Here is a 288,358-nt window from a genome sequence, read left to right as displayed (position 1 = left end):
CAACTTTCGGAAGGGGGTGCTAACTGTTCAGTCAGTGGGCGGGACAAGCATTTCATGCAATGTAGGGGGATATATCTTTATAGCCAATATGAGGGAAAGAAATGCCAAACTGCAGTTTAAACATATTCGGCAAACACAATCTTATTAAGAGTGACAGACTGGAATCCGTATTTATCCCTAGATTCCTGATTTAGTCGTTGTTGGCTGGCCTATTTGCTGAGGCCACATTATCTACGGAAGGTGTTTGATCCATTTACTGCATATAGATATTTGGATTTGTGACATGTATATTTTGCTGTGGCTAGATATCTTTCATTATTTGGCTTTTCAGATATTGTCCGATTGAGCAGGAGTCAAAGTCAGATGAATTTCCATGCTTAAGTATGATTTGTTCATAATCTACTTAACAGGGACACTTGAAATTGAAGTAGCAGATTGGGTGCAATATTGAACTTAGGTAAATGTTAGAGGGGGTAAAGATGTTTGCCTCATTAGTTGTGAATGAATGGAGCTGACATGAAGGGAGCAGTGAGATGATGGTCAGTTGATAGAAAAGATGCAATTTAATCAGTTATGCACCCTGCACTCTCATGCTGTCAAGTCTCTGTAGTAGCTTGGGATGGTGAACAGTAACAAAGGCAGGGTAGAGATTGTATGATGGAACCATTTATACTACGCATGCGTCATTACCACACATGCTTTACAACTAATATTTTCACAACGCATATGCCTTTACCACTCATGCCTTTACCACGAACATTTCTTTGTAAAGGCATGTTTGGTAAAGGCATTTGCGTTGTGAAAATTTTGCAGGTAAGCCTTAAATGAAATCACCTGAATCCCAGGGGGTGTGTTAATCAGAGATTATTTTTTTTTTTAATTATTGTATAAGATGATGCTTGTTTTGTCATCAAGTCCGAGTTCACTCGCTGACTGCTAATTGACCAACAGTAACCAATTGGCTTCCTGCAGCGCACACAGGGTCTAATGTCCAACAACCAGGAAACGGAGTGCAGAGTTCGAGAACTGAGGGTGAGAGCCAGAGCAGAGACCACGCATCAAACTAGAAGTGAGGGCGGAGTGACGCTTGGCCCTGGCCTCACCGCCTTGACTAATCTCTGCTGCCTTCTGCTGCTTTTCTGCTTTAGAGCACTGCGGACGGAGTTCTGGGAACTCCTGGGTAAGTGTCAGCCTATAACTCCCATTCCGTTGTATGATGGTACCAAAACAAAGCCAATCCTAAACACTAAGACACAAGTGTGGCACCTGAAAAACAACCCTAAACACTAAGTCTTGAGCGTGACACCTAAAAAACAACTCTAAACACTAAGACAGGAGCTCGCCACCTAAAAACCAACCGTAAACACTAAGACACGAGTGCAGCACCTAAAAAACAACCCTAAACACTAAGATACAATGCCATTACCACGCATATGCCTTTATCATTTTATTCATGGTAAAGGCATGTGTGCTAAAGGCATGTGGGGTAAAGGAATGTGTGTGGTAAATGCATTGTGGTAACAGTCATGTGTGGTTATGGCCGCGTTGTAATAGCTGTTTCCCCAAGGGAGAGAACAAGTAATCAAGTAATAGACGTGCCAATACTCCAGTTTTGATCCACTGTTTTAACATGATCCCATGTGGAAATAACTGCTGCTTCTGTGCCTCAGCCATACTCGAATCTGTTTTGGTGATCTTAAAGCAGGCTATTGTCTTTTAATGTGGGTATGTGTTTTGAGGCAGATCTTTTGATCGTTCAATCGTTTTGACTAAAAACAGTCTGTTATTGGCCAGCACGAGAAGGATCGCTTGGCTCAAAGCTTCTTTGGTTTAGGGGGGGTTTTATGCAAGGCATTTAGAGTTCCTTTGAGAAAATACCTATATTCAATGAGTTGTTGACTGTTCTGACTGGATTGGCTGCAGAGCTAGTCATTAGCATCGGTCAGAAGGCAAGTCTACTGCCCACAGGCATTTGCAACATTGATGAAGGATTGATGAAGCCTTGATAAAAAAATTAGAGGTGAGTGACTGTAAACGTTTTTCTTTTTGTTATCTGTTAAACTGTATTGAGCATCTGGAATTGTGGTTGAGCAAGGGGATGGGATGCAAGAAGAGTGAATTTGGTGGGTGAGATGTAATGCAGGTTTGCCCTCCAAACAGCAAGGGCCACTGGTGAGGAGGCCTGCAGCTGTACCGCCAAGGAATAAGGATGTTCTAAGGTACTGCCACTTCATTTATTAAGGCCCCTCACCAGCTCTCTCTATTCAAATCTTCTGCCGATGTTCAGGGTTTTAGGCTACTTTCAGCTCTACAGCCTGTAGTTAAGCTCTCCAGCACATATGGCAGGTTTCCTTTGAAGATGCAGACACCAGGTCACAAGGAGTTTGGACTTTACTGTCCCCAGTCAGTTTTCCTTGCTACCAACTCATCGTTCTTGTGAAGAGAAGAAAACAAAACATCCTAGGTACTCAAAGTGTAGAGTGTGAGAAGCAGCTATTTCTGCATGTGTGCACTGTGTAGGGATGGACAATGATTGGAAATAATGTATATTTACATCAATGATTATGTATTCAGACACAAATATGCACTTCTTTAGTATCCACAAAATAGCACATTTATACGAGTCAAGTAAACATATATGTAGTGAAAAGACCATAAGATAAGCCTTATTAATTTCAGAAAAACATAATATTGCTTTAACATGCTTCTGGACTGAGAAAGTTCCCTGCAGGGTGTGCAGTCATTTTGGCAAGTTCTGAGTGCTTAACTGTGACTTATTTATATCCCTGATCTTGCTCTAGGTTCACGCTAATGTAGCATGTGCAGAGGCTTACCCCTGTCGTGCAACTGTTTTGTGACCTGGAAGTGTTCACCAACTGTGCTCTCATTTTGCTGACAGCAGACTACCGCCCGACATGGATTTAGCATGTACAGCGGTGGTGGCACCATACCGTGTTTTGTGAATCCATAGTCATCAGAACTTCTATCTGTGTAGCCAGTCCCATTTGTGTAAATGTCTGCCTCAATGTGTACCTTAGAACCTAGTATTAACATCCAAGTGGACTGTGTGTGATTGTGGCTTGTGTAGTACATGCAGTATGTGCATGAGTGATCAAGAGTAATGAAGACCTGAAGGTCCCAATTTGAAAAACTTCTGAGTGGGATTCACCTGACAACTGACTTACCTCTTGGTTGACCACTAGCCAGGGCCACTGGGATTATGTGGCAGGGGATGACCAAATTATGCAGCACTGTAGACTAAATTATGAGTCAAGAAAAGTCAAATTATGCGGCACATTTTGTGATAACACTACCATGTTATTTTGTCATTTGCACACGTGGTAACACTGACTCTAAAATATTTCACCTTATTAACACAAATTTACCACCTAAATGGAGCATTAAGCAACTGAAATGTGACCATTCAACCTTTGCAAAAGGCCTTCCAGAGCACAGGGACACGTATTGCCATGTGTTTAGTAAATTTTTGTCTGTTTGAGCTAGAAACTATTTTCTATCCTGCTCCTGTGCACAAGATGTAGATGAGATTTTTTTCACAGACAGTGGAAAAGTATTGCTGTCATTCCTGAAAATGGAGGGAGGCGACATGGCTCCTTTAAAATTCACTTACGCAGCTCCTGCTGAGTGGAGCTGCATATTCGTTTTCCTGTGGCACTGTCATATGGTAGGTGTTCGGGGTAGGACTCATCTTTGTTGTTCAGGGTGAAAGTCATCTTTTAGGTGAAGCCAGCCTTTTGTCTTCATCCTCATCACTGTTCAGTGTGGCTGGTGAAAAGCCAGTTGCAGAACCTTCACACATCTTTGGGCCTCTGTTGTGAGCACTCTAGGCTGGAGAATACCCTGTTGTGAAGAGCATCACTCCCCACAAAGGCTTTGTCTGGAGAATAGCCTAGAGAGGGTACTTGACACAAGAACTGCCGCAAACCTATTTTGAGATTGCAGACTGAGAATCCACATTCCTTGACTGCATAAAAGTGCGAGCTACTTACATCTTTGTAGTTTCAGTTCCAAATCCTTTCACCAAGGAGGGGAGTATTCTGCAGCATACTTTGAGGACTGCTGTACAACAATCAGAACTGGTGTCTGTGTTACAGCCAGTTTCCCAAACGAAAGGGTACATCAACTGGTGTCATTACTTGCTGGAAGAGCTATACCCCTGACCTGAAGCGCCTGGAAGCAAGCCTGCCTGCTGAGAGAGTGAAAAGGCCTGTCAAGCCGCAGGAGGTGTGACTGTCCAGGTAGTGCCAGAAACTGCCAGACACTAGTGTGGAGTTCCGATCCACCAGGAGACAGAAGACTGCTGAAAGCAATCTACGAGTTCAAAGAGAGTGGATGCAGTCTCTACTACAGAAGTGCGGCTTCAAGAGGGGATCCCGGGCAGGTAGTCAGCCTTGCAATTGAAACAATCCCGGTTGTACCTCACTGCTTAAATCAAGAGCTGCGCCCATGGTGAATGTAGCCACCAAAACCCAGAGCTATTCCTGTGGATGACGTTGCCACAGAAGTCAAAAACTATGTCCATGGTGGATGTCACCATCGTAGCCAAGACTTGTACAAATGACAGTCATCACTGCATTATTTACAAAGTGCATACAAGGGCTACTAGCATGCTGTTGTGACACGTGTAAGTGGTGGCTCATCTGCCGCACAGTAACCCAGAAGCAGGTCTGATGCCTGACATGAGCCCTCACTGACTTCCATTACCTGCATTCTCCGAAGGAATCACGGATCCAGCTCTGGTTGTCCCATCCTGCTGCGGCCTACTCAGACTGAGGGCTACTCCTGCAACCATTCCGTCTCATCCTAGAAGCAGGCGAGAACAGAGACACGAGATGCTGAAACAAATAGAAACCTGCATTGTTCAGAAAACGGATAAAAACCTGGCTCTATCCCCGGGTATGCTCCCTGGCTCCTCGCTAATTCCGTCTGGGCAGGGGCCACAGTCCTTTCCACATATTATCACAGCGCCAGGTTAACCGTAGGGTGTCAGTTGCGATTTGCAAGCAATTATAATAATAATAATAATAATTGTGGTGCAGCTGTATCTAGGAGACGGTACTGAACTGAGCACAACCATAATTAAACTGGGGTACCTGCACCTGACCCTTGTTTAATGTCTCACAATACTAACCGAACGGGGATCTGCTTTGACTCACAAGAGGTGGGACTCATGTGAAAGAGAGAAGAGAAAGACAGCAAAAACAGGTTAGCAAGGTGCAGCAGCCTAAGTGGCTGTGCATATTATTGTACCTGCAGCAATACACCGTTTTAAGCATGTCCATTAAAGTATGTTTCTTATTCAAATAAAGCGCTGTGTTGGACAAACAGATATTGCTCTGCTGGGTGATCTGAGTTTCCATACCCCTACACTACCTCCCTGAGAAGTGTGTGAATGCTCCAAAGTGCTACCACTGAAAGGCAATTTCTGAAGGGGCTATACATGGCCCAGTATGTGAAGTGAAAGTAGTACAGACTCTAGGAGGTAAACCCCCCTGTCCCCACGACTGAGGCCCAGTATCCGTTGCTTGCCCCATACACGATGAACTGGATCTGAATCATGCCCTCTGCCAGAAAGGATATGCATTCAAAGTGACCAACTATACACTTTATGCCACCTAAGTCTATATAATCAGTGTCATTCACTTAATACTAAATGGGAGTGAAGGGCAAAATGGGTTGAGGAAGGAACGGTGCAAGAGGCACTAATGCCACCAAAGAAAAATTAAGAAAACAAAGATTTTAATAATGAAACTGATATGGCTTTAAAAACCGCAAAGATTGGATAATCACCAGTACTCTACAATACATGACATAACTTCTTGTGTAATTCTTGAAGCGTTAATGTACTTAAGTTAATGTATAGTGCTATGAGATGAGTTTTTAAGCACCATATTAAATGTGTTTCAATACTTCTGAGAAAGCTTCAAGAAACACAACCGTCAGAGAGACTTTAGCTCCTATTACATGTTTACCTTGATTACAGCATTTGATTGGGCAGAACTTGTGTGGTGCTGCTGAGAAAGAGTGCTGTGCTTGTTGCACTTCTACTTACTCCTGAGTGGTGTTTCTTCACCTAACATGGCTGCACGATTAAAACGCAATAATGTGGCAGTGTGCAAGAAGAACACCCCTCCACAATGATGTGATAGTATTGACTAAGAATATTACCTTGTGAGCCAACAGCAGTATAACAGGTGGAAGTGGATTTTCCTAGGATTAGAGGCTGACCAATCCCCGCTCTGATTTATGCAGATGGCACTGTCAGCCAGACAGACAGTTGCAGTGGCCCTAATCACGTCCAGACTGGACTACTGCAACAGCCTTTACGCAGGTACAAACAAATCAGTTTTACACAAGCTCCAAATGGTCCAACATGCAGAAGGCCGTCTAGTGCTGAAATGGCGTAGGAGGTCTTCTGCATCAGCAGCTTTAGAAACACTCCACTGGCTGCCAATTCACAAAAGAGTTCTGTTTAAGGTCTGGATAATCACTTTCAGGATAGTCCACTCCTCAGGTCCCCACTATCTCCGAACCAGATTCATGCTCTACACACCCTCCCGGAGTCTTAGGTCGTCCAACGCTAACCTGTTGAAAATACCAACATTAAGACTTGTCTCGAAGGGAGGAAAATATCTTGCAATAATAGGCTCTAAGACATGGAACAAACTCCCAAACCAGCTCCACCAGATCGAATCCAAGACTCTTTGCAGGAAAGCCCTAAAGACTTGGATTTTCTCAACATCTGACGCTCTATGCCGAACTCTTATCTAATGCCTTTCCCTCACTTATCGCAGCCACCCAGTATGTTTCCAATCCCGGGTCCCACTTAGTGCCATGATGCTCCTCGGAGTGATAGTAGCGCTCTACAAGTGTCCAATTACATTACATTACATTAATTGCATGGGCCACCAGGGGGTTACAGTGACTTTCCGATCTTTTAAAAAAAAAAATGTAATAGCTTTGACGTGTCCACCAATTCCTACAAATCACATGTGATGAGGTTCAGCCCGTCTAAGACTTAAACTATGAAATTCGTAGTGGAGGGTCACCACATTAGGCAGTTTGGAATTTTCCGATAGTTGTGTGTCCCATTGGACTCTTGCCTTAATAGGAGCCCGCTGATAAAACACAGTGTAATGTCTTCTAAAAGGGCTATGTTCAGTATAAGACATTTCTCCCGCCAGTTGGGGCACATCGAAATAAAGACACTTTTGGATATTTTTAAAGCAAAATGTATCCCGCTGGACAGTTATGGTTGTGGGATTTGGGGCTATGGGTCTGCTGCTCCAATTCAAATAGCCAAAAATTACTTCCTTGGGAGCTCCTAAGGGTTCCACAACGTACATCTTCTGCGGAAGTCCACTAAGAGTTGGGCATGGGCTATGTTATATATTTTATTTGTCTTTGTCCTTTGCTACTATGGGTCTCTGTTTGGATGAAGTGTGAGTTGGGACTTAACAGACTGATGAGACAAGATTGCCTGGCTCTGGACAACTCATGACAAATTCCTTGGATGCATTTTGTTTTCACCGTCATGGAAACTTTAGGGAGAATTGAGCTTTATACTGAGCCAAGTTGCATTGTCAAAACTGATCATATATGGGTTAAACAAGCGTTTAGAGGTAAGATGCTAGCAGAACACCAGGCACTAGTCCTGAACAAGCATTCTGTACGCCATGCGATGCTGGTGAAAACTGTGGGTGGTGTTGAGCCTCATGTTGCCGTAGACATGTCTAGGTACCACCGAAGACTATTGACCTTTTTTAGGCTTAATTTAATCCCACAGCGTTTGTTTTCTAATCATGGTTGTTATAAGGATTACATGCTGCTTCTATGTGAATGGACAATGTCTCTGTCAACGATACTTTGCACATAGTTATGATTTGCCCTAGGTATAGCAATTTGCACTATACATTCATACAGCCCCTTTTGATGCCCATGAATTTCTATCAAGTGAGACCTGGCTATTGTTTTGACAGTTTTTAACTACCCCCACAATATGTTATTTTTTATCATGGTATCGGTCTGGTGTTTTAAAGCAAGTTGAACTGTGATTCGTGTTGCTGTTATCATTTATTTAATATATTATACTGTGTCTGACTTTTATGACTATTTTTATAATCGAATAAAGTATATTGATTGATTGATGGTAGAAGCATTGGTGAACAGAGCTTCCCAACAAGGGATTTACCCCCTCAAAAATGGTTGCTATGTCCGGCGTGATGACGCAAAGCATCTGAGCCTGTTTGCTTTTTTTCCCTATTTGCATTAGTGACATTCAAAACAAAAAAGTTTGTTTGCCCAAACTTCTTTGCACTCCAGAAGTGCTGCTCACTGCAGCCTTAGCCTGCGGTTCTGCATCGCAGCAGCCTTGTCTCTCCTCCTACACCAACCTACAACCTCACTTCATTCTCAACTTCACTGGCTCCTTCGGGGACTGCTCCCATCTCATACAACAGCTGTAGCCTCAGCACGCTCTCCCTTGAATACCAGCCCCTGCAGAGCGCTATTGCTATGCAGGCTAACAGGGCCCAGATGTTAGTCTATATCATGGCTTCAGAAGCAGCAAAAACAGAATGTCTGGCCACAGGTAACCCTCCCCACCTTTCTTCACTGTGGCTATTATGAAGGCCAATGAGACTCACAGCCGGGCCAACAAGTACCTCTTGGGTTGTACATTCTTTCCCCACCTGCACCACACCCTTAGCCTGCAGTACCAGTCAACTCTCACAGCAGTTCACAGCCACAGTCGCAGTGCTTCATCCTAAGCCTGTTGTGCTGCTCCCCGTCCTGGTGCCTTCACCTGATTTCACCACTCCCTCTTGGCTGATCCCCCCAGCCTGAGACTGATCCCGGCTCCCACACCAGCCCTCACAGGCCCAGCTCAATCTCCTTTCCCGTACGATCCCACAGTCTAAGTACACTCTCCCCTCTTGTGCACCATAAAACCAGAAATCCTGGTTTCAAACATGGTTTACCTGCTAGGCAAAATCTGTTTTACTCTAGGCAATTACCTCCTTGTCTTCGATTGTCTCGTTTAAGAGTACCTTTAAAAAACCTCAACTTAGCATGCGCCCTCTAAAAAAACCTTCACGTTTATATGTTATAATGCATTTTAATGTTGCTTCAAATGTTCTAAAAAATCTAAGCGGGGTTCACATGACAACTGACTTGCCTCTTGTTTCACTACTAGCCAGGGCCACTGGAATTATACGACAGAGGAGGACCAAATTATGCAGCAGTGTTGACTAAATTATGCATCAAGAAAAGGGAAATTATGTGGCATAACACTGCACATTTTGAGGCAGTATTACCTCAATTTTACACATTGTAACACTGTCTCTAAAAGAGTTCACATTATTAGTACCAACTTAACATTTAAATACAGCATTAAGCAACTGAAATATTACCATTCAACCTTAGCGAAGGGCCTTTCAGACCGCAAGAACAGCTATCACCATGTTATTAGTAAATCTAGATCCGTTTGAGCTAGAAACTCTTTTCTTTTGTCAAAATCTATAGGTAATGCAGGAGACAACGGATTATGTGGCAAATCCAATATTATCATAAAAGGTTTGAACTGCATAACTTCAGTGGCCCTGTTAATAGTATCGTCATCGCAGGCATGAATGTTGCAAGCATGCAAGGAAGACCCGCAAGCTGAGGATCAAAATACCCTCTATGCATTAGGTCGGGTCGAAACGTCGACATTCATCCCCAAGGGGGTCTGTACCATATGTCACAATTATCCCGTCCAACCTACAGATGATACCTCTCTGCGTTTTTTGAAAAATATTAAGAGTAGCAACGAAAATGATTTATGATGGACAGGCCACAACTAACTGGTGTTGATGTTACTTATAACCAGTTCAGATTATAATTGTTGTAATAATTTTCTATTGAACTATCCTCACTCTGTGATCACCTATTTCACTTTTATCTCTTTCACACACGAGCACTACTCCTTCACATCCCTTGCTTTGGAGCAACCTCTTGATCACTATATAACTTGGTAAAGTGTTTACCTGCTAAATATGTTTCTGTGAATAAAACAGATAATTTCCTGAAGAATCAGTGGGTGCCTTTTTCCTTTTTCGAAGGTGCACATTTGGAAGCTGTATATGTATTAAGTACCATGTGCTGATCTTATACATGCCAAAATGTATTTTGAATCATAACGTCTCTTGACTTGATGCGTGATAAAAAAAAGTCTAGGACCATTTGTTTTCTATACTCCATGATACCCAGGTCCGCGTACAATGATTGGGTTACCCCATTAGTTTATAATTGCAATCTAAAATCTGCAGCAATTTTCAAATTATCAGTCAACATCAAATAGGAACATTTTTGACTCTTGCATCACGGATCCAATGCATGTGGTTATATAGAAACAACTAACTTCATTGAGACATTTTATGCCCTGAGGAAGCAACACATTAAAAATGTATAAAGTAGCCAAACACTTGTCGGCAAATTAGCATCTTGTAAAATAAGTATAACTGTGGATGGTCAACTAATTTGAAATTCTAAAAAATGTTGAGCTTAACCATATGAAATAAGTCATTCTAAAATGTAAAGGTGTTTTTTTTCATTACTACTGATTTAATTAATAGCCACGGCTGGCTAATGCTAAAAAGAGGTCACCCATGTTGGAGTATTTATGGGATTTTATGCCAATTTTGTTATCGTACTTAAGTATGTTTGTCGCTTACACACATTTCTGTGAATCCTGTCACTTCTGGACACAGTTCTGTATTTCCTCTTACTTGTTCGCGTTTCTGTTAGACTTTTCAGCATTCCACTCCTCTTTGTTCGTTTGTCATTACTTTAAATAATCATTCCATTCCTGCCACTAGTGCTGATTTTTCTGTAACAACTTTTCCCATTGTGCACGTCTCTCAGATCTGTCACTATTACTCATATTTCTCGAATGTCTTTCTCTGTTTCACTCATGTATTTGTCTTATGTAGATCTTTAATATGTGAAAAATGGAAGTAGCAGACATTAAAGCACATTCATTTGAAAGAACCCAAATCTTTTGGAATTTGCCAAAGCGTATTTTCTGTAGCATCCATTTACAAATTATTTTTTCTGTGCTCACCTCCACCACATAAATCACTTGCAAAGCCAATAGCCGTAGTACAAAAGACAACAATTTTAGCTATGTTAATGAAAGTTTTCTTTTCTTTTTTCCAAAGCTTTTTAGCATCGGCAATAAGCATTCTGTCGTACTTTAATCTCTGCCACCGCGTAGGGGACAGGGCCCTACCCCTGTCTATCCTGGTATTAGCAAACCGCAAATGATTAATGCGGTATGCACGAGTGCTTTATATATCGTTCTAGCTATGAATGCACTGTGTACACGTTATTCTGCTTCACTACGCGGGTTCCATTTTGGAAGCGGTGGCCATCTTGGCATTGCCCTCACATAGGCTACAACGGAGCAAATACGGGCCTCACAGTACATGGGCTTTTCCTTTGACTTCTCTGTGACCTGGGCAGCTGGCTCTGCTGCCCCGGGTCAAACTGGTCTCACGAGCTCCCCTTCCTCCGGCCACCTGTGATTAGCATCAGGGCTTGACCCGTCATAAAACCCTTTCATTCTACACGAACCTCCGGCTAATCTCTTTCACACCTGACTGTTCCTGCTTTATGACTTGTTTCCCAAAACAGGAGATGCTCATGTTTATTGGGGGGTCTATTGATATCCGATGTGGGATCTGAACCTTACTGTGTAAATCATTGTGGGCTGGCCGAACTGGAATGTGGGATGGTCATCATGACTCTGCCTTTTCTTTTGAAATGAACACTTGTTTATTACCGTATTATAAAACCTAGGAATGTATGCTTGAGGCAGGAAAAAGCGTATTTAAGATGAAGTCCGTTCCTATGATTTTCAGCAGTCTCCTGAGAACATACACGCTGTTGTACTTCTAGGATACCTGTAATTGGTCTGCAGCCAATAAACGATCTTTGACTTCACCCAGAAGACTCTGTGTTTCTGTAGGTCTGGAACAGGGTGAACCCAGAAGTCATAGGGTGTGTGCCCCTGCACCGCTGGGTCTAAAATACCCAGTACTTCAGTTTGGCGCCCCAACGTGGTGCGATTTCAGCGGTACCAGTCCAAGCCAGAGGTTCGTGAGGAGCTTCGTGTGGAAATTCCGGAGGAAGGCCGCCACTTCATCGACCCCTGCATGTCGACGTGGTCCGAAAGTCTTTTCTGCGAGGTTCTCCGCGTCCCGACGGCTACGAAGGACTGCTGCCCTGATTAATCGACCTGTTTTGGACCCTTGACGAGTTTGAGAGAGCGAAACAATCGAGAGAGTCTTCTGGTGACGCCATCGATCAGCAATATTCAGTTAAGTATAAGTGGAGCGTCTCCCATTTGTTTTGGTATCCCTCGGGATCGTTTGATTTGGTAATTTGGAGTTTGCAAACGCCAAAGCCAGAGGACTCGTGTATTCACGAGACTATCGTAATCGATAATCCTTTGACGTCTGGATCTAGACTAGTGAGCAAAGATGCCTGGCTCTAGAATATTTGGTAGATTATTCTGTTTGGGTTGTGGAAAAGATTTCCAGCTGGAGGAATCATGCCCGGTTCCTCCGGTTGGAACTCCAACTTATGAGCTCTATGTAAAACATGGCGTAGGCCCCATTGCATATAATGAAGTATGGATCCACTACACTAGAAAAGACGGTGTTTTAAAATGGCCCCAAAATGGTAATTTCGATACCGATATTTTAGATAATTTGGAAATTAAATTGTTTAAGAAGAAAGCCCGGCCGGCGATGTTTGACTCTTTCCGCTTATGGCGAAAGGAAGCCAAACAGAAGGAAATTAAGCTAGCGAAAAAGAATAAAAGAGAGAGAGGTATGACAGTAATGCAAGCAGCTGTACAATTCAAAGACAATGAGGAGGAGCAGATGAACGAGCAATTGCACAGGCAGCGTAAGTTAGGGATTGACAAATGTTACCCAGCCTTACCACACTCTAAGCAGAATGAGTTAGAAGAAAAGGAGAAAGATTCCCTGATGTCGCAATTGTTGAGTTCGCCACCCCCGTATGCGCAAAATGCCACAGCGCCTCCCCAGCTTGTGAATATGCCACCTCCAGTTAATATACTGCAAACCTTGCCGCAACCGCCAGCTGCTTTGCAGCCGGCTCCTATCCCTGTAGCGCAGCCCTCTCAAGGGCCGCCAGTTGTGTTTCCAACTGCCCCCACACTTCCTGCGACTTTGTCCAATTCAGCAGCTGCCTCCCCTGACACTCTTCCTTGCACCACTCCAGTACCTGTTTCTACATCCTCTTTTCTTCCCTCTGTTTTTCCCCCTGTTTTCGCCTCAGCTTCTCCTTCAGCGCGACAGCGCTTAGCTAATGTGGTTACTACGTTAATGTCGCCTCTCTTTGAGTCATCTGGTACGACTCCTGGTTTACAGCGTAAGCAATTGCGTAGTCAGTTGCCTAACCCCGATGAGAAAAAGGTAATAGATAGCATGGCGCGTAGGTGGATTGTTTTCCCTTCACTGTATGATGTGGAATCAGTTGTCAACGTTTTCCATCAGTGGGATGCCCCAAAACAGAGATATGTGTTTGAGAAAATGTGCGAAGTTCTCTGTGAAGAATTGGAGGATAGTGGTAAAGACCCGAGCCCGCAGGAGTTGTGTAGAGTGAGGTTTGATTTTGGAACTGGTATAATTGTGGATCGCGAGGTAGATAAAGCAGTTGCGGTTGTATTGTCCTTCAGGAATGATGATTGTCAACAGTCGTTGTTTGAACCTGATGTCCCTGTGGGAAAGAGGGTAAAAGCACGCCAATATCCGATGCGTGAGGTTCCCCCAGTTTGGAGACCCGCTGATCCAAATGCTAATCCACCTGTCGTAGCACATTTCCAGCGTATTTGGGTACATGTTCCATGGAAAAGATCTGAGGTGTTAGCACTCAAGCAGACATTGCCTGATCCCCGAAAAAACCCTACTGGTTATTATAAGGAGTTGTCACAAACTGCAGAATCTTGTGTAATGAATCTGGCTGACGTAGATATGCTGTTTGGGAATGTGGTTCCACAGCCTTTGTGGGGATCCATACGTAATACGGATCATGCTGCAGAACTAGGGGACACATGGGCTAACATCATTGCCGCTGACGCTAGACAAACTGATGGCGCAAAACCTGAGCCTTTAATAGCAGAACTGCCTGGTAGAATCATCACGTATATGAAGACAATAATGCCCGCGATGCGCGTAAATTGGGACAAGCTATCTGCATGCAAGCAGAAGAAAGATGAGACAATGTCAGACTTTTTTACCAGGTTTGAAGAAACGTTTATTGACCACAGTGGGCAAGATATGAGTACTGAGGGTGGCCAACGGTTATTTGTGGATAAGTTTGTGCAGAATTTACTTCCTGACCTGTGTAAAAAGTTAAAAGATTCAGAAAGTTCTTGGGCTGTTTCCTCTTCAGCGCAAATACTGGCTACTGCACAGTATTATGAAAACAGAGATAAAGACTAGAAAGATAGAACAGAAAAGAAAACGAAAGAACTAAAAACAAAGGTCCTTTTACAGCAGGCCTATCCGCCACGTGGAGGTCAGAATAATTATAGGCAACCCCAAGGTGTCTATCACCAACCCCAACAGTTTCAGAACAATCAGCAAATGAATGGGTATTATCAACCTCGTGTCCCTGTAGGTCCCAACCAATGTTCATACTGCAAAGAGGAAGGTCATTTTAAATATAGTTGCCCTAAATTAATACAGCGGAACAGTAATGCGTATGGCGCAAGAGGTAGGGGTGGTCAGCAAGCTCCTAGAGGCAGAGGGCGTGGAAGTGTTCCCCAGAACGCGCGTCCTCTTCCGCCCCAAAGCGCCATTAATAGCTTTGATCAGCAGGCCAATGCGACTAGTAATACGGCTCAGTATTATAATAATGATTATTATGCAGAGGACGGTGATGCAGAAAATAATGATTACTAGGACAGCCGTAGACAGAGAGAGGGAGTTGTTTCAGTGCCAGTGGATCAGAGTGGACCATATGTTAAGGTAACTACAGCAAATGTAACGGAGCCCTTTCTGCTAGACACTGGTGCTGCAAAGAGTTCAATCATGCATTCAAAACTCCCTGGCGCACCTTTGTCTGGCGATATAAATGTTTCAGTAGGTTTTTTTGAAAGCACCCCTGATCCTAACAACAGGTTGTGGTGAGAATTTGCTAGGATTAGATTTGTTGAAAAGATTGCACGCTACACTGTATTATTCTCCTTCAGGAGTACAACTTACATTAGGCAAGAAAGTGATTTCCCCGATGTACTTGTCTAAAAATACAATGCCACCTGAATTGTCATCCCTTCCGGATGCCCTTTGGGCTACTGGTCCCAATGATGTGGGCCTCTTGGAGATACCGCCATACGTGGTGACTTTAAAGGCTAATGTCAGACTGCCACGTATTCCCCCGTACAAGATCTCTAATGAAGGCCAGAAAGCATTATTAGACATTGTCAGCGACTTGATTAATAAGGGTGTGATTGAAGAGACAAGAGGCAACGTTTGCAATAGTCCGATTTTACCTGTCCTAAAACGAACGGACCCTTCACAGCCACCTGTTTACAGATTTGTGATTGATCTTAGAGAGGTTAATAAGATTGTTGTGCCACAGTTTCCGATTGTCCCTGATATAACTGCCTTGTTAACGATGATTCCAGCTTCTGCTGCATGGTTTTCAGTGATCGATTTAAAGAATGCTTTCTTTAGCATCCCAATTGCAAAGGAAAGCAGAGATATTTTTGGCTTTAGTCTGGGAGGCCGAAGCTTCCGCTTCAAACGCGCTCCCCAGGGCTACTGTGAAAGTCCATCCATATACAGTCAAGCTTTGAAAGCGCAGCTTGATGCACTTGTTTTACCTAGTGGCGCTATCCTGATCCAGTACGTGGACGATTTACTAATCGCCGCGGATACTGAACAGATCTGTAAAGAAGCCACATTATCATTGTTACGTCATTTATCTGCTTTCCATCACAAAGTGTCTCTCTCTAAGCTGCAATATTGTCGACAAGAAGTGACCTACTTAGGTCATCTCTTGTCGAAGGAGGGAAGGAAACTGACCCCAGAAAGAATTCAAGCCATTGCACAGTTGAGTGTGCCAAGAACGCAGAGAGAAGTGCGTGCTTTCTTGGGCATCACTTCATACTGTAGGCATTGGATTCCTAATTTTTCCTTGTTGGCAAAACCTTTGTTAGCCTTAACATGCAAAGACACACCGAATCCTATCCCATGGTCTGAAGAGTGCCAGAAAAGTTTTGTGGAATTGCGCAATGCATTGTGTTCGGCACCTGTGTTGGGTACTCCTGACTACAGCAAACCTTTTACATTATATGTTCACGAGAAAGATGGTTGTGCGTTGTCAGTGTTAACACAGCCCTTTGGCGACAGACTGCGCCCGTGCGCATATTTTTCATCAACCTTAGACCCTGTAGCGAGGGCATTGCCGAGCTGTCTGAGAGCGACAGCTGCTGCAGCAATGTCTATCCGACAATCTGCTGGTTTGGTAATGGACAACACATTGATCATTATGGTTCCACATTCTGTGGACACATTATTAAATAGGACCAAGACACAACACTTGACTAGTGCGCGATTATCGGGCTATGAGCTTACACTGTTAGCAAACCACATACACATAAAGAGATGCAACACACTGAATCCAGCTACGTTATTGCCAATTCCAGCAGACTCAGATGAGATTGAGCAACATGACTGTCTGTTCAGAACAGAAGAAGAGACGAAAGGGAGAGTAGATCTAAAAGATACTCTCCTGACTGAGTGTGATGGTACTTTATGGGTGGATGGTTCGTGTTTCAAGCTCCCTAATGGTGACACGACTGCTGCATATGCTATCACGACTTTACACACGGTCGTGGAAACTGCACGAGTGCCACATAATTCGGCCCAAGCAGCAGAATTAATCGCCCTCACAAGAGCATGCGTGTTGTCTGAAGGAATGAGAGTGAATATTTACACAGATAGCCAGTACGCCTTTGGCGTGGCTCATAATTTTGGGCGATTGTGGAAAGAGCGTGGGTTCCTGACTTCGCATGGAGCTAAAATTCAGAATGGCAAGCTGGTGAATGATCTCCTTGAGTCACTGACCCTACCGTTGCAAGTTGCGATCATGAAATGCAGTGCGCACAGGAAAGTTACAGATGATGTTGGACGTGGGAATGCGTTTGCTGATGAGACCGCGAAAGAAACAGCACAGAATGTGAAGACTAGAATGTATGTTGCAGGCCCCGCAAGATGGGTTAATGATGTTGGGATGTGTGAGAACACAATAGAGAGTGTGAAGTCGCTTCAAGCTGAAGCCACAGAGAAAGAGTTAAGCAAGTGGAGAGAAAGTATGGGTAAGTTGGATGAGAATGGTTGTTGGATTGATCTGACAGAACATAGGCGATGGTTGTTGCCTGACGCATATGTGCTTCCAGTGGTTACTATGGCACATGGAATGGCACATATCAGTACAAAAGGAATTTGTAAGTTGTTGGCTCCAGTATGGCAGAATGCTGGGATTCCCAAGTGTGCAGAGAATGTGGTCAAGAATTGCATGGTATGCTTGAAGTACAACCCTGGTAGGGGAACCCCAACTCCAGCTGGTCACTTTGCACCCCCATCATGTCCGTTCGAAGTTTTGCAGCTGGACTTTATTCATATGGAAAGATGCAACAACCTGAAATATGTATTGGTGGTTGTTTGTGCTTTCTCAAAATGGATAGAGGCTTATCCCCTGAAAGATAACACTGCCCTATCCACAGCCAAAGCCCTTGTGAAAGAATTCTTCCCTAGGTTTGGAATGCCAAGAATGGTGTGGTGTGATAATGGAAGTGAGTTCGTGGGTAAAGTGATGAAGAATGTATGTGAAGGTTTAGGCATAAAGCAAAAGTTCCACGCTGCAAATCACCCCCAATCAGCTGGACTAGCAGAGCGCTACAATGGAGCCTTAAAGCTCAAGTTGGCCAAAATTCAGGCGAGCACCGGTCTTAAATGGCCTGACGCTCTGCCTTTAGCACTCCTGTCCACCAGAATGACCGCACACTCACGAGTGGGACTTAGTCCTTATGAAGTAGTTTTTGGCCGCCCGGCCAACGTATGGGGTGTACCGAGGCCTACGAAATTTAGTGAGATTGAGCATCCAGTACTACTCGATTACCTGTATGATTTGACTGTTAAACTGCGTGTTTTGCACCAACAGGTACATGATACTCTTCCCCAAGCTTCTGAACCTCCTGGACACCCTATCAACCCTGGCTCGTGGGTCCTGGTCCGAAATTTCCAGCGCAAGAGCAACGACGAGCCTCGCTGGATCGGCCCTCACCTTGTGCTTTTATCGACAAGATCAGCGGTGCGAGTAAAAGGGAAGAAACACTGGATCCATGGCACCCACTGCAAAGTAGTCCCCTTGCCTCTGCCATATGACCAGTGGGTCCAGGAGGGTATTGCCGACTCTGAGGCAGACACTGTACCTCGTTTTGTACCATTCAGTGACGCACGCATAAGAGGCACAGTTTCAGACCAAGAGAGTGACAATATTCTGCAAGAAGCTGTGCCACCATCAAATCGACTGGACACCACAGAGCCTGAACTTTTGTTCCAAGACCAAACAGCACCTGGCCGTCTCCACTATAATTTGAGACCAAGGCCCATGGACAAATAAAGATTTCCTTACTATTTCCTTTTTGACATTTTGGCTCTCCCATCTGAAGGACTTTCTTGATTTTTGTTTTTCGAACCACCATCCGGGTTCTGCCGCAGGGTCGCGGTGCCAAGACTTTGGGGTACAGGCCGAAGACGTTAGGTCAACGGTTCTGGTTGGTCTAGGGCGTTTCCCTGGACTGACAGGTGTACTCCTTAGCAGAAGAAACTCATCCGCCGCGAGCGGCCCGATTAGAGGATGGAGTTTTTTAAGATGGAGAGACCCGTTGAGGAAATGAACTTTAAAGCAAGGATGTGTAGAATTGTAAAAAGTAAATGTTTTGTATTTTTGTGCCTAATTACACTGTGTAGCATAATAATGTTTATCGTAGGATTTGTGTTTTTCTCCGCTCAAAAGCCCATTGCACCCACTGAACAGCCTATACCTCTTTCTACTGCCTCCTCTCACTCTTTTCATCCTTTGCCTGAGCATGAACAGACCAGACGAACAGAGTTTGTAAATAACTCGTTTATCCAGCTCTTGCACCAGCACCAACTAGTAATGAATACGACCAATTGCTGGGTGTGTGGGTTAATGCCACATACCATTAACAAGGGTATTCCCTATTTGGTGCTGCCATTTAGTTACAATGGATCATCATGGGCATTCCAGACCATGTTTCTCTATGCTCTAGATACGTACTCCCCTCGACAACTGCGTTCCATCAGACCTGGTACAAATAATAAAGCCTTAGTGAGAGGAGTTGCCGATATGAGCCGAGATATCGATGCATACTCATCCATTCCCAAAGAAGAACTGAGAGCTTATGTAGGGTGGAACGCGACGGGGTATAGTATTAGTCTGGGTGAAAGACAGCGAAAAATCTCATCCCCAATCTGGGTCGTACCCCACATGGGTCGGTTCTGCTTACAGGGTAATGGTCAGAATCCTAGAGCTCAACTGGGAAGAAGTGACTGTACTGAAACGTACACTTTCCCGTCACAGTTTTCTCCTGCGTTTTTGGCTGCCAAGGGTACATATTTTATCTGCAATGACCGAGCATATACATGGTTGCCCCCTGATTTCTCGGGCACATGTTATATTGCAAATCTGCTACCGCCTACATTTACTGCCGCCTCCGACTATCACAAGACCAGAGTTGTGAGAGGCGTGATAAGTAAGGAGGATACTGCCGGTTAAGAAGCGGGAGACTTATTCTTGGGTTTCCTGCCGTTTTGGGGACCTATGGTCAATAGTAGGAACCTGAGACAACTGACTCGTGTGGTTGAATCCACTGTTAATGTAACGGCTGGTGCCCTTGGTAATTTGACAGCTGAGCTCCAAGCGGATCGCCTTATGACTTTACAGAACCGCATGGTTCTAGACGTTATTCTTGCAGACCGCGGTGGGGTATGTAAGGTTATCCAATCCAGTTGTTGCATTTTCATACCAGATAACGCTCCAACAGTGTATCAAGCCATCTCCAAACTCCATAAAATATCTGAATCCATACACGTGGATAAAGGAAATTGGTCACTGGTGGGGTGGTTCTGGGAACTGATATCTGCCTGGGGTTGGAAGGTTCTGATGGTCATTGGAATGATCTTAGCCATTCTTTTCCTGTTCTGTCTGTGCATACAGTGTGCTCCTGTGATATGTGGCCTCTGTGCTACCTTATGTGTAAGGAAACCTGTATCGAGGGACGAGCTAAGTAATAGAATGATGCTATAGCAACATCTCCATGACTTTGCGAACATTGACCTAGACTCGGATTGAGATGAGTATAGTGATTGCCTATGTAAGGGCAAAAGGAGGGTCTGTCGTACTTTAATCTCTGCCACCGCGTAGGGGACAGGGCCCTACCCCTGTCTATCCTGGTATTAGCAAACCGCAAATGATTAATGCGGTATGCACGAGTGCTTTATATATCGTTCTAGCTATGAATGCACTGTGTACACGTTATTCTGCTTCACTACGCGGGTTCCATTTTGGAAGCGGTGGCCATCTTGGCATTGCCCTCACATAGGCTACAACGGAGCAAATACGGGCCTCACAGTACATGGGCTTTTCCTTTGACTTCTCTGTGACCTGGGCAGCTGGCTCTGCTGCCCCGGGTCAAACTGGTCTCACGAGCTCCCCTTCCTCCGGCCACCTGTGATTAGCATCAGGGCTTGACCCGTCATAAAACCCTTTCATTCTACACGAGCCTCCGGCTAATCTCTTTCACACCTGACTGTTCCTGCTTTATGACTTGTTTCCCAAAACAGGAGATGCTCATGTTTATTGGGGGGTCTATTGATATCCGATGTGGGATCTGAACCTTACTGTGTAAATCATTGTGGGCTGGCCGAACTGGAATGTGGGATGGTCATCATGACTCTGCCTTTTCTTTTGAAATGAACACTTGTTTATTACCGTATTATAAAACCTAGGAATGTATGCTTGAGGCAGGAAAAAGCGTATTTAAGATGAAGTCCGTTCCTATGATTTTCAGCAGTCTCCTGAGAACATACACGCTGTTGTACTTCTAGGATACCTGTAATTGGTCTGCAGCCAATAAACTATCTTTGACTTCACCCAGAAGACTCTGTGTTTCTGTAGGTCTGGAACAGGGTGAACCCAGAAGTCATAGGGTGTGTGCCCCTGCACCGCTGGGTCTAAAATACCCAGTACTTCAATACGCAAAGCCAAAAGGTCAACTACCTCCATTCAAAACGAGATCTATTGGCTTTGCCAAAGCTTTTTTAATATGATGACATGTTTATGGCAGCAAACTTTGGTGAACTTTTACAATTTAAATGGTAAACCATTTGCTGTCAAAATAATTGGTTCTGGTTGAGCATTGTAACTACAGTTTCTATGTGATCGCTTCTCACATAATTTGATAATATTGACCTTGGAGAGGATGGAAAGAGCTTCTTGTAGTTTTGCATTTTCTGTTTCCCAAATCATATTAAGGAATAACGTATGTTACAATGTTACAATTTCAAGTCAAAGTCAATGAGTCACTTTTCGATATTGTGTATTTTCTGTGCACAATTCCACAGTAATGCACTCATTAAACTGGAAGTTTAGATAAGCGATTGTTTACAAAATTCCATGGTAAGAATATGTGTTTCCCTGATATTTTTCTATGCATGCTTTAACATATACATTCAGATTTCCAGAGATACCATGATTATTTCTTTTAGCTTTACAATGCTATAATTTAATCTGATTCACATCCCGATTGCTGGTAAATATGTAGGTTCTAACTAACTGTATAATCACTGTGTAAACATACAAAATAATAATCATAATAAAAAGTACACATATTTCTTTAAAGTTAAATAAAGTAAAAAATACAATTATATTACAGTTTTTCACACATATTCTTAGATTCATAAAACATAATTTAGTCAATTATCTCAGTTTGTTCTGTTCATGGACATCCACAAACAAATTCACATATAAAATTGACAAAAAAATCACATACAGAGCAACATATTAAATTGACTGTGGTTTAGTACAAATCTCACAAAGATGCTTAATGCTTTGCCAACCTAATTTTACTGGACTAATTCTGAAAATGTAATGATATTGTATTCCAGCTTACTGAAAGCAGATGCTATTTTATATAGAAAACTGATTTCATTAAGAGTATCAACCAAAACTTACTATGAGAGGGTAATTTTTAATCTTTCCAATTCAGATATTTTGGTTTCTATTAAGGAGCTGAACCTCACTTACCCTTTACTTCTTCATTACAAAATACACCTGTCAGCAATGACTCACCTTTTGTAAAATACAAGAAAAATGAGAGATATAAATCTTGCCACATTCTGCCTACTGCTGAGTAACCCTTTAAGGATTTGGATGTACTTTTGTAAACTTTCTGTTTCCCTAAAAATTAATTTTCAGCCTTCCATATCCCTTTTGGCCCACATGTGATCTACATTTCCTGAGATTACGTCTTTCTTATTTTATCTCACATAGATGGAGGTATTTAAGCAAGGTTGTCTGCCATTTTTTTTGTAGCAGACTATGTAGAGACTAAGTTATTGGAATGATTTTCAAGCGTGACAAATACACTTCTGATAGGTCAAATGTGACCAAAATCAGAATTGACAAAAAGTGAAACTAGAGAGAGGAATATGTAGCAAGATTTCATGGAACAAATACTCATTGGTTAGTCTGGGAAGAGAAATAGGATTTGGCAAGGGAAAGAAAGAAATCTGTTCAGACAAATCCAAAGCTACAAGGAATGGTTTGTAAAGTGTCCATTATTTGAATTAAAAGAGACTTGAAAGCATATCTACTTCTGCTCACACAGGTAGGAAAAACAGGGACGAAAGCTGGAGATAGCAGCCAAATGAGAAATTAGTAAGGATGAAGGTAAGTAGGAACAGAAAAGGGGGCATGGACTGAGTGAAGTCTAGCAAGCTGGTGAGGGGGTAGAAAAAACGAAAAGAGAGAGAAGAAAGCAAAAAAAAACAGAGTAGAAGACAGGAGTAGGGAGAGGGGAGGGTGGAATTGCAAGTGTATTGGAGGTAAAAAAGGAAATGGAAGAAACAAGGCCCTAATGTGCGGATGGAGGACGTAGAAAAAGGAGAAGCATGGTAAAAGGACAAAGAGGATCTATTCCCTTAAGAACAAAAATCAAAAGCAAATAAGTTATCTTCGTTAGTACTCTTTCTGGCGGGATACCATATTTAACTGCAGATTCTCACCCTTAGAATCTCCACAGGCTCCGGACTGGAAGTAGAGAATTCTTCCAGCAATTATCCTATGTGCAGGTAGGTGGCACCATATGGATCCGCAGTGACTCCATACTGGCCCACAAGTGATGGTGTGCAGCAACAAACAAACACCACCCCGGCACACCTGCATCAGTTCCTTGTATCTTTCTCGTTCCACACACTCCGACGCAGCATTTGTAGAATAAATTGCCCGAGATAATGAACTGATTCGTAACTTGGGACCATTTTATGTGCTAAAAAGCAACTCCACAGTATGGGGAGGTGGGCGGGGAGTAAGGTATTTGTGGTTTGCTAGAGTAGTCACCAGAAAGAGTGATACCAAAGGTAAGTAACTAGTTCTTCTGATGAACACTACTAACTGTGGATTCCTCCTCTTTAGAACGGATTACGATAGCAGTACTTCCCAAAGGTGAAGGGTCTGGAGAGCGGACTCAGACCATAAACTCCCAAAGAACTGAGCATGTGAAATGACCTTCCTGCTAGACCTGCCTGTCAAGGCAGTAGTGTTTTGTGATTGTATGAACTGATGCCCACGTGACAACCTAGCAGATGTCTAGAACTGGTGCCCCTCACACCAAAGGCGTTGTAGCCGCTTTGGCTGTGATGGAATGGGCCCGTGGGCCCACAGGGGGTTGCTTCTTGGCAGGTAACAGCCTTTACAACAAAGTTGTTACCATGCAGTGCCTTCACCACACAGGTAAGTATCACACAGGTATTTGTGCATTTGCCTCGCAGGTACTCTTTTAAAAATGACAGCATTATTATGTTTTTTACAAAAAGGTGTTAGGTGCGGGTAGTAGTAAAGCGAGCTAAGGGTAATTTTTGGTTTTAGGGGTGGGCAGTGGTAGGGAGAGGTAAGGGTAAATTTGGGTTTGGGTAGTAGTAATGGGAGGTAAAGTTAATTTTAGGATTTAGGGTTGGGTAGATGTAAAGGAAGGTATGGGTAATTTTAGGGTTTAGCGGTGGGTAGTGGTAAAGGAAGGTTAGGATTAAATTAAAAACATACCGGGGTTTGGAGGGTTTCCCCCCAAAAAGCAGAACAATTAGATTTTATATATACATACATACAAACATACACACACACACATATATACACACACACACACACACACATATATATATATATATATATATATATATATATATATATATATATATATATACATCAGTCTTTTACTTCCCTTACATATACTAACCATGCGCGGAAAAGGCAAGCATGGTAAAGGCATTGGCGTGGTAAAGGCTGTGTGGAAAAGGAGTGCATGCTAAGGGCATGCGCTGTAATGTTATACATTTTTCTTCGCCACTGTGTAGCATTTTTTAATACAGAGATCTATCCACCTTGAAAGGGTCCTCTTTTGCACTGCCTTCCCTTTCTTTACGCTGGAGAAACCCACAAAGAGCTGCCCATTTGTGTGATGTTTGATGTAAAAGTAGCCATGTCCCGAGGCATTGCTCCTCCTGCACAGGACACAGGACCCAACTCTACCCTGCTCATTTCATTACCACATGGCAGTCAAGTTGTCCCTGAGGACTTGCACCACCTCACTTTGATGGATGCCAGGAAGAGGTTTAAGGCCAGATGGATCAATGAAAGCACCAGAAGACTAATAAGGAGCTGGCTCTTCGGCAGGAATCAGAGGCCTCTGATCGCCACCACCACCCTGATGGCCTCCCCAACCAAAGCGTGATGCGTCTATCACCAATGTGAAATCAGGTGTGGAGAAGAGAGAGTGGCCTGCCACAGGTCAGATTGGCATTTACCAGCCACCACTTCGGGTCCAATGCCATTTCCTTTCGGATAAGAATAGAGTTGGAGAGGCAGCCGTGAAGTTGGGCTTACTGAGATCTAAAAGTCCACTACAGGGCCTGCATGTGCCAACTGCTTTTCAGGATAAGAAGGATACAGAAGGCAAAGTAGCCTCAAAGCCTTCCTCATGACCACTCAGGACTGATCCCAAACCATCTGGATTATTTCTTAAATATGCTAGACTTGCTGCAGTAGCGGAAAGGCTTTGAATGCCAAGTTTTCCAGAGTTGCCCGCAATGAATGGGTTTCTCTTCGTGGGGTTCAGGTGGGACTTTGGTTCATTGACTGTAAACCCCGACGATGTCAGAAGTTTGTTCATCATCCATTATCCAATGGTGATTTATGACTGATTGCTTTGAGCAAACAGCGGACAAGGTATGGAAAAACGCATACTTTAGACCTCAGAAGATGGGTAGCAACCACTGACAACACTTTTGTGAACACCCAAAGGACAGAGGTAAAGCCGAAGAGGAGCACAGAACATCAAGTGTTCCTGGCCTACCTTGAACTGCAGGGAACACATGTGGGACTGCAGGACAGATATATGGATTATACATGTCCTGCAAGTCAATCCAGTCTCTTGCACCCACTGATGACAGGATCTGAGCCAGAGCGAACATTGTGAACCTGTCCTTCCTGAGGAAAGCATTCAGCAGGTGAATGACCAAAATAGCACGAGAAAGTAACATGAATAGAATTATTTCCCCTTCGCTCAGTCCTGTACCCTCTGGATGGCACACATGGACAACAAACAAAAGGTTGACTTTCTACATCAGCATACCAGAGTGCTCACCCAAGAGTCGTTCCGGTGGGGGAGGAAAGGGAGGTGAGGAGGAGAGAAATGGCGGAGCTTATACCCTTCAACAGTATGAAGGCTACAGTTGTCTGATGAGATAAATCTCCAGTAGGGGAAGAATTTATTAATAAAACCACTAATTCATCAGAGGCAGGAAGATATTGAGGAATGTGCAGAAAATTAATCCACTGGAAATATCATTACATAAGGTAAATAACATTTCCTTCTAATGGATACTTCTTTCTTTAGAATCATCCCCTTATGAATGAGTGGCAAAGCAGTAACCTCCAGGAAGTTGAACTGAGTAGTGCCAATTAACAAAGAAAGTCATGCAACACAGCCCTGGCGAAGTATATATCACTGCATGCCTGAGCTGTGACACTATTTTTTCCACAAAAGACCAAGTCGCCGCCTTGCAAATATCAGCCACGGAGATGCCCTCTGTAAAAGCAGTAGAAGCAGCTTTGGCCCTTGTGGGGTGAGCACAAAGGCCTTTCTTGGGTCAGGTGTAGCTCCAATGAACCCCCACAAAGAGCTGATCATCCACTCTGTCTTGTCTTGTGCAGTAGTTGCAGTACGATACCTGTTGCCTGGGGTTCAGTTTATCCGTCTCTCCTCTTTCATGGAGGGATGAGAAGGAAGAAAGAAGGGCGCACAAGTGAGGACTTGACAATGTAGAGGGCACGACCTTCAGTAAGAAGGAATGACAAGTGAAAATAACCCGTTTATCTGGGTAGAAAGAAGTGAAAGGTGGCTTGATGAAAAGGGGAGTAACTTGTGGCGCAAAGTCATCAGCACAAGAAATACAGTTTTAATGTGAGAAAAAGTATTGAGCAACTGTTCATTCATTGGAATGGCAAACCCATGAGAAAGGTTAACACCAAATGTACTCCCACTATGGAACAACAAATGGTGTGGGAGAAAACACACAATTAATGCTTCAGAAAAATGCCACATGGAGTGACTTAAACCGAGTGGGTGATCACCCATGTGTAGGTGTTCAAGACAGACAAATATACTTTTACAGTGGTGACTGTTAAGCTTTACTGGCCACGGGAAAGTGCAAAATGCAGAACATTTGAGAGGCAATATTAGAAGGGATTAAAATCTTCTGGCTGGCACTAGACAACAAAGCTTGGCCATTGGCATGCACAAACAGAGTTTGTAGCAGGGTTCCTGTCTGCCACAATAATGTAGGCCATTTCCATTGGCAAACAGAAGGTTGTTAGTTGGACTGCTCAATCTCCACACATGCAGCTGCATTGTCAGAGGATTGGGGTGTAGGACCAAAATCTGTTCAAATGCTGCAAAATCAGTTCAACTCTTTGCTGTAGAGGGAAAGAAGGGGTGAAGGCTGAGTGGAAAACAGATATACCAAATTCTCCCAGCGATCAGGGGCAGTTGTACTCTATATTCCTGTGCCTTCTGTAGGACTTGCGACAGAAGTGGTATCAGTAAGAATACTTAAAGCAGATCCTGTGACCAATTGAACCATTTGGAGGTAAGTGTATGCCACAAAATAGAAGGCAATTTCTGTTCCAGGCTGTGGTAATGAAATGTACTCATAGGTATCCCAATCTGAAAAAAATAAAATCTGTCACATTGGAATGGATTTTACACTTGTGGCCCTCTAAAGAGACATCCGTGCATCCACCCTCACATTGAGGGTGCCCGCGAGGTGGCTTCCACTTGGAAGATGTCCGACTACATGACCTACCTCCACAGGCATAGACGGAAGGCCTCCAAACATAGTAGATGGTGGGTATGTTGTCCAAGATTGTGTAGGTGGTGCTTCTTGAGATAAAAGCTGAAAGGCAAACTGCTCACATCTCCAGCACATTTATGTGCGGCCATTTCTCCAATGTTCAACAAAGGCAGGCCCAGTCCTGTCATGTTGTGAGACTATGGTACCCCTCAACTTTGGAGGGCTGAAGGGGCGATCTACCATGAGTTTGGAAGAAAAACATCCACCAATGGACATCTATGAAGACATAGTGGATCATCTGCATCCAAGTCGAGAGAATCCCCTAATGCTGAAATCACTAAATGCTATCATATGCCATCTTGCATGTGACACTAAGAGGGTGTAGAATGCCATCAGTCTTTCAGACTAGGACCAAAACCTGATTCAGAAAAATTGGACTCATATCCTGAAATCTGCATCCCTCTGAGGAGGGCAAAAAGTCTTCATAAGGTGCAGGTTTCTTCCCGGCAGCCAGAAAAGTTCCCAACCAGTCTTACTGAATCCCAGCAAGGGTCTAAAATTGAAGAGGATGGGTGCAGGATTTCAGTCAACATGCTGGACTTTGTCCCGGCATTAAGCAAAGTCAAAGCCAATGCAGCTGCTGCTTTTCATACCACTGAAGTAGATGAGCAAATTTCGTCAGAAGGAGGGCTGAGGGATAGAAGGATTCCCCATCTGGAGATGTGTCAAGGCAACTTGTATTTTGTATCAGCCTCCGAACTGTCTTCCTCTGTGTGCTCATAATCTGTATTAGGTATTTCCAAAGCAACAGAATCTGATCAGAATACTTCCTCCATATGAGTAAATCACTGCCCTCTAGGAAAGTGCTAAGATGGGGGATCATCATCAAAACATGCACAAACCTTTTCTTTAACCACTCACATAATGTCTGCTGAATTTAAAGTAGGAAGCGGTATCAATATTAGTTCTGAGGATGGTACTGGTGATGGCGCTGTAGAAGGTACTGATGGCACAGAGGTCAGCACTTTCATAAGCAGGGGTTTCGTTGGTGAGGGACCACTTTGGGGTGTCTTTGTGAGCCACAGCCAAAAATTGAATGACCTCCTGTTCCTTGATGACCTTTGTGTGCACTGAATAACAGTAGTCACTGGTTGTAGTCAGACCCAACAAACCACATACAGATTCCATGTAGATTCCATAAAGACATCTGTTGAGCCTGGGCCCATGTCTAGAAGGCACAGAAAAACAGTAGCAGACACCAACACATAAGTTGGCTTTTTATCGGTCTTCATATTGTCACATCCAGAGTGGGCAAAGCCATAACTGCAGCTGTGTGGCACCACTTGGTGATGCTGGAGAGCTATCGCAGTGGGAAAATGTTTTTAGGCTCCAGTCTGGATATTCATGATTTGAGGAATCTGTGGGAAGAAGTATCCATCAGTACGGATGACTGCATAAATGAAACAGGAGTGTCTGATGTCTGGTAGTTGATAGGATGCCATTTATTGCATTACTGGTAATCTGAAGCATAATGGCCGAAATAAAAATTTAATATTTTGGTTGTTATCTATATGTATGTAGGTTATAAGTTGTTTTGATGTCAGGGAGTAATATGTCCCACAAGGTCAGAACTTCTGAATGGCACTCTTTCAAGGTTTTTAGTGACTTGCGCATAGAGGTTGTTTTGTTAGTGGCAGAATCATTTTATATGAGGGAGGTTAGTCTTCCCATGAGATCAGCAAATTTACAGATCAAGAGTTATGTGTTGCACACAAAAACATATTAATCAGATTCTGGAGCTCATGGGGATACTGAGGGTTTATCAAACTCTGCACACACTATTAAATCCCAGCCTGAGCTCCAACCTTGGCTGCAAAATCTTGGATTAATTGTAGGAAATGAATGTCAGACCTTCCAAGGACCAAGAAGAGAAACCAGGCCTCTATGTCCCCCTTGCCACACTAGCAGGAGATAGGATTGGGAGTGAAGGGGAGTGACAAGGTAGGGATGCAGTGGCTATGCAGCATTGTAGTGTCACAGCTGTGACCAGTTAGCTTTGTGATGTAGGGGGTGAATGTGAATAGCAGTTCAAATCCAATTCTATGGCGTTCATAGCATGCCTGCGATGTGGGAAAATGTGGTTAATCTGTGAAAAAAGGTTTTGGGCATGGTGTTGTGTTGTTCTGAAACATAGGGTAAGTGGAAATCTCTATGTTTGTAATCAATACATTTAGAAGAATGAACTGAGCCTTAGATCATCTTTGTACTCTATAAAACAATTTTTGTCTCATTTTCCCTCTGAACAGTAGTTTTCCTCAATTTCCACTTCAATTTATTCTGCAGCTAATCAGTATACATAAGCTGAGAAATTTATTCTTCATAGTATAGGGGTGAAATGTGTGGCATTGGGTCTAAATGCTCCCAATAACAGAAAAGTTAATAATACAGGGGATGGATACGTTGAAATCGCACTCTACATTTGAAATTCATTGGCTGCTTATTTCTACATGGCGGTTGATTATGTATCTGAAATTAGTAGCTACACCATTGTCAGAAATCCTGAGGAAAATCTAGAATGTATTAGTTGTGGTACAATAGTTGTCTGTTCCTATCATCAAAAGTGCTTACAATAGAACCTCAAGGATATTAATGTACTTTCTTGTCTTTCACCCTCTACCCTCTGCATTTGTGTTCTTTCAAATATGGTTCTCTCAGTTAGTATACTTAGTGTACCTTATTTCATGATTTTCTGAATCCATAGTTTTTTTTATATTTCTATTTTAGGGATGACATTCTGTCAACTTTGTTCCTGCCGAAGCCTCAATGTCCGACTATGCAACACCTGCAATATCCTAATACTGTGCCCAATATTATAGCAGCGTGAGAAGAAATGATACTCTGAGGGCCATAAGTGCCTACCCACTGCTTCCAATTACTATTATTTTAGTCTGGTTTTTGTAAAGTCTCTGGCCGTTACTGTCTCGAGGTTGGTTTATGATCTTGTGGTTTAGTCCAAGAACTTCATCCCGGATTATGGGTGTTAAGATGTCCTTCTAAATTAGAAGCAAAACACAAGTTTTTTTTTTTCAGCTGCAGAAGTTCATTTCAAAGTTTCCAACTGTGTGGATCCATGTGTGTCCTGATATTTGGATGTGGGTCTTTGGGCCTTTTCTCTTCCTCTCCAATATGTATTCTTCTGTGTTTATTGAAATGATCCTTGCGACCGTTTCTGACAATCAATGCAAGTGTACGGCTTTTCCCCTGTATGTATTCGCTGATGCCGATTACGATCACTTTTTAGACTGAAGCTTTTCTCATAGTGAGCACACACAAAGGGTCTCTCTTGTGGACTCACAGCAGTATGCGTTCTTCTGAAATGAATGAAGCTTTCATTTAGGCTAGTGTCTTGGTCATATTGTGCAGACAAGTTTTGTCTCTGTTTGTGGAATGTGTTTTCAAGGCATGCATTAGTCACCAAATTCCTTCGATTGATATCATATTCATTACATTTATAAGACTTCCCTAGTTTGGTGGGTCCATGATGCAAACTGAAAGGCGCTGAATTCTGAAAAAAACTTTCAAGCTCAGAAGTCTTTTTTTCTACCAATTCCCGGTTACGTCGGGGCCATAACTGTCTCCTAAAAAATGGCAGCTTATTACACCTCTGCAAATCCTCTTTGTTTGTTGTTCCAGAAGAACATATGGAACATATGGAAGGTTGAGTTTGTTCTGTAAATACCATTGAACTAATATCTTTACATTGACTGTTCATGGTTTCATCACCTGTTTAGAGAAAACAAATTTCCGGGGAGCACCTGGTCTGGGACATGTCTTCACTCCCCCACCGGGGCCTGGAAACAGACGGACTGGGCGATTATTTACCCGGCGCAGCGGTTGGCCCCCAGCACGACCGTAGACTTGCAGGGGAGCACGGCAGATCTTTAGAGCGCCCGCCATCTTCTCTCCCTTCCGGCGCGGACTGGTCCCGCGATCCAGGAGCCGCTGGGCCTAGGACCTGCCGGGTACGCTGCACAGGACACAAAGTAGCGGCCGGCCCCAAGGACTGTCTGTCCTGTGCCTGACTCCATGATGGCCGCCATGGCCTCAAAAACGGCACCCTAACAAAACGCTCAGTCTCGATCCCAACTACGCCGAAGTGCCCTCTCCTTTGCACACTCGTGAAAATAACCTAAATTGAGTCTGATGCAGCACAAAAACCCTGCATGCCAAGACCGACCTCTCTAGGTGCTGTGCCTCTCCGGTGCCAGCCACAAGATTGCCGCCCAAGGCTCCGAATTCCCAAGCTGACAACGAATAGCCCCACCGACAACAGTACACACAAAGAAGATGTTACTACTCGTTCAAAGGAGCAGGTGTCTCATTAATGCTGGCAAATCTCACGAGTACCGAGGCTGGCTGGACTACAGGAGTGAGCCCCTACAAGTAATGCTGGGCCTCCGCAGTATAACACCTCCACCAATGTGCTGAACATCGCCAACTGCACTGAGCACTAATTGTGGTGTCGACATTGCCCTGTGCTGCACAAACTACTGATTGTCTTCCTTGCCCGCGAGCTTGATTGCTTCGTCCCGTGCCTGCGCGCTGCTGGCCGCCTCTGCCCCCCGCGCCTTCCCGACTCGGGGCTTCCTGTATGGCCACATAATTAGCAGGTCTGGCCGGCTGCTTGGGATGCGGAAACTCCTGCTGACACTTGTGAACTTTTGCGCCCTAACTAGCCCCCGCTGCACGATGCTGGGTGCGCGGCAAGGGGTGCGGCCTGCGGTGCCAGTCCTGCCCTGCGCTGCTCATCTCGTCTCTACGTCCTTTCTTCCTCCTACCCCTTTACCCTATCCCCTTACCCTTCCTTGCTCCATTAACCTTGTCCCCTATGTTCTTTAAATGCTTTTCGTGATACTTATGTAACTTGTGACTGTTGTAAAATTGTAACATTAGTGTTCCTCATGTAAAATGCTCGCTCCTATCCCCTCTTCCCCGAATCTCTCCCCTTACCTGCTACACCGCCTAGCCCCCTGTCCTTTGTGCCCTTTGACTAAGCACTCCTTCTCCCCTTGTTGGGGAAAGATCCAATATTTATACTCTGGAGTCTCAGCGAACCTGCTGAGAGAGTCCACAGCGCCAAGGGAGCCACTCACAACGGAGGTATGCTATGGCCCCCCTTGCCAAAGCACTCCCTCTCCCCTTTTTGGGGAATGGATCCAGTATGTTGGCCTTGGAGTCTCAGAGACCCCTCTGAGAGAGTCCACTGCGTAAAGGGAGCCTCTCGCAACAGAGATGGGGAAATGATACCACTTCCCCTATGATCACAGCTTACTGGACTTTGGACGCAGCTTTGACTCGTCTTCCGGTTTGTGTCCCCATCACCCTCCCCCCCCCCCCCTCTTTCCACGCTGTGTCTCTCCCCCTCCCCTCCTCTTGCCCTCCTTCATTCTCTGTCTACTTCCCCTGCTCCTTACCCCCTCCCCTGAATCTCTCCCCTTGCCTGCTTTTTCCCTTACGTATATGTGCTCATTGTTTATCTCGACCTTACAAGTAACTAAGTTGCCATGCTATAATAACTGTGTAACCTTTGTAACGATGTAACCTGCAGCTATAATCTTATACTCATGTAAAGCGCTCTGATACCTCCAGGTCTAGCCAGCGCTATACAAAACCTTTAAAATAAATAAAATAAATCAAGTCTGTAGCGTATGGAAAATATTCAATCAGAACAGAAACACTATGTAGATGGTCTAAAAACAGGAACGTTAACATGTATAGTACTAATGTACTTATGACAAAATTATGGATTTTCATTAAAACTTTTCAGATGTGTACTTTACTAAAATGACATATTTACAAAAGAGTACAAAGGAGCATGTCAGGAAGATATCAATACAGTAATAGCATTTTAAAGTACATCTAATTTTAAATAGCATTCTGGGTAACTAAATATAAACAATATGACTTGCCGTGTATATTTTATGCTCCTGCTGACAACAGTCTGAAATGCCATCCTAATACAGACACAAATGCAAGATGCTGAATATGCTGTTTCTTTGCAATACCTCATGGCAATCTAAAACTTCCATTACATTTCCGCAGACTGAATTAATCAGACCATAGACCTTAAGGATCATACTATGTGATATAAAAAAGGATCAAAGTTTTTTTTTCAATTTAAATGCATTGCTCTTCTATTATCGAGGGATTGTTTGCTAAGGAAGTGTTAAATTGTGATCTTCTATACAGACATGTGGCTAGCACCAAAAATTAGGTATATCTCTCGTAGATGATTCTAAAATGCAAGTTGTGACAAACAAAATATCCTTATTTATATTCCGGTATTAGCTGACAGTCCCACTAACAACTCATAGATGTTGCTAAAACTATATAGGTCGATCTGTGAACTATTTGTTTCCTTCAACAAATCCAATTGTTTGGGTAATTTCTCCAGAGGGTAACTGCCAGATCCTGTTTGGGGGGCTCACAGGGCTAGCTGGGGCTTCTGGACCTTTAATGTGGTGGTTGCAGATTTTTGGTAGTCCTGGGGTCCTTCGACTATGGACTTTAGAAACTGGGCCAGGTATAACCCTTTCCATACTCCCAGGAGAGCCAAGAGAAGCAATCCCAGGCCTCACACAGTTAGAGCTGAGAACTCAAAAATCCACCAACAGACACAGAAGAGTATTGTTCAGGCCAGTGCTAGTGCTGAAGCGTTGGTGCATATACACCCTCAAGGTGTACATGAACCAAGACTTCAGCTCTCTTTTCCTTCAGCTCAATATTAGCACTGAAAAGTTTTATTTTTGTGGCAGGCTTTATCCCGGGTTCTCAGTCTCTCATTCTCACACAGTTCTTAAGCACTATGGTTACCTGCTTTTAGCAGTGGGAGTCCTGGTGGATGTGGGATGGAAACGTGCAGCAGCCCAGGTAAAGAGGGGCTATGGGCTTTCTGTAGCCACGGCAGCAGCTTCTTTTAGAATGTAGAGATACTGGAGATCGCCTTGAAAAAGGCTCCTCTGGCAGCTGCCCACCTTAAGCAGTTGCTGCCTCTCTAGTACTGGGATTGCACTGATGCTGGCTTGACAGGTACAGCTCCCTCCTTCCCTCTCTCAGTATGTAAACAGGCTTTTAGGTTCTAGGCAGATCTGCTGCTCCTCCAGCAGAAAGTGGGGACTATAGGTGATGCTCCCTGACATCTGGGGGTCTGACTGTCATGCTAGTCAAAAAGCAGCCCTTTAAGTACTCTGGGGAGCACTGCCTTCATTGTTCATGAAGAACCTGGAACAAAGTGGGGTAGTTAGATCCCACTTTTATACAGACTTTCCAAGTTGGGAAAGTGGATCCGCTGTCTAAGCCTTAACAATTGGTTTGCTCTCAAACGCGATTTCATGCTGCTCTCCAGACACTGCCTTCATGCAAAGTAATGTCTCTCATAGCAGGAGGGAATGGGTGTGGCTCTAACATGAGCACAATGAAGTGTGAGTTCTCTGCACCTGGCTACCATCACATTCCTGAAGTAATAATCAAAGACAGACAAAAGGGCAGGCCCTGCCTAGAAACGTCCTCATGTAGAACAAAAGAAACTGCAGTTCCACCCCATAGCCTCTAGAATGCAGCAAATGACGGTGCTGAGAAAGTACTAATCAGTTGTCCTTTGTTAACAAAGCCCTGAAGGAATTTCTGAAGGGAGAGGTTTCTCCTTCCCCCTCACTTGTGTCTGGGTCTCCACCCTCTAGCCACAGGAATGCAGCCAATAGACATTCATTGTCTGGAGAATCTGTTCTCACCCTAGGTTTTGTGCCATGATAAACCAGGGACATCCAAATAGAATCCAACTGGCACCAGTACTCAGACTCATGCAACACACGGAATCCTACTATGATACATGTGCGACACATGCTCTATGCATATACACGCTCCCAAAATACACACACACAGGACAAGGCTCTAGGTTTCACATAACAGTGAACTTTACATGAGACGAGTCACTAGACTAGTCACACTACAAAAACACCACTTTGAGTGATGTACCCAGGGCAAGAACAGTAGCCCTTTGCCTAATATGAATGCTTTTGTGGTGCACTCTTCCAGGGAAAGTATAGTAGTATGTTCCCTAATATGAGTGTACTTTTGGTGTGTGTCTCCAGGGCACAAGATAGGTCATAGACCTCACATTGTCAGGGATAGGGGTAGGCATCTGCACACGTGCTAAATTAGCGTGACACCTGAGCCAAAATAAAAGACAGGATATCAGTTTCACATGCAGTTGGGCACTAAGGGCAGTGGAACACTCAGCATTTATGATGAAGGCGACATGCACATCCCAACAGTAACCACAACCCTATGCCCAAGGCTTCTTCTTATAGAATACACTCATACTGGAGCAACCATGCCTGAATTTGTGCAGAAAAAAATAGATTTTATTCAAAATCCTCAATTAGCTCATTAAGGGAATACAAATTGGTGTGGGAAATCATTTCTGGTTCCGCTGACAGTCTAAATAGGTACTATATCATGTATGGGTTTAAATACCCCAATTTTTTTTACATGTATAGGACACCAAGAATTCAAAATGTGATGTGTGGGTGGAGAAGAAAATCACTACTGTTACTATCCTATCACATGCTTAAAAGCACATTTTCCAAACCACAAGCAGCAGAGAGAAAGAGAAAGTATTTTCAGGGAAGGTTTTTAACAACATTTGGCATTGTTACTTGTGTTTATTCTTAACTTCATATTTTATTTAAGAATACAAAAATGTACAAAGAAACACATTGGTACATTAGGTCATTAGTGGGCGAATGATTACTCATAGAAATGATGAATGTGAAAGGTGAAGAATGCAAAATTACCTTACCAGTACATTGCATACAACTGCACAGGGAAACAAAATAATTTCATAATAATTACGTAATTGATGGCCAATTTCTAAAGCTAATATATTGGACATAGAAAATGCTCCCCTTAATGATTTCAGTTTTGCTTGATACTTTGCTAAACAAAATTTACAATTCCTATTGCTTAATGTGGAGAGAAAAATGAGTTTGAACCTCCTCAAGGTCTGCGTGCTATTTTAAATGTATAGATGGTTGTGCCAAAGAACAGTTGTTTTTTGATGAGCTAGGTGTTTAGTTGTCCATATCCCAATCTATGGCAATTGCTTTCTAGAAAGCAACCCTAGCAATGTAAATAGCTATGAAGTGAAATTAAGAGAATGATGGTTGGGTATTTTCAACATAACTTTGTCTGAATGGTTCTCAGATGTATATTGTTGTGGGGTGAAAGAGTGTTGTTGAGTCAACAGTGCACTTCCAACTACATGGCCGTGGTGCCATGGGGTGAGGATCTTGGACAGCTTGAGAGGGAACAGTAGGGGAGTGGACTGTATTTTTGGGGAGAGTATGACAGATGTGCCTATAGTAGGAAGTACAGGAGCTGAAGTGTGTATGAATGAGTGTATGAATGATTACATTGTGTCAGTGAGTAATTATAGCAAGGAGAACAAGCTAGGTTGATGGGCCTGTAAAAGTGTCCATGAGGATAATTTAAAGGTAAACACTGCCGCCACTCGGCTGTCATGTTATTATATGCCTTCCGGAATCCTGAGAGACCGCTCAGTTGCAATTGGGAGTTCAAATGGAATACAAAATCACACAGCCATGTTTAAATAGTGGACCAAGTGCATTTACTCACCTACTGGACTAATAAGGTTTTCTTCCGTCACGTTGTCATGATGTTCAACAGCATAAGACTCTTTCTCCCTTTTAATGTGAATTGATGGATAAACTGACTGATCTGTGTTTAAAAAACATATATGACAATATAAGAGAAACATTTCAAAGTTATAATGATCTATAAGGAATGCAGTCTATCAAAACACTCTCCATTTTGTGAAAACAATAAATAAATAAAAGGCATTACCATAGCCAGGGAGAACGATTCACACATTACAAGTTCATTAAAGGGACCAAGCAAGAATAGGAAAATAAACAGGAAAAGAACATTCAGAAATCTAGACGATTTCATTTCTCTGTAAGTGCCATTGAATGGGAAAGATTAAAATAGACTTTTGATGAGAATACAGATCATAAGAATGGGTTCTTGCTGCCACAGCACAGTGTTGTGAAATGTAGAGTTTTTGAAAGCTACCTGGGCTGGAATCCATTCTTTTCTCTTCTTCTGAAACAAGTTGATTCATTAAACACGTAGTAGGCTGCTCTTCTTTCCGTAAACAAAGAAACTGGTTTCCTGTTGAGCGACATAAAAGGCACAATATATAAATAAAAAATAGCTGGGATATCTTTAAGGTGTGTTTGATAAACACTTTGTCGAACCAACCATATTATTGTTAGGAGGTTTTCTTTTACCATTGTCAAGTATACAAAATCCTTTCAGTGCACAGGCACTCTGTTCTCTAATGTTTGACTGAGCCTAGTTTTCATGGGATAGTCAGGTAGGTAGGGGGCTTTTAGGGGCAGGTAATTCTGATTTCTGTCCCATAGTCCTTCTGGGCAACAACTTCAGCACTATCATGTTCCCTGCCTCAGCTCCGGGATGCTCTGGAGCAGGTTTGGCTCAGACTCATCTCGATTTGGCAGATTTCCATGTGTACTCTTAATCCCTAAGACTTACTCATGCAGATCGCCCGAAAGTTAAATAATCCAAAGGAGTCATTTTTAGAAGAAAGACATGCCTTTGGCTATACCCCCAGGCATGGAAAATGAAGATAATTTGTGGTCCGGTGCAAAAATGAGAACCGCAACTCTAGAGAATTGTGCCAGAACAAAACGGCAGGTGCCATCCTTTGGTCAAAGAATTAAGTAATGCACAGCAGACAGCTATATGCTGCACTTATAGTCCAAGAAGGCTAGCAAAGTATCAGCTTGTGTTTTATAATTGTAGTAACTCCTGTTAGTGGATCTGTGATTTAAACCGACCACTTGGAAGCAATCTATGCATGCAATGTGCAACATGTATAGGTTTTCCACCTTTCTTACCAGTCTGCACTTAGAAATACAGGACAGGCTGGTAAACAAAACTGGGTAAGTAGATCCCTATATATGTCCAGCTTTAAAAGCAACTTAAAGACAAGTTCAAATTTCCAAATTCTAAAAGTTGAAAAAGTTGAGGTATTTTGAATGAATTGAACTTCAGAAGTACAGGAGATAGTCAAGCAAACCCAACAGTGGATTGCTGTAATTTAGGAGTCTATAAAAGTGCACATCACTGGTAACATGTAGGACAACCTCTTCCATCAAACTTGGACGAGGCCGAATACATCTCAACTCATTCATTCCTCAAGGCAAGTATTTATAGCATCCACACACATTGTGGGGCTTTGTAGTAAGACCTGCCTCTTACTCAATGATTTCCATCTTATCAGATTTCAACTTAAGCCAATGGCTTCTGATCCCCTCTTTCATTGACACTTTGCATATGCCTGCACAGAATCCCTTGCAAATTCAGGATGACCTACGAACTACTGGTGAACAATCAAAAGTGAAGCACATTTAAAAACCATGAAGTCACAGAGTCTCAACACATACGTTAAAATGGCTAGGCGGCAGAGCGGACCACTAGGAAGGGCAGAAGAAAGATAGAAGAATGCATACGTATAAAGAGAGAGAAACAGCCTAAGCTGTTTGGCCGGGAATGTATAAAACTAGGGCAGAATGTTCCCAGCATCTCAAAGTTACTGAAGAGGGGCGGACAAGTTGTCATTGTTGATGATATCTAAATGTAGTGATAGGTCCAAAAGACCTAACGCAATGACAAAGTCACTGATGGTCTTCCTCCAAAGGCCAATTCACACTGATGTCAATGCATACTCCATACCCCAATGAGGATGGAAGATGGCTTATAATTTGATGTTCTGATGAAATCTGAAGAGATACAATATGTAAAAGTAACTTGGTATAAGTACCGCAGAACAAAGGCAAAGTTGAAAAACTGCAGAAATCACTGGAAATAGAATCATATTAACGTATTACGCTTCACTAAACAAATTTCCAGGGACAACCGGATTTGACTCAAGCAATTAGAGAACAAAACTTGGAAACTTGGAACCAACTACCATTGGAGCCAGAGCCACAATGTACAGGTGAAGACAGTTCCAAGATAATTACCAAAGTTGCTTTTGAGCATTAGTGGATAACCAAGTGAAAGACAAAACATAAGAGAAATGGGCTAGTTTATGACTGTGGATTCTCCATTGATCAATTGTGCAAGCTTACTAGCAGGTTTCCTGTGATACCTCGGAGATCTCAGTGACCATATTTTTTTTACCTATAAATTAAACATCTATATGAAACAGCCTGAAAGTCAAAGGCTGCATGCAAACCCCAAAAGACAGGGAGGGAATCAGAAAGAAAGAAGGACAAACCCTCCAGCTACACTGTGGCTCACTTCAGAATCAGCCATAGTTGATTCATAGGCGTGCAACGCTCAGAATGAGGTCTGCAGCTCAGACCATTCTATTTGGAAGACGCTGTGACTGCCAGATAACTTATGCGAAAGATGATTCCAGTACCTGCATAGGAGTACATTTTATAGCAGGAGTAACATTGGTACAGTACTGGTTTGTTATTGTTATTTAGTCTAAACAGCCTTATTGCAAAGCGCTGTTTATCAAATATCTGTTGCCTGCCTTATGGTTCTTTGTGTAATTGTCTGTATGGTAGATTTCTTTGTGAGTGCTTTTGTACATACAATTCTGGGATGAGCCAGGGCTCAAAGTACCTGTAATGTCATCAATAGAATTCTGGGCCTGAGGATAACATACAGCGAGGCAATTGAGAGTAGGACATTGAAGAGATAGGACAGTGGTCCCCAAACTGTGCGCCGTGGCTCCCTCTGGACCTGTCAAACCTAGCCAAGGGAGCCACGCACCAAGCACTTTAATGCATTTAATGTTGAAGGGGTTGTTGGCTTCAGGTAAACTAATTAGACTTAAACATTTGATGTTGATGATTTGTCAGTGACATGCCTAAAGCTGTAAACGTATTGCTTAATTGATGGCATGTCGAGGGTGATGACCTCCATATTTCACTGGATCACCACACTTCAACACTCCCAAAGTAGGCAGAAGATGCTTGATTTATTTTGTTAGACTCGTTAATAGTTTTGTTTTTTTCAAAATGTATTTTTACACCAATGCAAGTTATCAGGAAAGTACAGTTGCCTGACTATTAAACACACTAAGTTTTATTAAATATTGACATTTGTACTTGAATCATAGGTACTTCCAGTACTCATTTCTTTCAGTACACACACTTCCAGACAGGCCTGCTCTCTACTTGAACACAGGGAAGTAAAACACCATATATGGCATAATGCCAACAATTGAAGCAAGAAGGAGGGATGTTTAACCCTTTCGATGCGCATGACGGAGCGGTTCCGTCATGCGCATCGGTCGCGCTGTGCGGATGACGAAACCGCTCCGTCACGGCCCCGCCCGCGCAACGAATCTTCAGCACGGCGCGGTAATCCGCGCCGCGCTGGAGGGGTTAAAAAAATAATATCTGAGGAATTCATTTTACTTGCATTGATTTGGAGGAAATTTTAGGGAGGAGATAGCAAAAATAAAGCTGTATGTGGTTTAAAAAATTGTGAGTCACCCTGCTGAGACAGGTCTGTTGGCACGTATGACATGGGTAGAAATGGAAGTGTATGCAAATATTCTTCAAGTGCAGAAACACTTTGGCAATGGGGTCTACATGCATAGGGGTGCTATCTAGCACTGTACGTGGGATAAAAAAGTTTAAGAGGGTACTCTAAAAAAGGCATGGGCAAAGAAGTGTAACTATGAATATTTTATTAGCAGCGCCGCCTTAGTAATACAAAACACCCTGCCTATATGATTATAATATCTTCATCAGCTTCATCCCAATTATTTCAGGGAGAAAAATTAAACTACCCCTGAGGCCAGGCTTACATACCCTCCGCCCTCCAAAAAAAGTAATAGTGGGAAGCCATGGGCAATGGCTAATGGGTCAAGAGAGCCGCAGGTTGAAAAAGTTTGTGAACCACTGAGATAGGAGTTAGACCTTGTAGTAGTGTGAGAGGCCACAAGCCAGAGAATTGACAGCTAACCCGTCAAACACCTTCATAGCCATAGCCAGATGGCTAAATTAAACTTTTGATTTTTGGGGTATCTATCAAGCTTAACTTGACACAGGTCCGATGTTCCTGAAACCTCAGATTTCTTTAGCGAACCAACTATCCTTCCGCATCAGAAGAGCTAAAGATGTGACAGAAAGGCTGAGAGAACTAGTATTTCATGTGGACTTCCCGGAATTCATATATTAAGCATCATTGATGCAAGTAAGGTATTTCCTAATTTTGTTTCTAAGTAAATTCAGTGCATTGCTAGCTCTGACTGAGAAAATGGTATTGATTAAAGTGCAAAGAAATTGATGGCAAGGAGTCTTGTAGGCCACATACCTATAAATTCTCCAACAGATTCATCACAGTCATAGTGATGGGAATATTATTTTAAAGTACAGTTGTTAAATCATCAGAGATGGTAAAATAAGCACATAAGGACCTGTGTTTTAAATAAGGACAAAGGGCAATATGTACAAAAAATAGGAATTGTGATTTCCTAATTGTGATTTTTACCAAATACAATTAGGAATTCCAAATTCATAACGTAAGAACACTTGCAAACTTCATATAGCGATTTCTAATGTGGTTGCAAATAGACCTACCTTATGAATATTAAAGAGGCAAGTCACCATTTACAACCCATTAGGAATTGCAGCCATCACAGGAATAGTGGTCTGCTGGGGTCAGCAGACTACCATGTCTGCGATTGTTTTTTAATAAAGCAAACATTTTGTTTTGTTTCTTTAAATACAGCCCGTTTTCCTTAGAGGAAAACAGGATGTGTTTAAAAAAAAAAGAAACCTTTAAGGTTCATTTTTTAAGAGCAGGCAGTGGTTCAATTGACCACTGCCTGCTCTTAAAACATTTTAGTTTCAGCAACACAAATGGGAAGGGGTCCTTTGGGGACTTCTTTCCATTTGCAAATGTTTACCAACACCCTTGAGGTGTCAGTAAAAAATGAATGTTTTGCAACCGTAATTTGGTAGCAAAACATTCATACATACCAATGCTATTCGCTTTTAGGAAGGGACACCTTATATAAGGGCCCCTTCTAAATACCAAAGCGCTAAACACAAACTGTGATTCTTTAGCATGTTACCGAATCACAAAATGTGCTCTGTACATATGTAAAAAAAAATTTTGTAAGGAACAGTGGTCCCATTCAAACAGAATAAAGTGACATACCGCAATTAGTACAATGAAAAATTGGGTTTTATGTTTAAAGACAATGCAAAAAATACTAGTAAATTACAATAAAATAGTAAAGGAGAAAATTTGAACAGTGAGTGAGTTGGTGGCAGGGTAAGAGGAAATCAGCCGATTTCCGGTACCCAGGCAAGTGATTAAAAGGTGACTTTTTGGTGCACGAAGGTAAGTATTAACAAAAAGTCAGTAAGGCATTTCATACTCCAACATTTCAGATAATAATACAATGGAGTTTAGAAATGGTTGTCGACGACGTTTCGATCCCTGTGCGAATAATGGGATCTCTTCAGGACAGGAGGGTGTCAAGATTACCTGGGGGTAGCCTGGTAGGGAGGGGAGAGAAATAAAAACGGTTGCAGAAATAGGAGCTTCAGCCTTTATGAGTACTACGGGCCTGCTTCACTCTGTTCAATTACCACCACCCAAGTAACATCATTCAAGCGTTTGGACTTTGGACTTATCTTTGTTTAAGGCGGTTTACAGATGAGAATGTATTCCTTAATTCAGTGCTGCACCTTACTGATGAAAATAACCGTAACCTGAGGCAAGCGCGATCTGCTCTTATGTACCTTTCGTGACAGTTAGTACTTTAATTTCATTTTTATTGTTGCGCTTTGTTATACTGCTGATTTACCCTTTAAGGCAGTTTAACTGTATCCTCACAGTTCAAATATGTCACGAGCGCTCCGCTTTGCCGTTTTCAAATACCGCACAAGCTACCTTCAGCGCGCGCCTACCTGCTTCTGCCTGCATTCTTCTTAGAAGTTCCATGAATCCTGTGTCGTGTTCTGCAGTTCATCCTGCTTTGCTGCTCCTGGACGCTTTTCTTCCTTCACGTGCTGTGAACCATCCGGCACTGCGTATAAAACATGCCGCCATTTTAAGCTTGGCCTTCCTTATTACAATTCCTGCATTTAACATGTTCTGCCAACCACGTTTCTGCTTACTTCCTGCAGACGCGGAACGTTTTGCCAACCACGTTTTTCTTCATGAGATTCACCGTAAACTTTCTTCAAAAGCAACGGACAAAACTTCAAAATCAGCATGTCACCGAGAACACGTCATCCTTCCGTCAGCGTACATCTTACTGTTTTTTCAGTTTTTTTATGCATAAAATGGCAATGTTTCCTCAAGGACCTGTTCTCCTGCGCGCAGCCTTTCACTGCCTCTTCTGCATACAAGCTACTGTTTTTCAGGGTTTTATATTCTCTTTTCCAGATTTTACCTGTTTTCGACAACGGTGACTACTTTTCTTATTTTACTTTTTTTCTTTTTAAACTATTGCACTGTATACCGTACTTATATTCATGCATGTTTCCTCTCAACTATGTATAAACCCACCGGAGTCTGATTCTGAATAATTTATTGATTAAGTGTTGTGCATAAGTTTTTATTATTCTTTGCGTGAGTTGCCCTAGTGCAATTAATTACTATTAATTTGTGTTTTTAATTATATATGATACAAGTCGTTGAATATGTTATGTTTTAAAATCTTACTTTTGATTCTTAATTTACTTTCAGTAAGCTGTTCATGAAAGTGTTATGTTTTAATGCTTACTTGTGTTTCCTAATTTACTTTCAGTAAGCTGTTCATGAAAATGTTATGTTTAAATGCTTACCTTTAATTCTTAAATTACTTTTAGTAAGCTGTTCATGCTTTCTACTCATGTTATGATGATTCATTGAATGTTCTTCGCAGGTTTTACCGTTCTTTCAATGATATAACTTAATTTTGTGAAATTTCTGAGCATCGATGTTTGACACCTGCCTTTTCATTAACGATTCTTTATGTAAACTCATGAGTTTTTCTTCTCAGCGGTTCAGTGTACGGAACCCCTGTATTTGACTTTTCGTCAAAGTTTCTGCCAGATTCTAATTCAGACATGCGCATAGTTTCCTTCATAATTCAAGTTCACTTCTAAATTCTTGCTTGGTCTAACTCCTGTTGGGTGCAGTTTTTTCTCACCTTTCTTCTCACTTTTTGTGTTGGAGTTTTCTTTTGAATTCGCCTGTTTGTAGTACTTCTCTTAATACATAGTGGTATGACGCTCTTAGAACAAGCATTAGCATAGCCAATAGGCCTCGCCTTCGGGACCTTATAAGTGTTTAGCCATGCAACACTTGATGCTGTTGCACCAAGGATATTGTGCTGGCTAACTAAGCACTTATAAGGTCCCAAAGGTGAGACCTATTGGCTATGCCAATGCTTGTTTAACAGAGGAGTGCAGTAAAAAGACAGTTACGCAAGATACCTGCGAATCACATTTTGTAACAAAACCGGAATTGGGCGATTTCAAAAAGCCCTTATTTCCTTACCGGTTTCACTATTGATATCTTCTCTCTCCTGGTTATTTAGGCGATCCTTATCACAGGTGTTACTCTCTTCTTTTATGCAGAAAGAAACAATTGATGAGGTAACCTCACGCCCTGTTCGAAAAAGAATGACTATATTTACACTGTATATATACCTTCTGCTCAATCTGGGGTATTCTTTATTATGAAAGTAACCCTTAGGGGAATGATAATCACTTTGAAAATTCTTCAAAAGCAGTGGCGTATCAAGGGCGCCAATACCCCTGCTGCAAACATGGAAACTAGTCCCAATCCCCCGGTTGGGAAGTGAAAAACATCTATAGTTGAAGTGCAGAAGGCTCCTCACTCTTCAGACCCAAAATGCCATTTCGCCTTCTACACTGCTAATGTATGTATGAGGTATTTCTATACCACAAACCTGGCCAAAAGGCAGCAGAGTGCTGTATAAGGTCAAAGACAAGCATAAAGTCAATGCGCGATACGAGAGGTAGCTGATTTGTGGACTGTTACAGCATTGTGAAGCAGTTTTCTTTAAAGAGGTGCATCTTCAAATCTTCCCTAAATTAACAGCCCAGGGGTAGTCTTGCTGGACATGTGCCACATCCTGGGTGCACCGATGGAAAAGGCCTGCTGCCTCTCCTTTACAAAAATAGCAAACTTTGCAGAATCACTTCTCTAAATATGTTGTTCATTACCATCAACAGAAAAGTCATGTTGGATACAAAGTTGTGCTGTCCTTGCTGATGTCCTACAGATTGTTACACGGTTTTTACACTGTACATGTTTGTATATCAATATTACATTTCAGTCTTGTCTTTCTTTTCCCACAGTCACTTTTGGAATGAGACAGGCTTCTACAGTTTTATTTGTGTGTGTTGGATGGGCACTCCCCAAGGAATATTGGTGGAGTGCGAATGTAGGAAAAGCTTTGCGTTACAGCCCCAATTACTATCCACATTTAGCTATGTGTATTTGTCGATACATTGGGCTATGCACTTCCTTTGTACCTGAAGGCCTGAACATGCTTTACAGATTAGGCAAAGGTACTGTTCGAGAATTTATTAAGTATAACTTCCGGGAAGGGCAAGATACTTTAATAGTATGTGTATTCTGGAAAGAGAGATCCAGCACTGTGCCTAGAGCGCATTGTCAGAGTTTCAAGGAAGTGTAGGGGAAGCTTACTTGAATTACATGAAAGTGGGAGTCAATAGAGGGACTCCTTCGACTAGCGGAACTATACGGATAATTTGTTATGGGGTGTTCCAAGTGTCAGGGGCATTTTCACATTGTGTTTATACTGGGCCACACTAGGTGGCCATTTTATAAAATAGGAATTAATATACAGGTTCAGGCTCCACAAGCAGTGCATATGCTATATTGAGAGAGTGCCAAAGTGTTAGACCTGATATCCTTGGCGTGATATTCCCACAAACGCTTCACCTTCACCACTCCTGTTTGCCGAGTTCGTTTTTCTTGGCTTTAGTACTATGTGCACTTTACCACTGCTAACCAGTGCTAAAGTTCTTGTGCTGTCTCCTTCAAACATGGTAAAATTGGACTACACCTAATTGTCACATTTAACTTAACTGTAAGTCTAGTAAATGGTACACAAGTGAGTAGCAGCACTCATTATCCCACCCACTAACAGTTCCACTGTAAAACATGTCTCCGGCCTGCCACTGCAGCCTCTGTGGGCAGTTTTAAAGTGCCATTTCGACCTGACAAAGTAAACCTTTTGCAGTCCACCCCCTCAACCAATAACCCAATTTCTTACACCAAGTACTTAACTGAGTTTTCCCCAGTTTGGGTTAGGATGCTTTAGGACCTATTCTCTAATTACAAACCATGATATTTAAACATTCACACACATTTTTGATAATACCTATATAGTACCATTCTATGGTTTCCATATACTTGATTTACCTTAGGACACTTATAAATAAATCAATTTATTTGGGTGGTCAAAGGTATGTAATCGTTGTTTATTGTTGACTAATAATCAAGCATCAGCCAGTGGGGTCTTCATGCACTCTTCCAGATAGTACTCCACCAGTCCAATCATCAAATCCTGGCTCCACATTAGCAACAGCCCCCTTAAGAGCAAGTAGTAACCTGAGCAACCAGTAGCCCTTCCACACACCTATAAGTCAGACGTCCCTACCAAACTAGTAGTTCCATGCTGGTTATACAGTATACCACCATCAGCCCTTCAGCCTCCATCAGCTAGTAGTAGTCCAAGCACACTGTGGCGTTTTGTGGTCCGAATAAATTAGGGTGTTGAGGAGATGCTAGCAAACCACTAACAGCTCCACCTATGGCATAGTAGGGCACATCTTTATTGTATTGTAATTGCATTTCTTTAACGCTTACTACCCCTGACAAGGCGTCAAAACGCTTTTTCGGCGAGTAGCACACTACTCCGGGACCCATAAAGGATTAGTGTTGAATTAGTATAGTGAAACATGCAAGTACATTTTAAGTGGTGGATAGGTTAGTCAGTTATTTGGATTCGGAAGGATAGCAGAAGGACAGAAGAGGAAAAAAGGTTTGTATTTATATAGCGCATGTTACCCCTGATGGGGTGTTGAAGCACGCTACTCCGGAAACCCATAAAGGATTAGTGGTGAATTAGTATGGTGAAATATGAAAGTATTTTGAGTAGTGGATGTTAGTCAGTTATTTGGAGTGTGAAGGATAGCGGAGGTACAGAAGGGGAATGAAGGTTTGCATTCATATAGCACCTGTGACCCCTGATGGTTCTTGAAGTGCTTTTCTGGCGAGTAGCAAGCTACTCAGGAACCCATAAAGGATTAGTGTTGAAAATTAGTATAGTGAAAAATTAAGTAATTTGAGTGGTGGATATGTTATTCAGTTGTTTGGATACAGAAGGGTAAGTGGCGGGATAGAAGAGGGAAAGAGGTTCGTATTTATATAGCGCTTGCTACCCTTGATGGGGTTTTGAAGCGCTTTTTTGGCGAGTAGCATGCTACTCTGGATCCCATAAGGATTAGTGTTGAGTTAGTATGGTAAAACATGAAATTAATTTGAGTGGTGGATATGTTAGTCAGTTATTTGGATTGAGAAGGGTTGGGGAGGGGTAGAAAAGGGAAAAAGGTTTGCATTTATATAGCACTTGTAACCCTGATGGGGTGTTGAAAAGCTTTATTGGCGAGTAGCATGCTACTCTGGAACCCATAAAGGATTAGTGGTGAATTAGTATAGTGGAAAATGGAATTTGAGAAGTGAACATGTTAGTCTGTTATTTTGATTGAAAAGGATAGTGGAGAGATTGAAGAGTGAAGGATTTGGTTGGTTTTTTTATTTCTTTTTTTTAGGTCATAGCAGTAGGACTAGGCTTTTGGGTGAGTAAAAAGGATTTTTGGAGGGGTAGAGCCAGAGGGAAGAGTTTAGAAAGGTTTGATTTAGGGGATCGGTATAGTAAAAGAGGTGTCAGATGATGCAAGGAGGGGTAGAGTAGGAGAGAGTCTCGAAAGGGGTATTTTTGGGGATCATAGTAGTGGTATGGGTTTGGGATATATGAGAGAGTGGATGTAGAGGATATATTGATAGATGTATAGGGTGAGAGATAAGGTAGTGCATTGGAAAGAGTAGTAGAAAGAAGTTTGAGATGAGTCAGAAAGTTGGGCTAGAAGATATATTGAGAGAAATATAGGCTGAGAAATAGGGTAGTGCATTGGAAATGGTAAATTAGAAGAAAGTGATAAATATATAGATACATAAGTACATTGAAAGTATATAGATGCATAAAGAAGGTAAGTATATGTAGATTAAAGATATTGATAGAGGTACAGAGCGAGAAATAGGGTAGTGCATTGGATATGCTTTTTCAGGAGAAAAGTAACAGACACACAGATCCAAGTACATGGAGGTACATAGATGCACAATGGAAGCAAGTACATGTAGACCAAAGATGATTATTCTTTTTTTTACAACATAATTATACTACATCTTTATACAAAGCAAGGTACATATCTATAGTAAAAATAATGCTTATATACAGAGGGATATGCTGTGTATGGTGCTTATGTGGTGAAGAGCCAATTCTTGAGTAGATTTCTGAAGATAAGGTAGTTGTTGGTGGATCTTATGTTGCGGGGTAATTAGTTCCATAGTTTGGCTGCTTGAACAGAGAAGGATGTGCTACCCATGGTTTTTTTCTTGTATCTTGGGATTTTGACGCGAGATGCCCATTTAGAGCGGAGGTTCCTTTGTTGAATGAGTTTGGTGATTTTATTCCTGATGAAGAGCGGTCCCATTCCATGTATTGCTTTGTGGGTGATACAAAGTAGCTTGAACGTGGATCTTCTGGCAACCGGTAACCAATGCAGGGCTTTCAAGGCAAGTGAGATGTGGTCTCTCGGTTTGATATGCAAGAGTAGTCTGGCAGCCGAGTTCTGAATCTGTTGTAGTCTTTTCATGGTCGTTAAAGGTGATCCGTGTGTCAAGAATTCCTGTCATACAAGGGAAACACGCCCTTATGTAAACAGGAGAGCTGTTACATAACTCAAGGGAAACACGCCCTTATGTAAACAGGAGAGCTGTTACATAACTCAAGGGAAACACGCCCTTATGTAAACAGGAGAGCTGTTACATAACTCAAGGGAAACACGCCCTTATGTAAACAGGAGAGCTGTTACATAACTCAAGGAAAACACGCCCTATAAAGGGAGGAACCGGGAGGTACAAGGCTGTCGGATATTGTGTTTACACCGACGTACCTGCTTCGTGAAGAGCAGTGTTCCGGAGTGGTGCTCCAGTAAGGCAAGAACGGAGGTAGGTCGAGTCGTTACTCCCTGGGCCGTGTCTTGCCCCATCGTCACCTGTGAAGGACCCGGAAGCTCTACCGGTCAACCATTGAGCTTCGCTTTTTGACTCGGCTGAGTCCAAGCGCAGTGGCGCTTTTGCTGGTTGGAGTCGTAACTCCCAGCCCGACCAGAGACACAGGGACTGCCAGCTGTAACGCACACCAGGAGGTGTTTGCCGCGTTACAGACTCGGAAGTCCACAGGATCGATCGAGCGGCTGCTCTCGGTTCAGTCTTCTTGCTTGTGATTGGGGTATCGGTGACGCATCACCAGGAGGTGACTCCGCGTCCCGGTGCAGTCTGAGGAAGAGGTTGAGCGGCTGCTCCCTTCAGGTAGAGACCCCGGCTGGGTGTTTCCCTGACTCCTCGATTCTCCCCAACACTCTTCGTGCCCCTCACAGCCTACCGATTGGCATTGTCGGCCATTTCATTTCTGCCCTCTGTTGGCATACGCCGGGATCGGCGTATATGCAGAGGACGGTTAGGACCATCCGTGCTGTGGGCTGGTAACGTACTTAGCCTGGAGGATTCCAGTGACTATAACTTTTGTTTGTTCTTTGTATTTTATTTGCCTTCATTAAAAGAACTAACCCTTCACAAGTGGTTGCGTCCTCATTGTCGTGTCTGTTAAACGATCCTGAGACGTTCAGGGCGTTACAAAATATCCGACCTTAATAACACTAACTGTCTCCCGGTCGATAACAGACATGGCAACACTTGATGATGTGCTGGCTGCTTTAGCGGCCATGCAAGTTGAAGTGGCTGCCTCTAGGCAAGAAACAGCCGATGTAAAAGCCAGACTGGATGCTATCCAATTGGACCCGCTCACGCCCAGCACCTCCCTCACGAACCAGACCCCTGCGGTAGTAGTGGAAATGCCGGTAGCCATCCCCTTGGCAACACCAGAGAGGTACAGTGGGGATCCTAACACAGTGCAGGTATTCCTCACACAAGTGGCGCTACATTTATCGTGCAAACCAAAGGCGTTCCCCACGAGTCAGGCTCGTGTGGCTTTCCTTATATCCTATTTGGCTGGAAACGCGGCACAATGGGCCGTACCTCTGGTGAGCAGGGACGACCCCCTCTTATGTGATTGGGGTGCTTTTCGCGAGGAATTCCTGAAGGTATTCGACAGAAGGGCTGACTCGTACACGGCGGACCGTGAAATGCTTGAGTTGAAACAGGGATCCAACGACCTGGTGCAGTATCTCAACGCGTTCCGAAGGCTGGTTGCGGAAACCAAGTGGCCTGTTGCTAAACAGACGGCGCTCTTCCATCAAGGGCTGTGCGATGAGCTCAAGGACGCCGTGGCTCATATTGACCCTCAACCCAAGACATGTGAGGGCCTTATCAACCTGGTATTACGGCTGGAACATAGGCTAAGTGAAAGAAAGGGGGATCATGGGAGAAAAGGAAAATCCCTTCCATCCTATGTGACGGTGGGAAGTCCTGAAACTTCCACCGCATCCAAGGGAGAACCCATGGACATCAGCGCAATACGAGCGAGCCTCACAGCCACGGAGAAAGAGTCACGCCGTAAACAAGGATTGTGCCTATATTGTGGCAAAAAAGGCCACTACGTACGTGAATGCCCTGCCAAACCGAAGACGTCACGTTATCGGGCCAACCGGTCGGTAACAGCCGTGGTGGACATACCGGCGGAAAACTAGAGGACTCCAAGACCAGAGAAGGGGCATCTCGGAGTCACTCATCCATCCCTTCACTTTCCAACTCGGTCACTAAGGGACAACGACACCTGTTTATCACGGTGCACGTGGGAGTGCATGACCAGTGGATACCCGTTGTGGCCATGGTGGATTCAGGGGCCACTGGCATGTTTATGGACCACAACGAGGCATGCAGGCTAGGGCTAGTGCTTCTTCCCAAAGCAGTACCCGAAGACGTCTATGCGGTAGACGGAAGGCGATTGGTGACGGGGCCCATCGGACAGCACACGGGGGTCCTTCCGATGAGATATGGGAGGAACCATTTGGAACAAATCGATTTTAACATCATCCGAGCGCCCCAATATGGCGTCATATTGGGATTGCCGTGGCTACAGAAACACAACCCCTTTGTGGATTGGCCAACACATCGCATCGAAATGACGTCACCGTATTGCATCCTGCATTGTGGAATAAGAACGGAATCCCTTGACGCAGATGAGAGCGGGAGTCAGACGGTGGCTACAGCGGCAGAAAAAGATGTGGCTCTCCCCCAGGCTTATCACAGTTTTGAGGATGTATTTGATGAGGTGAAGGCGGAAGTGCTACCACCACATAGACAGTTTGACTGCCAGATCGACCTGGTGCCAGGGGCCAGCGTTCCCAGCGGCAGGCTGTATGCCCTGACGGAGCCTGAAAACGTGCATCTCCGGGGGTACCTGGATAAACTCCTCAAGCTAGGATTCATCCGCCCGTCCAAGTCTCCGTCCGCCTCGCCACTCTTCTTCATCCCGAAGGCTAATGGGGAGCTGAGAGCCTGTGTGGACTTTAGGGCATTGAATGCGATAACCATAAAAAATCGGTACCCCTTGCCTCTCATCAGTGTACTTCTGGAACAGGTCAAGAAAGCTCGTATCTACACCAAGTTGGATTTGAAAGGGGCATACCATCTGGTGCGCATGAGGGACGGAGACGAGTGGAAGACCGCCTTTAAGACCAGGTTCGGCCTTTTTGAGTACCTCGTCATGCCGTTCGGTCTGTGCAACGCCCCGGCAGCCTTTCAGTACTTTTTGAATGAGGTATTCAGAGAGGAGTTGGATATCTACGTGGTCGTATATATCGACGACATCCTCATCTATTCGTCCAGTGTGGAGGAGCACGTACACCACGTCAAAGCTGTGCTCCAAAAGCTGAGGGAAAACATGCTGTTTTGTAAACTCAGCAAGTGTGACTTCCACGTCACATCCGTGGAATTCCTCGGAGTGATGCTGAGTCCAGAGGGACAGGAGATGGCAGAACGAAAGATCAAGGCGGTGAAAGAATGGCCGGTGCCCCAAAGCGTGAAGGACGTCCAAAGTTTCATTGGCTTCGCCAACTTTTACAGGCGGTTTATAGATGGATTTTCAGGAGTGGTGGCCCCAATCACACAGCTACTGAGGAAGTCCAAGGAGTTTGTCTGGTCCCCTGAAGCGAACAAAGCCTTTGAGGCCCTGAAAAGCGCCTTTGGTAAGGCGCCGGTGTTGGCTCACCCCGATCCGGATCTCCCCTACGTGGTGGAAGCGGACGCGTCGGATGTGGCGCTGGGGGCTATCTTGTCCCAACGCAACCACGACACAGGGGTGCTTCATCCCGTTGCGTACATGTCCCGCAAACTCAACGACGCCGAACGCAACTACCATATTGCGGAGAAGGAGCTTCTCGCAATCAAGGACGCCTTCACCGAATGGAGGCATTGGTTGATGGGGGCAAGACATGTGGTATCGGTGTACACGGACCATCGGAACCTACAGTTCATGACGGCCACTAGACACCTTTCTCCCAGGCAGCTGCGGTGGATGATCTTCTTTGCGGGGTTCAACTTCCGCATCACATATCGGCCGGGGACGGAAAACCGGAAGGCGGACGCCCTGTCCCGTCAATCTGCAGTTAAGGAACCATTGCCTGCAACCGAGCGTTCCATCATTTCCCCGAGGATGGTATTGGGGGTTATCCAACCGGATACTTTCCTGAGGGGAATAAAGAGAGGGATCAGGTCATTCGCATGGCGGAGGTGGCTCCTCAGTCACAGAGAATGGCAGCTGAAGGACGGGATACCCCTGAAGGGCAGGTGCCTATTGATACCCACGCCTAGGCTAAGGAAACAAGCATTCATCTGGTGCCATGACTCTCCATGCGCAGGTCATTTGGGCTTTGAAAAAACGGTGGCTAGCATGGGACGGCATTTCTGGTGGCCAACCATGAGAGTGGATGTCAGGAGGTGGGGACAGGAGTGTCCTACGTGTGCTACCATGAAGGCCGACCATGGCCGAACCCAAGGGCTCTTACATCCACTTCCGACCCCGGATAGACCATGGGATAGCATATCACTGGACTTCGTGGTGGGCCTACCGGTAGACCAGGGGATGACGGCAATACTGGTGGTGGTGGATTACTTGACGAAAATGGGGCACTTCATCCCCTGCAAGAGAGTCCCTACGGCCGGGGAATTGGCGTCACTACTCCTAAAGAATGTGGTACGACTGCATGGATTACCTGGGGTGATCGTGTCGGACCGGGGGTCGCAGTTTACTGCGCAATTCTGGAAGACTTGGTGCACTGCGCTGCATGTTAAGACCGCCCTGTCCACCAGCTACCACCCTCAAACGGACGGCCAAACCGAGCGCTTGAACCAAACGCTCAAACAGTATCTGCGATGTTTTGTGGACCAGGGCAGGGAAGAATGGGTCGACTTGCTATGGGTTGCAGAGATAGCCTATAACAACGCCACTCACAGCTCCACACAGTCATCTCCGTTCTATAGCAACTATGGCCAACATCCCAGGTTCTTGCCATTTCTACATCCGTTCAGAGAGGACAGGATTCCCGCCACAGCGGACAGGGTGGCACACATAAAAGACACGTTGATGCGCTCAAGGGCTGTCCTAATAGAGGCCAAGAGAAGATACAAGGCTGCGGGAGATAGGAAGAGAAGGCCCGGGCCACTGTACCGCACTGGAGACTACGTCTGGATATCCACAAGAAACATGAGGTTTCGAAAGAACAGTGTGTTCCATCCCAAGTACATGGGCCCCTATCGAATTACCAAGTGTATGGGTCCCGTGAACGTGAAGGTGTGCTTGCCCCAGTCATTGCGGATACACCCTGTCTTTCATGTATCATTGCTCAAACCAGCACCCTCCAAGCCGTCTGGGACACCTAGGCCGGTATGCGTGGAGTCGGAGGTGGAGTATGAAGTGTCGGGCATACGGGCGTCCAAATGGCGCAGGGGGAAGCTGTGGTACCTGGTTGCGTGGAAAGGCTATGGCCCGAAGGAGCATTCATGGGAACCGGCTGAAGGGGTTCATGCTCCGCGCTTGGTCTCCTTGTTCCATCGGCGTTTTCCTGCCAGCGCTGGACCCGTGGGGAGCCGCTGAGAGGGAGGATGTACTGTCAAGAATTCCTGTCATACAAGGGAAACACGCCCTTATGTAAACAGGAGAGCTGTTACATAACTCAAGGGAAACACGCCCTTATGTAAACAGGAGAGCTGTTACATAACTCAAGGGAAACACGCCCTTATGTAAACAGGAGAGCTGTTACATAACTCAAGGGAAACACGCCCTTATGTAAACAGGAGAGCTGTTACATAACTCAAGGAAAACACGCCCTATAAAGGGAGGAACCGGGAGGTACAAGGCTGTCGGATATTGTGTTTACACCGACGTACCTGCTTCGTGAAGAGCAGTGTTCCGGAGTGGTGCTCCAGTAAGGCAAGAACGGAGGTAGGTCGAGTCGTTACTCCCTGGGCCGTGTCTTGCCCCATCGTCACCTGTGAAGGACCCGGAAGCTCTACCGGTCAACCATTGAGCTTCGCTTTTTGACTCGGCTGAGTCCAAGCGCAGTGGCGCTTTTGCTGGTTGGAGTCGTAACTCCCAGCCCGACCAGAGACACAGGGACTGCCAGCTGTAACGCACACCAGGAGGTGTTTGCCGCGTTACAGACTCGGAAGTCCACAGGATCGATCGAGCGGCTGCTCTCGGTTCAGTCTTCTTGCTTGTGATTGGGGTATCGGTGACGCATCACCAGGAGGTGACTCCGCGTCCCGGTGCAGTCTGAGGAAGAGGTTGAGCGGCTGCTCCCTTCAGGTAGAGACCCCGGCTGGGTGTTTCCCTGACTCCTCGATTCTCCCCAACACTCTTCGTGCCCCTCACAGCCTACCGATTGGCATTGTCGGCCATTTCATTTCTGCCCTCTGTTGGCATACGCCGGGATCGGCGTATATGCAGAGGACGGTTAGGACCATCCGTGCTGTGGGCTGGTAACGTACTTAGCCTGGAGGATTCCAGTGACTATAACTTTTGTTTGTTCTTTGTATTTTATTTGCCTTCATTAAAAGAACTAACCCTTCACAAGTGGTTGCGTCCTCATTGTCGTGTCTGTTAAACGATCCTGAGACGTTCAGGGCGTTACACCGTGGTACAGGCTATTGGCGTAATCCGGTTTGGACAGAACAAGGGAGATGGTAGCTTGGACTTTGTTTGGAAATCCCAAATGAGGGAAAATTCATCACAGTGTTTTTATAGTGATAAAGCTTGATCTTGCTAGTTTGTCCACTTGGGTATTCATCGACAGCTTGGAGTCCATGGTCATTCCGAGATTTCTTACTTCCTTCGATACTTTAGGCAGTGATCCCAGTTCATCAGGCCAGGCGGCAAGCGGGTCATAATGTTTCAATCGCCACACCTGAGTATTTCCGTTTTGGAAGCCTTCAATTTGAGATGACTCCAAGTCATCCACTGATCCACGGCTCTGAGACAACTGAAAATTGGGGATTCTCCAATGTCTTTGGAGCATTCCAGTTGAAGGAGTATTATCGTGTCATCTGCATAGTTACAGCACGTGAGGTGAAATTGATTGATCAGTTCCGGCAATGACTTCATGTGAAAAGCATGGGCAAGATGATATAGTCTTGAGGTACCCCTGCTTTTGTGGAGTATGGTTTGGACGAGAAAGGTGGGGTATGGATGACATTATTTCTGTTTCAAAGGTAGGACACAATCCAGTCTAGACCAGTTCCCTCTATGCCGGCTTCATAGAGTCTTTGTTTCAGAGTATCATGGTCAACGTGTCAAAAGCAGCCAAGAGGTCCAAGAGGAGTAGCGCAGCAACCCCATTGCGCTCTACTGTATTCTTCAGGTCATCGCAGATGGCAAGGAGGGCAGATTCAGTGCCTCTTCCCTGATGGAATCCTGTTTGGAAGTCTTAAAGTATGTCATTCTCTTCAATGAATAGTGACATCTGGGCAAACGCTGCTCTTTCTATCAGTTTGCCGAGGAAAGGTCCATTTGTAATGGGTCTGTAGTTGTCAGGGTTCAGCGGGACCAAGTTTGTTTTCTTCAGTAAAGGGCGTATGTGTGACTTTTTGAGTTCTTCCAGAAATAGTGCGGTAGTTAAGGAATCGTTGATGATTCTTCTTACTGGAGTGGCAGCGGAGGTTGTTAAAAGAATTGTCTTGAAAGTTTGTGGTGGACAGGGGCCAGAAGGGCTGCCAGCAGGTCTGCTTGCTTTGACCAGGTCCATAAATTCATCGTGTGAGATGTGTTGGAAGGAACGGAGAGGCTGGGTTATAGTATTCTTGGATTGCTGTTTTGTACAAAGATTAGTGCTGGTGCTTTGTTTCTGTCCTTCTAGGCAATTTGGTTTGCAAAATTCATTGAGTATTTTATAGAATTCTTTATTTGCACATTTAGCATTCTGAATTCTGTCTGAATAGAACCTTTTCTTAGCTTTTTTGATAGCTGACTTGTATAATCTGTTAATTTTCGGTGGGTGAAGTTTGTCTTGTTTGGCGTTTGTTTTGAGCCAGGTACATTGCAGCTTTCTAATTTGTTGTTTTATGTCTTTTATTTCTATGTTTCTCCAAGGCGCATTTTTAGATCAAGCATGAGCCAGCGCGCATGCGCTGCTCTGCAAGGCTTCTTGTAAGTACTCTAAACTACTCCGTGTGGGTCTGACTCCTCCCACACATAGGATTGGCTTTTGCGTGTGTCTTCACTAATGAAAGCATGCAAATGGCTGAAGGCAGGTGAATGTACCACCTTCTTTTTAAATGTTCACTTCCACCGCGTTTTGCTCTCGGGAGCGAGCAGCGGCGCACAGGGTGGCAGCTGCATTCCTCGTGGGTCAGGTTACGCACAACGTGCCGTGCTTTCGCTTTTGCTTGTTTTTATTTGCATCGACTCGTGCCCGACTGATTGCTTTCTTTGTTCACACTGGTTACTTTGATTGGTTTTGCTTGAAAACAAACTCCGCCAACAGCATCATTTTTTTTATCACGCTCGGCATTCACCTTTTTTTGTTGTTGTGAGAAACACACATTGGTTATTTGTCTTGGCTCTGAAAGAAACGTTCTTTTGTTTTCTCCTGGTGCCGGAGTGAGTAGTTCATCAGAAGTGGGAGGAGGGTAGGATTCCAGCAGTCTTCATATGCCGGTATCCTGGTATTTCAACTCTAATTTATACGCCCAATTTAACATCTAATTTATGTACAAGAGTCTGATGAAAATGAAACCGAGCATTTTTGGGTCTGATATCTTTCCAGGAGGAAGTGACATCACCCAATTTCCGGCACAAGGATTGAATCTCCAATTAAATAACTGGAGCTGCCACCACACACCAAATAACCCCACCCGTCTCAGCACTAAGACTCTGGAGGAAGTGATGTCGCCTCCTTCTAATGTTGCAGAAAACGCCAACCTACTTGTTTCAATGTTGCTGAAATTATCTATGCCTCTCCTCTTGGGAGGGTCGAAGGGCGCTTGGCGAGTATGTTAATGTTGCCTCGTTAAATATACTAGAGAATTCACATTACATCAGCGAGGATTGGAAGTGTAAGAGCGCTCCAACCCATTGCTTTGCCAGTCCCAGAGCACTGACTGTCTCATATCAGCCAAGTTACTCCTTTACTCCTGTTGCTCTTTGCATTGTGGTGCTTGCAGCTCTAAATTATAATGAGAAGTGTTTATACACTAACTCCGCAATGCAAAGAAAAATAGACATGACTAAAAACTACTCGCCAGGCATAAAAGCAACAAAATAATCCTCTGGTGATTTCGGATGGAGTAAGGAGGGCACTGAGATAGTCTGCGCCTTCAACAGCAAGTAAGTAAGAGGATATTAGGTCGGGTGGGCAGAGAATGTCCTGGGTGCCAAGAAAACAAATAGCAGGCATTTGCCTTGTCCGATAATCATGTACTGATATATGGTGGTTCGCAATGATGTCATGCTAAGACCTCATATCTTTGGAGCGTGCCTTTCCCGTGTGTGCCGGACTGGAAGCAGAATCACTTAGGATGGATAGAATGGTCTGAAACAGCTTTACCTTCCAATGATGCTCAGGGAAACTACCCAAAATAAGCTAAGTCCGACTTTTTAAATGGTCCCCAACTTAAGTTCTCTTCCCTTCACAAATTAATATAAATGAAACAATCACGTTTTCAAACAGACGCATACACGCCAATAAACCTTAATTATTAAGGCTGGATAATCATTTTTTTGTGTTTTATTCAAACCAAAAACGGCTATATTTTGGCTGTCTCCCAACCTGAAATTGCCTCTGCTTCAATGGAGGCCAATGGGGCAATATATTCTTTTGGTTATTTTTTTTTTTAATCCCCCTCTTTCCTTCTCTAAATTGTTGGTATTTAACTTACAGCAGAGCATTAATTTATGTCAAAGTTACCAACACGCGTTGCTCTGCAGGTATTAACAGAGGGCCTTTAGTCAGTAATGTTGCTTGAAAATTCTTGTTTTCACCAGTGTACAGGGTTTTAAGTAGGCCAGTCCGCCCCGGGTCTCAACCCCAGAAATAATTTTTAAATTGGGCATTAACACGGGTCCCTATCTGGCCCCATATTCATTCCCTTAACTTAATTGACACTGATTGATTTCTGAACAATATATGTAAAAATGTACGGGTCAATCACTGTCAGCACATTTAATCCCTGTTTACATTTCACATGTTTCACTTAATCTTGCTGTAGCTAAGAGTGTTTGCTTTCTCTGTGTTGTGTTTCTGTATGTTGGTTTTCATGTTGCATGTTACTCTTGTATAATGCATTCTTTGAATTCCTCTGGTTTATAATAGGTCACAATTGAGAGCTTGGTAGTTAAGGCTGAGGGCAGTGCAAGTTTTGTACCATTTTTATTTTGCATATTTATATAGCGCGAACTCGACCCGAAGGTATTGGAGCGCTTTACATGAGCATCGTATTTACATTACACATTCAGGCACGGGGAGATTAAGTGATTTGCCCAGAATCACAGGATGTGGACGCGACCTTGAGGCTCGAACCCTGGTTTCCTGTATAATATGTATTTGGCCCCCCCGCCCAAGTACCCGCGACAGGTCCAAGGGCCCAAACATTTTTTTGATAGGCAATGTTGATTTCGCCTCACAACGTTTTGAGCCCTTGCCTGCCGTGGGGACTTGGGCCTCCCACACAAGTGAGGCATCATTTTTACCGGGAGACCTGGGGGAACGCTGGGTGGTGGTAAATTTGTGTGAGCCCGGTGATGCCACAACTTTCCCACACCAAAATGTGTGAAAAAACTTATTTTTTCAGCTAAAATTGAGGTTTGCAGGGGATTATGGGTAAGGAAACATTGGGGGATCCACGCAAGCCATACCTCCCTGGAAACCGCCGGGTGTCTAGTTTTCAGAAATGTATGGGCTTGGTAGGTTTCCCTAGATGGCCGCCGAGCACCGGGCCAAAAACCCAAGTTACCCCCCTTGCAAAACCAGGTGGTTTTGCGATAGGCCATTTTGATGTCGCCTCACTACGTTTTGGGCCCTTGCCTATCGCGGGTACTTGGGCCTCCCACACAAGTGAGGCACCATTTTTACCGGGAGACCTGGGGGAACGCTGGGTGGTGGTAAATTTGTGTGAGCCCGGTGATGCCACAGCTTTCCCACACCAAAATGTGTGAAAAAAGTGTTTTTTTCAGCTAAAATTGAGGTTTGCAGGGGATTCTGGGTAAGGAAACGTTGGGGGATCCACGCAAGCCATACCTCCCTGGAAGCCGCCGGGTGTCTAGTTTTCAGAAATGTATGGGTTTGGTAGGTTTCCCTAGATGGCCGCCGAGCACCGGGCCAAAAACCCAAGTGACCCCCCTTGCAAAACCAGGTGGTTTTGCGTTAGGCCATTTTTATGTCGCCTCACTACGTTTTGGGCCCTTGCCTGCCGCGGGTACTTGGGCATCCCACACAAGTGAGGCACCATTTGTACTGGGAGACCTGGGGGAACGCTGGGTGGTGGTAAATTTGTGTGAGCCCGGTGATGCCACAACTTTCCCACACCAAAATGTGTGAAAAAAGTGATTTTTTTCAGCTAAAATTGAGGTTTGCAGGGGATTCTGGGTAAGGAAACGTTGGGGGATCCATGCAAGCCATACCACCCTGGAAGCCCCCGGGTGTCTAGTTTTCAGAAATGTATGGGTTTGGTAGGTTTCCCTATGTGCCGGCAGACCTAGGGTTAAAAAACTACAACTAGGCACTTTGCCAAAAAAGGGTCATTTTTCGCTGCAAAATTGAGGTTTGACCACGTTGCATTTTGTGCCGTTTTCTGTCGAGGGCACTAGGCCGACCCCCACAAGTGAGGTACCATTTTTCTCGTAGGATTTTGGGGAACGCGGGGTGGGTGGAAATTTGTGGATCCACGCAGATTCCAGAACTTTCCATCACAGAAATGTGGGGAAAATGTGTTTTTTTTGTCAATGTTTTAGGTTTGCAAGGCATTCTGGGTAACAGACCATGGTGGGAGGCACTCAAGTCACCCCATCCTGGATTCCTCTGGGTGTCTAGTTTTCAAAAATATATAGGTTTGCTAGGTTTCCCTAGGTGCCGGCAGAGCTAGGGTTAAAAAATTACAGCTAGGCAATTTGCCAAAAAAGGGTCATTTTTCACTGCAAAATTGAGGTGTGACCACTTTGCGTTTTGCGCCGTTTCCTGTCGCGGGCACTAGGCCGGCCCGCACAAGTGAGGTACCATTTTTCTAGTAGGACTTTGGGGAACGCGGGGTGGGTGGAAATTTGTGTATCCACACAGATTCCAGAACTTTCCATCACAGAAATGTGGGGAAAATGTATTTTTTTTGTCAATTTTTTAGGTTTGCAAGGGATTCTGGGTAACAGACCCTGGTGGGAGGCACTCTAGTCACCCCATCCTGGATTCCCCTGGGTGTCTAGTTTTCAAAAATATATAGGTTTGCTAGGTTTCCCTAGGTGCCGGCAGGGCTAGGGTTCAAAAACTACAGCTAGTCACTTTGCCAAAAAAGGGTCCTTTTTCACTGCAAAATTGAGGTGTGACCACGTTGCGTTTTGCGCCGTTTTCTGTCGCGGGCACTAGGCCGACCCACACAAGTGAGGTACCATTTTTCTTGTAGGACTTTGGGGAACGCGGGGTGGGTGGAAATTTGTGGATCCACGCAGATTCCAGAACTTTCCATCACAGAAATGTGGGGGAAATTTGTTTTTTTTGTAAATTTTATAGGTTTGCAAGGGATTCTGGGTAACAGACCCTGGTGGGAGGCACTCAAGTCACCCCATCCTGGATTCCCCTGGGTGTCTAGTTTTCAACAATATATAGGTTTGCTAGGTTTTCCTAGGTGCCGGCAGAGCTAGGGTTAAAAAACTACAGCTAGTCACTTTGCCAAAAAAGGGTCATTTTTCACTGCAAAATTAAGGTGTGACCACGTTGCGTTTTGTGCCGTTTCCTGTTGCGGGCACTAGGCCGACCCGCACAAGTGAGGTACCATTTTTCTCGTAGGACTTTGTGGAACACGGGGTGGGTGAAAATTTGTGGATCCACGCAGATTCCAGAACTTTCCATCACATAAATGTTGGGAAAATGTGTTTTTTTTGTCAATTGTTTAGGTTTGCAAGGGATTCTGGGTAACAGACCCTGGTGGGAGGCACTCAAGTCACCCCATCCTGGATTCCCCTGGGTGTCTAGTTTTCAACAATATATAGGTTTGCTAGGTTTTCCTAGGTGCCGGCAGAGCTAGGGTTAAAAAACTACAGCTAGTCACTTTGCAAAAAAAGGGTCATTTTTCACTGCAAAATTAAGGTGTGACCACGTTGAGTTTTTTTTTTTTTTGAAATATTTTTATTGGGTTTATCAACAAAACATAAAACAAACACCACTCGTTTAGTGCAAGGCATGGCATACAGGGGTTACAAGGTACCGGAGCAATGACAGTACAGGTGTCACAGAGAGAGATAAACAGCCCAATGACAACACACCATCGCTCCCTTCCCCGCCCATCTCCAGCAGTGGAGCCATTAATCCTGGTCACTGAGATCCGAGTCCGCTGCATCCGGTGGGGGCTCACAGATATTTCCCCGGTATACATTCCATCCACCCCAGACCTGGGACCATTTCTTGGGGCACCCTCTATGGACATACACAGTTTTTTCGGTCACCATTACAAGGTCCATATCTCGGATCCAATGCGTCAGGGTAGGCCCCAGCCCCGATCCCCATTTCTGGGCTATATTACGCTTTGCAAGCATGAGTCCCAAAGTCACCCAAAGCTGGGTCGCCCTCTTGTGGTCCGTCTGTTCCCAGACATTGAGGAGGCACAGCCGAGGTTCCGGCAGCGTGGGAATTTTTGTTACCTGGGAGAGAATACTCAACACCCCTTTCCAGTAAGTCGCCACGACAGGGCACTCCCAGAGGGTATGCAAGAAGGTCCCCTCGTGGCCACAGTTCCTGAGACACAGCGGGGACTCTACCCGGTGGAGTCTGAATAGGAGGGTGCGGGTGTAGTATGTGCGGTGCAAAATTTTGAGTTGGACCAGTCTGAGCTTGGAAGATATGCCCACCTCCCTGGGGGACGAGAGCGCGGAATTCCAGTCCGTCTCATCAAATTCTCCAAGTTCTGCCTCCCACTTCCCCTTGAGGGCGGAAAAAGGGTCGGGGCGGTTATTTATTATCTTCCGGTATGTTAGGGACGTCGCCCTCTGGAGCAGATGCTCCATGAGGAGCCGGTCCTCCAAGGGCGATGACTCAGGGAGCCGAGTCCCACGTGGTATCGCCGCCTGAAGAGCGTGTTGAACTTGTAAATATCGGAAGTGCTCGGTGTCCGCCAGGTCGTAGTCTGCTTGCAGTTGGGCAAAAGTGATCACCTCTCCCTTGCGCCAGAGGTCTCCCACCCTGGAGATACCAATAAGATCTCACTGGTGGAACCCCTTGGTAGTGCGAAGTACCCCGAGCTGCCTGGTGTCCCAAAGCGGCGTTGCCTGGGTAATCTTTCCAGCCCATCCCATCGCCCGTTGCGCCGCGTGCCATATCCGGAGGGTATGGGCTGCGGGCCCCGCCGGAACGCGACCCCTTTTTGGGTTGTAAAGGGCTCCCATCACCCCTCCGGGGCCAAGTAGTTGTCGGTCCATACGGTATGCGGGGTCATCCCCCGGCACATGGAGCCACTGGTTAATAACCATGAGGTGCGACGCCCAGTAATAGGTCTTCATGTCGGGGAGGGCTATACCTCCATCATACCAACCACTGGTAAGCTTATGGAGGGCAATGCGAGGCGACTTGTCCTCCCAGAGGAGACGAGTGATCTCAGCGTTGATCGCCGTGAAGTAAGAGGGTGCAATGGGGAAGGGGGTATTTTGCAGCGCATAGAGGAATCTCGGGAGGGCGAGCATCTTAAAGAGCGAAGCCCGCCCAAGCAATGTCAGCAGCAATGCGCGCCAGTGTTTAACGTCGGTGCGAAGCCGTTGGAGGGGCCTCATTAGATTTTCCGCGACAAATTTGTCCCGGTCGGCCGTGACGTACATGCCAAGATATTTGAACCCGTCGTTAGCTAGTAGAATGTTACAGCCTGACGGAAGCCGCGGTGGGGAGCCTCGGAGCATATATAAGATGGATTTCTCCCAGTTTATTTCGTATCCGGACCTACTACCATATGATTCACATATGTTGAGGAGACAGGCGATAGAGCGCGCCGGCGAGGCGAGATAGAGGAGCACATCGTCCGCATAAAGGGATATGCGATCCTCCCAGTCCAACGTCCACCTAAGGCCACGGATCATCGGATCCTGTCGCACCCACGCCGCCAATGGCTCGAGAGCCATAGCAAATAGGAGCGGGGAGAGGGGGCAACCCTGCCTAGTCCCTCGACCCAGCGGAAAGGCGTCAGAGACGCGGCCATTGACCACCACCTGTGCAAGTGGCTTAGTGTAAAGCAGCTGGATCCACGCGCAAATCCTGGGGCCAAGCCCCATATGGCGGAGGACGGCAAAGAGGAAACGCCACTCCACTCTGTCAAACGCCATCCGCGCATCTAACGACAGTATGGCCGCATCTTCCTCGATCGAGGAGCGGCCGGCAATGATGCCATGGAGACGCCGCAGATTCAAAGCGGTGTTCCGGTGGGGCATAAATCCCGACTGGTCCGGGTGTATTAGGGTCGAAAGGTAGGGCTGCAGCCGCGTTGCTATCACCTTGGCCAGGATCTTCGCCTCGGCATTAAGCAGCGAGATCGGGCGATAAGAGGAGCACTCGTGGGACGGCTTGTTGGGTTTAGGGATCACCACTATTGTAGCCATCCTCTGATCACGGGGGAGCATCCCCGTCGATAGACCGTCCCCATACATGGCTAATAGGTGAGGGACCACAAGAGCGGAATTTTGCTTGTAGTATTCGATTGGGATTCCGTTGGGCCCCATTGCCTTACCACTGCGGAGGGCCAAAATCGCCAGCGTGATTTCCTCCGCCGTCAGATCCGCCTCCAGGGCCTCAGCCCCCGAAGCGGCCAGCCGAGGCATTGCGATGTCCCTGAGGAAGAGCTCATTGTCTGCCACGGTGGCCGAGGCCTCCGGGGTATAGATGCGTTGATAATGGGCCGCGAAGGCCCCGGCTATGCGCTGGGGCTCCGAGGTAAAGTCTCCTTCGCCCAGGCGAATCCGCGCCACCCACCGCGACGCACGGTCCCCCTTCTCGAGCCACGCCAGGAGTTTGCCAGCCTTATCACCGAGTTCATAGATGGTGTGCTGGGTGGCTACTTGTCGAGCTCGGGCCCCCTCCCAAAGATGGGACCTATATTCTTGCTGCGCCATATGAAGGGTATGCGCCGAATCTCCGTCCCCCCGCAGTGTATGGGATGCTTCCGCCTCCACTATCGCCCGCTCCATCTCCAGTACAGCGAGCCGCTGGGTCTTAGTGTGGTCCGTAATGATGGAGATGGCCTGGCCACGGAGGACGGTTTTAAAGGCCTCCCAGAGGGTTGCTGCGCTCTCGACAGACTCAGCATTCTCGGTAAAATAGTTCTTGGTCGCCTTTTTGAGGGTCTTAGCAATTTTAGGGATTTTAAGATATCCGGGGCGGATCGGGAACAATGTGCGCCTTCCTGGGTCACCGGACGCAAACGTGATGACCACCGGCGAGTGATCCGAGATGCCCCTGGGTAGGTGCGACACCTCCGTCACCCCTTTGTACCCGGCCGGTGAGGTGAAGATGTAGTCGATACGGGAGAGGGTGTGGTGTACCCCGGAGAGGAAGGTGTATTGTCTCTCATCAGGCCAGTATGTCCTCCATGTGTCTACTAAGCCAAGCGCGGTAGCAAAGTCTGCGAGCGCGGAGGCGTCGGCCCCAAGAGTCCTGTGTGCAGACCTGTCCAATGCAGGGTCCATGGCTGCATTGAAGTCTCCGCCCATGATGAGCTCCCGAGGCGGGAGCGCCAAAAGGAATTCGCCCAGTGCCCTGAGGGAGGCTTGGTGTAGTGTCGGGGGGATGTAGACAGAAACCAGGTTATAAACCCTCCCCTCCCATTGACAAGTGAGTGCCGCGAAGCGGCCATAGTCGTCCCTAAGAAGAATCAGGGGGACACGCTTGTTCACCAGTATGCCCACCCCCCGGGACCCTGTCGTAAACTCTGAATGTGTTGCCATCTTAAACCCCCACCTATCCAGGGCTTTGGTGGACGTACCCACTAGGTGTGTTTCTTGCAAGAGCGCCACCCCGGGCCCCTTGCGCTTGAGATATTGAAGCACTAGCCCCCTCTTAATCTTGTCTCCCAGGCCGTTAACGTTCCAGGAGAGGACCGCAAAGGAAGGAGAACGCTGCTGAGCAGGGGCGCCTGGCAGTGAGTCAGAGGCCGCTCGAGGCAAGCTATGTGACGTCGTCTCCAGGGGAGGGTGTGTTAGTCGCGTCCTGCCCTGTGCCACCCCTGTGCACCTGTACCTGCCCAATCTGCCGTATGTACCCCTGAGTGGTTGGTGAACCTAAAACAAAACAAAAATCAACATTGAAACGAATTCCCCATCCCCCCACCCCCCTCCCTGCCTCCCTGCCCAGCGGATTTACAACTACCCGCCACCCCAACACAGCAGAGTGCTTAGTTCCCATAAACTTGGTACGTGCGTACGGGGGAAAGCCGCTCAGCACACCGCCGCCACTTCCCATACCGTAAGTTTGTCCCCTCAAGCAGCAGACTGTCAGATGAGAGAAAAGGAAAAAGGGGGATCCGGGGTCATCCGCCCCTTGTAGGTTCAAGGCCCCAGGGGCCGACAGCCACCGCAAGGTCCCAGGTCGCCAAGCGTCCAATAGTTCGGTCACATCACAGCCCCATGCCTCAGGGCACTTCGTCACCCGCGCCTGAGTCCTCAACGTTCAGGGTTTGGTGAGAGTCGGGAAGGCCGCCCAGGGCGCGCTCTCCCCTGCCCCTCGCTCTTGCTGGACGCCACCCCTCGAGCCATTCCGAGGCCTCCGCCGGCGATGTGAAGAACCATGTGCGCCCCTCCGCCTCCACTCGCAGCTTTGCAGGGTACAACATTGAATACTTTAGCTCTCGAGAGCGGAGGTCTGCCTTAACTGCCATGAAGTCCTTACGTTGCCGCACTACTGTAGCGGTGTAGTCCGGATAGAGGGTGACCTTAGCGTTGTCCACCCGCAGTGGTGGGGCGGCACGCGCCGCCTGGAGGATCGCATCCCGGTCTCGGAAGTTGAAAATGCGGGCCAGGATCGGGCGCGGGGGGGCCCCCGGCTTAGGCCTCCCACCCGGCACCCGGTGCGCCCTCTCGACCGAGAAGAACTTGGAGAGCCCGCGGGGCTGCAGCTGTTCGGTGATCAGTTTTTCGACAAAGAGGTCTAAGGCAGGGCCGCGTTCACTCTCCGGCACACCCACGACCCGCACGTTGTTGCGCCGAGACCGGCCCTCCTGGTCGTCCAACTTGGCCAGCAGCTGCTTTTGCACCAGTTCAAGGGCTTGTATGCGTTTATGGTGGTCTGCCGTGCCCCGCGTGAGGGTCTCCGTGGTGGCCTCGACCTCAGTCAGTCTGGAGTTAATTTTGGCGACATCCGCCCGGAGGAGCGACCACGTTGAGTTTTGTGCCGTTTCCTGTCGCGGGCACTAGGCCGACCCGCACAAGTGAGGTACCATTTTTCTCGTAGGACTTTGTGGAACACGGGGTGGGTAGAAATTTGTGGATCCACGCAGATTCCAGAACTTTCCATCACAGAAAGGTGGGGAAAATGTGTTTTTTTTGTCAGTTGTTTAGGTTTGCAAGGGATTCTGGGTAACAGACCCTGGTGGGAGGCACTCAAGTCCCCCCATCCTGGATTCCCCTGGGTGTCTAGTTTTCAAAAATATATAGGTTTGCTAGGTTTCCCTAGGTGCCGGCAGAGCTAGGGTTAAAAAACTACATCTAGTCACTTTGCCAAAAAAGGGTCATTTTTCACTGCAAAATTGAGGTGTGACCACGTTGCGTTTTGCGCCGTTTCCTGTCGCGGGCACTAGGCCGACCTGCACAAGTGAGGTACCATTTTTCTCGTAGGACTTTGGGAAACGCGGGGTGGGTGGAAATTTGTGGATCCACGCAGATTCCAGAACTTTCCATCACAGAAATGTGGGGGAAATTTGTTTTTTTTGTAAATGTTTTAGGTTTGCAAGGGATTCTGGGTAACAGACCCTGGTGGGAGGCACTCAAGTCACCCCATCCTGGATTCCCTTGGGTGTCTAGTTTTCAACAATATATAGGTTTGCTAGGTTTTCCTAGGTGCCGGCAGAGCTAGGGTTAAAAAACTACAGCTAGTCACTTTGCCAAAAAAGGGTCCTTTTTCACTGCAAAATTAAGGTGTGACCACGTTGCGTTTTGTGCCGTTTCCTGTCGTGGGCACTAGGCCGACCCGCACAAGTGAGGTACCATTTTTCTCGTAGGACTTTGTGGAACACGGGGTGGGTGAAAATTTGTGGGTCCGCGCAGATTCCAGAACTTTCCATCACAGAAATGTTGGGAAAATGTGTTTTTTTGTCAATTGTTTAGGTTTGCAAGGGATTCTGGGTAACAGACCCTGGTGGGAGGCACTCAAGTCACCCCATCCTGGATTCCCCTGGGTGTCTAGTTTTCAACAATATATAGGTTTGCTAGGTTTTCCTAGGTGCCGACAGAGCTAGGGTTAAAAAACTACAGCTAGTCACTTTGCAAAAAAAGAGTCATTTTTCACTGCAAAATTAAGGTGTGACCACGTTGCGTTTTGTGCCGTTTCCTGTCGCGGGCACTAAGCCGAACCGCACAAGTGAGGTACCATTTTTCTCGTAGGACTTTGTGGAACACGGGGTGGGTAGAAATTTGTGGATCCACGCAGATTCCAGAACTTTCCATCACAGAAAGGTGGGGAAAATGTGTTTTTTTTGTCAGTTGTTTAGGTTTGCAAGGGATTCTGGGTAACAGACCCTGGTGGGAGGCACTCAAGTTACCCCATCCTTGATTCCCCTGGGTGTCTAGTTTTCAAAAATATATAGGTTTGCTAGGTTTCCCTAGAAGCCGGCAGAGCTAGGGTTAAAAAACTACAGCTAGTCACTTTGCCAAAAAAGGGTCATTTTTCACTGCAAAATTGAGGTGTGACCACGTTGCGTTTTGCGCCGTTTCCTGTCGCGGGCACTAGGCCGACCTGCACAAGTGAGGTACCATTTTTCTCGTAGGACTTTGGGGAACGCGGGGTGGGTGGAAATTTGTGGATCCACGCAGATTCCAGAACTTTCCACCACAGAAATGTGGGGAAAATGTGTTTTTTTGGTAAATTTTTTTGGTTTGCAAGGGATTCTGGGTAACAGATCATGGTGGGAGGCAGTCAAGTCACCCCATCCTGGATTCCCTTGGGTGTCTAGTTTTCAAAAATGTATAGGTTTGCTCGGTTTCACAAGGTGCTGGCAGAGATAGGGTTCAAAAACTACAGCTAGGCACGTTGCCAAAAAAGGGTCATTTTCCACTACGAAATTGAGGTGTGACCACATTGCATTTTGTGCAATTTCCTGTCGCGGGCAGTAGGCCAACCTGCACAAGTGAGGTACCATTTTTCTCGTAAGACTTTGGGCAACACGGGGTGGGTGGAAATTTATGGATCCACGCAGATTCCAGAACTTTCCACCACAGAAATATGGGGAAAAAGGTTTTTTTTTGTCAATTTTTGGGTTTGCAAGGGATTCTGGGTAACAGATCATGGTGGGAGGCAGTCAAGTCACCCCATCCTGGATTCCCCTGGGTGTCTACTTTTCAAAAATGTATAGGTTTGCTAGGTTTCCCTAGGTGCCGGCAGAGCTAGGGTTCAAAAACTACAGCTAGACTCTTCGCAAAAAATGTGTAAATTTTCATTCTGAAAATGTGGTGTGTTCACGTTAGGTTTTGAGCCACTTCCTGTCGTGGGCACTATGCCTACCCACACAAGTGAGGTACCATTTTTATCGGGAGACTTAGGGTAGCTCAGATTTGTAAAGCAACTGTTATTACCTATTGATTTTTTATGCATTTCTCCCTTCCAAATGAAAGACATTGTGTAAAAAAAAAAGTCATTTTGAAAAATGACCAATAATTCTCATGCTAGTATGAGTATTCCCAATTTCGAAAATGTGCAAATATGCACTGTTTCTAAACTCTGTAATTTGTTCCCATTTCAGAAATACATAGGTGTCTTTCATACCGATTTTTCCATGTATACATTTTCCCACAATAATTGCTATATACCCGGAACATAATAAAAACCATTACAAAATGCTGCTCAGTTCTTTACTCTGGGTTCGTTGGGCTCTTGGTGAACCTACAAGTCCTATATATCCCCAAAACCAGAAAGGTCCAGCGGTACATTGCTTTCAAAGAGATGTCATAATTAGAAGAAGTTACAGGTGAAAACGTTGACACAAAAGGCTGCTTTTTTCAACTAATTTTTAATTTTTCCTATATTTAACTGTTAGTTTCTATAAAGAAACCTTGATGGATCTACACAAATGACCCCTTGCTGAATTCAGAATTTTGTCTACTTTGCAAAAATGTATAGCTTTCCAGGATCCATTATTGCTTTTGTACCCATTTCTACCATTAACTGGAAGGAGGTTGAAAGCACAAAAAATTGCAAAAATAGGGTTTGTCCCAGAAAAATGCCAAAACTGTGTAAAAAATGTTGGATTTCTGACAAAAATCTGTCATTCCCTAAAAGCTGGAGAAATGGTGATTTCGCCCCACAAACCCTTTGTTGATACCATTTGCAGAGAAAAACCCAGACGCTTTCATTTGCAGCCAGTTTTTCCAATTTTTCACAAAAAAAAGAAAAATGTTGCTGTATTTTGACTAATTTCTGGGAACCCTCTAGGAGAATTCACAAACCCTGGGTACCTTTGGAATCCCCATGATGTTGGAAGAAAAGGACGCAAATTTGGCGTGGATACCTAATGTGGCCAAAAAGTTACAGGGGCCTAAGCGCGCACTACCCCAAATAGCCCAAAAAAGGCTTAGCACAGGAGGGTGAAAGGCCTAGCAGCGAAGGGGTTAAAGTCCCTCAGCAGAAAGCATTCTGGTATTTTACTGACCTCTACTGGTCGTTTTCTATCAAGACAGTTAAATAGAGGCAGATGAACAGAAAAAATGTCCCTAAGGGGAAGCAGACAAGTCCTAGGGCTGAAGATCCAGAGCACACAAAATTCATACAAATATAAGTATACACAAGCGGTCTTGAATGCTCAACCTAAAAATGCACAAACAGGTGTGCAAAAAATGGGCTTCGCACTGGGTGGGGTTGGGGGTGGCATTAACTGCTAAGGCATAAAACTACGCCCTTAATTACATAGGTATCATCTCTTGGAATGGAGTCCCAGTTAAGCTTCCTTGGCGGCGCGTCTTTAACGACCCCCCTCACTTTTCCATCCCACTTAAGGACTGCTGGCCACTTTATCATTTATACAGGTGCTAAAGGAGAGTAAAAAAAAGAAAAGAAGATTATGTGGTCTCACGGCTAGACTGCCGACTTTGGAGCTGGGAAACAAAGGTTTCATGGTCCGGGTCGATTCCACATCCTGTGATTCTGGGCAAACCACTTAATCTCCCCCTGTCTACCAAAAATGAATGTGCCCTTGTGTAACATAACTGGTGCTCTTGTAAAAAAAGCCTCCAATACCTTTGGGTAGAGTTCACTCTATATAAAATCTGCAACAACAAAAACCCACAAGAGACGCTTAGAACCCCTCCAAAACTATCCTCACAAGAACTGCTGCGTGAAAAGCGAGCTCGGCAAGTGCTTGGTAAGTGCTCACCATGCAGCCTTCTCATCAGTTAAAAAAATATATATTCTTACGCACTTGCACAGAACCAGCACTTATTTGCCCTTTCTGCAGCCATGCCCTGGACATCATTTAAAGCTATTATGAAGTTGTATTTCTTTGAGTACAGCGTGCTACTCGCCGTAACACGCTTCGACGCCCCGTCAGGGGTAGTAAGCGCTGTATAAATCCCAATTAAAATGACATGTTAGTAGCAATGTTAAAGTTATCACTCAAACGAGCGCGCAACATAGTAGCTAGCGATGTGCCACTTGCGAGCATGTCCATGGCGAGCAGCGTCTCAAATGTTGGTGAGAATGTACTAGTGAGCAGTGTCTCGTGATTGGGGCATGTTCCGTAGATGACAGTGGTCCCTTTCATGTTCCTGCTACCTGTATTTTTGGGCTAGGAAGCTGTGTTTTAGGGTTCGATGCCCAATCAATGTTTTTAATTTTTATTTACGCTCCGACACAAATTTTTCTTCTGAAAATATAATTGAAATTGAGAAGAAAATGTTTCGCCAGGATCCAGGTAAGGTAAGTAATGCGTAAGGTTTCAATCTTTATTGGAGAAAATACTGGCCATTTGTTTACGTTTGCTGTCCCGGAACAGCCATAGCTGGTGACATTCTTACGTTCATTGTGGAACACCGTACCAGTAGATAACGTGATTTATCTGGAGTCGGGCAGTTTTAACTACTGGTATCCTGTATTAAGTCCAATTCCGGTGACCGCTAAGCCCTGTTGACTTTGGCCTATGTTTGGTCAGTTTTCTCTGCTGCAACGCAAAAACACGCCTGCCACAATTCTGCCTTTGTAGTATGGTGATGTGATTCAGGTGTGACCACTTAAATGTTTCAATTTTTCTTACTAAAAAGATGACGTCTGCTCTTCACTTTCATAGTCATTTTGCCGGACAGTAGTCTCTCCTCTGTCTCCATGCCCTGTTGCAGAGCTGCCCTCCTGCTGGTGCCGGGCTTCCCACAGGACAGGGTAACCTCCCAGATAGCTGCCAGTGTGGAAAATGGTTGACACATTTTTCAAAGTCAACCTTAACCTGCTGCACAAAACGCTTTCCCTATGATCTTCACCACTGGAAAGTAAAGTAATAATTCACTCCAGTCAGTCAGCACCATTTCCACTCGCATTAGAGCCATAGCAACCTCTTACTGTGCCCTCCGTCTCCTTAGAGCTTGGCATGAAGATTTTTAGTTGCACCGTCCCCAATTTTCATCAAATATCTTTGGAAGCCAAACTGACATGTAACAGGAAGGAGCTACAGAATTTGTTTTGTGGAAGTGCTCAGGGCTAGTTTTAGGGCAGTGCGTCTGGTGCGGGCGCACTGGGTGCTGACATATGGAGAGACACTGACCTAGGTGGGGAGTGGGTGGGGGGGGGGCACTGTGTTTAACAATAACTTATGATTAGAGAGATGAAGGGCACTTTTGCATAGTGGTAGTGAGAGAGTCTGAGGAGGCGCTCATGTGGTGTGGGGGCTCCAAAAATGATTGTAGCACCGAGCGCCACCAGAGCTAAAGCCAGCCCTGGAAGTGCTACAGAGCACCTCTGTGCTGCTATTACTTAAAATGTTTGGTATGTAAGTGAGGCATCCCATGCTACACCCTCATCACCAGTTGATGTGTTTTGGAGTTGGATGGGAACGCAGAGGGGAAACAGGAAGGTTTGTGCATATTTGCTGACATAAAAAATGGCAAAAAACCCAGACAGGACACAAAGGCAGAAGGCAGAAAGGGCTGAGGTGAGTGGGAATTAAAATAGACTTGACAGTGAGAGACACAGATGGCATGTGAGTGGGACACTTGGAGTAGGACGGGACATAGAAGGTAATTGAGGCTGTAATTGAGGCTGGAGGAGAACTTTTCCGTAAAGCCTTAAAAACTCTTTTGTTTTAATTTTCCTTATTTAGTTGTTCCCTCTCTTGGAAATTCATTTCAGTGTTTGTAGTGTTTTTACTGGTCATACGCCAGGACGCCCCTTAGCTGGGGCAGCTGTGCGCAATACAAATAATCATAACATAACATAACATAACATAGAGATAGGACCCAGGAAGAGGGCCCCAAAGATGGGTAGGGACATGAGAAATGAAGGTGGAACCATGAAGGACTCCTCCCCACCTCCATACCAGCCGTACAGGAGATAGTGATCACCGAGCACACCTCGCTGTTTGCTTCGATGTTGCAAGATTGAATGCTTTTTCCAAATACATCAAAGTTACCTATACATTTTATAAATGGAATATAGTTTGAGAGATGGACAATATGTATCAAATTTCAATCATGTATAAAGACATTTAGGAGAAAAACATCTACATTACCCAGAGATATTTGCTTACTACAGATTCCCATTCTAACAAAAGAAGAAGACCAGTGAGCAAAGAACTCAGAGGTCTGCCTGCATGACAGCACAGTGACAGCCTGTCTCAATTTTCTCTCACTGAATGGGATGCTATTCCCTAAACCAACAAGAGAGGATAAAAAAAAAGTATGTCAGGGAAAGAGGCGGACAAATGGGCGCCTATGGTGCGTGTGAAGATCGTTAAATGCCACAGGTAGGGACTTCACCATGGAGAATGCACTGTTGTAGTGTGTTGGGCAGTACAATTCCTAGGGTGAAATCACCAAGACCTGATGACACAGGGTTTCTTGTTACTGCTTTAGTAAGTGTATTCCAAATGAGTTCCCAAGAGGGAGCGGAAATTATGAGGAGCTGTTTGAGCAAACTTGAACAATGGTCTGGGAGAGAGAACAGCTTAGGTTCACTGCAGAAAAATGCAGAGGAATTTACACGAGGCACCGAAATCCAAAGGACTAGAAAAGGGAGTTATGTAAGATCTGAAGGTCAACAAAGCCGACAGCAATCTTGAAATTATCTATTTTATTGATCTCAAAGATGGTTAATAGCAAACAAGATGGCCATGAAATACAGAGGAGCGTTGGTATATAAGAGGCCCTGTAATTATCAGGAATAGGAAGGTCGTATAACAGCTGTGACACATCACTGGTGAGATTTCATTTGGTTCTGGTTCTATCCCAGAATGTATTTTGGTTCTATCCCAGAATGTATTGTTCCATTATGGTGAAAAAAGATGACAGACCGTCTGGTGATGCATTCTTGCACAAGTGAATGGTTTACACCACAATTCCTATAAGTAGAGGCTTCAGAATTTACTTACGCAAACATTGAGAGAAAGAACAACAATGGATACAGGATACACATATTTGTAGAGAAATTTACCTTTTGTGTGGTCCCCAAAATAGCTTTGCTTTTATTGGACTGAAGCTACTGATATATTTTTACTAGGGGCTCTAGAAGACTGCGAAATAGCTCACAGGGCATGCAGTCCCACCATACATAAATTAATATAAACAACAACAAGCAGTAGAACACAAAAAAAATGCTAATTCCAACTGGCATTTCTGGCTCTTAAGTAAGATCATAGTTGTAGGCCATGGAGATTTCAGCAGTGGTGTAAAACTCTAACGGACTGCTACATGGCTTTACACCACTCACATTAGTAACTTCAAAACATGTCTTTGGGATTGTCCCTGAATTGCTGTAAACACATGTAGCAGCAAACACATTGTAAGTAAACCTTTTCAACATGTATAAAGACCTAGTTTTAACTTTAGCCAAATCACATATTATTAGTGGGTTTTTTTTTAACACACAAGGCTTAGATTCTTTTGTGTAAAAGCAAGACGTGGCCAATACGCAATTGGCATATGTATGTAGCAACCGGATTCAAAAGTGCAATTTACTGCAGGGGTGGAATCAGTCTTTTCATTCTACCAAGGGTTGTTTTCAGTACAAAATGATATTTTTATAAATTGGCTTAGGAAGGGGCAAGCCAGTCTTGCAGCATTGATATATCTATCAAAATGAGAGGAGCACTAACCTGTAGATGTCTGTGAATGTGAAGGCTGGATGGAGAGCAAACAGATCCCACCAACTGATAGCATAAAGGAAACCCAGGAACTTCCAAAGTAGCATTTTTAATAGAAAAGTTATTCTGGTATGAGACTGCCATTAATGCTGGCATTCACATAGTCAGTCTGGCCCCTGTCATTCCAGAAGGTGGCATGGTGGTGAAAAGAAGGGTTACTTCATTTTAATAGATGAACCTTTGAGTTGAATGGCAAAGCTCAACACAGTTGCATAGAGTTCTTGTCTTTTTGGAAGGCTCTCAGAATAGTGGATAGTTTTTCCCTAAGTCAGACTAAGTATTGCACAGCTGGGAAAGGGCTTTACATGGAAAAAGGCCTGGTATAGGTCAAAGGGCTCCCACCAACTAATGGTGAGATGCTAATATTCCTAGGGGCTCCTACCAGCAGAAAATCAAATTAAACAAGGCAAGAGAGGAAGAAGCCTGTTGCTGTGTTTACCTCCTAAAAGATCGAGGTCTGGATTCTGCTCTGTCTTGCGCTCAAGATTCTAAGCTGTTCTTGAAATGTCGGACCTGCTTGCCCACTGTAGTCCCAGACAGATATAGAGGGAAAGAAGGGCATCCTGTAGAGGAACTAGATGACCAGTTGGAAATGGGACTTGTGCTTGAGCCATGGCTGCAGAGAGTGCTTGAGCCTGTCCCCCACTTCTGTTTATGTCCTGGAAGCTGTACACATCAGCTAAGGAGCTTTAGAAGTGTTCCAGAAGAAAGTGTCAACTTCTAGCAAAGTTGGGAATGGCCCTTTGAAAATGGCTTGAAGCAGTCTGCAGATTTCTGTTTTACCTTGGAATCCGTGGCCTGTGACCCCCAGAAGAGCTCCTGGAGGTTTCGAAGTATTTGAGTATACCAGCCTGAAAGATATCTGCACAGGTCCCTGACAAACACCAGATGTCTCAGTGAAACTATATTGACATAAGGCATTGTATGATTAACTTTGTGGGAGTTCATACCTCGCTGTTCATCTAGTTAATAACCTAGAATCTAGCAAAAGACAGAGTGCAAGCGCTTTCTAGTAACAAGCATTTGCAATGCAATAGGTCTCGCATTTACTCAAGTTTGAGCTATTGGCATTGTAAATGACAATGCCTTTATGTTTTGGTTTTTAAAACATAAATAAAAGGCAGTGTCATTTACAATGCCAATCGCATAAATGTGCGTAAATGCGAGACTTATTGCATTGCAAATGCTTGTTTCACAGTGTCATAATTACAGAACTGAAGCATTTTAAATGTTTTATACATCAAAGCCATAGTTGTTGCCTATTCATCCTATGCAACTAAACAACCATTCACAAAGCCAATAGCCCTGGCTTGTTGTAGGTGTAATCTTACTGGTCGTATTATATATGTGGAGGCAATGACAGAAGTAGCAAAATACCAGTCGGGCGGCACGCTACGCTAGGCACAGATTTTTAGCTTATGTGTTTTTGAGCCACGCCCTAATTACATTAGCCAGACCCTTTAGAGAGACAACCCCTCCAGTTTTCTCATCACACTTAAAGCCCCACCATATGTAAATATTATTTGTGCACCTACTTCCAACTCATGCAGTGCAGATCAAATTAAATGTATTTCTCCCAGTCAAGCAACCAGTCAGAGTGCCACGGATGGCAGAGGCAAAATGCATGATGACAGCATATTAATATGGTGTGCTAGCAGCTGTCGGGCACTGGGGTAAAAATCAACAATGACATACCTCAGTGTGCCCCTTGAGAATTCTGTACAGTGTTCTAGATACAGTGTGAAAAGCCACGCTACACATTCTGGCAGACCCTTCTCTGAACTCGGATACCTCTCTAGTGCATACTCTGGGCGGCCCGGCCGTATTGAATAGCAAGAGTGTGCGCACCGCGAGCTTGGGGCTGACCTCGTGCTTAAGCCGGCTTCACATCTGGCGTTGCAGTTCACAGCACAGGGAGCCGAGCACCAGGTGAAGGCCACGCTGTTTGTCATCAGTGAAAACGGACATTAACCACAATAACAGCCATCAACTTCTAGAACGTTAATGAATCTGGCACTTGCATTGCAGTGGGGTATACGAAAGGGAGGTACAGTTAGCATGCATAATCAATGAAACACATACAGACCTAGGTCCATTTTGTTGTATTTAAAAGAACACCAGCAAAACAATGCACACGTGTATCGGCAATTTAGCATATCGTGTGCATGCAAAGACACGCAAATGTGCATGAAAACATCACAGACGGTGAACTTTCACCTACGATTTCTGCTCCGACTGTTTATAAGAGGCTGGGACCAGACTATACGGACTGATTCACGCAGTGTAGAATTGTGCGCACAGAGTTAGTTATGTGCACTGAAAGGGGGCTCTTTTCTCAATAAATGTAGGTGTGTAAACGGAGCAGGATGTGTACTGCCCTATGGAAGAGCACGCAGTGTATATAAAACACCAATTTTTGTGAGGAAAGCAATATCTACGCTAGCACAAACGTAAAACAGATTGAAACATGCGTGTTACAAAGTATCACAGTTTGCTTTTGAAGAATTTAATACGAACAGTAAATGATACACTAGATTAGATACAGCAAGTTCCCCACCAGTCTAAAGAAAGTGGCACAAGACATATGTTTACTACAGCCGAGACGATATGATATGGAAAGGAACTGAGCGCTGAAGGCTGTAAAAGCGAAAGAGAACGCCAAGAATGCTCCCTGCAAGAATGCTCCCTGGAAACCGTGTGCACCGAGAATGCTGTACAGCAAACTGAACAACAACAAACGCCGAGAATGCCTCATGAAAAGCCCGAGCAAGGCAAGCAAAATATGCAGTCAGGGTGGGCGGGGCCTAATGCCGACAGGGCGGACACGAACCCCGCTTCCACAGAACACGGACACAAAAGCAACGACAATAGATCTCGCCGACGCAGCGCATGCGCTGCATTCGCAGGCGAGACCTAAAAAGCTTATAGAGGAACCAGAAGTCACAATATGAGATTGAAGAGGCTTATGTTTAACCCCAAAAAACACAATTATTAAACTGTTGATGTTTCAAGTAGCCTCTGAGTTTAGGTGGCAGAGACAGAAACAGAAAGGGAAATAAATTGTAGGGGGTATTGTTGCAGGGTGACCTAAAACCTCGAGAATGGAAAAAAGACACAGACTCCTCTTGGCAATATAAAGATATCTCTTTACTGACTGTCACGACAAAGAGAAAGACCCCCCTTACACAAAGGCAGGCAGGCTGTTGGTCTCACTCAAATTTGCTGCTTCCCGGGCAGCTCTTTTTATACATATCTATTGCAATACTTTATAGTGTAATAATTGACTTGCAGGTTATAGATTGAAGACAGATAAACACTCAAAGACTTGTGACCCCCATAAACACAAATTCTGACCTAATCCTCTAAACATTGTTTATTGTACTTCCAACAATGATTAACAGGCAAAGTATTCTTTTGCTCATGAATGCATGTGTGTTCGTGGTAAATGTAATTTAAATGGAGTGTGTGATTTATCATTGTGCACCTAAGACCTCCATGTGTTCTAAACTAATTTAATTTTCCTGCACCCATTGTCTAATCAGGATACAGTCTGTTTGGAATCTCGGAGTGCATGCTTGTGATCTTGTGTACTAAACACATAAATATTTTCATGCTTGCTAAACATGAGTTGGCCTTTAACTGAAACCCTTTCAAGTTACATATCCCATTGTGCCCACAAGTGAACTGTTCACCCTACTCTTGTCAGTGCAAGACTTGGTCCTAAACTGTTTTTAACCACATACAGTTGTGGGGTTTCTTCTGGTTTTCTTCTTGTGTTTGTTGTTCCGCTACGTTCCTGTTTTTTTTACATTTTCTGCGTGTTTTATATTTTCTGTGGTGTTCATATTTTACATTTCCTACAAATGTATACCTAGGGTAAGATAGGGTAAACTTGGGGACTACCTGGCCTCTCTGGTACTTGTACGCAGGGATATGAGCTGGCCAGACTGGATCTGCTTAACAGTCAATATTTATTGACAGTCAAATTCTATCTGTCTGTTATCTTTTATGGTACATACATTAGTGTTTTGGTGCTTGTTATACATAATGTTTTCTTCCAGGTTCCAGTTACATTCCGGGATGTTGCTGCCTATTTTTCAGAAGAGGAGTGGAAACTGCTGCATGAATGGCAAAAGGAACTTTACCAGAATGTGATGAAGGAAATTCACCAAGCCATGATATCTCTGGGTATGCATGACCTGTAAATGTTTTACTTCCAGACTGTGCTTTCTTCAATAATGTGCCTTTTGCTATTCCTCACAGTTCGAGTACCACTTTCAGAGACATATCTTCATGGGAGTGATTGGGGTGTCACCCTGATAGATGCATTCTCAGGTTGGAAGGTGTGATTCAGAGGCAGGTGTTGCAGTGTTTTTCAGACTTGTCCTGGGATCTGCAGCACCCCATGCCCAGGTTTGTCCCCCCAGATCTTTGAAGTGCCTAGCCAACCCCTTTTCTCCAGCGCAGATTCATGACAAGGCAAAAGAAAACAAGAGGAACCACTTACACACATTGAACCCTGATGTCTCTGCAATTTAAACTACAGCCATATCACCCTGAAAGCTCCTGATCTCAGGCCTGGTTAGTACCCGGAAGGGCGACCGCCTGGAAAGACCAGGTGCTGTAGGCCTAAAAGCCTAATGCCATACCTCCCTGAAACACCTGATCTCGCCTGATCCCTATAATGTAATCATATGTGACAATCCATCACCAACTCATCATATATCTGTTTTGTAATCGTCTTTCAATCGCACCCAATACACACAGTACTGCTGTACTTGCAGCACTTTAAGTTTGAAATGTACTGGCTGGCAGAAATATGTTTCTCTACAAAGCCATCTGCTACTTCGTGGAGTTAGGTCTTCTACAGTGTGTCTTGGACCTTGCACAGAGATCTGTTGACTTTCAGCTATTTTTATGTTTTATAATCACGATACACATACATACTGGTTGGATAGCAAAAGATAGTTGAAGTTCAGTGGCAACTTTCACATTTGAGACATAGTGGCACTGCACCTGCTGCACTAGTGATAGCTGAAGTTTTGAATATTCTTACTATTTCAAATTCTGGAAGAACTGTATTGCAGCCAGACATTGGCCAGATAAGCCATCACTATCTTTGCCTTATCACAAATCTCTTAAAGACCTGGAAGGGAGTAGTGCCTTTTCTCCTTTAGCCTATTAATGCTAGCTAGGATACCCATGGTTAACATCTCACGGGACTATCTGGCAGCACATTTCTATCTACACTGAGATTCACATAGGTTACTATCACCTCTTGCTTTGCTTTATCCACAAATATGAAAATAGGACAACCTTGGAAACCACCACACTTTCTCCCTCTGTAACCAGTTTTTCTTATCCCATTGGTTTTACACATTTTATTACTTGTTTTAAGTATTCGTATTAATTCAAACGTAATTCAAAGGCTTCCCCTCTGTTGCTCTACTATAGTAACTAATTATAGGTCTAAGATTTTCTATTCAGTCTAGCAACGGTTTAATTAACACATCAAGGACCCTAAGAGGTGTTGAAATTAACAATGTGTTCTCTGCACAGGAAATTCAAGTAAAATTGTTACAATGTTTTATAAAAGAACAGTGTCACTCTTGGTCTCCACTATTCTTGCTCTACGGCACTTAACAGCATTCATTCAATAACATCTTGTGTTCTACCTTCTGGCATGGTAGTGAGTACCTATGATGGAAGTGTGTTAAGATCAATCCAGGAGATAGGATTTGTCTTTAAATCTTTTATTCCAACTCTTGAACATACAGCAGAGCTTCAGCCTCCGTCATAACCGCTCTCTTTTGCCCCTCTCTCTGCTCCAAATTTTCCATAGCTACCGTGGTGCAATCTAATGGCTCATGGTCAAGATGGAACACCATTGAGCCATTGACATATAATTTATAACACATCTACCGCCCCTAAAATGCAATATTCAAGGAAAGCAGGTAACAGAAAACAGTTGGCAATACAAATACACATATGTACATCATAGGCCACTACACCAAAATACATAGCAGAAAAACAATAATGGTGTTGTGGAAATAACAAATCGTAAATAAATACTATTGAAATGAAGTCAGGTTAACAAACATACTCATTGAAGTATAGGCACTTCTTGCTCCCTGTAAAGTGTAACCATTCTTCACATCAACTCATAGTCATCAAGATACAGTGGTTTCCTCCAGTACCGGGAGCTTCCTAGACACTTTTGTTTGATTAATGTAGAATTATTCCATAGATTGCTATAATTCCCAGAGTCATGCAATGGAGGACCAAACTGTTGGGCTTCGGAGGCTTCATCACCCACTACATCTTTTTTTCTGCACCTAGCTAAACGTGACATACTCCACACTCCACTAAGTGTGGCACGCGTGTCCCGTGCCACAGTCGAGTTGCACAGCTTTATTCACATTTGAAGTATATAATCACTCGTACTCCTTGTTATTACCAAAGTTCATCCAAGTTTTATTCTCTTATTACTACTGTATTTAATCCATCACGTCGAAGATGAAGTTCACCATTTTTCCACATTTTAATCGCTCAAGAATTGCCCATCCGGGCCTATTCACTGGCATGTAAGTAAACTCCATTCCATTCAGTACACTTTGATGTCACCCAATGCATTTCGGTTTTTGTAAAAACCTTCCTCAGGGGTATCTAAAAACAATTTAAAAACGATAATCAGACCCATATATATTGCTATCAAAAAATATAACAAACAGTAAATAATAAACAGAAAAAATGACCGCTACCTATTACATCTCCCCCGCCGCCTATTTATACCGTCATAATCAACACCGAAAACGTGGCCATCTTAAAAGCTACATCCCATATTCCTAACTAAATCACTCTTAAATGTCCTATTTATGTAAAACGAATTTCTAGCCATTCATTAACGTACTTCCCAAGTCCACCTACCCTCAAATGAATCCATGTGCGACCTCCTCATGTGCAAACTAATCTTCATTTCACCCCACCATCGTTTCAACCCCTTTGTTATGCAGCCCGTCTCACTCAGTCCCCTGCAACCCCGTTTATACCTGAAATCTTCGTGTAGTTACTAACGACCTGTGTAACCATCGAGCTCCAACGCCCTTGCTCAAATCCCACCTTTACGATCCTCCCTCTTTTTAAACCAAACACTACCTTCCCCAGCTGTATACCATCAGTGACGTAAATTTCTAATCCCACCCCCATGAACTAAAAGACATAAACTGAAGCCTATCTAATACTTACCAAAAAAGTGTTAAATACTCGCTAATAAATAAATTTGACAATGAGTCATTTTCAATCGTATTTCCTTGTTGATACTGTTGTATGAAGAATCTTCGACATGATCAAAGCAGATGTCGTCTTGAAAGTTATATTTGTTACGTGGGTGCTTTCAGAGTCGGAGCGGGATGTATAATACTCCACACTCCATCATTATTGAGTATGGCCACATTCTTCTTCACTTGAATGATGGATTTTGGGCCTATATACTTGGACTTCCTCAAGGTGACCAAACGGGCCTTTTCACAAAGCCTAGGTCACCCACACTCCATTTCCGTTCTCACACACACCATGCCTCTCATCAAATTGTTTCTTATACCTCATTTGAAGATTCCTGACTGCACGGAAATTCACATCCGTGGCACCCTTCCTGTAATCCATCCATGTTGGATTAAGCTTGGTGCCAGCCAATCTCCTTCAAACCCTGAAATTGTGATATTTTGGTTACCGTGTTGTGGTTATTGCGATGTGCTCACACTCGCATAGACCTATCTTGAGGGATACATCATTCTCCACTGCAGTCTGGGCACATGCTTTCACCAGCCAATTTATGCTTTCCACAAGACCATTTGCTTGTGGAGAATGCAGCACAGTGTGGAAGTGTGTAAAAGAAAGTAAGATCATCTCAAAATCCTTTCATCTCATCAGAGAAAAGCTGTACACCATTGTTTGTGAGGATTGTCTTTGTTACTCCGCATGCAAAGACATCCCATAAAAAATTCAGAATGCACTTGGTGGTCACAGAATTTATGAAAGAGGCAGACACCCACTTTGATGTGTAATCCACCAAACCCAACACAAATGCAACTTATTCCAAGGTTCTTCTGGGAATTCAACTGTAGACAACAGAACAGCCCTAACTGATCTGGACTTGTCATTACCCACACATTGGAGGCAATCCTTCACCACTCTATCTCCCTGTCTGTCTAGACCAGTCCACCACTACCACTCTCATACACTGGCGGTCAAAATTCTACCTAGGTGTCCCTCATGGGCAAAGTTCATGATTTTATTCTACAAACCTACTGGTGGGACCATCTGGTCTTCATGGTACAATTTACCATTCACAATGCTCAACTCCTTTCTGACATTCCAGAAACCTTTACCAACTTCATCCAACCCTTAAAGACTAAGCCAACCTGCCACTACATGGCCCATTATCAACTTCCTTACATTATCTTTTGCTAATTCCGTCTCCCACTCTGTCTTGTGAATTGCTGATCTCCTGACCCACATGACTGGATGTTCAGCTTCAGTAAGAGCATACCTTGCTACAGGCAACCTGGATAAACAGTCGGCAGGTACATTCCTTGCACCAGGTAAATATTCAACACAATTTTTTTTTTTTAGAGTTTTATATAGCACGAACAAGACCCGAGACATCGGGTATCAGAGCGCTTTACATGAGCACCAGTTTCGTTACAGATGGACACGCTAATTTTGGTTAGGCACGGGGAGATTAAGTGATTTGCCCAGAATCATAGGATGTTGAGCGTTGTTGCCGAGACTTGAACCCGGTTCCCCAGCTTCGAGGTCGACCACTCTAGCCGTAAGGCTAGATCCTCTCAGTTGAATTCAGCTAGACCCTCCATCCATCTTTCAATTTGTGATGTAGTGCTCTCAACATTCCTGCAGCCTAATAGCTTGGCCAAGGGATTACGGTATGTCCTAAGTACAAACGATACACCCCACAGGAAAAACTTAAAATGATGAACCACCCAGGTACATGCCAATGCTTCATGTTCAATTGCAGAATTCCTTTCTTCAGCCCCTCCAAGAGAGCGTGAAGCAAAGGCTACCAATTATTTTCTCTATCTGCCATCTGGGACAAAATTGCTTCTAACCCTTTCAAACTTGCATCAGTCGTGAGAACAGTTTGCATGGAGACATCAAAATGCCTGAGAGTGGTCAAAGCTTCCTTAACTAGCTGGAAGGCTCCTTCACAATCCCCAGACCAATCAAAGTTCACAACTTTCCTGAGTTGGAGTCTTATAGGTTGAATCACACTTGCAAAATTATGGATGAATTTGGAGTAGTACTCCACCAGACCCAGGAAAGATCTGACCTGTTCATTATTACTGGGATAAGGTGCTGTAGTGATGAGAGTTGACTAAACCTAGCTTGGGACTTATTCCATCACCCAATATTGCGTGTCCCAAATATGTAACAAAACTCACACCAAACTTGCACTTTTCCTTCTTGATTGTTAGTCCACTGTCTCTGAGTCTTGCTAACATTTGCCTCAAGGTAACGCCATTACTCTTTTTGTCCTTACCATACATCAAGATGTCATCTTGGAATAACATGACCGAATCTTCTCCCTTCAGCATACCCTTCATAATTTATTGAAAATATGCTGCCTCTGAGGCTAAACCAAAAGGTACCCATATAAATCTGAATGCCTCCAGTGGTATGACAAAGAATGTGAGTGCTAAAGAGTCCTCGTACAATTTCACCTGGTGATACGCAGATGCTTTTTAAGCATGACCTATGCTTCATTAATATTAGCTAAGGATTGCCAAACTACCAAAATGTACTCGCTAAGGTCCCTTAGATCCACACACATCCTAAACTTATTGCCATTATCTTTAGGGGTCAAGACTATGGGGGGCAACCGTTCTGAGGATTCTGTCTCCTCAATTACTCTCATACTTAGCAGTTTGTCAAGTTCATCCTGTAAAGGCTTCAACATCAGATTAGGTACCCTCCTCACCTTGTGTACTAGAGGTTTGGCACTTTTTTGTAGAATAATTCTGTGTTTAAAATCCTTCAAAAGGTCAAGTTCATCTCTAAACACATTCTGGAATTTCCTCACCATCCCTAAACCTTCACCAATGTTTGCCACCAAATGGACTTTCTCTGGAGAATTGGACTTAAGAATGATCCCCAAGTCTCTTTGATGAAGCCACCTGAGGAGGTTATCTCCTTATTTAGCCACGTCAACTTTCCCCATGGCCTCCCTGTCTTTGAATTTAATGCTCATTACCATGTACCCAATAAATACAATCTTCAAACTACTGACGCTTCCGGATTTATGTCATGTGGTAAGAACGTGATGCGCTCACTCTCCTACGTTTTGTCCCAGATCTTATCTCGCACCAGGGTAAATGGGGAACCTTAAATAGCCAAGACTTTAAGATTCTTCCCACATGTCATCATCTCACATTCAGGCATTTTGATCTGACCTTCATTAATTCCTCCCTCCACTTGTCTGTCACTCCCAATGGAAGATATGGCTTGCAAATTAGCTTGTTGGCTGACCTTAAGCATTTCTGTCACCTCATATGTCTTGGTGTTTTTACACATGCAAGAGAAGTGCCCCCGTTTCCTACAACACTGACAAACAGCATTTTGGGCATAACAATTTGGGTTGTTCGATAAATGAGTGGAACTGCTACACTTCAAACATTTAAACCTGGAACCTTTCACTTGATTAAAATTCTTAGCTGGCCCTTCCCATATGGTTTTCTGGCTGTTTTGTTTTTCATTAACTCCCTTACTGCCTTTGTTTGCATCTTTCGTACAGTAGAAGTGCGGAACTAACCCCAATCTTTCCCCAGAGTGCGGAACAGTGCCTCACGTTTCTTTGACTCAATCCGAAGTGTGTTCCAATCCTTCAACAATATCCATCGCTTCTTTGAAAGAGGGATTTTTAGCTAGAAGCTTTTCTTGAATCTCATGTCATTAGTGTTACTCGCCAATTGATCTGATCCTTTATGAGAAAATCAGTCAGGTCACCAAATTCACATGAACGGGCAAGCTTTTTAACAAGGCTATATCATTTCCCACTCTTTCACTCTTGGTTTGGTTTCTTGTAAGGATTGTGTGTCTTTCCATCACAACATTTATGCATGGACCAAAATGTTTCACCAACATCAAAACTGACATTTCAGAGGAGGAGCCTAGCACGCAACCAAGATGGCCGCGTAGGTGCGAGGCTCCCGAGGACCTCCGCAACCTCCTACGTTTATCCTGTCTTCATCCTGCCTCGATTGAGGGGACTGTGTCGGTGAGCCTGAGCCGAGGTGGTACCCGTTCCCCGTTCTCGAATCGGACTTCGGGTACCGGAGTGAGCACCGATTGAAGTTTGCGGCCTACTTCTCGCCGGACCCCGGATTTGCGCTGGGGGTGACCCAGTGGCAAAGTGAACAACAACGGCGGGATGGGCCTGGCGAGTCGCGTACCCCACACTTTCGCTTTCACTTTCGCACCCCCTTGCCGTCTCTGCAAGTGAGATCGCGGAGCCCTTTGTGTTGGTGTGGCCTCGCTGGGAGACCCTGCCTGCCTGCCGGCTGTGACCCACCCCGCCGACCTGGGGTGGCCCCCCCGGAGCTCGTGGCCTTGATTGCCTGCCCTCTACGGCGTAGCTGGTGCGGGTGTGTGACCCGTGGTGATGGCCACGAAACAAGACGGAGATCGGTCGAAGACCAAGTCGACCCGGCGTGGCGCCGTACATCAGGCCAACATCATGGACCGCTATACCCTCCAGAAGGGATCTCCCGGCGGACCGCACAAGTCCTCTGAGGGCCCCCCTGATGCCCCGGATTTGCCCATGGATCTGACTCTGCAAGACGTCATGGGCGCCATTGCTGAGATGAAGGCCTCGGTGGGCCAGCGGTTCGACACCTTGGCGCAGAAGATCGACGCGGTCCTCGTGGATGTCGGCCTGGTGAGGGCTGATCTCTCCAAGACCAACGACCGGGTTGATTCTTTGGCCCGAACCACGTCGGGCCTCACGACAGAGGTGGCGGCCCTCCAAACGAAGGTGCACCGACTTCGTCAGGCGAGTGCGCTTATGGATCGGCGCCTGGAGGATTCCGAGAGTCGGGCCCGGAGGAATAACATCCGCATCATCGGAGTACCCGAGGGACGGGAGGAGGCGGCGGCGGATCTTTTTGTAGAGGACCTGATCGCTACCCATCTCCAGCCTCGGGGACTGAGTAAATTCTTCGCCGTGGAGAGGGCCCACAGAGTTCCCGGGGGAAGGCCGAAGGTCGGAGCCCCTCCGCGGCCTCTCATTGCCCGGATTTTTAACTTTCGGGACAGGGACGCGATCTTGCAGGCCTCCAGACTGCAAGGGCCGATTAAACTGGAAAATATGGAGGTGAACTTTTATCCCGATTTTACTCAAGCGGTCCAGAAGCAGAGACTGAGTTTCCTGGGTGTTAAGCGCCGGCTCCGGGACATGAACTTAAAATACGCCATGCTCTTCCCGGCCAAGCTGCGGGTAGAGGTGGATGGTCGCACGTACTTTTTTGATCGTCCCGACGCGGCCGGGGACTGGCTGGACACTCTGTCTGGGGGTAGTGATCGAGATGGTGGGGGGGGCGGCGGGAGGAGACGGCCCACTGGATCGGGACTGAGGGGTTGATATTGGGCCTCACTCTGGACGACTATGATGCCACTTTCGACCAAGCTTCTGTCTTTGTTCTTTCCCCTCCCTTGGAGGTTGTGTGTGGGGTCTAGAAGGGGTACTATTTCCTCCTCTAGGGGGTCTAGCTAGTTTCATTATATAGGGGCGACAGGCACACTGCAAGTTGGGGGGGCTGTCTGGGCTCATGCAGGGGTGCAGGGAGGGGGGAGTTTTGTTGGGGTGGGTGGGTTGGGGTGGGGTGTTGTTCGTTTCTACCACAAGGCAAAAGTATCGTTGTGTTATTTCTAAAGTGCTCTCTGGGAGACGTGTGATGGCTTCTGTTTATGATGGGGGGTAGGGGACTGAGTCTGTTGTCCTGGAATGTTAATGGATTGGGGGACAGGATAAAACGAGGTGTGGTCCTGCAGTTCTTGAAGCGAATTTCGCCCGATATAGTTTTTCTGCAGGAGACACACCTCATTGGCAAGTCCTTTTGTGCTATGAATCGACGGGGCTACCGCCTTGTGGCCCATTCGGGCTTCACGTCTGGTTCAAGGGGTGTGGGCATTATGGTTAAGAACTCGCTCCCGTTGGAGATTGATGAGGTGCTCCCCTCCTTGGCCTTCCGGATGGGATTCTAGTGGTGGGGGGGGATTTTAATGCTGTGGTTTCCGGAACTGTGGATCGTCACCCCCCTAGGGATCTCCCCCGTGCCCAGGCGTGGTTGTCTGGCCTCTTGGATACCTTGGGGCTGGTGGATTGTTGGCGTTTGAAACATCCCACGCAGCTACAGTACACCTTCCATTCAGGGGCTCATGGTAGTCTCTCACGGCTAGATTATGTCCTGGTTCCGGCGGCGCACGTGGGGAGGATAGGGGAGGTGCGCCATTTGGCACGGGGTATTTCGGACCACTCCCCGCTCTTGCTGCACTTTGATATTCTTCCGAGGGGAGAGGGTAGGTTGGTCCCGATTAATCCCTGGTACCTGCGTGACCCCACTATTCGCGCAGAGCTGGTTAAATCCCTTAAGCGCTACTTTGACGAGAATGTGGGGTCTCTGTCATCGGCGGTCTCACTGTGGGAGGCGTTCAAAACGGTACTCAGGGGAGAGGCCTTGTCCCTTATTTCCCATTCCCGGAGGCGCGAGCGGGAGGAGGTGACCCGTGTTGAAGCTGAGATAACCGAGTTGGAGGGTGATCTAGAATGTGGGGTGACGGATGACAAATTACATGTTCTCCGACTCAAGCAGGCGGCCTATAAGACCCTCGTCACGGAGGCGGCCAAGGGCCTCAGTAGAGAGCAACAGGGGAGACTGTATGATGTGGGTGATAAGGCTGGTAAATTGATTGCGTGGCTGGACAAAAAGGAGAGAGCGAGTCGAGTTGTCCCGTTGATTGAGAAACAGAATGGTGTGTGTGTCATTGACCCAGAAGAAATCGTCTCCTGCTTTGCAGACTATTTCCGTGGGGTGTATTCCCCGGTGTCCTCCCGCTCTGAAGAGGATTCCCATGCCCTGCTCAGGGATATCGCACTGCCTTCCCTTTCGGAGGAGGACAGAGTGTCGTTGGACGCCGCTCCGACTTCCGAAGAAATTGCCCTCGCCATACGTTCGGTCGCTTCCGGCAAGGCCATGGGTCCTAATGGCCTTCCCATCGAGTTGTATAAATTGCGGCCGGATACGCTGGCGCCGCATCTCCGTGCTATGTTCCTCGCGGCCCACTCGGCGGGTTCCCTCCCGCTAGACCAGCGTCTAGCTACTATCGTGGTTATCCATAAGGAGGGGAGGCCACGGGACCGGGTCACATCCTATCGGCCCATTTCGCCATTGAATGCGGAGCCCAAAATCCTCGCCAAGGTGTTGGCCAATCGGCTGGTCGGCGTAGTGTGTGACTTGATTCACCAGGATCAGTCCGGCTTTATCCCTCATCGCAACACTGCGCTTAACCTGCGGCGTTTGCATGGGGTGCTCGCACGTGTCCCGTTCATACGGGAGCCGGCCATTTTGGCGTCCTTGGACGCCACTATGGCGTTTAACACACTTGAATGGCCTTATATTTGGGCGACGCTCGTGAAGTTTGGGTTTGGCCCAGGATTCATCGGTTGGGTAAAATTGTTGTACTCTGGCCCGCTGGCGCAGGTGGTTGTGAACGGTAGAGTGTCGGCCCCGTTCGAGCTGGGCAGGGGCACGCGGCAGGGCTGCCCGTTATCGCCGCTCCTTTTCGCGCTCGCCTTGGAGCCCCTGGCGGAGTGGCTGCGGTGGGAACCTTCTATTCGTGGTCTCCGCTGGACCCCCGAGTATGAGGACCGCGTATCTCTATACGCTGACGATATTCTCCTGTACCTGGCTTCCCCAAGTAAATCACTGATAGTACTGGTTGATGTATTGCATTCATTTGGTCTTAACTCCGGCCTTGTCATCAACTGGGCTAAATCGTGCGTCTATGTTCTCTCTGGGGAGGATCCTATCCTTCCGCGGGGCTGTCCTATCCAGATCGCCCCGCGGGGATTTCGGTACCTGGGTGTCTTCATTACCCTGGACGCGGAGGCCCGATATAGTCAGAACTTGCTTCCCCCCCTCCAGCGCCTGAAGGAGGATGTCGCGCGTTGGAGGCGCTTGCCGCTCTCGCCGCTCGGCCGGGCGGCATTGTTTAAGATGATGTCGCTGCCGCGTTTCCTATACGCTCTGCAGAACACAATGGACGTCGTCCCGGCGCGCTACTTTCGCGAGGTGGAGAGTTTGCAGCGCCGACTGTTCTGGGAAGGTAGACCGCGTATCGCCCTGGCGAAGCTGACGCTCCCGTGGTATGACGGGGGGATTGCCCTCCCGGATATCAAACGGTATTATTGGGCCTCCCAGCTGGCTGCGATTAATCACGGCCTGTACGGGCCCGCTCTAAACCCGGCCTTTGAAATGGATAAGATGTTACTGCCGGGTGGTGATTATAACCGAGCGCTTTACTCCAGCTCGCTTGACGCACGTCTGACGGGCCCCACGCGTGTCATGGTACGAGTGTGGCACGCGGCTAATGTGGCGATGGGGTGGAAAGATCGTTTGACCCGGGCGTCGCCACTATACGCATCTGAGCAGTTGGGCTCCCTGTGGACCTCGAAGGGCTTTGAGAAGCGGGACATGATAGGCATCAGCAGGGTGGGTGATCTCTGGACGAGGGGGGATTCAAAACGTTCGAGCTGCTACAGACAGAATTCCAGTTGCAGGACAGGGAGTACTTTCGATATATGCAGATCCGTCATGCGCTATGCTCCGTATTCCCGGACGTTGCCTCCATCCCGGAGTATTCCCCTCTGGAGGATAGAGTGCTAGATGGACATGTACCGGACAGCACGATTTCATTAATCTATAAAAAACGTATCAATGACCGCTCGGGACTGCTGACTAACCTTCGTGAGGCGTGGGTGGCCGATGGATTGGAGCTGGATGACGAGGACTGGGTATCGGCGGTGGCCTCCCCGAAAGAGGTGGCCATACCGGCCCGCCTTCGCTTCGTCCAGCTCAAGATACTCCATAGGGTCTATGTTACGGGGCCAAGGCTACTGCGTATGGGCTATGCTGTGGACGGGTTGTGTAAGCGTGGGTGTGGTTCTTTGGGGACCTTTCTCCATATTTTGTGGGAATGCCCGGAGGATGGAGCGATTCTGGCGTGGTGTGCATGAGGTCCTGCGGGTGGTTACGCGTGTGTCGCTGCTGCCCGAAGCGAGGAGATGCCTGCTGAATGTGTGGGAGCCAACCGACTATTCGATGCCGCAGACGCGGTGGGTGACTCTGGGATATATGGTGGCCAAACGTGACATCGCTCAACTGTGGGGTTCCCAGAGGTCGCCGACTGTCTCGGCTTGGAAGGATAACATGGACTGGTGCATGTTTCGGGAAAAGGTGGTGTATGTTGCGAGAGGTAAGCCTGGGACATGGGTGAACGTATGGGGCCCCTGGAACGCCTACCGCGGGGGAATCTGTACCCCGCCGTTATTGCCCGATCCGTCACCGGCCCCGTCCCCTTAGCCAGTTTATCTCCCCGATTCTGGGCACTGAGTCCACCTACTCCCCGTCTTGACCTTTTCCCCCCCTTGATACTCCTATGGATTGGTAGGGTCCCCCCTCTAGGGGAGCACATGCTGCAGTTTCCGATTGTGGGTTGCCTTGTGGATTTGTTTTTTGTTGTTATTTATATTAAAATGAAACCGTTATGTGGCGTCCGAATGGTGTGGCTACCACCGCTTCTCACTCCTGTGCATTTCCCTTTGCCGCGGCATGCGCGCTATTGTTTGTATCACATGCTCCTCTTGCTTGCTAGCGGCCGGCCTGAAGGTTGTAGGCCCATCTTTGTATATTTTTTTAATTTTGTAATAAACGGTTTAAAATAAAAAAAAAAACTGACATTTCAGATAAGTCTTTAGGCTCTCCCTCAGCACTGCCAACAGTAATTTCATCCAAGCTCTCACATATATTAAGCATCTATATACCTAAATTGTGGAGTCAAATTCCTTGCAGCCGAAAACCTCTCTCCACAATTGCTAGGAGGTAAGAATCAAATTATTTTTCAAATTTCTTCCAAAGCAAAAATGGTTTGCTATAGCCAGATAAGAATTGCGGAGGCTGTGACATTGTAGGAATAGCGATAATGACCCTACAAAGGTAAACTCAAATAATAAGCTAAATAAATTGACTGACAAAATAAGCTAAAACAACAATTCAGAAATTAATAAAGTAACACAATAGATTGAAATAATAACTGCATCACAAATATGTTGGTATGAAAAATAAAAACACTAACAGTTGCATGCAAGAATCAAGAACTGTGCTATTAATCCCACTTGAGCAAGAATAAGGTGTTACAAATCACCATAGCAAAACAGTGCAATCCTCCACAGTGAGCTGATAAGTCAGAATCTCAGTTTTCCAATACGTCGCTGAAGAGATTCCAGTGGTGCGGCAAAACAAACAGATAATCCTTCAGTTTCAACAAAAAAAAATGATTAGTGTGATCTAGTTTTTGTGAATGCGGTGTAATGATGTGACCGTACTATGCACTGCGTGAATTCAGCAAGCTATCCGTATCCAGTAGGTTGCTGAAGAGGTTTCAGCGATGCAGCCAAACAAACAGATAATCCTTAGGTTTCCATAAAGAAATGATTAGCGCGGTCTAGTTTGTGAATGCGGCGTAATGACCTGACCACGCTATGAACTGCATGACTTCAAAGAGTTATCTGGTCGGCTCTGTGTGGCTAGGCATGCTCGTAAATCTGCACGTGCTGGTCACCAGGGAGACTGCACTCAAGCTGCGCATGCAGGGTTCTAACTTGCGCAGTGGCAGCCTTCCAGATTGCAGAACACAATAGATGCGGCTCACCATGAGAGATGTGAATTTTAAATTCTGGTCACACGCGCCTCTAAAGAACCTTCCCCACAGCAGCATGTAGTAGATGTGGCATGCCACGAGAGTAATGTGCTTTTCAAACCCAGGCCATAACAGTACATTTATATAAATCAATATTTTATTTCGAAAGAAAACAAAAACTCCCTGTATTACTCACTATCCACAGTTCCAATGCTTTTGGTGTACGGCAACACTTTTACTTCAATTATCTCCAATAACTTCATCTCTTTCCAATTAGGGAACAGCACACTGGGCTCTGTCAGGATCCTTGAGGGGTTTTGGTGGATGACCTCGCCCTCTCGATAACTCATCGCTAATGTTAAGATGAATCCAGGAGAAAGGATTTGTCTTTAAATCTTTTATTCCAGCCCACCAACATACAGCACAGCTTCAGCTCCCATCCTTACGGCTCTCTTTCTCCCCTCTCTGCTCAGAATGTTCCATAGTTGCCATGGTACTGATCCAGCGCAGACCCAATAATTTGGACAGGGACGAACATTCAATTATTCCATGTACTGTGGCCCATACACATACACCCAATCTCCCTGTTGCGGTGGTGGCCAATTTGATTCGATTTCCTTATCAAATCATATAACCCTAATTCAATAGTTATGGATTTCCACAAATTCACATATAATCACCTAGGATCAATTCTTCATCTACTTGATCGAGGGATCAACTAGTTGAATAATTGAAGATAAATAGTAATTTCAAATCATTGACAGATGCAAATAACCACAACCTTTTGTAAATTATTACATTTTATCTAACTCAATGCATTAATTCAGAAAAACACCTCATGAGAGAGAATACAATCTAATAATCATCTAGCAAATACTCAATCTCAACAAATATATTTGTCACAAGGAGGGGATAGATGAAGAGATATCAGACAATATAGGCATCAAATTAATTTCTCATTTCAGAAAAATAGATGAAGAGACAAAGCACAAAATAAATTCTCGAGTTATCTAAGATACCAACCCAAGGAAATAAGAACGAGGAATACCACCACCCTGGTCTAAGTAGCGGCAAGGGACCCCCAATCAGAGTGTCAGGGATCACTTAAGATCAGGATAAGGATTGGACTGGATCGACTAAGCCTCTCTGCAACCGGTAAATCAGCAGCGCACCCTCACTCTCGCCGTCTCCCTCAAAGATCTCCCAGCACCCACACACCCCAACCCCTAAATCACCTATTCTTTATACCCTTTTCGTACATGTCCATCTCACTAAAGTTGCTAATACATCCTATTCTAGCTACGGGATTGGTTAAAAACAAGGGGTAGATAGTCATTCAACATTAGATCATGCATTCTTTAACTACCCCATTATTAATTTTCATTTCCCACCTATTCAATATACATCCCTACTCTCTCATGAGGAAAAAGTATCATGTTATGGACAAAGTTTATACATTTTATAAATTCGCAGACTTTCACACGGATGCACAGAAGTTGGCCGCTCGTCAAGTGTCTTGTCCTTCACCGCATCACACTCTTTCAGCTGGCTCAGCAAATTTATCCACAGCATCACGTGGTCTGTGTGCGCTGCAAGTTTCACTCATCACTGTTTATTAATAATGGGGTAATGAAATGTTCACTGTTAACCACCCTCCTTCACCCAGATCCAAGTTAGTAGTTATTCTAGCAAAGCATAAGTAAAAGAAAAGTTAATTAGCATTTCTTAAGCTTCACACAGCATGCCTTCTAGTATACTATGCGCACAACTTGCAGTGTAAGCCATTCACGACACATTCTACTCAACATAATATTACACCTATAGTTATTCTCGTTTGGTTAAGATTATTTTCATGCACTTTGCGAAGCGGTTTACCCTCATGTAACGTATAGGTGCACATATCTACTTAACATTAATATATGTTACGGGGGTACTCAACAAGAGCGAGTTTCTTTTTCAAATCCCCGCTCCATCAATCCCCCCATTGATGGCTTTTGAAGCCATCACAAATACTCACTATTCCGAGTACCACTTTTTTATGTTATTTAAAGCTTAGTATCTTTCTCCTTTTCCATGGCACTCATGTCTAACCTTTTCATCATATCATAATATTCTTCATTTATTTCCTCAAGTTCTATCTCGTCTCTTTTTCTCTTTACTCCTTTCTTTTTATACTTTTTATCTAATGTATCTTTATTTCTTTTCATGCACCTACAACATTTATACGCTGTTATTATTACTAAAATTACTATTGAAACCATTGGCATTACTATCTTCCCTATAAGACTCTCTCCAAACGTTGTAATCCAATTTTTTACAGCTGTAAAACTTTTTCCAACTCTTTCCCAGATAACGTCAAACTCCAGTTGGGATAAATCCTTGTGTAACTTTGTAATGTTCCTAATGTAACCTTCTATCCCTTTACTTTTATCAGGGATATATGTGCAGCAATGTTGAATTTTTAATGTTCCACAGACTCCACCCTCTTTTGGCAAAATAATATCAAGGGCAAGTCTATTTTGCAAGACCATTGATCTGATTGTCACCATTTTGGTATCAATCATCAAAAATCCACCCGCAGTATCTGTTGATAATCTATCAACTACTGTAGACAGCCTTCAAATTTTATGCGGATTTAGTACTACCCCAACTGATGGGATCAGTGCAAAGAACAAATCACCTATTAGTTCAGTAAAACCTGCTCTCCTTCTGCATGTTAATCCTTGTTTTATTTAATTGACACTATTATCCTTTACGTTTAAATGATGCATTTTTGAAAACACAATCCCAAAGTAGCAACTCCCATACCAGTGGGCAGGAAACCTATAATAGGCTTTTCTACCACATACATAGTATATCCCCGGGAAGACAGGATCAGTTCCACCCTTTAATCCCCAACCTCCTGTAATTTGAAAGGTATGTTCACATTCACTAGTGCCTATGAAATAATTATTGTAGTTAGTCTTTGATCTCAATAGACATAATTTCCCTCTCTTCGACCAGTCTAATGACATTGCAGCATAAGTTTTACTCTTTTCATAATTTCCTTCCTTAAATGCCCAAGGTGGTTGTTGTATCTTTTGTTCAATCGCTTTTTTCTGGAAACTCTATTTTCTATGTTCTACCATATCCAAAAACAATCATTCCTCATAATGCAGTCCACATGTTAGGTTATTTTTATAAGCATGGTCTAAATCTAATGGCTTGGTAGTATGAAAAAATTCACCCATATGATGTGCATGTTTAGCACTTTCTATTATGTTTAGTTTACTTATTATTGGTACCTTTGATAATACCAAACCTACATCTGTGTACTGATACTCCAATTTACTTTCCATGTAAAATAGACTACTAAAGACACTACATGAAACAGCATATGTTACAGAGAGTTGATGATATGTTATTCCCTCAGAGACAGATGAGGGCAATTTCATGCAAGCATAACAGTCACTCAACATTTATGGTATTAGTATATTCATACAACAACTTAGTAAATACATTTAATGAAAAATCATTATCCGATTCCTCATGATGGAGTATGCTTCCATCTAACTGTTCTCCATTAATATTTATGGTCTGTTTAGCAATATCTTTCATTCTCTTAGGATACACTTCATTAGTATTATTGCTAAAGTTATTCACATCAAAAATTGGTATGATTACTGTTAATAGGATATATAAGTGTCAGGAAGAAAATATTACAAAGGCAAAATTCAACACATCTACGCTTTAGTTTAGATTTTGGTTGTTCAGTTACTTTGTTTTTCCTCATTTTAGTATTCAACAAAAATAGAAAATGCTAACAATCTCCTTTCGCTAAAGCCTAAGAAAAATCTAAATGAACTTCTACATAAAAATATAAAAATATGGTGGTGTAATCCTACACCTAATGACGTTTCTTCTTTACCCCTTTTAGAGTTCACAAATGACTTGCTCTGACAAAACCTTTAATCCACCTCAGGCTGGAACAGTTCTTTGTTAAGGTGGTTTCAAATTGCTCTCATCCTCATTCTCGGTATCGCTATTCTCATGTTCTGAATTTAGATCTAAAGTTTCAAACTCCTCAAGGATGACATAAGTCCATTCGGGGGCATTGTATTTTCTACAGGGAATCATTGTGCTTTTTGATCTTCTCTTTGTGCCTTTTCCTAAATCTTCTTGTTCTGTCTGACTTGACATTTTGTTGCTTTGTTCTGGTCTGTTTCTGAATCTTCTTCTAATTTTTCTGTATTTCAGCCTTTTCACCCCATTTGACCAGCAATCTCTTTTTCTAGGTTTCTTTGCCTGCACTATCTTATCAGCTCCTGTTTCCTGTTCGCTGCTTCTTTTGTTCAGTCTTATCTCTATCTGTCTTTCTTGGTTTTCTTGTGTTTCAGTCTCTGTAGGCTCAGTATTTGAGTCTGACTCACTAGCCGATTCTCCCTCTTCTAATTCTTCTTCAATCTTTTTCTCTTATGAAACAGCATTTAGAATCTCTGATGTTTCTTTTTCTGTTGCCACAGCCTTTTTACCTTTTCCTGGTTCAATAACAGCCTCACCTTCTTCCGACTCAACAGCAGTCTCTTCTGTCCCAGGATTCACCTCGACTTGTGCTTGGCTGCTCATCGTCCAAAAGTTCACTTGAATCTGTCACTCCAGATTCTTCAGCCTCACACACTTCAGCAACCAGTTGTGGATTTTTGTTCCTCAGTCGCGGTTCTTCAGGTCTTTCGATTGGACTTGGGACTAGACGAGTATGGCTCGCATGAATCCAATTTGACAACCCAAAACACTTCACTGCTGTGGTTGTCACCAATACGATTTGGTAAGGGCCGCTCCAAAGAGGTCTAGGCACGTTTTCCTCACGTGCTTGTTCACAAGCACCCACTCTCCAGGATTCAGGTCTTGTGCTTGGTCACGCTGTGTCGGTGTGGCATCTCCTCCAATCTGACGGGACACTGAACATACCAGGTCAGCCATTCTTCTGCAATAGTCCAGCACACGATTATCAGAGAGATTTATCAGTTTATTTGCAGGAATGTATGCTTGTCTCATGGCTCTTTCCATTAACACTTCATGGGGACTTAACCCTGTCTTTTTGTCAGGTATACTTCTAAGACTCATCAGCACAAGGGGCAAAGCATCAGGCCATTTTAGTGTTGTGGATGCACACACCTTTCCTAATCTGGACTTTATGGTGCCGTTAATTTTTTCAACAATACCAGATGCTTCAGGTCAGTAGGCACAATGTAATTTCTGTTCAATTTGTAACGCAGCACAGATCATTGAAATTATTTCATTATTAAAATGCAATCCTCTATCTGATTCCAAAGTGACTGGAATACCAAATCTTGGTATCAATTCTCTCAACAACAATTTAGCAAAAGTCAGACTGTCGTTTCTCCTCGTTGGGTAGGCTTCTACCCAGCGAGAAAACAAACAAACAATGACTAGGACATACTTTAGTCCATTACATGGAGGTAATTCGATGAAATCGATTTGAAGTCTAGTAAAAGGTCCTCCTGCTTTCCCAATTACACCTCAGCTTACCACCTGAGTTTTGTTTATGACAAACAACACACCTTTGACACAAACTTTCAGCTATTAATCTAAACTTGGGATTGTACCAGGACTGTTTGAACATTCTTACCATGGCGTCCCATCCAATGTGCGCATGTCCATGGTACATCCTAGCCATGTGGGAAAGTAATGAATCTGGCAATACTGGTTTCTCATCATAACAGATCCATATCTCATTATCATTTTTTCTGCAACCTGCTCTTTTCCATTCTTCCTTTTCTCTGTCACTGACTACTTCCTGCATTTGTCTCACCTCATCCCATGTCTCGATTGTGGTGGCGACCATAAGGTGGCATTCGGTATTTCCTCTTTCAATAGATCGATTTATAGCTAGGGTATTTTGTGTACAGTAACCCGCTAATTGATCCGCTTATCTGTTACCCTTTGTCACATCATCATTTCCAGATTGGTGTGGAGCACATTTCACTACTACAATTCTTTTTGGCAACTGTAAAGCTTCCAACAATTCCTTTACAGTTTTCCCATTCCGAATTGGTGACCCAGAGGAAGTCATGAATCCTCTTTGTATCCACAGCTGACCAAAATCACTCACTACACCAAAGCCGTATTGGCTGTCAGTGTAAATTGTTACTTTGCCAATTTACAAGCTCTAGTAAGAGCAAACAGCTCTGCAACTTGGGCAGATTTTATGCCTTTTAGACAAGACCCTTCCAGGGCTCCAGCCAGAGTACAGACAGCATATCCAGCGCGCAATTCACCTCTTTCATTCCTTAAACAAGATCCATCTACAAACAGTTTGCAATCAGACTCTTCCAGTGGTTCATCTGAAATATCTGGAAGGGGGTTGGTACAAAGCTCTGTCACTTCCAAACAATCATGTTCTGCTTCTTCTCTCACCTCCTCACACCTTGAATTTGGTAACAATGTGGCAGGGTTCACAGTAGTTCTTACCACCGTCACATTTTCAGCACCTAGGATTACTCTCTTGTACTTAGTCAGCCGACTATTTGTCATCTGTTGAGTTTGAGTACCAGTTAAAAGTATCTCAACAGAGTGTGGTGCATGGACTTTTACTGGGTAACCCATCACAATTGATTCACTCTGTTCCAAACTCACACAAGTGGCAGCCACTGCTTTTAAGCAACCTGGCAATGCGGCGGCCACTAAGTCCAGAGTAGCAGAAAAATATGCTATTGGACGCCATGCAATTCTGTGCTTCTGTGTTAAGACCGCAAGCGCACAACCATCTCTCACAACAGTATAATGCAAATTCTTTAGAGTAATCTGGCATTCCCAGGGCTGGTGCCTGGCAAAGACTGTTTCGCAGTCTATTGAAAGACTCCATACTCTCCTCATTCAACACAATTGGATCTTTAACATCTTTTCTAGTCAATTTTTGTAAAGGCTTTGCAATCAACGAAAATCCACATATCCACTGCCTACAATATCCGACCATTCCCAGAAAACATTCTCACTTCTTTCTGATTCCGGGGCGGATACATCTTCTTGATTATACTGATTCTCTCTGGGGTCACTTTCCTTAGTCCTTTTTCAATCTTATGGCCTAAGTACTGAACTTCCTGCCTACAGTACTGTAACTCTGATGGGGAGACTTTGTGTCCACCTTCAGCTAAATGATTTAACAAAGCAATGGAGTCTGTTACACATGCTTCTCGAGTTTTGGATGCCAACAGTAAGTCATCAATGTATTGGATCAGGACAGAGTTCACGGGCAATTTCAAAGTTTCCAAACATTTTTTCAAGATCTGATTAAAGATTGATGGACTTTCAGTATACCCTTGAGGAACTCTGCACCATGCCAAAACACGATTTCCGAACCGGAAGGCAAATAATTATTGACTATCCAGATGCAAAGGGATGGAAAATAAGGCCTGACACAAATCAATGACAGTATACCATTCAGCATCACATAGGATCTGATACAGGATTACAGCAGGGTTTGGTACTATTGGGCAACATGGCACAACTATTTTATTCACCTTTCTTAGGTCTTGAACTATTCTATATTTTCCGTTAGGCTTTTTGATACCAATAATGGGAGAGTTACAAGGACTGCTCATTATTTCTTTTAGGATACCTTGTTCAATCGTCTGATCAATCACGGGCGTGACTCCAGCAATCACCTCTGGACTCATTTTGTACTGGGCAGTATTTGGATACACTGCTCCATCCTTCACTATTACTTGAATGGGGTCCACATTTCTCATTAAACCAATTTATTTTCCAGTAAAGTCCCACACATCTGGACTCACAGTACCTTTCAATTCCTCTGGTAAATCTTCATCAGTCAGTAATGAATATAATTCATTTACTTCTGACTCTCATTGGGCCATCAATAATTTGTAGTCAACATCCTCATACGGTGTCATTATTGCAACACCATCCGTGTGTACAATAAATATTGCAATTCATTTTGCACAACAAATCCCTGCCCAAGAGATTCACTGGACTAGTGTCACACCCTACAAACCGATGCATATCTTTGAAATTTCCAATGTGAACTTCTATTAGGGCTGTATAAGGAGTTTTTATGTGTTTGTTTGCAACGCCTACAACTTGGATAGTTTCTCCCGAGAGGTGTAGGTTTGGGATTTCCGCTGTCCTCACAGTGGAACGGGTAGCACCAGTGTTCAATAAAAAGGTGACATCTTTTCCTTCTACCTTTCCATCAATAAATGGACCTGACTGATCCACCGCTAAAGATGTGCCAAGTACGCACTCTTCCTCCCCTCTCAGGCACTGTCACTGCATCAACTCCAAATCACTCATTACTACGCACCAAATACTGCGAAACTGACGGGCTCTTACCAAACTGCTCTTCTCCTCGAAATCCCGAACTTGTACTATACATCTGCATATGAGCATTCATATTTGGAGGTATGGGCGGTTGTGGCACCTGTAACTGGTGTTGCAGGGATTCTGCTTATGCACAGAACTATGCACAGGAAACCAGGACCTCAGTGAATTGTGGTGTACCAAAAACTCACCTCAGAACCCAGAACCCCTTATCCGACCAGCATCAGTGTCCCATTCGTTATCCGAGTTTTATCTCGGCGGTCCCAATGTATAGACAACCCAGAACAAGCGACTTAGGGTATTCTCAGGAATGGTGAGAATCAGAAATACCTGTTCGTAATTAATCTCATATTAGTCCACAACAGAATAAACAGAGACACAGTAAAGTTTAAAGAGTTTATTTTATAAACCTCGTGTCCTAAGATGCAGTACTTTGGCTAACATAAGCAGACAAATGATTAAGATCAAAACCATCAGCATAGTTACAATACCATAGAAAATGAAAGGAGTAATCATACTAAAATGACAGTGGATATCAGCCACCTTCCTTTCGCTAATAAACTGATATTATTATTATTAGACTAATAAAAGGTCTCTAGGCTTGAATGGGGAACCCCATACCGTAAAGATCAGCTTAGTGGGATCACATCACAGGATCAGCTAGACTCTACTCCTGGGAAAGCTCTTCTTCCGAATGTGTTGAAAAACATGCAACACTGCAATATTAAAAGCACCTGACTTTCAGGTATTTGCAGCTGCGTGCGTGTTTTGGCTAAATAGTGAGCCTATCAACCTGAACCCAACAACATACACCGTCTAGCGACCCAGACTGTTTCTTTACACAATGTTCAGACCAAGGTCGCTGCTCACTGTTTGGGATGTGAACAACAGACAGTTCTCATGTGAAGCAAAGTCGAGCAAGCATTTCTCAATTAATAACATGTAACTACAGTGTTGTGTGCAAAAGCAGCAAAAGCGGCAAGATGGCTTTCTAACATCTAACGCGGTTGTGCTAACTTAGCATTGTACGTATATAGATAGCAATCATCACTACACTGGGTGGTAACTACCTGCTGTTGTTGCTTCCCAATCGCTTCATTCTGCATCTGTGGATTTAAATTTTGATTTGCGCCATTACCCTTCTGTGCAGATCTACACTCATTCTTCCAATGTCCAACTTCCCGCAAGCATGACAAGGAAATTTCTTTTTAGCCTCTTCTCTACTCATTTAAAATTTGCCCCGAGTCTCAATATTTGTCCTGACCCTGGTTCTGTGAAACAGTATTTGTCTCCGTATGCTGTTCAGGCAATTTTACTTGAGCCCACATCATTTTCTCTTTTAGCTTTTTTAATCGAGAGTCAATATTGTTGCTACACTACTTTGCATATCTCAAAATTTAATTGATAGACTTGCTTTGCCAACATAGCATATGGTGCTGTATCATTGCACTAATTTCAGGTCTTAATCCATAAACAAACCGATAAACAAAATGTCCCATATCCTTATCGCAAATGTTTTCAAATCCACTATAGTATTTTAAATACCTGTAACAGCCTCTAGTAATAGGCATGAACAAATTCTTTAGGCTCCTAGGTTGTTCTATCAATTTTTACCCAATCTGTTTCTTTTGAACTGATTTTCCCTTTTAAAAAGGTAATAACCTGATGATACTTTTTCATCACCTCTTCAGACGGGGCACCTGTTTTTGCATCTCTAGGATATTCATCTTTTGGCCAATCAACCGTAATCTTGCATTCGGTCCACAAATCTGCAAGAACCACTATTTCAAATAACCCACCTAGATCTTTCAGCAATACATTGGATACCTTCACAACTTGATCCACTTGTTTGTATCATTCAACCGGTTTCTCTCGTAATCTTGGGAAATTATTTGTTAAAGACGATATATCTTATCTAGTCCAAGGTATGTGGACATACCCACCACCTGGAACCTCTGTCATGGGACAAACTCTTTCTGCCTGCTCAGTTTCTTTTACTTGAAACATGGATGTTCCTTTTCCACTGGCTTCCTCTTTCTTTTTCACCCATTTACTTCTCCATTTGTTTAAAATATTAATCAATTCTTTCAACTGCAGTCTTTTTCCAGACGTATTCAAACTTTCTAAATCTTTGTCAGTAAAGCCCATGCGGCACGGTTTTTCTAACACTTTTGATTTCTCAAGATCGATCCCAAATTCACCTGCTACTTCTGAAAATTTCTCAGGAAAATTCTTTGTTCTCCATGTAATACTCTTGCACAGAAACATCTCATCTTCTGTATAAGTTCCTAATCTTTCTGGACTTATCGTTCCAATTATCATTTCTTCCAAGTCTACCTTCAATTGACTCACATTCATACCTTTGGGCTGGGTATCTATCCTTGTTAATTCCTTTACCCAATTACTAAGCTATTCTGGAGTTGGACCCGTAGAACTTCATGTTACGGGAGTCATATTTTGACCTAAATTTCTTGGCTCTAACTGGGTATTTCTTTTTGGGGTTTCAGTCATTAAATCTCCAATCGGTAGATCCAACAAGGTGTTATTATTTTTTATCCACTTTGACTCTTGTTACTCACTATATTACTACTACTTGGAATGGTTAAAGTAGGTATTTTCTGTAATTGTAAGCTTTCTCCAATTAAGGGAATCACAGGACCTATAGTTACAGGTACTGTTACAGCTTCAGCATTTACATTTAATTCATTTAATTTCTGTATTTGTTCTATTCTTGCCTTGTTAATCAGTCTAACTTCATCCTCTCTTATTTGTTTAGCTAAATCAGTGACTGGGGGAGTTAATGGTGTCATGTTTATCATTCATGGGGCACTCAGAGTCACTTCCCCTGAACTTTCTTCATAAGGTGAGGGTCTTTTTGTCATTATATCTTCCAATAATTCAGCATCAGATTCATTCAAACCTTCTCTAGATGATTCCAGATGTTTCGATCTTTCTTTACATTTAGCTCCTGTTTGACCCTCAACTGTCAAAACTGGGTGTAATCCTGCAGTGACTACAGCCTTTCTCCATCTTTTCATTTGATCCTCTCACCTTTCAAATGGGTATTCTCCGAACATCCATCTGCCTCTCCTACCCTCTCGAGCCTTCTCTCTCTCGAACACTTCCACTTCCCATTCTTCTAGGGCTTCATACTGGGTGAGTCTTGGATTTGGCTCTAAGGAGTACATTTTCTCTCTTACATTTTGCAGAATTCTCACATTAAACGTACCAAATTAATGGAAAACTAACACTCCATCATCCTTTGTATATTTCATCCAGTTTTCCAACCATACACACATATGATACCCTCGCTCCATCATCATATAAGATGCAGGCGTTTTCGGAGGTGGAATAGGAACTCCCTCTCTTGTTACAATTTGCTTATCTTTATTGAAAAGATTCTTTAGTTTCTTACACATACCCATCTTTTATTAATATCTTTCACTCAAACAAAACACCGAAAACCTTTCCGTACTTCTCTTTATTCAATCGTCAACCTCTATCCTATCCCAGCGCGCCTTGCATTAACTAACCAATCTCAATAAACCACGTAATTTCAGTTTTGTCCAATGTCAGCGCCACTCAAACTAATCACCCAATCACCACTCTGCTCACTCCCGCTGCCTGACCAATGCCAGCGCGGCACCTTGTGACTTCAGTATCACACCTGCCACTGACCCTCCCTTTACATTCTGCTCCTCGCTACACACCCACTGTCTCCTCCAACACCAACAGGGCTCCTTGTAACATCAGTACCCCTCCTGCTACTGACCCTCCCTTCACAAAATCTCACTGCAATTCTTTTTTGGAGTTTTTCTTAAAACAAAAATGTTCTTCTGTTAGTAACAACATAAAATGACAATGTTACCTTGTCCGTTCCACACAGTAAAGAGATAGTATTCACTTTTCAAAGCGATTTTCTTACACTACAAGCAATAATAACGACCGGCGTTATCTTACATTTCTATCAACCTCCGGAATTACCTATCAGAAATACCTGTTCGTAATTAATCTCATATCAGTCCACAACAGAATAAACAGAGACACAGTAAAGTTTAAAGAGTTTATTTTATAAACCTCGTGTCCTAAGATGCAGTACTTTGGCTAACATAAGCAGACAAATGATTAAGATCAAAACCATCAGCATAGTTACAATACCATAGAAAATGAAAGGAGTAATCATACTAAAATGACAGTGGATATCAGCCACCTTCCTTTCGCTAATAAACTAATATTATTATTATTAGACTAATAAAAGGTCTCTAGGCTTGAATGGGGAACCCCATACCGTAAAGATCAGCTTAGTGGGATCACATCACAGGATCAGCTAGACTCTACTCCTGGGAAAGCTCTTCTTCCGAATGTGTTGAAAAACATGCAACACTGCAATATTAAAAGCACCCGACTTTCAGGTATTTGCAGCTGCGTGCGTGTTTTGGCTAAATAGTGAGCCTATCAACCTGAACCCAACAACATGCACCGTCTAGCGACCCAGACTGTTTCTTTACACAATGTTCAGACCAAGGTCGCTGCTCACTGTTTGGGATGTGAACAACAGACAGTTCTCATGTGAAGCAAAGTCGAGCAAGCATTTCTCAATTAATAACATGTAACTACAGTGTTGTGTGCAAAAGCAGCAAAAGCGGCAAGATGGCTTTCTAACATCTAACGCGGTTGTGCTAACTTAGCATTGTACGTATATAGATAGCAATCATCACTACACTGGGTGGTAACTACCTGCTGTTGTTGCTTCCCAATCACTTCATTCTGCATCTGTGGATTTAAATTTTGATTTGCGCCATTACCCTTCTGTGCAGATCTACACTCATTCTTCCAATGTCCAACTTCCCGCAAGCATGACAAGGAAATTTCTTTTTAGCCTCTTCTCTACTCATTTAAAATTTGCCCCGAGTCTCAATATTTGTCGATCCCTCCTGACCCTGGTTCTGTGAAACAGTATTTGTCTCCTTATGCTGTTCAGGCAATTTTACTTGAGCCCACATCATTTTCTCTTTTAGCTTTTTTAATCGAGAGTCAATATTGTTGCTACAGTACTTTGCATATCTCAAAATTTAATTGATAGACTTGCTTTGCCAACATAGCATATGTTGCTGTATCATTGCACTAATTTCAGGTCTTAATCCATAAACAAACCGATAAACAAAATGTCCCATATCCTTATCGCAAATGTTTTCAAATCCACTATAGTATTTTAAATACCTGTAACAGCCTCTCGTAATAGGCATGAACAAATTCTTTAGGCTCCTAGGTTGTTCTATCAATTTTTACCCAATCTGTTTCTTTTGAAGTGATTTTCCCTTTTAAAAAGGTAATAACCTGATGATACTTTTTCATCACCTCTTCAGACGGGGCACCTGTTTTTGCATCTCTAGGATATTCATCTTTTGGCCAATCAACCGTAATCTTGCATTCGGTCCACAAATCTGCAGGAACCACTATTTCAAACAACCCACCTAGATCTTTCAGCAATACTTAGGATACCTTCACAACTTGATCCACTTGTTTGGACCATTCAACCGGTTTCTCTCGTAATCTTGGGAAATTATTTGTTAAAGACGATATATCTTATCTAGTCCAAGGTATGTGGACATACCCACCACATGGAACCTCTCTCATGGGACAAACTCTTTCTGCCTGCTCAGTTTCTTTTACTTGAAACATGGATGTTCCTTTTCCACTGGCTTCCTCTTTCTTTTTCACCCATTTACTTCTCCATATGTTTAAAATATTAATCAATTCTTTTAACTGCAGTCTTTTTCCAGACGTATTCAAACTTTCCAAATCTTTGTCAGTAAAGCCCATGCGGCACGGTTTTTGTAACACCTTTGATTTCTCAAGATCGACCCTAAATTCACCTGCTACTGCTGACAATCTCTCATGAAAATTCTTTGTTCTCCATGTAATACTCTTGCACAGAAACATCTCATCTTCTGTATAAGTTCCTAATCTTTCTGGACTTATCGTTCCAATAATCATTTCTTCCAAGTCTACCTTCAATTGACTCACATTCATACCTTTAGGCTGGGTATCTATCCTTGTTAATTCCTTTACCCAATTACTAAGCTCTTCTGGAGTTGGACCCGTAGAACTTCATGTTACGGGAGTCATATTTTGATCTAAATTTCTTGGCTCTAACTGGGTATTTCTTTTTGGGGTTTCAGTCATCAAATCTCCAATCGGTAGATCCAACAAGGTGTTATTATTTTTATCCACTTTGACTCTCGTTACTCACTATATTACTACTACTTGGAATGGTTAAAGTAGGTATTTTCTGTAATTGTAAGCTTTCTCCAATTAAGGGAATCACAGGACCTATAGTTACAGGTACTGTTACAGCTTCAGCATTTACATTTAATTCATTTAATTTCTGTATTTGTTCTATTCTTGCCTTGTTAATCAGTCTAACTTCCTCCTCTCTTATTTGTTTAGCTAAATCAGTGACTGGGGGAGTTAATGGTGTCATGTTTATCATTCATGGGGCACTCAGAGTCACTTCCCCTGAACTTTCTTCATAAGGTGGGGGTCTTTTTGTCATTATATCTTCCAATAATTCAGCATCAGATTCATTCAAACCTTCTCTAGATGATTCCAGATGTTTCGATCTTTCTTTACATTTAGCTCCTGTTTGACCCTCAACTGTCAAAACTGGGTATAATCCTGCAGTGACTACAGCCTTTCTCCATCTTTTCATTTGATCCTCTCACCTTTCAAATGGTTATCCTGCGAACATCCATCTGCCTCTCCTACCCTCTCGATCCTTCTCTCTCTCGAACACTTCCACTTCCCATTCTTCTAGGGCTTCATACTGGGTGAGTCTTGGATTTGGCTCTAAGGAGTACATTTTCTCTCTTAAATTTTGCAGAATTCTCACATTAAACGTACCAAATTAACGGAAAACTAACACTCCATCATCCTTTGTATATTTCATCCAGTTTTCCAACCATACACACATATGATACCCTCGCTCCATCATCATATAAGATGCAGGCGTTTTCGGAGGTGGAATAGGAATTCCCTCCCTTGTTACAATTTGCTTATCTTTATTGAAGAGATTCTTTAGTTTCTTACACATACCCATCTTTTATTAATATCTTTCACTCAAACAAAACACCAAAAACCTTTCCGTACTTCTCTTTATTCAATCGTCAACCTCTATCCTATCCCAGCGCGCCTTGCATTAACTAACCAATCTCAATAAACCACGTAATTTCAGTTTTGTCCAATGTCAGCGCGACTCACACTAATCACCCAATCACCACTCTGCTCACTCCCGCTGCCTGACCAATGCCAGCGCGGCACCTTGTGACTTCAGTATCACACCTGCCACTGACCCTCCCTTTACATTCTGCTCCTCGCTACACACCCACTGTCTCCTCCAACACCAACAGGGCTCCTTGTAACATCAGTACCCCTCCTGCTACTGACCCTCCCTTCACAAAATCTCACTGCCATTTTTTTTTCTGAGTTTTTCTTAAAACAAAAATGTTCTTCTGTTAGTAACAACATAAAATGACAATGTCACCTTGTCCGTTCCACACAGTAAAGAGATAGTATTCACTTTTCAAAGCGATTTTCTTACACTACAAGCAATAATAACGACCGGCGTTATCTTACATTTCTATCAACCTCCGGAATTACCCATCGGCTCCTCTCAAGATCACACCGAGGTATCACAAGAGGGTCTGTTGACGTACAAAGACGGTTTTCCTGTTACTGATCTCAGCTTCCCTTACCAGAGTTCCAAATACGGTAACCCTTCACTATCACTTTCTTTCCCTTTTCACTTGAAAATTTCCCTAAACATAATACTGACAGCCCTACCTAGCTTTTCAGTATTATCACAACAGACAAGATTCTTCTGCAGTGTGATTTCTTTACCACACTCTTCAAATTCCTTCCCGGGATTCCTCGGGCAACTCCTGTACCTGTACTCTTAGACAACATATAAACAAAAAAAACACTGACTCTTTAAGTTAAATTCATATAACGAGCATTCAGTAACTATTACCTAATTAATCAATAAGTAGCCATCGCTCTGCTACCAAGAAACTGATCCAGCACAGATCCAATAATTTGGACAGGGATGAACCTTCAATTATTCCATGTACTGTGGCCCATACACATACACCCAATCTCCCTGTTGCACTGGTGGTCAAGTTTGCGATTTCCTTATCAAATCATATAACCCTAATTCAATAGTTATAGATTTCCACAAATTCACATATAATCACCTAGGATGAATTCTTCATCTACTTGATCGATGGATCAATTAGTTGAATAATTGAAGGTAAATAGTCATTTCAAATCATTGACAGACACAAATAACCACAACTTTTTGTAAATTATAAAATTTTATCTAACTCAATGCATTCATTCGGAAAAACACCTCATGAGAGAGAATACAATCTAATAATCATCTACCAAATACTCAATCTCAACAAATACATTTGTCACAAGGAGGGGATAGATGAAGAGACCTCAAACAATATAGGCATCAAATTAATATCTCATTGCAGAAAAATAGATGAAGAGACAAAGCACAACATAAATTCTCGAGTTATCTAAGATACCAACCCAAGGAAATAAGAACAAGGAAAACCACCATCCTGGCCTAGGTAGCGGAAAGGGACCCCCGATCAGAGTGTCAGGGTTCAAAGACTTAAGATCAGGATAAGGATAGGACTGGATCGACTAGGCCTCTCTGCAACCCGAAAATTAGCAGTGCACCCTCACTCTCTCCGTCTCCCTCAAAGATCTTGCAGCAGCAACACACACCCACCCCTAAATCACCTATTCTTTATACCCTTTTCGTGCATTTCCATCCCATTAAAGTTGCTAATGCCTCCTATTCTAGCTACGGGATTGGTTAAAAACGAGGGGTGGATGGTCATTCGACATTAGCTCATGCTTTCTTCAACAACCCAATTGTTTATTTTCGTTTCCCACCTATTCCATATACATCCCTACTCTCTCAGGAGGAAAAAGTATCATGTTAAGGACAAAGTTTATACATTTTATAAATTCGCAGACTTTCGCACAGAAGTTGGCCACTCGTCAAGTGTCTTGTCCTTCACCGCATCACACTCTTTCAGCTGGCTCAGCAAACTTACCCACAGCATCACATGGTTTGTGCGCGCCGCAAGTTTCACAAATCACAGTTTGGTCAAGTTAAAAACATGGGGCCCGATTCACAGAACTAACTTAAGACAAAATCCTAAACTTACTATCATTTTGGTATTCACAGAATGCACTTACCGCTTTTGGTATTCACAGAATGCACTTACTACTTTTGGTACTCACAGAATGGATTTACGACTACTAACTTTACGTCCGCACTCGGGCCGGAATTCCGGCCCGGAGGCGGAGCTTCCGGCCCGGAGGTGGGGCTTCCGGCCCGGAGGCGGGGCTTCCGGCCCGGAGGCGGGGCTTCCGGCCCGGAGGTGGAGCTTCCGGCCCAGAGGTGGACATTTTGGCCATGGCTAAATCTCCGCCACTGGCCGGAATCCCCACCTCTGGGCCGGAAGCTCCGCCTCCGGCCCGGAATTTCCGGCCCGAGTGCGGATGTAAAGTTAGTAGTCGTAAATCCATTCTGTGAATACCAAAAGTAGTAAGTGCATTCTGTGAATACCAAAAGTAGTAAGTGCATTCTGTAAATACCAAAAGTAGTAAGTTTAGGATTTTGTCTTAAGTTAATTCTGTGAATCGGGCCCATGGCTTCTTGCCCATTTACGAAAAGAACTGAAAGCAGACGTTTATTAATAATGGGGTAATGAATCATTCACTGTTAACCACCCTCCTTCACCCAGATCCAAGTTAGTAGTTATTCTAGCAAAGCATAAGTAAAAGCAACGTTAATTAGCATTTCTTAAGCATCACACAGCATGCCGTCTAGTATACGATGCGCACAATTTGCAGTGTAAGCCATTCACGACACATTCTACTCACCATATTATTACACCTTCAGTTATTCACGTTTGGTTAAGATTAATTTCATTCAATTTCATTCAATTTGCGATCATGTAATGTATAGGTGCACATTAGTATTCTATCTACTTAACATTAATATATGTTACGGGGGCACTCAACAAGAGCGGGTTTCTTTTTCGAATTCCCACTCCATCAGTACAATCCAGTAGCTCATGGTCAGGATGGGACACCATTGAGCCAATGGTATTTAATTATAAAAAAGTGTCTACACTTCCAATAATGTCACTTAAACCGAGGTTTGTGATGATTACAGTGCCGTATTTGGTAAGTGTTGCTAATCTAGATCTAGGCCAAGACTCTGGGTGATGCAGCGGAGTTTACCAGCTCTATACACTCATACACACAACTCTCATTTGGGCCCATATACATTCATACACACACTGAGCTGGCAAATATCCACTGGTCATCAATTTTATTTTACCCTAGGAACCCTTTATACCACTATTCTTACCATTCCCGTCTCTTGAGTAAATGTACATTCGAAAAGATCTAGTAGTAGATTAGAATAGGGAGGAAAGACAATAGTGCATTTAACTTTTATTCAAAGAACCACAGACTCAGGAGGAGTTTTAAAAGTTTATCTGAATTAATGATTTTGTGAGTCGAATCAAATACACATGAAGATACCAGAAATCTCCCTCAGGAAAAATAGTACAATTAGCTTATAATCAGTTTGCATTAATACATTCTTGCAATGACAGCACCTGAGGAGAGAACGGACAGAGAGCAAGCACAAAGCATTTACCCTACAGATATATATACCTAGAATGGTGTGAGGACCCCGACATCAACGAGTCAAGGATTCAGGGCAGGTTCGGGACAGGGAAAGGTGACCTCTTCTAGTGCAACGCCAGGGTTATACCCCTCTGTGGTGCTACTTTCTCCGGCTCGGGCACGTCCGGGCCCCTTCCTAGATGAGCCTCCTCGGTTGTTCCGCAAATTTTCCCTAGTGTAGGATTATTCAGTCAGATTGCAGCAAAATCAGGCAGCATCTCAGCATAGCAGCAGTATCTCAGCATCAAGTGTGTCTAACTATCTATAACCTACCTCTGTTATACCAATTTCAAGTGTATGATCCACCCCCAAATGTTTCAATTCCATGTTCACCCGTAATTTGATTGGGCCAAGCAGTAGGGTGAGGACATCACACCATACCAAGTGCAATATTTTTCTTTAGTCTATTGTCTAACTCCCCGCCCCTTAATTTTAATACCCACAAGCTTTATTCCCACAAGCATTTCATATTATGATCGATAAATTTGTAGTACAATGTTTCTTTGGCTTCCTCTCGTAGGGTTCACAAGTTTGTTTTCCCATGTCCTTGCTAGGCTTAGGGTTTGGCAGCCGTCCCATGACTTCATGGACTAGAGAGCAGAGAGGTAAGACGCATGCGTGGTTGCCACACAGAATAAGGACACCAGTCACCCTCCAAGGCCCAAATGGGAACTATTGATAAAGTCAAAGAACATGTTAGAATACAAACTTAAATGAATTCACTGTATACCACTTACTTCTATTCTAACCCCATTTACTTAATAAATCTTTTGCATTAATAGCTTTGTATAACTTGCATGGGTTAGTTTCAGCTGAGCATGCGCTTTAGTGCTTTACCTTAAAGTGGCCATTTTAGAAGCTACTGCGCAGCTTCAAAGTTTTCCCCCAAGCGACAGAAAACATCATACTACGTAGATGTAGTAGACGCATGCGCAGAAGAATTCCCGTGTTTTAGCGGCCATTTTAGGGCACTCAGGTTACTTATGAAGACAGCACATATAAAAGCGTCCCCTGGATATGATTATGTAAGTTGTGGTGCAAAATTAGTATTCACGGACAGCTTGGTTATAGTATTACATGTTATTCGAGAGGATTGCATATGAGCAAGTTTCTTTTGATGTGAAACCTTGCTCCATCAATCCTCTCTCTGATGGTATTTTATGCCATCACTAAATTCTATTTAAATCAGATGCCAAATTTAGCATTCTACCATTTCAATGTCTTCAAATCTTTCATTCCTTCCCTTATCTTTCTTAAATTGTGATACTTTCATTCTTTTGTAAATATTTCCCTTCAATTCTTCAAGTCGTATTTCTTCCAATTTTCTTTTTCTACCTTTCGCGTTTACTTCATACCTTTTTCTTTTTCCACTGCATTTGTGACAACACATTATCATCAGAACTAACAAAGTTATGCCCATGATTGGCAATAATATTTGACCTAAGATACCTTTACCTATATTAGAAAACCAACTGCTTATGGTGGAAAAACTATTTGTTATTTTCTGCCATACACTGTCAACCTCCAGTGGTTTTAGTTCTTCTTCCAAATGTGTAATATTTTTTATATATCTTCCAATTTCTACACTTTTATCAGGTATATACGTGCAACAACGTTGCGCTTTCAGCATTATACAGACTCCACCCTCTTTTGCCAATAAGATATCAAGGGCTAGTCGATCTTGCATAACCATAGATCTGACAGCAACTAATTATGTATTGATCAGCAGAAATCCTCCAGCAGTGTCAGTAGATAACCGATCCACTACTGTTGACAATTGACAAATTGTCCGAGAATTTAGCAGAATCCCCACTGAAGGTATCAATGCACCAAATATATCACCTAATATTTCAGAAAAACTAGCTCTTTTATATCTTGTTAGTCCATTACTGTTGTTATTGCTTCCAGTGATTCTTTTACCTTGATAGACTTTAGGAAATACTATTCCAAAATAGCAACTCCCATACCAGTGATCAGGTAATCTAAAATAGGCTTTGTTTCCACAAATATAATAAATTCCAGGAAATGCTGGATCAGTTCCTCCTTTTAGTCCCCAACCCCCAATTACTAAGAAGTTGTGTTCACATTCACTGGAACCAATAAATACATTGCTATACTCTGTTTTAAGTCTGTGGAGACAGATTTTCCCTTTCTTTTCCAAGTCCAGGGACATAGCAGCATGAGTCTTGCCAGTTACTAAAAGGTCTTCCCTTTCAGCCCATTTAGGTATCTGAGTATTCGGTTCAGAGGCTCTTCTTTGGAAATCCGGTCTACTAAATTTAAAAATATCTTTTCTTCTTCATGTAATTTACAGGTTAAGTTGCGTTTATGTGCATCAGCTATATCTATTGTCTTCATTGTTAGCAAATATTCACCCATGAATTGTGAATCTCTAGTACTAAGGACAAGGTTCATGCTCTTTTGCATGGGAACTTCTGAAAATATTACATCTACATTCGAATAATAATACTGCAGCTTTCCAGTCCTATAGAATAAACTAGCTAGTACACTACATGATATACCATATGTCAAGGGTAAATGATGATAAGTTACCCCTTCAGCTACTGAGCTTGGCAATTTCATGCAAACATAACAATCACTAACTTCCATAGTTTCTACATAATGTACTAAGAGATGTGCAAATACATTTAAATCAGTTTAATTCTTATCTACAGTGTGGTGTAAATCTAACTCATCTGATGTTTTTAAGTCTACTCTATCTCCTTTAAGGTTTGCAACTTCGGTAGGTGGGTTAGTACTATTTTGTTTGTCAGTAACCATTAGATAGGGAATAATTATTGCTAATACCACACATATTATGAGGACTAATATTAAACTAAATATACAGATCCTACAACACTTCTTTATACAGCTTTGTTTTGGTTTCCGGCAACATTATTATCAGACATCTTGAGCAAGAAGATGATATCTTCTTAACTTCAGAACCTTGTATGAGATAACACCTTAGGTGCTTTTCCCTCTCAGGTCCGTCACACTTCTTCTTTAACTTGTTCGACATTCAGTTCTTCATCACTTTCTTTATTTAAATCGAGATTTTCAAAGTCTTCAAGAATAACATATGTCCATTCAGGACCCTTGAACTTGTTATTTACCGTCTTCAATCTTTGACTCCTTCACTTTGGTATTACTTTGGAAGGTCCAGATTGACTAGTTACTTCATTTACTTGATCAGGTTCTTCATTGATTGTCTTAAGTCGATATCTCAGTCTCTTGATAATTCTCGGCCAATTATCACCTTTCCGACTTTTCTTAAACTTTACTGCACTGCCAGGTTCTTCAACACTCCTCTTATTTTCTTTAGATTTTGGCACAACTTGATCAGCTTTGTCTTCAGATTTCCTTACTATCTGGCCTTGTCCAGGGCTTATTGTTTTGGCCTGTTCTGCCTGTATGGGTTCATCTACCCTAATCTGACCCTGTTCAGGATTAGTGATGTCTGGTTTTTCTTCTCCATCCTGAACTTGCGTTTCTATGCCTATCTGGTCCTGTTCAGGTCTTTTTACCTCTTTACCTTCTTTTGCCTGAACGGTTTCTCTAATTCCTGACTATCCCTCCTCAGACTCCGGAACAGTGCTTTGAGTTTCTTCTGTCTAAGTATATTGTTCTCTCCTTATCTGTTCCTGCTCCGGCTCCCTAACAGTTGTGTCCCTAATTTCCTGAGCGACTTCTTCTATACCTGTCTGGTCCTCACTCTCTTCCTGTCTATCTAACTGTGTTTGACTTCTAGTTCTTATAAGTACTTCAGGTATGTCCACCACTGGGATCCAGTCGTCCTGATACGTGCTTGGTTGATCTTGGGCAGCTACTTCAGGATCTTCTATAGGAAGTTCTTCAGCTGCACAACCTTCAGCACCACCGATTTCTTGTTTCAATTGTAACTCTTCTTCTTCAGGAGCTGACACCCTTTTGGTATGGCTTGCATGAATCCAATTAGGCAACCCTGCACACTTTACAGCTGTTGACGTAGTCAGAATAACTTGATGCGGTTTATCCCACCTTGGTGCTAGGCACGATTCTCGAGTGTGATTCTTCACAACTACCCAATCACCGGGATTCAGATCATGTGAGTGGCTCAGCTGTCTGTTGAAAGCGTCTTTCCCAACCTGATGAGAGATGGAACGCAACTCTTTGCAATACTCCAAAACCAAGTCATCAGTTATATTCAACAGCTTGTGTCCTGGTACACGTGCTTGTCTCATTGCTCTTACCATGAGTAATTCATGAGGACTCAATCCAGCATTTCTGTCCGGAATACCTCTAAGCCCCATCAGAACAAGAGGCAAAGCATCAGGCCATTCCAGTGGGGTGGATGCACACACCTTTCCGAGTCTTGACTTGATTCTGCCATTCAACTGTTCTACCACTCCAGAAGCCTCTGGACGGTAAGCGCAGTGCAATTTCTGTCCGACTTTGAATGCTTCACAGATTAGTCGAATTATGTCATTATTAAAATGTGACCCTCTATCTGATTCGATCGTTACTGGAAAACCAAATCTAGGAATGAGTTCTCTTAATAAAAGTTTAGCCACTGTCAGGCTGTCATTTCTTCGGGTCGGGTATGCTTCCACCCACATTGAAAATAAACAAACTATGACAAGTACATATTTCAATCCTCGACAAGCAGGCAGTTGAATGAAATCTAACTGGAGTCTCACAAAAGGTCCCTCTGCCTTTCCAATCTTTCCCATGCAGACCACAGGTTTCCTGCCAGGGTTTAGTTGTTGACATATTAAACATCTCTGGCAAAGACTCTCTACTACATTCCTGAACTTTGCGTTAAACCAATCTTGTCTGAAGAGTCGAATCATTGCATCCATGCCCACATGTGTGTCTCCATGGTACATTCTAGCCATTGGTGCAAGCATACTATCTGGCATGACTGGTCTGCCATCATAACAAACCCACACACCATCTCCTGCCCTTATTTGACATCCTATTTTCACCCATTCTTCCTTTTCTCCCATGTTTACTGCATCCTTCAGACCTTTCACATCCTCCTAGGTTCCCACTACTGCAAGTAGCATAAGTTGGCAGATGATTCCACAAGTTTAGATTTTCTTGTTTAAGGCAATCTTATGCCTTGCACAACGTTGGGCAACCTGGTCAGCATATCTGTTAACGGCTGTCACATAGTCATTTCCTGATTGGTGAGTAGCACACTTGACCATGGCTACCTCTTTTGGTATTTGAATTGCCTCCAGTAATTCTTTCACAAAAATTCCATTTTTAATAGGAGTCCCTGAAGAAGTCAGGAAATCCCTCTGCATCCATAGTTGGCCAAAATCATGCACAACCCCATAACCATATTGACTGTCAGTAAATATGATTACTCTCCAATTTTTCCCAATTTTGCATGCTTTAATCAAAGCTATTGATTCAGCAACTTGTGCAAATTTGACCTCTGGTAAATAGGATGCTTCGACTATTCCAGTTAATGTACATACAGCGTAAGCAGAACTTAATCCTCCCTCCTCGTGTCTCATGCAGGAGCCGTCTACAAACAGCTCATGTTCTGCGTTTTTCAAAGGTTCTTATTGTATGTCAGGACAAGGTTTGGTGCTAAGTTCAGTCACATCCAGACATTCATGCTCAACCTCATCTGTCACTTCCTCTTCATGTGGATCAGGTAGTAAGGTAGCTGGGTTAAGAACGGTACACCTTACTATTGTCACATTCTCAGGCCCCAGTATTATTCTTTCATATTTTGTCAGCCAAAAAGGAGTTAGGTACTGTGTTCGGGTCCTGGTCAGTAAAATCACCACTGCATGAGGAACATATACCTTGACAGGGTGTCCCATCACAATTGACTCACTCTGCTCTATGCTTACGCAGGTGGCGGCAACAGCTTTTAGGCAACCTGGTGACGCGGAGGCCACATGATCCAGTGTAGCAGAAAAGTATGCCACTGGCCTTCGCATTAATCCGTGTCTCTGTGTTAAGACTGAAAGTGCACAATTACCCCGCTCACAGCAGAATAATGCAAATTCCTTTGAATAGTCAGGCATTCCTAAAGCAGGAGCTTCACACAAACATTCCCGCAATTTTCTAAAAGCTCCCTTGCTTTCATTATCCCATTCTATGGGATCTTTCATTCTTTTTCTGGTCAACTGTATCAGCGGTTTAGCTAGTAAAGCAAAGCCTACGATCCACTGCCTACAGTACCCTACAACTCCAAGGAACATTCTTATTTCTTTTTGAGTTCGTGGCAACTGCATTTGACTTATTATTCTGATTCTTTCAGAAGTCACCCTTCTAACTCCTCTTTCTATTTGATGTCCCAGGTATTTAACTGAATTTTTACAAAACTGAAGTTTCTCAGGGGATACTCTATGTCCACCCTTTGCTAAATGATTTAGTAATGCAATTGAATCAGTAACACAGTCCTCTCGAGTGTTTGACGCCACCAACAGGTCATCAATATAATGCACCAGGACTGACTCTGGGCAATACAAGAGATTCGAGGCTTCTTTTGAGAATCTGATTAAAGATTGAAGGGCTTTCTGTGTACCCTTGAGGCACACGATTCCAGACATAAACATGCTCTTCAAATTTAAATGAAAATAAAAACTGGCTATTTAGATGCAATGGAATGGAAAAGAATGCATGACATAAATCGATCACTGTGAACCATCCTGCTTTCCATGGTATCTGATAAAGAATCACAGCTGGATTAGGCACTACTGGGCAGCATAGTACAACAATCTTGTTAATTTTCCTGAGGTCTTGAACTACCCTGTATTTTCCGTTAGGTTTCTTAATACCAATTATAGGTGAGTTACACGGGCTACTCATTATTTCTTTCAGAATGCCTTGTTCTACCAATCGCTCTATTTCTGCTGCGACACCTGCCTTTACTTCTGGACTCATTTTGTATTGTCGGCTGTTCAGGTAAACAGCACCTTCCTTCACAGTCACTTTTACGGAATCTACATTTGCCATTACTCCTATTTCTTTTCCAGTAAAATCCCATATTTCTGCATTTACAGTCAGTTTGACTTCTGCAGGTAATTCATTTTGGGTCATCATCGAATATAATTCATTTACTTCTGTTCCCTGTTTAGCTAACATGAACTTGTAAACTCCATCTTCATCTGGGGTTTGAATTGCAACACCATCCGGTGTGCAAAATATAGTGCAATTCATTTTGCACAACAGGTCTCTTCCAAGCAAGTTTACAGGGCTTGAGTCACAGACCACAAACGTATGCATTTCTTTAAAATTACTAATTCGCACTTCCATTGGTTCGGTGATTTGAGTGCCTACAAACGCCTACAACTTGAATTTCTTCTCCCGAGAGGGGCAGGTTAGGAATGTCTGCTGTTCTCACAGTAGACCTGGTAGCGCCAGTATCTAACAAGAAGGTAATATAATTTCCCTTTACTTTACCCCCTATGTAAGACCCAGACTGATCTACCGGTATGGGATGCACCAAGTACGCACTCCCCTTCCTCCCTCCTCGGGCACTGTCGTTCTTGATCATAGTCAATCAGTGGGTTCTGCAAAAGAAACTCCGATGTTACAAAAAATTTCTTACCACTTCCTTCTGGAAATCCGGCGTCCACACTGTACTTGGCTTGACTCACAAAATTTGATTTAGGGGCAGGTTGCAATTGATTCTGAAGATCTATACCCTGTTGCTGATGACTCATTAACACCTCATTCTTCATCTGTAGATTTAAATTTTGATTCTAGGCGTTATTAACTTGTATGGCTTTACACTCGTTCTTCCAATGTCCTAACTTCCCGCACCCGTGACAAGGGAATCCTTTCTTTGCCTCTTCCCGATTTAATCTTCCTCATGGCTTTCCCCCATTACTATCATTCTGACCTTGTACTCTTCCCTGGTTTTCTGATTGTTTATTTAATTGGAGTTATTCTGTTCAGCTAATTTTACTTGAGCCCATATTACTTTTTCTTCTAACGCTTTTCGTTTGCTAGCAATTTCGTCCCCACAATATTTAGCATATTTTAAAATTTAATCAATGGGCTTTGACTGCCAGCACAGCATGTGCTGCTTAATCATTTGAGATATATCCAATCTCAGCCCAGACACAAATCGGTACACAAAATGAGTCATGTCTTTATTTTCTAAACTTTCAAACCCACTATACTGTTTGAACACCTGTAAAAGACATTCATAGTAGGCATGTACAGACTCATTCTTTTTTGAGTTGTTCTGTCTATCTTTACCCAATCAGTTTCTTTCGGGGGAATTTTACTTTTCAGAAAGGTGATTACCTAATGATACTTTTTCATTACATCCTCTGACGGGGCTCCTGTTTTTGAGTCTCTTGGATATTCCTCACTAGGCCAATCTACAGTAACCTTGCATTCTGTCCACAAATCTGCAGGTACTACTTTGTCAAACAAACCATACAGATCCTTCAATAAAACCTTTGAAACTTTCACAAACCTCTCAACTTGTCTGTACCACTATACTGGTTTTTCTCTTAATTTTGGAAAATCATTCGTAAATGACAAAATATCCTGTCTAGTCCATGGCACATGTACGTACCCCTCTCCGGGTACTTCTCTCATCGGATACAACCTCTCAGATTTTTCTGTTTCTTTCATCACATATTCAGATGTTGTTGGATTTACCTGTGCTTCTTCCCTTTTCTTTGCCCATCTAACTCTCCATCTTTCAAGATCTCCCCATTTTTGTAACAGAAATAACAACTCTCTGATCTGCAATTTTCTTCCAGACACATTCATGTTTTCTAAATCCTTATCAGAAAATTCTGCTCTATACGGTTTTTGCAACACCTTTGATTTCCCTATGTCAATTCCCATTTCTGATGCCAAATTAGTCCGTTTTTCATGGAATACCTTGGTATTTATTGTAATACTTCTACAAATAAACAGTAATTCTTCTTCACTGTATGTGTTTAGCCTATCTAGACCCACATTTCCAGCAACCATTTCTTCCAATTCTACTCTTAATTTGAAAATGTCTAATATTTTAGGCTCTTATTTTGGCTTCTCTATTTCTTGAGACCATTTCTCTATATCTTCTGGGATTACTATTGTGGCGCTTCTGCTTCCTGATGAAGTTTCTAGTCTAACTTCCTCTGAACAACTGGGCAGATTTCTTTTCGGGGTTTCCATTATTGGCTCTCTTATAGGCAAATCCATCAATTATATTACTGATTCACATTCACTGGCTTGATCATCTATTATTACCTTTTCTTTTCTAGGTCCTATGCTTGGAATAGGCATTACAGGAACTTTAGGACAATTTGATTTTCATCCATATAATGGAACTACCAGACCTATGGTAACTGGTATGGTCAAGGCGTCAGGATGTATATTCATCTGAGTTATTTTCTGTATTAGTTCATCTCTATTCTTATTTTTTGCTTCCCTTTCCTTTTCTTGAAGCACCCTGTCTGCGGTGTCATGTACTATCCGTGGAATCAAAGGTGTTCCTATTATCGGGGCACGAGGGGTCATTCTATTAAATCCTTCATTATAAGGTGTAGGACTTTTCATTAATACGTCCTCTAAATACCCTTCTTCTGTTTCTACGCTATCTATCATGGTTAAGTGCTTGGTTTTCTCTGTACATTTTCCTCTTATCTGCTCTTCAGATGTTAACACAGGATATAACCCTTCTGCCACCATGGCCTGTCTCCATTGCTTCATTTGACTATCTCTAGTCTCTCGGGGAAATTTTGGGTAATATTTGCTTAAGGTTCTGTTGCTTCGAGGTCTATCACGTTCAAAAGCTTCCATTTCCCATTCTTCTAAAGCCTCATATTGAGTCAATCTAGGTCTGGGTTCCAACTCATTCATTTGTGTTCTTAAATTGTACAATATTCTTCCATTAAAGCTTCTGTGCTCAGGAAATGCTAATATTCCATCATCTTTTGTGTATTCTATCCAATTTTCTAACCACTCACAAGTATGATAGCCTCTCTCCACCATCATGTATGATGCAGGCGTATTTGGAGGAGGAATGAGAATCCCCTCTCTACTCTTAATGGGTTTGTCCTTTTTGAAATAATTCTTAACTTTTTGCATTAAAGTCATTTTTCCCTTCTCTCCGTACATTGCGAGCTTGTGCTGGTTAAGGTACTGCTCATAAGCAAACCCTACACATCTTCTATCTGGTCAAGTCCCTGTTAAGGTTGGATCATACATGCAATCTCCTCTATCTATTATTATTCTCGGGATCTCTATTTTGATGACCAATCAAAACGCTCGCTTTAATTCTAATAATTCTCCAATACCAGCGCGTTTTCTAGTCTGTGGACCAATCAACTTTTACTATGCTCGCTCGCTCAGCCAATGCTTACGCGGCTTTTCTGTGACGTCAGTCTTACTCATTACAACAGACCCCTCCTTTACAATTTCGCATCAACCACACGACTGCTGTTTCAGCCAATCCCAGCGCGGCTCTCAGTGACCTCAGTGCAACACCCCCAACTGACCCCTCCTTCACAAGGTAATGCAAAAACTTATTCTCTCACAAACTTTTCACACAATTTTCATTAATTAACAACGTATAAACATTCGCTATTGTGTCAGACCCACTAATTCAAAGAATAGTAAGATTTCTTTCTCTGCGAGTAAAACCCTTCCGCTTACTCTTCACACACTAAGAGTAAAATCTCTTCACACAAGCATCAGAGAACTGCTGCTCCTTCAGTATTATCCTTTCTAGGTGATATAATACCAAACTTTCACCAGCGAACTCCTCGCTATCAATTATTCTCACTAGCATACAAGAAATGTTCCCTAACTTAGTGCTTCCGGTCCTGCGTAACTTTCAGCACTTTCTCGATCCAGACCAATAACCTCACTGCAGTGTGGCTTCCATTCGCCACCAGCTATTCAATATTCCCGGGAATTTCCAGACAACATAAAACAGCACATAACGGGTTTTGGTTAGAACATAAATCAATAATTCACGATTTCAAATATACTCCTCACCTAACTAACTATACTAACAATGCCTCTGCTACCAAGTAAAACTGATGCAGCAGAGTTTACCAGCTCTACACACTTATACACACAACTCTCATTTGGGCCCATATACATTCATACACACACTGAGCTGGCAAATACCCACTGGTCATCAATTTTATTTTACCCTAGGAACCCTTTATACCAGTATTACCATTCCCATCTCCTGAGTAAGTGTACATTCGATAAGATCTAGTAGTAGATTAGAATAGGGAGGAAAGACAATAATGCATTTAACTTTTATTCAAAGAACCACAGACTCAGGAGTTTTAAAAGTGTATCTGAATTAATGATTATATGAGTCGAATCAAATACACATGAATATACCAGAAATCTCCATCAGGAAAAATAGTACAATTAGCTTATAATCAGGTTGCATTAATACATTCTTGCAATGACAGCACCTGAGGAGAGAAAGGACAGTGAGCAAGCACGAACCATTTACCCTACAGATATATTTACCTAGAATGGTGTGAGGACCCCGACATCAAAGAGTCAAGGATTCAGGATAGGTTCGGGACAGGGATAGATGACCTCTTCTAGTGCAACACCAGCGTTACACCCCTCTCTGGTGCTACTGTTTTCGGCTCCGGCACGTCCGGACCCCTTCCTAGATGTGCCTCCTCTGTTGTTCCGCGAATTTCCCCTAGTGTAGGATTCTTCAGTCAGATTGCAGCAAAAAGATGAATGCTTGGTTGCCACACAGAATAAGGACACCAGTCACCCTCCAAGGCTCAAATGGGAACTATTGATAAAGTCAAAGAAGAACACGTTAGAATACAAACTTAAATGAATTCACTGTATACCACTTACTTCTATTCTCCCCATTTACTTAATAAATATTTTGCATTAATAGCTTAGTAGAACTTGCATGGGTTAGTTTCAGCTCAGCATGCGCGTTAGTGCTTTACCTTAAAGCGGCCATTTTAGAAGCTACTGCGCAGCTGCAAAGTTTCCCCCTCAAGCGACAGAAAACGTCATACTACGTAGATGTAGTAGACCCATGCGCAGAAGAATTCCCGAGTTTTAGCGGCCATTTTAGGACACTCGGGTTACTTATGAAGACAGCACATATAAAAGCTTCCCCTAGATATGATTATATAAAAATGTGGTGCAAAATTAGTATTCGCGGACAGCTTGGTTATAGTATTACATGTTGTTCGAGAGGATTGCATACGAGCAAGTTTCTTTTGATGTAAAACCTTGCTCCATCATGGGCACTTGGGACCTTTTCGCTGACTACCAAGAGGAAGGCCAGATAGGTTTATGTAAATAAAACTTGACCCTAGGTCTACTTTCATGAAGGTTCTTCTTGGAAGAAGCTGATCACAGCCCCATCCAGTCTTCAGGCTCAGTTGCCTCTCTGTGAGCTCATTCTCTCTCAACTCCTTGGTGACAATGGATGCCTGCCAACTCCATTCAGTCAGGCTTCAAACAATCCACCATTCCATGGATGACATCATCTCTTACTCATCTCAGGCTGTTCCTAGAACATTCACTTCCTGATTACACAATACGCACTGTTTAGTCGCACAAACTACAACCCATATTGCAGATTATGCAGTTTTGGATTGTCAGACTGGTACTCTTAAATCTGTCTAAATCTGGTCTGGCACTCTGCTCCCATGCAAGAACTATATTTGTACAACTGATTCCATTGCTTTCTCCAGCTGTAGAACAGTCTTCTCTTCCTCGGAATGGATTGTGTTCTGTACTAATCTGTTTATCTTAATAAATGCATTCCTTTATGTGACCCTAGAACCCAAGTTTTTTGCCTAGATATTTGCTTTCCTCCTACGATTAGTGCTTATGGTAGTGGGCATTCCTACATTTGTGCTGACCTCTCTCTTCTAATTTGCTTCACCCTGTCCGTGTTGCACCTCAGGTTAAATTAAATTAAATCAGATTAAATCTGTCTTTCTGATGTCTATTAGAGGATATTGGACTATACTCATTGTTTCTCTAGGTCGAACTCCCTTATCGCGTTTATGAATATTTATCTATCTCTATACCACTGTCAAATTGTACTTGGCGTCGGTGACCAAAATAAAATTGAGTTATTGGACTTTCCAAAGTGGGAGCAGTATTTGATTAATCAATTGCTTATTTATTTTTTCCACAAAAAAGATATTTGAACTGGCAAAACAGTGTATCACTTGTAAAATTATGCATTTCTCTGGCGTGTTGGCGTGTTTATAAATTCAAAATGGAAGCCATACAGAGCTAACTTTTCTGTTTTGCATAATTCGGTGCAGCACCCTACACGTATAAGCAGTTTGGCTTCCATATCACAGGTTTCCTTGCTCATGTCTGGACTGAACAATAATAATTTGATGCACTCTAGTTAGAGAGAAAACCATGCCAGAAGTTACTTTATTTCTTTCCCTGTGACCATTCATGATATTTCACCAGTTTAAATGCTGAAATACTTTCCGGGGAATGGTGCTTGCTCATATCTTTTCCGAAAATAGTATTTCATGTATCCAAGGTTTAAACAGGGCCAGACTGAGGGAAAAAAAACAGCCCAGGCAAAAATGCTCAAAAAAACAGCCCACTGCCTTTCTTTCCCCTCTCCCCTCTCTTTTTTCTTCTTGTCTAATGTCTATGGTGAACAGCCATTAGCACGCGGCTATTACACCGCATACCATTACTTTGCAAGCGTTACAACGCATGCGATGTAACAAGGCGTAGCCTTTACTACGCAAGTTTTTACATCGCATGCATTGTAATACGTGCGTTGTAATACGTTTGGTTTCTTTCTAGTGCATGGTTGATATAAACATAGAAAGAAAAAAAGGTCTGCTACTTCCATTGAAGTAGCAGACCATTTTTTATTTCTATGTTTATATCAACCATGCACTAGAAAGAAACCGAACGTACTAGAAATGACGTCAAAATGATGGACCGCATCACCATACGATCAAGACCGCGTTTGTGAAGGGTGTTCACCAACCAGGATATGCGGCCAGGGCAGTCTTAGGCATGTGCGATGCATTTGCCTCTGCAAACTCACCGTTTTCAAGACTCCGTGCACCTCTGACGATGCTGGAAGCTGGAGAAGAGAGGAATCACGCTTGAAGGAGAAGAGAGGAACCACGAGGAGAGAAAGGTAAGAGGGGCTGTGTCATTTTAAGGGTTTAGGGTAGGGGAAGGGTCGTGCAGGGGGTAGTCTTTTTGGTTTAAGGGTATTGTAGTTGTGTTTGTGTATGTAGAGTAGTGTATTTGGGTTTAGGGTAGTGTCTGGGGTCTTGAAGGGTAGTGTTTGGGAGTAGGGACAGGAATGGGGGTAGGGGCCGTGTCGTGCTGGGGGTAGTGATTTAGGGTTTAGGGTAGCGTTGTGGTGTTAGTGTAGTGTAGTGTTTTAGGGTTTAGGGTAGTGTTGTGGTGTTAGTGTACGGTAGTGTTTTAGGGTTTAGGGTGGTGTCGGTGGGTTGTGCAGGGTAGTGTTTCAGTGTAGGGACTGTCTTGGGGGTAGGGGCAGGGTCGTGATGGGGGTAATGTTTTAGGGTTTAGGGTAGTGTTGTGGTGTTAGTGTAGGGTAGTGTTTGAGGGTTTAGGGTAGTCTTGTGGTGTTAGTGTAGTGTAGGGTAGTGCTTTAGGGTTTAGGGTAGTGTCGGGAGACTTGCAGGGTAGTGTTTCAGTGTAGGGACCGTCTTGGGGGTAGGGGCAGTGTCGTGCTGGGGGTAGTGTTTTAGGGTTTAGGGTGGTGTTGTGGTTTTTGTGTAGTGTAGGGTAGTGTTTTAGGGTTTAGGGTAATGTCAGGGGTGCGTGCAGGGTAGTGTTTGGGAGTAGGGACAGGAATGGGGGTAGGGGCAGTGTCGTGCTGGGGGGTAGTGATTTAGGGTTTAGGGTAGTGTTGTGGTGTTTGTGTAGTATAGGGTAGTGTTTTAGGTTTTAAGGTAGTGTTGGGGTGCTTGCAGGGTAGTGTTTGAGTGTAGGGAGTGGGCTAGGGGAATGGGGAAGGTCGTCCAGGGTGTAGTGATTTAGGGTTTAGGGTAGTGTAGTGGTGTTTGAGTAGTGTAGGGTAGTGTAGTGTAGTGTTGTAGGGTTTGGGTAGTGTTCTAGAGTTTGTGATGTGTAGGGGAGTGTATTTGTATTTAGTATTTAGTGTAGTGTTGGGTTTTTTGACATTCAAAAAAGGGGTTAGGAAAAATAAGCGGTGTCAATGTCTGTTTTTATCACTAAGCAAGTTTTTAGTTCGCATACATTAACACTTGGAATGTAAAGGTATGCGAACTAAAAACATGCGTGGTAACGGTATTTGCTAAGTAAAAACATCGAAGTAAAAAGCTGCAAAGTAATGGTATGCGAAATAACGAGTCATATTCCAAATCCCCTATCACCCCCTTCTCCCACTTTTTTTCCCTCCCCCTCTTAAGCCTTTCTGTGCCTGCTGCAATTAATCCCATGGAGCTGAGAAAAGCGACCAAGGCATCAGGGCCAGGCATGGGCTTTCAAAACCGGCCTCCAATACCTCCATACCACTGGGAAAATGTCCGATGGAATTAAAGCCCTGTCCGGATAAGGGAAGTGCAACAATGCAGAGTCGTGTCAATCCAATGCTTCAGGCCACGATTAAACCGTGGGCCAAAGCCTTTTCTGGGTGGATTCCTTCCTCCATGAAGATGCGCCGCTGTGGGGTAACACTAGGTGGAGAGACACTGGACTGGGAGTCCTGGCGATCAGCGGTTGTCAACACTCTTGACCAGATAATTACCAGGGAAACCTCAAACCCTTCATGACCCTATGCGGTGAATTTGGCCTCCCATCCCACTAGCTCTGGAGGTACACTCAGCTCCAGCATTGCCTCAATCGCCACCTAGGCGCATGGCCCTGGGTCCTACAATCCTCTCCTGTGGTCTCCTACCTCTGGACCTGGGGCCGGTTCCATGGCGTTATGTTTGGTTTCTGCTGCCTCTTAAACTGACACCTCTTCTCCCTACCTCTCCTCAAAACCTCTGCATCAAGTAGCAAGCCAGATTGCAGAGGGACTAAGAGGCAGAGGATTGGGCTGCCCTTCTGGAAGCGCTTGACCGATGGCGGTAGGGAGCAGCATTGATAATTCTGCCTGTTTAAATCCTTGCACCAATAGTACTGGACCCCTATGAAACTGCTTGCAGAGGGCTTGTTACCCCATGCCATTTGTTGGCACTGCCCCCATGAACACTGCAACCTGGTGCATATCCTTTGTGACTGTTCCTCGATCCGCCCATTCTGGGAGGCGGTTTGCAACATGGTAAGTGCGGCCTTGTCGGTCAAGACCCCTCTTTCTCGTCCTATGATCTTTCTGCACGACCTTGCAGATTTACCCAATCTTTCCCCCCTCCAGGGCCGTCTCCTGCTCGCCAGAGCTAAGATATGCATCCTGTGTCACTGGCAGTCCCCGCGTCTCCTTCCCATGATGAGTGGCTCACTGCAATGTTTCAGACTGCCTCCTTTGAAAGGGTCATCTATAACCTCCAGGACTGAGCTGAGGCTTTCCTCCACACATGGGCACAGTTTCTCCAGGATGATACCCGCTAGTCCTTGGAAGGATGCACACATGCCCCAGCCCATATGCCTGGCTGACACCCTGACTTGTTCATCGCTGAGTGTACGTAGCACAAGCCCACCTAGTGGTCCTTCTTTGGCCGGATCCTCAACATCAATCCTCCCTCTCCCCTCCCTACTTTTCCTGACTTCACTTCCCCCGTCACATTTTCTGTTGTTTCTGGTTCTTCATTTTCTTCTTTTCCCTTCCCTCTTCTTTCCATGTTCCCCTCAGCCCCTCTTCTCTCTCTCCCCCCCCGGACTTGTGGATGCAAGTATGACTGCCCGACATGCCCCCTTTTCTCCTTCTATTCTTCCCTGCCATGTTTTCAGTATCCCCTTCTTTTGTCCCCTGCCACACTGTGTTAAGTCTTTTTAGGTCGAGCATCAGCTGTAATCACTCTACGGAGTGTAATAACAGCTGCTGCTTGCTATTGGTTCTAAACTCTATTGCTTTTGTATCCTGGCTCCTTATTGGCCGGTGCTCCAGATACATCACTTTTGTTTAATGCTAGGAGCACCAGCCAACTACAGTTTCCTTACATTGTAGGTTAGTATCTATTTGTTTATGAGCTACTTTGTTGTTTTGTTATACTTCCCACGAAGTGCTAGTCCAGTGCCTGCTTTCATTCACAGCACTTTATATTTCCTGTAACCCCCTCGGGCCGTCCTGACGCTCAGTCATTGCTTGTTTTTATTATTATTTATTATATTATGTTTTTTCTTTGCTCCTGTAGTGACTTAAGCCTGGGCCGTCCCCCTGCTTTTTTTTGTTGCAGTTTTATTGAAACTTTTTTTATTGGCATTTGTTAGTACAGTTGTTACATATCAGTATTTGACCGCATTAACATGAAGAATGTGTGTCCAGTCAGGTGATATCAATCTTGACATTTACGATTACTTCGGCTTCAGTTATATGCAGTATGTAGTGTAACAGGTGTTTGCCAAATCAAGAACAAACCGGGGGGGGGGGAATCAAACTAGGGGTTGTCATGGGCTATCAGATGGAACAGCCGGACCATGTCACATGTGGTTCGTCAGGTAACTGGTGGAGCAGCACAGTGGTAGCCCCTTGCCGAGAGTATGGTTATGCAGTCGGACATGTGGCATAGGTGAATGAAACGGGGCGGCGGGGATAGGAACCCAGCCATTCCCGGGTAGGTGTGAAGCGTCAGGGGGGAGGTTTTTGTTGCAGTTTTATATTGCGCAAATTCAACCCGAAGGTATTAGAGTGCTTTACACAGGCACCAGTTACGTTGCACATGGACACGTAAATGTTTTGGTAGGCACCAGGGGATTAAGTGATTTGCCCAGATTCACAGGATCTTCAACAACACCGAGACTCGACCTGCTACCCCAGCTCCAAAGTCGGCAGCTAGTCATTGGTACATGACAGCCAGTCCGAGTGGAGTCTGATGCTTAACATGAGAGATAGTTTAACAGCAGAGGGCTCTTACAGCGCCTTTGTCTGCTTCTCTTCAGCCAGAAACACAGCTCAGGAGTTCTTCGTGCATTTTCAGAAGCTTTAACACACTCGCGGGTGTGCTGATAAATATGCAAATATCAATTTTTTTTGTCTCACAAACCTTATTGCCTCTTGTATCTCTCTCAGCACTCTTCTATTTGTATTCAAGGGAGTGTCTTAAAAATGGGCACACCCCCAGGGGCACCAAATGCCCCAGGGGGTGTAAGTGATGCAGTACATCAGCCCAAAACGGAGAGAGCAGCACCTCCATATTACCTTCTTGAAACACAGTTTTGCTAGGGGACATTTCCATCTTCAGGTACCTTATAAACCTATCCAACGTCAAATTAAGATTGTGACATTGCATTCCCTGTGTTCCAGTGATGGGACGGCCCGGTTGATGCAGTGAGCAGAGGGACCATCCAAACCTGTAACTGTGGCATTGGTAATGCCAGGACCTGCAGAAAGGTTTAACCAGGCATGGGTCATCGGGGGCCCGCATCATCCTCTCAAGGGGTGCTATGTACGCGGAATGTACCAACCTGCACCCGCTCCCTAGGAGGTGCGTGAGCACGTGAACCTGCAAGGAGTGTGTCTGACACAAGCTGTGGCCTCGAGCCCATTGTGCATGCCTGCATACTGTTATTTAAGCGCACCAAGGACCCTCCGCGGTGCTCTTCTGCTGTGTCCAGGGCTGGTTCAAAGGCACTGTGCTTGGTAGGGGGAGGCCTCAGGCGCTATATGGGTCTGTGGAGATTAGTATTCCGAACTCTCATAACACAAGAGGTATTTCCAGTGCTGCATGCACCCCTCAATAGCGAATCCCGGCAGTCGCCACCAATAGTAAACGATAGCGTTCAGTATTGTAGGTTATTTTGTCTTTAAGGCGCTTTCATATTTGTTAGGTTAACTAAATTACGTTACGCATTTGCAGAGGATCACACTGTGAGCATCAAGATTGAAACTCCGGTCCATTGGATACACAGTAACAGCTATTAAAAACATCCGTTAGGAAGGGCTATTGTAGGGTGGGCTTTTGTAGCGCCGACAAGGCAACAGGGTGAAGTCTTCAGGGTGCTTGAGATGTCCTCTGTTTGAACCGTGTTAGTAAAAGACAAGCCTAACTTTCTAAGCCTTCTTGTGAGCTCTATGGAGGGGTAGCACTCTTAAGGCAGGCCTTATTAGCAAGGCGCTATTTGCATTAATATTCGGGGGCTCGTATGAGGGGGTTGGGAAGTGTGGTCACATGAGGGCTCCTGCGGGTAGCAGGAAAGTTTGCAGGCTGTCACTAAGAATGGTGTTTTACTCCCAGCACGTGCAGTGGTAATTAAAATACTCACTCTTTGTGCCATCTCGCTCTCTTCTCTTGCAAAATGCTTCCATGTCTGTCTCTGAAACTACTAGGCCCTGCTAACAAACTCCTCACTGTTATCCAGTCATGCATTCAACCCTCTTTAGCCAAACTCTACCTTCAAAAAACTATTTCAAAATCTTTTCCCACGCCCCTCTCTTGTTCCAGGCTGTGCTAGATGGTACCACAGTTAATCGTGATTCCACCAAATAAACCCTACTTATTTAAAACTGCATTGTAGATCCCCCTCCTTTTTAGGTCGAGGACTATCCGGTCTGCCGAAGGCAGAACCGGAAGTCGGAGATTTAATGTTTCTGAGAGTGGCTCCTTAGCCCGCCTCTCTTTTTGCCTCTCCTCCATTGGCTGGCTTCCTAAACGGAGGCCAGCCATTGGAGGAGAGAGCCGTCCCTCCAAATAGGCTCCGTCTTTTTCAGATTCGAGGGCGTGTTTCGTGCTCTTCTTTCCACTTTTTAGCCACGCCCTTTTTAGGCGTGTTTTTCTCTCCTCCTGCCAATGGCAAGAGGAGAGAAAAAGAAACTCGCCCCCGAATCTGAAACCGCCTCTGCGTTTCTCCGAGGCATTTCTGCTTCGCCTCGGAGAAAGTCGGCGGTTTGGCACGGGGCCGAGCAGGGCGAGGGCAATGTTGTAGGTAAGCCGCAGACCACGCCGCTAGTGTGGGAGGGCGCGAGAACCAGCAGCGGCGCCTACTCTAATGCCTTGAAGATATTCCCCGATCCCGTCTAATAGCAATCCTCAGGTAGCAGTCTGTCGTGGGGCAGCAGGGTTCTTGGTAACGGCGAGCCAGTATCACAGAAGCCAGGCGCCACGCTCCGGACCAGGCGCTGCAGAGATGGTGGTGCTGGTGTGCCCAATGGGAAGTGCCTCGCTAAGCTGAGTGTTGCCGCGACAGAGTGATGCCTAGAGGGTGCTGAACTGACCAGCGGTAGGCCCCCGGGACCGGTCTATATCTGCGCAATGGGAATTATAGCAGGCGGGCTCACCGTGTTCAGGAGATGATCCAGATACGGGCTCACCAATACAAATGACGGGGCGGCGGTAACCAAAGTCTGTGCTATCCACCGCCCCGTGCAGGATACGTTTGGGGTCCATATGTCTCGCAAGGGCTCAGATTTCAGAGAGCCGTCACGGTGTAGCGGGCGACGCAGGAGCAGGGCTGTGGGCAGGCGTCCTGCTGCTCGGAACCGTCTAGACACCATGTGGAATCCCCAGCCCTCTCCTGTCCACTGCACGCCATTGTGTAGAATGATGAACTGTTTGCATTCCAGAGGTACAAACGTCACAATCGGTTTTGTTTTTAGCCAACCATGAAAGTCGAGAGAGCATGAGGGGCCTGCAGAGAGATGGAGGATGAGGGAGACAGGGCGGCGGAGAACTGTGTGCAGTGCACGGGCGGGTACCTGCACCGGGGTGTCCGCAGGTGTTGACCTGGAGCCAGTAAACTACTCCTTAACTACCCTGTGTGCAGTGCACGGGCAGGTACCTGTACTGGGGTGTCTGTAGGTGTTGACCTGCCGCCAGTGAATGATCCCTGCCGCCAGTGAATGATCTCTGCCGCCAGTGAATGATCCCCCCCTGACACCCCACTTGTGTACAGAGCACGGGCAGGTACCTGCACCGGGGTGTCCCCAGATGTTGGCCTGTAGGCACTGAATGACCCTACCTGTCACCCCAGTTTGCCCAGTGTGCGGTGCACGGGCAGGTACTTGCACCGGGGTGTCTTTTAGTAGTTGATCTGTAGTTAGTAAACTGCCCTGTGTGCAGTGCACGGGCAGGTACCTGCCCAGGGATGTCTGTAGGCCTTGAGCAGAAGCCATTAAATGAGCCCATTTCAGTCGTCTCTCTCTGCCCTGTTAAACACTTGTCTTCTATGGGCCTGGTTCTGGAGTCCCAACGTCGTCAAGGTTAGTGAGCTCCGGTTGTTTCAATGAGAGTTTGAGAGCCTTTTAGTACTAGTGTCCTGGGGCGGCTTCTTACTGCGGGATCCCAAACTGAGCCCTTTAGCACTTGGCCCTCAGGTTAGTGAAGCCGAACAGTTGCAAGCTTAGTCTGGGAGGTGGTGTGAGGTTGGAGAACAAGGTCTCCATAAACAACCAATACCGGTTAATAATTCAATATCTAGCCAATGCGTATTCTTTTTAAAATAGTAACTTTATTTTACATGATTCGGGCACAATGAAATACTGTAAATAGTGTTCCAGATGCAAATGATTCTACCCGGTGGTACTAATGCCCCTCAGTAACTATCTATCTCACTACCTCACTATCTCACAACTTCTCTCTCTCAAAACATCACTACCTCACTCTCTAGCTCACAACCTCACAACTTCACTCTCTCTCACTCACTACCTCAATCACTCTCTATCTCACTACCTCACTCTTTCTATCTCACTAACTCACTTTCACTCTCTCTTTCACTACCTCTCTCTCTATCTCACTACATCACAACATCACTCTATGCTTATATATCACGTCCTCACAACATCCCTCTCCCTCGCTACCTCACTCTTTCACTATCTCACTCTCTATCTCACTACCTCACTCTCTATCTACCTCACTCTCTCTCACTACCTCACTCTCTATTTCAATACCTCACTCTCTCTATCTCACTACCTCACTCTCTCTCTGCTAATGCAATAGGTATCACATATGCAAAAAAAAAGCTAATGCCAATAGAAATGACAATGCCATTTATTTAGGGATACAAAAATAATAAAAAAATAATGAGCAATACCAATAGCTCTACCTATAATATTGCCGAGACCATTGCATTGTAAATGCTTGTTTCCATTTTGTTCCCTGCTATTGTTATTACAATATGGCTCCACAAAAAAGCAAAAAACATTGTCATTTACAAAGCCAATAGCTCTAACGTTAACAAATGCGCGACCAAGTGCATTGTAAATGCTTTTTTCTTAGTAATGTTCTAAACCCATGAGGTCCTGTGTGTCCTCTATGCTAATGGCCCCCTCGATCCTTGAGAGTCTTTGTTTTGGGGGTATATTGTCTGTTGTTTGGGCCTAGTTTTGTATAACTTTGGACTGTATTGTTTGGTACTATATTATTGCTATATGACTGGTCCTTTTCATTCCATGCCCCCCCTTCTTTTGTAATGATATGTTTGGACTTTCTCAATAAAGAATTGCAAAACATACAAAAAAAGCTCTGTCAGGCTTGGAATTAAAGACTATTCAAGAAAACAGTTATATTGGGCGGGCAAAACTAAAATTTGATGGGGACTAATATTTTTTATTATATTGCTCTGAGTCTAAATCCGAGGTATTCGAGAGCAGGAATAGTTTTCATATGTTAATAATCATTACTTCTACTGTGTGTGCTTCTTGCCTAGTGAACTTTGATGTGTCGTCTGCAATCTAGTTACAGTATTCCCAGACTTGGATTCGTGATGAAACTTGGAGTGAATACAATCCTGAAAACAAAGTGATGTGGATAAACTAATAGTTTATGTTTACTTTTAACGACAGGTCCTCTTATCGCCACATCTGTCTTTTCATTGAGAGCGACAGAGAAGGAAGAGAAGTGTCCTTCTGACCACAATGATCCTGAAAGAAGACGCATCCCTGATCTACCACCAAGTAAGCGAGAAGTACCGAACAGCATTATATAATTAATCGTACAGCAAGAGTATTTTCCTCACAGCTGCATAAAGAGATAGAAACATGAAAAAAGTATAATTCAGAACCCACCTCAGAACAATATTCTTATTATTCAAGACAGTATGACTTCATGGTTATACGATACAATGAATGACAGACTCCCAATGTCTTTTTCCTGATAAAATCAAATCTTTATTCATGATTCTTTCATTTAGAACATTTATTTTATTTTATTATATTGCTGTAGCCTGTTGTACCCAACGTATTTTGTCCAAAGGGAATAAAAAGCGACTTTTTCTGAGATTGCTAGAAGCGCTTTGTCGTCGCTACGTTTAATGCTGACATGTCCCTTCAACCTCACATGAATAATTATCAGAGTATTACTTTTTGAGCACGCTCAACCCTTGAACCAATGTTCTATGTTGTACGCATTGTTACCTGATGATGGAGAACCTTGAGTGCACTTTCTATAGACCATCACCTTATACCGGAAATCACACAATAATAAAGCCCTGAAGAAGTTCTTTTGGACGAAATGCATTGGCTACAGCAGGCTACAGCAATATAAGAAAAGAAAATAATTGTATTGAATAATAAGGATATTGTTCCTAGGTGGGTGTGGAGTCATACTATTTTCAAGTTGACGGAGTATCCCTCCTGGTGTTGAAGATTAAGACGGCTGATCTTTTAAATTCTAGCACCACAATGTTTGCTTAATAATTTACGCACTAATGTGTTGAGTGCGGTGTCTTTGTGCCTCAGCCTTTCTTTTGTAAATCGCTTATAGATAGAAACATGATTTCCACAAGGGTTTTAGCCAGTGTTGGCAGCATCCCACCCCCTCCCTACCCCCCAAGAGGCTTTTTACAAGAATATTCAATACTGAATTTTAAAAGTACATTTTGCACCATTTATTGTCCAGTCATTATTGTTTTAAGAGATGCTATGGAATTGCAGTTTGAACATTCTCCATCCTAAGATTGAGCAAAATTGAATTGTATAATTCTTTAGTATGTCTGGCCTGTTAAGCATGGCTTATATTTTAGAAATGATGCATACTGGGCTGGTTGTCAGGTTTTCCGCCAAATAATTATTCAAAAAGAAAAGAATCATGCTTCCAATCAGAATGAAGTACATCAAATCACGATGGCTTGCGGCTTACCCTCACTTATACCCTCATGTTAATAATGATTACTTATTACTAGGCACTAGCTCAAGTCCATATAGGAAATCTTTCAGTGTCTTAGGAAAAATAAGTGCATCTCTAAAATTGAAAAGAGCATAACATTGCTCACATCTTGTGCTCACTCCCCAATACCTTTTGACATTGTAAAGCAGGCAACCTCTGGCCCCACTATCATTACTGCCCTAGTCACCCACTCAAGTCAGTCCTGACATCCTCAATCTTGGTAGCAACATGCAATTCTCCTCAGGTAAACTTAACTCGGGAAGCCACAACATTCTGGTCTAAGCCACCATACCATTTCTCAGCTCACCCTAGTACCTTCATATCACCCTCTTCTTAAAAGAACAAGTGCCTACCTCTCTAAAACAGGCACTAGTTAGCCCAATTACCCTAAAATTAAACCTGATTCAGAGGATCCAATGTGGCATCCCTAATATGGGAACTAATAACATTTACTGTACACGGGTGTAGCTCTGCATCTCTGCCAATTCACATTTAGCCTCGTCAATCTGGTTCCGCTATCTGAGCAGCACATAATGCATTCCCTATCAGATTTCATTGTTTAATCACCACCGTCCTGTGACACCAGCAAATTAAAAGCACTAGACACTGTAGAACTACAGTACAACTTTAACCTTATAGACCACAACTAATTAATTAAAATCCTATAACAGAATATAGGTCTGTAATTACCGATTTTTAACACTATCAACTATTTCCTCGAAAATGCTTCCTATAATGGGAGAATGCTGCTTGGACGATCACTTCTTTTAACCTGTCCCCTCACCACTGCTATTTATTACACACATGTACCCACTTGGAGATTCTGTACACACACATGGATTTTCTGTCATGTAATCTGCTGAAAATACTCAAGAATTTGGAAAAAAGAAGGTACCTTATAAAACCCTTTGATCAACTCTGGTATTTTCTGCGAATACAAAAGAAACTAAATCCACTTGTGTGGAGGGTAGACCCGCAGCAAATCCTGCAGAATTTTCACACATATCCCCCCCAGATGCAATCCAGTCCTCACAGTTACCTTCGACTCAACACCATCCTCTAGTCCTCGCATAAAAAACACTCATATTGCAGTTTTAGTCAGCTTTGGCATCTGAATAATGAAAACTCCAAATTTACGGGCACAACCTCACAACTGGCCCAAAAGCATTCAGCCAGTCATGGAATACAGTCATTTTTGTTTGTGTGGTATCAGTGATTAATGATCTACATTAAGGACAATATCGCACAGCCCTGTGCCTCCCCGGTCCTAAGAAATGACGAGGGAACTCCGCAGCATGAAGTCTCCTAGACTGGTTAGCCATGAAGCCCGAGCTAAAGTCAGTTTTCTTCTCATTATATACATGGCCGATCAAAACCAATAGCCCAAATTTCTGGAATTCTGGCTCTCTCCTCCTATTTTAAAAGTTGGTCTTGGAATTTTACTGCCCTCGCTCTTTCATTTCCTCAACTGCACATAAATAACTTAATCTGTTGCTCCTTTTCAATGAGTCAGGCGACTACGGAGCTCCATATCTAATAATCCGCGTGAGCTATTAATGATCTTCAGCAATTGATAAAGTAACTATATAATACATGTAAGCCTTAAATTCATTTATATAAGCCTGTCTTTAATTTACTTATTATTGGTGAATTGTGGCATATCTGGTCACCTATAACAACAAAATAATGTTGCAGTTCAACTGTAATAACTTATTACAGTTGAGTTTTGACATGACACTGCCTGCTGTCAGAATTCACAGCAGGCATAAAGGCAGGACAGGGAGTATAATCAAAGTTTCAGTTTAAACAGTAAAAACGACACCTGGCTTTTCCTTTCAGCTCTTTTCTTTGCTAGCTAAACAGAGATCAGCAGAAAGGAAATACTTATGCCAACATGTTGATTTTTTCATACTTTAGGTAATTATATAATATAGGAAACATAGAATATCTCTACATGTTTCCACAGATTCTGAGCAAGAGTGTTTTTATCTGACTCATATTAAGCTCATTCTAATATCTTTGTGCCACAAATATCCAAGTACTTTTTGGTGTGCTCAATTTTGTACTACAGATTCTACTTGTGGCTATGTATTATAAGGAATAAAGTACACTGTCCTACATTATAAGGCTATTGCAAGTAACTTGGGAGTTGACCTCTGTATAGTCCCAGAACTTCTTGGTGATTTTCATTATCCTTATAATGTACCGCAGTGGGTACTTTATCAAATTATATAACAAAGAGACAATGAACATTCAAGAGTATTCCCACTTTCCCAACACTCTTCCTAATTATAACTTTACTTTTATTGAATATAATAACATGAAAATAATTTAAAGTACTACAGGCTGAACACATGTACACACAATGGGTTGCTTTATTCCTTTTTCTCTGCATTACTATTACATTACAATATTGGACGTGTAAAATACATTTTCGGTTGAATTAATTTTGTTAAATATGTAAATTGCCCAAAAATATCCTGGAGCCCCCTTCAATTTCCCACCTAAGAAACACGCACTGCTGTATTTTCTAGGAATTGCTTTTGCTGTGTTTTCAGTGTGGGGAGCAAAAAGCTCATGAATATCCATAAACGTACACATTTGTGGGTGTTCCAGGCAATTTGCATGATCACCTCACCTGTCATATTCCATTTTGCTCCCCAATATACTTAGTACTGTGGAAGATATACTATGCTAGTGAATAATAAACAATTAACAGCCTACCTGGAATCTAATCAAATCCTGGATTCATCGCAATTCAGCTTTCGACCAGGCCACAGCACGGAAACTGCGCTTCTGGCAGTGACTGACTCTCTGCGACTTGCACTTGATGCAGGCAGTCCCGACATGCTCGTGCTATTAGATCACTCAGTGGCTTTAGACACCATCTCACATGTCAGGATGCTGGAGAGGCTGCGATATATTGGGATACAATGCTCGCACTTAAATGGCTCCACCATTTCCTGAAAGACAGATATCAAAATGTCATCCTTAGCCCCTATACCTCTCGCAAAATGTGACTAGACAGGGGTGTCCCATAAGGCTCTTGTTTGAGCCCAACTCTGTTTAATATCTATGTGTCCCCCCTTGCTAGTATCGTAGAGCCTAATGGCTTTTAGATAATCTCTTATCCGATGATACCCAGCTGATGTTTACATTTGAGTCAGATCTGGCCGTAACTTCACAGCGTATCTTGACCGCATGGCTCTGAAATCAAAAGCTATCTCTCCTGTATCCTCTGAGAATTTCAAACCCCCATAAGTGACTCTTTCCCCTTTGTATCTTCTACATTTATATCTCTCTTTCCTACCTTTCAACTACTCCCTACCTTTGGTTTGTTCGCTCTGTTTATTCTACCTTGTTTCTCTTTGATTTCTTTATCTATCCTTCTCCTAACGCCTCATATTTACCTTTCTCTTCCTTCTTTCCTTTCCTCCCCTTTTTCCTTCTTTTCTTCTCCTTCCCCCCTTTTTTTTCCCCTGATTCTCTTTAAAATTTTACAAAATGCTTTTTAATTTTTCCTTCTGGTTTCTTATATTTAACTCATGATGATCCTTTATTTTTTCTCTTTTTTGATTCTGTATGACAATGTTCTTTCTATGATCTGTATTTTGTTGTTCATTATACTTTTTTCCTCAATAAAGCATTTCAAACACAAAAAAAAAAAGATCTGGCCGCAACTAAAAAGCGCTTTGCCTTGGGCCATCTCCAACTGGATGAATAACAATTATCTCTTACTAAATGTAGATAAGACCGAGATTATGCTGTTTGGCAAGGTCTCCTCTGTCTGGTCAGATGAGTGGTGGCCTCCCCAACTGGGGCCTATCCCTATGCCCAAATAATCTGTTAAGAATCTTGGTATGAAAATGGACCAGGCTCCTACGATGAAAGATAACATTCTGACCACCACCGGATTATGTTATCAGAATATGCGTCTTCTTGCGCCAAATATTTCCGTACCTTCCTACATCCACCAGAAGACCTTCAGTTCAAGCCCTAGTAGTAAGCAGATTAGACCATGGCAATGCTCTTTTGGCGGCAGCAAATGAGACACTGGTAACCAAATTACAGGTAGTCCAAAACACGGCAGCCAGGCTCGTTTTCAACCTCCCTCCCGGCATCTCTTCTGCTCCAATGTTAAAGGAGCTGCACTGGCTAACAGTGAAAAAAAAGTGCATTTTCAAACTCTGCTCTCTTACTTACAACGTGCAAAGATCCCAGATATCTTCAACTAAAAATCAAACTGTACATACCTAGCAGAAACCTATGATCAAGCCCTATTGTGTGTCCCCCGCACTCGTATTATGAGATGCAGGGGAAGAGCTTTTTCTTATCTTGACCCTTTTTATTGGAATAAGCTTCCAATGCACGTTCGCACCTGTACAAACTATTTCAAATTGAGAAAATAGTTGAAAGCCCACCTATTCTAATTCCTATACGCCTCTTTCTGCTGATACTTGTTAAACTGGCCACAGTGCCAAGATGCCCATGGGTGAGTTGTGCGCTATATTAAATTTAAATAAAATAACAAAACATTTCTCATACTACTAAGTTTAATCATCCACAGCTCTAAATATCAACTGATTCTGATTCTGGTTTGAATCTCTGAGTTTGTGAACTAAGATAGATTTTTGTACATGTAACTTGAATTTAGTACTTATGGGCTGGATAAAACTGTGAGCCTTATAGGTGAGGGGAAATGGCTGATGCAGTCATTAAGGGGTCTTTTGTATGGTAAATGCAGGGGACTGCCCCTTAGGTTTCTATTCCATTCACTCTATAGTCTTCAGTAGGAATACAGTACTGGTAAGATCTCCCCCATATTTTCTTTTCTTTGTCTATGATGTCATTAGTCAAAATGCTTTGAATACTCATCTCTGATCTTATTAATCTAATTTACCTTCCTTATCCCATTCCTTACATAATTACCCTATAGATATTCACACTACTGCCTGCCTAAAAGACTTTTTAACTCCTCCACAGTCAGGGATACCTTCGAAGGACAGCTTTTACCCAGAAGTCTCCAACATAGACTTCCAGAGCAACCCAAGTGACCGCGATCTAAGCCAGATGCACATTAAGGAGAGTAGGAGGGTTTGCAGGGATAGGATGAGGAAAAAGGATCAGAGTAAAATAAACATACTACTTCCATATTATTTCCTCATTCAGACTTGTATCTTGACGTTGAACTCTATCACTCACCATGTTGTTCAATTAGAAAGGGCAAGGCAGAAAGAGGAAAGTTCAAATCCAGAATGCCAACACAGCTACAAACACAGCTGTCAAAGAAAGATGCACTGAATGCCTGCAAGGTACAATAGCAGACCCACAAATATGAAGCACCAGAAAACTCTTGACTCAGATAAAAAAACATGAGAACAATGAATGCCAAAGCCAATGCCACCCAAAGAATCCATCATCCTTTAGGGCACAGGGAAAGATAGCCACAAGGGACAACAAGGTCAGGAGGCACCTCAAGACATGAAACCATGGGCCAGATATATGAAATTCTTATTTTGCATTTCCTAGGAAATGCAAAATGGTATGTACAGAGTAGGAATCTCTATTAGGAAAACGCAAATAGGAAATGCTATTGCATTCCCACCTATGGGCTAAATAGGAAATGGTTTGCATTTTTCTAAATTGCGATTTCCTAATAGGAAATCACAATTTAGGAAATCCAAAACCAAGGTTGCCTCTGGGCTTAAGGCCCCCCAGAATGCTCCTCGAAATTCGTACTGCATATGTAAGTGCACATATGCCCTAGCGGCCTTTGGGCACTTCATTTTACATTAAAAAATGCTTTTTTAAATTTTGCACATGTTTACCATTGACTTAGGGTCGATGGTAACAGCATTTCCTAAATGCCCAATTAGCATTTAGGAAATGCTTTTTACATGTGCTTTAGGAATTGCAAATAGGTAATCCCTATTTGTGTTTCCTAATTCGTGGTCGCAATTTGCAATTTCTACCGGGTAGTAATAGCAAATTGCGACAAGTTTTTGGCCTCTGTACATATGAAAAGACTTTCGCATTTTTTAATGGGCCGAAATTGCGGTTTGACCCATTAAGAAATGCAAAAAACTTTCGTACATCTGGCCCCATGAACCTTCATTTCAGACAGGCTTCAAGGAGAGCCATTTAACAGTGCCCACAAGGCAAGTCTGGTGTACGTTATAGGTGCATCATAGCTGCATTGTGCCTTCATAGACTTCTCTAAGGCATTCATTCAATGGGGTGCCAGGGGAACGATTTGTGACTTGAGTACTATGTCTGGAGGCACCACTGTATTTGGTTTATATTTTAGCACAATTACATTTTAATTATTGGGGATCAATTAAATCAAACAAGCATGACGAGGCTTTATTATTAAGAACCAATTAGAAATTAATATGGGAAAAGATAAATATTGACCTTTAAAATGGTAATTTTACCTTGATTATCCTATGATACAGCCAATGACAGAATAATTATATTTTGGGTAATAATTCGACCTTAAACTGGCACGGAAGCTCTTTTTTGGAAGCTCTTTTTTAAATTTACAATAAATACTTATAAACGCTTGAATAATGACCTCTTGCGGTTCAGCAGGAAGTACAGTGAAGGTCATTTATACCATTACTAAGGGCATATTCAGCAAAAAAGCATTCCAGTTTTTAACATAAGTCTCTAAAGTACTCTTCCCTTCATTTACTAGAATGACTGAAAAGATGGAGGGTCCTTCTGGGGCTGAATCTGGGGTTACCTGTGGCAGCTCTCAAGCTATACATGAAGCCAGGTCCTTGTATATCCAAATCAGTACCACACAGCAAGGTACATTTCCTTGCTTCGATTTACCAGGGAAGATCTTGCTCATTTATTGTGTAAGGAATTAAACATCATAAATGCCTCTTGTTATAATAGATGAGCTTTGTTTTGTGAACAGTGAATTGACAACCTGGGTAAAGAAATGGCCCTCAGGGACAAGTCAGTCACCAGATCGAAGTACCTCATTAAAAACAGACCCAAGCATGATATTTAGAAAACAATCACAGGCAACATTTCTGCCAAAACCTTGCTTTAATCAAACTCTCATTACTCAGAGAGTAACATTCGCTTGCTAAGTATGTTAAGTAGCACTCAAAAATAAAAATGTAAATAATAATTTAATCAAAACATTGTTTTAATATGAAATTTTGGACAGTTCCATTTTCTGAATGAAAATGTGAATCAGTCTTTTCACCACAAAAATACATTAGAAAATTAAAGAGTAGTCATTGATATTTATGCTTATTACCAAAGGCAACATTTAGGTCAGAATGAGTATCCCAGAGAAGCTTCTGCCTGCTGCACTGGTTTGTGGTGGTGTATGACCCACTCCCACGTCATTGTGTGTTAAAGTTGTAGTTGGGCCTGGTGTAAGCTTCACACTGTCACATTTTAAGTTGAAAAGTCCATCCTCATTAAGTTCTAATATTAAACGAGTTAATTAATCTCTCGGAGCATCTATCTCTCTACTGCCTATCGGTTGGGAAGGTATCTTGAGTTTGTGTGAGCAGTGAGTCACTCATTACGAAGGCTTGAACACTTCTAGCAGATTAGAAAAAGTCAGATTCACAGACTAAGTTTTTGTAGCATGTAAAGTTGTACTAAAGTAGTACTACTTACTTACTACAAAATGCAATTCACAAACCTATAAGTGTGCATAGTTGTTTTCTGTGGGGAGATCCTCAAACATACTCACACAATACTAAGTCACCCTAAGTAACAAGTTTCAAGTCCTGCAAGAACTAGAGTACGACAGAGACCCAGAAGAAAGTCAGTTGGAGAAGATAAAAAAAAACTTTGACATCAACATGCCAAGAGGTACTGATTTCCAAGAAATACCAGCATAAAGAATGGATCTCCACGGGACTCTCCACAAAATCCAAGAAATAAAGGGAAAGGAAGCTGCAGTCAACACCAGCCAAACAAAAGCAGAAAAAGTGAAAGCTCAAGGTGAATACACCAAAATGAACAAGGAAGATAAGAGAAGCTTAAGAGCAGAGACGTGAAGATTCATCAGTGGTCTTGCCACAGAAGCAACACGCCTTAGAAACTTGAAATAACTCAAACAACATAACAAGGAAACTGTCCAGCAGATACAGCACGCCAGAAAGACCAGTCAAAGACACAGGTGGGAAGAAGATCATGGTTAACTAATGCATACAACGAAGATGGGTGTAGCACTTTGAAGAACTGCTGAAGGAGCCAATGCCACAGTCTCCATGACTCTCGACTGCAGCAGACCAACCACGGATGAAATATGGCAAGCCATCAAACATCTGGGAAATGAAACGCAGCAGGACCTGACAACATTCCGGCAAAGGGACTGAAGGCAGTCATTGAAACATCAGTAGACATGTTCTACTCCATGTTTGGAAGGATCTGGAAAGAGGAAAAGATGCCATCAGACTGGAAGGAGGAATATCTCATCAAGTTCCCCAAGAAAGGTGACCTGAGTAACAGAGGTATAACCCTTACATCAACCCCAGGCAAAGTGTTCAACAGAGCCATCCTTAACAGAATGAAAGAACAAGTCAACACTCAGTTGCAAGACTAGCAAGCTGGCTTCTGCAAAGATAGATCCTGCACAGACCAGATTGCAATACTGCGCATCATCATTGAGCCTTCGATGGACTGGAACTCCCCTTTCTCTGTCAACTTCATCGACTATGAGAAGGCATCCAACAGCTGCACAGAGCGGCTCTTTGGAAACTCCACCGCCACTACTGTGTGCCACATAAACTTGTAAGAATCAATAGGAACTCTTATGAGGGAATGACCTGCAAGATAGTCAAAAGAGGACAACTCACGAAACCTTCCAAGTGAGGACCGGAGTCTGCCAGGGTTGTTTGCTCTTGCTTTTTCTCTTCCTTCTGGATATAGACTGGATCACAAAGACATCCACAGTAAGGAGAAGAAATGGGATCCAATGGACACTGTGGAGGCAATTCAGTGACATGAACTTTGCACACAACATGGCCCTACTCTACTGTGCCCATCTGTAGATGCAAGAGAAGACCGACAATGTGGCAGCCACATCAACACAACTTGGCCTCAACATCCACATGGGAAAACCAAGATCCTGAAGGCTAACACAGGCAGCACAACTGCAGTCACGCTTGCAGGCGGTGCACTGGAAGAGGTTGAAGCCTTCACCCATCTGGGCAGTGTAATAGACAATCAGGGCGGCACGGACACTGCCTTCAGTCATCTAAAGAAGATCTGTAGCTCCAAGGACCTAACGCTGCAAACCAAGATCAGGCTTTTGAACACCAATGTACAACTGGGCCTTCTGTATGGAGTAGAAACGTGGAGGACAACAGTGACCACCACCGACAAAGTCCAGACCTTCAGCAACACCTGTCTGAGGAAAATCCTCCAAATCCACTGCCCAAACACCATCAGCAACAACAATCTATGGCAGCAGACTTGCCAACCCCCTGCTCACGAAGAAATTATAAAAATACACTGTGACTGGATAGATCACACCCTCTGCAAGCCTGAGTCAATTGCCAGCAGGCAAGCCTTGACCTGGAACCCCCAAGGGAAAAGGTAAAGAGGAAGGCCAAGAAACAGTTGCACCGAGGCGAAGCTGACTGCAAGCAGATGGGTCACACCTGGAGTCAGATTGAAAGAAAAGCCCAGAATAGAGATAGCAGGAGACTCCTGATTGAGGGTTTATACCCCATGAGGGGTTCTGGGCATAAGTAAGTAAGTATCCCGACACATATAAGTTACTACCTAGGGGCCGATTCCGATGTGGTCAGAAACGTCTCTGACAGTCAGTCAGAGCCGTTCTGACCGCATCGGAATTGCCAGTTCGGATTCCTTTCCAACGGACCCATTTTGGTGGGGTCGGTTGGAAAGGAATCCGAACTGGATTTTCGAATGGCCTTTGACGAACTCAGAGAGCCCGGCTGCCATTCGGAAATCCTCCATCAATCCCTCAGGCGGCTTTTTACGGCCGAGGGATTCCGATGGAAGATTCCCACAGCCTTTCTGTGCCAGCCTTTCCGACACAGAAAGGCTTTGGGAATCCTACTTTGGGGGCCCCCAGCAGGGCCCCCATCAGTGCAAGGCCTCAGAATGGTGTCCTTGGGGGCACCTAAGGTGCCCCCCTGTTGTTCCCTGCACCCGGTGGAAGGCAACTTGAGGTGCCTGCCACGGGGTGCAGGGATAAACTGCACCTCTGCTCTTTGCAATGCATGCTCCCATTGTAAAGAATAGGATTGCGACCAAACAAGATTCCATTGCATCCTACTTCCTTGGCTGGAATCAACGACAGGAGGTCGTTCGGTTCCAGTTCCCAACTGAGTCCGTCCGACATCGGAATTGGTCTCTTTGTTCCTGATTACAAGTTTGTCGGCGTATTCCGACCTGTGCATAAACCCCTGTATGCACGGTTCGGAAAATTGAAAGGTATTTAATGCATCCGATAATGATCAGATGCGTTAAATACCTCAACCTTTTCAAAATTTCGGCAGGTTGAACTTGCCAAAATTTGACAAGGAATAAGCGTACAGTATTTACTGTATTATGCAGATTTTGCTGCGTTAGATACCCAAAATCTGCATGTTATTTCCCACAAACTCATAACAAGTGTTATTTATTGCACCAGATAAATGACACACCCCGTGGTATTGTTATTTATCAGGTGCGATAAATAGCACTTATACTCGTAATCAGGCCAATAGTATTAAATGTGAGAGGGACAAGGGAATTTGCTGGTAAAAGGTGCATACTTACTACCGAAGGGAAGTGGTTTAGGAAGGAGAAAATATGGGTTTAGGTAGAGATAGGGAGGGGCTTTTACCCACCTACAAAAGAATAAGCCCGTTGATATTCACAAACTGCTCTTCTGAAGTTACTACACCCAAAATGGACCCAATACTGTTGTAAATATACTGCAGCTCAAAGCTGGATTAAGTCCCTTGGCACTACAAAACCCTCCCATAAAAAAAGAATGGAGGTAGGAACTTGCACACAAAAAAAAAGATATGAAATAATGTTAAATTAAATGCAATATTTTGAACTGGTTAAGAATATAAATAATTTTATTTAACGTTAAACAATTATCTAAAAATGAAACACCTTTATTATTTTAGTTCAAAATATTTTATTAAACTTTTTCGAATGTAATAATTCATGTATCATTAATTTTTATTAAAATATAATTAAATTACTTTTGATTAATTCTATACATCACATTTAATAATGTAATACTTTAAAAAAGATAATATACTTTTTTACCGTAGGCGATTTTTAAAATGTAAACTTAACAAAAAACATTTGTAATTTAATATATTCAAAATAATTACATTTAAAATTAAGTTAATAGTGTAGTAGCATTTGTGTCATTTGGTTTACATTGAAAATAAATATATAAAATTAATTTACATTAATATTTAACATAATAATGTGTTTACTAATTGTTTTGAAGTTTAATATTTTTTATTTACTTTTCCCTATACTTTACCATATGGAGATCCCCACCACTGGGTACAAAATAAAAAATGTTGTTTTGCAGATCTAATTCTTCAAGGAACGCACAAACTGGTCTATGCTTTCAAGCTTTTCCAATGTGATTTCGCTATTCACAAAGGTGCCAGCACTTATCCACAGTTCTAAATAATGTCACATTGAAATTGTTTTAGGAGGTAAAAGCATCATGTGGTGGACAACCGAACTACTATATCTAATAACAGGGATCAGATGAATTCACAGTAAAGCTCCCTCAATACTTTACTTCCTCATTTGATCAAGTTGGGCGCAAGTGAAGAGGCAAGGCAGACAATGGTCATTTCTCATCCCTGCCTATTTTGCAACGTACCCAATAGCAATGATCATGCATAATACTTCATAAGTGTTGCTTTACTGTCACTTTTGTCCTGTAAATGGGGCAAACATGGAAAACAAATGTCTGAGGTACAGTCCCATTATACCCGTGGTTGGATGGCGAGGGGCCTGTTGGCGTTGGAAACCCTTTGTCACTTGACCCACATGAATAATGGGAAGCACTGGAGAACAAACTACCGGGCTCATGCGGGTCCTGCTTGTTCTGCAGCTGGTCTCGTTCATCACACTTGTGGGCAAAATTCACAATGTGTGACAAGCCCCTTTTGAGAGTCAGCCTTTGATGTCTACAGGTTAAAATTGATATCTGTGTTCGAAGTTCTCCATTGTTGTTTGGGCTTACTAAAAGGAAGCAGGGGTCATTGATCATGGAATAGAGCAACACAATGGTCCAAATGAAAATGTTTATAGTTAGCATATGGCACATTGATTTCCACCTTTGTTTAACAGGTGATACGGTCACAAGTCCTGTTGGAATGTTTGGAGGAAACAGAGAAGAAAGCCTTCATTCAACAAATTCTCAAGAAGAAGAAGAAGAACTTAATGAGTGTTCCAGTACAGGTGAAGTTAAACAGAGGGGTTCAAATGCTTTTCTCATGCATGAAATATTGAGAAGTATCTAATTGTACATCAACTATTGTATGTAGGAATATTTTCCAAACTAGAAACTTTGTGATATTTAAAAAGTAATGTAAAATTGATACAATATTTGTCTTAAACTAAAGTAATGGTATTGCATGTCAATAATTAAAGTAAGGATTTGTTGCTGAAAATTTGCATGCCCACTCCGTTTGCTTGTTCCTTCATTTTTGTTTTCTTAGTGTTCCTGCGTGGTGGTGTCTAGTTTGTGTAAAGGAATGTCTATTTCTACTGTTCAATACAGTTAATGTCTATATATTTTTATAATGGAGCCAGATAAGGTTTTCAGCCTCTGTCTCACGTACCTGGAAAAAGGTGTTCTTAGCATTCTTAAGACAATGTCTTAACCCCTTCGCCGCGGGGGTAATTCCCCCGCGGCGCGGGGGGACGGCGGCGGCGCTGTGCTCGTGACGAGCCCAGCTCGTCATGAGGCACAGTGGAGCTGTGCTCATGACAAGCTGGGCTCGTCACGACTCCGCCAACTGATTGATTCTCACGCACAGGCGGGGAATCATTTACGCGTGGGAGTGGCGCGACCGTTATGATGAGCCCAGCTCGTCATGAGCACAGCTCCACTGTGCCTCATGACGAGCTGGGCTCGTCATGAGCATACAAGGGGTTAAAGGTCTAGAATATCTCCTCGTCATAGAAAAAGAGGAATGTAATTTAGTGGCTTACTGTAGTCTGCAAGGGTAAAATGTGATTTATTTATAAGTTTTATAAGGTGATTGCTTCAAAGCGTTAGAGACGATAACAAATGTACACTTTGATGAAGAGAAACTGGAAAGTAGCGTCCTATCAGATGGGGCAAGTGCCTATGCCGGACATTCTTCAGTTGCGAACCCTGATATTTGTTCTGCACACAGATGAATTAATTGATCCTACATCATGACTACATCTGTAGTTGCATCTTCCCTTTTGGTTTTGATTTTGCTAGCCATTGTGGCTTAAGACAATTGAGAAAGGTAAGCCACAGACAAACAAATGTAATCATCCTATTGTAAGTAATTATAATATGTTATCTTCATGAAATAACTTTAAAAGTATACTAAATATACTTTGAAAAGCAATTCTTAGAACCGGAATTGGTTCATTTATGGTAGAGCTTGAGTTGGGTACATTTTATCTTTGATTATAGCTCATGTTCAAGATGTGCTAGCATGAAACAGCCTTGTACAACATTGTGGCATATTATTAAACTCGAGTAAGATGTATAAAAACACAAAAAGTGTTCTACTGGCACTCAGTGTTTTTGGTAGAGGATGATAGATCACATTGAGCAGTAGCTAGTAGGAACAGGACACATTCAGTCACATATCATCCAAGCAGATGTGACTAACGCAGGCAAATGTATATTGTTCTGGTCTGCATCTGGTATCAAGAGAGGTGTTTTTACTGGTCTCAAAACAAATTGTAATGGAAAATATGAGGTTTCAGCATATTTAGAGACTGATCAAAGCAAAAAAAATATGCAATGAGATTATGCAACATAGATACATTGTTTATAAAATGCTATTGTATATATAAAATAGCTAGTTATTGTACTATAGTTTAATAGATAATAAGAGCATGAGAAGATGACATGTCGCCTGTCCCTTCACACATAAAGCAGTAGCAAATGTTTGAGTTGGGTATTTCTGGAATACAATCATAAAAACATACAAATAACTTGATTAAACAGAATTCAAAGAATTGAACATCCATTTAGAAAATCTAAAGAATGGAGATAGCAGTGGTGATTATGTAAGGGATTATTTATATGTGGGGGACCCATTGTAAAACATTTGAGACCAAATTTAAGGTTAAAATCCTTCTACGGTGAAGTGTATAGCTAAGCATCACCAACTGTTTGGGCAAGTACGATTCATTTTTATTCCTTCATCAGGAGCATATGATAAGTACACACTGCAAATATGTATTAAGGAACTCTGAACCATCATCATTAATTAGGTAATCTGGATGCACCAGGATGCACTCTTGTTTTATAGCAAAATAATATGTTCCATATCAATGAGATATCCCTTGATTTGATCTTAGAATTGATGTTTTAAAGGAATTTTGGAGATGAACTGTACCTGTTTGTTCTGCAGATGTTTCCTGTTTCTGATCAAGGGTTGATTCCTCTTTTTGTGCCTATGGGTGAAGCAGATATTTATTTGGCAGGCTTCCATTCTACCAAGCTTGAATAAAATAAATGGACCTCACCTTTTACTTCTTTATTCTTGCTCTTGACCTGTGTGAATGGTGGTTTTCTTGCTTACCTCTACTGGCCTTACTAATGTCGGCATTCAAGACTTTATCTGCTTTAACTCTGCTGCATTGACCTGCAGCTGTGTCTTCTGAAATCTTTAAATGTCGTTGTTTAACACTATTATCTATAATTAACATTATGTCCCGCTTAGAGGATGTTGACAAGGCTGAGACCTCTAGATTTAAAGAACAGTTCTGTATAGAGGTCTCCTATTTCATCCTTCTCCAGCTCCCAGTTTTGTTCCAAGTATCCACCTGTTTTAAACTATTGCAGATTTTCTCTAACTCCCACCATTTCCTCTTTCACTTCTTCTAGTGTCGGTCTGTTATCTATTAGGGAGAATAGTCGGGGGACAAGGACAATCTCGACTCAGGTAGAAACGTATTACTTTCTGTGATGTCTAACTCATTTATGAATGGTGAGCAATAACTTTGGTCAGAAAACACCAAACTTTTATTTCCCATATCTCCTACCTCCATAATATCCTTTCTTATTAGGGCTAGATTTGTGCCTGCATTTTTTAAAAGTGTATATCCACAAAATCTTTTATAGATTTTGTTTCAGATAATCCACCATCCTCACTTGGTGTTCGGCTGCCAAGGATCTTCTTTGACCCTTTATCGAGTTATTCCTTGTCATAACATTTTGATCCATAGAGTCTCCTGTCCGAACCTTTCTCTCTGCTGCTTTTCCTTTCCCTTTTCACTGCTTTGGTGTCTGTCCTTGTCCTGCTTTAGCACTTTCGGGCCACTCTTTTATTAGTGGTGTATTTATATCCCCCTCCCTTTATTGGATTTATTAGTTCAATTAGGTCAATTGATCAGAAATACGGTATCTAGAGCACCAGACAGCAGATTACAACGATTTTCCAGCAGTTTACCAGATAAATAAAAGGCATTGTCATTTAAAATTGAAAATAGCTTAAACTCTCGCATATGCGAGAACTATTGCATTGAAAATGCTTGTTGATCCTTGCAGCGGCGATGATATTCCAGGCCCGCGCAGGCCTAGCGGTCCAGAGGTCTAATGGCTGCTACTGCTGGCTCTATCTATAAGGTTTAATCAGTCCGGTCTTTACCACCAGCTGAGTGGGCCGTCACTTTCCTTTTTACCCCCTCCCTCCTGCCAGCCTCTGTATTGCAGCGAGGCGGCCATATCGCTGAAGAGGGAAACAAGTGGTCTGACGTTGTGGGCGTTACAGTAGGCAGGCGGGCACGGCAAGCAGCACGGTGGGGCTCAGGAGCTCATAATGAGAGCCTAGATGCACTGTACACTAACCTATAACTCTAAAACTGATACAGAATGCATACGTGGTATACACCACAGTTTATATGGAGTGATATATAGTTCAGTTTTAATCTTGGTTATGTGCATGAAATAAAATATGTTTTTTCAGTGCAGGGCATTCTCAGGCTGTATGTTATTATCTCAACTATAATCAAAGCTTTACATGGCTCAATGTCTTTTAGCTTTATTTTAAACTATGGCTAGAAATAGTTGTTCAGTGTAATGATTCATCATGTGTGGCATATCGTGGTCTTAGTTTCTATGTGCACCTGAAGGCCCTTCGGGGACGATCTCTTAATAGAAACAGTCTTGTTTGTCTTCACTGTGCCAACTTAAAATGACTTTTAAATTAAAAATCAAAATAAGTATTTTTTATAAGCATTAAGAAAGATGACATTCATATTTTACTTTTACTTTGAAGCTTGAGTTTTTGCGATTCAAATCTCTGGCTTTCGGACCTTTACTCGTGTAAGATTGTAGTCAAGAATAAGGGTGAACAGTGAAATCACTTGGGACCTGGGTTCACGAATTTATATCTTACACAACAGTAGCCCCTAATCTAATATTAGTAAAAACAAATGAATTAGAATAGCAGTTAATGTTTATTTACTGAATATTTAGAAGACAGCAATCAATAGTTAACATTGTGCGAGGTGATAGAAAACGTGCTCAGTGCTCATATGTGACACGCAAAGGATGCAAAATTGGTGCATCGCACACAGTTAGAAAAGACCATAAAAAGATAACTATAGTAATATGGTTTGTGAGTCCAAAAGGTTTACTGCAATTTGATTGTATAGGGATAAAGGATCATCATCAGGACGTGGCCCGAGTAAAGGTAACATAGTGTACTGGAAGAGAAAGAAGGAGAAAGAGAGTAAGGATAAAATTAATAATTTAATGCAATTTTCATTTTCTGGTGAACTGAGTCCAATTAGTCTGAGGAAACAAAAGAAAAAAAAACGTAGAGAAGTTTTACACCACAGGGCTCAAAAAATCCAAAAAATGGTACTAGTCCTGCAGGTCTAGTACCTTGAAAAATCTCTTCGACCTAACTGCAACCTACTTGACCTCCATCTCTGAAAGCGGAGCAAATGTGACAAGATAACAAGACTTAAAGGCATCTTTATTGTTCATTCACTGTGTGAGCAATAAAAATACCTTTAAATCTTGTTATCTTGTCACATTTGCTCCGTTTTCAGAGACAGAGGACAAAAGTAAGTTTGTCTTCCTACTCGCCAAAAGGGTGAGTAGGACCTAATAACAGCTCACACTCATTAAATTTAGCTCGCAAACGCGAGCGGTCGAGTGGATTTTTCGAGCCCTGCACCAATGGAACAAGGATAAGATAGTTCATCAAAAAAGGAGGACTTGGACAAATTTAGCTCACCAAGCTTGCCAAGCAGAGTAAAATGCTTGAATTCCAAGGACAGGACAATTTTTGTTACATTTGTTTTTACTAATTTCAGATTAGGGGCCACTGATGTGTAAAATATAAATTCTTGCAAAGACAGCTCACTTAATCGCAGTAGGTTCTATACTGTGATACATTTCAGTCTCAGTAAAATAAACAGTTTCTTTGAAAGATAGAGTTCTACCTGATTCTGTCTACCGTAGCTTAACTGTTGTGTCTCCTCTCTCTGATCAGCGGTGCCTTGACAGCCTACTTGTGCAACAATCAATCCACGTAATGAGGTTTGAATTCTTTTCCAAATGTGGAGTGGGCCTATTTGGCATTCACCGCTTAAGCTAAATTAAAAGTATGTCAGTCTCATTAAAATAAATTACTGAAGCCATGGTCCTGCAGAAATGGTTTTCAACTACATACTGCTCAGCAGTAATTGGATTTCTTTCACTAACACAAATATCATCTTCAGCATGAATTAACTATAATCCTGTTTTTTAAATATCAGCAAATACTGTACTGACTCAGTTGCAGATATCTTGCATCCTGCAGTGTAAATGTAGTTGTAAATTAATCATTTACGTCTAAAATAGAGGCGTTAATTTTCATGGGTGCTTCATATATGTAACAGTTTTTATCTTGCTTACAGGATTTCAATTTCTCAGTCCTGAACCTTTTTTGAGGAAAGACAAAGAGTCAAGACCAAATGCAATAGAGGTGATTAATGCCGTTGACGAAGAAATAGACTCAAGTGAGTGACCAAGCACCTGGCTTTTATAGAGATGGGGTTGTTTAAAGAGTAACCCATTTGCACCCAGTAAAGATGCTTTAAGGTTACTGTAGACTGTGGCCTTGACTTTGGGGGGGATGACAAGATTTGCAAATGCTCTTGCCCTGTTATCATAAAGGCAAAGCAGGTTGCTACCTAGAGCTCCTATCAGGAGACAGTGATTGTTCTGATGCAAAGCAGGCCTATTTCTCTATTAAGCCTGCAGGTAAGGAAGTGAGGGCTACTGTGAAATTAGAAAAATGGAATGTTGGGAGCTTTGTTGAAAACAATGGAGGGTTCCAAGTTTCTAATGGCTGTCAGAAGCCTGGAGCTCCAACATTCCAATGTTTGTTCATAGCTGTTGCTGTGGACAAAGGCCTCACAGAGCCCAAGGAAATTTCAGTCCCTTCAGGCTCCGTGAGGCCTTTGTTTTTATAAATTAGAACATTCAGCCCTCTAGGAGCGGAATGTTTTAATAGCCTTACAGCCATCTGTGGCAGGCTTTACCTGCAGTTAAAGGCCCGCTCCCTTGTTAAAGGCCCTCACCTTTGGCTCGGACCTTTAATGATGCACATGCCTTTAATGGCCGATAGAGCCCGCTATAGCGGGCTCTAAGGCTATATTAGAGGACTGCATGTTGACCTCCTGCTCCATGGCAAATCTTCCTGAAGTTAATTTAGCTCACAGGAAAATACACCTCAATAGACAGCAGTAGCATTGATAAATCAGTACCATAGAGTTTAGACCTGTTAAACCATTTGCAGGCCAATGAAGATTCTCCAAAGCAATGTTATAGTTCTATATGTGAATTAGTCTTGGTTTCAGTTTCAGTTACTAAAATTCTGTGTGACACTGGCTTCTGGTGTGATTGGTTTCTGGACTAGGTGTGGGATTAAGTGTAAGGTTAGGCTTTCTATTGGAAGTTGGGACTAGGGCTTCCTGTGCCATTGGTTGCTTGGACGTGAGTTAGGACTACTGGTAGGGCTAGGGCCTCTATTGGACATAGAGGTCAGGGTTTTTTAACTGATTGGGTGCTTGGACTAGGGCTAAGATTGGCTGTATGGACATGGTCTCCAATTGGTTCTGGAAATCAGGGCTGGTGTTGTGATTGGATAGTGTTAGTGCAAGGGTTCCCATTGGTTGAAGGGGTCACCTGATTAATAGGGATACAAAAGGCCAAGGCTTAGGGCGTCTCAGCCCGAGCGTCGAGGTTAAGGGTGGGGAGGACAAGGGCAGTTGCCTGTTCGAGACTGGTGAGGACCAAGGCCAGAAATACTGCCCATGTTCCCATCCAGTAATACCCACCCCACCCCACCCCATCCACATCCACAAACATAGTAACACACTCACACCATATGTACCCCACACATAACCCTATGCACAGACCAATGTACCAGCATACACTACAAAACCAACCAAACCACATCTATACACCCTTCTATCCCAACTACCACACATACCCACCATCACCTACAAACAGTACACAACTCTATCCTATACCACTAACCAATACACTCATCACTAACACAACACCATTCAACACCATACATAATTACATCCCACCCAGACCCACGCTCCATGCTCTAATTACTCCTAACAGACCACCTTTTATCACTAACAAACATATAATCAGCCTTCCATCATTTGTCCAACCAACACCCTCCTCTTCCCTCTACCATAATAACACTAACGCACAACACATACACTACACACCACCACACTTTTTAACTCTTGCAACAAACCAGTCTAAGAAAAACACTCTCACCTCTACTTCATTCCCTCCTACACACAACATACACTCTACTCATAAACACATCACCACCCCCTCTACCTTACAACCTCCTCTCACAAACCATACTATACAACCAAATCCATTGCATGAAACAAATACACCAGCACCCCTTTTCACTACTCCTCAAAAACAAAACATATCACACACACCAGCATAACAAAATCTTCAAAGCACAACACCTCATAATACTTACCATCACAAAATACAAACATACACCCACCTTTCAAACCACACAAAGGAACAAACTCCAATGTCAAGCTTTCTCTCTTCCACCACACCTAACACAGATACAGCAACACAGCAACTCTCTTCTAACCGCCTCTCATCCATTGGACAATTTAGAACCTTACTACATGACCCACATGCTGTACCACCACCCCAGACTCATACACCTTCTGCCCTAAACAAACGCAAACAATATAAGCAACGTGTCACACCTCACAACTTTGCTTCCCCATGTCTACTGCACAACAATGGTACACCACGAAAACAACACAGCACATCAACTCACTCTCAAACACCATCTCCACCAGAAACACACACAGACCCATCAAAATGCCTTCTTAGCATGCTGGATGAGGAACATGATACAGAACAGCTACATGATTGCTATCCTAATACAGCTAATGCCAGCACTAAAAACACACCTGCTACAAACCCACACAATACTGATCACTCTTCTACAAAACAAAGTCTCACTATCACCAAAGGCCATTCTCTAAACTGTCTACTAATAAATGCTTGATCCTTCTCAAAAAACAAACATCACATCTACGACCTGTTCACAGATGCAAAACTAGACATACTATTCATAACTGAATCATGTTTGGGAGATGATATGGCTCTAGTCCTGCATGAAGCCGTTCCTCTAGGCTATCAAAGAATCACCCAAAATCGTACAGGCAAAAAAGGAGGTGGTTTAGCTGTTGTGTTTAGGCAAACATTACACAACACTAAAGTTGACGACATCTCCATAAAGAATTGTGAGGCTCTTCTAACAAGATGCAATCGTCTTCCTCCTTTAACTTCCTGCTCCTTTACAGACTTCCACCTAGCAAGGCGACATTCCCAGACGCACTTCTAGACACAGTTTCAAATCTGATAACAATACACTCCAACCTATGCGTTCTGGGTGACCTCAACATTTGGTTTGACAAACCCAATATGACCCATCCAAAAACAATAATCACTGGCCTAGACGTACTGAACCTGCATCAGATTGTCTACAAACCAACACACATCGCTCGACATATCCTAGATGTCATTTTTGCTAATACTGAACTAGTTACCTTTCAAACTATAACTCCAGTCACATGGTCAGACCACCACTTGCTTGCTTTTCAACATAAAACAACACTAAGCGACTCACCTAAAACTACCATCCACCTATCGGCTGTGAAACAAACTCAATTTGGAACACTTAGAAACGCAACTAACATCCAGTACAAATCTGGAAACAATAAATTCTGTTCAAAATCTATATGAGTGGCTACAGGAAGCTTTTGACATCCTGATACCACTCAAAACCACACAACAGAACAAAAGAAACAAGCATTGGCATAGCCAATAGATTTCGCCTTTGGGACCTTATAAGTGTTTAGCAAAGCCAATAGCTCTGGCTAATGTGTCCAAGCTATGTCATAGAGTAGCGTGGGCATTTTGTTACCATATCTATAATTAAGATGATATTATGTATAACTGAACGACTTAATAAAAAAAAGAATATAAAAAATGTGTAGCTTTTTTTCTTTTTTTTGTGTGTTTTTTTTGTGTTGAATGTTGGCAACTTTTTCCTGAAATATGTCTCAGGATGCTTGTTTCCAGATCAGGGAGGATCTTGTCTGGCAGTGTGGGCTGGACTGTTCCCATGAGGTACAGGATCTAGACTAATTTTCATATGGCTAGGTCCAAACTAGGGTGACGAAAAGTGAGAACAAAAATGATGGATTAAACCCAGATCTGTGACTGGGGGGTGAGTGGATGAAAAGCTTCAGCGCTCTGCCCATCATCTTGTGGTGTTGGCAACTTTTTCCTGCCTGTTCTGATGATTGTTTCTTATTTTTTTATTTTTGTTTTGAGTCGGGGGGAGATATAAACAACAGAGGGTTGAGGTTGTGAAATAGCATGTGAATTATAATAAAAGTAGCAGAAGGATATTGGGGGAGAATTAACAGATGCCAGAGTTGAAGGGTACTATAGAGCTATAGCAATGGCTGAAGCTTGGAACAAATGACACAACACTTAATGTTCCTTGTCTCGCCCCTGATGCTTTTAAATGGGTCACGGGTTATTTAAGCACTATCCTACCAATGCGAGATAACATTTGTATAAAACAAGAGGCAGTCGTTTCTGAGGCTACCAGGACAGAACAGTCACAGAAGTGAGTTATGCCAAAAATTGAGTAACATAGCAATCGGTGCACTTTCACCACTTCTCTACTCCCTTAGCATCATTAGCATTCTAAGCACAACGGACAAACAACAGGAAAGTGACAAAGTCGGGACAAAATGTGAGGCCACCCCAGTGGCAGAAGTCTGCCATGCAAAAACCAAATAACAAAACAAGCAGCGTAGTGTCATCCCTTTTCTACCCCCTCAGCACCTCGAAAAGGGCTTTGGGCATTCTAAGCGCTATCATATGCTATCACATGGCAGACGTGCCCTATACAGGTAGTAGGTAGCACCACGCAGGAAGTCCAGTGCACGTCAGACTCACCAGGACAGCCTAGTAGCACTGCCAGCAGCAGGATGAGCCAGGCTTCCTGCTCCAAGTATGTGTGCTTCGAGTAAAACGCTCTGTAGCTCCTCCTGATGAAGCGCCAAGTGTCTGCCGAGCGCCTGTGCTCCCCCGAACCAGCTGCAGGTGCTGCGTACTACTTTCATTCACACAGAGTGGAAGGGGAGGCATCTGGTGTTGAAGAACAGAGGAAAGCACCTCTTTCCAAGCACCTGACCCCCTCAAGGCTGCTGGGCATTTCTAAAGGAGGTTTTCTGCTCTCAGAAGATTTTTTGTGTGAGGGCACAACAAATGCTCTGTATGTGTTTGAGTTGAGGGGGTGTGGGCTTGGAAGTGCTCGAGCAGAAGCAGCCACAGAAAGGGAGGGGCCAGGATGTGGGGGGCAGAGCTGGTTTAGGGAGACGGGCCCTGACAGAGATGACCAGATGCATGGAGACAGAAGATGAGCACCACAGGTATACACACTCATAAATCACACTTGTGCACATATAAACACAAGCACCACAGATATACACACTCATAAATCACACTTGTGGACATATAAACACAAGCACCACAGATATTCACACTCATAAATTGCACTTGGGCACATATAAACACAAGCACCACAGATATACACACTCATAAATCGCACTTGTGCACATATAAATACAAGCACCACAGATATACACACTCATAAATCGCACTTGTGCACATATAAACACAAGCACCACAGATATACACACTCATAAATCGCACTTGTGAATTTACAAACACCCCAGATATACACACAGTATTTATCACCTTTGTTCACATACAAACAGAAGCACTGCAGATCTACACACTCACAAATCACATGCGTGAAAATACAATCACAAGCATCGTAGATATACATATGTTCGAGGCATATGAGCTGCAGATTACACACTGTGCATAGATCGCCATCTGGTGTTGGGCTTGGATGTTTGTAGTTGTTTTTCCTCTTGGAAAGTCTTTGGAAGTCACGAGGTATGTGACTCCTCCTTTGGATCGTATTGCGCATGGGCTTCGGCTCCATCCTCAGATTGTTTTTTTCCGCCATCGGGCTCGGATGTGACCTTCGCTCTCCGGGTCCGAACAGTTTCCAGTTCTTCAATCGACACGCAATCCTCATCCCAATTTGCGGTATTGTGTTCGATCACGATCTCCACACTCGGCGCGGCTCTCATCGATCAAGACCTTCGATTCCAGTCGTCGACGACGGCCTTCGGGCCTACCCAAGCTCCGGTCCTGGCTAATGGAAAGGACTCCCTTCAAGAAGTGCCCTTGATGTGGGTCCAAATTCCCCCACACCGACCTTCAGAAAGTATGTAACCTCTGCCTCTCCCCTGAACACGAGGCTCGAGACTGTCCGGCGTGCAAGTCCTTCCGGTCCAAGAAAACCATTCGAGACCGAAGGGCACGAAGAACTATGGCACACTCGTCGACGGCGATTCCAGACGACATCTTCGGGGAAGTGGTCGACGCTCCAGAAGGATAACACACCGACGAGGGCCTCGTCAGCGCCTCCGAAGCCGATGATTCAGATGTGGAGGACATCACTCCGGCACAGAGGGTCATGAGTACCGAAGTCCCCCCACCCACACCCTCGATGGCACCGAAAAAGGCTTCGGTCACGCCTTCGCCTCCAGGCCTTAGGCAAGATCATAGACACTGCTTCCCACACCGCACCTTCGGGACCGGTAAAGAAGCCTATTAAGCCTTCCGGCGGCTCGGGCTCGAGCCAGCCCACTGTCGGTGCCGAGAAACACTCCCCCGCACCGACGCCGAAAAAGAAAATGGCCTCCTCCTCGGCACCGATCTCCATACCGAAACACTCGGTGCCGAAAACCAGCTCCAGCTCCTCGGTACTGACACCATACCCGGAACCGGGCAAAAAACACAAGGCCACCAATAGCTCGAAGCTGAAAACCATCTCGGCACCCAGTAAACAGACAGCCCTTTCCAAGCCGCATAGTTCCAAACAGCGGACTAGCGCAGACTCTAAAACAAGAAAACTTACGGCCCGATGCCTTCGGGGCCAACGGACAAACCACCCTCGGAAGAACTTTTTACACCTGATCCATTGCAAAAGACATTGATCAAGGACCCCAAAACCAGACATTTGATGCTCAGCATCAAAAAGAGACAGCTGGAAAAGCCTGCCTGTAGGAGAGTAGGGTCTGCTATCCTATGGTCACCCCAAATTTTTGCTTTTTGCTTCACTGGTTTTTGACATATTGAGGCTGTGGGCCTGCCAATCAGACCCCCAGCCTGCTGTTCTCTCTACTAAATTTACACTATGCACCCTAGGTGCATAACCAATTGGAAGTGGATCACCCTGTGAGCCCCTGTACCAGTGTACACTAGGTACCCAGGGCATTGGTGTATCTAAGGCCTACCAGGGGCTGAAGCATGTATTGTGCCACCCCTGGCCTGGCCTAACAAATTTGACACAACTGGCTGATCACTCAGCTGGGGTAAGTTGGTGTAACCACCTCTTACTTAGGTGTAGTATACCTATACCTAACCTTAAATGGGACACATGTTAACCTATAAGTCACTCCTATGGCAGGCCTTAACAATCCTGAAGGCAGAGTGCTTGGTTCCATGTGAGATGGTGCTCTGGCATGAGCTGAGCCTGTCTGCAGTGGTCGGAACAACTTCCTTCTACTGTTTCCAGATATCGTCATACCATATACTCTTAAGTGCATTATGAACCTCGCGGTTAAATGCTAACTTTGGTTTGGCTTTATCAAAACATGTCGAGTAAGGTGTCATACGAATTGGAATACTAACCCCTCACCAATTCTGGCGACGGGGTTAGCATTCCACCCTTCTAGAGGGACACGACATGTACAATACCTGAAACCCGGGTAAAATCAGACATAGCCTCAGCTCCACAAAATGGATGCTGCCACCACAGACACAAGTCTGCCCTCCTGCTGCTGGGAGTCCTTCCAGCTTGGGAGGTGTGGACAAAGGGTTTCCTGCCAGGGGAGGTGCATGCACCACCCCAGACAGGATTTTGTGTATTGGTCAGGTAGGGCTTGAATAGAACCAGACATGCCTGAGGCTCACAAGGAGCCTCGGTGCATATGCCAGTTCAAACCGGTCCTGGGGCACACCAGTCCCGGGCCTGGGGCGAGCTGGACAAAGGATTGGGGGTGTAACCACCCCCCTTCCTGGTCCCACACTTAGGGAGGGACCTAGCAGGTAGTCCGGCCCCTAGAATCCGCTTAAAGGTAGGAGCTGTGTCCTAAGACTTCAGACATCCTGGAATCAACTTGAAACTAAGAAGAAGACGGGAACTTCGACATTCTGCTGCACAGAAGACTGAAGGAAATCTCCCCTGTGGCCAGGGAGTGACCACCTTGCTAACGCAAGCACCATCCAGCGAATCAACGTCTGCTTTGCCGCCACCTCCCGCCGGAGCCCGAGCCCAGAGACTGACAAGACCTGGACCTCCAGACCTCTCACCGCCCGATCCACAGTCCCTGAAAAGAGGAGACCCATGGAGGCAACGAGACACGTGGAGCCAGCCATCTTGGAACGACCACGACAAGCTGCTAGTGCAACAACCGAGGCTCCCTCCAAGTTGTGCTTTGGGATCTGAGAAGCCCAACCCTCGAGCAGCATCTGCACCAAAGGTGATCCCTCCAGCATCTCCATGATCTGCGTGGGGCCCTTCTGCATTTTGCCACTCGACGCGCCTAACCGGTTGCTGGCCCGCTGGCTAGTGGCCATCTTGGCGACGAACTTCAAGAACTACACTGCTGGTCTGGTTGCTCCAGACTGGCCCTTGCTCCCCTCCAAAGGAGCAGTCCCTCTGACCTTGCTGGTCAGAACCATCAGCTTATTTCGTTTTCCACAACAATTGCTTTTGCCAAGGCTTGTTTGCTTCGATCAAGTCGCCGACACCGCCGACAGCGAGAGCCTGCGTGGGACAGCTCGTGAACCGACTCCTGGACGTCGTCGACCTTCAGGGACCACGTGGCTGCAGAGACAAGCTACACCTTTCTTCCTGTTTGCACCCGACATCGCCTGGTACCCACCTGGTGCCACGCTGGTCACTGGCTAGTGACTGTGAACACTGTCCCCTCTGCTTACAGGTCTTCTACAACTCCGATCCACTCTTGGATCCACCGCATCTCTCCCGGACCGACCGCCTGCAGCATCTTTGTCCACAGGCTCCACTGAACAGATAGAAGAAACCCGACGCACTTCGAGGCCTATGCACCCGCTTCCTGTGGGTGAGGTAAAGCTGGCACTCCGGTGCCCAAGTGTAGAGAATCATCTCTAGTGTCTGTGTTTCCAATCTTGAGTTCATAGTCCATCCGGAAGATCCTTTTTGCAGTAACTTTGTACTTTTTACGCACCCATTGAAAACCTATGGGAGCACGCGTGTGACTATTTGCTCTGCACACGCACCCCGTGGACCTCCTGGTCACTAACTGAAGTTAGCTCCTTGTAGGCCCAGCGATTCTAGAGGCCCTAGGCCTTTTCCCTTTTCTGTTCGAGGTACTTATACCACTATTTTAGTATATGGTTTGAGCGGCCACCAGGGCCTATCCATATAAAGTGCAACTTCTGTGTATTCTACTGTAATCTTGTTTGACGATTTGTGCTCCTGTGCTCATAAAGAGACTAGGGGTTACTTTGAGAAATAAATACATATATATTTTGAATATATATCTGTGTGGTGTCCTTTCATTGGTATAAAAGGGGGTTGCATTTGGTAAAACAGCTGGCTTAACACGCTTCACGAGTTTAGCCTCAAAGACTGCTTAGCCTACGCTACCACTAGGGCAGCTAGTCCGAAAAGGTTGACTTACAACCACACCATAAGGGTTGCTTGGCATGGTACAAGGTGGTCACTTTAACTAGTGAACATCATATACCAGGCCAACTTCTCACATTGGTGAGCAGCGGTTGGATTTGAGCTTGCTGTGTTTTACCATTGTAATCTCTTGGTTACCAATTGAAAGATCACATAGGTACCTATAGGTACATATAAAACAAGATTAGATATACTTAAGTTCTACTGAACTTAGTTGTTGTAGAGCAAAGGGAGTAGCACACCCTGACTACAACTACTAGATAGGTTTAGTAGGTAAACCCAAGTGTAGGTAGATTGCAACACATCCACCCACACTTAAGAGCAATGGCTGGGGCAGAGGGGTCCACTGTACCCATCTCTGTTGAGAGTGACCCCCAGAGGGCACCATCCATCTTTGCTACCCTTAATCAAAATGAGCTCAGGCAGTTGGCAAATATCAGGGGCCTTAAACAGCCCAAGAATCCTACTTCTGCTGAACTCAGGGAGCTTTTACAGGCTGATGAAGATCAGAAAGCTCTCAGGAAAGCCTCCCAGTTAGGCCCCTTAGGGTCAGGAACAGGAGGCCCCCCTTCTGAAGATGCTACTGAAGTACCCCTTTCCAATAGCCATCCCTTAGATGAGAATCATACTACAGAGGAGGAAAGTGGGGAGGATACAGAAGGTAGTGAGGATGAAGGGAGAACTAGCCCAGTGCCAAGTGTTATACTTGGCCCAGCTAAACTAAGGCTATTGGGGACTGACAATGGGATCATCCCATTGGATCTCCCCAGTGGACTTAACCAGGGGTCTGGGAGGCAAAGGAATCACTCAGGTGAATCTAACGCTTCTCATGCCTCTAGAGGCTCTCAAGGTCACTCCAGGAGAAGGATGACCACCCCTCAGAGGAGGGAGCATGAGGCCAGAATGCAGGAAGCCCAGCTGAGGATCAGGAAGCAGGAGCTAGAGGTAGCCCTGATGGAAGAGAAACTGAACAAGGCTAGGCAACCTAGAGAGAGTGGGTCTATACCCACTGGTGGCAGCATTGTCCCTAAGGACAAAGATAGGGTCTTTGATGATAGGAACCTGTCTAAGGTTGTGCCCCCCTACAAAAGTGGGGATGACATCCACAAATGGATGACTGCTCTTGAGAGAGCCTGCAAAGTGCAGCAGGTTCCTGAAGACCAGTGGGCAGCAATCCTCTGGCTCTCCTTTGAAGGAAGAGGCAGAGACAGACTCCTCACTGTTAGGGAGGAGGATGTCAGAAATTACAGAGCCCTGAAGAGTGTCCTAGTTGATGGGTTAGGCTTAACCACTGAACAGTACAGGTTAATGTTCAGAGACACCCAGAAGACACAGACTCAGGACTGGCCTGAATACATTGAATGTGCCACTAAGGCTTTGGAGGGTTGGTTGCTGGGAAGTAAGGTATCTGATTATACAGGATTGTACAATTTGATGATGAGAGAACAGATTTTAAATAACTGTCAAAACCAGCAACTGCATCAACACTTGGTTGACTCTGATCTGACCTCTCCCCAAGAATTGGGAAAGAAGGCAGACAAATGGGTCAGAACCAGGGTTAAGCAAAAGAACCAGGGCCAAGGGGGTGATCAGAAGAAAACAGACCAAAAGGGTGGAGATCAGAAATCTAAAGACCAGAAGTCTTCAACAGGGCCCCAAACTACTGCTAAAGAGGGTGGGTCCCAGCCTAAAGGGAAGAATAAAGAAGGTCAAAAGAAACCCTGGTGCAATCATTGCAAGAATACAACTCACTGGACTAGTGATTGTAAAAAGGGTGGAGCCCCCAACACTGTTGCCCCTAAGGCACCTGCTCCCAGTACTACTGTTAGCAGTGTTGGTCCCCAGACAAAGGGTGTAGTGGGAATCTCTATGGGAACTGAAGGAGATTCTGACTTAGACAGAACCCTGACACAGGCAGTCTTGATCTGTGATGGGGACATTGATTTGTCCCTGATGTGAGCCCCAGTAACCTGGGCAAGTACAGACAGACTCCTTTAATTAATGAAAAAGTGGCTCAAGCCTACAGGGACACATGTGCCAGTGTCACTATGGTGACACCAGGCTTTGTGGACCCTGGACAGTACATACCAGGTGAGAATTACCTGGTGACCAATGCCAGCAATGCCACTACTTCACATAGTGTGGCAGTTGTTAACTTCTCATGGGGAGGGGTAACTGGCCTCAAAAGGGTGGTGGTTAGTGCAGACCTCCCAGTAGAATGTTTGTTGGGCAATGACCTAGAGAGTTCTCTATGGTCAGAAGTGGAGAACAGGACTCATGCAGAGATGTTAGGTATATCATCACATGTCCTTGCTGTGACCAGGTCACAGGCCAAAAGGTGCCTCACTGAACCTCAGGTCTTGAATCCTGGAACAATGGACCAAGCACCTACCAAGAAGAAGAACAGGAGGGTCAAGGCTGTGCCTTCCCCCCTGCCTCAGAGTGATGATCAACCTTCCCAGGAAGCTGATCTAGAGGACCCTGAAGGAACTGTCCCTGAAGAGCTTGAACCTGATCAGGTTGAGTTTCTGGGGACAGGGGGACCTTCAAGGGCTGACTTGAGGCAGGCTCAGTTATCCTGTCCCTCTCTTGAACCCCTCAGACAGCTGGCTGCTGCTGAGGCTGCTGGGAATGCTCAAGGTACCCATAAAGTGTATTGGGATGAAGGGCTCCTTTATTCAGAGGCTAGAGACCCCAAGCCTGGTGCCACCAGGAGGTTGGTTATACCTCTGCAATTTAGGGGCTTCCTTCTTACCTTGGCCCATGATATTCCTTTAGCAGGACACTTAGGCCAGAACAAGACTTGGGACAGGCTTGTCCCTCACCTTCACTGGCCTCACATGAATGAAGATACAAAGGAGTTTTGTCGCTCCTGTGTGACCTGCCAAGCCAGTGGCAAATCAGGTGGCACAACAAAGGCCCCCCTAATACCACTACCTGTGGTGGGGGTCCCCTTTGAAAGAGTGGGAATAGACATAGTGGGTCCCATGGATCCTCCCACTGCATCTGGGCACAGGTTTATACTGGTGGTAGTGGATCATGCCACCAGGTATCCAGAGGCAATTCCCCTTAGGACCACTACAGCACCTGTTGTGGCCAGGGCCCAGCTTGGAGTATTCTCCAGAATGGGGTTTCCTAAGGAGGTAGTTTCTGACAGAGGTACCAACTTCATGTCAAGATACTTGACAGCTATGTGGAAGGAATGTGGTGTCAACTACAAGTTCACCACCCCTTATCACCCACAATGCAATGGGCTTGTTGAGAGATTCAACAAGACCCTAAAGGGTATGATCAAAGGATTACCTGAAAAGCTCAGGCGAAGATGGGACATCCTTCTACCCTGCCTTCTGTTTGCTTACAGAGAGGTCCCACAAAAGGGGGTTGGCTACAGCCCCTTTGAATTGTTGTTTGGGCACCCTGTAAGAGGCCCACTGTGTTTGGTGAAGGAAGGATGGGAGTTACCTCTCAAAAAGCCTAAGCAAGACATAGTGGACTATGTACTTGGTCTCCGCTCCAGGATGGCTGAGTATATGGAGAAGGCATCCAAAAACCTTGAGGCAAGCCAGGCCTTACAGAAAGCTTGGCATGACCAAAAGGCTGTCTTGGTTGAGTTTCAGCCAGGACAGAAGGTATGGGTGTTGGAGCCAGTGGCCCCAGCAGCACTCCAAGACAAATGGTCTGGACCCCATACAATCCTGGAAAAGAAGGGAGAGGTTACCTACTTGGTGGACCTAGGAACTCCCAGGAGTCCCCACAGGGTACTCCATGTTAACAGGTTAAAAGCATATGTTGACAGGGCAGACATGGGCTTGCTCATGGCTACAGATGAGGGACAGGAGGAAGAGAGTGACCCTCTCCCAGACCTGTTGTCTCAGAACCCTGAAGATGGCTCAGTTGAAGGAGTGACCCTTGGAGGCAACCTCACTGCCCATCAGCAGACTGAATGTAGACAAGTTCTACAATCATTTCAACATTTGTTTTCCCTAATACCTAGCCAAACTGACTGGTGTACCCATGTGGTGGACACTGGTGACAGTCTGCCTGTAAAGAACAAGCTTTACAGACAACCTGACCACGTCAGGGACTGTATAAAGGCTGAGGTACATAAAATGCTGGAATTAGGTGTCATTGAACCCTCAGAGAGCCCCTGGGGTAGCCCAGTGGTTCTGGTCCCCAAACCTCACACCAAAGATGGCAAGAGAGAGATGAGGTTCTGTGTGGACTACAGGGGTCTCAATGCTGTCACCAGGACAGATGCACACCCTATTCCAAGGGCAGATGAGCTCATAGACAAACTAGCTTCTGCAAAGTTTTTGAGCACATTTGACTTGACAGCTGGCTATTGGCAAATCAGATTAGCTGAGGAGTCTAAGGCCAAAACAGCATTCTCAACCCCAGGTGGGCACTACCAGTTTGTGGTGATGCCCTTTGGTCTGAAGAATGCACCTGCCACCTTCCAAAGGTTGGTGAATCAAGTCCTTACTGGGTTGGATGACTTTTGCGCAGCATATCTTGATGACATTGCTGTCTTTAGCTCCACCTGGGAGGATCACCTGATCCACCTGAAGAAGGCTCTTGAGGCTCTGCAAAGGGCAGGCCTCACTATCAAGGCCACTAAGTGCCAGATAGGGCAGAGTAAGGTTGTGTATTTGGGCCACCTTGTAGGTGGAGGCCAAGTTCAACCACTGGAGAGTAAGATACAATCCATCAAGGACTGGTCCCCTCCAACCACCCAGACTCAAGTTCGAGCTTTCTTGGGCTTTACTGGGTACTACAGGAAGTTTGTTAAGAACTATGGGTCCATTGTGACTCCTCTTAATGATCTGACATCCAAAAAGATGCCCAAAAAGGTTCAGTGGACAGTAAGCTGTCAAAAGGCATTTGATGACCTGAAGGAGGCCATGTGCTCTGCACCTATCCTGAAAAGTCCTGACTACTCCAAAGAGTTTATTGTCCAAACAGATGCTTCTGAGTTGGGTGTGGGAGCTGTGCTGTCACAACTTAATGTAGATGGTCAAGACCAACCCATTGCTTTTATTAGCAGAAGGTTGACCCCCAGAGAGAAGAATTGGTCAGCTATTGAGAGGGAGGCCTTTGCTGTGGTGTGGGCCCTGAAGAAGCTGAGGCCATACTTGTTTGGCACTCACTTCAAGATTCAGACCGACCATAAGCCCCTCTTGTGGCTAAATCAGATGAAGGGTGAAAACCCCAAACTGCTTAGGTGGTCCATTTCCCTACAGGGGATGGACTTTACAGTGGAGCACCGGCCAGATACTGACCATGGGAATGCAGATGGTCTCTACAGGTACTTCCACTTAGGACATGAAGACGAGACTGGTCAAGGCTAGTTTAATGTCCCTGCGTTTGGGGGGGGGGTTGTGTAGGAGAGTAGGGTCTGCTATCCTATGGTCACCCCAAATTTTTGCTTTTTGCTTCACTGGTTTTTGACATATTGAGGCTGTGGGCCTGCCAATCAGACCCCCAGCCTGCTGTTCTCTCTACTAAATTTACACTATGCACCCTAGGTGCATAACCAATTGGAAGTGGATCACCCTGTGAGCCCCTGTACCAGTGTACACTAGGTACCCAGGGCATTGGTGTATCTAAGGCCTACCAGGGGCTGAAGCATGTATTGTGCCACCCCTGGCCTGGCCTAACAAATTTGACACAACTGGCTGATCACTCAGCTGGGGTAAGTTGGTGTAACCACCTCTTACTTAGGTGTAGTATACCTATACCTAACCTTAAATGGGACACATGTTAACCTATAAGTCACTCCTATGGCAGGCCTTAACAATCCTGAAGGCAGAGTGCTTGGTTCCATGTGAGATGGTGCTCTCGCATGAGCTGAGCCTGTCTGCAGTGGTCGGAACAACTTCCTTCTACTGTTTCCAGATATCGTCATACCATATACTCTTAAGTGCATTATGAACCTCGCGGTTAAATGCTAACTTTGGTTTGGCTTTATCAAAACATGTCGAGTAAGGTGTCATACGAATTGGAATACTAACCCCTCGCCAATTCTGGCGACGGGGTTAGCATTCCACCCTTCTAGAGGGACACGACATGTACAATACCTGAAACCCGGGTAAAATCAGACATAGCCTCAGCTCCACAAAATGGATGCTGCCACCACAGACACAAGTCTGCCCTCCTGCTGCTGGGAGTCCTTCCAGCTTGGGAGGTGTGGACAAAGGGTTTCCTGCCAGGGGAGGTGCATGCACCACCCCAGACAGGATTTTGTGTATTGGTCAGGTAGGGCTTGAATAGAACCAGACATGCCTGAGGCTCACAAGGAGCCTTGGTGCATATGCCAGTTCAAACCGGTCCTGGGGCACACCAGTCCCGGGCCTGGGGCGAGCTGGACAAAGGATTGGGGGTGTAACCACCCCCCTTCCTGGTCCCACCCTTAGGGAGGGACCTAGCAGGTAGTCCGGCCCCTAGAATCCGCTTAAAGGTAGGAGCTGTGTCCTAAGACTTCAGACATCCTGGAATCAACTTGAAACTAAGAAGAAGACGGGAACTTCGACATTCTGCTGCACAGAAGACTGAAGGAAATCTCCCCTGTGGCCAGGGAGTGACCACCTTGCTAACGCAAGCACCATCCAGCGAATCAACGTCTGCTTTGCCGCCGCCTCCCGCCGGAGCCCGAGCCCAGAGACTGACAAGACCTGGACCTCCAGACCTCTCACCGCCCGATCCACAGTCCCTGAAAAGAGGAGACCCATGGAGGCAACGAGACACGTGGAGCCAGCCATCTTGGAACGACCACGACAAGCTGCTAGTGCAACAATCGAGGCTCCCTCCAAGTTGTCCTTTGGGATCTGAGAAGCCCAACCACCGAGTAGCATCTGCACCAAAGGTGAGCCCTCCAGCATCTCCACGATCTGCGTGGGGCCCTTCTGCATTTTGCCACTCGACGCGCCTAACCGGTTGCTGGCCCGCTGGCTAGTGGCCATCTTGGCGATGAACTTCAAGAACTACACCGCTGGTCTGGTTGCTCCAGACTGGCCCTTGCTCCCCTCCAAAGGAGCAGTCCCTCTGACCTTGCTGGTCAGAACCATCAGCTTATTTCGTTTTCCACAACAATTGCTTTTGCCAAGGCTTGTTTGCTTCGATCAAGTCGCCGACACCGCCGACAGCGAGAGCCTGCGTGGGACAGCTCGTGAACCGACTCCTGGACGTCGTCGACCTTCAGGGACCACGTGGCTGCAGAGACAAGCTACACCTTTCTTCCTGTTTGCACCCGACATCGCCTGGTACCCACCTGGTGCCACGCTGGTCACTGGCTAGTGACTGTGAACACTGTTCTCTCTGCTTACAGGTCTTCTACAACTCCGATCCACTCTTGGATCCACCTCATCTCTCCCGGACCGACCGCCTGCAGCATCTTTGTCCACAGGCTCCACTGAACAGATAGAAGAAACCCGACGCACTTCGAGGCCTATGCACCCGCTTCCTGTGGGTGAGGTAAAGCTGGCACTCCGGTGCCCAAGTGTAGAGAATCATCTCTAGTGTCTGTGTTTCCAATCTTGAGTTCATAGTCCATCCGGAAGATCCTTTTTGCAGTAACTTTGTACTTTTTACGCACCCATTGAAAACCTATGGGAGCACGCGTGTAACTATTTGCTCTGCACACGCACCCCGTTAGCTCCTTGTAGGCCCAGCGATTCTAGAGGCCCTAGGCCTTTTCCCTTTTCTGTTTGTGGTACTTATACCACTATTTTAGTATATGGTTTGAGCGGCCACCAGGGCCTATCCATATAAAGTGCAACTTCTGTGTATTCTACTGTAATCTTGTTTGACGATTTGTGCTCCTGTGCTCATAAAGAGACTAGGGGTTACTTTGAGAAATAAATACATATATATTTTGAATATATATCTGTGTGGTGTCCTTTCATTGGTATAAAAGGGGGTTGCATTTGGTAAAACAGCTGGCTTAACACGCTTCACGAGTTTAGCCTCAAAGACTGAAATGCCTACGCTACCACTAGGGCAGCTAGTCCGAAAAGGTTGACTTACAACCACACCATAAGGGTTGCTTGGCATGGTACAAGGTGGTCACTTTAACCAGTGAACATCATATACCAGGCCAACTTCTCACACTGCCCCAGCTCCACCTCCAAAGAGGAAGGACTCTGCTACCTCCCCTTTCAGAAGGCCTTCACCACCTCCTCCACCCCCTCCACCTTCCCCTCCTCCACCTCCTCCTTCTCCCCCCACCTCATCATTCCCCCACACCCTCTCCGGATGATGATAATGATGATGTCTATGATGACATAGGGGAGGTACCCCATGACCTACCTACAGGGGACCCCACTCCCACAGGCTCCCCAGACCCATGGGATGACTAGAACATCCCTGACATTCCTAACGTCCCGCAAGATGATCTCTACCCTTCGAGACCATCCCCACCAGAAGACTCAGGCTGCACACTATCACGGGGTGGATCTCCATACCGACCCCGTGGAGGAGGACTTCCTTCTCGATACTTTTGACACCACGCATAGGGCTACCTCCATACTGCCCATGCTCAAAGGAGTTATCAAACCCGCGCCGGAGGTCTTTAAAAACCCAGTCAGAGCCAGGGTCATTAACCCGCGCATAGACAAAAAATATAAAGCTGCCCCTACAGATCCCGCCTACATCAGAGGGCCAGCACAACTAGATTCCCTAGTAGTATCTACAGCACGAAAGAGGGCAAACTCCCAAGCGTCAGGCGAAGCACCACCACCTGACAAAGAGTCAAAACTCTTGGATGCATTGGGCAAGCACACTGCATCCCAAGCTGCCAACATATGGCGCATCGCTAATACACAAGCGCTACTGGCAAGATAAGACAGGGCCCATTATGACGAACTAGAAGCCATAATGCAACACCTCCATGACAAATATAAAAATAGGACAAATGAGTTAATTCAGGAGGGCAAAACCATTACCAATACCTCCATCCGCTGTGCCCTAGATGCAGCTGACACCGCCTCCAGAGCCATTAATACCAGCATCCTCCTCCGTCGCCATGCCTGGCTAAGGATCTCAGGTTTTAAACCAGAAGTACAAGCTTCCATCCTGAACCACCCCTTTAACCAGGAACATCTGTTCGGCCCAAAAGTGGATGAGGCCCTAGAAAAAATGAAAAAAGACACCGATACGGCGAAGTCTATGGGAGCCTTACAATCACACCCTCTCAGGTGCTCCTTTCGCCGCTCTTCCTTTCGGAGCACATCCAGAGGCTACTCCACTGACACCGCTTCCACTTCATATAAGGCCCCTAACCAATCAACCTTTACAAGGGGTTACCAAAGAGGGGGCTACAGAGGCAACAATAATAAAGGCAGAGGCGAGACAAACACCTCCCGCTCTGCCTCCGCACCTACCCAATGACTCCCCTCCACTCTCGCCAGACCATCCCACTCCGGTCGGGGGCAGACTCCAAAATTTCCTTCCAGTCTGGACTACCATCACCTCAGACAAATGGGTAACACAAATAATTTGGTCAGGCTACTGCCTAGAACTAATATCTACCCCCCAAACATTCCACCCAGACAACGCCCAATGTCACAGGAACATCTAACACTACTAAAGCAGGAGGTAATCTCCCTCCTACAAAAGGGGGCGATAGAACAGGTTCCTACAAACCAACAAAATATGGGGGTCTCTCCCTATATTTTCTCATACCAAAAACGGATGACACTCTACGGCCCATCCTAGACCTCAGGCCCCTAAACCGATACATACACTCAGACCATTTTCACATGGTAACACTTCAGCAGGTACTTCCACTGCTCTCCCACAACGATTTCCTGATCACTTTAGACCTCAAAGACGCCTATTTCCACATTCCTGTTCACAACGCTCACAGGAAGTTCCTCAGATTTGTAGAGGACGGCCAACACTACCAATTCAAAGTACTCCCATTTGGAGTCACGACAGCACCACGAGTATTCACCAAGTGCCTAGCAAGAGAGGCAGCACACCTGCGGAGACAACACATCCATGTCTTCCCATACCTAGATGACTGGCTAATAAAAGCCAGTTCATACAACCAGTGTGTACAACACACGCATGCCACTATCCAGCTACTTCACCAACTGGGCTTCACAGTGAACCACGCAAAGTCCCATCTCCAACCGTCCCACGTAAAACAATATCTGGGTGCCACTATAGACACCTCAAGAGCGCTAGCCTACCCCAGTCCTGCCAGGATAGCAAGCATTCAGGATCTACATGCCAAATTTCATCCACAACACTCTCTTCCAGCTCGAGTGTTCATGCAACTAATAGGAATGATGGCCTCTTGCATATTCATAGTACCTCACGCAAGACTCCAAATGCGTCCTCTCCAAGAGTGCTTAGCGCGCCAATGGAACCAGGCCCAGGGTCAATTAACAGATCTGGTGTTGGTAGACGGCCGTACCCATCGCTCTCTGCAGTGGTGGACCACCAAAAACCTTTCCAAAGGGTGACCATTTCTGGACCCGGTTCCTCAGATAGTACTGACAACGGACGCATCACTCTCCAGCTGGGGAGCTCACCTATTACATCACACCATGCACGGCATATGGACACCTCAACAAAAGTTACTCCACATCAGCTATCTGGAGTTACTAGCCATATTTTTAGCCCTAAAATCCTTTCAAACGCAGATTTCAGGCAAGGCAGTCCTAGTCCGCACAGACAACATGACAGCCATGTACTATATACAAAAACAAGGCGGCACACACTCTCCACAGCTCTCTCAACTAGCACAGAGCATATGGCGAGGGGCCATACCCCAGAAAATCTTTCTCCTAGCCCAACATGTCCCAGGAGTCCAAAACACTATGGCAGATCTGCTCAGCAGACAAATACAACAACTCCACAAGTGGGAACTCCACCCGCAAGTTCTTCACCGTACTTTCAAATGTGGGGGCATCCACAGATAGACTTCTTCGCTACCCACGAAAACGCCAAATGCCCAAGCTTCGCCGCCAGATATCCACACCCATTGTCCAAAGGCAATGCGGTATGGATGAACTTGTCAGGCAGATTTGCGTACTCTTTTCCGCCTCTCCCACTCATTCCATTAGTGGTGCACAAACTACAACAACACTCCCTCATACTAATCCTAGTAGCTCCAACTTGGGCCAGACAACCGTGGTACACCACACTGCTGGAACTCTCTGTAGTACCGCACCAAAAGTTACACCTCTCTCCACACCTCTTAACCCAGAACCATGGAGAGATCAGGCACCCGGACCCAGCTCAGCTCAACCTTGCGATCTGGCTCCTGAAATCATAGAATTCGGTTATCTAAATCTTCCCCCTGATTGCATGAACGTCATTAAAGAAGCTAGGCGACCCACCACTAGAGCGTGCTACGCAGCCAAGTGGAAACGTTTAGTTGTCTATTGTCATAACAATACCATGAATCCCCTAGATGTGTCCATTCAACACATCATAGGCTATTTACTACACCTACAAAGATGCAATCTAGCCTATACGTTCATTAGACTGCACCTTGCAGCCATAGCAGCCTATCTACCAAAACAGGCAACATCTATCACTTTTTAGAGTACCTGCCATTAAAGCCTTCATGGAAGACCTCAAAAGAATAATTCCCCCCAGAGTGTCACCCTCACCTGTGTGGAACCTAAATATCGTTCTCACCAGACTAATGGGGCCTCCCTTTGAACCTCTACACAAATGTGAACTTCAATTCCTAACATGGAAAACCGCCTTTCTTGTAGCCATCACTTCCCTCAGAAGGGTCAGTGAAATACAAGCACTTACCATTCAAGAACCTTTTCTCCAAATGCACCATAACAAGGTTGTTCTCCGTACTAACCCAAAATTCCTCCCTAAAGTCATTTCTCCTTTTCACCTAAACCAATCTGTAGAACTACCAGTATTCTTCTCGCAACCACAGACCGTTGCAGAAAGAGCTCTTCACACATTAGATGTCAATCGAGCCTTACTCTACTACATCGAGAGAACACAACCTTTTCGTAAGACCAAACAACTGTTTGTCTCTTTCTCACCACCACACAAAGGCAACCCCATCTCCAAGTCGGGGATAGCTAGGTGGATTGTCAAATGCATTCAGATTTGCTACCACAAAGTAAAACGAACGCTATCCGTTCCCCCTAAAGCCCACTCTACACGTAAAATAGGGGCTTCAATGGCATTTTTAGGGAACATCCTATTAGATGATATCTGCAGAGCAGCTACATGGTCAACAACGCACACTTTCACTAAACACTATTGTGCAACAGGCTAGTGTGGGCCAGGCTGTACTCAAAACATTATTTCAAACCACTGCAACAGATACGGGTGGTCGCCGCTAAGGGTGGGTACTTCTATATAATCTATGCGCAGTGTGTAATCTGCAGCTCATATGCCTCGAACGGCAAATGCTACTTACCAGTATGCATCTGTTCTTGGCATGTACAGCTGCAGACCTACACACGCCCACCCACCTCCCCGGCTACCTGTATGTGTTCCAGTTTATCTTATTTAGATACAACACACATGGCCATCTTCACTGTTATTACTACGCTCCATCTTTCCCTGCTGGCGAAAAACAATCTAAGGATGGAGCCGAAGCCCATGCGCAATGCGATCCAAAGGAGGAGTCACATACCTCGTGACTTCCAAAGACTTTCCAAGAGGAAAAACAACTGCAAACATCCGGGCCCATCACCAGATGGCGATCTATGCACAGTGTGTAGATCTGCAGCTCTACATGCCAAGAACAGATGCATACTGGTAAGTAGTCTTTGCCTTTCAAATCACACCCGTGGATATACAAACATAAGCACCACAGATATACACACTTACCTGTCAACACTGCATTTTCTTTTGCTTTTGCCTTGTCAATTTTATGACAACTGTGTATCTCCTCCACAGACAGAATCTGGCGCAGAATCACAATTGAAAATGGAACATGTGAAACTGCTTTGTGTGCTCTTCAGAGAGGCATACATTTAGGTGATCATTTATTCTGAACCACTGATAGCCATGGTACAAAACTTGCACTGCCCTTAGCCTTAACTACAGAGCTCTCAATTGTGACCTATTATAAACCACAGGAATTCAAAGAATGCATTATACAAGAGTAACATGCAACATGAAAACCAACATACAGAAACACAACACAGAGAAAGCAAACACTCTTAGCTACAACAAGATTAAGTGAAACATGTGAAATGTAAACTGGGATTAAATGTGCTGACAGTGGTTGACCCGTAAATTTTTACATATATTGTTCAGAAATCAATCAGTGTCAATTAAGTTAAGGGAATGAATATGGGGCCAGATAGGGACCCGTGTTAATGCCCAATTTAAAAATTATTTCTGGGGTTGAGACCCGGGGCGGACTGGCCTACTTAAAGCCCTGTACACTGGTGAAAACAAGAATTTTCATGCAACATTACTGACTAAAGGCCCTCTGTTAATGCCTGCAGAGCAACGCGTGTTGGTAACTTTGACATAAATTAATGCTCTGCTGTAAGTTAAATACCAACAATTTAGACAAGGAAAGAGGGGGATTTAAAAAAAAATAACCATGAGAATATATTACCCCCATTGGCCTCCATTGAAGCAGAGGCAATTTCAGGTGGGAGACAGCCAAAATATAGCCATTGTTGGTTTAAATAAAAAACAAAAAATTATTATCCAGCCTTAATCAGGTTTATTGGCGTGTATGCGTCAGTTTGAAACGTGATTGTTTCATTTATATTAATTTGTGAAGGGAAGAGAAATTAAGTTGGGGACCATTTAAAAAGTCGGACTTAGCTTATTTTGGGTAGTTTCCCTTTGCATCATTGGAAGGTAAAGTTGTTTCAGACCATTCTATCCATCCTAAGTGATTCTGCTTCCAGTCCGGCATACACGGGAAAGGCACGCTCCATAGATATGAGGTCTTAGCATGACATCATTGCGAACCACCATATATCAGTACATGATTATCGGACAAGGCAAATGCCTGCTATTTGTGTTTTTTGTCACCCAGGACATTCTCTGCCCACCCGACCTAATATCCTCTTACTTACTTGCTGTTGAAGGCGCAGACTATCTCAGTGCCCTCCTTACTCCATCCGAAATCACCAGAGGATTATTTTGTTACTTTTATGCCTGGCGAGTAGTTTTTAGTCATGTCTTTTTTTCTTTGCATTGCGAAGTTAGCGTATAAACACTTCTAATTATAATTTAGAGCTGCAAGTACCACAATGCAAAGAGCAACAGGAGTAAAGGAGTAACTTGGCTGATATGAGACAGTCAGTGCTCTGGGACTGGCAAAGCAAAGGATTGGACCGCTCTTGCACTTCCAATCCTCGCTGATGTAATGTGAATTCTCTAGTATATTTAACGAGGCAACATTAACATACTCGCCAAGCGCCCTTCGACCCTCCCAAGAGGAGAGGCATAGATAATTTCAGCAACATTGACACAAGTAAGCTGGCGTTTTCTGCAAAATTAGAAGGAGGCGACATCACTTCCTCCAGAGTCTTAGTGCTGAGACAGGTGGGGTTATTTGGTGTGTGGTGGCACCTCCAGTTATTTAATTGGAGAGTCAATCCTTGTGCCAATAGTTGGGTGATGTCACTTCCTCCTGGAAAGTTTTCATTTTTTTTATTTATTTTTTTATAATTTTTTTATTAAAGTTTTGTTTACAGCAAACAGTCAAACAATGAGCAATATAACAAAAAGCAAGCATAATACAAATAAATAATAGACAGCAATAATAAAGGAGGGACAGGGTAAATCGCTTAAATCCACTTAGTTACTGGGTCCCAAATTTTTAGCCCCTGTCTTTTTTTCTTTATCCCCTTATGCTTATACATAGCCATTTCTATATGATAGATAGAGAGCAGCTTGCATTGCCATTGATGGAAGGTAGGAGGTTCTTTATCAATCCATCGAGAAGTAATACAGAGACGGAGCACGGACATACAAATAAACAAGAATGCTTCATCAGCAATAACTCTTTCCCCCGAGTGACCTCCTGGAAAGTTTTCAGACCGAAAAATGTTCGGTTTTATTTTCATCAGACTCCTGTACATAAATTAGTTGTTAAATTGGGCGTATAAATTAGAGTTGAAATACCAGGATACCGGCATATGAAGACTGCTGGAATCCTACCCTCCTCCCACTTCTGCTGAACGACTCACTCCAGCACCAGGAGAAAACAATAGCATGTTTCTTTCGGAGCCAAGACAAATAACCAATGTGTGTTTCTCACAACAAAAAAAGGTGAATGTCGAGTGTGCTAAAAAAAATAATGCTGTTAGCGGAGTTTGTTTTCAAGCAAAACCAATCAAAGTAACCAGTGTGAACAAAGAAAGCAATCAGCTGGACAGGAGCCGAGGCAAATAAAAACAAGCAAAAGCGAAAAGCACGGCGCGTTCTCTGTAACCTGACCCACGAGGAATGCAGCTGCCACCCTGCTCGCCGCTGCTCGCTCCCGAGAGCAAAACACGGTGGGAGTGAACATTTAAAAAGAAGGTGGTACATTCACCCGCCTTCAGCATTTGCGTGCTTTCATTAGTGAAAGACACACGCAAAAGCCAATCCTATGTGTGGGAGGAGTCAGATCCACACGGAGTAGTTTAAAGTACTTACAAGAAGCCTCGCAGAGCAGCGCATGCGCGCTGGCTCAGGCTTGACCTAAAAAAGCACCTTCGAGAAACATAGAAATAAAAGACATAAAACAACAAATTAGAAAGCTGCAATGTACCTGACTCAAAACAAACGCCAAACAAGACAAACTTATCCCACAGAAAATTAACAGATTATACAAGTCAGCTATCAAGAAAGGTTCTATTCAGAAAGAATTCAGAATGCTAAATGTGCAAATAAAGAATTCTATAAAATACTCAATGAATTTCGCAAACCAAATTGCCTAGAAGGAACTCATCCTGTTACTCAAGATTTCACAGACAAACTGGCAAATCATTACCCAGACAAAGCAGACCCATTGGACTCGTACTTAAAACAGAAACAAAGCACCAGCACTAATCCTTGTGCAAAACAGCAATCTAAGAATACTATACTCCAGCCTCTCCGTTCCTTCCAACACATCTCACACGATTAATTTATGGACCTGATCAAAGCAAGTAGGCCTGCCCGCAGCCCTTCTGACCCCTGTCCACCACAAACTTTCAAGACAATTTTTTAACAACCTCTGCTGCCACTCTGGTAAGAAGAATCATCAACGATTCCTTAACTACCGCAATATTTCCAGAAGAACTAAAAAAGTCACACATACGCCATTTACTGAGGAAAACAAACTTGGACCCGCTGAGCCCTGACAACTACAGACCCATTATAAATGGACCTTTCCTGGGCAAACTGATAGAAAGAGCAGCGTTCGGCCAGATTTCACTATTCATTGAAGAGAATTACATACTTTCAGACTTCCAAACAGGATTCCGTACGGGAAGAGGCACTGAATATGCCCTCCTTGCCATTTGGGATGACCTGAAGAATACAATAGACCGCAGTTGGGTTGCTACGCTACTCCTCTTGGACCTCTCAGCTGCCTTTGACACGGTTGACCATGGCATAGAGGGAACGGCTCTAGACTGGATCGCATCCTACCTTCGAAACAGAACTAATGTCTTCCATCCCCCACCTTTCTCGTCCAAACCATACTCCACAAAAGCAGGGCTCCCTCAAGGCTCTATCATCTCGCCCATGCTTTTCAACATCTACATGAAGTCTTTACCGGAACTGATCAATCAATTTCACCTCACGTGCTGTAACTATGCAGATGACACGCAAATACTACATCAGCTGGAATGCCCCAAAGACATTTGAAAATCCCCAATTTTCAGTTGTCTCAGAGCCGTGGATCAGTGGATGACTTGGAGCCATCTCAAATTGAATGCTTCCAAAACGGAAATACTCAGGTGTGGCGATTGAAACATTATGACCCTCTTGCCGCCTGGCCTGATGAACTGGGATCACTGCCTAAAGTATCGAAGGAAGTAAGAAACCTCAGAATGACCATGGACTCCAAGCTGTCAATGAATACCCAAGTGGACAAACTAGCAAGATCAAGCTTTATCACTATAAAAACGCTTCAATGAATTTCCCCTCATTTGGGATTTCCAAACAAAGTCCAAGCTACCATCCCCCTTGTTCTGTCCAAACTGGATTACGCCAATAGCCTCTACCACGGATCACCTTTAACAACCATGAAAAGACTACAACGTATTCAGAACTCGGCTGCCAGACTACTCTTGCATATCAAAGCGCGAGACCACATCTCACTTGCCTTGAAAGCCCTGCATTGGTTACCGGTTGCCAGAAGATCCACGTTCAAGCGACTTTGTATCACCCAACAAAGGAACCTCTGCTCTAAAGGGGCATCTCGCCTCAAAATCTCAAGATATAAGAAAAAAAACATGGGTGGCACATCCTTCTCTGTTCAAGCAGCCAAACTATGGAACTCTTTACCCCTCAACATAAGATCCACCAACAACTACCTTATCTTCAGAAAACTACTCAAGAATTGGCTCTTTCCCACCTAACCACCATACACAAACATAAATTTACAGCATATCCCTCTGTATATAAGCATTTATTTTTACTATAGGTATGTACCTATCTTTGTGTATTGCTTTGTATAAAGATGTAGAATAATTATGTTGGTCTACATGTACTTGCTTCCATTGTACATCTATGTACCTCCATGTACTTGGATCTGTGTGTCCGTTACATTTCTCCTGAACAAAACATATCCAATGCACTACCCTATTTCTCATCCTGTACCTCTATCAATATCTTTAATCTACATACACTTGCCTTCTTTATGCATCCATATACTTTCAATGTACTTATGGATCAATATATTTATCACTTTCTTCTAATTTACCATTTCCAATGCACTACCCTATTTCTCAGCCTATACTTCTCTCAATATATCTTCTAGCCCAACTTTCTGACTCATCTCAAACTTCTTTCTACTACTCTTTCCAATGCACTACCCTATCTCTCACCCTGTACATCTATCAAAATATCCTCTACATCCACTCCCAAACCCCATACCACTACTATGATCCCCAAAAATAACCCTTTCTAGAATCTTTCCTACTCTACCCCTCCTTGCATCATCTGATACCTCTTAAACTATACCGATCCCCCAAAACAAACCTTTCTAAACTCTTCCCTCTGACTCTACCCCTCCAAAAATCCGTTTTACTCACCCAAAAACCTCGTCCTACAGCTATGACCTAAAAGAAAATAATTTAAAAAAAATCAAAACCTTCACTTTTCTATCCCTCCACTATCCTTTTCAATCAAAATAACAGACTAACATGTTCACTTCTCAAATTCCATTTTCCACTATACTAATTCACCACTAATCCTTTATGGGTTCCAGAGAAGCATGCTACTCGCCAATAATGCTTTTCAACACCCCATCAGGGTTACAAGCGCTATATAAATGCAAACCATTTTCCCTTTTCTACCCCTCCCCAACCCTTCTCAATCCAAATAACTGACTAACATATGCACCACTCAAATTAATTTCATGTTTCACCATACTAACTCAACACTAATCCTTATGGGTTCCAGAGTAGCATGCTACTCGCCAAAAAAGCGCTTCAAAACCCCATCAGGGGTAGCAAGCGCTATATAAATACAAACCTCTTTCTCTCTTCTAACCCGCCACCTACCCTTCTCTATCCAAATAACTGAATAACCTATCCACCACTCAAATTACTTCATATTCCACTATACTAATTTTCAACACTAATCCTAAAACTCGCTAGAAAAGCGCTTCAACACCCATCAGGGATAACAGGTGCTATATGAATGCAAACCTTTTTTCCCCTTCTGTCCCTCCGCTATCCTTCTCACTCCAAATAACTGACTAATATTCACCACTCAAAATACTTTCATATTTCACCATACTAATTCACCACTAATCCTTTATGGGTTTCCGGAGTAGCGTGCTTCAACACCCCATCAGGGGTAACTAGCGCTATATAAATACAAACCTTTTTTCCTCTTCTGTCCTTCTGCTATCCTTCCGAAGCCAAATAACTGACTAACCTATCCACTACTTAAAATTTACTTGCATGTTTCACTATACTAATTCAACACTAATCCTCTATGGGTCCCGGAGTAGCGTGCTACTCGCCGAAAAAGCCCTTTGACGCCTCGTCAGGGGTAGGAAGCGTTATACAATGCAATTACAATACAATAAAGTGGACCACAAAACGCCACAGTGTGCTTGGACTACTACTAGCTGATGGCGGCTGAAGGGCTGATGGTGGTATACTGGATGACCAGCATGGGACTACTAGTTTGGTAGGGACGTCTGGCTTATAGGTGTGTGTGAGAGCTACTGGTTGCTCAGTTTACTACTTGCTCTTAAGGGGGCTGTTGCTAATGTGGAGCCAGGATTTGATGATTGGACTGGTGGAGTACTATCTGGAAGAGTGCATGAAGACCCCACTGGCTGATGCTTGAATATTGGTCAACAATAAACAACAATTGCATACCTTTGACCACCCAAATAAATTGATTTATTTATAAGTGTCCTAAGGTAAATCAAGTATATGGAAACCATAGAATGGTACTATATAGGTATTAACAAAAATGTGTGTGAATGTTTAAATACCATGTTTTGTAATTAGAGAATAGGTCCTAAAGCATCCTAACCCAAACTGGGGAAAACTCAGTTAAGTACTTGGTGTAAGAAATTGGGTTATTGGTTGAGGTGGTGGACGCCCTACTCAAGCACTAACTTAATCCTTGCAGGGAAAACCACAAAAGTCACTAAACTAACCTGCGCTCAACTCCCTGGTAGCTTGGCACAAAAGCAGTCAAGCATATTTTCGGGTCAATGTGTAAAGCACTCAAACATTAATGAAGTAAAAACACAACACAAGAAAAAACCCAAGCCAATTTAGACAAGCATTGGCATAGCCAATAGGTCTCGCCTTTGGGACCTTATAAGTGTTTAGTTATCCAGCACAATATCCTTGGTGCAACAACGTCAGGTGATGCATGACTACACACTTATAAGGTCCCAAAGGCGAGACCTATTGGCTATGTCAATGCTTGTTTTGAGTGAGCAGGTATGCTACTGTGAGGTAGAGATGCTGCAAGTGCTTTTACAGGAGCCCCTGTGACACTGCACCTCTTCAAAATGTATCTTGGGTCTGGTGTAATACTTCTAGCCCCTATTCCCGTCTTCTCGCACCCAATGCATCCTTAAATGTCCCATGTACAGCCATGGTTGACACTCCTATTACCCCTGCCCTCCAGTGACATTTTACCTGTCATGGGTGGTGGTGGTGGTGGTGGACAAGGTGGTGGTGTACGTGGTGGTGGTGGATGTGGTGGTGGTAGATGTGGTGGTGGATGTGGTGGTGGATGTGGTGGACGTGGTGGTGGTGGTGGACGTGGTGGTCATGGTGGATGTGGTGGCAGTGGATGAGGTGGTGGTTGATGTGGTGGTGGACGTGGTGGTGGTGGATGTGGTAGTTTTGCTGGTGGTGGACATGGGGGTGGACTTGGTGGTGTTGGACGTGGTGGTGAATGTGGTGGTGGTGGATGGGGTGGTGGTGGATGTGGTGGTGGTGGACGTGGTGGTGGATGTGGTGGAGGTGGTGGTGGTGGATGGGGTGGTGGTGGACGTGGTGGAGGATGTGGTGTGGTGGACGTGGTGGTGGTGGACGTGGTGGTGGTGGTGGTGGATGTGGTGGTGGATGTGGTGGTGGTGCTGGTGGTGATGCTGGTGGTGGACATGGTGGTGGTGGTGGACGTGGTGGCAGAGGTGGTAGTGGTGGTGGAGGTGGTGGAAGTGGTGGTGGACATGGGGGTGGTGGTGGATGATGTGGTGGTGGACATGGTGATGGATGTGGTGGTGGTGGTAGTGGACGTGGTGGTGGACGTGGGGGTGGAGGATGTGGTGGTGGTGGATGTGGTGGTGGTGGTGGTGGACGTGGTGGTGGACATGGTGGTGGTGTTGGCGGTGGACGTGGTGGTGGTGGACATGGTGGTGGACATGGTGGTGGATGGGGTGGTGGTGCTGGACTTGGTGTTGGTGGTGGACATGGTGGTGGTGGTGGATGTGGTGAATGTGGTGGTGGTGGACATGGTAGTGGTGGTGGACGTGGTGGTGGTGGATGTGGTGGTGGTGGACATGGTGGTGGTGGACGTGGTGGTGGATGCAGTGGTGGTGATTGTTGATTGACATGGTGGTGGTGGACGTGGTGGTGGTGGACATGGTGGTGGTGGATGTGGTGGTGGTGGTGGCCGTGGTGGTGGTGGTAGATGTGGTGGTGGTGGTGGACATGGGGTGGTCATGGTGGTGGATGTGGTGGTGGTGGACGTGGTGGTGGTAGACTTGGTGGTGGTGGATGTGGTGGTGGTGGATGAGGTGGACATGGTGGTGGTGGACATAGCGGTGGACATGGTGGTGGTGGACGTGGTGGTGGTGCTGGTGGTGGCAGTGGACGTAGTGATAGTGGACATGGTGGTGGTGGTGGTCATGGTGGTGGACTTGGTGGTGGTCATGGTGATGGTGGATGTGGCTGTGGTCATGGTGGTGGTGAATGTGGTAGTGGTGGACGTGGTGGTGGTGGTCATGGTGGTGGAGGTGGTGGACATGGTGGTGGTGGATATGGTGGTGGTGGACATGGTGGTGATGGATGGGGTGGTGGTGGACATGGTGGACGTGGTGGTAGTGGTGTTGGCAGTGGACGTGGTGGTGGCGGTGGACGTGGTGGTGGCGGTGGACGTGGTGGTGGTGGATGTGGTGGTGGTGGATGTGGCAGTGGTGGATGTGGTGGTGGTGGACCTGGTGGTGGTGGTGGATGTGGTGGACATGGTGGTGGACGTGGTACAGGTGGTGGATGTGGTGGTGGACGTGGTAGTGGTGGTGGATGTGGTGGTGGTGGATGTGGTGGACATGGTGGTGGATGTGGTGCAGGTGGTGGATGTGGTGGTGGATGTGGTGGTGGTGGATGTGGTGGAGGTGGTGGACGTGGTGGTGGATGTGGTGGTGGTGGATGTGGTGGTGGTGGACGTGGTGGTGGTGGATGTGGTGGAGGCGGTGGATGTGGTGGTGGTGGCCGTGGTGGTAGACATGGTGGTAGTGGACGTGGTGGTAGTGGACGTGGTGGACATGGTGGTGGTGGACGTGGTGGTGGACATGGTGGTGGACGCGGTGGTGGTGGACGTGGTGGTGGTGCACGTGGTGGTGGTGGTGGTGGTGGAGATATTGGAGGTGTTGGTGGTGGTGGATGTGATGGTAGTGGACATGGTGGTAGATGTGGTGGTGGATGTGGTGGTGGTGGATGGGTGGTGGTAGACTTGGTGGTAGACGTGGTGGTGGTGGTAGTGGTGTCGGCAGTAGACATGGTGGTGGTGGACGTGGTGGTGATAGTGGATGGGGTGGTGGTGGACTTGGTGGTGGTGGTGGACATGGTGGTGGTGATGGATGTGGTCGTGGTGGATATGGTGAAGGTGGTGGTGGTGGATGTGATGGTGGACGTGGTGGTGGATGTGGTGGTGGTGGTGGAGGTGGTGGTGGACGTGGTGGTGGTGGATGTGGATGTGGTGGTGGGGATGTGGTGGTGGACATGGTGGTGGTGGATGTGGTGGTGGTGGTGGATGTGGTGGTGGTGGATGTGATGGTAGTGTATGTGGTGGTGGTGATGGATGTGGTGGTGGATGTGGTGGTGGATGTGGTGGTGGATGTGGCAGACATGGTGGTGGACGTGGTGGTGGACGTGGTGGTGGTGGTGGACGTGGTGGTCATGGTGGATGTGGTGGTGGTGGATGAGGTGGTGGTTGATGTGGTGGTGGACGTGGTGATGGTGGACGTGGTGGTGGTGGATGTGGTGGTGGTGGTGGATCTGGTAGTGCTGCTGGTGGTGGACATGGGGGTGGACGTGGTGGTGGTGGATGTGGTGGTGGTGGACGTGTTGGTGGTGGATGTAGTGGTGGATGTGGTGGTGGTGGTGGATGGGGTGGTGGTGGATGTGGTGGTGGTGGACGTGGTGGTGGTTGATGGGGTGGTGGTGGTGGACGTGGTGGTGGTGGAGGACATGGGGGTGGTGGACTTGGTGGTGGTGGATGTGGTGATGGTGGTGGATGTGGTGGTGGACGTGGTGGTGGTGGATGTGGTGGTGGTGGACATGGGGGTGGACATGGTGGTGGTGGACGTGGTGGCAGAGGTGGTAGTGGTGGTGGAGGTGGTAGAAGTGGTGGTGGAGGTGGTGGTGGTGGTGGATGATGTGGTGGTGGACATTGTGATGGATGTGGTGGTGGTGGATGTGGTGGTGGAGGACGTGGTGGTGATGGATGTGGTGGTGGTGGATGTGGTGGTGGTGGTGGACGTGGTGGTGGACATGGTGGTGGTGTTGGTGGTGGACATGGTGGTGGTGGATGTGGTGTTGGACATGGTGGTGGATGGGGTGGTGGTGGTGGACGTGGTATTGGTGGTGGATGTGGTAGTGGTGGTGGATGTGGTGAATGTGGTGGTGGTGGACGTGGTGGTGGTAGTGGATGTGGTGGTGGTGGATGTGGTGATGTGGTGGTGGTGGACTTGGTGGTGGTGGACGTGGTAGTGGATGCAGTGGTGGTGGTCATGGTAGACATGGTGGTGGTGGACATGGTGGCGGTGGATATGGTGGATGTGGTGGTGGTGGTGCACGTGGTGCTGGTGGTGGTGGATGTGGTGGTGGTGGACGTGGTGGTGGTGGACGTGGTGGTGGTGGTCGTGGTGGTGGTGGACGTGGTGGTGGTGGTGGACTTGGTGGTGGTGGACGTGATGGTGGTGGACGTGGTGAACATGGTGGTGGACGTGGCAGTGGATGTGGTGGTGGTTGTGGTGGTGGTGCTGGTGGTGGCAGTGGATGTAGTGGACATGGTGGTGGACTTGGCGGTGGTCATGGTGATGGTGGACGTGGCTGTGGTCATGGTGGTGGTGAATGTGGTGGTGGTGGACGTGGTGGTGGTGGACGTGGTGGTGGTGGTGGACATGGTGGTGGTAGATGTGGTGGTGGTGGACATGGTGGTGGTGGTGGATGGGGTGGTGGTGGACTTGGTGGTGGTGGACATGGTGGTGGTGGACGTGGTGGTAGTGGTGTTGGCAGTGGACGTGGTGGTGGCAGTGGACATGGTAGTGGTAGACATGGTGGTGGTGGACATGGTGGTGGATGTGGTGGTGGTGGACCTGGTGGTGGTGGTGGATGTGGTGAATGTGGTGGACGTGGTGGTGGACGTGGTGCAGGTGGTGGATGTGGATGTGGTGGTGGACGTGGTGGTGGTGGACGTGGTGGTGGTGGATGTGGTGGACGTGGTTGTAGTGGATGTGGTGGTGGTGGTGGATATGGTGGTGGATGTGGTGGAGGTGATGGTGGTGGACGTGGTGGTGGTGGATGGGGTGGAGGTGGTGGATGTGGTGATAGACATGGTGGTGGTGGATGTGGTGGACATGGTGGTGTTGGATGTGGTGGAGGTGGTGGACATGGTGGTGGTGGACATGGTGGTGCTGGTGGTTGCTGTGGTGGTGGACATGGTAGTAGTGGACGTGGTGGTAGTGGACGTGGTGGTGGTAGATGTGGTGGTTTATGGACGTGGTGGTGGACATGGTGGTAGATGCGGTGGTGGTGGACGTGGTGGTGGACATGGTGGAGGTGTTGGTGGTGGTGGATGTGATGGTAGTGGACATGGTGGTGGATGTGGTGGTGGATGGGGTGGTGGTAGACTTGGTGGTGGACGTAGTGGTGGTGGTAATGGTGTTGGCAGTGGACGTGGTGGTGGTGATGGACGTGGTGGTGGGGGTGGATGGGGTGGTGGTGGTGGTGGACATGGTGGTGGTGGATGTGGTGGTGGTGGATATGGTGGTGGATGTGATGGTGGACATGGTGGTGGATGTGGTGGACGTAGTCGTGGTGGTGGAGGTGGTGGTGGACGTGGTGGTGGTGGATGTGATGGTGGTGGATGTGGTGGTGGGGGATGTGGTGGAGGTGGTGGTGATAGATGTGGTGGTGGTGGATGTGGTGGACGTGGTGGTGGTGGACTTGGTGGTGCTGGTGGTGGTGGTGGACATGTTGGTGGACATGGTGGTAGTGGACGTGGTGGTGATGGATGTGGTGGTGGACGTGGTGGTTGACATGGAGATGGACGCAGTGGTGGTGGTGATGGTGGACTTGGTGGTGGTGGACGTGGTGGTGGTGGACGTGGTGGACGTGGTGGTGGTGGACGTGGTGGTGGTGGAGGTGTTGGTGGTGGTGGATGGGGTGGTGGTGGACGTGGTGATGTGGTGGTGGACGTGGTGGTGGTGGACATGGTGGCGGATGTGGTGGTGGTGGACGTAATGGTGGTGGACGTGGTGGTGGTGGACGTGGTGGTGGTGGTGTATGGGGTGGTGGTGTACATGGTGGTGGGGTGGTGATAGACGTGGTGGTGGTGGATGTGGTAGTGCTGGTGGTGGTGGACGTGTTGGTGGACATGGTGGTAGTGGACATGGTGGTGGTGGACGTGGTGGTGGACGTTCTGGTGGACATGGTGATAGACTTGGTGGTGGTGGTGATGGTGGACTTGGTGGTGGTGGACATGGTGTTGGTGGATGTGGTGGTGGTGGACATGGTGGATGTGGTGGTGGTAGACGTGGTGGTGGTAGAGGTGGTGGTGGTGGATGGGGTGGTGGTGGACGTGGTGATGTGGTGGACGTGGTGGTGGTGAACATGGTGGTGGATGTGGTGGTGGTGGACGTGGTGGTGGTGGTGTATGGGGTGGTGGTGTACATGGTAGTGGACGTGATAATGTGGTGGTGGTGGACATGGTGGTGGATGTGGTGGTGGTGGTGGAGGTGGTGGTGGACGTGGTGATGGTGGATGTTGATGTGTTGGTGGGGGATGTGGTGGTGGACATGGTGGTGGTAGATGTGGTGGTGGTGTTGGTGGATGTGGTGGTGGTGGATGTGGTGGTGATGTATGTGGTGGTGGTGTATGTGGTGGTGGTGGACGTGGTGGTGGATGTGGTGGTGGATGTGGTGGTGGTGGTGGATGTCATGGACATGGTGGTGGACGTGGTGGTGGTGGTGGACGTGGTGGTCATGGTGGATGTGGTGGCGGTGGATGAGGTGGTGGATTATGTGGTGGTGGACGTGGTGATGGTGGACGTGGTGGTGGTGGATTTGGTGGTGGTGGATTTGGTGGTGGTGGACGTGGTGGTGGATGTGGTGGTGGTGGATGGCGTGGTGGTGGATGTGGTGGTGGTGGACATGGTGGTGGTTGATGGGGTGGTGGTGGTAGACATGGTGATGGTGGAGGACGTGGGGATGGTGGACTTGGTGGTAGTGGATGTGGTGGTGGTGATGGTGGATGTGGCGGTGGTGATGGTGGATGTGGCGGTGGACGTGGTGGTGGTGAATGTGGTGGTGGTAGATATAGGGGTGGATGTGGTGGTGGTGGACGTGGTGGTAGAGGTGGTGGTGGAGGTGGTGGAAGTGGTGGTGGAGGTGGTGGTGGTGGACATGGTGGTGGTGGTGGATGATGTGGTGGTGGACATTGTGATGGATGTGGTGGTGGTGGTGGTGGATGTGGTGGTGGAGGACATGGTGGTGGTGGATGTGGTGGTGGTGGACATGGTGGATATGGTGGTGGTGGACGTGGTGGTGGTGGAGGTGGTGGTGGTGGATGGGGTGGTGGTGGATGTGGTGATGTGGTGGTGGTGGACGTGGTGGTGGTGAACATGGTGGTGGATGTGGTGGTGGTGGACGTGGTGGTGGTGGTGTATGGGGTGATGGTGTACATGGTGGTGGACGTGATGATGTGGTGGTGGTGGATGTGGTGGTGGAGGTGGTGGTGGACGTGGTGATGGTGGATGTTGATGTGTTGGTGGGGGATGTGGTGGTGGACATGGTGGTGGTGGATGTGGTGGTGGTGGTGGTGGATGTGGTGGTGGTGGATGTGGTGGTGGTGTATGTGGTGGTGGTGTATGTGGTGGTGGTGGACGTGGTGGTGGATGTGGTGGTGGTGGTGGATGTCATGGACGTGGTGGTGGACGTGGTGGTGGTGGTGGACGTGGTGGTCATGGTGGATGTGGTGGCGGTGGATGAGGTGGTGGTTTATGTGGTGGTGGACGTGGTGATGGTGGACGTGGTGGTGGTGGATTTGGTGGTGGTGGACGTGTTGGTAGTGGACGTGGTGGTGGATGTGGTGGTGGTGGATGGCGTGGTGGTGGATGTGGTGGTGGTGGACATGGTGGTGGTTGATGGGGTGGTGGTGGTGGACATGGTGGTGGTGGAGGACGTGGGGGTGGTGGACTTGGTGGTAGTGGATGTGGTGGTGGTAGTGGTGCATGTGGCGGTGGACGTGGTGGTAGTGAATGTGGTGGTGGTAGACATAGGGGTGGACGTGGTGGTGGTGGACTTGGTGGTAGAGGTGGTGGTGGAGGTGGTGGAAGTGATGGTGGAGGTGGTGGACATGGTGGTGGTGGTGGATGATGTGGTGGTGGACATTGTGATGGATGTGGTGGTGGTGGTGGATGTGGTGGTGGAGGACGTGGTGGTGGTTGATGTGGTGGTGGACGTGGTGGTGGACATGGTGGTGGTGTTGGTGGTGGACGTGGTGGTGGTGGACGAGGTGGTGGACATGGTGGTGGATGGGGTGGTGGTGGTGGACGTGGTGTTGGTGGTGGATGTGGTGAATGTGGTGGTGGTGAACGTGGTGGTGGTGGACGTGGTGATGTGGTGGTGGTGGACTTGGTGGTGGTGGACGTAGTGGTGGATGTAGTGGTGATCGTCATGGTGGACATGGTGGTGGTGGACATGGTGGCGGTGGATGTGGTGGTGGTAGTGGACGTGGTGCTGGTGGTGGTGGTGGATGTGGTGGTGGTGGACGTGGTGGTGGTGGTCGTGGTGGTAGTGGACGTGGTGGTGGTGATGGTGGTGGATGTGGTGGTGGTGGACGTGGTGGTGGTGGACTTGGTGGTGGTGGATATGGTAGTGGTGGATGTGGTGGTGGTGGACGTGATGGTGGTGGACGTGGTGAACATGGTGGTGGACGTGGCAGTGGACGTGGTGGTGGTGGTGGTGCTGGTGGTGGCAGTGGATGTAGTGGACATGGTGGTGGTGGTGGTCATGGTGGTGGACTTGGCGATGGTCATGGTGATGGTGGACGTGGCTGTGGTCAAGGTGGTGGTGAATGTGGTGGTGGTGGATGTGGTGGTGGTGGACGTGGTGGTGGTGGTGGACATGGTGGTGGTGGTTGTGGTGGTAGTGGACATGGTGGTGGTGGTGGATGGGGTGGTGGTGGATGTGGTGGTGGTGGACGTGGTGGTAGTGGTGTTGGCAGTGGACGTGGTGGTGGACATGGTGGTGGTAGACATGCTGGTGGTGGACATGGTGGTGGATGTGGTGGTGGTGGACCTGGTGGTGGTGGTGGATGTGGTGGACGTGGTGGTGGACATGGTGCAGGTGGTGGATGTGGTGGTGGATGTGGTGGTGGTGGTGGATGTGGTGGAGGTGATGGTGGTGGACGTGGTGGTGGTGGATGTGGTGGAGGTGGTGGATGTGGTGGTGGATGTGGTGGTGGTGGATGTGGTGGATGTGGTAGTGGTGGACATGGTGGTGGTGGATGTAGTGGAGGTGGTGGACATGGTAGTGGTGGACATGGTAGTGCTGGTGGTGGCCGTGGTGGTGGACATGGTGGTAGTGGACGTGGTGGTAGTGGACGTGGTGGTGGTGGATGTGGTGGTTTATGGACGTGGTGGTGGACATGGTGGTGGATGCGGTGGTGGTGGACGTGGTGGTGGTGGTGGACATGGTGGAGGTGTTGGTGGTGATGGATGTGATGGTAGTGGACATGGTGGTGGTGGTGGATGTGGTGGTGGATGGGGTGGTGGTAGACTTGGTGGTGGACGTGGTGGTGGTGGTAGTGGTGTTGGCAGTGGACGTGGTGGTGGTTGACGTGGTGGTGGTGGTGGATGGGGTGGTGGTGGACATGGTGGTGGTGGTGGATGTGGTGGTGGTGGATATGGTGGTGGATGTGATGGTGGACATGGTGGTGGATGTGGTGGATGTGGTCATGGTGGTGGAGGTGGTGGTGGATGTGGTGGTGGTGGATGTGATATTGGTGGATGTGATGGTGGGGGATGTGGTGGAGGTGGTGGTGGTGGATGTGGTGGATGTGGTGGTGGTGGACGTGGTGGTGGTGGACGTGGTGGTGCTGGTGGTGGTGTTGGACATGTTGGTGGACATGGTGGTAGTGGACGTGGTGGTGGTGGATGTGGTGGTGGTGATGGTGGACTTGGTGGTGGTGGACTTGGTGGTGGTGGACGTGGTGGTGGTGGACGTGGTGGTGGTGGACGTGGTGGTGGTGGAGGGGTTGATGGTGGTGGATGGGGTGGTGGTGGACGTGGTGATGTGGTGGTGGATGTGGTGGTGGTGGACATGGTGGCAGATGTGGTGGTGGTGGACGTGATGGTGGTGGACGTGGTGGTGGTGGTGTATGGGGTGGTGGTGTACATGGTGGTGGGGTGCTGACGGACGTGGTGGTGGTGGACGTGGTGGTGCTGGTGGTGGTGGACGTGTTGGTGGACATGGTGGTAGTGGACGTGGTGGTGGTGGACGTGCTGGTGGACATGGTGGTAGACTTGGTGGTGGTGATGGTGGACATGGTGGTGGATGTGGTTGTGGTGGACCTGGTGGTGGTGGTGGATGTGGTGGACGTGGTGCACGTGGTGGTGTACGTGGTGCAGAGGTGGATGTGGTGGTGGACGAGGTGGTGGTGATGGACATGGTGGTGGTGGATGTGGTGGACGTGGTGGTAGTGGATGTGGTGGTGGTGGTGGATATGGTGGTGGATGTGGTGGGGGTGATGGTGGTGGACGTGGTGGTGGTGGATGTGGTGGAGGTGGTGGATGTGGTGGTGGACGTGGTGGTGGTGGATGTGGTGGATGTGGTAGCGGTGGACATGGTGGTGGTGGATGTGGTGGAGGTGGTGGACATGGTGGTGGTGGACATGGTGGTGCTGGTGGTGGCCGTGGTGGTGGAAATGGTGGTAGTGAACGTGGTGATAGTAGACGTGGTGGTGGTAGATGTGGTGGTTTATGGACGTGGTGGTGGACATGGTGGTGGATGCGGTGGTGGTGGATGTGGTGGTGGTGGACCTGGTGGTGGTGGTGGATGTGGTGGACGTGGTGGTGGACATGGTGCAGGTGGTGGATGTGGTGGTGGATGTGGTGGTGGTGGTGGATGTGGTGGAGGGGATGGTGGTGGACGTGGTGGTGGTGGATGTGGTGGAGGTGGTGGATGTGGTGGTGGATGTGGTGGTAGATGTGGTGGTGGTGGATGTGGTGGATGTGGTAGTGGTGGACATGGTGGTGGTGGATGTAGTGGAGGTGGTGGACATGGTAGTGGTGGACATGGAAGTGCTGGTGGTGGCCGTGGTGGTGGACATGGTGGTAGTGGACGTGGTGGTAGTGGACGTGGTGGTGGTGGATGTGGTGGTTTATGGACGTGGTGGTGGACATGGTGGTGGATGCGGTGGTGGTGGACGTGGTGGTGGTGGTGGACATGGTGGAGGTGTTGGTGGTGATGGATGTGATGGTAGTGGACATGGTGGTGGAGGTGGATGTGGTGGTGAATGGGGTGGTGGTAGACTTGGTGGTGGACATGGTGGTGGTGGTAGTGGTGTTGGCAGTGGACGTGGTGGTGGTGGACGTGGTGGTGGTGGTGGATGGGGTGGTGGTGGACATGGTGGTGGTGGTGGATGTGGTGGTGGTGGATATGGTGGTGGATGTGATGGTGGACATGGTGGAGGATGTGGTGGATGTGGTCATGGTGGTGGAGGTGGTGGTGGATGTGGTGGTGGTGGATGTGATGTTGGTGGATGTGATGGTGGGGGATGTGGTGGAGGTGGTGGTGGTGGATGTGGTGGATGTGGTGGTGGTGGACGTGGTGGTGGTGGACGTGGTGGTGCTGGTGGTGGTGTTGGACATGTTGGTGGACATGGTGGTAGTGGACGTGGTGGTGGTGGATGTGGTGGTGGTGATGGTGGACTTGGTGGGGGTGGACTTGGTGGTGGTGGACGTGGTGGTGGTGGACGTGGTGGTGGTGGACGTGGTGGTGGTGGAGGGGTTGATGGTGGTGGATGGGGTGGTGGTGGACGTGGTGATGTGGTGGTGGATGTGGTGGTGGTGGACATGGTGGCAGATGTGGTGGTGGTGAACGTGATGGTGGTGGACGTGGTGGTGGTGGTGTATGGGGTGGTGGTGTACATGGTGGTGGGGTGCTGACGGACGTGGTGGTGGTGGATGTGGTGGTGCTGGTGGTGGTGGACGTGTTGGTGGACATGGTGGTAGTGGACGTGGTGGTGGTGGACGTGCTGGTGGACATGGTGGTAGACTTGGTGATGGTGGTGATGGTGGACATGGTGGTGGATGTGGTTGTGGTGGACCTGGTGGTGGTGGTGGATGTGGTGGACGTGGTGGACGTGGTGGTGTACGTGGTGAAGAGGTGGATGTGGTGGTGGACGAGGTGGTGGTGATGGACATGGTGGTGGTGGATGTGGTGGATGTGGTGGTAGTGGATGTGGTGGTGGTGGTGGATATGGTGGTGGATGTGGTGGGGGTGATGGTGGTGGACGTGGTGGTGGTGGATGTGGTGGAGGTGGTGGATATGGTGGTGGACGTGGTGGTGGTGGATGTGGTGGATGTGGTAGCGGTGGACATGGTGGTGGTGGATGTGGTGGAGGTGGTAGACATGGTGGTGGTGGACATGGTGGTGCTGGTGGTGGCCGTGGTGGTGGAAATGGTGGTAGTGAACGTGGTGATAGTGGACGTGGTGGTGGTGGATGTGGTGGTTTATGGACGTGGTGGTGGACATGGTGGTGGATACGGTGGTGGTGGACGTGGTGGTGGTGGTAGACATGGTGGAGGTGTTGGTGGTGGTGGATGTGATGGTAGTGGACATGGTGGTGGTGGTGGATGTGGTGGTGGATGGGGTGGTGGTAGACTTGGTGGTGGACGTGGTGGTGGTGATAGTGGTGTTGGCAGTGGATGTGGTGGTGGTGGACGTGGTGGTGGTGGTGGATGGGGTGGTGGTGGTGGTGGACATGGTGGTGGTGGTGGATGTGGTGGTGGTGGATATGGTGGTGGATGTGATTGTGGACATGGTGGTGGATGTGGTGGACGTGGTCATGGAGGTGGAGGTGGTAGTGGACGTGGTGGTGGTGGATGTGGTGGTGGTGGACGTGGTGGTGGTGGACGTGGTGGTGGTGGAGGGGTTGATGGTGGTGGATGGGGTGGTGGTGGACGTGGTGATGTGGTGGTGGATGTGGTGGTGGTGGACATGGTGGCAGATGTGGTGGTGGTGGACGTGATGGTGGTGGACGTGGTGGTGGTGGTGTATGGGGTGGTGGTGTACATGGTGGTGGGGTGCTGACGGACGTGGTGGTGGTGGACGTGGTGGTGCTGGTGGTGGTGGATGTGTTGGTGGACATGGTGGTAGTGGACGTGGTGGTGGTGGACGTGCTGGTGGACATGGTGGTAGACTTGGTGGTGGTGGTGATGGTGGACATGGTGGTGGATGTGGTTGTGGTGGACCTGGTGGTGGTGGTGGATGTGGTGGACGTGGTGGACGTGGTGGTGTACGTGGTGCAGAGGTGGATGTGGTGGTGGACGAGGTGGTGGTGATGGACATGGTGGTGGTGGATGTGGTGGACGTGGTGGTAGTGGATGTGGTGGTGGTGGTGGATATGGTGGTGGATGTGGTGGGGGTGATGGTGGTGGACGTGGTGGTGGTGGATGTGGTGGAGGTGGTGGATGTGGTGGTGGACGTGGTGGTGGTGGATGTGGTGGATGTGGTAGCGGTGGACATGGTGGTGGTGGATGTGGTGGAGGTGGTGGACATGGTGGTGGTGGACATGGTGGTGCTGGTGGTGGCCGTGGTGGTGGAAATGGTGGTAGTGAACGTGGTGATAGTAGACGTGGTGGTGGTGGATGTGGTGGTTTATGGACGTGGTGGTGGACATGGTGGTGGATGCGGTGGTGGTGGACGTGGTGGTGGTAGACATGGTAGAGGTGTTGGTGGTGGTGGATGTGATGGTAGTGGACATGGTGGTGGTGGTGGATGTGGTGGTGGATGGGGTGGTGGTAGACTTGGTGGTGGACGTGGTGGTGGTGATAGTGGTGTTGGCAGTGGATGTGGTGGTGGTGGACGTGGTGGTGGTGGTGGATGGGGTGGTGGTGGTGGTGGACATGGTGGTGGTGGATGTGGTGGTGGTGGATATGGTGGTGGATGTGATTGTGGACATGGTGGTGGATGTGGTGGACGTGGTCATGGTGGTGGAGGTGGTAGTGGACGTGGTGGTGGTGGATGTGATGGTGGTGGATGTGGTGGTGGGGGATGTGGTGGAGGTGGTGGTGGTGGATGTGGTGGTGGTGGATTTGGTGGACGTGGTGGTGGTGGACATGGTGGTGGTGGACGTGATGGTGATGGTGCTGGTGGTGGTGGTGGACATGGTGGACATGGTGGTAGTGGACGTGGTGGTGGTGGATGTGGTGGTGGACGTGGTGGTTGACATGGTGGTGGACGCAGTGGTGGTGGTGATGGCGGACTTGGTGGTGGTGGACTTGGTGGTGGTGGACGTGGTGGTGGTGGACGTGGTGGTGGTGGACATGGTGGTGGAGGTGTTGGTGGTGGATGGGGTGGTGGTGGACGTGGTGATGTGGTGATGGACGTGGTGGTGGTGGACATGGTGGCAGATGTGGTGGTGGTGGACCTGATGGTGGTGGACGTGGTGGTGGTGGTGTATGGGGTGGTAGTGTACATGGTGGTGGGGTGGTGACGGACGTGGTGGTGGTGGACGTGGTGGTGCTGGTGGTGGTGGACGTGTTGGTGGACATGGTGGTAGTGGACGTGGTGGTGGTGGACGTGCTGGTGGACATGGTGGTAGACTTGGTGGTGGTGGTGATGGTGGACTTAGTGGTGGTGGACTTGGTGGTGGTGGATGTGGTGGTGGTGGACGTGGTGGATGTGGTGGTGGTGGACGTGGTGGTGGTGGATGTGGTGGACGTGGAGGTGGTGGTGGTGGATGGGGTGGTGGTGGACGTGGTGATGTGGTGGTGGTGGTGGACGTGGTGGTGGTGGACATGGTGGTGGATGTGGTGGTGGTGGACGTGGTGGTGGTGGTGTATGGGGTGATGGTGTACATGGTGGTGGACGTGGTGATGTGGTGGTGGTAGACATGGTGGATGGGGTGGTGGTGGACGTTGTGGTGGAGGATGTGATGTTGGTGGACATGGTGGTGGATGTGGTGGTGTACGCAGTGGTGGTGGTCATCGTGGATGTGGTGGTGGTGGACCTGGTGGTGATGGACATGGTGGTGGTGCTGGTGGTGGATGTGGTGGTGGACATGGTGGTGGTGGACGTGGTGGTGGTGGTAGTGGATGTGGTGGTATTGGTGGTGGTGGTGGACGTGGACGTAGCAGTGGTCATGGTGGTGGTGGATGTGGTGGTGGACGTGGTGGTGGTGGAGGACGTGGTGGTGGTGGAGGACATGGTGATGGTAGTGGTGGGCGTGGTGGTGGTAGTGGTGGTGTTTGCAGTGGACATGGTGGTGGTGGACGTGGTGGTGGTGGTGAATGGGGTGGTGGTAGACTTGGTGGTGGTGGTGGTGGACGTGGTGGTGGTGGTGGTGGATGTGGTGGTGGTGGATATGGTGGTGGATGTGATGGTGGATGTGGTGGTGGATGTGGTGGACATGGTGGTGGAGGTGGTGGTGGATGTGGTAGTGGTGGATGTGGTGGTTGTGGATGTGGTGGTGGTGGACATGGTGGGAATGTGGTGGAGGTGGTGGTGGTGTATGTGGTAGTGGTGGTGGATGTGGTGGACATGGTGGTAGATGTGGTGATGGTGGATGTGGTGGTGGTGGACGTGGTGGTGCTGGTGGTGGACGTGTTGGTGGACATGGTGGTGGTGGATGTGGTGGTGGTGAATGTGGTGGTGGGGGATGTGGTAGAGGTGGTGGTGGTGGATGTGGTGGTGGATGTGGTGGATATGGTGGTGGTGGACGTGGTGGGGGATGTGGTGGAGGTGGTGGTGGTGTATGTGGTGGTAGTAGATGTGGTAGACGTGATAGTGGTAGTGGATGTGGTGGATGTGGTGGTGGTGGTGGACGTGGTGGTGGATGTGGTGGTGGTGGACGTGGTGGTGCTGGTGGTGGTGGTGGACATGTTGGTGGACATGGTGGTAGTGGACGTGGTGGTGGTGGATGTGGTGGTGGATGTGGTGGTGGTGGTGGACATGGTGGTGGACATGGTGGTGGTGTTGGTGGTGGACGTGGTGGTGGTGGATGTGGTGGTGGACATGGTGGTGGATGGGGTGGTGGTGGTGGACGTGGTGTTGGTGTTGGATGTGGTGGTGGATGTGGTGAATGTGGTGGTGGTGGACGTGGTGGTGGTGGACGTGGTGGTGGTGGACGTGGTGACGTGGTAGTGGTGGACTTGGTGGTGATGGACGTGGTGGTGGATACAGTGGTGGTGGTCATGGTGGACATGGTGGTGGTGGTGGACGTGGTGGACGTGGTGGTGGTGGATGTGGTGGTAGTGGTGGATGTGGTGCTGGTGGTGGACGTGGTGGTGGTGGACGTGGTGGTGGTGGATGTGGTGGTGGTCATGGTGGGGGATGTGGTGGTGGACTTGGTGGTGGTGGATGTGGTGGTGATGGACGTGCTGGTGGTGGACGTGGTGAACATGGTGGTGGTGGACGTGGCAGTGGACGTGGTGGTGGTGCTGGTGGTGGCGGTGGATGTAGTGGTAGTGGACATGGTGGTGGTGGTGGTCATGGTGGTGGACTTGGCGGTGGCCATGGTGATGGTGGACGTGGCTGTGGTCATGGTGAATGTGGTGGTGGTGGATGTGGTGGTGGTGGATGTGGTGGTGGTGGTGGACATGGTGGTGGTGGATGTGGTGGTGGTAGACATGGTGGTGGTGGTGGATGGGGTGGTGGTGGACTTGGTGGTGGTGGTGGACGTGGTGGTAGTGGTGTTGGCAGTGGACGTGGTGGTGGACATGGTGGTGGTAGACGTGGTGGTGGTGGACATGGTGGTGGATGTGGTGGTGGTGGACTTGGTGGTGGTGGTGGATGTGGTGGATGTGGTGCAGGTGGTGGATGTGGTGGTGGATGTGGTGGTGGTGGTGGACGTGGTGGTGGTGGATGTGGTGGACGTGGTGGTAGTGGATGTGGTGGTGGTGGATATGGTGGTGGATGTGGTGGCGGTGATGGTGGTGGACGTGGTGGTGGTGGATGTGGTGGAGGTGGTGGATGTGGTGGTGGACGTGGTGGTGGTGGATGTGGTAGTGGTGGACGTGGTGGTGGTGGATATGGTCGAGGTGGTAGACATGGTGGTGGTGGACATGGTGGTGCTGGTGGTGGCCGTGGTGGTGGACATGGTGGTAGTGGAGGGGTGGTAGTGGATGTGGTGGTGGTGGATGTGGTGGTTTATGGACTTGGTGGTGGACATGGTGGTGGACGCGGTGATGGTGGACGTGGTGATGGTGGATGTGGTGGTGGTGGTGGACATGGTGGAGGTGTTGGTGGTGGTGGATGTGATGGTAGTGGACATGGTGGTGGTGGTGGATGTGGTGGTGGATGGGGTGGTGGTAGACTTGGTGGTGGACGTGGTGGTGGTGGTAGTGGTATTGGCAGTGGACGTGGTGGTGGATGGGGTGGTGGTAGACATGGTGGTGGTGGTGGATGTGGTGGAGGTGGATGTGATGGTGGACATGGTGGTGGATGTGGTGGACGTGGTGGTGGTGGTGGAGGTGGTGGTGGACATGGTGGTGGTGGATGTGATGGTGGTGGATGTGGTGGTAGGGGATGTGGTGGAGGTGGTGGTGGTGGATGTGGTGGTGGTGGATGTGGTGGATGTGGTGGTGGTGGATGTGGTGGTGGTGGACGTGGTGGTGGTGGACGTGGTGGTGCTGGTGGTGGTGGTGGACATGTTGGTGGACATGGTGGTAGTGGACGTGGTGGTGGTGGATATGGTGTTGGACGTGGTGGTTGACATGGTGGTGGACGCATTGGTGGTGGTGATGGTGGACTTGGTGGTGGTGGACTTGGTGGTGGTGGATGTGGTGGTGGTGGACGTGGCTGACGTGGTGGTGGTGGACGTGGTGGTGGTGTTGGTGGTGGTGGATGGGGTGGTGGTGGACGTGGTGATGTGGTGGTAGACGTGGTGGTGGTGGACATGGCGGATGTGGTGGACATGATGATGGTGGACGTGGTGGTGGTGGACGTGGTGGTGGGGTGATGATGGACGTGGTGGTGGTGGACGTGGTGGTGCTGGTGGTGGTGGATGTGTTGGTGGACATGGTGATAGTGGACATGGTGGTGGTGGACATGGTGGTGGACGTGCTGGTGGACATGGTGGTGGACGCAGTGGTGGTGGTGATGGTGGACTTGGTGGTGGTGGACTTGGTGGTGGTGGATGTGGTGGTGGTGGAGGTGTTGGTGGTGGTGGATGGGGTGGTGGTAGTCGTGGTGATATGGTGGTGGTGGTGGACGTGGTGGTGGTGGACATGGTGGTGGATGTGGTGGTGGTGGACGTGGTGGTGGTGGTGTATGGGGTAGTGATGTACATGGTGGTGGACATGGTGATGTGGTGGGGGTGGACATGGTGGATGGGGTGGTGGTGGACATGGTGGTGGAGGCCGTGGTGTTGGTGGACGTGGTGGTGGACGTGGTGGTGGACGCAGTGGTGGTGGTCATCATGGATGTGGTGGTGGTGGACCTGGTGGTGGACGTGGTGATGGTGCTGGTGGTGGACGTGGTGGTGGTGGATGTGGTGGTGGTGGTAGTGTATGTGGTGGTAGTGGTGGTGGTGGACGTGGACGTAGCAGTGGTTATGGTGGTGGTGGATGTGGTGGTGGACGTGGTGGTGGTGGTGGACGTGGTGGTGGTGGAGGACGTGGTGGTGGTGGAGGACGTGGTGGTGGTAGTGGTGGGTGTGGTGGTGGTGGTGATGTTTGCAGTGGACATGGTGGTGGTGGATGTGGTGGTGGTGGTGGATGGGGTGGTGGTGGACTTGGTGGTGGTGGACGTGATGGTGGTGGTGGTGGATGTGGTGGTGGATATGATGGTGGTGGTGGATGTGATGGTGGACGTGGTGGTGGTGGTGGACGTGGTACTGGTGGATGTGGTGGTTGTGGATGTGGTGGTGGTGGTGGACGTGGTGGGGGATGTGGTGGAGGTGGTGGTGGATGTGGTGGACGTGGTAGTGGTGGTGGATGTGGTGGACGTGGTGGTGGATGTGGTGGTGGTGGATGTGGTGGTGGTGGACGTGGTGGTGCTGGTGGTGGACGTGTTGGTGGACATGGTGGTGGTGGATGTGGTGGTGGTAGATGTGGTGGTGGGGGATATGGTGGAGGTGGTGGTAATGGATATGGTGGTGGCTGATGTGGTGGACGTGGTGGTGGTGGATGTGGTGGTGCTGGTGGTGGTGGTGGACATGGTGGTAGTGGACGTGGTGGTGGATGTGGTGGTGGACGTGGTGGTGGACATGGTGGTGGACATGGTAGTGGACGCAGTGGTGGTGGTGATGGTGGACTTGGTGGTGGTGGACTTGGTGGTGGTAGACGTGGTGGTGGTGGTAGAGGTGTTGGTGGTGGATGGGGTGGTGGTGGACGTGGTGATGTGGTGGTGGACGTGGTGGTGGTGGACATGGTGCCGTATGTGGTGGTGGTGAACGTGATGGTGGTAGATGTGGTGGTGGTGGACGTGGTGGTGGTGGTGTATGGGGTGGTGGTGTACATGGTGGTGGACGTTGGTGGACGAGGTGATGTGGTGGTGGTGGACATGGTGGATGGGGTGGTTGTGGACGTGGTGGTGCTGGTGGTGGTGGACGTGTTGGTGGACATGGTGGTAGTGGACATGATGGTGGTGGACGTGGTGGTGGATGGGCTGGTGGACATGGTGGTGGATGCAGTGGTGGTGGTGATGGTGGACTTTGTGGTGGTGGACTTGGTGGTGGTGGACATGGTGGTAGTGGACATGGTGGTGGTGGAGGTGTTGGTAGTGGTGGATGGGGTGGTGGTGGATGTGGTGATGTGGTGGTGGTGGTGGTGGTGGTGGACATGGTGGTGGATGTGGTGGTGGTGGACGTGGTGGTGGTGGACGTGGTGGTGTATGGGGTGGTGGTGTATATGGTGGTGGACGTAGTGATGTGGTGGTGGTGGACATGGTGGATGGGATGGTGGTAGACGTGGTGGTGGAGGACATGGTGGTGGTGGACGTGGTGGTGGACGTGGTGGTGGATGCAGTGGTGGTGGTCATCGTGGAGGTGGTAGTGGTGGACCTGGTGGTGGTGGACGTGGTGGTGATGCTGGTGGTGGTGGTGGATGTGGTGGTAGTGGACGTGGTAGTGGAGGTGGTGGTGGGGGACGTGGACGTAGCAGTGGTCATGGTGGTGGTGGATGTGGTGGTGGACGTGGTGGTGGTGGTGGACGTGGTGGTAGTGGAGGACGTGGTGGTGGTGGAGGACGTGGTGGTGGTGGGCGTGGTGATGGTGGTGTTTGCAATGGACATGGTGGTGGTGGACGTGGTGGTGGTGGATGTGGTTGTGGTGGATATGGTTTAGGTGGTGGTGGTGGATGTGATGGTAGACGTGGTGGTGGATGTGGTGGACGTGGTGGTGGTGATGGAGGTGGTGGTCGACGTGGTAGTGGTGGATGTGGTGGTGGATGTGGTGGTGGTGGATGTGGTGGTGGTGGTGGACCTGGTGGGGATGTGGTGGACATGGTAGTGGTGGTGGATGTGGTGGATGTGGTGGTGGTGGTGGACGTGGTGGTGGTGGATGTGGTGGTGGTGGACGTGGTGGTGCTGGTGGTGGTGGTGGACATGTTGGTGGACATGGTGGTAGTGGACATGGTGGTGGTGGATGTGGTGGTGGACGTGGTGGTGGACATGGTGGACTTGGTGGTGGTGGACGTGGTGGTGGTGGACGTGGTGGTGGTGTACATGGTGGTGGTGGAGGTGTTGGGTGTGGTGTATGGGGTGGTGGTGGACGTGGTGATGTGGTGGTAGACGTGGTGGTGGTGGACATGGCGGCGGATGTGGTGGTGGTGGACGTGATGGTGGTGGACGTGGTGGTGGTGGACGTGGTGGTGGATGTGATGATGTGGTGGTGGACATGGTGGATGGGGTGGTGGTGGACGTGGTGGTGCTGGTGGTGGTGGACGTGTTGGTGGACATGGTGGTATTGGACGTGGTGGTGGTGGACGTGGTGGTGGACTTGGTGATGGACGCAGTGGTGGTGGTGATGGGGGACTTGGTGGTGGTGGACTTGGTGGTGGTGGACGTGGTGGTGGACGTGGTGGATGTGGTGGTGGTGGACGTGCTGGTGGTGGACGTGCTGGTGGTGGTGGATGGGGTGGTGGTGGATGTGGTGTGGTGGTTGTGGTGGATGTGGTGATGGATATGGTGGTGGAGGTGGTGGTGGTGGTGGTGGACGTGGTGGTGTATGGGGTGGTGGTGTACATGGTGGTGGATGTGGTGATATGGTGGTTTTGGACATGGTGGATGGGGTGGTGGTGGACGTGGTGGTGGAGGACGTGGTGGTGGACACAGTGGTGGTGGTCATCGTGGATGTGGTGGTGGTGGACCTGGTGGTGGTGGATGTGGTGGGGGTGCTGGTGGTGGTGGCGGATGTGGTGGTGGTGGTGGACGTGGCAGTGGTCATGATGGTGGTGGATGTGGTGGTGGTGGTGGTGGACGTGGTGGTGGTGGTGGACGTGGTGGTGGTGGAGGACGTGGTGGTGGTGGAGGACATGGTGGTGGTAGTGGTGGGCGTGGTGGTGGTGGACGTGGTGGTGGTGGTGGTGGACGTGGTGGTGGTGGTAGACGTGGTGGTGGTGGACGTGGTGGACGTGGTGGTGGAAGTGGTGGACATGGTGGTGGTGGAAGTGGTGGTGGTGGTGGACGTGATGGTGGTGGTGGACGTGGTGGTGGATGACTATTGGGTAGGAGGATGCTGGCAGAATGCAGAAGGAGAGGAGGATCTCGAAGGGGGCACATGGGAGAGTAGAAAGAGGCTAAATATTATCGGGGTTCTCCGTTCTAACATATTTATTCAAAAGTATTGGTTTCTAAAGGCATTGATGCTCATATACTCATTCATCTTAGTCAAGTGTGTCCGTGCACTATAAAATATAATGCTTTGGATTTTATATTGTATTACTGCTTCCAGGGAGCTATCAGAGGAGGAAAGGGTAACCTCCGCCATTTAGCGAAATCTCTTTAGGCAGCTGAAAATATAAGTTAATATAGTGCGGAAGAGCACAAAACAAAATAAAACATAAAAAATATACAGAGCCAATCGCAGCACGGGAGGGGCAAAGACCAAAACGGCAGAAGGGGGTAGAGGTGCGGCATGCGGCGTGCCATCGAATTGAAAGGCAACTGACACAGCCTGCATCCCAGACACACACAGTGTTTCCCTTGCGGGAGCGAGCAGTAGCACCATCTATTTTCAACATTATTACAAACAGATGGCGCCAAAGCTCCCTCCCGCAAGTTAACAGCAAACGTGTACGCGTTGCAATAGAAAGCAATGCAAAACGTGCACGTTTTTGGCCAAAATGTTGATCGATTCCAAAAGGTCCCCTCCTAGCAAAAACAGCTACAATCTGATCAGTAGAACAGAAGATTTTCAATTGCAAATGTTTTAAGTGAAAATATTGCCTAAAAGCACAAAGCGCCACTTACAGTCATCTGGTCGCGGAGAAAAGTCAGAAGTTCAGGCTGACTGCAATGGAGCACAAGTCAGATACAGGGATCATGTAAGTCCTGTTGAAGAGTTACCTTCTCAAGTCCTGCATAAAAAAAAGTCCCATTTGCGTTGGAGGAGGCTTCAAGGAGAAGGCTTTCGACGTAAAGAGCATGTTGTCGGTCATCATGGATGGTCACTGTCAGCGCGAAAAGAAAGCCTCACTGGAGCTTCTCATTGGAGGTCATCGCTGGCGGCAGTTTCAGCACTAACAGGCCTGTTTGCAGTCACGAGGAGCCCAAACTTCAAGATTTTCACCTTTTTATGTAGGAGGAGCTTCCAATGATGCCAGCCAAGTCCACGACTTGAGGGGCCCCTTTTGGGGATCAGGAGTCACTCCATCAGAGGCCAGGAGCAGGGCTGTCCTCTAGCAGCAGGGCCGGACTGGGAACCAAAACCAGCCCTGGCAAAGTGCTCGGCCGGCCCGGGCCGGTTTCGGACGATTTCGTTACAGCGGCCGAAAAACGTCCCTGTAAATAAATCGGCCCGCCAGGGGCCCAAAACCAGCCCCAGCCCTGGCGGCCCACCAGGGAAATGCCCTGTGCCCACTGCAGCCAGTCCGGCCCTGTCTAGCAGCAGGGTAGTCTTTCTTCTTAATCTTCCATAGGTCCTGGACTGAACTAAATATGGCTCTGGAGGTCTAGTATTTATACCTGGTGTCAGCCTTCCCGTGAGGGGACTCCCTTTCCTACTCCCAACACTGGTTCTGGAAAGTTCTTTCCCTTACTGTGGTCAAACTCCAAACTGTCTGGGGGGACAAAGGGTAGGGCAGGACTGTTTTCAGGTTCCTTTGTGTGTGTGCTGTAGGCAAAGCCCTTTGAAGTGAAAGTGTGGCTGGGTGCAGCCTCTAGGCAGGTATCTTTTCGGGATTGCCCATCCTGTCCACGCCTAAGCCCCCTTTGTCTCAGTGTATGGAAACAATACACAGACCCCAGAAGCACAGTCACTCACAGCTGTGTGACCCAGGAAGGTGGCAGAAAGGCACAGTTGGTTTGTACACAACAATGACAACTTTCTAAAAGTGGAATTTTCTGAAATGTGACTTAAAATCCTACTTTGCCATTAGAGAGGAGATTACATTTAATTTAATTTGATGGTAAACAGAAGATTGCTACCTGCTCCCTATCGGACGTTAGCACTTATTAAATGTAATAAGGTAACCCAGTCTTAGTCAATGGGAGAGATGGCCTTACAAGAGAGACACACACGTTTAGGAGTTTTTCACTGCCAAGACATGTGAAACTTAAGTACACATGTCCTCCTTTGTAAATACAATGTACCCTACCCTATAAGCCTTTAGGAAGCGCTTAGGGGTGACTTATAACTATTAAAAAGGAAGGTTTAGGCCTGGCAAAAGGTTTACTTTGTCAGGTCGAAATGGCACTTTAAACCTGCCCACACAGGCTGCAGTGGCAGGCCGGAGACATGTTTTACAGTGGAACTGTTAGTGGGTGGGATAATGAGTACTGCTACTCACTTGTGGCATTTAATTTACAGTACCTGGGTACTAGTAGTACCATTTACTAGAGTCTTACAGTTAGGTTAAAAGTGAATATTAGGTGTAGTCCAATTTTACCATGTTTGAAGAAGACAGCACAAGAACTTTAGCACTGGTTAGCAGTGGTAAAGTGCACATAGTACTAAAGCCGAGAAAAAAACGAACTGGTGGTGAAGGTGAAGCGTTTGTGGGAATATCACGCCAAGGATGTCAGGTCTAACACTTCGGCACTCTCTCAATATAGGCATATGCACTGCTTGTGGAGCCTGAACCTGTATGTTCATTCCAATTTTATAAAATGTCCACCTAGTGTGGCCCAGTATAAACACAATTTGAAGATGCCCCTGACACTTGGAACACCCCATAACCAATTATCCGTATAGTTCTGCTAGTTGAAGGAGTCCCTCTATTGCCTTCCACTTTCATGCCATTCAAGTAAGCTTACTCTACACTTCCTTGCCACTCTGACAATGCGTTCTAGGCACAGTGCTGGAGGAGTACTGGATCTCTCTTTCCAGAATACACATACCATTAAAGTATCTTGCCCTTCCCGGAAGTTATACTTAATAAATTCTCGAACAGTACCTTTGCCTAATCTGTAATGCATGCTCAGGCCTTCGGGTACAAATGTAGTGCATAGCCCAATGTATTGACAAATACACATAGCTAAATGTGGATAGTAATTGGGGCCGTAACGCATAGCTTTTCCTACATTCGCACTCCACCAATATTCCCTGGGGAGTGCCCATTAAACACACACAAATAAGGCTGTAGAAGCCGTTCTCATCCCAAAAGTGACTGTGGGAAAAATAAGACAAGACTGAAATGTAATATTGATATAGAAACATGTACAGTGTAACAACCGTGTAACAATCTGTAGGACATCAGCAAGGACAGCACAACTTTGTATCCAACATGACTTTTTCTGTTGATGGTAATGAATAACATATTTAGAGAAGTGATTCTGCAAAGTTTGCTATTTTTGTAAAGGAGAGGCAGCAGGCCTTTTCCAGCTGTGCACCCAGGATGTGGAAGATGTCCAGCAAGACTACCCCTGGGCTGTTAATTTAGGGAAGGTTGAAAAGGCACCTCTTTAGAGAAAACTGCTTCACAATGCAGTAACAGTCCACATATCAGCTACCTCTCGTATCCCGCATTGACTTTATGCTTGTCTTTGACCTTGTACAGCACTCTGCTGCCTTTTGGCCAGGTTTGTGGTATAGAAATACCTCATATATACATTAGCAGTGTAGAAGGTGACATGGCATTTTGGGTCTGGAGAGTGAGGAGCCTTCTGCACTTCAATTATAGATGTTTTTCACTTCCCAACCGGGGGATTGGGCCTATTTTCCATGTTTGCAGGAGGGGTATTGGCGCCCTTGCTACGCCACTGCTTTTGAAGAATTTTCAAAGTGATTATCATTCCCCTAAGGGTTCCTTTCATAATAAAGAATAGCACAGATTGAGCAGTAGGTATATACACAGTGTAAATATATTCATTCTTTTTCGAACAGGGCGTGAGGTTACCTCATCAATTGTTTCTTTCTGCATAAAAGAAGAGAGTAACACATGTGATAAGGATCGCCTAAATAACCAGGAGAGAGAAAATATCAATAGTGAAACCGGTAAGGAAATAAGGGCTTTTTGAAATCGCCCAATTCCGGTTTTGTTACAAAATGTGATTCGCAAGTATCTTGCGTAACTGTTTTTGTAACGCACTCCTCTGTTAAAAAAAGCTTATGAGTTACCTGCAGGAGACTCGTTCAAATCACATTATCAGTGCAAACCAGTTTCTAATTCGGTATGGCACAAGGATTTTGAAAGCAATTTTCTCATTCGGGTAATATGCAATATTTAGAAATTGTTTGAATTTCATGTAACAATTGTCGCCAGCATCATTAAATCTTCTTTCAGGCCTAAAGGACATGTGCAACATTGGAATCCAAAGAAAGCAAAGCTGTCCCAGCTGCCCAATCTTGTAATGCACAGGTCTCACGTCATTTACAGCATACTCTATATATTATGTCTGCGGCCGAGGTCATATTGTTTAAGTAGTTTCATGTAAACTAGTGGTAACACCCTACTTGAAGGTGACTGCTTTAGTAGGCGGTTGTGGTGCGGTTTTATTTTATTTCTTGTTGGAAGTAGGTGTTAATCCATGTATTTAAAGAACGATAGAAAGACATCATACCTTACTTCAGTTGGGGAGAGAAAGACAAGACACAGAAAATCTGTCAGTTACCTCCTCCTCTGTAAAATCTCGGCAAGGGTAGCACTTGAATATTGATTGTTCAGACCATTGTATTATAACTCATTTTGGACCGTATGTTCAAAAGCATTTTTGTGGCCGGTAATGGCCCGATTTGCAGAATCGGCTTGTCTTGACTGCAAAAATGCTTTTACATATGTACAGAGCACATTTTGTGATTCGGTAACATGCTAAAGAATCACAGTTTGTGTTTAGCGATTTGGTATTTAGAAGGGGCCCTTATATAAGGTGTCCCTTCCTAGAAGCGAATAGCATTGGTATGTATGAATGTTTTGCTACCAAATTACGGTTGCAAAACATTTATTTTTTACTGACACCTCAGGGGTGTTGGTAAACATTTGCAAATGGAAAGAAGTCCCCATAGGACCCCTTCCCATTTGTGTTGCTGAAATGCTGAAACCAAATTTTTTTAAGAGCAGGCAGTGGTCAATTGGACCACTGCCAGCTCTTAAAAAATGAAACTTAAAGGTTTCATTTTTTTTAAACACATCCTGTTTTCCTCTAAAGAAAACGGGCTGCATTTAAAGAAACAAAATAAAAATATTGCTTTATTAAAAACCAATCACAGACATGGTGGTCTGCTGACCCCAGCAGACCACCATCCCTGTGATGGCTGCAATTCCTAATGGATTGTAAATTGTGACTTGCCTCTTTAATATTCATAAGGTAGGTCTATTTGTAACCACAATAGGAATCACTATATGAAGTTTGCAAGTGTTCTTACATTATGAATTACGAATTACGAATTGTGTTCGGTAAAAATCACAATTAGGAAATCACAATTCCTATTTTTTGTACATATAGCCCTTTGTCCTTGTTTAAAACACAGGTCATTATGTGCTTATTTCACCAACTCTGATGATTTAACAACTGTACTTTAAAATAATATTCCCATCACTATGACTGTGGTGAATCTGTTGGTGAATGTATAGGTATGTGACCTACAAGACTCCTTGCTGTCAATTTCTTTGCACTTATTCAATACCATTTTCTCAGTCAGAGCTAGCAATGCACTGAATTTACTTGGAAACAAAATTAGGGAATACCTTCCTTGCATCAATGATGCTAAATATATGAATTCTGGGAGGTCTACATGAAATACTAGTTCTCTCAGCCTTTTTGTCACATCTTTAGCTCTTCTGATGCGGAAGGATAGTTGGTTTGCTAAAGAAATCTGAAGTTTCAGGAACATCAGACCTCTGTCAGGTTAAGCTTGATAGATACCCCAAAATTCAAAAGTTTAACTTAGCCATCTGGCTATGGCTATGAAGGTGTTTGACGGGTTAGCTGTCAATTCTGTGGCTTATGGCCTCTCACACTACTACAAGGTCTAACTCCTATCTCAGTGGTTCCCAAACTTTTTCAACCCGCGGCTCTCTTGACACATTGGCCATTGCCCGTGGCTCCCCACTGTTACTTTTTTTGGAGGGCGGGAGGGATGTAAGCCCGGCCTCGGGGGTACTTTACTTTTTCTCCCTGAAAATAATTGGGATGAAGCTGATGAAGGTATTATAATCATATAGGCAGGGTGTTTTGTATTACTAAGGTGACGCCTCTAATAAAATATTCATAGTTACACTTCTTTGCCCATCCCTTTTTTAGAGTACCCTCTTAAACTTGTTTATCCCACCTACAGTGCTAGATAGCACCCCTATGCATGTAGGCCCCATTGCCAAAGTGTTTCTGCACTTAAGAATATTTGCATGCACTTCCATTTCTACCCATGTCATACGTGCCAACAGACCTGTCTCAGCAGGGTGACTCACAATTTTTTAAACCACATACAGCTTTATTTTTGCTATCTCCACCCTAAAATTGCCTCCAAATCAATGCAAGTAAAATAAATTCCTCAGATTTGTTTTTTTTAAACGTCCCTCTTTCTTGCTTCAAGTGTTGGCATTATGCCGTATGTGGTGTTTTACTTCCCTGTGTTCAAGTAGAGGCAGGCCTGTCTGGAAGCATGCGTACTGAAAAAATGTGTACTGGAAGTACCTATGATTCAAGTACAAATGTCAATATTTAATAATACTTAGTGTGTTTAATAGACAGGCAACTGTACTTTCCTGATAACTTGCATTGGTGTAAAATGCATTTGGAAAAAAACGAAACTATTAACGAGTCTAACAAAATAAATCAGGCATCTTCTGCCTACTTTGGGAGTGTTGGAGTGTGGGGATCCAGTGAAATATGGAGGTCATCTCCCTCGACATGCCATCAATTAAGCAATACGTTTACAGCTTTAGGCATGTCACTGACAACATCAAATGTTTAAGTCTAATTAGTTTACCTGAAGCCAACAACCCCTTCAACATTAAATGCATTAAAGTGCTTGGTGCGTGGCTCCCCTGGCTAGGTTTGACAGCTCCCGAGGGAGCCACGGCGCATAGTTTGAGAACCTCTGTCCTATCTCTTCAATGTCCTACTCTCAGCTGCCTCATTATATGTTATCCTCAGGCCCAGAATTCTATTGATGACATTACAGGTACTTTGAGCCCTGGCTCCTCCCAGAATTGTATGTACAAAAGCACTCACAAAGACATCTACCATACACACAATTACACAAAGAACCATAATACAGGCAACAGCTATTTGATAAACAGCCCTTTGCAATAAAGGCTGTTTAGACTAAATAACAATAACAAACCAGTACTGTACCAATGTTACTCCTGCTATAAAATGTACTCCTATGCAGGCACTGGAATCATCTTTTGTACAAGTTATCCGGCAGTCACAGTGTCTTCCAAATAGAATGGTCTGAGCTGCAGACCTCATTCTGAGCCTTGCACGCCTATGAATCAACTATGGCTGATTCTGAAGTGAGCCACAGTGTAGCTGGAGGGTTTGTCCTTCTTTCTTTCTGATTCCCTCCCTGTCTTTTGGGGTTTGCATGCAGCCTTTGACTTTCAGGCTGTTTCATATAGATGTTTAATTTATTGGTAAAAAAATATGGTCACTGAGATCTCCGAGGTATCACAGGAAACCTGCTAGTAAGCTTGCACAATTTATCTATGGAGAATCCACAGTCATAAACTAGCCCATTTGTCTTATGTTTTTTCTTTCACTTGGTTATCTACTAATGCTCAAAAGCAACTTTGGTAATTATCCATGAACTGTCTTCACCTGTACATTGTGCCACTGGCTCCAATGGTAGTTGGTTCCAAGTTTCCTATAATACTTTTTGTTCTCTAATTGCTTGAGTCAAATCCGGTTGTCCCTGGAAATTTGTTTAGTGAAGCGTTATACGGTAATATGTTTCTATTGCCAGTGATTTCTGCAGTTTTTTAACTTTGCCTTTGTTCTGCGGTACTTATACCAAGTTACTTTTACATATTGTATCTCTTCAGATTTCATCAGAACATCAAATTATAAGCCATCTTCCATCCTCATTGGGGTATGGAGTATGCATTGACATCAGTGTGAATTGGCCTTTGGAGGAAGATCATCAGTGACTTTGTCATTGCGTTAGGTCTTTTGGACCTATCACTACATTTAGATATCATCAACAATGACAACTTGTCCGCCCCTCTTCAGTAACTTTGAGATGCTGGGAACATTCTGCCCTAGTTTTATACATTCCCGGCCAAACAGCTTAGGCTGTTTCTCTCTCTTTATACGTATGCATTCTTCTATCTTTCTTCTGCCCTTCCTAGTGGTCCGCTCTGCCGCCTAGCTATTTTAACGTATGTGTTGAGACTCTGTGACTTCATGGTTTTTAAATGTGCTTCAGTTTTGATTGTTCACCAGTAGTTCGTAGGTCCTCCTGAATTTGCAAGGGATTCTGTGCAGGCATATGCAAAGTGGCAATGAAAGAGGGGATCAGAAGCCATTGGCTTAAGTTGAAATCTGATAAGATAGAAATCATTGTGTAAGAGGCAGGTCTTACTACAAAGCCCCACAATGTGTTTGGATGCTATAAATACTTGCCTTGAGGAATGAATGAGTTGAGATATATTCGTCCTCGTCCAAGTTTGATGGAAGAGGTTGTCCTACATGTTACCTGTGATGTGCACTTTTATAGACTCCTAAATTACGGCAATCCACTGTTGGGTGTGCTTGACTATCTCCTGTACTTCTGAAGTTCAACTCATTCGAAATACATCAACTTTTTCTTTTTTTAGAATTTGGAAATTTGAACTTGTCTTTAAGTTGCTTTTAAAGCTGGACATATATAGGATTCTACTTACCCAGTTGTGTTTACCAGCCTGTCCTGTATTTCTAAGTGCAGACTGGTAAGAAAGGTGGAAAACCTATACATGTTGCACATTGCATGCATAGATTGCTTCCAAATGGTCGGTTTAAATCACAGATCCACTAACAGAAGTTAATACAATTATAAAACACAAGCTGATACTTTGCTAGCCTTCTTGGACTATAAGTGCAGCATATAGCTGTCTGCTGTGCATTACTTAATTCTTTGACCAAACCTGCCGTTTTGTTCTGGCACAATTCTCTAGAGTTCCGATTCTCATTTTTGCACCGGACCACAAATTATCTTCATTTTCCATGCCTGGGGGTATAGCCAAAGGCATGTCTTTCTTCTAAAAATGACTCCTTTGGATTATTTAACTTTCGGGCCATCTGCATGAGTAAGTCTTAGGGATGAAGAGTACACATGGAAATCTGCCAAATCGAGATGAGTCTGAGCCAGATCTGCTCCAGAGCATCCCGGAGCTGAGGCAGGGAACATGATAGTGCTGAAGTTGTTGCCCAGAAGGACTATGGGACAGAAATCAGAATTACCTGCCCCTAAAAGCCCCCTACTTTCCTGACTATCCTATGAAAATTAGGCTCAGTCAAAAATTAGAAAACAGATTGCCTGTGCACTGAAAGGATTTTGTATACTTGACAATGGTAAAAGAAAACCTCCTAACAATAATATGGTTGGTTCGACAAAGTGTTTATCATACACACCTTAAAGATAGCCCAGCTATTTATTTTTTATATTTTGTGCCTTTTATGTCGCTCAACAGGAAACCCGTTTCTTTGTTTACGGAAAGAAGAGCAGCCTACTACGTGTTTAATGAATCGACTTGTTTCTGAAGAAGAAAAAAGAATGGATTCCAGCCCAGGTAGCTTTCAAAAACTCTACATTTCACAATACTGTGCTGTGGCAGCAAGAACCCATTCTTATGATCTGTATTCTCATCAAAAGTCTATTTTTAATTTTTCCCATTCAATGGCACTTGCAGAGAAGTGAAATCGTCTCGATTTCTGAATGTTCTTTTCCTGTTTATTTTCCTGTTCTTGCTTGGTCCCTTTAATGAACTTGTAATGTGTGAATGGTTCTCCCTGGCTATGGTACTGCCTTTTATTTATTTATTGTTTTCACAAAATGGAGAGTGTTTTGATAGACTGCATTCCTTATAGATCATTATAAATTTGAAATGTTTCTCTTATATTGTCACATATGTTTTTACACAGATCAGTCAGTTTATCCATCAATTCACATTAAAAGGGAGAAAGAGTCTTATGCTGTTGAACATCATGACAACGTGACGGAAGAAAACCTTATTAGTCCAGTAGGTGAGTAAATGCACTTGGCCGACTATTTAAACATGGCTATGTGATTTTGTATTCCATTTGAACTCCCAATTGCAACTGAGCAGTCTCTCAGGCTTCCAGAAGGCATATAATAACATGTCAGCCCAGTGGCGGCAGTGTTTACCTTGAAATTATCCTCATGGACACTTTTACAGGCCCATCAACCTAGCTTTTTCTCCTTGCTATAATTACTCACAGACACAATCTAATCATTCATACACTCATTCATACACACTTCAGCTCCTGTACTTCCTACTATAGGCACATCTGTCATACTCTCCCCAAAAGACATTCCACTCCCCTACTGTTCCCTCTCAAGGTGTCCAAGATCCTCACCCCATGGCACCACGGCCATGTAGTTGGAAGTGCACTGTTAACTCAACAACACTCCTTCACCCCACAACAATATACATCTTAGAACCATTCAGACAAAGTTATGTTGAAAATACCCAACCATCATTCTCTTAATTTCACTTCATAACTAATTACATTGCTAGGGTTGCTTTCTAGAAAGCAATTGGCATAGATTGGGATATGGACAACTAAACACCTAGCTCATCAAAAAACAACTGTTCTTTGGCACAACCATCTATACATTTAAAATAGCGCACAGAACTTGAGGAGGTTCAAACTAATTTTTCTCTCACAGTAACCAATAGGAATTGTAAATTATGTTTACAAAAGTATCAAGCAAAACTGAAATAATTGAGGGGAGCATTTTCTATGTCCAATATATTATCTTTAGAAATTGGCCATCAATTACGTCATTATTATGAAATTATTTTGTTTCCCTGTGCAGTTGTATGCAGTGTACTGGTAAGGTAATTTTGCAGTCTTCACCTTTCACATTCATCATTTCTATGAGTAATCATTCGCCCACTAATGACCTAATGTACCAATGTGTTTCTTTGTACATTTTTTTATTCTTAAATAAAATATGAAGTTAAGAATAAACACAAGTAACAATGTCAAATGTTGTTAAAAACCTTCACTGAAAATACTTTCTCTTTCTCTCTGCTTGTGTGGTTTGGAAAATGTGCTTTTAAGCATGTGATAGGATAATAACAGTAGTGATTTTCTTCTCCACCCAAACACATCACATTTTTAATTCTTGGTGTCCTATACATGTAAAAAATATTGGGGCATTTAAACCCATACATGATATAGTACCTATTTAGACTGTCAGCGGAACCAGAAATTATTTGCCTCACCAAATTGTATTCCCTTAATGAGCTAATTGAGGATTTTGAATAAAATCTATTTTTTCTGCACAAATTCAGGCAGGGTTGCTCCAGTATGAGTGTATTCTATAAGAAGAAGCCTTGGGCATAGGGTTGTGGTTACTGTTGGGATGTGCATGTCGCCTGCATCATAAATGCTGTGTGTTCCACTGCCCTTAGTGCCCAACTGCATGTGAAACTGATATCCTGTCTCCTATTTTGGCTCAGGTGTCACGCTAATTTAGCACGTGTGCAGAGGCCTAGCCCTATCCCTGACAATGTGAGATCTATGACCTCTCTTGTGCCCTGGAAACACGCACCAAAAGTACACTCATATTAGGCAACATACTACTATACTTTCCCTGGAAGAGTGCACCATAAATGCCTTCATATTAGGCAAAGGGCTACTGTTCTTGCCTTGGGTACATCACTCAAAGTGGTGGTGGTGTTTTTGTAGTGTGACCAGTCTAGTGACTCGTCTGATGTAAAGTTCACTGTTTATGTGAAACCTAGAGCCTTGTCCTGTGTGTGTATTTCGGGAGGGTGTATATGCATAGAGCATGTGTCGCACATGTATCATAGTAGGATTCCGTGTGTTGCATGAGTCTGCGTACTGGTGCCAGTTGGATTCTATTTGGATGTCCCTGGTTTATCATGGCACAAAATCTAGGGTGAGAATAGATTCTCCAGACAGTGAATGTCCTGTGGCTAGAGGGTGGAGACCCAGACACTGAAGTGAGGGTGAAGAAGAAACCTCTCCCTTCAGAAATTCCTTCAGGGCCTTGTTAACAAAGGACAACTGATTAGTACTTTCTCAGCACCATCATTTGGTGCATTCTAGAGGCTGAGGGGCGGAACTGCAGTTTCTTTTGTTCAACATGAGGACGTTTCTAGGCAGGGCCTGCCTTTTTGTCTGTCTCTGATTATTACTTCACGAACGTGATGGTAGCCAGGTGCAGAGAACTCACACTTCATTGTGCCCATGTTAGAGCCACCCCCATTCCCTCCTGCTATGAGAGACATTACTTTGCATGAAGGCAGTGGCTGGAGAGCAGCATGAAATCGCATTTGAGAGCAAACCAATTGTTAAGGCTTAGACAGCGGATCCACTTTCCCAACTTGGAAAGTCTGTATAAAAGTGGGATCTAACTACCCCACTTTGTTCCAGGTTCTGCATGAACAATGAAGGTAGTGCTCCCCAGAGTACTTAAAGGGCTGCTTTTTGACTAGCTCTGGTGTCTGCATGACAGTCAGACCCCTAGATGTGAGGGAGCATCACCTATAGTCCCCACTTTCTGCTGGAGGAGCAGCAGATCTGCCTAGAACCTAAAAGCCTGTTTACATACTGAGAGAGGGAAGGAGTGAGCTGTACCTGTCAAGCCAGCATCAGTGCAATCCCAGTACTAGAGAGGCAGCAACTGCTTAAGGTGGGAAGCTGCAAGAGGAGTCTTTTTCAAGGCGATCTCCAGTATCTCTACATTCTAAAAGAAGCTGCTGCCGCGGCTACAGGAAATCCATAGCCCCTCTTTACCTGGGCTGCTGCACGTTTCTATCCCACATCCACCAGGACTCCCACTGCTAAAAGCAGGTAACCATAGTGCTTAAGAACTGTGTGAGAATGAGAGACTGAGAACCCGGGATAAAGCCTGCCACAAAAATAAAACTTTTCAGTGCTAATATTGAGCTGAAGGAAAAGAGAGCTGAAGTTTTGGTTCATGTACACCTTGAGGGTGTATATGCACCAACGCTTCAGCACTAGCACTGGCTTGAACAATACTCTTCTGTGTCTGCTGGTCGATTTTTGAGTTCTCAGCTCTAACTGTGTGAGGCCAGGGATTGCTTCTCTTGGCTCTCCTGGGAGTATGGAAAGGGTTGTACCTGGCCCAGTTTCTAAGGTCCATAGTCGAAGGACCCCAGAACTACCAAAAATCTGCAACCACCACATTAAAGGTCCAGAAGCCCCAGCTTGCCCTGTGAGCCCCCCAAACAGGGTCTGGCAGTTACCCTCTGGAGAAATTACCCAAACAATTGGATTTGTTGAAGGAAACAAATAGTTCACAGATCGACCTATATAGTATTAGCAACATCTATGAGTTGTTAGTGGGACTGTCAGCTAATACAGGTATATAAATAAGGATATTTTGTTTGTCACACCTTGCATTTTAGAATCATCTAAGAGAGGTATACCACATTTTTGGTGCTAGCCATATGTCAGTATAGAAGACCTCAATTTAACACTTCCTTAGCAAACAATCCCTGGATAATAGAAGAGCAATGCATTTAAACTAAAAAAAAACATTGGTCCTTTCTTATATCACATAGTATGATCCTTAAGGGCTATGGTCTGATTAATTCACTCATTTTAGATTGCCATGAGGTATTGCAAAGAAACAGCATATTCAGCATCTTGCATTTGTGTCTGTATTAGGATGGCATTTCAGACTGTTGTCAGCAGGAGCATAAAATATACACGGCAAGTCATATTGTTCATATTTAGTTACCCAGAATGCTATTTAAAATTAGATGTACTTTAAAATGCTATTACTGTATTCACATCTTACTGATATGCTCCTTTGCACTCTTTTGTAAATATGTCATTTTAGTAAAGTACACATCTGAAAAGTTTTAATGCAAATCCATAATTTTGTAATAAGTACATTAGTACTATACATGTTAACGTTCCTGTTTTTAAACCATCTATATAGTTTTACTGTTCTGATTGAATATTTTCCATACGCTAGAGACTTGATTTCTGTTTTTTCTAAACAGGTGATGAAACCATGAACAGTCAATGTAAAGATATTAGTTCAATGGTATTTACAGAACAAACTCAACCTTCCATATGTTCTTCTGGAACAACAAACAAAGAGGAGTTGCAGAGGTGTAATAAGCTGCCATTTTCTAGGAAACAGTTATGGCCCCGACGTAACCGGGAATTGGTAGAAAAAAAGACTTCTGAGCTTGAAAGTTTTTTTCAGAATCCAGCGCCTTTCAGTTTGCATCATGGACCCACCAAACTAGGGAAGTCTTATAAATGTAATGAATATGATATCACTCAAAGGAATTTGGTGACTAATGCATGCCTTGATAACACATTCCACAAACAGAGACAAAACTTGTCTGCACAATATGACCAAGACACTAGCCTAAATGAAAGCTTCATTCATTTCAGAAGAACGCATACTGCTGTGAGTCCACGAGAGAGACCCTTTGTGTGTGCTCACTGTGAGAAAAGCTTCAGTCTAAAAAGTGATCGTAATCGGCATCAACGAATACATACAGGGGAAAAGCCGTACACTTGCATTGATTGTCAGAAACGGTTCAGTCGCAAGGATCATTTCAATAAACACAGAAGAATACATATTGGAGAGGAAGAGAAAAGGCCCAAAGACCCACATCCAAATATCAGGACACACATGGATCCACACAGTTGGAAACTTTGAAATGAACTTCTGCAGCTGAAAAAAAAAACTTGTGTTTTTGCTTCTAATTTAGAAGGACATCTTAACACCCATAATCCGGGATGAAGTTCTTGGATTAAACCACAAGATTATAAACCAACCTCGAGACAGTAACGGCCAGAGACTTTACAAAAACCAGACTAAAATAATAATAATTGGAAGCAGTGGGTATGAACTTATGGCCCTCAGAGTATCATTTCTTCTCAAGTTGCTATAATATTGGGCACAGTATTAGGATATTGGAGGTGTTGCATAGTCGGACATTGAGGCTTCTGCAGGTACAAAGTTGACAGAATGTCATCCCTAAAATAGAAATATAAAAAAAACTATGAATTCAGAAAATAAGGTACACTAAGTATACTAACTGAGAGAACCATATTTGAAAGAACACAAATGCAGAGGGTAGAGGGTGAAAGACAAGAAAGTGCATTAACATCCTTGAGGTTCTATTGTAAGCACTTTTGATGATAGGAACAAACAACTATTGTACCACAACTAATACATTCTAGATTTTCCTCAGGATTTCTGACTATGGTGTAGCTACTAATTTCATAATCATAATCAACCGCCATGTAGAAATAAGCAGCCAACGAATTTCAAATGTAGAGTGAGATGTCAACGTATCCATCCCCTGTATTATTAACTTTTCTGTTATTGGGAGCATTTAGACCCAATGCCACACATTGAAGTGGAAATTGAGGAAAACTACTGTTCAGAGGGAAAATGAGACAAAAACTGTTTTATAGAGTAGAAAGATGATCTACGGCTCAGTTCATTCTTCTAAATGTATTGATTACAAGCATAGAGATTTCCACTTACCCTATGTTTCAGAACAACACAACACCATGCCCAAAACCTTTTTTCACAGATTAACCACATTTTCCCACATCGCAGGCATGCACATGCTATGAACGCCATAGAACTGGGTTTGACCTGCTATTCACATTCACCCCCTACATCACAAAGCTAACTGGTCACATCTGTGACACTACAATGCTGCATAGCCACTGCATCCCTACCTTGTCACTCCCCTTCACTCCCATGCCTATCTCCTGCTAGTGTGGCAAGGGGGACATAGAGGCCTGGTTTCTCTTCTTGGTCCTTGGAAGGTCTGACATTCATTTCCTACAATTAATCCAAGATTTTGCAGCCAAGGTTGTAGCTCAGGCTGGGATTTAACAGTGTGTGCAGAGTTTGATAAACTCTCAGTATCCCCACGAGCTCCAGAATCTGATGAATATGTTTTTGTGTGCAACACATAACTCTTGATCTGCAAATCTGCTGATCTCATGGGAAGACTAACCTCCCTCATATAGAATGATTCTGCCACTAACAATACAACCTCTATGCGCAAGTCACTAAAAACTTTGAAAGAGTGCCATTCAGAAGTTGTGACCTTGTGGGACATATTACTCCCTGACATCAGAACAAATTATAACCTACATACATATATATAACAACCAAAATATTACATTTTTATTTCGGCCATTATGCTTCAGATTACCAGTAATGCAATAAATGGCATCCTATCAACTACCAGACATCAGACACTCCTGTTTCATCTATGCAGTCATCCGTCCTGATCGATACTTTTTTCCCACAGATTCCTCATATCATGAATATCCAGACTGGATCCTAAAAACATTTTCCCACTGCAATAGCTCTCCAGCATCACCAAGTGGTGCCACACAGCTGCAGTTATGGCTTTGCCCACTCTGGATGTGACAATATGAAGACAGATGAAAAGCCAACTTATGTGTTGGTGTCTGTTACTGTTTTTCTGTGCCTTCTAGACATGGGCCCAGGCTCAACAGATGTCTTTATGGAATCTACAAGGAATCTGTATGTCGTTTGTTGGGTCTGACTACAACCAGTGACTACTGTTATTCAGTGCACACAAAGGTCATCAAGGAACAGGAGGTCATTCAGTTTTTGGCTGTGGCTCACAAAGACACCCCAAAGTGGTCCCTCTCCAACGAAAACCCTGCTTATGAAAGTGCTGACCTCTGTGCCATCAGTACCTCCTACAGCACCATCACTAGTACCATCCTCAGAACTAATATTGATGCCACTTCCTACTTTTAAATTCAGCAGACATTATGTGAGTGGTTAAAGAAAAGGTTTGAGCATGTTTTGATGATGAGCCACCATCTTAGCACTTCCCTAGAGCCCAGTGATTTACTCATATGGAGGAAGTATTCTGATCAGATTCTGTTGCTTTGGAAATACCTAGTACAGATTATGAGTACACAGAGGAAGACAGTTCGGAGGCTGATACAAAATGCAAGTTGCCTTGACACATCTCCAGATGGGGAATCCTTCTATCCCTCAGCCCTCCTTCTGAAGAAATGTGCTCATCCACTTCAGTGGTATGAAAATCAGCAACTGCATTGGCTTTGACTTTGCTTAATGCCGGGACAAAGTCCAGCATGTTGACTGAAATCCTGCACCCATCCTCTTCAATTTCAGACCCTTGCTGGGATTCAGTAAGTGTGGTTGGGAACTTTTCTGGCTGCCGGAAGAACCCTGCACCTTATGAAGGCTTTTTGCCCTCCTTCGAGGAATGCAGATTTCAGGATATGAGTCCAATTTTTCTGAATCAGGTTTTGGTCCTAGTCTGAAAGCCTGATTGCATTCTACACCCTCTTAGTGTCACATGCAAGATGGCATATGATAGCATTTAGTGATTTCCGCATTAGGGGAGTCTCTCGACTAGGATGCAGATGATCCACTATGTCTTCATAGATGTCCATTGGTGGATGTTTTTCTTCCAAACTCATGGTAGATCGCCCCTTCAGCCCTCCAAAGTTGAGGGGTACCATAGTCTCACAACATGACAGCACTGGGCCTGCCTTTGTTGAAGATTGGAGAAATGGCCGCATAAATGTGCTGGAGATGTGAGCAGTTTGCCTATCAGCTTTTATCTCAAGAAGCACCACCTACACAATCTTGGACAACATACCCACCATCTACTATGTTTGGATGCCTTCCGTCTATGCCTGTGGAGGTAGGTCATGTAGTCGGACATCTTCCAAGTGAAAGCCACCTTGCGGGCACCCTCAATGTGAGGGTGGATGCACGGATGTCTCTTTAGAGGGCCACAAGTGTAAAACACATTCCAATGTGACAGATGTTATTTTCTTCAGATTGGGATACCTACGAGTGCATTTCATTACCACAGCCTGGAACAGAAAGTACCTTCCATTTTGTGGCATACACTTACCTCCAAATGATTCAATTGGTCACAGGATCTGCTTTAAGTATTCCTACTGATACCACTTCTGTCGCAAGTCCTACAGAAGGCACAGGAATATAGAGTACAACTGCTCCTGATCGCTGGGAGAATTTGGTATATCTGTTTTCCACTCAGCCTTCACCCCTTCTTTCCCTGTACAGCAAAGAGTTGAACTGATTTTGCAGCAGGATGGTTGGTCCTACACCCCAATCCTCTGACAATGCAGCTGCATGTGTGGAGATTGAGCAGTCCAACTAACAACCTTCTGTTTGCCAATGGAAATGGCCTGCATTATTGTGGCAGACAGGAACCCTGCTACAAACTCTGTGTTCCAATGGCCAAGCTTTGTTGTCTAGTGCCAGGCAGAAGATTTTAATCCCTTCCAATATTGCCTCTCAAATGTTCTGCATTTTGCACTTTCCCGTGGCCAGTAAAGCTTAACAGTCACCACTGTAAAAGTATATTTGTCTGTCTTGAACACCTACACATGCGTGATCACCCTCTCGGTTTAAGTCACGCCATGTGGCATTTTTCTGAAGCATTAATTGTATCTTTACTCCCACACCATTTGTTGTTCCATAGTGAGAGTACATTTGGTGTTAACCTTTCTCATGGGTTTGCCATTCCAATGAATGAACAGTTGCCCAATACTTTTTCTCACATTAAAACTGTATTTCTTGTGCTGATGACTTTGCGCCACAAGTTACTCCCCTTTTCATCAAGCCACCTTTCACTTCTTTCTACCCAGATAAACGGGTTCTTTTCACTTGTCATTCCTTCTTACTGAAGGTCGTGCCCTCTACATTGTCAAGTCCTCACTTGTGCGCCTTTGTTTCTTCCTTCTCACCCCTCCTTGGAAGAGGAGAGACGGATAAACTGAACCCCAGGCATACGGTATCGTACTGCAACTACGCACAAGACAAGACAGAGTGGATGATCAGCTCTTTGTGGGGGTTCATTGGAGCTACGCCTGACCCAAGAAAGGCCTTTGTGCCCACCCAACAAGGGCCAAAGCTGCTTCTACTGCTTTTAGAGAGGGCATCTCTGTGGCTGATATTTGCAAGGCGGGGACTTGGTCTTTTGTGGAAAAAATACTGTGTCACAGCTCAGGCATGCAGTGATATATACTTCGCCAGGGCTGTGTTGCATGACTTTCTTTGTCAATTGGCACTACTCAGTTCCACTTCCTGGAGGTTACTGCTTTGCCACTCATTCATAAGGGGATGATTCTAAAGTAAGAAGAATCCATTAGAAGGAAATGTTATTTACCTTCGGGAATGATATTTCCAGTGGATTATTTTTCTGCACATTCCTCAATATCTTCCTTCCTCTGATGAATTAGTGGTTTTGTTAATAAATTCTTCCCCTGCTGGAGATTTATCTCATCAGACAACTGTAGCCTTCAAACTGTTGAAGGGTATAAGCTCCGCCATTTCTCTCCTCCTCACCTCCCTTTCCTCCCACACCGGAACGACTCTTGGGTGAGCACTCTGGTATGCTGATGCAGGAAGTCAACCTTTTGTTGTCCATGGGTGCCATCCAGAGGGTACAGGAATGAGAGAAGGGGGAATGATTCTATTCATGTTACTTTCTCGTGCTATTTTGGTCATTCACCTGCTGAATGCTTTCCTCAGGAAGGACAGGCTCACAATGTTCGCTCTGGCTCAGATCCTGTCATCGGTGGGTGCAAGAGACTGGATTGACTTGCAGGACGTGTATAATCCATATATCTGTCCTGCAGTCCCACATGTGTTCCTTGCAGTTCAAGGTAGGCCAGGAACACTTGATGTTCTGTGCTCCTCTTCGGCTTTACCTCTGTCCTTTGGGTGTTCACAAAAGTGTTGTCAGTGGTTGCTACCCATCTTCTGAGGTCTAAAGTATGCGTTTTTCCATACCTTGCCCGCTGTTTGCTCAAAGCAATCAGTCATAAATCACCTTTGGATGATTTACAAACAAACTATTAGGGTTACTGTGGCACACCTACAAGTATTATATAAATCTCAAAAATGTGGAGATCTGGTTCCTAAGCAACATAGGGTACAATATTCCCTTAGCTTGTTTCCTGCTCAACAAGATCAATTGACAAGGATTGCAAAAGAATATAAATTTGACACCATCAAGTTCAAGAATGGAACTGTAATTCTTTATTCTTCCTTTTGTTTAAGTCCATGAAGATTGTTCATTAATTTTTTCATAAAATATTCTCAGCACATTTTTGCCAACACGTGTTTCGTCTTTCCAAATCATACGCTGCTACCTATCACTTGACGAACTGTTGAAATAATGAAACGCCAAAATGCGGCTTCCTAGGTGCTATGAGATTTCTAGGTGCAAATAAGGTAAAGAGCCCCCCAGAGAACGGTAATAATCGCAAACGCCAATCTGCGTGTCAATGTATCCACAAAGAACTAGTTCGTCAAGTGATAGGTAGCAGCGTATGATTTCTGCACCCACGTATCTTTAATAAAATATTCGAACATTTGACTTTTGGCGCTCTTTCCACTTTGTGAGGAAAGTTTCAGACTTGTTATTCAGGAACCAGCCTTCTGTTTATTTATATAGCCTTATAGATTGTAGTGGCTATAAGTTTGTAGTGTCATTGGATATTCTCCCGCTAATGTTTGGAAAGACGAAACACGTGTTGGCAAAAATGTGCTGAGAATATTTTATGAAAAAATTAATGAACAATCTTCATGGACTTAAACAAAAGGAAGAATAAAGAATTACAGTTCCATTCTTGAACTTGATGGTGTCAAATTTATATTCTTTTGCAATCCTTGTCAATTGATCTTGTTGAGCAGGAAAAAAAGCTAAGGGAATATTGTACCCTATGTTGCTTAGGAACCAGATCTCCACATTTTTGAGATTTATATAATACTTGTAGGTGTGCCACAGTAACCCTAATAGTTTGTTTGTAAGTTGTTGCTCGGAAAACTCTTGTTTTTTGTGCTATTAGAGCAGTTTGGTGGTAGGCTCTCTTAGGGTGGGGCACCCGTTGTTGTATATTTTTTCACGCTTTAAATTAACAATAACTTAAATTTAAACTGAAAGTGCGGATATTTCCCTTGTGGAACACCACCACCTTTGTTTTTCCTCCACCTTTGGATGATGGATGATGAACGAACCTCTGACATCGTCGGGGTTTACGGTCAATGAGCCAAAGTCCCACCTAAGCCCCACGAAGAGAAACCCATTCATTGCGGGCAACTCTGGAAAACTTGGCATTCAAAGCCTTTCCGCTGCTGCAGCAAGTCTAGCATATTTAAGATATAATCCAGATGGTTTGGGATCAGTCCTGAGTGGTCATGAGGAAGGCTTTGAGGCTACTTTGCCTTCTGTATCCTTCTTATCCTGAACAGCAGTTGGCACGTCCGGGCCCTGTAGTGGACTTTTATATCTCAGTAAACCCAACTTCACGGCTGCCTCTCCAACTCTATTCTTATCCGAAAGGAAATGGCGTAGGACCCGAAGTGGTAGCTGGTAAATGCCAATCTGACCTGTGGCAGGCCACTCTCTCTTCTCCACACCTGATTTCACATTGGTGATAGACGCATCACGCTTTGGTTGGGGAGGCCATCAGGGTGGTGGTGGCGATAAGAGGCCTCTGATCTCTGCCGAAGAGCCAGCTCCATATTAGTCTTCTGGTGCTTTCATTGATCCATCTGGCCTTAAACCTCTTCCTGGCATCCATCTAAGTGAGGTGGTGCAAGTCCTCAGGGACAACATGACTGCCATGTTGTAATGAAATGAGCAGGGTAGAGTTTGGTCCTGTATCCTGTGCAGGAGGAGCAATGCCTTGGGACATGGCTACTTTTACATCAAACATCACACAAATGGGCAGCTCTTTGTGGGTTTCTCCAGAGTAAAGAAAGAGAAGGCAGTGCAAAAGAGGACCCTTTCGAGGTGGATAGTCCTCTGTATTAAAAAATGCTACACAGTGGCCAAGAAAAATGTATAACATTACAACGCATGCCCTTAGCATGCACTCCTATTCCACACAGCCTTTACCACACCAATGCCTTTACCATGCTTGCCTTTTCCACGCATGGCTAGTATATGTAAGGGAAGTAAAAGGCTGATGTATATATGTGTATATATATATATATATATATATATATATATATATATGTGTGTGTGTGTATGTTTGTATGTATTTAATTCAATCAGCGCTTCTTCCGGATTTCTACGGACCCATGGAGAGTGGCGTGCGCTCCGGCGAAGCTAGCCGGCTGTAGCAATCCTACTCGTAATTCAACAATAAACACGCTCTCAGGAAACGTGGGACTCTGAACAAATAGATGATTTTCTCCGTTTATTCACAACGCGTTTCACTTCCAAAGAAGCTTGATCACGTGAATGTAACAACCAATGTGCAAACCATATAAAGGCAAAACATCATGACAATAGAAATGGGACTCGCGCACAAGCAAGGGCAGACATATTGTAACGTTGTAAATTATAACAAAAATGGCACAAATGTAAACATAAGCACCACAATTTGAGAATAACAATTAAAATCCCACAGTTCAAAATACAATGAAATCTGTATTTGCAAAAAACAGTGTTTTAGCTAGATTGTGCTACAGGTGTCCAGCATGCTCATACAGCAGTCTATCTGAATGGATAAAATATACTGGCAGCAAACTATATCATAGTTTCGAATTAACCATGAAAGAGTCTAACCAAGTGGCGCGCATGTCATAGCTGCAATGAGCGCGGATTGCTCATGCCGGAGGCAGGAGTCTCAATAAAGTTGCAAAGCATCAACTGTTGCCTAGGAAACGAATCATACTCATGAATCCGTTATTGCATAAGATGTAATGAACAGTGAGCGCTGTGTTCCAGAAGGCGATGTTGTGGTATGCTAATACTAAGATATAAGCTCATATGAGTGCTACAGTCTGCCTGCATTGTGTAAGGTAGTATCCATCTACCTCCCTGCTGGCGATCATGTGTGAAAAGTAACCTAGAAAATCCGAATAGCGCGCTGTAATAAGCGTTTGAATGCGCTAATTGTTGCTATCAAGGCAAAATCTCAACACAGTCATACGGCGCTTGCCATTGTATTAGTAGCAAACAGGAAAACATATTTCACTTGCGCCGTGTAAATACCTCATGTCAAAGGACTTGCTGGTAAATGCCTCACCAAGGGAATCCATGTAGTCTGCCATGATACATATGTCAACAGTTCTACGGACTACCGGATATGTCTAGTTGAATATCATAATGCTAAAATAGAACATGTAATCATACATCAGCATTAGGCCAAATATTCAGAAAAAGTATGTACTTGGTAGTGAATGCCATAGTGGCATATGCTCCGGCTGTCATGCAATGTCCTCTTGCTCGAGACTTAAACGATCTATTGTTCGTGTAACAGCAACATACAAATCAACTTCAATGTAAAATAAGATGTAATACATACTGCAAATAGGACATAATGCAGCTGATGTAAAGGCACAATATGAGTGTCTCAATGTTTGTATGTATGTATATATAAAATCTAATTGTTCTGCTTTTTGGGGGGAAACCCTCCAAACCCCGGTTTGTTTTTAATTTAATCCTAACCTTCCTTTTCCTTACCCACCGCTAAACCCTAAAATTACCCATACCTTCCTTTACATCTACCCAGCCCTAAATCCTAAAATTAACTTTATCTCCCATTACTACTACCCAAACCCAAATTTACCCTTGCCTCTCCCTACCACTGCCCACCCCTAAAACCAAAAATGACCCTTAGCTCGCTTTACTACTACCCGCACCTAACACCTTTTTTTAAAAAACATAATAATGCTGTCATTTTTAAAAGATTACCTACAAATGCACAAATACCTGTGTGATACTTACCTGTGTGGTGAAGGCACTGCATGGTAATGACTTTGTTGTAAAGGCTGTTACCTGTCAAGAAGCAACCCCCTGCGGGCCCACGGGCCCATTCCATCACAGCCAAAGCGGCTGCAACGCCTTTGGTGTGAGGGGCACCTGTTCTAGACATCTGCTGGGTTGTCACGTGGGCATCAGTTCATACAATCACAAAACACTACTGCCTTGACAGCCAGGTCTAGCAGGAAGGTCATTTCACATGCTCAGTTCTTTGGGAATTTATGGTTCCTTTTTTACCTCCAATACACTTGCAATTCCACCCTCCCCTCTCCCTACTCCTGTCTTCTACTCTGTTTTATTTTTTTTGCTTTCTTCTCTCTCTTTTCGTTTTTCCTACCCCCTCACCAGCTTGCTAGACTTCACTCAGTCCATGCCCCCTTTTCTGTTCCTCCTTACCTTCATCCTTACTAATTTCTCATTTGGCTGCTGTCTCCAGCTTTCTTCTCTGTTTTTCCTACTTGTGTGAGCAGGAGTAGATATGCTTTCAAGTCTCTTTTAATTCAAATAATGGACACTTTACAAACCATTCCTTGTAGCTTTGGATTTGTCTGAACAAATTTCTTTCTTTCCCTTGCCAAATCCTATTTCTCTTCCCAGACTAACCAATGAGTATTTGTTCCATGAAATCTTAATACATATTCCTCTCTCTAGTTTCACTTTTTGTCAATTCTGATTTTGGTCACATTTGACCTATCAGAAGTGTATTTGTCACGCTTGAAAATCATTCCAATAACTTAGTCTCTACACAGTCCTCTACAAAGAAAATGGCGGACAACCTTGCTTAAATACCTCCATCTATGTGAGATAAAATAAGAAAGGCGTAATCTCAGGAAATGTAGATCACATATGGGCCAAAAGGTATACAGAAGGCTGAAAATTAATTTTAAGGGAAACAGAAAGTTTATAAAAGTACACCCAAATCCTTAAAGGGTTACTAAGCAGTAGGCAGAATGTGGCAAGGTTTATATCTCTCATTTTTCTTGTATTTTACAAAAGGTGAGTCATTGCTGACAGGTGTATTTTGTAATGAAGAAGTAAAGGGTAAGTGAGGTTCAGCTCCTTAATAGAAACCAAAATATCTTAATTAGAAAGATTAAAAAGTACCCTCTCATAGTAAGTTTTAGTTGATACTCTTAATGAAATCAGTTTTCTATATAAAATAGTATCTGCTTTCAGTAAGCTGGAATACAATATCATTACATTTTCAGAATGAGTCCAGTAAAATTAGGTTGGCAAAGCATTAAGCATCTTTGTGAGATTTGTACTAAACCACAGTCAATTTAATATGTTGCTCTGTATGTGATTTTTTTGTCAATTTTATATGAGAATTTGTTTGTGGATGTCCAGAAAAAACTGAGATAATTGACTAAATTATGTTTTATGAATCTAAGAATATGTGTGAAAAACTGTAATATAATTGTATTTTTTACTTTATTTAACTTGAAAGAAATATGTGTACTTTTTATTATGATTATTATTTTGTATGTTTATACAGTGATTATACAGTTAGTTAAAACCTACACATTTACCAGCAATCGGGATGTGAATCAGATTAAATTATAGCATTGTAAAGCTAAGAGAAATAATCACGGTATCTCTGGAAATCTGAATGTATATCTTAAAGCATGCATAGAAAAATATCAGGGAAACACATATTCTTACCATGTAATTTTGTAAACAATCGCTTATCTAAACTTCCAGTTTAATGTGTGCATTACTGTGGAATTGTGCACAGAAAATACACAATATCGAAAACTGACTCATTGCCTGTGACTTTGAAAATTGTAACATACGTTATTCCTTAATATGATTTGGGAAACAGAAAATGCAGAACTACAAGAAGCTCTTCCCACTGAGTTTTACATCCTCTCCAAGGTGATGCAGAATATTATCAAATTATGTGAGAAGCGATCACATAGAAACTGTAGTTACAATGCTCAACCAGAACCAATTATTTTGACAGCAAATGGTATACCAATTAAATTGTAAAAGTTCACCAAAGTTTGCTGCCACAAACATGTCATCATCTTAAAATTATATTAAGAAAGCTTTGGCAAAGCCAATAGATCTCGTTTTGAATGGAGGTAGCTGACCTTTTGGCTTTGCGTATGCTTATTGCCGATGCTTAAAAGCTTTGGAAAAAAGAAAAGAAAACTAGCATTAACATAGCTAAAATTGTTGTCTTTTGTACTAGCTATTGGCTTTGCCAGTGATTTATGTGGTGGAGGTGAGCACAGACAAAATAATTTGAAAATGGATGCTACAGAAAATAAGCTTTGGCAAATCCGAAAAGATTTGGGTTCTTTCAAATGAATGTGCTTTAATGTCTACTTCCATTTTTCTCCTATTAAAGATCTACATAAGACAATACATGAGTGAAACAGAGAAAGACATTCTAGAAATATGAGTAATAGTGACAGATCTGAGAGACGTGCACAATGGAAAAAGTTGTTACGGAAAAATCAGCACTAGTGGCAGGAATGGAATGATTATTTAAAGTAATGACAAACGAACAAAGAGGAGTGGAATGCTGAAAACTCGAACAGAAACGCGAACAAGTAAGAGGAAATACAGAACTTTGTCCAGAAGTTACCGGATTCACAGAAATGTGTGTAAGTGACAAACACACATAAGTACGTTAACAAAATTGGCATAAAATCCCATAAATACTCCAGCATGGGTGACCTCATTAGCCATCCGTGGTTATTAAATCAGTAGTAAGGAAAAAAACACTTTTACATTTTAGAATGACTTATTTCATATGGTTCAGCGCAAGATTTTTTAGAATTTCAAATTAGTTGCCCATCCACAGTTATACTTATTTTACAAGATGCTAATTTGCCGACAAGTGTTTGGCTACTTTATACATTTTTAATGTGTTGCTTCCTCAGGGCATAAAATGTCTCAATGAAGTTAGTTGTTTCTATATAACCACATGGATTGGATCCGTGATGCAAGAGTCAAAAATGTTCCTATTTGATGTCGACTGATAATTTGAAATCTGCTGCAGATTTTAGATTGCAATTATAAACTAATGGGGTAACCCAATCATTGTACGCGGACCTGGGTATCATGTAGTATAGAAAACAAATGGTCCTAGACTTTTTTTATCACGCATCAAGTCAAGAGACGTTTATGATTCAAAATACATTTTGGCATGTATAAGATCAGCACATGGTACTTAATACATATACAGCTTCCAAATGTGCACCTTCGAAAAAGGAAAAAGGCACCCACTGATTCTTCAGGAAACTATCTGTTTTATTCACAGAAACATATTTAGCAGGTAAACACTTTACCAAGTTATATAGTAATCAAGAGGTTGCTCCAAAGCAAGGGATGTGAAGGAGTAGTGCTCGTGTGTGAAAGAGATAAAAGTGAAATAGGTGATCACAGAGTGAGGATAGTTCAATAGAAAATGATTACAACAATTATAATCTGAACTGGTTATAAGTAACATCAACACCAGTTAGTTGTGGCCTGTCCATCGTAAATAATTTTCGTTGTTACTCTTAATAATTTTTAAAAAACGCAGAGAGGTATCATCTTTAGGTTGGACGGGATAATTGTGACATATGGTACAGGCCCCCTTGGGCATAAATGTTGATGTTTCGACCCGACTTAATGCATAGAGGGTATTTTGATCCTCAGCATGCAGGTCTTACTTGCATGCTTGCAACATTCATGCCTGCGATGACGATGCTATTAGCAGGGCCACTGAAGTTATGCAGTTCAAGCATTTTATGATAATATTGGATTTGCCACATAATCTTTTGTCTCCTGCATTACCTATAGATTTTGACAAAAGAAAATAGTTTCTAGCTCAAACGGATGTAGATTTACTAACAACATGGTGATAGCTGTTCTTGCGGTCTGAAAGGCCCTTCGCAAAGGTTGAATGGTAATATTTCAGTTGCCTAATGCTGTATTTAAATGTTAAGTTGGTATTAATAATGTGAACTCTTTCAGAGACAGCGTTACAATGTGTAAAATTGAGGTAATACTGCCTCAAAATGTGCAGTGTTATGCCACATAATTTGCCTTTTCTTGACGCATAATTTAGTCAACACTGCTGCATAATTTGGTGGTCCTCTGTCGTATAATTCCAGTGGCCCTGGCTAGTAGTGAAACAAGAGGCAAGTCAGTTGTCATGTGAACCCCGCTTAGATTTTTAGAACATTTGAAGCAACATTAAAATGCATTAAAACATATAAACGTGAAGGTTTTTTTTAGAGGGCACATGCTAAGTTGAGGTTTTTTTAAGGTACTCTTAAACGAGACAATCGAAGACAAGGAGGTAATTGCCTAGAGTAAAACAGATTTTGCCTAGCAGGTAAACCATGTTTGAAACCAGGATTTCTGATTTTATGGTGCAGAAGAGGGGAGAGTGTACTTAGACTGTGGGATCGTACGGGAAAGGAGATTGAGCTGGGCCTGTGAGGGCTGGTATGGGAGTCGGGATCAGTCTCAGGCTGGGGGGATCAGCCAAGAGGGAGTGGTGAAATCAGGTGAAGGCACCAGGACGGGGAGCAGCACAACAGGCTTAGGATGAAGCACTGCGACTGTGGCTGTGAACTGCTGTGAGAGTTGACTGGTACTGCAGGCTAAGGGTGTGGTGCAGGTGGGGAAAGAATGTACAACCCAAGAGGTACTTGTTGGCCCGGCTGTGAGTCTCATTGGCCTTCATAATAGCCACAGTGAAGAAAGGTGGGGAGGGTTACCTGTGGCCAGACATTCTGTTTTTGCTGCTTCTGAAGCCATGATATAGACTAACATCTGGGCCCTGTTAGCCTGCATAGCAATAGCGCTCTGCAGGGGCTGGTATTCAAGGGAGAGCGTGCTGAGGCTACAGCTGTTGTATGAGATGGGAGCAGTCCCCGAAGGAGCCAGTGAAGTTGAGAATGAAGTGAGGTTGTAGGTTGGTGTAGGAGGAGAGACAAGGCTGCTGCGATGCAGAACCGCAGGCTAAGGCTGCAGTGAGCAGCACTTCTGGAGTGCAAAGAAGTTTGGGCAAACAAACTTTTTTGTTTTGAATGTCACTAATGCAAATAGGGAAAAAAAGCAAACAGGCTCAGATGCTTTGCGTCATCACGCCGGACATAGCAACCATTTTTGAGGTGGGAAATCCCTTGCTGGGAAGCTCTGTTCACCAATGCTTCTACCATCAATCAATCAATATACTTTATTCGATTTTAAAAATAAAGTCATAAAAGTCAAACACAGTATAATACATTAAATAAATGAAAACAGCAACACGAATCACAGTTTAACTTGCTTTAAAACACCAGACCGATACCATGATAAAAAATAATATACTGTGGGGGAAGTTAAAAACTGTCAAAACAATAGCGCAGGTCTCACTTGATAGAAATTCATGGGCATCAAAAGGGGCTGTATGAATGTATAGTGCAAATTGCCATTTTTCGTTGATAGAGACATTGTCTATTCACATACAGGCAGCATGTAATCCTTATAACAACCATGATTAGAGGACAAACACTGTGGGATTAAATTAAGCCTAAAAAAGGTCAATAGTCTTCAATGGTACCTAGACATGTCTACGGCAAGATGAGGCTCAACACCACCCACAGTTTCCACCAGCATTGCATGGCGTATTGAATGCTTGTTGAGGACTAGTGCCTGGTGTTCTGCTAGCATCTTACCTCTAAACGCTTGTTTAACCCATATATGATCAATTTTGACAATGCAACTTGGCTCAGTATAAAGCTCAATTCTCCCTAGAGTTTCCATGACGGTGAAAACAAAATGCATCCAAGGAATTTGTCATGAGTTGTCTAGAGCCAGGCAATCTTGCACGATCAGTCTGTTAAGTCCCAACTCACCCTTCATCCAAACAGAGACCCATAGTAGCAAAGGACAAAGACAAATAAACTCTATAACATAGCCCATGCCCAACTCTAAGTGGACTTCCTCAGAAGATGTACGTTGTGGAAACCTTAGGAGCTCCCAAGGAACTTATTTTCGGCTATTTGAATTGGAGCAGCAGACCCATAGCCCCAAATCCCACAACCATAACTGACCAGCGGGATACATTTTGCTTTAAAAATATCCAAAACTGTCTTTATTTGGGTGTGCCTCAACTGGCGGGAGAAATGTCCTACACTGTACATAGCCATATTAGGAGACATTACACTGTGATTTATCAGCGGGCTCCAATTAAGGCAAGAGTCCAATGTGACACCCAACTATCGGAAAATTCCAAACTGCCTAATGTGGTGACCCTCCACTATGAATTTCATAGTTTAAGTCTTAGACGGGCTGAACCTCATCACATGTGATTTGGAGGAATTGGTGGACAGGTGAAAGCAATTCAAAAAATCTAAAAAAAGATCTGAAAGTCACTGTAACCCCCTGACGGTCCCTGCAATTAATGTAATGTAATGTAATTGGACACTTGTAGAGCGCTACTATCACTCCGAGGAGCATCATGGTGCTAAGCGGGACCCGGGGTTGGAAACATACTGGGTGGCTGCGAAAAGTGAGGGAAAGGCATTAGATAAGAGTTCTGCATAGAGCGTCAGATGTTGAGAAAATACTAGTCTTTAGTACTTTCCTGAAAAGAGTCTTGGATTCGATCTGGTGTAGCTGGTTTGGGAGTTTGTCCCATGTCTTAGAGCCTATTACTGCAAGATATTTTCCTCCTTTTGAGACAAGTCTTAATGTTGGTATTTTCAACAGGTTAGCGTTGGACGACCTAAGACTCCAGGAGGGTGTGTAGAGCATGAATCTGGTGCGGAGATAGTGGGGACCTGAGGAGTGGACTATCCTGAAAGTGATTATCAGGACCTTAAACAGAACTCTTTTGTGAATTGGCAGCCAGTGGAGTGTTTCTAAAGTTGCTGATGCAGAAGACCTCCTACGCCATTTCAGCACTAGCCGGGCTTCTGCATGTTGGACCATTTGGAGCTTGTGTAAAACTGATTTGTTTGTATCTGCATAAAGGCTGTTGCAGTAGTCCAGTCTGGACGTGATTAGGGCCACTGCAACTGTCTGTCTGGCTGACAGTGTCATCTGCATAAATCAGAGCGGGGATTGGTCAGCCTCCAATCCTAGGAACATCCACTTCTACCTGTTATACTGTTGTTGGCTCACAGAGTAATATTCTTAGTCAATACTATCACATCATTGTGGAGGGGTGTTCTTCTTGCACACTGCCACATTATTGCATTTTAATCGTGTAGCCATGTTCGGTGACTTAAGTACTTTAACGCTTCAAGAATTACACAAGAAGTTATGTCATGTATTGTAGAGTACTGGTGATTATCCAAAATTTGCAGTTTTTAAAACCATATCAGTTTTATTATTAAAATCTTTGTTTTCTTCGGTGGCATTAGTGCCTCTTGCACCGTTCCTTCCTCAACCCATTTTGCCCTTGACTCCCATTGAAAAGTTAGTATTAAGTGAATGACACTGATTATATAGACTTAGGTGGCATAGAGTGTATAGTTGGTCACTTTGAATGCATATCCTATGTGGCAGAGGGCATGATTCAGATCCAGTTCATTGGGTATGGGGCAAGCAGCGGATACTGGGCCTCAGTCGTGGGGACAGGGGGGTTTACCTCGGATGTCCTAGAGTCTGTACTACTTTCGCTTCACATACTGGGCCATGTATAGCCCCTTCAGAAATTGACTCTCAGTGGTAGCACTTTGGAGCATTCACACACTTCTCAGGGAGGTAGTGTAGGGGTATGGAAACTCAGATTACCCAGCAGAGCAATATCTGTTTATCCAACACAGTGCTTTATTTGGATAAGAAACATACTTTATTGGACATGCTTAAAATGGTGTACTGCTGCAGGGATGTATGATGTTACAACGCATACTATTACAACGCATGCTATGACAACGCATTTTTTACAACGCAAACACTGTTACAACGCATTATTTTACAACGAATACTGTTACAACGCAAAAGTGAGTAAATTGCTTAAAAGTGCAATTACAACGAAAACAATTACAACGCATACCATATACCATATAACAGCATGCGTTGTAAATGCATGCGTTGTAAAAGCATTTGCGTTGTAAAAAATGTGTTGTAATAGCATTGCGTTGTAAAAGTTGCGTTGTAAAGGTTGTTTACCCTGCTGCAGGTGCAATAATATGCACAGCCACTTAGGCTACTGCACCTCGCTATACTGTCTTTCTCTTCTCTCTTTCACATGAGTCCCAACTTTTGTGAGTCTAAGCAGATCCCCGTTCTGTTAGTTTTGTGAGACATTAATCAAGGATCAGGTGCAGGTACCCCAGTTTAATTATGGTTGTGCTCAGTTCAGTACCGTCTCCTAGATACAGCTGCACCACAATGCAGGTCTCTGTGTTTCAGCATCTCGTGTCTCCGATCTCGCCCGCTTCTAGGATGAGACGGCATGGTTGCAGGAGTAGCCCTCAGTCTGAGTAGGCCGCAGCAGGATGGGACAACCAGAGCTGGAGCTGTAGGTCCTTCGGAGAATGTAGGTTATGGAAGTCAGTGAGGTCTCATGTCAGGCATCAGACCCGCTTCTGGGTTACTGTGCGGCAGATGAGCCACCACTTACACGTGTCACAACAGCATGCAAGTAGCCCGTGTATGCACTTTGCAAATAATGCAGTGATGACTGTCATTTGTACAAGTCTTGGCTATGACGGTGACATCCACCATGGACATAGTTTTTGACTTCTGTGGCGACGTCATCCACAGGAATAGCTCTGGGTTTTGGTGGCTACATTCACCATGGGCGCAGCTCTTGATTTAAGCAGTGAGGTACAACCGGAATTGTTCCAATTGCAAGGTTGACTGCCTGTCTAGGATTCCCTCTTCAAGCCGCACTTCTGTAGTAGAGACTGCATCCACTCTCTTTGAACTCGTAGATTGCTTTCGGCAGTCTTCTGTCTCCTGGTGGATCGGAACTCCACACTAGAGTCTGGCAGTTTCTGGCACTATCTGGACAGTCACACCTCCTGCGGCTTGACAGGCCTTTTCACTCTCTCAGCAGGCAGGCTTGCTTCCAGGCGCTTCAGGTCAGGGGTATAGCTCTTCCAGCAAGTAATGACACCAGTTGATGTACCCTTTCCTTTGGGAAACTGGCTGTAACACAGACACCAGTTCTGATTGTTGTAGAGCAGTCCTCAAAGTATGCTGCAGAATACTCCCCTCCTTGGTGAAAGGATTTGGAACAGAAACTACAAAGATGTAAGTAGCTCGCACTTTTATGCAATCAAAGCAGATAGGGAATGTGGATTCTTAGTCTGCAATCTCAAATAGGTTTGCGGCAGTTCTTGTGTCAAATGTCCTCTCTAGGCTATTCTCCAGACAAAGCCTTTGTGTGGAGTAATGCTCTTCACAACAGGGTATTCTCCAGCCTAGAGTGCTCACAACAGAGGCACAAAGATGTGTGAAGTTTCTGCAACTGGCTTTTCACCAGCCACACTGAACAGTGATCAGGATGAAGACAAAAGGCTGGCTTCACCTAAAAGATGTCTCTCACCGTGAACAAAGATGAGTCCCACCCCGAACACCTACCAAATGACAGTACCACAGCTCCACTCAGCAGGAGTTGCGTAAGTGAATTTTAAAGGAGCCATGTCGCCTTCCTCCATTTTCAGGAATGACAGCAATACTTTTCCACTGTCTGTGAAAAAAATCTCATCTACATCTTGTGCACAGGAGCAGGATAGAAAATAGTTTCTAGCTCAAACAGACAAAAATTTACTAAACACATGGCAATACGTGTTCCTGTGCTCTGGAAGGCCTTTTGCAAAGGTTGAATTGTCACATTTCAGTTGCTTAATGCTGTATTTAGATATTAAATTTGTATTAATAAGGTGAAATATTTTAGAGTCAGTGTTACCACGTGTACAAATGACAAAATAACATGGTAGTACTATCACAAAATATGCTGCATAATTTGACTTTTCTTGACTCATAATTTAGTCTACACTGCTGCATAATTTGGTCATCCCCTGCCACATAATCCCAGTGGCCCTGGCTAGTGGTGAACCAAAAGGTAAGTTAGTTGTCAGGTGAATCCCACTCAGAATTTTTCCAAATTGAGACCTGCAGGCCTCCATTCCTCTTGATCACTCATGCACATACTGCATGTACTACACAAGCCACAAACACACACAGTCCACTTGGATGTTAGTATTAGATTATAGGGTACACATTGAGGCAGAAATTTACACAAATGGGACTGACTGCACAGATAGAAGTTCTGATGACTTTGGATTCACAAAACACGGTATGGTGCCACCACCGTGGTACATGTTAAATCCATGTCGGGCGGTAGTCTGCTGTCAGTAATATGAGAGCACAGTTGGTGAAACCTTCCAGGTCACAGAACAGTTGCAGGACAGGGGTAGGCCTCTGCACATGTTATATTAGCGTGAACCTAGAGCCAAAATAAGGGATATAAGTACATCACAGTTAAGCACTCAGAACATGCCAACATGACTGCAGGAAACATTCTCAGTCCTTAAGCATGTCAAGGCAATATTATGTTTTTCTGAAATTAATAAGTCTTATCTTATGGTCTTTTCACTACATATATGTTTACTTGACTCCTATAGACGTGCTATTTTGTGGATACTAAAGAAGTGCATATTTGTGTCTGAATGCATTATCATTGATGTAAATATACATTATTTCCAATCATTGTCCATCCCTACACAGTGCACACATGCAGGAATAGCTGCTTCTCACACTCTACATTTTGAGTACCTAGGATGTTTTGTTTTCTTCTCTTCACAAGAACGATGAGTTGGTAGCAAGGAAAGCTGACTGGAGACAGTAAAGTCCAACCCCTTGTGACCTTGTGTCTGCCTTCTTCTAAGGAGACCTGCCATATGTGCTGGAGAGCTTAACTACAGGCTGTAGAGCTGAAAGTAGCCAAAAACCCTTAACATGGGCAGAAGATTTGAATAGAGAGAGCTGGTGAGGGGCCTTTGGGCCTGATGAGAGGTCTCAAGGTCACAAACAACAGCTCTGCTAGAAGATTTCAGAGAAAAAAGGGTACACAAGTCATAATAGATTAAGTGGTAGTACCTTGGAACATCCTTATTCCTTGGCGGTACAGCTGCAGGCCTCCTCACCAGTGGCCCTTGCTGTTTGGAGGACAAACCTGCATTACGTCTCACCCACCAAATTCACTCTTCATGCATCCCTTCCCCCTGTTCAACCACTATTCCAGAAGCTCAATACAGTTTAACAGATAACAAAAAGAAAAACGTTTACAGTCACTCATCTATAATTTTTTTAACAAGGCTTCATCAATCCTTCATCAATGTTGCAAATGCCTGTGGGCAGTAGACTTGCCTGCCGACCGATGCTAATGACTAGCTCTGCAGCCAATCCAGTCAGAACAGTCAACAACTCATTGAATATAGGTATTTTCTCAAAGGAACTCTAAATGCCTTGCATAAAACCCTCCCTAAACCAAACAAACTTTGAGCCAAGCGATCCTTCTAATGCTGGCCAATAACAGACTGTTTTTAGTCAAAACGATTGAACGATCAAAAGATCTGCCTCAAAACATATACCCACATTCAAAGACAATAACCTGCTTTAAGATCACCAAAACAGACTCTAGTATGGCTGAGGCACAGAAGCAACAGTTATTTCCACATGGGATCATGTTAAAACAGTGGATTAAAACTGGAGTATTGGCACATCTATTACTTGATTACTTGTACTCTCCCTTCGGGAAACAGCTATTACAAAGCGGCCATAACCACACGTGACTGTTACCACAATGCATTTACCACACACATTCCTTTACCCCGCATGACTTTAGCACGCATGCCTTTACCACGAATAAAATGATAAAGGCATATGCGTAGCAATGGAATTGAATCTTAGTGTTTAGGGTTGTTTTTTAGGTGCTGCACTAGTGTCTTAGTGTTTAGGGTTAGTTTTTAGGTGGCGAGCTCCTGTCTTAGTGTTTAGAGTTGTTTTTTAGGTGTCACACTCAAGTCTTAGGGGCCTATTAGGATGGCCACCCTAGCGGTGCTGGGAACAGCCGCCAGTGGTGTGGCGGTCCCGCACCGGCAATTAGGATGCCACTGCCACAGCAATGCCGCCATGTAAAGGCACTAATCCGCCTGTATGCTAATATGGATGGTGGTGTCTTCCAGACACTGCTACCATATTCAGCCCCTTTTCCGCCCAGTCGACTGGTCGACCGGCGGAAAACCGGTGGACGGTCTTTCCATCCGCCAGGGTCCCCCCTGCCATAGTAATATGTTGGGGGAAATGGGTGGCGGGCGGTGTATAATGTCGGGCGGATCGCCATCGCCCGTATGGCAGTGGCGATCCGCCCGACATTATAATAGACCCCGTAGTGTTTAGGGTTGTTTTTCAGGTGCCACGCTCGAGTCTTAGTGTTTAGGATTGCCTTTGTTTTGGTATCATCATACAACCAAATGGGAGTTATAGTCTGACACTTATCCAGGGGTTCCCAGAACTCCGTCCGCAGTGCCCTAAAGCAGAAAACATCAGAAGGCAGCGGAGATGAGTCAAGGCTGTGAGGCCAGGGTAGTGTCACTCTACCCTCACTTTCAGTTTGATGCGTGGTTTCTGCTTTGGCTCTCACCCTCAGTTCTCGAACTCTGCACTCCGTTTCCTGGTTGTTGGACATTAGACCCTGTGTGTGCTGCAGGAAGCCCATTGGTTACTGTTGGTCAATTAGCAGTCAGCGAGTGAACTCGGACTTGATGACAAAACATGGATCATCTTTTACAATAATAAAAAAGAAAATATCTCTGATTAACACACCCCCTGGGATTCAGGTGATTTCATTTAAGGCTTACCTGCAAAATGTTCACAACGCAAATGCCTTCACCAAACATGCCTTTACAACGAAATTTTTGTGGTAAAGGCATGCGTGGTAAAGGCATATGCGTTGTGAAAATATATATATATTTTTTTTTTTTAAATCTTTTTATTGAAAAAGGCATGTAAACAGTTGAAGCACCACAATACTCAAAGGGTCCGTAGAGCACATGAATGCAGCAACAGTAGCTCATGGCACAGTACATTCCAAATGTCATCAAAAAACACATGTTAAAGCATTACAACCGCATCCTCCTCTCCGCTCCTGGGTGGTACACATATATCTCCACGAAAAGTGTTCCAGAGCCCCCATATTTGTAACCATTTCATCGGGCCCCCCTAGAGACATAGATAGGCACCTCCGTCACCATGCACCAGTCCATGTCCTTAGCCCAGTCGCCAATGGTGGGTGGGTTCGGGGCTCTCCATAGTCGTGCAATATTGCGCTTGGCCACCATTGAAGCCCAGAGCCACCCAAGTTCTCTCCTTAGCGCTGAGGTCCGTGGGGTCCCAAATGTTCAATAAAATCAGTTTGATGTTACATGGTATCTGCTGTCCCAACGCCTCCTCCATCATATGTACCACCCTCTCCCAGTATTTCTGTATTGTAGCACATTCCCACAGTGTGTGAATAAAGGTGCCCTCTTGCCCACAGTGCCAGACACAAGTAGTGTCCTGGGAGTCGCCCATGTGGACCATAGTGGGTCCAGACAAATATGTTCTGTGGAGGATTTTAAGTTGGACTAATTGGTATCTGGAAGAAATGGCAACTTCCCGAGGAGACGCCACGGCAGCCCGCCACTCCTCGTCCTCCAGCCAGCAACATCGTGGTCCCATTTACCTCTGAGGTGGAGCAGGGGATCTGGCATGTTGTTAATGAGTTTTTTATATAAAAGAGAAATAGCCTTCTCTGGCAAATTGCCATCCAAAATCCTGTCCTCCAGTGGAGGGGACTCAGGCAGGTCAGCCCCTTTTGGGAGAACTGCGAGCAAAGCGTGCCTGATTTGGAGATACCGAAACTGTTCGGAATTGGCCATTTCATATTTTTGCTGCAATTGGGAGAATGGTATGACCCCGCCCGATTTCCATAGGTCCCCAATTCTGGAGATGCCAATGGTTTCCCATTGTCGAATCCCTGGGACCGCGACAGTCGACCCAGCCGGTCACTGTGCCAGAGCGGGGTGGCCCTGGTGAGTTTGCCCTCCCAACCCAGACTCCTAGTAGCGCCTTTCGATACACGTTGTGAAAATATTAGTTGTAAAGCATGTGTGGTAATGACGCATGCGTAGTATAAATGGCGTGATAATTGCATGCGTGGTTCCATCATACAATCTCTACCCTGCCTTTGTTACTGTTCACCATCCCAAGCTACTACAGAGACTTGACAGCATGAGAGTGCAGGGTGCATAACTGATTAAATTGCATCTTTTCTATCAACTGACCATCATCTCACTGCTCCCTTCATGTCAGCTCCATTAATTCACAACTAATGTACAAAACATATTTACCCTCTCTAATATTTACCCAAGCTCAATATTGCACCCAATCTGCTACTTCAATTTCAAGTGTCACTGTTAAGCAGATTATGAACAAATCATACTTAAGTATGGAAATTCATCTGACTTTGACTCATACTCAATCAGACAATATCTAAAAAGCCAAATAATGGAAGCTATCTAGCCACAGCAAAATATACATGTCACAAATCCAAATATCCATATGCAGTGAATGGATCAAACACATTCCGTAGATAATGTGGCCTCAGCAAATAGGCCAGCCAACAACAACTTAGTTTAAATCAGGAATCTAGGGATAAATACGGATTCCAGTCTGTCACTCTTAATAAGATTGTGTTTGCCGAATATGTTTAAACTGCAGTTTGGCATTTCTTTCCCTCATATTGGCTATAAAGATATATCCCCTACATTGCATGAAATGCTTGTCCCGCCCCACTGACTGAACAGTTAGCACCCCCTCCCGAAAGTTGGGTTTAGTTGCACCCTGACGTGGCATAACATACAAATTCATTAAACTATAATAATGACTGTAAAACATATAGGGGGCATATTATCAAGACAGGCGATAAATTTATCGCCGCTTTAGCGGCAGAAAACTGCCGCTAAAACGGCGATAATGGGCTTGATAATATGCTCTATGGAATTCCAATTGAAGCCCATGTTAGACGTCCTTCACATCTAACATGGGCTTCAATTGGAATTCCATAGAGCATATTATCAAGCCCATTATCGCCGTTTTAGCGTTTTATCGCCTGTCTTGATATTATGCCCCATATTTCTTAGTTATTAAGGTGCTTAATGTGACTACAATGCGTTCCTGGTAGCAACTGGAAGTTAGTGATGTTCCATAAGCAGTTTAGGAGCATTCAGCATTATTGAAGCAGTTTTTATAGGACAACGTGGGCTAATCTGGGAAATGTTTCTCCCTGAATGGGCATAAGCGTTATTCTCCATTCGGTTCCTGCTTCGGTATTATTCAAAATGCCAAACACAAGTAGACTGAAAATATGTGGAACAAGTGGGTGAAGGATTTGTTAGCCACATACCAATCTGATGCACCAAAGTTTCAAAAGAAGAGAGATTTATAACATTTGCAAAAGAGCCCATTTAAGATAGATTTGTTTATTTGTTACTTCATCTAGAGGTCTCCATCACGAGTAGACTTTATTTGCACGTGTTCTAATGTCTCCCACACTAACATGATCAGTGTCTACCAAATCATCTAGCAAGTGTAAAACAGTGACTCACTGACGGCAGTCACTAAACTAGCGATCACCCAAACATATATTGGACATTATATTGTAATCAATGTAATGAAAAAATGCATTGTCCAACAAAGATTTTGAGTTTGCACACTGCCGGGAGGAATTATCTGTCACTTGGTCATTAAACCTGCCACTGGCCAACGCCAGGTTTAATTCCAGCTTCCTGGGCTTGCTTATCCTTTTCGTTAGGAGGAATTCGCCAGAGGGCTTCCTGCTAAAAAAGGCAGCTATTCTTATAAGAGTTGGACAACATTTTGGTATTAAAGTTCCCATTGATTGTAAGGTAGCATTTGAAAATGAACTGATATTGCTTCCTGGCTGCAGTTGAGACGAAACTTTACTAAAATTGCACGTAGGAGGCTAGTAAACGTTACAAGGTGAGGTATTCCGAGAGCCAGTCTTGTGTGTCTACAATGGAAACATACATCAAGAACGCAAACAATGCAGACAACATCACTCCTAACATCCTCCATCTATTTGATGGTTTCAACAATGCACATGCACCCCCTTTAGCGTGAGCCTTTTTGGAGGGAATTGCTGGAACAGAGAAGACAAAACTTTTGAAATCGAAATCCTTACGCACCCACGTGTCCTGCAAACAAATAATCAAAAATGAATCAAAAAGAGATAGGACAGGTAAACATATTTATTTTGACCCGTAATGGTCCAGCTACATACTGACCAGGTGGTATTCCTAACATCAGGCTGAAAATATGAATATATCACACCTAAGCAACCTGAAAGCTTGCCAGCTACACACTATGTCGTAAATCAGACTCTCCTTACTCAGTTCTCATGAGCAAACAGTGTGTGCTGTCATGCACATCACCTCTGTGCAACACCAGTGGCTTCTGCTAGCACACTGGTGCACTGTGAATTATGTCTATTCTGAAGCACAAACGCCCCCAGCCCCTATGTCGTCTCTCAGACACTCCCTTAAGAGCTGCCCTAGCTTCCCTTTGTACCGTGTCCCCAACTGCTCAACCCACACCCTGATAAGTCAAGGATCTCATTCTGTACATCTCGCGGCAACATTGAAGGACACAATATAATTTCCTCCAGGGTATGCAAAGTTTCCAGCTGTCTGAGATCCTTGCAGAAGGTGGTCAGGATAATGGTATGAGAAATGCAGTGTTGGGAGTATGTATTCCCGTTCCTTTCTGTTTTGAAAGGTTCTCTCTAACCTCTTTGGGTGCTCGAGTATCCCTCTGGAACCCTACTTGTTAAAAGTGTTAAATCACGAGCCATTAAAGATCTTAAAGGAAAATATTTTGGGGTAAAAACAAATTTAATTTCCAAAAGACCATGGTATTTGAAAAAAGGTTCAACGTGGTCTGTGCTTGTAACATTGGCTCTGTGTAAGAAGAAGGGTCCTGCCAACACACAAAAATCAGCATAAAAGCTAAAATGTGGGAAGCTTGAAATGAATCCAAGCGAACATAAGATGCCCATTTATCCACAAGCTTGCATGGCAGAAGTGCTGTTCTTCTTTGCCATGTGGCAAGATAAGGCAGCTTGCAGTTGAGAGGATGGTTCCTCAAGAGAAAAAGCTAATGACTTAGCGAGAGAAATTATGATCATTGTGATAGAAACTTCTAACTGCAGATTCCTCAATTTGTGATCCTAGTTACCGGCTTCCAAAGTTCAGGAGCGAGTGTGCAAGTGATATGCCCGCATCAGAGACAACAACTTTCAACATGCGCCATGGCTGCACCACACTATATGTCTTTGCACCATGCAATATTCAATGTCAAGTGACAAATGCCTTCTGAGGAGGTCAACAGGGATCACAAAGCCAAGCCGTATGTTAGAGAACACAAAAAGAGATGCCGGTCATGCTTGAAGTCCTGAGGTTGTTCACAGTCCTCGTCCCGGTCAAATTCTCCATTGGCAGGTAAGCCAAAAGCGAAGTTGAGAGACAAGTCACTATGGATTCATAAAAAAGTGAAAATGGTTCACCGATTCCCTACCATCTTCGTTCCAGAGAGACTTTGCATTGTCAGAACTCTATAAAGGACAGACTCTGATTGCATCATTGGACCCACAGATGTGCCCTGCATTTCCCAGGCCATCGTCGACGTCGAAACAAGGGCAGCCCTGCTACAGTTATTAGGAGCCGTTCCTCTGGCACTCCTTCAAGCTCCACAATCCATTGGGAGCTCCAGGCGTTCCTCCATGAAAGGTCCTTCTGCGCCATCTGACCCCATGCCATCATCTGGTCCTTTACTGGCATCGCCCTGAGCTTTGACCTGAAGGCCCTGCCAGTTACTGCTGGATCAACTCCAGCCCCAAAACCCGACTTCACACTGTTTGTCAGATCCGAAACAGACTTCAACGCATTTTTGCCCTACATTACAGTATGCATTTAGAAAGGCCAAATCTGTGCCTCTACAGAACTCCCACCAGTTCCCTTGCCACAGTCCCATTATTACCAGAGATTGGAGGCCATTTTCAGCTATGACTACAAAAGAGGCCAGGACCTCGAACAGGTCCCCTCAGCATCAGGACAATGATGAGGAGGTAAACCATCTTCTCCTCCCTCTTTATGCAGATTATGGCTTCTACTTGTAGTTACAAAAAGCTAATAGTTTAAATACCTCACAGAAAATGACCTCAAATTTGCCCCCCCCCACGAAGAAGAGTGCATATTTTTCCATGATAGTTCACAGGGCTGCAGAGGTCCTAGACCTATAGGTACCTACTATTGCACTAAACCCAATTTACTTATGGAAATTTCACAACCTGGGCCTTAACTGTCAACGCTTACTTCCATTCAGCCATGCACTGATTGATCGATTGATTGTCTATGGCTCGGTCGAACCCTTATTCTGGTCTCCTAGTGAGCTGCTCACCAGCATTGGCCAGTCCTGAGGAGACATCCTTTCTCACTCAACATCCCATTCCAGAAACTCTGGTGCTTCAGGCATCTGCTAGTAAGGTCAACCAAAATGCATTTCTTTCAGCTCTCCCTGATGGCAGGTCCAAAAGAACTGATGCACTGGGCAAATGTGTGCTTTCTCCTTCTTCATTAGCTCTTCGCTCATTGAATGCTTTGTGCCTTTTGGGTCACTATATCCTCGTGGGATCTGGCAAATTATATGTTACCCACTGCCCCAGCAGCCTTTACCCACTGCTTCAGCAGACTTTAGAAATTCTTTCAGACAGTACATGATGGCCAAGATGCAGCCAAGTGCATTTGTAAGCTTGTCATGGATACTAGGGACTGCGTTGGCCATCGTGTTGACTCCAGTGTGGCTGTCCGGCTGCATGCGTCGATAAAGACAACTAGAATTTCTAGGACAGTCCAGACCTTCTTGAGGACATGTACTTTAATGAGGCCAGGCACCTACAAAGTGACTCCTGGGGCTTCTTGTCAGTAGAGACAGCCTATCCAGCAGTCTGTCCAGGCCTTTTGTGACTCAGGCAGCAGGGAGAGTTGCTGAGGTTGTAACCTGCAACAAGGGCAGCATTCTTTTTCGTCTTTGCATGCTGCTGAGACTATCAAACTGCTTTAGCTCCCCCTCGTCCTGTCACATGAGGCTACTAGGGTCTTTTTTGTTTCCCTACCTGGCATGCCATTAATCAGACCAATGAGTTCTTCATTTTTTTTTTTTATTGGCATTTTACATGTACAGGAGTATAACAGTACAGCAAGTACTATCCAATAGTACAAGCAGTAGGTGCCTTTATGATTAAAGCAAACAAAACAACAGAACCAAAGCAGAAGCATTACATTAATTGACTATATGAGTGGGATAACACATCACACATGCACAGCCAGGGCATCATGTATATTTGCGAGTTATTAAAGAGGAGCAAAAGGGGAGGAGCTGTACAATACTATCGGGTGCCTGGTCAAGCAGTGGGTTATGAGATGGGCACATTATTGACAGATGGTTCTTGACAGAGGCTAGCAGGAGCCTCAGAGTCTGGTGCAACATCTAAACTACAAGCTGACAGCCAAGCCAAAAAAGGACCCCAGATATCTTTTGGTCTTGATACCTGTTGCAATAGTTCCCAGTATATATTTAGCTGTTCTTGACAGAAAGTGATGTCTAGGATTCAGGTTTTGGTGGCGGGTGGGATGCGTGTGCCCCAATGCATCGCAATACGGCATTTAGCTAGGAGTAATAACAAGGCTAGAAGCCTGCGGTGACCAGGCAGGGCCTCTTTGACATATCCTAGGAGACATAGTTTTGGGGGTAGGGTGGTAATGGGCTTCTAGGATCTCATTAATTGATTGAAGGAACGCCGTCCAAAAGCATGCAATATTGGGGCAGTCCCAGGCCATATGTAAAAATTAAGCATCCGGGGATGCACATCTCCAGCAGTTCACCTCGGAGCAGATGCCCATGCGTTTAAGCTGCAGGGGGGTTCTGTAAATGCGATGTAGATACTTAAAATGAATAAGGCGTAGTTTGTAATTAGGAGAAAGCATCTCAAGCTGCCCGCAGCAGAACTGCCACTGAGCCTTCGACAATGGATCGTCTAGGTCCATATTCCAGCTAGCCATGGCTTTCGGGTGTATAATGGGGACGATCGTTGCATGCCGCTGTATAGTCGGGCAATGAGCTTATCCAGGGATGGATTCATGAGCATCGATTCAAGCCCTGAGAGATAAGGTGTTGCGAAGGAAACGTATCGTGTAATTTGCAACATATTCCTAATGGAATAATATAATAGTAGATTATTGAAGTTGACTGCATCTCCATGTAGTGAGGTGGGAGGAGGGAGAAACGTGTCGTGAAGGGAGAGATCGGCAAACGTGAGCCATCCCAGAGTGCATGCACCAGTTGAATTGCCCTTGTCTGCCAGTGGGGGTATTTGCAGGTTATGCGCAAGTGTCATTGACGACGCATACAGTACTGAATGTCCTGCTCAGGTGCAAAGTTTGTCCCAGGCCCATCGCAACATGTCAATGGGTTCTTCAATTTTGCAACAGACTTCCTTTGTTGCCCTATTTTCCTGCTATCTCCCCCCTCCGACCCCCATCGTGTCTCGGATGTCGGTGGACCAGGCTGTTAAGCTGTCTACAAAGGTTCAATCCTTGCTCACCAAGGATGCAATCAATGTAGTAACTGATGCAGAGAGGGTTACAGGCTGCTACTCTAGTTAATTCATGATCCCCAAGAACAACAGACGATCGAGACCTCAAGCTGCAGAACTCTTTCCTTTGGAAGGACAGGTTCAAAATGTTGATGCTGGCCAAAAGTTCTGTCAGTCTTGGACCCTGGAAAACTTTCCTGAAACTACAGGATGCATACTTTTGTAGTCCTACGAGTTACTTCATGTTGACGGCAGGGGAGGATCAATATCAATTCATGGTTCTGCCAATCAGCATCACCTCAGCCATCCTGGCTGTCATGAATGTGATACCGGTGATCGAAGCTCATCTTCGTACCTTTACAACTAGTTTGTGAAGGCAACATCTCTGCATGTAGTCCCTTCTCACATAGAGGTGACTGTTTCATTGCTGTCTGCTCTGAACTTTTCTGTCAGTGAACCAAAGTCCCACCTTCAGTCTGAACAGCAGATCCCCTTTATAGGGACCATCCTGGACATGGTGGCCAGTCCAGGACATTCAGGCCATGATCCCAATGTTTCAGGCACAAGCCCTTGTTCTGGCCAGTTGGTTCTGAATCTTAATGGTCCTATAGTCGTGTGCATCCTGCTAGTACCTGATGCTCATTTGAACATGCAGACTCTTCAGTGGAACCTTTGGCTGTAGTAGGCTCACCACTGGAGACGGGGGCCGGTCGGATCACATTTGTATCTCAGACAAGGCATCCTGGGACATTCCGAAGTAAAAGACAGATGCCAGTCTGACATGTGGAAATGTTTTCCTTGCACCTACTGGAGATCACCGTTGTGATAGATGCATTGTCATTGGGCATCAAAGCGGACAAACTCAGACGACGTCATTTTGCTTACCATGAGTGGCATTTGCATTCAGAGGTGTCCATGACATTTTTGTACAGTGCGGTGTGACCATGGTATATGTCTTTTCTAACTCTGAGAATGCACGTTGTCAGGCCTTCAGCACCTTCAGGATTTCTCTAGGAAACATGTTCCATCTTCAGTGGGATTCTGGACTCCTGTATGTGCTCCCGCTGCTGCCACCGATTTCAGGTCAGGATTGCCTGAGTGCAGTTCATCCTACTATTCCTGGACTTGGCCCAAAAGGTTTGGTAGTCTGGACTACTGAACCTGTGCCAATGCACAATACTTCGGCTGCCTCTTCAGGAGGATCTGATGTTCCAGCAACAAGGCAGGGTTCTACAATCAAACCTCCATAATCTACATCTGCATGTGTGTAGATTGAGCAGCACTAGCTGAATGGTTTTACTAGCTGCACAAATGTTGTGGATGCGATATTGGTGGCCCAATGCCCTTCCAGTAAGTCCATCTATTCTGGACATTAGGCTAGACTTGTGGCCTACAGTGGGGATTGTTAAATTGACCCTCTTCAGGCCAAGGTGTCTGACATACTCCTCTTTATTTTGTTTGTGGCCTGGTAAGGCCTTGCTTTGAGCACTGCTAATGGTTATCTATCAGCCCCTTTCAGCATTTCTGGACTTGGCTGATCAGCCCTCCTTGTTCAAATCACCTCTTGTGAGGCTTTTTCTGAAAGGGATAAGTGATATCTTTCTGCCTGTCCCTTTTGTTATGCCACAGTGGGACCTTAATTGGTTTTTTATGTTATGATGTGCATTCCTTTTGAAACCATGCACATTTGCACTCTGAAACTGCTGACTCTTTAGATCTCCTTTATTGCAATCACTTTCACTTAATATGAGTGAGCTGCAAGTGCTTTTGTTGCATTTTCTAACCTGACAACTTGATGTTTCATTCTCAAGCATCCTTTCTCCCGAAGGTGATGTCATCCTTCCATAGGGGCCGTCTTATCATTCTCCCTGTGTATGTGCCACATCCCTCTAAGAAGGAGGAGGGGCTGCACCATCTGGATCCTAAACGGGCAATAAGGATCAATATTGTTAGGACTAGAGAAAACCATTTGGACAATAAATTTTTCATCAGGTTCACCTGTGCAAACAAAATTAGGGCAGTAAAGAAACTGAATTTGTCCAGATGGATTGCTCTGTGTATAAAGATTTGCCATGTTTTGGCCAAGAAAGTCTTCTGTGGGCTCATTCCACCAAAGCCAAGCTGCTATTACAACCTTTGCTAGAGGCATTCCAGTATTAGAAATCTGCTAGGCTACTACATGGACATGCTCCGGCACTGCCTCCAGGCATTACTGCCTTGACTTTTATGTCTGCAGGAAGGGCAATTTTGTCCTCTCAGTTCTGTATGACGTCTTGGTGCAAAATCCATCCCTCAGACAGCCACCTATTTGGGAGGTACTGCTTTAATACTTCTGTAGTAACTGGTAAGCAGTATCCATCAGAAGAACAAATTTACCTTTTGTAATGCTTTTTCCGGTGGTATCCCCATCGAACCGCTAGCCCTGCTCCCCGTTCTGCACTGCATGTTAAAATGGCCACAAGTTAGATTTGGCACACTGTTGATCTTTAATTGTCCGTCACTACATGTGTGAGGGTGCAAGAAACAATGGTGATATTGACATCTCCAAACAGAGGTGAGGCCTATATGTGGCTCCATGTCATCATATCCGGGGTGGTTTGGAATCTAGTATCGCTTCCTCAGATCCAGTCTGGCACCTGGGAAGTTTCGTAAGTTGACAAACCTGCAGTGAGATAAAGTATCCACCAGAAAGAGCATTACTGACTGTTAGTAACTTGTTCTTTAGGTCACTGGTCCATCAATTCAAAGCTGAAAGAAAATACCAACATTTCCCAGCATGGACTGAGTGAATGCAGAATGGCCCACATTGCTGATCCACCAGCTACTACACATGGCTGAATGGTTGTAGAAGCATTCTGTTAGAACACACCTATGCTTTGTTTGGTTTTTTATTGCATTTACTGGCATAAAGTATGTACACATCCCCAAATGAAGAGATACTCTTCAATGATGAGTAACAAGAACCATGAGACGTTTCACAAGATTTCCAGTACTGGCTGAGCAAGTAATTGGCATCAAAAAGTATTGAAATGTGAGTAAAATGAACTGAATGAATTGCTTCTACTAGGAGTCTGTTGCAACATATTTAGTGTTTGCTCCACAGGTGAAAAATTCTCTATAGCCACCTACAACCTTAATTTATGAGATGCAATGATGAGATATGCAAGTAAATTGTTTTCACAGAGAATTTTAGTAGGAAGATGATCTGTGAATTGGTACTTCCATCCTCATCTTCTGAGCCCAAGATGTTAACTGGTGTTTTCTCAGGTGAGTCCATGTCCATGTCATTCATTAGCCATGAATCCACCCGAAAACTGAAATTTAAAACTTTGTTTCATCTACCAGTACAAACACCACCTTAGGTACTCGCTATAGTAAGGAATGGCTGCTAAACTGGACATCCTAAACTCTCCCTAACATACAAAGACTGCTTTGAAGTTGTGGATGAAACTGACCTTCCCTTTCTGTGGAGTTGGGAGTAGTCCCCCATTTCATCTATTTTGATAAAACATCCCACCTCCAGCACATCAGCACAGAGGTGGATCGTTCCGGTCACCTGAAGCAAGCCCCACCTTCCCTGCTTCTTGTAGTGTGTGGATGAAATTATAAATATGGAATTTGAGGCATTCCCCAGGGTTCGGGTGCTTGGCTTTGATGGATGAATTTTGAGTGATGGCCCTTTTTCCCCCTCAAAATAGGACAGTTACACTTCATTCTGTGAGATAGTTGTCCACCTGAGCACGTCCACCTATCCCCATATGGCTGCCCTCCCCTTTCATATCCTATGCACATGAGTCCAGTCCTATTCTAGGGTCATGCTATCCCCAGTTCTTACGTAGAATATTTCACAGTGATTACCTTGGTTGCACTCTCCATTGAGGAACACCGTTCAGTTGATGCCTGTCAACCCACTCTACAAGGACGCTGTGATCACTTTGAGAATCATTTACATGACCCATTCTTATACTCCCCTTATTGCCCTCAGGTGACTTAGATCTCAGAGAGCACTCTCATAGAGTTTTTTCCTCTCCTTCCAGACCCTTCGTTTTGAGCTCATCCTGCCATGTAGGATGCGGATTCCAAATTGTGGGATCATTCCTGAGACACAATAGCTTTTAGATTCTGGGGATACCCTGGCTAAGGTTAAGATTACTTACTGTAGGAAATTAGATTATTAATTGAGGTGGGTAACTACCCGCCTCTCCAAACAATCACAATCCTCGTTAGGGCAAACTCTTAAAGTGACTTAACTAACCTGCGCTCAAGCCCCTGGTAGCTATTGCACAGAGCAGACAGGGTTAATTTAGGGCAATGTGTCACATATTTATGCAGTACAAAAACAGCAGTAAAATCAATATGCAACACGATAAAAATTCCAAACCAAATTAGAAAAAAAGAGAAAAATGTAATAAAAGTTACACCAAGATGACTACAATCTAATAAGGGGATCTGGATATATAACATTATAAAGTTTTTAGTGAAAATAGCTCCAAAATGCACAAAGTGTCAATGATAGTCAAATGCCCCAATACACCCGGACCTAGGTGCAATTTGATGCTTAGCACGATGGAGCGTGGGTAGGATTTACCATCAAGGTTTGTCATGGTCACAGATTTTCCCTTCCAACTTTTGTCCTTTAAATCCCAATCCACCACAGGTGTTTACTTCTAAAGCCCCCCAGGACATCAGGTGAGGCGCTTACAGACTCACAGGGTGTCAAGCAGAAGTCATACAGCAGGGCCCAATCTAGGTCCAGTTGCCACTGGTCACCTGGGCAGTTGCAGGGAAGCACCTCTTGTACCTTGTTGAATCCCTGTAACTTGAACAAGAGATCAGCCATAAGACCCTTGGAGTCCACTTCTTTGTTGTGAGTACAAGAGAGAAAGCATGTCCAATCCTTTAGGGCTCTTCTCAGGTTTCAAACCGTAGGTTCAGTCCCCTTCTGGTCTCCCACAGGTCCACGAGTATTCTGATTTATGTATGACTGGCATGAGCTAGTGGGTGGAAATGACTAACCAATAGGATAAGGATCCCTGGGCCAACCCTAGCCAATTTGGGAATTTTCAAGATGGTGAAAGTCTTCAGTCACTCTAAACTGTGGCTCTGAGGGATGGGGTGTGTGTGGAGGGGTGTACTATTGTATCCTTAGAGTTCTCCCACATCTACCTCTAAAATCCAATTTGAAGCAGTCACTATACCACCAATTAACCCAGAGACAGAAGTCTGGTAGAACAAAGCAGGGGTTTCCAGCAACCAGACAGTGAACACACAAGAATTGTCCTGGCATCCTGATCTCACCCCTTGAAGTGCCTTCCAAGTATTAAATTAAAATTCTAGCGGACATGTCAAGTACGATCAGACACTTTAATATCAAAAAGAGGCCCACTGTGGGGCGTAGCTTCGTAGCGGAGCATGTCGGACGCGTCCTGCTAGAGCTCCGCTAGCCTGTGCCGTCAGATCCCTAATCCTATATATATCCAACCCCCAGATGCCGCTGCTGCGGACCACTGTTGGTGGAACACACCGGGACTCCCGAGGCGAAGTAGGTGCCGGTGGCATGCAGAGGGAGCCCTGATTCCGTGTCGATGCGGTGTCGAGCCGGCAGCTGCTGCAGGTGGAGTCCGCGCTGGGCCGCGCCGTATGGGCCGGGCTGCGGTTGTCGATCACCGTAGGCCGATTGTGTGACCTGACTGCCGAGACGGCCGCCTCCCCGTGGTGCTGCTGACGGAGGCTGGAGAGAGCTCTGGGGATCCGGGGCCTGCTGGCTACCAAGGCTGCGGTAGTGGCGCCCTTGGGCGGGCCCATCCCCCGCCCAATAAGTGGAGTGGAGTGACACACGGAGGCCACGGGGGCTGGCGCAGCTCCTCACGGGCTGTGTGGAGGCCAGCATTGGCTGAACCTGCTGCGCTGTGGGGATCGGGACGTCTTCCATCTGACACCGGCAGCTCCCTGAGATCGCGCCGCGTAGAAAATGTGCTGGGTGGCCATGCCGTGGTTGCGGTTAGTGGCAGACCACTAACGAGACCTCGCCCTTACTTGTGAGGACTGGGAGAGTGTAGGTGGAGGTTGAGACCGGCAGGTGTACCCACCCACGCCTCCCAGATGCCTGCTTCTTCAACCCGGCAACTACATAGTGGACCGTCCGGTCGCCCCCCTCCCACCCTCCCCCCGGAGGGGCTTGACAAAGAGACCTGGTGGACTTGTGGGGCCCTGGACTTCGTGGCTGCTCATGCCCGAGCACACTACAGGTACGCTGGAGGGACCAGGCTGGAGCCTCTGTGGTCACCTGTGGGGCTTCCGGGGCCTGCGCTCTGAGTGTTGTGGTCACCCCCTCTTTTGGCCGTGGAGCCCTGCTAGTGCAGTTGCTGGTGCCCTGGAGGCCATCTTCTCCTTACCTACATGGAGTCACTGGGAGGCTTGTTCTGTATCATTCCTGGTTGCCCCTGGTACCGGGGGATGGCAGTGTCCGGACCGGGGCCTTGTGGAGACTGGGTCCTTGGTCTCGTTGTGGCCCGGCCAAACTGGGTTCATCCGGGGACGGAGGGCTCCCTCCTGAGCTAGACTTGGTGCCACGCAACTCTCCACTTTCTGCGGACCGTTGCTCTCGGCACGAGTGGGCCTCCTCCTCCACACCTACCGGAGAGGACTGTGGGCCTGAGATGGACCCCCCTTTTGGATTTTCAGTTCCATAATGGGCAAAGATAAGCATGGCGCTGCGGCCCCCAAGCAGCCTACCATAGATCAAAAAACCACCGCCCCAGCAGGGAAGGAGGTCGACGAGGGCCTGTCCTCCGACAGTACAACACTACTTGAGGCCCAGATCGGGGCTGAGGCTCTGAGGTGTCATTCGGAAAGCGGTGGACCGGATCACTGAGGCGGAGACCAGGGTCTCCACGGTGGAGGACACCGTATCCGTCCTCCAGAAGAAGGTGAACAAACTTACCACGGTCTCAAAGGAACTGGCATCGTGGGTCGAAGATGCAGAAGGGAGGGCCCAACGCAACCATATCCACCTGGTGGGTTTTCCGGAGGGCTGCGAAAGTACCTCCATGGATGACTTCCTCTCTGGCTGGCTCAAGGTGTTGCTCCCGCCCGAAGTTATTTCTCCTTGCTTCGTAGTAGAGAGGGCCCACCGCGCTCTGACTAGGAAGCCGCCTCCGGGGGAGCGCCCGAGGCCAGTGATCGCACGACTCCTCAACTATGCTGACCGGGATGCGATCCTCCGCTACGCCAGGCTCCACAAGGAAAAAATGTCTTTTGAATCCCATCCCATCATGGTCATCCCGGACTACACCCGGCTGGTGCAGCAGCAACGCCAGTCATTCGTGGCGGCTAAGTGACGCCTTCGGGAGTTGAACTTGTCTTATACACTGCTGTTCCCCGCCAGGATGAAGGTGATAGACAAGGAAAAACATTTTTTTTTTACTCCGCTGAGGAGATTTTTGCTTGGACTGATGAAAAGCATACTCTCAAGTCACACTCGCCGCCGCCACTGGACTCAGACTAATCGCAGGGATCCCACCACAGGTCCCGCTCCAATTGGGGCTCCCAGGGCCCATCGGGGTCTGCAGACTGAAACGGCCCTGGATAGGGGCATATCCTGGTTTCCTTCTCTGCAGAACAATCTACCGTAGCTGCTGTCTTTCACTGGGCAGCGTAAGATCCTGGTACGCTGGGGTCTACTCCGCTGCTCTGAGAGGTGACTGTCGTTGACCGCCCTGGACGGTTTGGGTAATGTTGGGTGGGGGGGATCCAGTGGGGGACTTGCCTGGGTCATCATGTTGGAGGCCTGGGCAGGATTCCACCACGACAGATACTCTTTGTTTTTGGAAGTATGAGGTGGGGGTAGTGGGGGGGTCACGTTGGGCTTCAGGTTGTTTGTTTTGTGGCTTGCACACCAGACATGCGTCTCCTAAACACGTCATCAATGCACCATTGGTCACTACATACTTTAGATGGTAGGGATGACTCAAGTCACAAATAGATCTCCGCTGGGGGAGCTCAATATCTTGGCATGGAATGTTCGGGGACTGTTAGATAAGGTCAAACGGGGGGCTGTGCTCCATTTAACGAAGCGTTACTCGGCTGATTTCCTGTTACTGCAGGAGACCCATCTCCTGGGCACCAAAGCCCCCTCTCTCTCCCAATACAGGTTCGATACAGTCTACCACTCTGGCTTCACGAGGTGGGCGCGCGGCACAGCAATACTCATTGTTAGGTTTGGGGATCTCTAGTTGGCATCGGTAGGTACCTGTGACAAATAGGGACCCTTGTGTCTAGTCAGGGTAAGGGGCTACACTCCTAAAATAACCCCTGCTCACCCCCTTGGTAGCTTGGCACGAGCAGGCAGGCTTATCTCAGAGGCAGTGTGTAAAGCATTTGTGAACACATACAGCAATACAGTGACAGGTTGCATTATAAAAATAGGTATTTTTATATAGACTTAACGACAAGAATCCACAATACTGTACTTCAAAAATAGTCTCTTAAATGTTGTAAAATAGCACAGTTCTCTCAAGTTGTAAATGCGACACTTTACTCTCAGTGTACCTAAGATGCGTAGAGCAAAGAAAACAAAAGGGTTGCAGGGAAGGTGATGCGTCGCTACCTTACACCCAGGGGAGTGGATGCGTCAGTTCCTTACTGCTGCGCAGAGGAGTTGATGCTCGCTTCCTTACTGTGTGGGGAGTTGATGCGTCGGTTTCTTACTGCTCTCCGGTGCGATGCGACATGCTGGCACCTCGATGCGATACTCTTCTCCGGTGCGATGCGACAAAATGGCGTCTTGGTTGTGATGCGACAACGTTGGTGTGATGCGACACGCCCGACGGCTGTGCGGCGACTCGATGATCTTTGGAGTCGCGACAGGCCTTGCGACGCGTGATGCGACGATGACCTCTGTGGCAGCATCCCGCTTCTCCGGCGATGCGCCACGCTTCGGCGTTGCGATGATGACAGCGGCGGCTCGCTTCCTCGGCGATTCGATGACAGCGGCTGCGGTGGCGACACGCTTCTCGTTGCTGCGTCGTGCTTCCAGCTCCCAGCGACACGCAGTCTCTCAGAAGGCCCAGCACAACAGCAGGCACTTCAATTCCCAGCAAGGGAATTCAGGGGGGAGCTGGTTGGTGAAGTCTTGTATCCCTGAGACTTCAGGCAGGAGGCAAGCTCTAGTTCAAGCCCTCAGAGATTCTTCTTCAAGTTGATAGAAAGCACACTTAGTCCTTTTCTCCTCTCTTTGGCAATGAAGCAACCACTGCAGGCCAACCCCCAAACACACATCACAGGGGTAGTCTCCTCCTTCCACATCCTGGTTCTTCTCCTCAGCAAAGGTTCGTCTTGATTCCCAGAAGTGATCTAAAGTCCTTGGGTCTGGGTCCCAATATTTATTCTCCTTTTCCCTTTGTTCTCTGAAGGCAGAGAGGCCTTTGCCTAGTCCAAACCAGTTCTGGTCAGTCCTGAAGCACTTTGTTGACATTTCTCCTTCTTTCCTTTCACAATGCAGGGCAGGGACATCAGACACACCACGGGAGGTGGAGCCAGCATTGTGGAGGGAAGGGCCAGCCCTATTCAGGTCCCAGGTGCAACTCCTCCCTCCCATCTAGCTGCAGATCTCTCTATTCACCACTGGGCTGACCCACCCTGTCTCCTGGAATCCCACAGCCCTGTCACCCAAACTCCAGACAAGGAATACACAACCTAGCAGAGGCAGGTTTGGATGGTTAGACAAGAAAATGCCTACTTTCTAAAAGTGGTATTTTCAAACACAGAATGTTAAAACCAACTTCACTAAAATATGTATTTTATCATTCTGAGTTTAGGCATACTAAACTCGAATTTCTACCATGTTCCCTGAGTCAGTTAGGGTTATAAAATGTAATAACCAAACTGCCCATTCTGGCCTATGGAGAACAGGTAGCCTTGCAATAGTGAAAAACTAAAATGGCTGTAATTCACTATTAGGACATGCCACACACACCAGGACATGTCCTACCTTTTACCTACAATGCGCCCTGCCCTTGGGCCTACCATAGGGGTGACTAATATGTATAAAAGGGAAGGTTTAGGGACTGGCAAGTGGGTGCACTTGCCTAGTCAGCATGGCAGTACCAGACTGCACACAGGCTCTGCAATGGCAGACCTGAGACACACTTTACAAGCTGCTCCGGTGGGTGGCACAATCAGTGCTGCAAGCCCACCAGCAGCATTGGTTACAAGCCCTGGGAACACGTAGTGCACTGTACTAGGGTCTGACAAGTAAACCAATCAAGCCAATCATGGAGTCACTAATCCATACATCAATTTACCATAGGAAGCACTTGCACTGTGGCACTGAACAGCAGTGGCACAGTGCCCAAAGCATCTATAACCCGCAAAAACACATGAGGCAACAGCAAAAAAAATGGAAGGGAGACCCACGCCAATGGTGCCAGGTCTAACACTCATCCACCGCCGCATGTCGCTTCAGGTTGCACAACACTGGCTGGATCCCGTAGGGCACATCACTATTATCACAGGTACCATTGCTGGTGAAAAGATCACACTTGAGAGTATATACGACCCCCGCAACCAGGCCAGACGTTCATAGACAAGCTCACGCAGCTCTGGGGGGACCTTACCAATGGCTTGACGATTCTGTGTGGAGATTGGAATGACACCATGGCTCCCCTCTACAGATGGCGGGCTCATCCGCCGGATGCACCCCCCCCCAGGTCCAAACTAAATATACTGACACACACACTGGGCTGGACAGATACTTGGCGGGCGCTTCATCCCTCTGAAGCGGGGTTCACATACGCATCTTCGGTTCATCCCACCCTCTCACGTCTAGACTATATATTCCTCCCACATAGCTACCTTCACAGAGTGGCACACGCCTGTATCCTGCCCAGGGGTCTCTCTGATCACTCACCCATTCAACTCAGACTCCGCCTGCAGACTAATCGGACCCCTTATCTGTGGCGTATGTCCCCATGGCTTCTTCGTGATGCTGATTACCGAGAGAGGATACACCGTGCTATTGTGGAATATCTCAACCTCAACGTGGGTACCACCCCGTCCCTGGTTACGCTCTGGGAAGCCATTAAAGCTACGATTAGAGGGGCTGACATCAGTTATCGCTCCGGGGAAAACTGCGACGTTGGGAGCAGGTGCAGAAGTTAGAGGAGCGTCAGATACACCTGCAGTCCCAGCTGGTAGAGAGCGCAGATCCCAGTACCCGCCGGAACTTATTGCATGTCCAACAACAGCTCCACCAGTTACATGTGGACAGTGCTAAAGAGGCTTGGTTGGCGATCCAATACAGGATTTTTCAGTGGGGCGATAAGTCCAGTCAGATGCTCCATAGGCTGTGCCAGGTCCGGACGTCCCCGACGCAGGTTCCCCTCCTGCGGTCCCCAGATGTCACTATCTGTGCCTCCCCTGAGGCGGTTGTCCAGGCATCTGCCGGCTTCTACGCAGTCCTCTATGAGGAGCGCAAGGTCATAGCTGAGCCCCTCATTGATGCCTTTTTCTCTGATATTCCACCCCGCCGTTTTCCCAATGGAGTGCGTGATGAACTTGCTAGGCCGATCACCCTGGATGAGCTGCAGGTGGCGTTGTCCAATACACACCCCGGCTGTGATCAAGGCCCCAACGGATTTCCATGCGAGTTTTTGCGCCCGCATGTGTCGACCCTGGGACCTCACCTGCTGGGTGCGTTACATAAAGCTTTGGAGCAGCGTGTCTTGCCTCCTGATTAGCGACACGCCGAAATAGTGGTCCTTCTTAAACCTGGTCGCCCTCCAGAAGATCCGAGCTCGTACCGTCCTATCTCCCTGCTGAATTTTGAGCCAAAACTTCTCAGGAAAAATCTAGCCGATCGCCTCCGCATCTGCATTCAGGACCAGGTACACCCGGACCAGTCCATTTCATGCCCCAGCGCTCCACACGGCACAATATTAGGCGGGTCCACAATGCCCTCATGGAAGCTCTCCGTTTGGGCCGTCCCACGGCACTTTTGTTGGCAGACATCGACAAGGCATTGGACTCTTTGAGTCGGACCTATCTGTTCAAGCTTCTAGAAGCCGTTAACCTGGGGCCTTGGTTCCTGGCATATGTGAAGCTACAGTATACAGATCTCACGGCCTCGGTTCGTGTGGCTGGATGCCGCTCTGCCCCTTTCCTGTACCACAGGGGCACGCGACAGTGATCAAACCCTTAGCTGTGTGGGTGCATCTGGATTCTGTCCTTAGAGGGATGGTCTGGACGCCGGAGTACTTGGACAGGATCGCGCTTTATGTTGACGACATCCTATTCTTCATGTGGGATCCCTGGACTTCCGGGCCCCGGGTTTTCCAAATCCTTTGAGGCTTCGGGGGGACCTCTGGCCTCTGTGCCAATCTGTCCAAATCCACACTGTTCCCTATCTGCGGCGAACAGCGCATCCAGGCCTGGGCATCATACCTAATCACTGCGGGTGAGCGTCTGAAGTACCTAGGGGTCTACATAACACAGTCGCCTGGTGACGCCTGGACACACAACATAGCGCCACTGCTCCCTGCCATCAGGGATGAGACAACGGTGTGGTCTCAACTGCCTCTATCGTTATACGGCAGGTCCGCAATTTTTAAGATGGTGACTTTGCCGCGCTTACTATACAGGCTCCAGAACTACCAATTCCATATCCCCCCGTCGTGGTTCCACCAAATCAACGCACTACTCAATCGATTCCTCTGGCAATGGGTGCGATTCGCGTCACACTCACGACGTGCATTCAGTCCACGTACTGTGGTGGGATTGCGGCGGCAGATTTCCGTGCATATTATTGGGCTTCACATCACCTAGTGGTTAATGAATGGTGGTATGGCTCCCAGACGGACCCGGCCTACGCCGTAGAGCAGTTGGCCATGGCTGGCACCCCCCTCCTACATCTCCTCTACAGTAACTCCCCCTGGAGGCATTCCCCCCAGCTTGCCGGGTGGTGCTTCGGACATGGAGGCAGGTGGTCAGGTCCACAGGTTGGTGGGGAAGGTTGATGCGTGCCACTCCTCTGTGGCAGGGAATGTATCTTCGACCCGTCTCGTCATTGGTGTGTTTTCGTAGATGGGATGACATCGGCATCTCCACGCTTGGCGATATTATGCAAGGAACTACCCTTAAACTTAAATCCTTTCAAAGGCTACAGACAGATTATGATCTTCATAAGTCGCAGTTTCATCGCAATTTGCAGCTACGTCACACCCTGACCCCTCTGATTCAGTGACTAGAGTCGCTACCAGAGTTCCACCCACTAGAAGGTCGTTTACTTATGGGAGACTTGGGGGCCCACAAAATCCGGCAAATTTACCAAACCCTCACTACACACTCCAAGACCACTATTCATCGAACCCGGTTGGCTTGGGAGGCTGACTTGCCAGCTCTGACGGACGACGATTGGGCCGAGGCGCTGGCTAGCCCCCGGTATGAGGCTGTCTCAACTAGATACAGACTTATCCAATTCAAATACCTCCACAGGGTCTATTATACATGTCTCCATCTGTGGAAAATGGGGGTGATTGGGTCTCCTGCCTGTCTCAGGTGTGGCGTGGACGAGGGGTCATTCCTACACACTGTGTGGAGCTGCGGCGCACTGCAACACTTCTGGTCTGGGGGGATGTGTTGCACGGGTCGGGTGCTAGCGTGGGATATTCCGACAGACCCTCGGATGGCACTCCTACACGCCACAGAAGATATTGGGGGAACATGTATAAAAGACACTTGTTGTTTTTGGGGCTCACTCTTAGCTAAGCGGGACATAGCACAACATTGGACGGACCCGTTCCCACCGGGCATCGCCAATTGGAAAAAGGCCTTGGATAGGTGCATGTCAGCAGAGGTTGCAGTGTTCCAGGCGAGTGGGTGCCCCCAGAAGCATGGGAAGATTTGGTCTACGTGGGCCAAATACAGGGGTATTGATCTGTCCCTAATGTCCCAGACAGTCACTAGGGATCCAATTGATTGACTCATGGTGAGCGATTTACCTGTATAAAGTGTTGGTGTTACGACGACGTGAACATGATCTTTTTGGTTTGTGTACACAACGTTATCAAAGTCTGTATGGTGCGCTCAAGGGGGGAGGGGGGGTGGTTTGCTTTCTGTGGTCTGATGTTTTGCAGACCTTTGGGATGGGCGTTATGCGCTACCCGAGGACTCATCATTTTGCACTCCGATTGTATTATGCTCGCTGGGCTTTGCCCTTGTGGTACGCTAGGAAACTTAATACAATTTGTTGTAAAAAAAAAAAAAAAAGAGGCCCACTGTGATTAGAGCCTGCCTTGAGGGTTGGGGGTGTGGGGTGGTCAGGGGACAAACGAAAGGCCCTGCCCAGGTGTCAGCTAGCATTTGCCTGTGACAGGAGAGATCTCTTTGAACTGCGTCCCAAGTGTTATATATAAATCCCAGAAGACCTGGCAAGTGGAATTTTATATTCAAGCAGGATTTTACACTGTAATATCAAAGAAATGCTCACAACCCCACCCCGCATATTCTGTCCGGTTCAGAGGGGTCATCTCTGCCCATTCAGGTTAGCTTATTGTTTGCTCCTAGGAGGCATTTCACTGTTATTCACATGCTAATTACTGGCTAGCAAAAGAGGGAGAACAAATGCAAATGACCCTCTAGAAGGTTTAGTCAGGGAAAAAGGTAACATTCTAAAAGTACCTTTACCGTAATATTTATCAAAAGTCTGACATCACCATTGAGTGGGATTTTTATTAACAGATAATATTAGCTGGTTAATTACTTTTCTAGCAGTGTCTCTTGGGGAGGTGTCCCGCCCACGCTAGTGTTGGCCTCACCCATGCTACTAGACTAGTTCCAGGTCTGCCATACCCTCTCTCCATGGGTTTCACACTTGCTCTAATTTACGCAGGCACCCTTTAGCCTAGTAGAACAGCTCCCCTGCCCTCATGACCAGTTCAAATTGGATACACAGTCAGATTTTGTTGGCAGTGATTACCCCCCTCCCCCATCATCGAACAATATCCATTCTGGACACCATCAGGGCCATGTTGCAAAGAGGAAGTAGTACTTGTCCAAAGTCTGTTCTCCCCAGAAAATCACCATTACCAATTGTGGAGTGAGTGTCAAGGGAGTCTCTAGGACCAATTAAATCTTGTCTCTCATCCATTCCCAGTATCCCTTGAGCCTTGGGCATTCCCACAAGGCATGTATCAGGTTCCCACTCTGTCTACAGCCCCTGAGGCAACTGTCATTATCTATCCTCCCCATCTTGTGAAGTAGAGTTTTCATGTAGTATGTCCTGTGGACCAGTCAGAATCCCTCATGTATAGCAACCTCCCATGGATACCTGCAAGCATCCCCCCAGGTGTTGTCCTCCAAACACCCTAAGTCCCGCTCCCATTTGTTCCACATCGCTTCTAGGGGGGAAATCTGCATGTTAGCATGGAGGCATATATGCGTGACACCAAATGCTTGTGTAGCGGGCCCCAGTACCCAACATTTTAGAGGCGTTTCCTCTTCTATCCATATGTCGTCCACTTTAGAGATGCCCAGCAGGTCTCATTTCTTGTGGCCCTCTACGGTCCTCAGGTGGGACAGAAGCGCCAACTCCCACTGTGGGGTCACAAGCATCACTCTAGTGTTGCAGCCTGTTAGTTTAGTAGCTTCCCACCATATCCATGCCACCACTGGGGTGGGACCTGGCAGCTCCCTGCCTGCCCTGTACAGCCATCGAGGGTAGCCCTAGTGGTCCATCGCTCTCCTGTCAGCGCAGGTTGATGGTTTCTGCTGTGTTGTGTATACCCAATTATTAATGACCTGGAGTGGGGCAGCTCAATAGTACAGTTTTAGGTTTGAAAGGGCCATCCCCTCATCTTCAGGCTTTGGTGTCCGCTTCGGGAGGGCTATCCAAGGTCGGCCCCCTCCCATATCAACAGTCACTGCATCCAGATCCCTGAGAAAACTGTCCGGGAGGGTGTACAGCAAATTATGCAGCATCTATAGAAATTTAGGGAGGTATATCATTTTATAAAGGGCCACCTGGCCCAGCTCAGAAAGCAAGAGTTTCCTCCAGTGGGTCACTTCCACCTTGTAATCATGTAGGGGGAGCCCCAGGTTTTCCCTTCAAAAAGATGCTGCCGGGTGTGTGGAAATATATATGCCAGGTATCTGAATCCCATCCATTCCCATCTGAGGGGGGGCCCCAATCCCCAGGCAGGGTCTATCCCGTGAGAGGAAATGCGATGGATTTGTTCCAATTGATTTTGATTCCGGCATATACGTCAAATATTGTGAGTATGTGCAAGACACACTGGATCAAGTATAGGGAGATTACATCTTCCCAGTCCAGGTCCCATCGCAGGCCCCTAAGCAGGGTATCTTTCCGTATCAGCGTAGGCAGGGTGTCAATTGCCAATGTGAGCAGCAGCTGTGATAGAGGGTATCCCTGCCTGGTGCCCCTGCCCAGTTGAAACTCCCTCGATTGCGTTCTATTTGCCCGTACACGGGCGAGGGGTTTCTGGTAGAGCAGGCCTACCCATTTCCAGAATGCTGGTCCAAAGCCCATCTTTTGTAGGGCTACCATTTGGTAGAGCCACTCCACCGAATCAAACACCTTATCGGCATCCAGAGAAAGCAATATCGCTGGCTCCCTTATCCACCCTCTGTGGGTCAGACACATGAACAGGCAACAAAGGTTGTGCCTGGTCGCTCTATAAGGCATAAACCTCGACTGATCTGGGACAATTATGCTCTCTGGCACCCTAATTAGTCTGGTCACCAGTACTTTGGCTAGTATTTTTGTCTCACATTCAGTAGGGAGATTGGCCTATAGGAGGCACACACATCTCTCGCCTTTCCTTCCTTTTGGATGAGACCTACTTCAGGCTGCCGGAGGTCTCTTGGCAGAATCCCTTCTTTCAGTGCTTCTCATACTTTGCCTTGAGTGGAGTGACTATGCACGAGCCTTTACTCCCTTAAAAAATTCATCTGGGAAGCCATTCCGGCCGTGGGCCCATCTACTCTTTATCTGAGTTATAGCCTATGCGATCTCTGCCTTGGTGAGTTCAGCCTCCAGGGTGTTGCTTGTCTCTTCTCCTATGTGCGGGGCAGGGAGGTCTCTGAAAATATCCTCAATCACGGTCAAGCAGCCTCCCAATTTTGAGCTGTACATGATGCCAATCTCTCCCAGTGTCACGCCCACCAGCCCTCCCTCTAGCTCCCTGCATCGTTTATCCTGCATGCTCTTTTTCCCAATCTCATGGCCTATCAGGTCCCCCTTTAACACTGTCTTTTTCTTTTTTAGAATTTTATATATCGCAAACTACACCCGAGACATCGGGTATCAGAGCTCCTTACATGAGCACCAGTTTGGACACATTCATTTTTGTTAGGCACAGGGAGATTAAGTGAATTGCCCAGAAACACAGGATATTGAGCGTCGCTGCTGAGACTCGAACCCAGTTCACCAGCTTCGAGGTCTACCGCTCTAGCCATAAGGCTACATCCTCTCCCCACGTATACACCTGCCAGACAGTACCCCACGAGTGCACCATTCCTCGTTTTCTTCAAAGTACTGTTCTGTGGCATGTGCAATCATGTCCCATGTATGCCTATCCGTCAGCTCCCAGGGGTCTAACTCCCATCCCCTGTTCAGCCTGGTCTGAAATGTTGTCATTACCGGTGCGTGATCTGAAATTCCCCATAGTAGGTATCCCGTGCTCCTACAGGCTGACAGTTGGGGATAAGGAATAGACAGATAGACCATCCTGGCCATTGACCACATGGAGTTTGAGACATACGAGGACTGTCTTGTTCTGGGGATAGCAGGTTCTCCATAAGTCAACCAGTCCTGTCCCGGCCAAGAAGTACCCCAGTCAAGAATCCGCTCCGAAGGAGTCCCAGAGTACATCAGTCGGTCGAATTCCTGTTGTAACATCAAGTTGAGGTCTCCCCTCCACCAAGAGCATGGACGTTATCCAGTTGCCCAGCTGAACAAGCGCCTCTTTTTGGAGACACAGGGGAAAGTACCAGGAGGACACCCCCACTCTCATGCCATTCCAGCCACCACATACTGCCACGTATTAGCCCTGCGGGTCAGTCCAGGTATGAGTGACCTGTAGCAGCAGTGTCTTTCTCACCATTAGACCCCCATGAAGAAGCGAGAGACTCCCCTGTCGGTTACCCTGAGTTTTTCTGGGAAGAAGAGTGCATATTGACACAGGTGCCTTTTACCTTCAAGAAAGGATTCCCTTTGTCTCTGCACTGCTGTGGTGTAGTAGTAGGACCTCGAGCACCCCCGGTGGGGCAGCCGGTGCCATAGGCCGACCAGAGACTCTTTGGGTCCTTTCAATAGAGAATGACTTGGATGTTTTCTCCTCGAGCACCACTGCGGACAGCCGCTCTTCCAAGAATAACTCCATGCATGGACCCACAATTTTATTGGGAGATACCAACCAAGCACATTAAGCGGCCCTCCACGTCATCCATTTTACTTTCCAGTGTGGCAACTGCCACCTTAAGTGCCCTTATGCAGACGCCCTCCATTGTTACAGCGGGTCTCAGTTGGGCCAAGTTCAGTTTCTGTCTCTTTCATTCAGTCTGCCACATTATGATGATTGGCTCTCAGCAGGCCCTTGTCTTGAGGCACCGAGTCAATTTTCTGTTCAAGGGCAGTTTTGTTTCGCGTATAGCCAGATTGGGCCACCATCGCTGTTTTCGTTTAGTCCCAATCCATCAGGCCATGTAATTTCGGGAGTTTTAGACCTCCCCATCTTGATGCTGCTGCTGTCACCTGGGTCTCAATTGCGTTTCCACCTTTACCACTACCCAAGATTAGCTCCTCGGACGTTCAGCCATGCTCCATGGGCTCCCTCTCCCGCTGACTTCAGCCCCTCTGATCACTGCGGGGTCTGGGGCCACAGTCAACACACTCGGTCTTGTGCCATCTTAGGGCTCGGTGTAATGGGCCATTCTCTCTCCTCTCCTACGTCCCTGGGTACTCCTGGGGCTTTTTTCCCCGAGACTCTCTGGCTAATAGGTCCCCTAGGCATCATCAGAGTCACCAGCAGGATGCCCGAGTCACTCCTCCTTCTTTTGTGGTCTTGGTTCAGCATGTCACAGGGGACCCGAGAGTCACCACACTTGGTCACTGTTCACCCAACCTGGAGGGGCGGGGGAGGCCAGGGTTCGAAAAAATGGGCCCACTTCACACGCCTACTGTGAAGGGTGGCCCCCCTTGTACTCTCCTGGCCGGGCCTCTCAATCCCCTTGGAGCACTGCGTCCGCCATCTTGGATCTCGGTCCCGCTGCACCAAAGGGCTCCCCACTGGTGACTCCAGTCGGGGGGACCTCTCCTAGGACTCTAACTGCTGTCGAGCCTCCCACTGCTGCTGGAGTGGAGGATACCTATCCCCGCAGGTACTCTTTGTGCCATATAATAGGGACATACAGGTAAATTAAACATGCCAATCAGGGGTTTGCCAACTTCACCATGTTGAAAGGGGCAGCACAAGCACTTTATCACTGGTTAGCAGGGGTATATTGCACAAAGTTCTATAGCCAGAAACAAATGCAGGATCCAGCACAAGGCGGAAAATCTGGAGTGACGTTGCAGAAAATTCAAATGTCCTAGAATCGCCCTATACCGAGGTGCTCTTTTCACTTAATAAGCATTTCATTTATTACCCCCAACTCTCCCACTATGGGCCCATACTGCCCCACCAACATCACCAGTAGCGCTCCTCCACAGCTTTCCATATCATTCCAGCCATTTCTAAGCCACCACATCCTTCATCAGTATTGGTGAGTATTCACTTACTCAATGAAATCCTTGTAGAAGTGCTTGATCATCCTCAAGCATTCCTAATCAGTAACATTCCCCTTTCTTGAGTGATTATCATGTCCTTCCATGTCAGGGAAGCATGGTACGCTAATTTCACTTCACAAGTGAATAAATGTGTCTATAAACTATCTCTAATACTCTCTGGTGTATTTTTTATTTTACTCATTCTAGGATACTTTCGTGCTCTTTCAGATCTGAGAACTGATGATGATCTCATACTCGTAAGGGATTGAAACACCATCGACTTGTTTTAGGAACCTCATTAATTACTATGCATATTTATATGTGGGCCATACTTGCACCACTTTATTCTGATACCCTCACATAATGCTTTATTATTATCAGTGAATCATACTTTCTGAGCATTGAGCACCCTTTAGTTTTTGGAGAAATCTTCAAAATGATGTATTATTAATCTTTTTTATACTAAAACATTTTGATTTAATTCTCTAATTCGGGGGCAATGTTCCTTGACTATTACATTATAACCCAGGTCCCTAGTGATTTCAAGGCAACATTTGCCTTTCTGTGTACATATAGTACCATCATTACCAACAAGGTGATATGGCCCATTCTGCCTCCTACATCAGACTTCTGTTCCCAACCCATTGTAAGCACTACCTAAAAGGCTAACAATGACAGAGGCCACTAACAGCTTTCGGTGTTAGGAACCAGACCTCAACCATCCACTGCCAGGCGGAGGCTCCAATCTCGGTCCTTGGTTAGGCCTCACTTCAAGACATTGGGCTGGCAAGGAGTCCCCAACCTGCCCCTGAGCTCCCTTTGGCCTCTTAGGTTTCTCAGAGAGGGGGGGCTACAACTTGTAGACACCCTCCTTACAATCTTACTTCCACCATCTTAAGGGTGGCGCCCTGAAACTGACTGCTCTGTTCAAGCTTTGTACCCCAAGACTGAATATGTGCCTGGCAGTCCAGGACTATCTGGACAGAAACACAGTCTCCCTCAAGGGTGACACACTCTGAAAGAGGCATGGAGAGGTCAGCCTGGTGCAGGTCTCCAGTATGCTGACTCTGAGATAGCGCAAACAGCACATCCAGGTCAGACGTGCCAGCACCAGGGTCAGCTTTGGGGTGCTCTCCACTCAGAGCAGGTAACCCATGACCCTCTGTTCCTCCCACTGTGGATGGCATCCGCCTCCTACCCCTTACTCTTCATCTGGACGCTCTGTTTAGGGACTGTACCCATAGGAATCTGTGCATTTGGTGGGTGGGGGGGGGGGGTGCACTGCTCCCAGCACTTTACTCAACAGTGGGAGCTCATTGCCAAGGACGCAGACAATGGACTTCTGGGGACTGACAATGGTCTCCTCTGGGCAAGTTCCAGCTTCCCTTCTAAGGACACTATGGTCATAGGGCCGATATACTCCTGCCCGTGGTCCTGCGTTACCATAGAGACCTGTCCTGGCAGTTAACTTTTCTGGGGAACCAGCCTTGCTACCAGCATGGTCGGCTTGCACAGGTATCCCGCAGAGCAGTGACAGCGACCCCATTCACTGCAACTTCCTAGAAGTGTTGCCTCCCCCCCTCAGGGATCACCAGCTTCGGGATCCACCTCCCAACTAAGGGATACCAAGGCATGCTCTTGCTGGAGCGGGTAATGCTTAAAATTTTGTATACCCACGCCATTTTGCATGTTGTTTTATTAATAAGAGTAATTAATTAATTATAATTGAATTAATGGATTGGAGTGATGTGGAAAATATTTATCAACCTTACTAATGTATGAATTACACGTGGGATTTGCATCTGCATGGCTTAATTAATTATGTAAACTAAACCCTGTACGCATATTATTGATAGACAATTAGAATATTGCATGATATATGTCGCTTTTGTGATGTAATTGTGATTCGTGCTTTATTTAGTAAGTATAAACCGCACTGAGTGTTGCTTTTGCTAGATAAATACACACACATATGGGTATTAGCGAGGGAATAACACTTAATTAGTCATTTCCATGTATTAATTACGATTTTGTGTTTCTTTGCTTAAGTTGACCATTTTGGCCTATCGAAAGATGGCTGCCTGTGGTGCCTAACCCGACTGCCGACGCCGAACACGGCTTGGGTGAAGGCGCGCCTGCGCTGACAACAGATACACAGTGGCCTCGTCCTGACCCCTGATGAACATGTACCCTTCAAGGTCGCTCTGGGACACGAGCCAGCTTTCCTGAATGAACAATAATGTGCTACTAAAAACCGGATAATTCAAGCACAATGACATCAGAGACTTTATTTTGATGAGAATCCTGTCAGACGATTTCAATGGACCAATCAGAACATTTGCAGACCCGTTTTCGATACAAATTTTCAATGATTTTTACTATAAAATATGGTAGAATAGAGAGGTTGGGGGGTTCGTTTCGGGCCTTTCTCGATTTCCTGACGTTATGCTGACAGAGAGGACGGTGACACTGCAGGACAGCTGATTGCCTGAATCTTTGATGAACTGAATTAATGCCCAAACTCTTGATGAACTGAACCTACTAAATTGATGGGCATAGATTTGCGAGACTGCCAGATTTGACATAGAGGACGACATTTAGCCAGAATAGGTAAATATGGATGGCAACTTGATCAAATAAATGATTTAATTTGCAATATTAATATAAAATTTGAATTGAATATCTACAGAAATGAGTTGGGTTGTTTATTCATTGAAATGTATTAATGAGAAGGTTAATTAGAGAATTAGAGAGTCACTTAAACCTGCAACTAACTGATCCGTCCCGTTTTATGAGAGGAATACTAAAGGTGAAGTTTAGGGCCTAATGAGTATCAGAAGGTTGTGTAGATTTGTTGCTTATTAGGGTAGTAGTGGTATTTTCCTCTCATTTTCCAGCGCTCAGAAGGATAATCGCCTCCCATACGGACTGATGGTGAGTGAATGTTGGTGTTATGGGCCCCACCAGCGAATGTATGGATAGTGTGTGTATGTGAGATCTTTGGTCCGTGACGGTAGGGAGGGATTTTGCACTCCGTGCTGGAGCAGTTTTTCTGGTAACAAGATGATGGTTGTTGTTGTTTTGGTTTAGTGATTATTGCTTGTACATTGCTTATTGATTTGGTTATTGATTGGTATTTATTTATATACTAACACTCTATGGTGAGTTACGTTGAGTTATATGTTGTATGCACGACTTCTGGGATGTAGGAAGTCGGAAGTTTGTAACGGTTCCATAGTAGAGCAGAGGTAAGCGCTGCTCTCGGGAAAGACGGCATTGTTGTTGCCCTGTAGGTACACAGGGGAAACGTGTGACAATTGAAGTTGCACGGCGCATTGTCTGGGTTTGATTTGGTAGCATCGTCGTGTGTTGCCATTAGAGACATTTATAGTGTGAGAGAAGTGTGTATGATAGCGAAGGTTATCTGTGAAGTTCTGGTCTTAGGTACCAGGGATCCAACTGGCATTCCGATAACGCTTATCACTGGAAAGGTAATAGGTACTCTTTGAGCTTGTTAGAAGGACAAAGGAGAGGTAAGCGCTGCTTTGTTAACATATGTTATAATTCTGTAGTAGAACAGACTGTTCGCTGTTCTCGGGAAAGACAGGATTCTGTGTGATTGTACTACATTTTCTTGTGTGAACGAGTGTGAATGTAAAGGTATTCGGGTTGATTGCGAAACTCTAGGTTTATTTCTCAGGAGCATTGGGTCTCCAACTATGGGTCTTAAATACTAGAGAAACAATTAGCTAATGCATGATAGAAGGGTGAAGTAGAGGGATGTGCTACTTTATCAAATGATTCCGTAGTAGGGCAGAGGTAAGCGCTGCTCTCGGGAAAGACGGAATTCTCGTGAGAAAGGTCTTTTTGCTGTTCTTTGGTTAGTGAAGCAGACAATGGAGATGTTTCTATGTTGTTACTAACAAAAATTGAAACAATAACTTATTGAGCGGATTTGTAAAGGAGGGGTAGACAGAAGCAGGAGCAGGAGCTGCCGCAGCGGCTGTTGGCGTCAGAACAACTGCGCTGGGATTGGACAGTCGGTCAGAACTATGAAACGCTCCGGATTGGTGCTTTAGTGTACGCCGCGCTAGGTTTGGAGGAAAACAGGGTGACGTAGATGCTCCTTATTGGTGCGTTAGTGTGAGTCGCGCTGGGATTTGAGGATTGTGACAGTGACGTGGACGCTCTGAATTGGTGCGTTAGTGTGAAGTCGCGCTGTGATTGGATAGATTAGCGGTACAATTGTAAAGAGGGACTAGCGTTGCGCGAAAGACAAGAAAATGTATTACGATCCACCAGAGAAAGAAAAGAAAACCTGGTTAGGGAGAATCAAGAAGTGGTTTAAGAAGGACAAACCAGTAAAAACTAGAGAAGGACAGTTACTTCCTCCACCGAAAACCCCTGCATCCTTTATGATTGCGAAATATGGGTATCATACTTGTATTTGGTTGGATAACTGGGTGAGATACACCAAGGATGACGGAGTATTAGCTTTTCCAGAGCATGGTTCATTTAATTTGGCTGCTTTGAGAAATCTGAGAGAAAAGATGATGAATTTGGAACCAAGACCTAGACCGACGCAGTTTGAGGCTTTGACGGAATGGGAAGACGAAATGCATGAACAAGAGAGACAAAGAAGTGGTAGAGGATATAGGTACTGGTTTGGAAGACTATATGGACATGAGAAGCATAATGATCGAATGAAGCGATGGCGGGATGCGAGTATGACTGAGGGTGTGTTCCCTGTAAGAACTGTAGGAGAGAATGAAGGACGAAAGTGTGTAGAAAAGAGGCATAATGTGGAGTCGAGAGGGTATGGAGCGAATGAATCTGAGGATGATGTTCTTGATGATATGTTCTATAAAAATCCACCACCGTATCGTCCAGAACCAGAAATATTAACTTCAAGTGCCCCAATGAGAGAAACAATGCGAATCATAAAATCGGAACCAGAATCCTTAAGTTTGAATAAAAACAGTGCTACTAGGGAAGTAGAAAAGATGTTGGAAGAAAGAACAGATGGAGAAAATTCTGTAGAATTGGCAAAAACAACCCTGGAATTAACTGAGAAAATAAGAGAATTATCTGAGAATCTAGAAGCGGTAACTGTTCCAGTAACGATAGGTCCAGTAATGCCTATTTTTGACAAACAGAAGGACAGTGAGCATTGTTTGACAGTCCCTTATAGAAGTAATAAACCAGTAGAACAACCAAGAGTGAGTCAGAATGAGAATCCATGGAGACAGACTATGAGTGTAATGGAACCAAATTTTACAAACAATCCATTTGTAGATCAGAATTGTGCAGAGAGGCGTATGACAATGATAGAGACAGTGTCAGAAACACAAAAAGATTTTGGACATGGAAGTATAGAAAAACCAGTAGGACCATCAACAGATGAGTTAAGTGAATGGTTAAGAAGCTTGCAGAGGAAAGACAAGGAATCCCAATCAATTGATGTGGCCAAGTTACGAATGGTATTGGAAGAATTAATTGTAGGGACTATCTCGACAGAAAAATTGAAAACCTATCAGGATGAAGAACTATTATTCTTGTGCAAAAGTGTGACCTGGAGAGCGAAAAACTTGCATGAAAGGTTAGAAGAAGTAGCAAATGAAATGGGCATTGATATTGAAAAGGTAAAAGCCTTACAGAAACCATATCGAGTAGAATTTACTGAAAAAGATATTGAGAATATGAACACTACAGGACGAATAGGTCAAATTAAAGACATAATCATTTTGCTGAGAAAGTAGGGAGACGTGGATAAATGGAGAAGCAGGTGGTATAGAAAACGCGATGATGCCTCAGATAAGACAATTTCAGCTTTTCCTGTAAGAGAAAAGGAGAAGGTAGTGACAGAGTGCCCTATGAGAGAGATTCCAGGAGGAGGATATGTACATGTCCCATGGACGAGACAGGATATGTTGTCTTTTACGAATGATTTCCCTCGACTACGCGAAAAGCCCGTCGAGTGGTACAGACAGGTAGCCAGATTTGTGAAATTGTCTAAAGTATTATGGATTGATTTGAATAGTCTGTTTGACATAATCGTCCCAGCAGATCTATGGTCAGAATGCAAGTTGATGATAAATTGGCCAACCAAAGAATATCCTAGGGATCCAAAAACAGGAGCTCCGGACCCCGAGGTAATGAAGAAATATGAGCAGGTTATGGTATTTCTGAAAAATAAAGTGCCCCCTAAAGAGACAGACTGGGTAAAAATTGATCGAACACACCAGGAAAGTAAAGAGTCAGTACATGCATATTACGAGAGGCTAATACAAGCTTTTAAGCAGTTTAGCGGAGATGAGAATCTGAGTGAAAAGGATTTGAGCCATTTTGTATACAGATTTGTATATGGTTTACGTCCAGAAATTGGTGAGATGATTAAACAGCATACGGTAGATTGGCAACACAAGAAAATGGATGAAGTATTGCGACATGCTAAATACTTCAGTGATGAAATTGAAGCAAAACAGCGGAAGTTGAAAGAGAAGGCAATGTGGGCACAGGTAAAGGTGGCGGAGAGACAGGAAGCACAATTGGTGGAACAAGCAGGGACCAAGCCTAAATTTAATAATGGAAAGTATAAAGGGAATATTGAAGAAGCTAAAAAGAAATTCCCGTGTCATAATTGCGGCAGGATAGGGCATTGGAAATCTGAGTGTAAGTTTCCCCCGAGTACTAACAATGAAAATCCATCATTGAACCCACAGGTGCAGCATGAGGTGAGTGGTCAACTGCAGCAACAGCAGCAAGTTGTTCCCCCACAGAATCAGGAGCCAAACCCGCCTTTTCCACAGAGCAGAAACACACAGAAGTATAGTAGTGAATCGGGATTCTACAATAAAGAACAGGTAATTAAGCCGCCACGCCCTAGCGCTGTCTCGCAGTATTGGCTGCAACGCGATGAGAGTGACACAGAAGAGAGCTATTGACGGTGCCGAAGGGAGGAAGAAGAGTGCGTACATGGCGCAACTCTAGAAGTAGACCAGACAGGACCTATTGTAGATGGGAGGGTTAATGATGAAAATATTACTTTCCTAGTGGATACTGGTGCTACTCGATCAACTGTTAGATCAGCTGATGTTAAGAATCTTCCTCTCTCGGATGAAACGATCCAAGTAGTTGGTGTGTCCAACAGACAGATTAAGACATACCTTACAGAACCAGTGAAAGTTAGCATAGGGAAATTTACAGAAATGCACCGCTTTGTGGTGTGTGACTCCAGTCCTGTGAATTTATTAGGTAGGGACCTGTTGTGCAAAATGAATTGCACTATGTTTTGTACTCCGGATGGAATAGCTTTTGAAACACCAGATGATGATGTGTTGTACAAGATGACCATAGCTAACAGAGAAAATGAAGTTATTGAAACATATGCTGTATTCAACCCTGATGAATTACCTAAAGAACTGAGAAAATCTGTAAAGGCAGAAGTTTGTGATTTCACTGGAGAAGATGTAGGACTAATGAGAAATGTTGATCCAGTCAAAATAACTGTAAAGGAAGGAGTAACATATCCTAATGTTCCGCAGTATAAACTGACACCTGAGATAATTGAAGGTGTAACTCCTGTAATAGAGAAAATGATTAGGCAAGGAATTTTGAGAGAAATAATGAGTAGTCCATGTAACTCACTGATAATGGGACTGAAAAAGCCCAATGGGAAATTTAGGATAGTGCAAGATCTGAGAAAGGTGAATAAAATTGTGGTATCATTTTGTCCCATTGTACCAAATCCATCAGTGATTTTATATCAGATTCCCCATGATGCAGAATGGTATACAGTGATTGATCTGTGTCATGCTTTCTTTTCCATCCCATTGCATCACGACAGTCAGCAAATGTTTGCATTTAGTTTTGGTAAGCGTATTTTGGCATGGTGCCGAATCCCACAGGGGTATACAGAAAGCCCCTCAATATTCAATCAGCTATTAAAGAAGTCTTTGAAGAGTTTAGAAATGCCAGAAAGCTCTGTATTGGTCTAATATATTGACGACCTTTTAGTAGCGTCAAAAACACGTGATGCCTGTGAGGTAGATACAATAGCCTTGCTGAATCATTTGGCAGATGGAGGACTTAAAGTGTCACCAGCGAAACTACAGTTTTGTAAGAAGGAAGTGCGGTATTTGGGACATAACATTGAGAAAGGACTAAGGAAAATAACCATAGACAGAATCAGAATAATAAAAGGAATGAGAGCTCCCATGACTCAAAGAGAAGTGAGAATGTTTTTGGGAATGGTTGGGTATTGTCGTCAGTGGATAGGTAACTTTTCCTTGGTCGCAAAACCTTTGGTGCGATTAACGAGAAGTGATGTGAAAGATCCCCTTGTATTAAACAAGGAAGAATTGGCAGCCTTTAGACAATTGAGAGATGGTTTGTGTGAAGCACCTGCATTAGGTATGCCTGACTATGAAAAAGAATTTGAGTTGTATTGCAGTGAGAGAAATGGATGTGCACTTTCTGTGTTGACCCAGAAACATGGAAAAATGAGAAGACCAATTGCATATTTTTCATCAATGCTAGATCCAGTAGCTGTAGGTTTACCTGGATGTTTGAAAGCGGTGGCTGCAACATGTCGAAGTTTGGAGCAGAGTGAAAGAATTGTGATGGGATATCCATTGAAAGTGTTTGTACCCCATGATGTAGCAATTCTGTTGACAAGGAGTCATACTCAGTATATGACACATAGTCGGCTGACTAAGTATGAAAAGGTCAAATTGGGTGCCACTAATGTGAGTCTTGCGAGATGTGTGAATGTGAATCCTGCAACATTGTTGCCTGATGCTGAGATTGTGGAAGTAAGAGGTGAAGTTGATCATGATTGTCTGGATGTACTTGATTTTTGTACAAAACCACGACCAGATATAAAAGATGTACCTTTGCCAGAAAGTGATTTTGTGATGTTCGTTGATGGGTCATGCTTGAGTACAGATGAAGGAGTGCTGAGTGCAGTGTATGCAGTATGCACAGTCGCAGCAGTAATAGAAGCATTATATTTGAAAGGAGTGAGATCAGCCCAGGTAGCAGAACTTGTGGCTTTGACTAGAGCATGCAAGATTGGGAAGAGTGTGAGAGTGACTGTGATAACTGACAGCCAGTATGGCTTTGGAGTCGTCCACGACTTCGGCCAACTATGGCTACAAATAGGTTTCCTGACCTCGAGTGGAACTCCCATTAAGAATGCAGAAGTGGTTGGAAAGTTGCTTGAGGCGATATAGCTGCCTAAACAATTGGCTGTTGTAAAATGTGCTGCTCATAGTCAAGGTGGTGATTATATTACCACCGGGAACAGGTACGCAAACGACATGGCACAATATTGTGCACGAAATCAGAATTCTGTTAATCGGGCTAAGGAAAGAGAAATGTCTTCTTGCTCATTGATGTTCACTAACATTGTGGGAACTTGGGAAGAGGTAAGACAATTGCAGGATGAGGCAGGAGATGAGGAAATGAGACAGTGGGTAAAAGCAGGGTGTGCCCCAAGGGAAAAGGATCATGTGTGGGTCTATCGAGATGGAAGACCAGTTATGCCTGATAGCATGATGTCTACCATGGCACGGATGTATCATGGCCAGGGACATATTGGGAGAGATGCCATGATCAGGTCATTTAAGCAGACCTGGTACAATGCAAAATTCAGACTTGTAGCAGAAAGTCTTTGTCAAAGATGCTTAATATGTCAGCAGAACAATCCTGGAAGGAAGACAGTAGTGAGTCTGGGAACAATAGGTCGAGAAGGAGGGCCTTTCACCAGAATGCAAGTAGATTTCATTGAGATACCTCCCTGTAACAAACTGAGGTATGTTTTGGTTGTTGTCTGCCTATTCTCTAGGTGGGTGGAAGCATTCCCAACAAGACGAAATGATGGGTTGACAGCAGCAAAGCTACTGCTAAGAGAGTTCATCCCCAGGTTCGGGTTCCCAGTAACAATTGAGTCAGACCGAGGAGGACATTTCCATAATGAGATTGTAGGATTAATTTGTGAAGCATTGAATGTACAACAAAAATTACATTGTGCCTATCGACCAGAGGCTTCTGGTGTGGTTGAACAGATGAATGGTACTATCAAAAATAGAATTGGGAAAATGTGTTTGGCCACAGTTATGAAATGGCCTGATGTCTTGCCTCTAGTACCCATGACAATAAGGTCAATTCCAGACAGAACCACAGGATTGAGTCCTCATGAAATAATCATGGGACGTGCTATGAGACATGTGTTTATACCAGTCAACAAGCTGATGACAATAACTGATGACATGGTGTTGGAATACTGTAAAGGCCTGGCTGACGCAGTTCATTCTGTGTTTCATCAGGTTGGACCAGATGCCACCACACTTGAAAAGAAGCCAGCCCATGATCTGAGCCCAGGTGATTGGCTAAGGATAAAGGTCCACAGAAGAAGAAATTGTTTGGTTCCAAGGTGGGGAAAACCACGACAAGTCATTTTGACCACAGCTGTGAAGTGTGCTGGACTGAAGAACTGGATCCATGCAAGTCATACATTGAGAATTCCGAATCCGGTGGACAGCACAGGAAAAGAATACTTTGATGAATCAGAATCAAGTACTGAGTCAGAGGACGAAGGGTCAAAGACACGAGGAAACTCTGAAAGGTGGGAAACAGAACAAAGTTCAGCTTTGGTCCCCAGAAGTAGCTCTCTGAGAAGAAGATTGCAGATTTCTGAATCAAGTGATTCTGGAAACGAGCAAGAGGCGCAGGGTTCTAAGAAAGAACACAGAAAGAAAAGAGGAAAGACTACTGAAGACACAACAAAAGAAATTCGTGAAAAGGAAGTACCAGATGAGAGACTGAGAGAAATTCCACCTGAAGTAACACATTTAAATGAACAAGGGACAGGTACAGAGAGAGAGGGACAGATTTCTGCGGAAGACCCCCGTGGAGGTGTAGGGAACTGCAACATCCAGTAAGGTGAAGGGACAAGTAGCCAGCAGGAAGATTGCGTGTCGGAGATCCGAGGAGGGACAGAAGTAGGGAAAACAAAACAAGTGGTGGAAGAAGTCGCTGAAAAGACAAAGCAAGTTGAGACAGAGTCTGAAGAGAGTGAAAATGAAATACCTGAAGGTCGAGTTCTAAGAAAGAGAGCTTGGAGGAATTAAAAGAATGACAAAGGGAGCAAAGTAAAAAGAGTTGCAAGACATGATGTTTGGCCCAATAAAATGAGGAAACTGAGATACCGACTGACACGAGTGAATTCACCGAGAGCTGATCAGGTGAATGAAGTGACAAGTCAAGAAAAATCAAAAGAAGACGAATTAACTGAAGACAAAGAGAGTAGAAGAACAAGGAAACCTAACCAGAAGTATAAGTCACCAGAATGGACGTACGTGGCTCTGCCTGAAAAGGGAGAAGAGGCAGATAGTCAAGGAAATCCAGAGGAGACTGTACTGAAAGTGGTTGAGGATGAAATAGAATCGGAAATCCTGAGAGTTCTCTTGTCCGACATTGGAGAAGAAGAAACGGAAGTTCAGGGAAATCCGTATTTGGATGACGAGAGGAGAGTGAAGAACGATGAGATGCCAAACTGAATAAGTTAAGAAAACTACTGATGAAGAAAACCAAATATTGAATCAAAGACAGAGACTGGTAGAACCAAATAGGTGTTAGAACCTTAGGTTAGAAAAACTAGTTGTGAAGTAAAAGAGGCTAAGTCAAAAGACACGGTCCATTTTAGCAAAGATGGCTAACATAGAAAATAGTAAAGGTAGATGTACATTCATGAAAAGATGGTGTAAAATGTGTTGTTGTTGTACAGGATTATTAATGCTTTTATGGAGCATCCTTGCTCTTGTCATTTCTTTTAAGGCCACTATAGATACATTAGAAGGACATAGTGAGAATAAAACTAATATAGGGAAGATTTTAAAGGTAGTTCCAACTAGAATAGATAATAAATATTTAATTAAAGACAGGTCAATAACAGATTTTTCTAATAATGTGTTTTCAAAATTATTGTATGAATATGTAAAGACAATGGACGTACGGGACTGCTACGTATGTATGCAGTTACCTGCATCTGTTTCTGAGGGAGTGACATATCATCACCTTCCGGCAACGTATGGAATAACATGTAGTGTAATAGCTAGTTTATTTTATGAGACAGGGAAATTAGAATATTATTTTTCAGATGTAGATAACATTTTTGCGCAAGTGCCTTCTTATAATAAATTAAACAAAGTAAAACCTGCTAAGGTATTAGGTGTATTCTTCTTAGAAACTAAGGAACTAACATTGGAGTATATTTTTAGAAACAATCTGACATGCAGTTTGAAGAAGGAGGAAAAGACATTCCTAGACATGGTTGAGGAAAGAAGATTGAAAATGCAAAGAAAGGCAGCAGAAGGAAAAGTAGAGAAAACAGTCTGGGATATAGAGAAAGAAAAACATTTAAAAGGAGAAGCTAGTCCAACTATAGCTTTAGATTGGCCTCAGAAAGGGAAGTTTTGCATTCGAAGGAATCAAACTGTGTATGATAATTATTTTGTAGGTAATAGTGAGTGCCATGATACATATCGAATCCGAATCATGGGTGGATGGGGATTCAAAGGTGGTAGAGATCCAGTCTTTCCTGGATTATATTTTATTTGTGGGAACAGGGCATATTATCGTTTGCCAGACCATTGGTATGGCACATTTTACATAGGCCTGGTCTTTCCGAAAAATTTTCATATGAATAGAGGAGAAGATGGTGTACATAGCTTAAGTAATCATTTAGCTAGGAACAAGAGAGAATCGTGGGCAGAAATTGTAGGTGACATTTTTCAGGCATTGATACCAGCAGTGGGAATAACTCTGAATGCAAACAAAATTAGAAAATTATCAACAGTAGTGGATCGCTTGTCAACAAGCACCGCTGGAGGATTTTTATTGGTTAACACTGAAATGGTTGCCATGCGTGATATGGTAATGCAAAATCGACTTGCCCTTGATATATTATTGGCAAAAGAGGGTGGAGTCTGTGGAATGCTGAAAGTTCAACATTGTTGTACTTACATTCCTGACGAAAGCAAAGATCTGAAAACTTATATTAAGAATATTACTGAATTTCATGATGAACTTGCACCACTGGAGGTTGAAGGTGTTTGGGAGAGAATTGGAAAGAAAATAGCTGCTATTAAGAATTTCTTAGTAAAATTGGGTAGTACTCTTATAGGTAAAATATTGTTTCCATTAACATGTGTAATCTGCATAATTTTAGTGATAAGATTAGGTTGTATGTGCTGTAGAAACAAGAAAAGTAAGAAAAGAATAAAAAGTGAAAATTCAAAAAGAAAAGATAAGAAACAAGAAAGAGAAATTGAGGAAATAGAATTGGAGGAGTGGAAGTAAAGTATGTATGAATCAGTTAAAAGAGAAGACTTAGGTGAAACTGGATTATGATTAAGAGCAAGAAAACATTTAAAAAATTCCGTAAAACAGGGGGAAAAAAAAAGAATTTGGGTGGTGTGGTGATAAAATCACCAAAGGGGGGATTGCTGGAGTGGGTAATGCTTAAAATTTTGTATACCAACCCCATTTTGCATGTTGTTTTATTAATAAGATTAATTAATTAATTATAATAGAATTAATGGATTGGAGTGATGTGGAAAATATTTATCAACCTTACTAATGTATGAATTACTCATTCATTCATTTAAGCTTTATTTCGGTTGAATTTACCATAAAAGCACATAAAAATACAGAATTAACAAAACAAACAATCCATTACATACATATAACCTCAGATAATTGCATGGTTGTTAGACATTTGTTCCTTTAAAAATTTAAATAAGTCCAAAATTTAAAATTGACATAACAATAATATTCATAAAAGTTAAAATATTATGGTCTCTCAGAATTCATCTTGCTTGATCTTAGATCAAAACAGCATTATTGATCAAGTTCCTTCGTGCAATCCACATTGAATGTAAAAACTTAGTTACTGCACAGACAATTAATGGGTCAGTATCGGTTTTTAATATCCTAAAAAAAAACAAATAGTGATTTGTCCCCAGGTTCTTGCACAGCTGGATTATCGATATCTTCCTAATGTAAGCGTAAGCGGGACAGAATAGGATAACATGAACCGGGGTTTCATCCTCAATGAGGCAACCTGGACAGGGGCGTACTAGTCCCCCCTTCCACCTATCAGAGAAATTAAAAAGGGGCAAAGTGCCATATCTAAACTGTAAATAAAGCTTTTTTGCTAGTGTTGGTTGGATTAAATCAATCGCAGGCTCAAAGCTGTAAACGGACTTTACATCCAAAAAAGCATCTGTTAAGCTTGAGGATTTTACTAAGCGAAAGAGATTCCTTAAGTTAATTTGCTTGACAGCACTCGCCACTGCCTTCTTAGAAATAACTGGGCAGGAAACTTCAGGGGTGAACCAGAGTTCCTCAAGACCAGTCAATGCAAGTGAATGTTTGACGAATGCTAGCCAAGGAATCCCACCAGAACCAGTTAAAGCCATGACAACTTTAAGCTCCTCCTTATAGGTCACCAGCTCAGGAGTGCTCCAGAGACGCCTCCAATAAAGTAACGGTCGAATAGTGATAGCGTCAACAATTGGACAGACATTTAGATCAAGTCTTAGCGGGATTAAAGGAGGGCTTTTGGGAAGGTCCAATAGTTGTCTTACAAAATTATTTTCAGTTATAGATAAGTTACTTACTGATGTATGACCCCAAAGTTCAGCCCCATAGAGCGATGAAGCCCTAGCTTGCACTTTAAAAATTTCAAGTGGGGGGCTAATAAGTTTAAGAGAACAACTCTTCTGAACTTTCAGGATACCCCCTGCTGCTTGAGTTAACCTTAAATTGGCCTTAGCCACTTGAGGGCCCCAACCCATTTTGTCATTCAGGGTCAGACCCAGGTATTCAAAGGTTGAAACCCTTTCAAGGGGTTTGCCATCCATCATTGGATGGGGGCAGTTAACTGTCTTTGCATTGAAAACCATATACTTAGTCTTATTTATGTTAACCACCAGGTTTCTTTTGAGGCAAAAGTTGGAGAATTGGTCTAACACGCGCTGCAACCCCATTGGTGATTTTGAAAGCAGAAGCGTGTCATCCGCAAACATTAAGGCGGGAAATCTTCGGGCGCCCAATTTGGGGGAGTCTATATCATTTTTAGCTAAGAGATCTTCGATAAGCCCGTTGAGAAAAAGAGAAAATAGGGTTGGGGCAAGGACGCAGCCCTGCCTAACACCTTTCTCAATCGGGACAGCTCCTGTTAACTGGCCTTGTTTACCGAAGCGTACTCTAGCGAAAGTGCCAGTATGTAAAATTTTAAGCTGGTGGCATAGGTAAGATGGAACCCCCATTGTTGATAAAATTGACCATAGTTATTCTCTATCCACCATGTCGAAGGCTGATTTTAAATCGACAAATATAAGATAAAGACTACCCCCTTCCAAGGTCACATGCTTCCAGTAAATCACTTGTAACCTGAATAGTTGGTCAATAGTTGAGATTTTCGCCCTGAAACCCGCCTGAAGCGGAGTCAAGATATTATTATCAGTGGACCAGGCCTCCAAACGTTGTAACAGTACCCTGGCATAGATTTTTTGTGTAACATCAATAAGGCTAATCGGCCTATAGTTTGAGGGTTGGAGCGAGGAGCCCTTCTTATGTATTGGGATAATCTCCGCCCCAAGCCAAGTATTAGGCAATGATGACCCCTGCAGTATCGCATTAAATAAGACCAAAAGATAGGGGCCCCAAACTATTAGTTCTTCTCTATATAGATCGCCCGGGATGCGATCAAGACCCGGAGCTTTATTGGGCTGGATCCTGAGAATAGCCGACTTTACTTCTTCCAAAGTGTATAATTGCGCCGGGCATATAGGGTTCGGGGCCAAGGGGCTCTGAGGGGCTTCACTGATGCAAGAAGGAGAAAGAGAATAAAGGTCTTTAAAATAAGTGGACCAGGCTTCCTCGGATATATTAGGGATAATTGCAGATCTTCCTACTGTATTCCCTGTATGGACAAGGTTCCAAAAGGACCGCGAATCCTTTGCCGCAAGGGCAGATGAGATGGCAGCCCAACGGTCAGCCTCCCATTCAGATTTCGCATTCTTTAGCATTTTCTTATATGCATGTCTAGCCTGAGCAATGCACTGTCTGTTTCCATGGCTGATAGCCAGTAGAAGTGCAGATTTTGCATCCCTACATCCTCCATTAAATCATGGGTTATCTCCAGAGCATGGTTTATTTTTAATAGGACCTGCTTTATAGAAGGTATCCTTTAATAGGGTGACCATCTCACTATGAATATCAGTGATTACAGTCATGTCGATATGAGAAGGATCACTAAAGGCAAAATTTGCCTTTTCGAGAAGGGGGATTACATTCCTATATAGATTAGACATTATTTCAATAGAAGATTTCGCGGCTGCCCATCGAACTCTTCTCCCACCTTGCTCTAGTCTTAAATCACTACTAGGGGAATTGTTTATAGCAATATCCCCACCGATTAGTTGGAAGTCCATCTCAATTGACAGAGGATTATGGTCACTTTCAGCGCGCCGACATACGGTGAAATCTAAAATTTTTGACCAGGATGTCAGGCTCACCAAAAAGTAATCTATCACTGATGTATGCCCCATGCCATTATAAGTATAAAGAGCAGGGGTGTCACTCTTAAAGCGACCATTACAGGCTCTAAGGGAGAATGTAAGGATAAGAGAGGTCAGTTGGAGAACCAATGCTGACCAGTTTTTTACAGGGTAGGCATTTGGGGGGGAACTGACCATATTTCGTCTTCAGTCTTGGTGATTGGGGGGACCCCCTCTAAGGGTTCAAAATGACAATTAAAGTCACCTCCAATCAGAAGCACTACCTTACCCCCCAATGTGTGCAGTAGGTCAGATAGCCTATCCAGGGTATAAGAAGTTCCACCGGGTTTAACTGGCCGTGAATAAACATTAATCAAGGCCAGCTTGGGTATTCTTTTATGTGACATCAGGAGGCACGTAAGATCAGGGCTATTGGTCTCTAATCTTTTTAGCGTAAATCCAAGATGGATGCCTATCCAGATACACAACCCCCCCGACGGTCTGCCTCTTGTTCCTTGTACTGCGGGTTCCGCAAAGGTTACATACCCAACTCTATGGGTGGGACCTGTAGCCCATGTTTCCTGGAATAAGCAGATCCCATGGGAGTCCACAAAAGAACACCAATCCGGGATGTCTAAATTAGATAAAAGGCCCGCTATATTCCAAGATAAAATTTTTAGGGACCCTTTTGGTTTTGACAGCTCGGCAGCCAGGCTACCCTCATAGCGGGAGTCGGCCGAGCCATGAGTCCCAAGACCAAGTGAATAAAAGTCTGCATGTTCACTAGCAGACTGAGTTTGTGACACCAGTGTACTAATAGTAGTCGTAGGGGTGGGTAAGTCAACCCCTAGCTCCCCATCTAATGGGAGGGGATTCTCTTTAACCATTAGCCCAACCTCTATAGGTAATACAAGTTTAATTTCGGCTTCTGCCACCTGCAGATGCTTGTTCCCTGTGGTCATCAGGGCTTCGACCTTATTGTGATCATCAGTTTGGTAGGGCGGGAATCTGCTGGCTGAAACAGGAAGTCAATCTACTTGGTCTAGCAGGCTATCTCGATTACATAACGGGACTTCCAACAATTCCCCCCTTAATTGACCACCCCTACTTCTGGGTACAAGGTGCCAGGAGTTCTCTTGCTGGGAGCTCAAACTAGTCCTCCCGTAGTCGGGAGGGGAATGAGCATGAGCTGTGGGATAA

General features: G+C 45.1%; 1 protein-coding gene and 1 pseudogene across 2 annotated transcripts; one reads left to right on the top strand and one right to left on the bottom strand.

Annotated features, from left to right (window-relative positions):
- Positions 1 to 30,857: 30,857 nt before the first annotated feature.
- On the bottom strand, positions 30,858 to 65,679 carry LOC146821357 (uncharacterized; annotated as a pseudogene).
- A 7,097-nt stretch (positions 65,680 to 72,776) lies between these two features.
- On the top strand, positions 72,777 to 221,883 carry LOC146821356 (uncharacterized). Of its 2 annotated transcripts, XM_085612300.1 has the most exons (8): positions 72,803 to 72,973; positions 80,462 to 80,588; positions 136,345 to 136,455; positions 149,993 to 150,103; positions 155,774 to 155,875; positions 215,779 to 215,877; positions 216,230 to 216,331; positions 220,339 to 221,883. In XM_085612300.1, the coding sequence occupies exons 1-8, from the start codon at positions 72,950 to 72,952 to the stop codon at positions 221,010 to 221,012; spliced, it is 1,350 nt and encodes a 449-aa protein (XP_085468426.1). In that variant the 5' UTR covers positions 72,803 to 72,949; the 3' UTR covers positions 221,013 to 221,883. The 2 variants fall into 2 exon arrangements, with proteins under 2 accessions (XP_085468427.1, XP_085468426.1); XM_085612301.1 differs by lacking the exon at positions 155,774 to 155,875 and having other exon boundaries at positions 72,777 to 72,973; positions 220,339 to 221,356.
- Positions 221,884 to 288,358: the final 66,475 nt, after the last annotated feature.

This window comes from Triturus cristatus, chromosome 6, assembly GCF_964204655.1.
Source record: "Triturus cristatus chromosome 6, aTriCri1.1, whole genome shotgun sequence".
Classification (NCBI taxonomy): domain Eukaryota; kingdom Metazoa; phylum Chordata; class Amphibia; order Caudata; family Salamandridae; genus Triturus; species Triturus cristatus.
This window is presented reverse-complemented; position numbering and strand designations above follow the sequence as displayed.

Bases quoted from the DNA above. Each gene is read 5' to 3' on its own strand.
- LOC146821356 (XM_085612300.1), top strand. From the start codon at position 72,950: ATGTTTCGCCAGGATCCAGGTAAG. The intron at 136,456-149,992 runs GTAAGCGAGAAG...TTTGTTTAACAG, and splicing joins CATCCCTGATCTACCACCAA to GTGATACGGTCACAAGTCCT. The intron at 155,876-215,778 runs GTGAGTGACCAA...GTCGCTCAACAG, and splicing joins TGACGAAGAAATAGACTCAA to GAAACCCGTTTCTTTGTTTA.